At 41.9% G+C, this 259603-nt stretch overlaps 7 protein-coding genes, 1 long non-coding RNA gene, 1 other non-coding gene and 2 pseudogenes across 29 annotated transcripts; 3 read left to right on the top strand and 8 right to left on the bottom strand.

The window, feature by feature from the left end:
* Positions 1-26994: 26994 nt before the first annotated feature.
* On the bottom strand, positions 26995-112734 carry LOC110339213 (zinc finger protein 54). Of its 16 annotated transcripts, none has more exons than XM_040733888.1 (11): positions 112429-112635; positions 109974-110056; positions 105229-105305; positions 102526-102652; positions 101644-101736; positions 97183-98295; positions 42237-42354; positions 37298-37398; positions 33531-33700; positions 29689-29815; positions 26995-28689 (listed from the first exon to the last, which is right to left on the bottom strand). In XM_040733888.1, the coding sequence occupies exons 3-11, from the start codon at positions 105256-105258 to the stop codon at positions 27593-27595; spliced, it is 2976 nt and encodes a 991-aa protein (XP_040589822.1). In that variant the 5' UTR covers positions 105259-105305; positions 109974-110056; positions 112429-112635; the 3' UTR covers positions 26995-27592. The 16 variants fall into 16 exon arrangements, 11 of the variants coding, with proteins under 11 accessions (XP_040589822.1, XP_040589825.1, XP_040589823.1 ...); XM_040733891.1 differs by having other exon boundaries at positions 33546-33700; XM_040733889.1 differs by having other exon boundaries at positions 112536-112618.
* Positions 75139-77921, bottom strand: LOC110339387. The gene is made up of 3 exons (XR_002381522.2): positions 77622-77921; positions 76643-76897; positions 75139-75755 (listed from the first exon to the last, which is right to left on the bottom strand). It is a non-coding gene; the product is annotated as an uncharacterized LOC110339387 (long non-coding RNA).
* On the top strand, positions 77964-86728 carry LOC110339384 (zinc finger protein 420-like). The gene is given in 5 exon segments (XM_040733911.1): positions 77964-78058; positions 82854-82974; positions 83232-83358; positions 84566-86077; positions 86080-86728. Coding segments are annotated over 4 exon segments (1788 nt in total). The 5' UTR covers positions 77964-78058; positions 82854-82881; the 3' UTR covers positions 86136-86728.
* A 6611-nt stretch (positions 112735-119345) lies between the features above and the next one.
* On the bottom strand, positions 119346-139964 carry LOC101827380 (zinc finger protein 345). Of its 2 annotated transcripts, XM_040733903.1 has the most exons (5): positions 139706-139964; positions 138819-138945; positions 128212-128299; positions 124029-124155; positions 119346-123123 (listed from the first exon to the last, which is right to left on the bottom strand). In XM_040733903.1, the coding sequence occupies exons 3-5, from the start codon at positions 128248-128250 to the stop codon at positions 121256-121258; spliced, it is 2034 nt and encodes a 677-aa protein (XP_040589837.1). In that variant the 5' UTR covers positions 128251-128299; positions 138819-138945; positions 139706-139964; the 3' UTR covers positions 119346-121255. The 2 variants fall into 2 exon arrangements, with proteins under 2 accessions (XP_040589837.1, XP_012981103.1); XM_013125649.3 differs by lacking the exon at positions 138819-138945.
* Positions 139965-143657: 3693 nt separating this feature from the next.
* Positions 143658-147831, top strand: LOC110339389 (annotated as a pseudogene).
* Positions 147832-147870: 39 nt separating this feature from the next.
* On the bottom strand, positions 147871-148932 carry LOC121135348 (zinc finger protein 54-like). The gene is made up of 2 exons (XM_040733922.1): positions 148808-148932; positions 147871-148371 (listed from the first exon to the last, which is right to left on the bottom strand). The coding sequence occupies exons 1-2, from the start codon at positions 148911-148913 to the stop codon at positions 148058-148060; spliced, it is 420 nt and encodes a 139-aa protein (XP_040589856.1). The 5' UTR covers positions 148914-148932; the 3' UTR covers positions 147871-148057.
* A 12658-nt stretch (positions 148933-161590) lies between these two features.
* On the top strand, positions 161591-161696 carry LOC121135429. The gene has a single exon (XR_005872554.1). It is a non-coding gene; the product is annotated as a U6 spliceosomal RNA (small nuclear RNA).
* Positions 161697-187687: 25991 nt separating this feature from the next.
* LOC110339390 lies at positions 187688-189606 on the bottom strand (annotated as a pseudogene).
* Positions 189607-200082: 10476 nt separating this feature from the next.
* On the bottom strand, positions 200083-222369 carry LOC121135337 (zinc finger protein 54-like). Of its 3 annotated transcripts, none has more exons than XM_040733900.1 (6): positions 222244-222369; positions 217924-217970; positions 217238-217302; positions 206768-206860; positions 204389-204515; positions 200083-202739 (listed from the first exon to the last, which is right to left on the bottom strand). In XM_040733900.1, the coding sequence occupies exons 4-6, from the start codon at positions 206795-206797 to the stop codon at positions 200740-200742; spliced, it is 2157 nt and encodes a 718-aa protein (XP_040589834.1). In that variant the 5' UTR covers positions 206798-206860; positions 217238-217302; positions 217924-217970; positions 222244-222369; the 3' UTR covers positions 200083-200739. The 3 variants fall into 3 exon arrangements, with proteins under 3 accessions (XP_040589834.1, XP_040589835.1, XP_040589836.1); XM_040733901.1 differs by lacking the exon at positions 222244-222369 and adding an exon at positions 219006-219092; XM_040733902.1 differs by lacking the exons at positions 217238-217302; positions 217924-217970; positions 222244-222369 and adding an exon at positions 214347-214654.
* Positions 218894-234451, bottom strand: LOC101825800 (zinc finger protein 54-like). 2 transcript variants are annotated; one of them, XM_040733913.1, is made up of 4 exons: positions 234398-234445; positions 232492-232577; positions 222244-222370; positions 219125-220518 (listed from the first exon to the last, which is right to left on the bottom strand). In XM_040733913.1, the coding sequence occupies exons 2-4, from the start codon at positions 232495-232497 to the stop codon at positions 219266-219268; spliced, it is 1386 nt and encodes a 461-aa protein (XP_040589847.1). In that variant the 5' UTR covers positions 232498-232577; positions 234398-234445; the 3' UTR covers positions 219125-219265. The 2 variants fall into 2 exon arrangements, with proteins under 2 accessions (XP_021079034.2, XP_040589847.1); XM_021223375.2 differs by lacking the exon at positions 232492-232577 and having other exon boundaries at positions 218894-220518; positions 234398-234451.
* Positions 234452-242626: 8175 nt separating this feature from the next.
* LOC101827896 (zinc finger protein 54-like) lies at positions 242627-255691 on the bottom strand. 2 transcript variants are annotated; one of them, XM_013125646.2, is made up of 6 exons: positions 255433-255691; positions 253918-254020; positions 253443-253528; positions 251456-251547; positions 247101-247227; positions 242627-245394 (listed from the first exon to the last, which is right to left on the bottom strand). In XM_013125646.2, the coding sequence occupies exons 4-6, from the start codon at positions 251483-251485 to the stop codon at positions 243380-243382; spliced, it is 2172 nt and encodes a 723-aa protein (XP_012981100.2). In that variant the 5' UTR covers positions 251486-251547; positions 253443-253528; positions 253918-254020; positions 255433-255691; the 3' UTR covers positions 242627-243379. The 2 variants fall into 2 exon arrangements, with proteins under 2 accessions (XP_012981100.2, XP_012981099.2); XM_013125645.2 differs by lacking the exon at positions 253918-254020.
* Between the last annotated feature and the right edge of the window lie 3912 nt (positions 255692-259603).

Raw genomic sequence — 259603 nt, 5'->3', positions numbered from 1 at the left:
TTAGTTTCAATATTACATGCTATCCATTTCAGGGACAATAGATTGATCCTAGAGGATTGTCAAAATGCTCTTATATTCATCAAAGTTCACTGAGATGTATCCATTCTTACATCAGCACCAAATGCTTCTTCACCACAGATAGGATACACTGCTTCTTCTTGTAACTTAGTCTGTCCCTATTCCTTAAAATTGATTCTCAAAAGCTGCCAATCTTGTTACAGCCCACTTAAACTACAACATGTCTCACTAACATTATTAAAATTTTAACTTGCATAAGTGATGGGTGGTGTATCTTTGATTATTCTTATTTGTCAAATTTCATTTTCTCTTGGACTCATTGTAATGGAGTGTTTTTCCTATTTTCTTCCAATTACTTGCATGATATGGAAGCATAATATATTTGAATTCTTACCAATGTAAAAATGTCAATAAGATTATTGAACAGAAAGAAAATATATTTTGGTTCATTGTATTAGGAGGATTAACTACAGGTACTTGGCACAATGTACTTGGGCAGAACATCCTTCCAACAGATTACACGAGAAAAGCAATGCTGTTCCCTTTGTGGTGACCTGTAAGTCAGGGACAGTCGTTGTAAGACCAGGGACACCTAGGAGAAAATTGGTGATAAGGAGCACAAAGAAAGGATGGCAAGATAGTATTCTTATTGAGCCAACAACCTTTATTCATTCCAATGGAGTTTATATAGGGCCCTAGGTGGGAAGTGAGGAGGGGAGGGAGTGGGGTATTGACTGCAGCTGTGAGGAAGCTTGGAGGGCAAAAAGGACAGTGGGAGGGTAGACCATCCTGGTAACCTAACTGCAGGTACCAATTATATCTTTCACAATCTACCCTCTATTTCTCAAGCCAATCACCTGAGTGACTTGGTAATTTTCACTAGGCTTAAACTTTAACTGATAGATAAGCTGCGAACCTGTTTCTCAGAACTTGCTTCATATCTTAAGAGGTGATATTTATTCCATTACAGTCAACCATTCCCTAATAGCTCATAATTCCTACAGTCAAATATAAGCAACATTTACACAGTAACTTTTGTTAAAGAAAAAAAGGATATGAAATAGAACACAATAAAGTGTCTGTGGAAGGGCATAGATGAAGTCAAGAGATGACAGAAATGATATCATTATAATCCACCACAATTATTAGAAAAAGTTGAAACAGCCTTTATGGCCATAAGCTCAGAGTCTAGGGATTCATATTACAGCATAACAAGTACTAGACACAATTTTCTATTAGGTTGTACATTTTAAACATGTATCATTAAATGTTTTTTGTTGTTTTTTGTTGTTTTTAGGGAGATTCACACTGTGTTATCCAGGTTTACTTTTTCCAAAGTAGCGCAACTGCTGTTATATGGTCACATGATAAGTTCAGTTCTTTGTCCAGATTCCTCATTCCCTGATCTCTGGATACAAGAAATGACCATTCAGAACATTTCATAATAATCTAAATTGATGTCTTCACTGTTTGTTTCTAATGTGAGCTACAGTTTTCCTGCTTCTCCTTGCCCATTCCTTTCTATGTTGAGACTCCTCCTGCTTGAAATTTGGTAAGTGAACTTGATTCTTACACAGGTCTCCCTTCATTTGTAAGTTTGCAATAAAATCTAGAGAACTTGGATGACACTCATTTAATGGTCTATTTTTCCTTCTCAGTGACCTGCTAAGGCCTAGCCCTGAATCATTTGCAGGATATTACTTTCCAGCACTAGGCAGCAAAACCAGGCTTAGATGTTCAAGGCAGTTGTCAGCTTCATAGTTTGAGGCAAGCCTACACAACAGGAGAAAGTGCTCTAAGCAGAAATAATCAACAGCACTTGATGTAAATGACAATATATTCTCAATGATCTGGAAACAATAGGCAATAGAAACAATAAGAGATCAGAGCAGTGATGCATTTAAAGGAAGTCAACTTTTAAATGTGAAACAAATAATCATTTTTTAAAATATAATATAATTTAAAAAACACAGGTCTATACATTCTTTAAAAAGTAGAAAACTACTGCCCAGTAGAGGAAACGGCATGTATATTATTTTCCCATGCCACTTTGTGCAATGTTACCTGCTATGATAAGTGACATAACACACACAGCTACAGCTGATGGCTAAAACTATAACAAGCAGGATTGAATATATCTACAGAGGAGAGTTTCCTTGTTAGAAATTCTGTATTCATTGGCTCAAGCTAACCTTCCCAAATTGTACACCCAAATCTGGCCCTAATTCACTCATATGATATGGATAAATAAAATTTGGGAAATTACAAAATCAGTTTTCCTGTCACAATCAGTTTCAATTTTATAATGGTGACTTAAGCAGTTGTTTGCCTACAATGCATACAATAAAATATCCCTACTATTAGCTGGGCGGTGGTCACACATGCCTTTAATCTCAGCACTCAGGAGGCAGAGGCAGGCAGATCTCTGTGAGTTTGAGGCTGGGCTGGACCGACAGCCTCCAAAACAATACAGAGAATCCCTGTCTCATAAAAAAATATATATATATATATCCCTACTATTGTGGTCTGAATATAGAAGTCATGCTCCACACCCAAATCCAATGGATAGTTGACTACATGACTCAAATATGTAATTAGAATACTTACTGGTTGTTGAGTTTTTTTAAGGTAAGCTTATTTTTTTTGCTTAATCAGTAAAAAAAATGCCATTGTGTTGGGGGGGACAATGAAGTGGGATGTAGGCTACCTGATCCCATATAAGAGTTTGTCTTAGAAACATTCTCTACAAGGCTGGAGGTATTGCTCTTCTAGAATTTATGTGGCTTTTAAGGGAAAAATAATTCTAACCCCTTAAGTGTTTGATAAACACATATATTTTTATTTACATTTATTTAATGTATCCACTGGTGATTAACATGAAAAGAGGAGCCAGCCTGGCAAAGATTTTGAATTTGACATAAGCTGTTGTAATTTAAGAAAATCAGTACTTGGAAGAAAGATGCCATATGACAACCAGATGGGTTTTTTTATTAGAGAAAGGGATTATAAAAATGGGACAGGGAGGGGAGAAACCAAACTTCAGGAACAGGAGCTGAAGGAGAGAGGAAAGAGAGACAGAGACAGTCATACAGAGAGAGAGATAGATAGAGAGAGACAGAGAGAGAGAGAGAGAGAGAGAGAGAGAGAGAGAGAGAGAGAGAGAGAGAGAGAGAGAGAGAGAGGAACAGACAGACATAGTGAAAGAGAGTTAGAGGATAATGGGAGATGGTCAGGGCCCTTTTTTTGGTTTTTGGTTTTTTTTTTTAGTGTTTTGAGAATGGGTTGCTCAGTATTGTTTCAGATGCTGTCCTATATATCCTGTAACTCACTATGTAGACCAGTTTGACCTCAAACTCACAGAGATCCAACTGCCTCTGCCTCCAAAAAGCTGGGATTAAAGGCATGTGCTGCCAATGCCCCGCTAGGGCAGGGACCTTTTAAAGGAATGTAGTGAATACATAGATGTGGCCCTAATTGTGGCTGCAGCAGAGGACATATACTGTCCAAACCCCACGGACAGGCCAGTAGAGTCAGGTGAATACTAACAGCTGTTATCCTTAAGTCTCCTATAGCTCTGGCCTGAGGTTATACTTTGGAAAATTTAAATAGGTATAGGAAAATGCAAGTCTAACCCTTTAGGCTGATGAAGATTTATGGAGCAAAAATATCTTTTAGATTATGTATTACGACATAAATATAAATATAACATACTATATGAATTTAAAGATAAATTATTATGTATGCTGTAAAGGGTACATTTAAAAGATAAGTCAGTAGCACAATCCTCACACATGAAAACACATAGAACACAAATACAAAAAAATGGAAACACACCCATTCACACTGTGAAAGTTGTTCTTAAATGAATAGCAATTCTAAGCTATTCTTTCCTCAGAATCAGTCTTCTATTCCTCTGTGCAAGATGGTTCAGAGGATGGCCACAACTACTTGTATGAAGGACCAGAAATAATGTTTTAACTATTAATGACTGCTGTCTGTCTCAAGGTTATTAGATTACAGAATTTAACTTTTAAGCTTTATTTCAGGTATAAGTGTTTGTCCACATTTGGATGTGTACAATACCTGCATGAGACAGAAGAGGGAATTGGATCCAATAGAACTGAAGTTACAAGAGATGGTAAGCAACCAAGGTTTGTAGCAATATAACTTGTGTCCAATGAAACAATACCCAGTGCTCTTAATTGACAAGCTCACTCTCTGGCCACATTTTAACTTATTTTCATACATTTATTTGAAATATATTGCATCACTTTCCCTCTTCCTAATTTAGTGCCTTCTTATTTCTATAACTGGTGTGAATTAAGTAGGGCAAATATTTGAATAAAGTCTGCTGAGTCCATCTCTGTTGGTTGTATGTTTGTATTTCAGGATTGAACTTTCTGTTTTGGATAGAAACATAGGAAGAGAATTCCTGCCTGATACTCTTTGGAACAGTGATGAAGATATGAAGCAATTAATCCATCCTGGGGTCCTAACAGGTATAGAAAGAAGGCAAATGACATGCACACCTAAGAAATATAACTGAGTCATGGGATGTTTGCTCATGTCAAAAGCCTCCCCAAACCTCAGCTCCAGTCTCCCCTATAAGATGGTCATCGAAGGCATAAATGTTCCTTCAGTAGATGTTGGGGACTGCTAGAACCTTGAACAAAATGGAGTCTGTCAACCGTTTCTTGGCCTTCTGACTACGTGACTGCGAGCACACATGCCCTTGAGACAAAGGAAAAGGCTAACCATAAAAGTTAAATCTACACAGGGCAGCCCACCCACCTAGCCAGGGGGAAGTACCCTTACAGAGTAATTGTCTTTGTTAAACACTCCCTACCCCTCCCTAATTCCTGCACCTGACTTACGCTGACAAGCATTTGTGGAATGCACCTAATGACTGATGGAAAATTACAGCTTTGTCTTTACCGTATTTGGTGTATATTTGAATTGAGACTTGATTGACATGCTTGTACCATCCCCTGAGGTCCTTCCTCTATAAGTTCCAGTGCGCCCCAAAAATAAAGGCTCTTGATCAGCGAACGTTGTCTTGAGCCTGTTTCCATTAACCTCTTGAAGTTCAATTTCCAGATCGGATCTGCTCGTGAAGGCCCACTAAATTAGTGGTGACCCTCATCACCTCACCCCCGAGGGTCGGGGGTCCCTTCCCGGGGGTCGCAACTGGCGCCCACGTGGGACACGAGTTACAGACCACCGATCGGACGGCAGAGGCGCGACGAGTCCGGAGCCCACTCATAAGGCGTCAGGTAAGCCCCATCCGGGTGGCGCAGAGTAGGGTTAGTCTAATAACCTAGGTTAACACCGCCGTCCCATCCGTCCCACGAAAATGGGGACTAGTATCAGCACAGAAGCTAGATTTATTAAAGGAATTCAGAAAGAATTAAGAGATAGATACACTGAGGTTAAAAAAAAATAAGGAAGCCATATTTATTAAAGGAATTCAGGAAGAATTAAGAGATAGAAACATTGAGGTTAAGAAAAAAGATTTACTTAAGTTTTTGCTTTTTGTACATGAAGTCTGTCCCTGATTTGTCATTACCTGTCCAAAAATAGTTTGCAGTACTTGGGAACAAGTCGGGGCCGAATTAACTAATTATTTTGAAACCAAAGGCTCTGAAAGCGATAAAAAGATTATGCAGCAGTATTGGGATCTCTTAAAAGGTATCATTGTTAACGCGGAGGAAAGCCCCTGAAATGAACAAATTCTTAAAGATGCCCAACAACATCTAGAGGTCGCTTCCCGAGGGTGCTCTGGTGCCAGCTCCAGAGCAAGTTCTGTCGCTGATCTTTCTAAAGATTGTTCCTCTTCCTCTGCTAACTCTGGCTTTGATAAGCTTCCTCCTTCTCCTGATCAACCTACTTCATTTGCCCCTAAAGTTCGCTCTCTAGCCACCGGTATCTACCCCTCCCTACGGGCTGTCGCCTCTGCTCCTCCTGAGGAACCTCTCGATCCTGGGGACGCCCAGGAGCTAGAGGAAGAGGCTGCCGCATACCTTCGGGTTCGGGCGTGAGGTCTCTCTGGCCACGAGACCTCCTGCCTACGATCCTTCCTAGCTCCCTGATCTTCCTCCACCTTTTGCTCCCAAATACTCCTCCACTGTTGATTCTCTTGCTTCCTCTCTCTCGTTCAAGCGCTCAGCGACAAGTTTTCACAGCTCCTCTCCTTGCTATCACCTAAAACTCCAGTTCCCTCTTTTTGACCCTGAAGGGTAGGGAGCTGAACCGCCTCTCCCTGCTAGACCTCTTCCTGCGGCACAGGGGCAACCACGCACTAGACAGGAGGCTTGAGCCGAAGAAGCGGCTCGCCAAAATCCTGATGATAGAGCGGGCCTTGGCTATAGCCCACCTGCTCAAAATTTTCAGTAGTGGTTACTACCTCCCCTGTACACCCCCCCCCCGCCCCGGCAGATAAAATCGCCTGGATAAATGATGATCCTGTCTGGGTAGGGCAATAGCCTCTAGTCAAAGAAAAATTAGAAGCAGCCCAGCAGCTTGTGCAGGAGCAATTCAATGCTGGCCATATAGAACTCTCCACATCCCCTTGGAATACCCCTATTTTCATTATCAAAAAGAAATCAGGTTTGTGGATGCTTTATTTTTGGAAGCCACAGATGTAGTTTTTCTGGATGAATTGTTTTTCTTGTAGATGTATCGGTGTGGTATGCTTTTGCATTGATCTGCAGGGTGATTTAAATTTTATTTTTACAAACAGTTTTTCAATCAAATTCTATATTTGATACAATGTGTTAAAGGTAGATCAGCCTAGAGTCACACAGCTAACAGCTGGGACCCCTGAGTGTCTAGGAGTCCTTTGAGGCTAGGTGGCCTCTCTTGGTAGTCCCTGTGGTGGTAGCGCTGGCTGGTCACAGGAACGAACCTTCAGGGCCCTCAGCATGGCCCTGAACTCTTGGATTGTTACAAGTATTTTTCATGGGCATTTTGCTATACAGGCAGTGGACAATCCCAGTAGTCCCAGGCATGCCATAAGCAACCTTTCTGTGATCTCTCCCTAACTCATTTTTCACACCTATAAAAAAAGAAATGTGCCCTGAGTAGATGTTACACTCCCTTGGTGTTCATATGCCTCATTTGCAAATGCAAACATTTTGTTTATGTTTTAAACCCTTCCCCAAAGTAACCGTGCTGGCTGGCTCACCATAGACAGTACACGTGTAGCTCTGTCATGGGCATCCTGTGGCAGGCGTGTTGATCCTGTAAATTGCACTGATCTTGTGCTGGGACATTGCCTTGCTTTTACGATCCCAACACATTTCAGTATTATATGTTAGAGTGTGCGGACTAGACTCTGCTCTCTCGAGCACTGTGGACTGGCCTTGTCTGGCTTTCCAACAAAAAGTTTTCCACCTCTGAACAGCATGCTCTTTAAGACCTAAAGAGAAGGCTTGAATGTAAACGTATTAGTTAGGAGTCTTTGTGGCACTTTTGGTCTGTTTAGTTTTCTTGTGATCGGCCAGACCCCCAAAAGTATGTCATTCTAGTTCCATGTGGCCTTTGTCAGCTTGGACAGCATCTAAATGGCCCAGCTAGTGTTACCAGGCCATTGCTGCATTTCTTTAGCCAGTCCTAAACTTAAAGCTGTGAGGTCACTGCTGTGTCACACTGTCGTTTATGATACATCCATGGGTGGCAGGGGCACCTGAAGGCTTGTGACCCTGCTGGGTTCTAAATCCATGCTCTATTCAGCCCCACACAAACTGTCTGTGGTCAGGGTACCCAGTGTCTGAAACTAAAGGAGCTTTTACACTCAAACCGCTGTATGTGTGTATGTATGTGTGTGTGTGTGTGATCAGTGCCATTACAGAGCCTTCACTTTATGTCTTTGGATTTGTTCTGCCATTTTATTGTCTCTCAAGTTGAATGTATCAGCTTAGCCAAATCACTACAGAAGGTGGTTTCTAAAAACCTTTCAGACAGATGCATAAAAGCTACCTCTGACTTCTCTTTGGTTTGTGTTTGATCAGTCTAACTCTTTACAGTTAGCACAACAGGCTCATAGATTACATCACCTTAATACACAAACACTTAGGCTACAATATTCCATCACTCGAGAACAGGCTCGAGAGATAGTTAAATCATGCAAAGCTTGCCTTTCCCTTTTGCCTGAGCCTCATACAGGAGTCAACCCCCGTGGTCTTGTGCCTGGTGAGCTTTGGTAAATGGATGTTACTCATTATTCTGCCTTTGGTAATCTTAAATATATTCATGTTACGGTGGATACCTTTAGTGGCTTTGTTTGTGCCTCTCTCCAAACAGGAGAGGCCACCAAAGACGTTATTGCCCATATTTTACATTGTTTTACTATTATTCCTGTCCCTATCGCCATTAAAACTGACAATGGCCCAGGGTACATTAGTTCTAAATTTAAGGATTTTTGTAAAAAATTTGGCATTACCCACAAAACAGGAATTCCCCTTAACCCTCAAGGACAGGGAGTTGTAGAGCGAGCTAATCAGACCTTAAAAAATATGCTCTTTAAGCTTTCTTCCGAAAGCGAAACCCTGTACGCTCGCAAAGGCAAGCATCGCCTACTTTTAAATCATGCACTTTTTGTGCTCAACTTTCTCTCTCTGCATCAGCTGCTGATCAGCTCTGGCACCCTTCCACCCGTGAAAACTTTTGACAGGTTCTCTGGAAGGATGTGCACACGGGCCAATGGCTCGGTCCTCACCCAGTCCTTATCTGGGGAAAAGAACATGCTTGCGTTCATAACACCAGCAATGGAGAAACGCGCTGGCTTCCAGACAAACTGGTCAAGCTTTATAACCCTCCCAGGGAAAGAGCCCCTGAGGAATCTCTTGTTTTCTCTTTCAGATGCTGTTGATAACAAAACTCCCAGTGAAGATGACGCTGCATCGCCTGCTACTTCTTCCATTTCTCCTTTTGAATTTTAGTTTCCCTCCTTACATCCCCCGGCCAGACAGCTTAATTCTGGCCCACCACCACTTAATCCCCTTTGTTCACGCAGTTGGTACAACCTCTTCCATATCCAGTTTACAGCTGCAGGAAGAAGGTTCCTCTGGGAAGGTTCCCGAGGCGCTTACTGGGGTCTACGCCTATATGTTTCTGGCACGGACCCAGGCCTCACCTTTTCCATTAGACTTTTGAAAGAAATCCCTTCCTTTCGCCCTATTGCTGTTGGCCCCAATCCTTTTTTATACCCCTCTGGTGGTGGCTCATTCCTACCCAAGGCTGCCGCCCCTCGCCCTCTTCCTAATCTCCATTCTCCAGCTCCCGCTGCCGCCACCACTGTTTATCAACCCACCATGCCCGCCGGTCCAGTCTCCACCGCGGACCTCATCCTTCAGATGGTCAACGCCTCAGCCCAGGCACTCTCCAACACCACCTATGAGCGCTGCTGGATTTGCTATTCGCCCATCCCTCCATTCTACGAAGGAATTGCAGCCTTCGGCTCACCCATCTACACCAACGACACCAATCTGCTTTGCTGGGGCAAGCAGCCACAGCCACGTGGCATGACCTTAGGACAGGTCGTGGGATCTGGACTCTGCCTTTTGGGACCACGTATGCTTCCCCCCACCCCGCTGTTAGAAGCATGTACTCAAACCATGCAAGTTGCTGCTCATGCTTCCTTCCTTATTGCCCCCAACCTCACCTTTTTTGCTTGCTCCACAGGGTTATCCCCACATATTATTGTAGATGTTTTTCTTGCGCACAAGGACTACTGCGTCCTTGTTGTACTCGTGCCCAAATTGACTGTTCACCCTGAATCTGATTTATTGCCCCAAAGTGATCCAACTGTAACTCTCTCTCGCCAAAAAAGAGAGCCGGTCACCGCCCTCACATTAGCCATATTGGTTGGTCTGGGTGCAGCAGGTGCTGGCACAGGAATTTACTCCCTAATCCACACAAAGGACTCTGTTAATGCTCTAACCCGCACTGTTATTAGAGATGTAGATGAGCTAAAAAGAGGTTTAGATTACTTAGAACAAACTGTTGGTTCCTTAGCTGAAGTGGTACAACAAAACCGCCGTGGTCTCGACCTCGCCTTTTTGCGGGAGGGGGGAGTTTGTGCCGCCCTTAAAGAGGAATGTTGCTTTTTCAAAGACAAATCAGGATTAGTTAGAGATAGTATCAGAAGAGTTGAACAGAGTCTGGAAGAAAAAAAAGAAATTTGGATCAAAGTGAATCTTGGTACAAAAATTAGTTCTCTACCTCCCCCTGGCTATCGACTTTGCTGCCTAGTTTGATAGGACCTTTTATTGGTTTCATGTTACTTATTTCCTTTGGTCCTTGGGCATTTTGTCGCCTCACTGGTTTTGTTAAAAATCAGGTTGATGAGGCTACCAAAAATTCAGTTCAGGTTCACTATCAGCAGCTCTCTCAACAAGACCCCGAAGAACCTGAGGCTGTAGACAAACCTACACTCCAACCTTTGAGCTTTCAGGAGTTTGAGTACCTGACTAACTGCCCGCATTCACTCTGCTCCAGGCTGTGGAGATGCTTAAGACGGGGATAGCTTGGTGCCAGAATCTGGGAGCAAACATGGCTCTCTAAACATTGCCGGCAAAAACTTAATTCGTATCCTCTCTCGCCATGTCCAGAACTGGAAGCCCACCAGGTAACCTAAGCCAGGCACTTCACCCAACTGCTCTCTTCTTTTACTATATAGAAAAGGGGGAGATGTTGGGGACTGCTAGAACCTTGAACAAAATGGAGTCTGTCAACCGTTTCTTGGCCTTCTGACTACGTGACTGCGAGCACACATGCCCTTGAGACAAAGGAAAAGGCTAACCATAAAAGTTAAATTTACACAGGGCAGCCCACCCGCCTAGCCAGGGGGAAGTACCCTTACAGAGTAATTGTCTTTGTTAAACACTCCCTACCCCTCCCTAATTCCTGCACCTGACTTACGCTGACAAGCATTTGTGGAATGCGACTAATGACTGATGGAAAACTACAGCTTTGTCTTTACCGTATTTGGTGTATATTTGAATTGAGACTTGATTGACATGCTTGTACCACCCCCTGAGGTCCTTCCTCTATAAGTTCCAGCGCGCCCCAAAAATAAAGGCTCTTGATCAGCGAACGTTGTCTTGAGCCTGTTTCCATTAACCTCTTGAAGTTCAATTTCCAGATCGGATCTGCTCGTGAAGGCCCACTAAATTAGTAGCGACCCTCATCACCTCACCCCCGCGGGTCGGGGGTCCCTTCCCGGGGGTCGCAAGTAGACAATTCTCTTCTGGAGGAATCAGACTTTTGGAGCCAGATGGGGTTTTACCTATATCATTTCTGAATGCTCTGAATGGGATATTACTGGGCAAGAGCAATGCCTATTAACAGACATGGAGAGACATGCAAAGAGATAAACAGACTGAGTCTACATCAGAGAAATTGTGTGAATAATTACTTACTGTACAATGTGAGCAAGCTGGGTGTATTACTCATGCCTTCAGTCCCAACACTCACAAAGAAGAGGTAGGTATATCGGGGTTTCAGGTGAATGCTAGGCACTCTACTAAATCAGTTAAAGGACAGCAAGTGGTATATATTAAGAACCTGTCTTCCATGCAGAAATCAATGTAATAAATACAGCAAGAATTGAGAGGTCCTATAATAGGTTATTCATTCACTCCGGTTCTATATTTATCTTCAAGAAACCTGAAGTGATCAGGTTAAAATGTAATTTTCACAAATCTTACTAAAAGGAAATGTACATTTTAGCATTTCAACATAGACATTATTTTTGTTCCACCGTGTGTCACTGCTGCTGTGATTTAATTCTCTAACCAATTCTCTCAGGTAATATGTGGGTGTGTTTCACTGATTCTGTGATATCACAGTGTATCATTGTGTAAGCATATGATAGAAATTCAAGCTATCAATTAAAGGCAAAATCCATAAACAATCTATATATATACTGGCTTTGTTATTACTTAGTCATTTTGTCATTGCATCTAGCGGTCTAATCTACCACAGGCCAACATTCTTAGGGAAATTGCACCTTCAGTGGAAAGGCTTTCACACACCAATCATCATCAAAAAAATCTCTCAAGGCATTGCAACCAGTGATATGATGGGCACACATCGTTAACTGATGCTCTTACAGATGACTGTAGGCTCTGACATGTTGAACTAAAGCTAACTAGGACAGAAAGATAATGAATGAGAAGTTATTGAAAACCAAATACCAGTGTTTCAAACACTTAAATAACTTAAATAGTAAAAATACTACATTAATAACAGGAACTTCTGGAAAACACCAATAAGCCAAGAAATGAGAGAGACAAGACTCAAAGATCAAGAATAAGAGACTAAAGACTAAAATTGTTTCTCCACAGAAAGTCTCCAAACCAAGACACTCATGGGACTCAAAATATGGTAACATTTCAGAAAATCGGAGCAGGTGAAGTTTTATCATTGTCCAGAGAAACAATAATTTAATTATAACTAATAAAAAATCACACAACAGAATACCACTGTTTTCCTTAAATACAACCAATAAAAAGGCAAACAAACATTTGAAAGAAACTAATAAAATTTTATGACAGGTTAATAGAAATAGAAACAATAAAGAAAACATAAATGTTCCAGGTGGTGTTGGCACAAGCCCTTAATCCTAGCACTAGGGAGGCAAAGGCAGATGGATCTCTGTGAGTTCAAGACCAGTCTGGCAAACAAGAGCTAGTTCCAGAACAGCCTCCAAAGCCACAGAGAAGCCCTGTCTCAAGTTCTCCCCCGCCCCAAAAGAGCAGACAACACAAATGAGTGAATCCCAGAAATGAAATATTTAGGCAAGTTTCACAAATAGAATAGACAGTGGAGGAGAGAATCTTAGGAACTGAAGATATATTAGAAGTAATGAATATATCAGTCAAGTGACATGTTTAATCTAAATATTTCCTGGAAAAAATCCCAGAAATCTGGGACATTATGCAAAGACCAAACCTAGGAATGACAGTAATAGAGGAAAAAGAAGAAACTCAGCAAAAAGGTGTATATAATATTTTCTATAACAGAAGAAAAATACCCTAATTTAAAGATGTGCGTATGAAGGTACAAATAAGCATGCCAAACATCAAATAAATTTGGCCAGAAAAAAAACTCCCTTTGCCACATAATAATCAAAACTCTAAACAAAGAGAACCTAGTAAGAATATCAGACTCTAGAGGAGCCAGGGAGAACAGGGGAGCGGCTCTTCTGGTGGCAGGATCAGGTACAAAAGGCCCTGCTTTTGGGCCTGTGTTCCAGTGCCTGTGGATCACTTGGGAACTGCACAGATCTTCCAATCCCAGTGGGAGCCAAGCACTCCAGATTCCAGGTTTTCTCTCCCACCAATGAGACCAGGAAACTAGCTGGTCCAGTGAGACCAGGGGACTAGCTGTTCCAGCAGTGGGATCAGGTACAACAGGCCCTGCTGCTGGGCCTTTGTTCCAGTGCCTGGGGATCACCTGGGAACTGCACAAGGCTTCCAATCACAGTGAGAGCGAAACACCCCAGACTCCAAAACTTCTCTCCCACCAATGAGACTAGGAAACCAGAGGAGCCAGGGAGACCAAGGGAGCAGCTGATCTGGCGGGATCAGGTACAACAAGATCCAGCAAAGGGTCCAGGGGACCAGGTGGGAGCTAAGCACCCCAGATTGCTGTTGTTCTTCTCCACCCACAGGACCAGAACGAGGAAAAGGAGTAGAGGAACTACCAGATTATTGGGCTTGCTAGCACCCACCAAAGGGAACTCTGGTCCCCTAATCACTATACCAGTAAGGGGCTCTTTCTGCACCCACTAGAAGAAGAGATGGGAAAGAGACAATACAAAAACACACTCAGCAACAGAAAAACAAATATGACACCACCAGATTCTAGAGACTCCACACCAGCAAGACTCCAACATTCCAATGCAAACGAAGCAGAAGAGAATGACCTTAAAACCATTTTCATGAAAATGATAGAGGCCCTAAAAGAGGATATAGGAAAATCCGTCAAAAAAATGGAAGAAAAAACAGACCAAAAAATGCAATGGAAGAAAGTACAAACCAAAAAAGGCAGGAAATGGAAGAAGAAACATGCCAAAAGGGCAGGAAATGGAAGAAGAAACAAAGCAAAAAATACAAGAAATGGAAGAAAAAGCAAACCAAAAAATGCAAGAAATGGAAGAAAGAACAAACCAAAAAAATTCATAAAAGGGAACAAATGGACGAAAGGTTAACCGAAAATTGCAAGAAACAATGCAAGCACTGCAAGAGTTGAAAACTGAAATAGAGACAATAAAAAAAACCATACACAATTTGAAGAAAGGCAGGAAATAGAAAAGCTGGGCAAACAGCCAGGTACAACTGATACAAGCATTACCAACAGAACATAAGAGATGGAAGAGAGAATCTCGAGTGTTGAAGATACAATAGGAGAAATAGATTCATCAACCAAAGAAAACCTTAAGTCCAACAAATCTTTAACACAAAACATCCAGGAAATATGGGACACCATGAAAAGACCAGACCTAAGAATAATAGGTATAGAAGAAGGAGAAGAAAACCACCTCAAAGGGGCAGAAAACATATTCAACAAAATCATAGAAGAAAACTTTCCCAACCTTGAGAAAGACATGCCAATGAAGGTACAAGAAGCATACAGAACACCAAGTAGAGTGCACCAAAAAAAAGTGTCCTTGCCACATAATAATCAAGACCCCAAATATACAGAATAAAGAAAGAATATTAAGAGCAGCTAAGGAAAAAGGCCAAGTAACATATAAAGGCAGACCTATCAGAATTACACCAGACTTCTCCATGGAAACTCTGAAAGACAGAAGGTCCTGGATATATATTTTACCAACACTAAGAGACCATGGATACCAGCCCAGACTACTATACCTGGCAAAGCTCTCAATCACTATAGATGGAAAAAACAAGATATTCCATGACAAAACTACATTCAAGCAGTACGTATCCACTAACCCAGCCCTATAGAAAGTTTTGGAAGGAAAACTCCAACCCAAGGATATAACGATATTCAATACTATATAAGGAAAACAATATATTTATTTACCAGAGAGAGAGGGAAAGAGTCTCACAGACCAGGAGTTAGAAGCGTGGCTGGCTTCCAGGAGAAAAGAGGAAGGCCCTTTACCTTTCACTTCCTTTTATCTCTACCTTGACCATGCCCTGTTGGGCGGATAGATTTGTGGGGTTCACTCCTACAATTCCCCTTTTAGTCTAAATAGAAGATTCAAATTTGATGCAAACTCAAACATATACAACATATATACATAGAGGATGATAATTAAGTTATAATCTACTTATCCTAAACTAAACATATCCATTCCACCTAAATTCTAAACTTATCTGAAAGGGATGCCTAAGTCTGAACACCTCCTTCCAATCCCAACCCTAAAATAATTGCAAATTAACACTAACAGGTGTAAACTATCCTCTAATGTCACTAGTAGGGAGAGGGGACGTGGAATTCTCACATTTACTTCCTGCTGAAGTGGGACGATGACAAACATGGGAACCTGTGGGAAGAAATTGTTAGTGTAACAAGAGTCTTAAGTAGGTCAGTTAGTCTCGGTTTGGCAGGAGATGGTCGACTGAAGTTCTGGATTAGATTTCTGATTTTGATTAAAGCTCTTGTCTGAAGCTCTGATCAGATTGTAGAAGATGCACTGTATCAGTTCCTTGGCCAGACGATGTGTCGAGTGATGTAGTTCCAAGCTGGTTTCAGGATGGTGCCTGTCAGGTGGGGTCGATGGTGTGGGGCAGTTTAGATGTATCCAGTCAAATCAGGCAGAGTCGGGGAAGTGAATCCACATTCTCTTTCTGAAGCAGCTGAAGATCGCTGTCAAGAAATCCCTTTGTCTCTGGAAAACTGAAATATTAATGTTAGCACAGAAATTCTTAACTTTTATGTGTATGAATACTGGGAAAGGCGACCCTAAGGAAGATAATTCACATGAAGGAGATTAGAGTTTTAGAAAGAATCAAATATACACAGATGACAGTCCCCATATATATGTGTATATATCTTTTTTGTTGTTGTTGTTTCTGTCTTATATCAATGGCTCTTTGATATAGAACAGATAATGTGAATTGCATTTTAACAATATGCTTGGGTTAAAAGCAGGAGAGCCAATCCAACTCCAAAGCCAGTATTAATTAGATGAATTGGGACTCAGGCATATTAAGAAGTAGAAGAAATAGAAATTACAATAACAAAATAGGAAGATTTAGACATTGATAACACAGCATATTATTGCATGTTTGGTGGTCCTCTGAGTAGCTATCATTTCTTCTTTAGGTATCCATATACCTAGTATTTTTTCACTATTCAGAACTAATCGTCCTGTAAAGACACAAACAGAATACTTCTCTTTCTTTTAATGAGGTCTCCTTATACATAGCAGACCTTGTAGATGGGCCATCATCCTTCCTCCTCCTGAGACGTTTTCTGTTCTGATCGAATCTTAATTAATTTAGATGGGACCCAAAGCTTTTCTTCTCCTGTGGAAACAAAAGCATAACCCCAACGTAACACATATCCTGGTTTCCAGACTGAGGACATAACATCCTTAAAATACACTGGTTGGTTTAGTTCAGAAGTCTTCTTTGTAGTCCAGTGTCTTTCTGCTGCAGTTTGTCCTTGTGTTAGAAATTCCATGTTAGTAAAGCATTATGTAACCTGTGTTTAGGGGTCTTTGTTCTCCCTGGCTGTTTATGAAGCATCTCTTTTAAGGTTCGGTTAGATCTTTCAATCACTGCTTGTCCTGTGGGATTGTAAGGTATACCAGTTACATGTTTTATATTATGATATTTGAAAAATTGTTCCAATTTACTGGAGACATATGCTGGAGCATTGTCAGTTTTTATCGTTTTAGGTATACCCATAACAGCCATCACCTCTAAGAGGTGTGTAATAACAGAGTCAGCCTTCTCAGAGCTGAGGGCAGTAGCCTATTGGAATCCTGAGAACGTGTCTATGGTATGGTGTACATATTTTAAACTGCCAAATTCTGGGAAGTGGAATGCGTCCATTTGCAAAAGTTCATTTCTGTGAATACCTTTAGGATTACAACCTGCTGGCAATGGAGTTTGATTGTAGAATGAGCAACTGGGGCAATTTTTTAATATTTCTTTGGCTTGTTGCCAGGTGATAGAAAAATCGTTCTTTAAGCCTTTGTTGTTAACATGGTGTTTCTTATGGAATTCTGAAGCTTCCAACACATTACCTACTAACAAACGATCAATTTCATCATTGCCTTGTGCCAGAGGACCTGGCTGACCTGTATGGGATCTGATGTGTGTTATATATATAGGATGAGTCCTGTTTCTGATGGTTTCCTGTCATTGTAAAATTAATGAGGTTAATTCAGTACTATCAGGAACAAATTCTGCAGTCTCATTGTGCAAGACAACTCTTTCTGCATACTGAGAATCTGTGACTATATTGAGAGGCTCTGTAAAGTCTTTAAGTACCATGAGAATGGCATATAACTCTGCCTTTTGTACGGAGTTATAAGGGCTTTGAACTACTTTACTTATATTTCCTGATTTATACCATGCCTTACCTGATTTGTTTGCATCCATGTAGAAGGTAAGAACTCCAGAAATAGGTGTTTGCCCCAGGATACGTGGAAGAATCCAAATTGTTTTCTTTATGAATTTGATTCTCTCTGTTTTGGGATAGTTATTACTAATAGTTCCCAAAAAGTCACTGCAAGCTATTTGCCAATACTCATTATCCTTCCATAAGGAGGAAATTTCCTCATTCGTTAAAGGTACAATAATTTCAGCTGGGACTTTCCCAGTCAGTTGACGAAGCCTTAACTTACCTTTTAATATCAAATCAGAGATCTTTTCTATATATTTTTTCAATTTTTTATTCTGTTTATGTGGCAGAAATACCCATTCTAGTATGATGTCTTCCCTCTGCATTAATATTCCTGAGGGGTATTCTCTAGATGGCAAAATAACCAGAATACAGTCCAGTTTGGGATCCACACGGTCTACATGTGCTTCTAATATTCTCTTTTCTACCCATTCTAATTCTTTTTCAGCCTCAGCTGATAGTACTTGTGGGCTGTTTAGGTCTTTATCTCCTTTTAAAGCCATTTTAGGTGTTTTAAATCATGCCCTTCTATACCGATAATTGTCTGTAATTGAGAGGTTTCTCCTAATAGTTTTTGAAGATCATTAAGAGTCCGGTAACGATCTCTTCTGATCTATACTTTCTGCAGTCGAATCTTCTGAGCATCTATTTTATAACCTAAATAGTTAATAGAATCTCCTCTTTGTATTTTTTCTGGGGCAATTTGTAGTCCCCAGTAGGGCATAGTTTCCTTTACTGCTTCAAACATCTTTTCCAAAGTATCCTTATTTGAATCAGACAATAATATGTCATGCATATAATGATATATTAACTAATGTGGAAATTTTTTACAAATTATTTCTAGAGGTTTATTCACAAAATATTGACACAAAGTTGGGCTGTTTAACATACCTTGAGGTAGTACCTTCCACTGGAATCTCTGTACCAAACCGGAATTATTATAGGTAGGTACTGTGAAGGCAAACTTTTCTCTGTCGTTTTCTTGTAACGGTTGGTGAAAAAGCAATCTTTTAAGTCTATAACTATAATTGGCCAATCCTTAGGAATTAGAGAAGGTAATGGCATCCCAGCTTGTAAAGACCCCATAGGCTGTATTACCTTGTTGATGGCTCTAAGATCAGTAAACATTCTCCACTTACGAGACTTCTTCTTGACAACAAAAACAGGTGAATTCCATGCACTAGTTGATTCCTCAATATGTCCAGCATCTTACTGTTCCTGAACTAACTTCTCAAAAGCCTCTAACTTCTCAGATGTCATAGGCCATTGACCCACCCAGATGGGTTCATCTGTCAGCCATTTTAAGGGTAGAGCTTTTGGTTGCTTTGTTGGTTTGACACTAGCATCCTGCTTCTGTACAGCCTGTACATTCGGCATCTGTTTTCTGTACTGCCTTACTATATTCTTTCTACCACTAAGAGCTTGTCTATAATTCCTACCTGATACAGGAGGAATGTTAATCTGAGTATTCCATTGCTGGAGTAGATCACGACCCCAGAGGTTTATAGTAATATCTGCAACATATGGCTTTAACCTTCCTCTCTGTCCTTCTGGCCCAATAAAGTCAATCCATCTAACGCTCTGTTAGGGTTTCAATCCCTAAGAATTGAACGTTGACCTCTTTTAAAGCCCAATTGTGGGGCCAGGACTTCTGATTAATGATAGTGATGTCACTTCCTGTGTCTAAGATGCCATTAATCACCATATTATTTACCTTAACTGATAACTTGGGTCTATGATATTGTATAGAAGTTTGCCAAATTATATGTTTTGTATCTCCTCCTGATATAATTGATTCATCCTCTGGAGCTAATGTATTATCCAGTGCCGTATTATTTGCAATGGTCAGTGGATCTTCTAGTTGTCCTGAGAGAGGCTGTCCTCCACTGTCACTGGGAATGACCAGATAATCTTTCTGGGATTTGCTTGAGCCCCTGATCCCTGTTTCCTGGCTTTAAAGATTTACCTTGTCTATCTCTTGTGGACCAGCATTCATTAGTCCAATGTTTACCCTGTCCACACCTCCTGCAGAGACCTGGAGGCTGAGGCCTTCTGTTTGACACATTCCTGGTAGAAGCATTATTCCTAGGTATGCATTGTCTGCAGTTCCTACTCAGATGTCCCATTTTACCACAATTAAAACATCTAAAGTTTTGACGTCTTTTGAAACTTCTAAAGATTGCTTCCCCAACCCAATTTGGTATCTCCTCTTGGGTAGGCCATATTTCATCCTGATTCCTCCTAAATCCTTTAGAAATGGCTTCTCCTATCCAGGTTCCTGCCTCTGGATTGTCATACTCAACATTAGTTGTATATAAGACCCATTCCTCCAATGGTGCTGATCTTACCTTTAATGGCCACAGTATCTGTTTGTAATGTGGGTTTGCATTCTCATAAGCCAACGATTCTGTAAGAAGTCGCCTAATATTAGGATCAGTCATTTGTAAATCTACTGCTCTGGATAATCTTTGTAAGAATTCAGAGAATCTTTCTCTCGGACCCTGTATCACTTTTGAATATGATTCAACTCTTTCCCCTGGTTCACGAACCTTATCCAAAGGATTTAGTGCTGCTGTTTTGTATAAAACAAATGTATGCTCATCATAACCAGCTTGGACCTGCGGGTCAGAAAATTGCTTCTCCCCAATAATCTTACTTTCAGAAGCTTCAAAGCCATCCTTCAAACCTTGAAGTTCAAGTGCCTTGGCTTCCTGTCTCCACAAAGCTTTCCATTGTATTTGGGAAGACTGGTCCAACCCTGCAGATATTAAATCATTCCAATCTGAGGGAGTTATCTTATTGGTAGTAGCCCATGTATTTAGTAACTGTTTTACATGAGGGCTGTGGACCCCAAAAGTCATCATTGCTTCCTTAATATCTTTCATTTCTTTCATGGGAATAGGTTCCCATGTATGTGTAGTGGAACCAGATTGGTTCCTCCATGATGCTGGCCTTTCTAGAAATGACTTGCACCTGTAAGTTGCTGTGACACTGGAACCCAGCCCTCAGACAACAAGAAAACATGAATCATGTGGAGTAAAGAACTGAGCCCATCAACCTTCATTTATTTCAATTAAAAGGAAAGAGAAACTCCTGAACCTTGATGTGTTATAAGAGGATATACACTTACCTGGTGAGGATTATGTGTTTTTATATGGTTACATAACAAAGTATACAATAGCAGATGTCTTAATTACTTTTCTGTTAAATGACAAAACATTCATCAAAAACTAACTTGGATCCAGGCATAGTGGCAAACACCTTTAATCCCAATACTGGGGAGGCAAAGGCAGACGCAGAGGCAGGTGGATTTATGTGAGTTCAAGTTCAATCCAATCCACATATTGAATTGTGGAAAGGCAAGAATTAATACTGAAATCCTGTCTCAAAAGAAAGGAGAAAGAAAGAAAAGAAGAAAGAACCAACGAAAGAAGCCGGATAGTGGTGGCACATGCCTTTAATCCCAGCACTCGGGAGGCAGAGGCAGTCGGATCTCTGTGAGTTCGGGTCCAGCCTGGTCTACAGAGGGAGTTCCAGGACAGCCTCGAAAGCCACAGAGAAACCCTGTCTCAGAAAAAAAAGAAAGAAAGAAAAAAGAAAAGTAAGGCAGACAGAAAGGCAGGCAGGCAAAACAACAACAGAAAGTTGGGGAGGAAAGGGGTTGATGTCATCTCACACATTACAAATTTATCACTGAGGGAAACCACAGCAGGCATGTGGAAACAGGAGCTGCAGCAGAGATCACGGAGGATTTAGTTTACTGGGTTGCTTTCCAAGGGCAGCTTTCTTTCTTTTTTCTTTTTTGATTTTTTTTCCTTTTTAAAAAAAGTGATTTTTTAAAAGATTTATTATGTATACAATGTTCTGCCTACACACCAGAAGAGGGCACCAGATCACATTACAGATGGTTGTGTGCCACCATTTGGTTGCTGGGAATTGAATTCAGGACCTCTGAAAAAGCAGTAAGTGCTCTTGACCTCTGAGCCATCTCTCCAGCCCCCCAAAAAACCAAATTTTTATTTAAATTAAAAACAAACTTATTTTACATACCAATCCCAGTTCCCTCTTCCTCCCACCCACCCCCAGACCCCCACCAACGGCTCATCCGACCCCCATACACTCCCCAGGGAGGGTGAGGCCTTCCATGGGGAATCATCAAAGTCTGTCACATCATTTGGGGCAGGGCCCAGGCCCTCCCTCATGTATCTAGGCTGAGAGAGTATCCCTTCCATGGGGAATGGGCTCCAAAAGCCCATTTGTGCACTAGGGATAAAAACTGGTTCCACTGCCCAGGCCTCCCAACTGACACGCATGCTCAGGGGGCCTGTTTTGGTCCTTTGCTGGTTCCCCAGCTGTCAGACTGGGGTCTGTGACCTCCCACTTACTCAGGTCAGCTGTTTCTATGGGTTTCCCCAGTATAGTTATGACCCCTTTGCTCATCACTCCTCCCTCTCTACAACTGGACTCCGGGAGTTCAGCTCAGTGCTTAGCTGTGAATCTTTGCTTCTGCCTCCAAAAACTACTGGGTAAAGACTTTGGGATGGCATTTAAGGTAGCCTCTCCACTATTGCTTACTTAGTTGGGGTCGTCCTTGTGGGTCTCTGAACATTTCCCTGGTGCCAGATTTCCCTTTAAACCTATAATAACTCCCTCTATTAAGGTATCATTTTCCTTGCTCTCCCCAACTCGATATTCTTCCCCCAACTCGATCTTCCTGGTCCCTCATGTTCTGGGGGGGTGGGGAAGGCATGTATGTCTCTCTTAGGGTCCTCCTTATTTCTTAGGGCAGCTTCCTTCCTATACAGCCTTGAGCTACCTTCCCAAGGGTAGCAACATCCACAGTGAGCTGATTCCTCCATAAATAACCAATCATGAAAACAGCCTATAGGCATCCCTATAGGCCAACACAATGGAGGCAATTTTTTCTTGGAGTTTTCTTTCTTCCCCAACGCCGGTAGTTTCTGCCATGTTGACAAACATCAATCAGTGTTAGTGTCTAACAAAGAATAACCTTTCCTTTCTTGTTTGTCCCCAAGATATTATGTTAATGACTTAATATAAACTACAACTGTAAATGTCCCATACTCTTTAGAGAACTCACAACTAAAAAGTCAGGCGTCTCTTTAAAAATCAAGTCTCTCGGCTGTGAATGCCACTAAAATTAAACCAAACAAGCATGAAAAACGTGGTTCCTAGGGTTTCTACTGCTGTGAAGAGACATCATGACCGTCGCAACTTTTATGAAGGTAAAACCTTTCATTGGGGTGGCTTACATCTTCAGAAGTTTAGTCCATTACTACCATGGTGAGACATGGTGTACAGGCAGACACGGTGCTGGAGAAGTAGCCAAGTGTCCTGCATCTTGGTTTGCAGGCAACAAGAAGTGGTCTGTATCACTGGGTGACCTCAAAGCCCACCTCCACAGTGACATACTTCCTCCAACAAGGTCACTCCTACTAAACAAGGACATACCTCCTAATAGTGCTACTCCCTTTGAGGACCATTTTCTTTCCTTTTTTGGTTTCTCAAGACAGGGTTTTTCTGTAGCTTTGGAGCCTGTCCTGGAACTTGCTCTGTAGGCTAGGCTGGTCTCACATTCACAGAAATCCACCTGCCTCTGCCTCCCAAGTGCTGGGATTAAAAATTTGTCCCACCACTGGCCAGGCTTGGGGACCATTTTCTTTCAAACCACATTCTACTCCCTGAGCCCCAAAGGCTTGCAGCCATATCATAATGCAAAAATGCGTTCAGTCCAACTTCATAAGTCCCCATAGTCTATAACACTCTCAAATTTATTTAAAAATCTTGAGTTCAAAGTATTTTCTGAGATTCATGCAATCTTTTAACTGTAATCCACTGTAAAATTAAAATTAAAAAAATCACATACTTCCAACATAAAATAGCACAGGATATACATTACCATTCCAAAACTCAGGGAAGAAAGCATAGCAAGGAAATACTGAACCAAATCAAGACCAAAAATCAGCTGGGCAGACTCCAAACACTGCATCACCATGTCTGACATCAAAACTCTCTTCAGATCTCCAACTCCTTTCAGCCTTGTTGACTGCAACACACTTATTTCTCTTGGGCTGGCTCCACTCCCTGTTAGCAGCTCTCCTCAGCATCCCTCAGCTCAGGTATCTCTAACCTCTTGGGGTCCCTAAAGCAATATCCAGGCTTCTCCTTACCAGTTTCAACCAACAGCCTCTCTAGATCTCCATTCAGGGATATCCCTGACACAGGCCTGGCCTCAGCAGCCTTTCCTGAGTCTTGGAGGAAGGTTCCATAATGTCTTTCTTCTTTCCTTGAAGCAAGGGCCATGTAGCTAAAGCTGCCAAGTTCTGCTGCTTGCACGAGCAGGAACATGGCTCCCTTATTCAATTACATCTTCACCAGCTTTCTGGTTTTGATAGTTTCCTTCACTGCCTAAGCTTGGCTATTCTGGAACTTGCTCTGTAGACCAGGCTGACCTCAAACTTAGAGACCTGTCAGCCTCTGCCTCCCGAGTGCTGGGATTATGGGCATGAACCACAACTCCTGGCTATAAGCTTTTCTTTAAATTCCTTTTTACAAGTTGGAAACTTAGCTGGGTGGGATCTTGCCCTAGGACACTGCTACCTTTATTCCATTTCTTAATCTGTTTATCTCCTTAAATACAGGACTTAGCTCCATGCCTTTTCTCCTCAGATTTCATTTTCTTGCCCCTGTTCATTATATATCTTTGTTAGAGTTACCACTAATATCCACACAACAGAGTCTATACTAGGCTGTTTTGAGATTTTTTTTCTCTGCCAATGGAATTATTCCAAATCTCTTCACGTTAACCTCAGGTAGACTCTCTGGAGAAGGGCAAAAAGCAGCCACGGTCTTCACCAAAATAACACAAGAATGATCTCTAGGCAACATATTAAAATTCTGCTCTGAAACCTTTTGAGGCAGCCCTATACCCCAGTTTAAATCACTACTCGTGTCTTCCATGCTCTTACTAGGATGCCCTATTAAGCAGCACTTAAAGCTTTCAACTGCTTGTGTAATCCACAGTCCCAAGGTGCATATTCCTTCAAAGATATGGTCCAGTCTGTCACAGAAATATGTCAGTCTCTGGTGCCAACTTTTGTCATAGTTAGGGTTTCTATTGCTGTGAAGACAGCATGATCACAGAAACGCTTATAAAGGAGAAAAAAACTAATTGGGGTGGCTTATATTTTTCAGAGGTTTGGTCAATTATCATCATGGTGTTACATGGTGTCGTGCAGGCAGACACAGTGCTGGAGAGGTAGCTGAATGTCCTACATCTTGGCTTGCAGGCAACAGGAAGTGGTGTGTCTGACTTGGTGTGATTCAAGAATATATAAGCCCTCAAATCCTGCCTTCACAGGAAGTGACAAGTGTCCTCCAACAAGGCCACATCTGTTCTAACAAGGCCACAATTCCTAATAGTACCACTCCCTTTGGGGCCCACATAATTTCAAACCACTACAATGTATTTATGTATTTTTCTAAAATAGAGGAGCTGTGGCACAATTACCATAAAACCAAATTCAGACCAATATCCAATAGTACAAATATCTCTTTGTTTGAAGTGTGGAACTCATGATCTTCTAGGACCAAGACCTTTTCTAACTATGCCATGAACAGAATGCACTTGTTTCAGAGGCTCGATTGTCTCTGACAGTGATCCTGTGGTCCCGGCAATTCCAATATGCTGGAGTTTCCACTGCAACTGGGCTGCACATTCATCAATACTCTCTTGCCTCAGGGAACCTCTGACCCCGCCACACAATGCCAAGCCTCAGCTCCTCCCCATGAACCCTTCCAAACCAGTACCATCTGGGAGACTCATTATTTGACAAGTTCTGCTACAAGATAGAGGTAGAGTGGACCCATTGCTAGAACAGGACTTTAGAGAATGAATCGATCTCTCTCCCTCTCCCAACTGTGGTTCATCTACACCTACAATGGCTACCTGTGTACAAAAGAGCCAAGGATCCAGTAATTGTTTAGTCCCAAGGCTGGATGTCTCAGCTGGTCCTCAGTAAATGCCAGAACACTAAAGAAGACTCTCATGACAGTGAAGCAATGGACTTGGTACAAGGTGAAAGCAAACAGACAACAAGCAACATCTTCCTTTGTCCATGTCCTCATGAAGGCTTCCAGAAGAAGGCGTGAGCCAGATTAGAGGTGGCTCATCCCACCTCAAAGGTCTGGATTATAAGTGGATCTTAGCACTTCCAATTAAGCAAAAATCTCTCACAGGTGTGCCCCTCCATCTTTGTTTTAGTTAATTACAGATGTTGGCAAGTAGACAACCAAGAATAGCTATCACAAGTATCAATATTCTAATACAGGGTTTTGCTATTAGACTAAATACTTCCCCAACTTTTTTTAATACTGCAACATGATCTTCCAGCACACCCATCAGGAATTCTAAGCTGTACATGGGCATGTACATGTTGTCTTGTTCATAGGTTATGTCTTTAAAGCTTTGTAGTTCTCGATATTTGTGTGACTAGAGTCACACATGCAATTAAGCTGAATCTTAATAAATCTTTATTTGTACATTTGCTTGAGTTTTATTTCATAACTTTCCTGGTATATCTACAATATTAGCATTCTGTAAATAATTTAGCAAAAAAAAAATTTGAAATTCAGCCGGGCACTGGTGGCACATGCCTTTAATCCCAGCACTCAGGAGGCAGAGGCAGGTGGATCTCTGAGTTCGAGACCAGCCTGGTCTACACAGCGAGTTCCAGGACAGGCTCCAAAGCAATACAGAGAAACCCTTTCTCCAGAAAAAAAAAAGAAAGAAAGAAAGAAATTCACTTTTTGGGACTTAAAGAGTGGAATTTCTAAGGTACGGCAGGACATGAGAAAGGACGATGCCATTCAGTACTTGCCCACAGTGTACTGAGAGTCACTGGTCTTTGAATCATGGGTTCTAAGCATGATTCAGAGACATGCATGGACAGAGCCCAGTTTGGATGTCTGTCACTGACAGTTTTGCAACCGTATTTTCGTGTGTATTCCTGTAGACCTCTCACTCTCTTCTCCATGAATGCAAGAAAGAGAGCAGCCTCCTCTCTGAGGCTCCCTAAGTCTATTTTCTGTGTTAAGCCCTTTTAACAGGACCAGGTACTATGGCAGTAAGCTTGGAGCAGTGAACACAATCTTCCCTGGTTTAGATTGTCAAATGCCTTCTCTTTAATATTATTTTTATGGTGTACAAGACAGAAGGAAAAATTAAAAGGTTCAGCACATGTTGTATGAGAGACTTTTCCTGGGGAGACATAACTTACATATGCATCTACTCACCCAAAATAGGAACTCACAACAGAAACAATATGGATGCCACTGAAGTCTATCTTGTTGAACCACTGAGCTTTATTGGGAATACTCACAGAAATATTGGGAAAGAGATGCTTGCAGGAACAAAAGGGACTCAAAGCCAGATGCCATCAGGGAACGCAAACCCAGCACGGAATACAGTTTATGAACAATAGACACCTGGAGCACACTGTACACCTGCAGCATGTCTACAGGTTGAAAGGCATCCTATTTTGGTGGTTCAGTTTGTCAAAGCCTTTTCTAAATAGCACGCGTGGCCCGAGTTTCTTCATGGGAGTCAAGCAAAGTGCATCCTGTCAGTTTCAGGGACTTCCTGAGATATTTGGGAGTTTTTATTTCCTGCCTTAATCAGCTTTCCTTCAGGATGGAACATTTCAGTCTCCAGGAAATGGGTACACAACAGTATATTTTTCAGGTTTTTCCACTTTGACTCCATTATGAAGTATTTGAGGTCGAAAAGGTAGACCATCTTAATGAAAATTTTCCCACATCGTCACATTTGAATAATTTTCCCTCAATATAAACTCCTGATGTTTTCTACCATTTGAACATTACTTACAGGATTTCGGAAGTTTCTCATGTTTACGATTCTCTAGTGGGGAGCCTGCAACGGTCCCTAAGAACAGAACTTAGATAAAGCACGTGCCACATTATTTATCAATGGAAACCTTCCTTCCCTACTATGAACTCTCTGATGTTTTCTTAGACCTGACAGGTGGGTAAAGACTTTGACACACTCCCTGCATTTGTAAGGTTCCTCTCCCGAATGAATTCTCTGATGGATTCTAAGTTGGACTTTCTGAATGAAACATTTGTCACACTCGCTGCATTTGTAAGGTTTCTCCCCAGTGTGAATCTTCTGATGTCTTCTAAGATCTGAGCCACTGGCAAAGGATTTCTCACACTCACTGCATTTGTAAGGCTTCTCTCCTGTATGTATTCGCTGGTGTTTTCTAAGACCTGAGCAACACGTGAAGGATTTCTCACACTGACTGCATCTGTAAGGCTTTTCCCCCGTATGGATTCTCTGATGGATTGTAAGCTGGGCTTTCTGGATGAAGCACTTGTCACACTCGCTGCATCTGTAAGGTTTTTCTCCCGTATGGATTCTCTGATGGGTTCTTAGGTATGTCAGTCGGCTGAAGCATTTGCCACATCCGTCACATTTGTAATGTTTCTCCCCCGTATGGATTGTCTGGTGGCTTCTGAGGTGTGTCAGCTGACTAAAGCCTTTGTGGCATTCGCTGCATTTGTACGCTCTCTCTGCTGTGTGGGTCTTGTAATGGTACTTAACCTGATACAGGTGATAAAAGCACTTGCCACAGGCGTTGCATTTGTAGGGTTTCTCTCCAGAATGGTTTTTCTGGTGTATACGGAGGCTCGAGGGGATCCTTTGATTTTGACTGATAGGAAACAAATTTGAACCGTTCACACAGTCTTTACATGTGTGAGGTTCTTCTCCAGAGTCCCCACTTTTATGTCTTTCTATGACTGATGACTTGACAGAAGCATCCTCATGGCCACCACATCTGAAGGTACTGTAGTTTTCCGCAGTATCGCTCGTGTCATACGGTGTATATTGGGAGGACTCACGAATCATTTTGCCCATACATTTACAAGAAATCTCTTGGATATTCACATGACGGTGATGGACAATATGCTTTAAGCCTTGATCCTGGAATTTTTCATGATTCCCACATGGACGATGGTTCTCTGGAAAGTTAGCACGATCATGGATAACAGGAATTAATGCATAAATAACAGGTTCAATAGCTTTTCTGCACATTCTCTAAGACACGTAAGCTAGCAATTCTTAGGAAGAGCTCTCAGCAGAGGCCCTGTGCTTTACAGTCATTAAGTGTAAGCTCAGGAGAGCCCCCATTCTGATCTCTGTCAAAACGAAGGAGCAATAGTGACCTTCTCACTCTTTCCCATCTGTTTACCTTTCAGAAGGCTGGACAAACGCATGGCCGAGCAACAATTCATTGTGAGACGGGAGCTCTCTGAAGCATCATGGGAAAAACGTTTCTCTATTTTCTTGTTGCTTATGTTTTTGAAACAGAGTCCACTATGTAGCCTTCACTGGCTAGGAACTCCCTATATAAACCAGTCTCGCCTGGAACTCGCCAGGTCCTCTTGCTCCAGCAATTCCTAATGCTAGGATGAAAAATCATGCTGTACCAGGACTATAGAGATCACATGTCAAAAAATAAATAAATAAGAACAATAACATGCTTACCAGCAATGGCTCTTTAGTTTAAAAAATCTCCATTTTTTAAAAATCAGAAATAGGTCGTTTAAATTTAGTAGTAAAATCAAAATAGTTCAATTAATAAGTGTACCGCAATGTATTTTCTTGCTCTAAATATTCACTTTTTTTTTAACTTTAAAATTTTGCTTAAAACTACAAAAACCTGGGTGTTGTGGCACACACCTTTAATCTCAGAACTTGGGAGGCAGAGGCAGGTGGATCTCTATGAGTTCGAGGCCAGCCTGGCCTATAGAGTGCATGCCAGGACAGGCTCCAAAGCCACAGAGAAACCCTGTCTAAAAAACAAAACAAAAACAAACAAAAAGAAAAAGAAAGTTATGTTCACTATCAGAATTTCCCCTATTTCTGGATGTCCCTAAGCAATTCAGGGAGTCTGCATATACACAATGTGGGTAAATACAAAGAAAGGATGAGGATAACTACATGAAGAGCATTCTTACCTACAAAGACTAGATTGCTGTAATTCTCCAACATCACATCCATGTACAAAGTCCTCTGAGCAGCGTCCAGACATTCCCACTCCTCCTGGGACAGGACCACAGTCACATCCCTGAATGTCAATGGATCCTGTAAAAGAAAATTACCTATTTACCATGTGCTGCTGGAAAACAAAAAGTTTTCCTAGGCCAAAGGGACCCAAACAATTAGAGACACTTGTGATATAGATGGTGTATGACAAATATCTAAAAACAAAGGTTTTCTAGAGGCACTAGAGAGACGCTTCAGAAGTAAAGAGCACGGGCCGCTCTCCCAGAGGTCTCCATACTTGGTTCCCAGCACCCACATGGAGCTACACAACAGATTCCAACTGTGGTTCCATCAGATCCAACGCTCTCTTCTGAATCTCCAGGCCCAGCGTTCACACATACATTAGAGCAAGTACACTCAAACACATAAAATAAAAGTGGAAGTTAATATTAATAGAGGACACTTTCTAAAACAGTCATGCTCTCTGTTGTATTTTCTGTCTTGGTGAAAGCAGGATGCCACTATCCTGTCTCAATCAGCAAACTTGGGAATACAAGGTACACATGAGAGGTCTAGATGCAGGTGTGCAACTCTACAAAGGCTTTGAGGAAATCAAACAGGATCACAGTGTCTCCTCTCTGATGGCCAAAGTATGATGAGCAAAACTGTGCTTCCCTATCTACCCTGTTCAAATACAGACACTGGATCACTACTGTATATAACTGGGCCTCCCACGGCTCTAATCTAAACACTCAGGCCAGAGCTGAGGCTTAGGTATAACACTGGACCGTTTCTAGAACAAAAAAATCCATATAGATGCAGAATATATGTAGTTTTAAAAACAAAAAAAAAGTATAGCATCAGTGCATACATGTAACATTCCATACAACACATAGAATCAGATACATTGTGATGTTATGTCAAGAGAAAATTTTGACAACCAAGAAATAGAAAAACAGCATTAGACGATGTTAATATTATCTAAAATTTTCTAAAACGCCACACAACCAACACAGATGAATACCAATTTCAGAAATTCCATATGGCGGTCTCACTACATAAATATTAAATCATACTAAGCCTTCATTAATTCTGTATATACCATTGCTCATGAAATTGGCTCAACTGAAAATTTGAATCTTTATACCTTTAATCCCACACGAGGCAGAGGCAAGTAGATCTCTTTGAATTTGAGGCCAACCTCGAAAGTTCCAGGGTGGGCAAGGCTACACAGAGAAACCTTGTCTCCAAAAAAAAGCAAAGAAACAGAAAAGAAAATGTGTAAGTTCAGCTTTATTCCTTTCTTCAGTGTTTGAGCTCAATCATGTAACATTATTATTATTATTCCTTCATTTTTCAAAAAATGGAAAATGCCAGGTTATGGGTTGGAGTAATGGTCAGTGGTTAAGAGCACTGGGTGTCCTTCCAGATGACCCTGGTTCAATTCCTAGCACCTACCTGGCAGCTCACAATTGCCTGTAACTCCAGTTCCAGGGCATCTGGGACCCTCACAAACACGTACATGCAGACAAAACACCAATGCACATAATGAGAATAAATAAAACATTAAAAAAAAGAAAATGCATATATATATGCACATATATATACACACACACACACACACACACACACACACACACACACACACACACATACTGTCTCTGTTACAAAGCAGAAATGTAACCCACAAACCTGGGGACTGGAAAGATGGCTCAGACAAAAAGGTTACTTGCTGTCCCTGAGGAGAAACCCAGTTTAATTCTCTCTACATACATGGTCGCTCACTACAGTTACTGATTCTAGTGTCAAGAGTTTAATGCCTACCTCAGAGCTATGGCCATGGGGCATCACACAGGCATATAGTACATACAAAACGCATGATGAATACTGCTATACTTAAATTAAAAAAGAAATCGTTTTTAAAAAAATGAAACTCTGGCCAGGCGGTGGTGGCGCACGCCTTTAATCCCAGCACTCGGGAGGCAGAGGCAGGCGGATCTCTGTGAGTTCGAGGCCAGGCTGGACCGATAGCCTCCAAAACAATACAGAGAAACCCTGTCTCGTAAAAACCAAAAAACCAAAAAAAAAAAAAAAAAAAAAAAAAGAAATGAAAATCTGTCCATCACCACCTTTCTTCTGAATCTCTACCTACATAATACATATTTTCAGGGAATGGGGGGAAAAAAAGAGCCAAGCGTTGCTGGTGCCTGTCTTAGATCCCAGTACTCAGGAGGCAGAGGCAGGTGGATGTTCAAGACCAGCCTGGTCTACAAAAGCAAGTTCCAGGACAGCTTCCAAAGTCACAGAGAAACCCTGTCTCAAAAAAAAAAAAAAAGAAGAGAGAAAAGTCATTAAGAGCTTAAGAGTGACATTTGTTTATGCTTGAAAATCGATGGCTTATGCACAGCACAAAGTCAATACTCTCTAGAAAATTCTTACTAATATACTCCACATGGTGCAATATAGAGGCAGGGCTAGGACTGCTTATACAACAAAACACCAAGAGAAAATACTCCTCTGACTATTGAGAACTTACCACCGAACATTGGAATCAAGACCATGATATGAGCAGAATCTCTCCTGAGACAAAATGGATTTCGGGTGTGAACACACCCATGGGTACATCATCTCTGAGTGAAATCGAAGAGCAAAGAGAGAACCCACAGGTCTGCAATCTGCCAGTCTCACAGAAACATCAGTTTTACGGTAACAGCTACCCACATATCCCTTCCATCACCTGCACTCTGTAGGGTCCGTAAATGTTCAGTATTAGGATTCAAGACAGGAAGTCTCATCTCATTTTACTTTTCCCTAAGTTGCTTGGTGATGTCAGCCAAAAGCTGTGGGTATTCCCATAGCCACTTACCATCTCGTAAATGTAACCTACATGTGGCCTTCCTTCTTCACTAATATATAAGGCACAGGTCCATCTTCTGCAGGAACTGGGCATCTGTATATTTCTTTGGTCATCATTTGCAATGGAATCTTTCAGAATTGCATTTTTTTATTTCTTTTTTCTTTAATTATTTTTTTATTTAGGTTAGAAACAATCTTGTTTCATCTCAATCCCAGCTCCCTCTCCCTCCCCTCCTTCCCCGCCCTCCCCACCAGGTCCCCCAGTCCCCCACCCAATCTCCACTCTGATCACCAAGGAGGGTGAGGCACTCCATGGTGGATCTCCAGTGACTGTCATTTCATTCAGGGCAGGGCCTAGGCCCTCCCCCCAAGAGTCCCAGCTGAGAGAGCCTCCCATATTGTGGCATGGGCACCCAAAGTCTATTTGTACGCCAGGGATAAATGCTACCCAAGGCCCCATAGATTACCTAGGCCTCCTCACTGACACCCACATTCAGGGGGTCTGGGTCAGTCCCATGCTTTCCACACAGCCATCAATCTGGAGTCCAAGAGCTCCCCCCTTGTTCAGGTCAACTGTTTCTGTGGGTTAAACCAGCCCAGTCTTAACTCAATTGCTCATCATTTCTCCCTTTCTGTCACTGATTCCAGGAGTTCAGTTCAATGTTTGTCTGTGGGTATCTGCCTCTGCTTTCATCAGTCACTGGATGAACAGAATTGCAGTCTTAAGTCTATGAAAAACATGTTCCCACAGTAATAACTGAGGGAAGTTACAATGGGATAAGGCTTGCTATATAAACGGCAAAATTTAAAGACTTAATCTTGATCATCAGAGAAGAAAAAGAAAAAAAATACATAGAAACAAACAGGTTAGATGACACTAAAAGAATTAAAAGAATTAAAAGAATGAATGGTTTCACCAGAAAAATGATTTCCAAACAAATCTAGACACATCACCGACCTGGGGCACATTTACCGGATAATCATCCATTCTCTGTGTTGCTCTTCTCTGAGTTTCTGTCTCAGGAACAAAGACTGGAATGCTTCTTGACATTTCACATCGAGGAATCAAAAATATAAGTATAGAATCCAACTCTGTTACAGACAATGTCAAAGGTCTTGTCAACGTTCCTATAGAGAGGACAGTACAGGAGGATCTCTTTAGAGTGCTGAAAGAAAATGACCGAGAACCATATCACTGCACTCAGAAACACTGGCTCTTCAAATTCATAGAGAAGTGCCCTTGAAGAAAGTTGGGAGATAACACGTCATCCATTCAGGCAGCACTGCAGATCACAAATAGAGGCAAATTATACTTAGAAAAATCAGACAGAAATTATCCACGAGGACACAGGAAATAAAACAGTTTCACATAAAAAAGAAAAGAATAGAGGAGAGCTGAGGATAACAGACCACATTCAATACACAAAACCTGCAAGTCACTATTTCTTACTAGAAGGGAGAAAAATACTAGTAGTAACTTTACCAACCACAATATTTAAAAAAAAAAAGTGCTGTGATAAGAAAATCTCAGCAGAAATGGAGACATCAAAAGACACAATTCAACAAGATTTTGTGATCAACTCCTAAAGGTATTAGGTAAAAACATGCTGCCCGGCTCAACACGTAAAGAGCATGTATGTTATGCTTAGGTCAACAGTACACTGTAAAGAAAACTGTAAGGAGAGAAAGAATCATGTGCTCTCCAGCCGTACTCAATCCACGGCCAGAAGAGGGAACCAGAGAAATCTGAGTAACACAAGGAGAAAAGGAGAAACAAGTGGGAGATAAGGGCACCAGACTCCTTTTTTAATGAGTATGCGATCATACAAAAAAGTCTTTACGCCCTACTTCAGGGGGTATGCTGATAAGTGCTTTAACTATTACCTAAACCTACAAAACTAACACACAAAACGACTAGTTTTCCTATATGTCCGTAATGACACATTGAGAAGTAAACTAGAAATTTAACCCATTTAGGTTGCATCAAAAAGATCTATGAGTAATCCTAAGTAATGATGACTTTGCTTTTATGAAGAAATCCCTAAGACTCTCAGGAAAAAAAAAAGAAAAACAAGAATGCACAAAGAAAGATACCTACAGACACTCTGGCTAACAGAAGACACGCTGAAAATATTACTAACAGCAACCAGTGACATCCATGCAATGTCCATCAACCACATACTGATATTTTTCACAAGCACAGATATGAAAACAGTCAAATGGACACAGAAAAGTCACACGCATATCAAAATTAATCTTAAGAAAGTGTATCCCTGAGGGTATTACAGGATCTGGCCACATATCATAACTCAGAGGCACAAGGCAAAGACATGATCCTGCATGTGAAGAAACCTGTAGAAAACTGAATAGAACAGGGAACACAGAAATGAACATATACCAGAGAGGTAATGTAAGCTAAATATGTCAACAAACCTACGAAAAGAGAGAGCCCTCTGAACTCTCTGTGCTGGGAAAACGGTTGACTATCCATGTGCTGACGAATGACGTTAGATCCAAATCTCTCACCCTGCACACAAATCAATTCAAACTAGATCAAGGACCTTCTGGGAGAAACCGAAATGCTAACAGCACTACTGGAAAACCTGATTAAATGCTTAATAATTCAGAAATAAGCAAACACTGTCTGAAAGAGATTCCAGGAGCACAGTGGGGATAAAAAGGAAAATGACAAAGAGATTTTACGGAGTACAAGCTGTAAAGTTCACAAACACTCAATGAACGATTGCTAAGAGAGAACGGATGGTAGCTGAGAAAGTAAAATTCAAATAAATGCCTAGCACATTTAATTTTATACATATATGTGCATGTACCTACATATACATATAGGTAGATAGAGAGACATATTTACACACACACATATATGTCTATGTTCATCCATGTGTCATAAGGGTCGTTCTGAATGTCTGAACACTATTATTAAACAATGTTTTCACAGCTATGGCACACACATACACACATATACACATGTATCACATTGGTATTTATAAGCATCTCAAATAGTTTTTTATAGGCAATGGACATTTGGATGGTTTCTTACCCAGCAAATGCTCAAATATTATAGAGTGACAATGAGAGAGGAGATGAAACTTGGAAATAACTTCATTCCATCTGATCATACCCGGTCATGGTATGGTTCATCCCTCATGATTCGGAAACTGCTCTACTCTTTTCCATCATATTGACGTAACAGACAGCAGCCAAGTTTCTTCAATGATCAATTTTTAAAGATTTATTTGTTCACTATGTATACAGTGTTCTGCCTACATGCATGCCTGCACACCAGAAGAGGGCACCAGACCTCATTACAGATGGTTGTGAGCCACCATGTGGTTGCTGGGAATTGAACTCAGGACTTCTGGAAGCCCAACCAGTGCTCTTAACCTCTGAGCTATCTCTCTAGCCCCTAAATAACCCATTTTAAACAACAGTTGAGAAACTGTTCAAAGAATCTAGGTAAATAAAATACCAATTCTCTCAGAAACAACCATGGATATTTATCAAGTACACTAAGAATTCAAATGATACTCCCTGAGATAAGCAATCTGACAACTAAATCAGGGTATTAATACTATCATCAACAAAATTAAGACAATAAAAAGAAAGCCAGCTTTGTAGCTCTGCCAGCTACAATATGAAGCAATAGGTAAGAAATACTTTGATGAAGAAAACAGACATAATTCAACAGCTTCACTAATCCTCCCCAGCAGACACCAGAGGACACTGGAGAGGTGTATTCTATTCATCAGGGTTCTCTAGAGTAGCACAACTCATAGAATGAATCTCTCGACATACAGACATAGGATTTATTACAAGATTTATAGGCTGCAATCCAGCTAATCGAGCAATGGCCAACTGTGAGCAAGAAACTTAGAATCGATGAGGCTGGATGTCTCGACTGGTCTTCAGTATATGCTGGAATCCCAAGGGTGTAAGGCCCTCATGCCAGCGAAGGAATGGATGAGCTAGCAAGGCGAGGGCAAGCAGACCGGGAGCAAAAGCTTCTTTCTTCCATGTCTTTATACACCTTGTCCCCAGTGACATTTAAGGTAGAGCTTTAGACTAGCTAGAGGGGATGGAGTGAGGCTTGGTGGTTAGGAGCACTGGCTATTCCTCCAGAGGACTGGAGTTCTAGACCAGCAACCAAACTGCAGCTCATAAGATGGTAACTCTAGTTCTGGGGATCCCATGCTCTCTTCTGGCGTCTGTGGGCACACCGCACATGTGTGGTGCATAGACACACATGCAGAACAACCACCCATGGACGGTAGCAATAATAGTAATAACAGGACTAGCCACAGGCATTTGAAAGAGACAAAGAAACAAAGGAAAGGACAGCATTAACTTAACCTTGTCAACAACAGTGATTACATATATAACCTACCTGAAGACAGCACCAAAAACTTTTATACTTGGCAAATGCCTTTGTAATATTAAAATATATAGAATTACCATGCACAAATCACCAGTTTAGAATATGCCAATTATGAGCACGTTGAGAAATAAATTAGGATAGCATCCCACTCTCAGTAGCTTCAAAGATCTCCAGATCTCCCTAAAAATACCATTTAGTGTATTAATAATTCTCAGTCGTGACGGAATTAAAAAGAACAAAACTGTTATTCCATCTCACCCTAGCCAGAATGGCTAACATGAAGGAAACAAATTGGGGGCTGGAGAGCTGTGGAAGTAATTAAAAGCACTTACTGCTTTTCCAGACTACCGGGGTTAAAATCCTAGGATCAACATGCAGGGGACCCAATGTCCTCTTGTGACCTCCAGAGGCACCAGGCAGACAGACATGCATGCTGCAAAAACAAGTGTATGCATGAAATAAAATAAAAATATCAAAAACAATGGGGAAAAAAGGAGGTGTGTAGGGGGACCACGGAGGCAACTGTAACTCTGTGATTTGCTGTCAGCCTTGTATACATACCAGTTTTCACAACAATGACAGCTATATAGTGAGTTTCCCTCCCCTACCCCCCCAAAAAATATAAACCTCAAATATAACCAAATGCCCAGGAATGCATTTGAGGAAATGGCAAAGTTTATTCCAACTCCTGTTGGGAATGCACACCACTGCGAACAGTAGACATCCCTTTGAGGGTGGCAGAAACCACCAATATTGCCCTCCAATGCTGAGGCATACAAAACTATTTCAACATGTATAGATCATGTATAGATCTATCAATTTAAGACAGTAAATATCTAGACTGTAACAGAAGGAACATGACCATGTCAATATATCCATCAAACACCTGGGAGAAATTATCACATTTGCCATTATCAAAGGTTTGAAGAATTTAGGAATAGGAGAAACATGTCTCAGCACTACAAACACTAGAAGCCTCATGTAAACCCAATATTTTATTAAATAAGGAAAACTGGAAGGATTACAATTGCCTCAGGACAGGGACACAGGCGTCCACCTCTGTCCACACTAACTCAGCCCAGTGCATTAGTTGTTACCCAGAACAAGAAGGAAAGAGAAAATATTCCAAATTGTAAGAAATACAATTCTCAGCCGGGCGTTGGTGGGGCACGCCTTTAACCCCAGCACTCGGGAGGCAGAGGCAGGCGGATCTCTGTGAGTTCCGAGATCAGCGTGGTCTACAAGAGCTAGTTCCAGGACAGCTTCCAAAGCCACAAAGAAACCCTGTCTCAAAAAACAAAAACAAAACAAAATACCCAGTGAGAAAGCTCAATTCTGACAATCTTTGAAACAAGTCATAAAACCCATCCTGTGTATCAGTTGGTGTTCTACATATCAACAAGGTGAGAACGAGAAAATAGCAGACCACTAAGACCAGCATAGTGTATAAGACATCTCTTAGATGTTCTGATGGCAGCATTCAAAGTGCCAAATGTACTGTGTAAGCCAGTGGGCAAGGAAAGTCATCAATGACCTTCCCTATATATGGGTGACCTGTGCCACACCTGTGCCACACCCTGCTAGAGACTGTATGCTAATCCACTGATGTAGCACCCTGTGGTATCCCACTGTGTCTAGGCTGTAACCAATATTTCTCCTTGAACCTCAGAACTATAAATGACTTCTGGCATATTTTGCTCCTCAGGAAAAGTTTCCTCATATGAGATTATTCAGCAGACTATTAAAACTAACTTAAGACAGCCAGACTCTGGATTGGTGGGATGAGGGAAAGGTTTGGAGGCACTCTGGGTGACAGAAAGATATAAAACTCTATGTTTAACTGAACTTGGGATTCAATTTTTTAGACATACACCAGCTGATCCTGTGTGAGTCAGCACTGCACAGTAGAGCTGTCTCCTGTATCCCAGTTTGATGGCTTTTTCCCCCCTTTGGTTTCCTAAAGCAGTGTCATAACCTGAAGACAGTTTTCTGTATAACGAAATGCTTTCTGTTTAAATTGTGGGCCAGGTCCAGAGAAGGAAATTAATACAAGGCACTGGAAACGTGGCCAAGAGCCTATGACTGGCAAAGTGACAGGACATGGAAGACAATACATCCATGACATTTTGCTACATGTACAAATACTCAAACTGGTTCTGGTCACACCATAGCCTGCTGCAGCCAGCCTTCAGCCTGGGTCAGACAGCCTTTGTTTGCAATGGACAACAGTTATTTCAGGGACTCCAAACTGGTCACATGCAGAGAATGACAGCTGACTACACAGCCATGAAGACCTGGTAGGAATCCCAGGGAATACAACAGAAGATGGGACTAGGGTGATTAGCTATGATACACACAATACATGAAATAGTATCCACAGCAGAGAAGAAGACTAAATGTTCAGGGAAACACAAACAGCCTGAGAGTAGAGAACAAGACAGGTATGGAGAGCAGAGCTTGAGTCACACGAGTCACACACACACACACACACACACACACACACACACACACACACACACAACCTGTCATTACAGTTGACACTGCAGAGTCACATGACCATCAGAACATGGGTGTGTCTGGAGAGCAGACACACAGCCCCATGCAACAGAGCAAAAGATCCAGAAAGAGAGAAACAGCAATGGCCATGGGAATGTCACCAAAATAAGATTCAAGTTTCACAATAAGCAACTTCACCAACCAATGGTGGTGTGAAAGTATCTATTCAGACAGAAAAGATGAAGCTGGATCTGATTCTCTCTCACTATTCAATGAGTCACAGACCTTCATGTATGAGCTGGAACAGTGGAACTGAGAAAAAGGATGCATGCAATGAAAAACATGCATGGAAATCCTGAAAATTAATAGGAAACAGCCTATTGTGCAGTTAGATATAATAGCTATCTATTTGTAGTATGACAGGTTAATACCCCGAATATCTCATAAAATAAAGAAAAAAGACACAAGCAAATAAAAATCATTTCAATTAAGAAGCAAATAACTTTAAGAGATCATGCCAAAAGGCAATTACAATGGCCAATTAAAAATGCTTCACACTGACAGGTTAAGAGCACTGGCTGCTCTTCCAGAGGTCCTGAGGTCCCAGCAACCACATGGTGGCTCACAACCACCTATAATGAGATCTGGTGCCCTCTTCTGGAAAGCAGGCATACATACAGATAGAGCATTGTACACATAATTAATAAGTAAATCTTATAAAAGAAACTCTAAAAACAAAAAACAAAACAAAAATACACTGGTAGTCATGAAAGAAATGCTCACCTAATGTGTACCGAGATCCCCTGTCTGCCTAGTCCATGACCACATTCAATGGTAGCAATCCGACAGGAAACACAACAGAACGAACTCGGAGACACAGTGTCAGTGAGAATCCAAGTTACTGCAACTGCCATGCAGGTCAGTGAACAGAAGCAAACTACTCAAATGAGATTCAACTATATTACACGTGTGGTTTCCTATGAGATGATTAATCATAGTCCGTTCTCGCAAAAATGAATTACTCACTGGCCAACATGCATGTCAACAAAGACAGCATGGAAAACAGAAGGATACATATACATGATGCGTGAATACTAACACACGGCTTCCATGTTCTCATTCAACACGAGGACACAAATTAGCAAGGAGTTTTCTCTTATGCAAAGATTCTAATCAATTCATTTCAACAGGAATGGGATAGCTCTGCAAAATAAATAAAATACTGGGAACTGAATGTGAAATTTTGAGAAAGCACAGAGATCAAAAAGCTTCAGAAGATCAAACCGAGATTTCGAAATCTATTACAATTATAGCAATAAAAACAACATGAGTATTGGCGTGAAGAAAGACACAGACAATATCAATGGGAAGACAATTAAGACATGTTTAAAACCCTGCAGAGATACTAAGCAGTCCTTAACAGAATCCTGATGGCATCATTCTAGAAAATGGGAAATGTGACCATTAAAGAATAGAATCTAAAGAAACTACCAAAAATGTCAAAGGGGGAGGACCAGGAAACAAACAAAGGCACTATTTCCCTAGTTTTACAAGATGAGAACCTCTAGTAGGGAAAAATCATTTAATATTGAAACAAAGAGAGAAAAGAGAGATTAACTGAATGGCGACCTCATCCTTGACATGCAGTCATATAAATTATGTTTTCTCCTAGTGCTAATTCTTACATATAAAGCCAGTGACATGTAAAACAGGATAATCTTGAGATTATTTATAGTAGAATATTCCAAAGCAACATTTTTAGAGAAATAATGTGGCAAAACCAACCACACGTCTCATTCGTACTTTTTTTTTTTAATTTTTTCCTTTAAGATTTTTATTTAAGCTGACTGGGACCGATGTTCTGTGGCATGTATGCACGTGCTGTGTGTTTATAGCTGGTCCCCACTGACATCAGAAAGGGCATCAGACCTCTAGCACCGTAGTTACTGAAGGTAGTCAGCCACCATGAGGGTACTGAAAATGAACCCATGTCCTGTCAGAGCTGTCAGGGCTAGTAATGGCTGAGCCATCTAAACACCCTGCCCCATTCCGTTTTCAACATGGCTTGAACGGCTAACTCAGTCCCTCCAAAGAACCTATGATGGGGAAGTCCTGTGTATATGTCAATAAAGCACTATTGGCCAATAGGGAACCAAGATAGGTGGGACTAGGAGTTAAGGAGGATTCTGGAAAAGACAGGCAGAGGAGTATCATGCAGCCACCATAGAAGTAAGAGGTCCAGACCCTTTCTCCGGTAAGAGAAATACTTAGATTAACAATTATGAGGTAAATACATAAGTCAGAGCTAGCCAGTAAGAAACAAGCAAGGCCAACAGCTTCATAATTAATATGGCCTCCTGTGTGTTTATTTGGGACTGATGCGGCTCTCGAACCAGGCTGGCGGGAAGACGTTACCCAACATACCTAGTATATGTGTTACTGTCTCCTTTCTCTCCACTTCCTAGGTGTCTCTGTTCTGCTTCAAACGTGAACCTGTCTGGCTTCTGAGTGAGACCTTCAGGATAAAAGGATTCTTCAGAAAGCACCCTGATTTCTAACACAATACTATGTCCTGTGTTCAGTAGATAATGAGAAAATAAAAGAGAGGGTGATGGTATTATATATATACCACTGTGTTTCTGAACTTATCATGGAACAAAAAACCTTAAACCAGCCAAAAGGACACTCCCTCACAGAAAACGCACACACTTGCAGAGTAGTTTTCCCAGGAACCATGAGGAGGAGCAAGGGAGACTGCAAGCAAACTATTCTCACCCATAGGAAGCAGACTGCTGCAATTGGGCAGCATCCATTCTCAGTACCAGGCCCTGTGAGCAGGCTGCAGGCATTGCTTTTCCTCCTGGAAGAAGTCCACAGTCACTGTCAACAAATCCTGAAATTAAAAATAAAAGCAGTGAGTGTTTGAGCCATGTGTCTTTTACACTGCTTTAATCCCAGCATTCAGAAGGTAGAAGCAGGCAGATCCCATATGAGACCAGACTGGTGTACTTGGTGAGTCCTTAGCCAGACAGGGCAGGATTGAGATACTGATTCAACAAAACAAAGCCAAAGTCAACCAAGAACACCTTTGCCAACTGGACCTGGTGTCCATGGGAAGACTGCTTTTCTTGGAACAAAAAGAATTTTTTTTCTCATACAGTTGAGTGATCAAAATTATTCAAAAGATGCTTTCTTACTTTGTCCTAATCTATATAGCATTTTATAACTTTAAAAAACAGTGTTGCCATTGGGAAGGGCCTAGGTCCTGCCCTGGATGAAATGACAGACTTTGGAGATTCCCCCCAAGGAGGGCCTCACCCTCCCTGGGGAATGATGTGGGGATTGGGTGGGGGACTGGAGGGCTGGTGGAAGGACAAAGGAGGAGGGGTGGGAGAGGAAGCTGGGATTGACATATGAAGCATGCATGTTTCTAATTTAAATTAAAAAAAACTTAAAAAACAATGTTGCCTGATATCCTCTCAAAGAGTGCATACACACTGTGCGGTGCGTTATTGAGAATTAAACATAGAAACACATTTCCGAATGCTGTATTTACATCTTAGCCTGCATACATCTCAGGTGGAAAACAAATGGGGATTGAAAAGTTTGTTTAGTAAATGTTAACGTTTACAGTCATAACTCTGAAGCTTGCTAAAATGTACCTTCTGATTCCATAAAATCTGCAGTGGCTCCTAATGTGATTGATTAATGTATAAAAAAGCTCTCTAGCGATGCGTGGTCCCAAGGGGCAAAGGCCACTCTCTGTTGATTACAAAAGTAGTAAAACGGGGGAGTTTGAAAAGCAGGGTTGAATTTACATGCTAGGCGATTAGCAAGTGCCACAATGGCAAAAGAGAACCATGTTTGCAAACAAAAGATAAAGCAAGTCCTCTATCAGATTATTGTTCTGCGAATAGTCTGATAACCATGAGTGGGAGGGGGGATCAATATAAGGCCCAGTTCACTTAATGTGAAATTTACGACAAGGGAAGACACCCACATCAGAATTTGGGACCCGGCATCCAGATGAAGAGCAGAGAAACCGCTCGCACCCCGGTCCCCTCCCTCCCGGGTCCCAGCCCCGCGGCTCCTCTGACCTGGGAGGTTCCAGGGCCGCCGGGCTGCGGTTCCCGCCTCTGCGCTGCTGCTGACGCTGACTTTCCCAGGCCGCCCGCCCCGCCCCCGTGGCACCTGTGGCTATGTGGGGTGCCCACACCCCACTGGGACCCCCGCCTCGGTCCTCTGCACCCCCAGGTTTTTGGAACGCAGAGGGTCCCCGGGTCCCAGAGGGGATCGCGGGTGTGTGAGTCCCTACTTCCTTCCGTTCCTCGGGGCCTCCTCCCGCCCCGCCCATCACATACCTGTCCGGGTCACGTGCCCCCACTCCTCCCGCCCACCTCCCCTGCCCTGTCCCGATGATCCCCAGCCCCCTCGCCGTTTCGGCGTCTTAAAAACAACGGCAAACGTCCGCGGCCCACTCGCTAGGGACGCTGGAGCTGGCGACATTCCCGGTTCGGCCGTGCAACCCTGGGTTCCTCCCCGTCACTCTGCACTAGCAATGGCTTGTGGGAGATTCTGCAGCTTCGGGAGGATTGCTGCTCGGCGGACTGGTTAGCTGCCTCTGTTTGCAAGCTTAAGGAAGACCACTAGAATTAGATTTGTCACGGTATGCATTGGAAGCTGTGACTGAGCTCGGGCTCAGCTTTGGACTGAGGTCAACGGGGCAGCCTGCAGCCTGCAGCAAGCAAGGGTGGGACTCTTGAGCTGGGCTACCGAAGGCCAGGCAGAATGTGGTACTTTCTCTCTCTCTCCCTGTGGTGGGTTGTGGCTTAAATGAATTTACCATTTGCCAAGAGCCCCCCACCCCACCCATGTATCTCAGAGGAAGGGGCTGCAGCCTGAAAGACAGAGAGATAGAGACAGAAACAGAGAGAGAGGAAATGAAACCAATGTAATTCCCAACACTCCCCTCATGTGCAAGGATGACCCTTCCGTAAAACCTGTCGTGAAAAAACGTCAAGATAGGATATTCATGAGATTGTTCTAGGCCAAATGAGGACATTCTGTGAAACACAGCAACCTTCATTCGGTGTGGGCTGGCCCTCCAGGTGACATTAAAAGTCCTTGATATACAACAATAACGACAAAAAAAAGGACTTATCTGTTCCAACAACCAGAAATCGTAATGAGGGGATGCAACACAGTCAAACAGAAAAACCACAAAAAATAAACACATATTAAAGAAGAAAAATCTGAGTGTGTAAGAAGAGGGTGTTTATTTATGTATATCAGTGTTTCCCTTCATGTCATATGTGCATTACACTCATGCCTTGTGGCAGAGAAAGTAAGAAGGTATCAGGGCCCTTGGCCATTGGGACCATCTCTCCGGCCCTGGAAATCGCCTGCTCTTACTGGAGTTGCATTATCTCTGAATTATCCAGCACAGGTTCCCTGTTAACAGCCCTCTTTTTTCTCTTACTTGAGACCTGGGTTAATCCAGTGTTTTCTTTTAACATTCCCACGTGGTCAATGTTATTCCCTTACGTGATTGTAACAGGTGACTATTAGTACACTGTCACTGTGTGTTAATTACACCACATCTATTATGGTGACTGCCAGATTTAAGTTACTGGGCCTCTGCATTTGCTTAAGTGCCTCAAATACATGAGGATGTAAATTTATCAGCGTTCTTACAGACAAGAGAGCAGGGGGTGATATAGTTAAGCAGTGAAAGAAAGTGACCGTGATCCATACTGTACCCAGAAACACTGACTGTTAAAATTCATGGAGAAGGAAGTTTGTACGTATTCAGGCACTATACTGGCCTGCTCCTGTCACCTGGCAGAAGACACTCAGGTAGTCCTCTGGTCAGCCCAAGGTTCCATGAGCACTAGTCTGCATGCAGGTACAAAGGACCCCTTTAAAAGAAAGACCTCCGCCCACTTACACTCTCTTTCTGCTCTCTTCCCGGCCTGGCTCTCTCCTGGCTCTCTTTTCCTTCTGCTCTTTCCATTCTCTTTCCCGCTGTTCCCCTGGGGCAGACAAGACATTTCCTGTCCCCCTCTTCTCTTCTGTCCTCTCTCTGTCTCTCTGTCTCTTCACCTCTTTTCTCTCTCCTCCCCCTCCCTCCCCTTCCTAATGAAACGTCTCACTTAAGGTCTGTCGGAGAAACATACGAAGAATGAACAGCAGCTAAGAGTGAAATAAATACTTAGCAGATTTTTTTTCACACAAAGGTTAATATGTACACCACACAAGGAGCTGCTTAACGCAACCACATGCAGTCCAAACTATCTAATACAAAATTGCCATATCCAAAAATGAGACACAGCATTCACAAAACAAACACTCTCTCTCTTTCTCTCTCTCTGTCTCTCTGTCTCTGTCTCTGTCTCTGTCTCTCTCTCTTTCTCTCTCTGTGTGTGTTTCTCTGTCTCTCTCTCTCTCCAAGCGTGTTTTACATGTTTGACACCCTTAGTCATGAAATTATAAATTCAAAACCAACGTTTAGTGCTTCTCTCCCTGGTCAGAATGGCTAATATTAACAAAAGCAGTGGAGGAACCAGGCATCATGATGGGAATACTTTTAGTTCCTCCTCTCCAGATGCAGAGACAGAGCCAAGTGTATCTGTGACTCCATTCTGGCCCTGTGTACATAGTGAATTCCAGGCCAAGAAAAACTACACAGTGATTCCCTGGTTCAAAAAAACAAGAAAAAAAAAATGGTGGTGGTGGCACATGTCTTTAATCTTAGCATTTGAGAGGCAGAGATGGGAGGATCTCTGAGTTCAAGGCCACCCTGAGCTACAGAGCAAATTCTAAGACAGCCAGGGATACACAGAAAAACCCTGTCTCAAAAAAAGCTAAAAAGAGTGAAAAAGAAACAGAAACAGCTAATATGTCCATGAACATATTCAAGTATAGGAAATGGAGTGCATGACTGTGGAATTTTATTTGCCACAAAGAAATGACGATCATGAACATTACATTAAAATCAACAGCAGTGACAAATCATATTAAGGGAATGTCTAATCAGAAAGAAGTATCTTCAATGTTTTCATCTATGTACAAATCCCATGTTTCACTGTGTCAGCATGTTTGTATCTACAGTTTGTGACTCTACATGAAGAATCATGGGGTGGGAACAAGAGTTGTCAGTGGAGTTAGAAATAGAGAAAACCGTGGGTACTGGAGGCCTGGCAGTAGTTGCATCATGAAAGGCAGTGACAACAGTTGCCTCTAAGGAATGAAGTTAGTAGGAGGTGGTACTGGAATTCACAATGCAGCCTCCAGACAAGAAAGTGGCACTGTTGGGAGACGTCATTCTGTAAATATGTGTCTGATTGGTTTGAATAAAGCACTGTTGGCCAATAGCAAAGCAAGATATGTGGGACTAGGAGTCTAGGAGGATTCTGGGAAACGTAGTGAGGAGATTGGTCGCAATGTGATACCTGGAGGAGAGAACACAAGTCTGGCATTCTCAGAAAGATAAGTCCGTGTGTGTGTGTGTGTGTGTGTGTGTGTGTGTGTGTGTGTGTGTGTGTGTGTGTGTGTCATTATGGGTCAATGATTAAGTCAGAACTAGCCAATTAGAAACCAAGCAAACGGCCAACAGCTTAATAATTAATATACCGTCGTGTGTGTGTGTGTGTGTGTGTGTGTGTGTGTGCATGTGTGTGTGTTATTTGGGGGTTCAGACAGCTCGGCATGGCCTGGGTGGTGGGCAGGAAGACTACACGTTACACATCACGAATGAACAACTCAGCAATGCGTTCCTCATATGGCACCTGCAAGGTGAGAGTGCAGTTTCTGAAGACAGTCATCACAGGCTCACACCTCAGGGAAAGGACTGCCTTCATCATACTGAGACAAGGCAGGGGAAGATTGTGTGTTCTCAGGATAAACACAGAAAATCATCTCCAACATGAGCACTCAGTCATGATCTCAGATCAGCCATTTCCCTAGAAGGGGTTTGGAGGGCTTTAGTATCTCCCATCATTGCACATTGCTATCAGCATTGGTAGGTGGGAGGAGACACCTATAATAAACATCTAACTCTCTGATCACGTTCCATTTCATTCTTCCTGACAGACACAGTGCATGCATTCCCCATGTGTGTTGTGCTGGCTTGGAGAACAGACACATTGTGCAGTGGCTCAGTGCATCTGGTGAACATCATGTTTCTTCCCAATGTGGTAAACTTGTCGTCCAATCTAGTTACAGTCATTTTCATTGTTGTCTAAGAAGACTTTACGTTGTTTGCTGAGGGAACGTGTACCTTTCCAACTCACTCCTCTTCTCCAGATGGACTTGTGTTCTATCTAAGTGGCATGCACACCTTTGTGTGATATTACTGATCACCTGCAACCCACCTGGGGGCGTGTACAGGTGGAATATTACAATTCAGCACACACGTGCTTATACGGAACGTCTGTGTGCCAGATGTTCTAGGCAATGTCGAGGCAGAATCACCAAGGAAGAGGCATGGCAACAAACCACCTGAGGACTGCCAGGGAGACAAGAAAGTTTAGGGAGATATCAAGAAAGAAGCTGAATCTTAGTCAGGGTGTGCCCTTGGAATTCACCGCTAATTATGTCAGAAACTTCAAAATCTTACCAACCATGGAAACATCTTCCCAGACATGCATAGAGTTATGCTTTGGAATTCTTCCCTGAGCAGTTTTCAGGTTCACAATCAGTATTAAATATGACTATAGTGAGATTCCTCAGTTCCTGTCTGCTACCAATTTCCTCTCAGGTGACAAACTTTACAGTCACATGTGAAAATAAGATGTGTGACATGGGACACAAGTCAAGTCTCCTGGCGTGTGTGGTGTGTGTGTGTGTGTGTGTGTGTGTGTGTGTGTGTGTGTGTGCGTGTGTATAAGATATGGCTATATATGCTCATACATACATAATGTTTGTCCATATGTCATAAGATTGCAGTCATTCTGAATGTTTAGATACTATTACTAAACAATGTTTCTTTATAGAAGCATAATTATATATGTAGATGTCCATATTATCATACCGACTGTATTTATACCATCTCAAATAGTCCTTTTGATAGGTAATGGTTTGTTACCTAACAAAAGATCAAGTACTTGAGTGACAATGGGAGAGGAGATGACACTTAAAATTAACTTCATTCCATCTAATCATATCTAGTTATGGAATGTAATAATGCTACCGTCATCTCTCATGATTCGGGGGAACTGCTCTACTCTTTTTTCCATCATATTTAAATAACAGACAGCTTCAAATTTCTTAGATGACCACTTTCAAACAGTAGTTGGTAAAATGTTCAGAGAATGGAGGTAAATGAAATACCAAATTCTCTCAGAAACAACCATGCTTTTTATCGATTATACTAAGAATTCAAAAGATACTCAGTGAGTTAAACCAGAAGAATAGCAACTAAATGAACTAGGATATTAATATTGTCATCAACTAAATTAAGACTAGCATATGAAGGCATGGGTGACTAATTCCCAACTTTGGTAAAGGAAACAGACATAATTCAATATCTCCACCAATTCTACCTAGCAGAAACCAGAGGACACAGGAATGGAGAACTTACTGTTTTTTAACTAACAGATAAGGACCTGATGAGCATCAGTAGAATCAGGAGGTGTCCACTCTGAAGGTGGTTCCATGAGACAAACAGTAGAAATCACGGCAGTAGCATGGAATTCAAAGGGGGGACCTCCTCCATAACCCAGCTCCAGCAGCATTATGTCCTCATAGAGAAGACGTGACTCTAGACCACCCTGCCGCCTCTTCTGACATAAAGCAAATTCCAAGAAACAGGCCTGTGGTTTATCTGTCATTTAAAGATTAGCTTAATGGAGACTCCCTAGTCTGTTAAGAGATAGGCCTAAATAAAGACAATAAATTGTAAAAGACAGGATCAGACCCTGCTGTCAAGTTACCAGGCAACACAGGATGCTTTACTCCTCCCACTGACCTCTTGCCCGGCCAGCATCCTTGCAGCTGCAGAACACCCCCATTCCCTCCCCTCCTCACTTCCCCTATATAAATCCCTTTGGGATAAATAAAGTCTTGTCACCTTGATCAGAATCCTGTCTCGGTGTCCTTCCTTGTATCTCTTGTCCTTCATCTCTCTCCTAGGTGTCCCCCAGACCCCACATTGATTGTCCCGAGGGTCGGGACACTGATGTGATTGGTTTCCCAATGCACGTCACATATGAACCACATGTAACAGATTGTTGGGTGTGACTAAGGGAAAACTAACTCTTGCTCTTAATTCAGCTTATATCCTGATCAGACGCTGAGTCCTGCTGGGCCATCAGGACCCATTTAGAGAAGAAACTTGTCCTTCCTACAACACGTCTGAGTGACTAAAGTGGAGGCTTTGGAGACTTGGATTTTCACAGCGGAAATTGAGAAATTTGACGTAGAGACTCAAAAATGAATGCAAAGAATTAATGCAACAGACTTGCTGCAGTAAAGAACACAAATAATGACAAAACATTTTTCACCTAATCCGAATAAGAGAGTGGATCCCCAAAGTCATAGAATTAGACCTGAAAAGGGGACACTGCAATGTATGTCAATGGTAATTTTTTAAAACTTTTTTGAGACAGGGTTTCTGTCTGTAGCCCTGGCTGTTCTGGAACTCACTCTGTAGGCTAGGCTGACTATGAATTCACAGAGATCTACCTGCCTCCCTAGTGCAGGGGATTAAAGACATGCGCCACCACCGCCTGCATCCCAGTGTTTAAGACGTACGGTGGAAAGTTGTACCCAAATAAATTAGAATTGAACAATAAAAAGAGGAGTTCCTAGACACAGGTGAACAAATTAATCCTCTGTGTCATAAAACTAGAACAGTCATTAAGCAGTGCCAAGCCTGAAGGAGGAAGAGTTTCCTCTAACAGTGCATGAGGACCAGACAGATCCAGAACAGAACTCCCTAATTCCTTTAGAAAAGCCTACACTAACTCAGCACCGAGAAGACTGCTGGAAACAAAAAGGAAAGGAAATCTAGACAGGCATCACACATACCTGGCTTTACCTTCATACACAAAGCAGAAGACGACACACAAACATGCTCACATAAAATCACCTACCCGTTGCCAGGATGGAGACGGACGAAGAGATTCTCTCTAATGAATGTGGAGACGGAACTTAAAGTTGATTTTGTGCCAAGGATACAAAACTGTTTCGATACCCACAAAACAATCAATTCAAGGCACTAAATATGTAGACTCAGTGAAAGGAGATACATACATAATCATGCCAATAGATCCATGAAAGGTCTGTGGGAACATGTGACATTTGTTTAGTACAAAAAAAGTTCTAGGGCTGGAGTGATAGATGGCTCAGAGGTTAAGGGCGCTGGAGAGACGACTAAGAGGCTAAGGGCACTGGCTGCTCTTCCAGAGGTCCTGAGTTCAATTCCCAGCAACCACATGATGGCTCACAACCATCTATAATGAGATCTGGTGCCCTCTTCTGGCCTGCAGGGATACATGCAGACAGAACACTGCATACAAAATAAATAAATAAATAAATAAACAAACAAACAAAGTTCTAAAGCATATGAGGAGAGAAGTAACATACCTCAGCATAAGAAATACAAAAGAAACAACCTAAACCTGACAATACACAAAATTAAGGACAGATGTCATCATTCTGTTCTAATTGGAACAGGAACAAGGCTGTCCACTCTCTCCACACTAACTCAACACAGTGCAACAAGGCTCACCCAAGGCAAGGAAAGAGAAATTTTTCAAAGCTTCAAATAAAAAAAAAACTGAGAAAGGCAAGTTTTTCCAAGTTACAAGAAACATAATTCTACCATTCAAAACCTATAAATGTTCCAGGAGAAAGCACAGGTCTGATAACCTTCTTAATAGCTATGTAAAGCCCAAATGCAGAATCATGTGATTTTTCTATATTCTAACAAGAAGATGCTGAGAAGTCAGCAGACCACTCAGTCCTAAAAATGTTTTAGATTCCCTGGCACAGCATTCAAAAGGCCAAAAGTGCTCTGCAGTCTGCTGGCTAACACAAACCGTTAATGTCTATCCCGAGATGCCAACTCTTCACACTATGACACCAACCTGCCAGGCAAGTTATGCCCATCGGTGTAATACAGCCAAGACTATGTTGTGGGTAACAAAAAGGCTCTCTGGTGTGATCTGAGGCTGGTTCCATAAAGGAAATACACATGACTCTGAAATGTGGCCAAAAAGACTGGAAAGGTCACACACCCTAGGTGGGAATCTACTCCTGACAGACTGCAGAATGTGCAAATACTGGTCGTGCCTTTAAATTGTCCTGCTCACACCATAGCCCGGTGCTGCTTTCAGCCTGGGTCAGAGAAACTATGTTTGGAACAGAAAAGAGTTCAGAGACTGCCGAGTGCACAGCCTACGATGGAAAATTTATGTTGCCACATCCAAATCCCAGAGAACATTACAGAAGAGGGGGAAAAGACTATAAGAGCTAGAGAATGGGGAGTGACTTACAGAAAACCATACTGTCATATCTCATGCAAGTTGGAATTATTAACTATTGAAACAGTCTGGCTACCCGCCCAAAACCGGCCTCAAAACATACATATGAGGGGACTAATGGGAATAAAGTATGGATCACCAAAGATGGGACAGAGGATGCTGAGTGGGTAATTGTGAGGCTCTCTGGGGAGCACCAGGTGCAAAGGCCACCCTCTTGAAAATGCAATTGGTGGATCAGGGGAGTGAGAAAGCATGGATGAATTTAAATTCTAGGAGCTTTGTAATAGCAAAATTAGCAACGAGAACAGATAATACAAATCCTTTACCGGAATATTCTTCTATAACTATTCTAATATTCCAACAAGCATAATATGAATGAAAACAACCAGGGTAGGTCCCAGTTCATAGGGTGTAAAATTTACTGGTAACACTTAGACATGCACAACAGAATTTTGAGAGTTGGGATTAAATAGGATGCTGTTGTGAATGTGCAACATCTAAAACCCACACACAGAGATTCATGCTCAGCATCATTAAGGTAAGGGAAACTGGGCACAGCAATGCATACATTTTTAAGAGACATTTCAGGATGTTTTCACTTGACGCATAATTTCATGGCACTTGTCTGTAACATTCCGGCTGAGTAATGGTGTAACCTCCATCAGGAACAAATTTAAAAAGAAATCCCTGCTCCAGTAACAGATACTGTGTTTCAACTTCACCAATATTAAATGTGAAGAGAAAGTGTCTCATGACTCAATTCTCTCCTTGTTTTCAAACGGAAAGTACATTTTTCCAACAAGACTGGGAAAGAGGTCATACTGGGGTGGAATGAAGAGCCCACGGTTTTACATGCTTCTACCATGAAGTTCCCTATCCAGGCTTCTGGAAATGGTATGTCCTCAAACACACATGTGCTTCTTAACAGACGTATTTCTGTATCTCTGGGACTTCTGCTCAATGGACCTGAGCATGTGACCCAAGGAGTAAACAGGATGGGCAAGAATATCAGAGTTCCCAGACACACATAGGTCACTATCACTTGTTTGAACATACATTGTCGACAGTATATAAAACTCAAGCTACTTTGCCTGGTGTTCAGAATGTGGGACTGTGTATTTGTGGCAGACCATGGCGGTCTAGGCTGATCTTCCCTAGGACAGTCTCTCTAAGGCTGCCTCATCTCCCTTATCAAGCCTGATTTGGGGGGGGGGAATTTAAGTGCTGTGACAATTTGTACCCATCTTCCTATTATCTACTACCCTTTAACAACAACTCGGTCTTAGGAGATACATTCCTTACAAATATTTACCCACATTCTACAGTTGTAGAGAACATGGAATGGCACACGCAAAGCTGCAAAGGAAAACAGCTATTCCCTTCTCTTGTCCCTGTTTCTTCCTCTCTCCACCTCCCCTCTCTTTCTCTGTATTCTGATGGCCATGTTCAATCCACTACTTTCTGTTGCTGCTCTGAGCAAACTCTCCCTCAGAACTACAAAGAAAACCTTTACAACAAGAAAGAAAAAAGTAAAGAAAGAGAGAAAATAAAAGTCAACCACAGTGTTACATCCAGAAAAAATGAGTGCTAGAATTGACAGTGGTCACAAATTAACTTGGGTTTTTATTTTACTAAAGAACTATTTAGGCGAGGCAGTGGTGGTGCACACCTTTGATCTCAGAATTCAGAACAGAGGCAGGCAAATCTCTGAATTCAAGACCAGTCTGACATGTCTGACTTTCAGGAGAGTCAGGACTACTAGAGAAATCCTGTCTTGAAAAACCAAAAGAGATCCTATTTAAGTAATCATAAGATATATACATATGTGTGTGTATGTGTGCATGTATATATATACATATATATATATATGAATCATACATGAATTACCTATGCAGATATAGGAAAGAATACTTTCCTTATGTGGCATTAATAAGTACAAGATAGATGGGAAGAATTCCATCATACACAACACACAGAAGCACAAACTCTCCAAGGAATCAGAGAATAGTATGACCAGTAACTAAATCATCATACATGTCACCAGCAAAAGCTTTTGAAAAAAAACATTAAGATATTAAAACTCAATAGGACTATGTGAGTTCAAGGCCAGTCTGGTCTACAAAGAGAGTTCCAGTATAGCCAGGGTTGTTCCACAGAGAAACCCTATTTTGAAAAATCAAAAAGGAAAAGAAAAAAGAAACAAACCTCAGTAGGAACAGGATTTCATTATCCAAAGTTCTCTAAGACTTCACCACAAAGTCCCTAGCAGAAGTCAGAATAGATGAAACTCATCTCTGCACAATAAAGAGTATACGAGTCAATGGAAGTTTATAGTCCAGCATGAATAATAACAAAACTTAATGTACAGTACTGCCCCAACACTATAACAAGACAAAGGTTCACAGTCTCCCCAGTCTTATTTAACAGAGCCTTTTAACCTAGATAGAGAGGCTGAAGCAAGACTGAGTGGTTAAGAGCACTGGTTGCTCTCCTCATCGGACTGAGAATCTAACCCGATGCCCACATGGCAGCTCATAAAATTGTCTGTAACTCTAGTTCAGGGGAAACCTCTATCCTATTCTAGAATTTGTGTGCACAGCACATATGCAGTGCATAGACATAAGTGAGAATCAAACACCCATGAATGCCTAGCAATAATTATTATAAAAGACCAACCTAAAGAAATTTGAAAGAAACAAAGGTATTTTTATGTACCTTTGGCCTGCATGTATGGATGAGCACCGCGTGAGGACAGGAGAGAGAATATGACTCCCTGGACATAGACTTATAGACAATTGGAAACCATCAAGGTGGGAGTGGGAGACATTGTCATTTATAGGAGCAACGAGTGCTCCAAACAGCTGAGCCACCTCTACAAACACCCCATATATTCGTGTTAAAGTAAAATACATCCTTAGTTACGAAACTGCAAAATTCACCCTGTTCAGAATGGCCAATATTAAGAAAACCCGTGGAGGATCCAGGCATGGTGCGAATGCCTTTAATCCAACCTCTCCATAGACAGTGTCGTTGAGAGATGACTGTTTTCTGTCTAATGAAATGCTATCTGGTTGAATTATTGGTCAGTTTCAGGAAAGGAACTATGTGCAATGCACAGGAAACCTGGCCAAGAGCCAATAACTGGGATGATGACAGGCCAAAGGAGACAACACACTCATGACATTTTGCTACATGTAGAAATACTCAGATTGCTTTTACCTGGTTCTTGTCACACCATAGCCTGGTGCAGCTTTCAGCCTGGGTCAGACAGCCTTTGTTTGCAATGGGCAACAGTTATTTCAGGGACTCCAAACTTGTCACACTCAGAGAATGAGTGACAGCTGACTGCGCAGAGCCATGAAGAGGAAATCCATATGACCTGGTACGAATCCCAGGGAACACAACAGAAGACGGGACTAGGGTGATTAGCTACGATACACACAATACATGAAATAGTATCCACAGCAGAGAAGAAGACTAAATGTACAGAGAAGCACAAAGAACCCGAGTACAGAACAACCCGAGGGACACGGAACAGAGCTTCAGTTATCCCAACTATTGCCAGATCACAGTGCAGAGATTCATGACCAGTAGAACAAATGTCAGAAGAGTAGATATACAATCCTATGCAATAGCACAACAGATACAGAAACAAAACAGTGACGATGACCATGTGAATGTCACCAAGATGACATACGTGTGTTGTGTAATAAGCAGCTTTGTCCAACGACGCTTTTGGAACTATCCACCCCTATCTCAGTCCTACCAACATACTTAATACATTTGCTACTGTCTCCTCCCTCTCCATCTTCTTTGTTCTGCTCCACCACTGGTCACTCAGCCCTGCATGTGAGAAAGAGATTCTTCAGAAAGCACCTGGACTCCTAACACAGTACTGTGCTCAGTAGATAATGAGAAAATGATTCTATGCATGGATCCCCATGTGTCATGCAGGGTCAGAACAATGAAAACACTTAGGGATCATCTTCAGTTAGCATAACTTGAGTCCCACCACTTCTAATCACAGCTCAATCAAAACACAAGGGTGGAAATGACAGAATGATTCGATTAGCAGTATTATACACAACTAAGTTTCTGAATTTGCCATGAAACGAAATTGAAAGAAGTGTTAAACCAGCCAAGAGGACCCACATGAGCCGGGCGGTGGTAGGGCACGCCTTTAATCCCAGCACTCGGGAGGCAGGGGCAGGTGGATCTCTGTGAGTTCGAGGCCAGCCTGGTCTACAGAGCAAGCTCCAGGACAGCCTCCAAAACAACACAGAGGAAAAAAAAAAAAAAAGAGGACCCACATTGTAGGGAAAAGGGACCAGTCAAAGAAACACACCCTGAGCAGAGCCAAAGAAACACACTTTGGCCCTGCAACCACAACCAAAGAAATGTACCCTGATCCTAAAACCAGTGCCAAAGGAACACACTTTGTCCCTGGAATCAGAGTCAGTGAAAGAAATGTACCCTGGCCCTAAAATTGGAGCCAAAAGGCTAAAAAGGACCAGAGAAAGAAACACACTTTGGCCCTAAAACCAGAGCGAAATCTGACCCTAATCCTGTGTAAAAAAAGTAACCAATCCCGGAGCAGAGCTCTAGCCAATCTGAGCTCAGCACTGAAATCGGACCAATCCCTACTCTGGAAAAACTTCCCCAACCCCAGGAATCCCTATATAAACCCTGTGTATGTTCAGCTTGGCTGGCCCAGCTGCCTTCCAATAAACCCCTTTGGATGAGCTTTGGGTGAAGATCTTCTTTTGCGGCGGCGACAGAGCAGAGGCGACCCTGGGCAGAGCAGAGCAAGCAGAGGCCACCCTGGGCAGAGCAGAGGAGCAGCGCTGTAACACTTGCCCGGGAAACCTTCCTTGGTAGAGCGGAGTTGTTACACTCTGCTCACGGCTCCCCGCTCTCCAGGAGCAGAGCTGAACTATAACAACTTCGGCCTGAGAAACCTGCCTAGCAAAACTGCTACACTAGGCGAACATCCCCAGCTGGAAGACCCTGTCCTGCCAGAGCTGAGCTGATACCTGCCAGAGCGGAGCTGATACACCGAAGAAGCCTTTCTCTGAGGCAAGGCTGTAAGCTGCCAAGCTTACTGCAACCTGTGGTGCTCCTTGGCTCCCAAGCTCCAGGATACCTTTCCACCTGAGCTGTGTAACACTCAGTATTCTGTGACTCCCGAGTGCCAGAATACCTAACCCACTCCTGTTCCATCCTGTCCCGACCCATCCCGAAACGCTTACACACATGAAGAACAAAGTACCAATGCAATGCTGTTTTCTTCTCTGATGGTTTCACTTTGCTCCGTAAGACGTGAGACATGCACAACTCACTTTCTTGCGGAGTAGCTTTCCCGTGAACCCTAGCAAGGAACAAGGGAGACTTCAAGAAAGCTATTTTCACCCACAGAAACCATACTGCTGCAATAACGCAATACCCTATCTCTGTAAAGTCCACTGAGCGGGAGAAGTCTACAGTCTCACCGAGGGCTGTCAGCAAATCCTGAAATTAAAGGACAAAGGGTGTGAGTGTGGGGGCCCGTCTGTGGTCCTGCACTGCTTTAATCCGAGCACTCAGAAGGCAGAGGCAGGCATACTTGGTAAGCCAGACAGGAAAACATATCGAGATACCCAATTCAACAAAACAAAGCTAAATCTAAACACCGCCAAGCAAATTTGGCCAAAGGAAGGGTGCTTTTGTTGGACCAAAGAGGCAAAAGACACAGACAGCTTTTCTCATATGCTCGAGTGATCAGAGTTAAAGGATGCTTTCCAATTGTGTCCTATTGTGGCAACAAGAGACCTTGGCCGGAGGCCCACTTCCTCATCAGCCTGGGAGCAGGCAGCTGTACCTGACCACAGAGAAAACATGTTTACTAAAAATTATTCGGTGCCAGTAATCACAAAGAAAAACATGTTTACAGGAGCAATAAATTCCTGATAAGGGCTCACCCACAGGAACACCCTGACCTTGATCTTTCCAATGACTAACTGCCTCTTCCTGACCCCACCCCTACCCCCACCTCAGGTATCAGGGTATATAACCAGCCGGGGTAAGAATAAAGCGAGCCTTCTTTCACCACTGACTGGTCTCTGTGTCATCAATCCTGACACCCTCCACAGATTCTCCGTCCCAGGCTGCGCAGCGGGTGTTGCATCCTATAGTACAATTTTTGTAAACAAAAATTGTTTGACTTGATATTCTCCCGTAGCACGCTTTTCCGAACTCTGAGGTGTAACATCATGTATGGATTCGGCGGCATATGCAAGACACGTTTCTGAATGCTGTATTTACATCGAGTACTTATGCCTCAGATTAAAAAAAAAAATCAATGGAATTAAAAACTTTCCTTAGTAAATGTTAATGTTTCCAACCATAACTGTTAATGTTTCCAACCATAACTGTTAATGTTTCCAACCATAACTGTGGCGCATGACAAAGTATGTTTTCTGATTCAGTCCAATCATCCCTGGTCCCTTAAGTGGCTAACACCTAAAAAAAACTCTCTGGGGATGCCTAGTCCTCAGGCACCACGGCCACTCTCTTGAACAGGCAAGTAAGTTGCAGTTAGGAAGCATGAATGGATTTCCCGGAGCTTTGTAACTGCCATAATAGCAAAGAGAACCGTGTTTGCAAACAGGCAATTCAAGACCTCTACCAGATTATTCTGTGAATATCCAGGTAACCAGACAATAAATGTTAAAAAAAAAAAGAAAGAAAGAAAAGAAAAAAGAAAGGTTAAGTCGCAGTTCATAAAATCTAATATTTACGGACCCGGTTTAAGGTTCACAGTAAAAATTTAATATTCGGTGTCTTCATTAGCAGCTGCAGAGAGACTCTTTATACCATGCTCTGGTTCCCACCACTGGTGTCCCAGCCCCGTGGCTCCTCTGACCTGGGAGGTTCCAGGGCCACCTGGCTGCGGTTCCCGCCACTGCGCTGCCGCTGATGCTGACTTTCCCAGGCCGTCCCAAGCGGACACTGAGGCTCCGGAGTCTCCAGGTCCCCCAACACCCGCACCCTGCTTAGGGTCCCAGAGGTCGGTCTGGTATTGTGAGTTTTCCTTTCTCCATCCTTAGGGTCCTAAGCACGTCCTCTGGTCCCACCCCCTAAGCAAAGAGCTTGTTCCGGATACTCGTGGTCCCCTCCCCAGACGCTTAGAGTTTGCCTGGTCTCTGGACTGTGACTTGGCCACCCATTAGCAAGTGTCCACCGCCCACTTTGCCCGACTCCCCTGTAAAATCCTGTTCTTCCCACTCCCACCGCACTAGAAACGGCGTGTGAGAAATTCTCCCGCTTGAGGACAGATTTCTGTTCTGGGGCCTGTTTAGCTGACTGTTTAGCAAGCTTAACAGAGCCAGTCAAAATGTATCGCTCTGATTTGTTAGGCAAAGGAAGAGACAGCCGCAGAGGATACGAAAAGCTGTTTAACTGGATTCAGGCTGAGCTTTGGGACGGGGTCAACTGTTTGGCTTTCACCAAGTGAGTGTGGAGAACTTCAACTGGGTCGGTTAGTTCACTGGTTTCCTTACTGTGAGCAAGGACTGTCTGATTCCCTCTGCCCCTCTCTGCAAATTCAGATCAGGGTTTGCTGTTAAGAGATCCTGCCATATGCCCCACAAATCCAGTTTGGGAGGTGTCCTTGTGTAGAAGAACAGGGTAAAGATGTATAGTAAATCTTTTTTATATTGAAGCAGGAACTGCATAAAAATCCTATATCGTGGCCGGGCGGTGGTGGCGCACGCCTTTAATCCCAGCACTCGGGAGGCAGAGGCAGGCAGATCTCTGTGAGTTCGAGGCTGGGCTGGACCGATAGCCTCCAAAACAATATAGAGAAACCCTGTCTCGAAAAAACAAAAACAAAAAAAATCCTATATCGTTTCAGAAGGGTTCTTTGACTGTGCCCTGATTTTGCAATCATCCGTATTTATTGAAACTAATATTCTGAAATCAGGGTGCTGCTTGCTTGTACTAGATCCCTTCAACCTGTGCTAGCATTGTTCTTTTGACGAAGCATAGTCAGTCTGGAAGGGGAGTGAGTGTTCTACTTTTCCCAAACACACACAGAAGTGTCACTGTGAGTAACTGAAGATGATCAAATACTCGTTTTTGTTGTGTTTCACTGAAGGGAGAATCCTTCCACCGAAGTGCTATGATGTTCAAGCAGCAGTAAAGACGAAGGCAGGGGGTAGGAGAGGGTTTAAAACTTGCCTGCTTCAACCTAACCCTGAGGCAGAGGCAACAGGACATTTGTGAGTTCAGGGCCAGCTTGGTCTACATAGGAAGCTCCAGGACTGCTAGAGTTACACAATGAGACCCTGTCTCAAAAAAAAACCTAAAGACCCACTCCTTTAGTCCCAGCACTCGGTAGGCAGAGACAGGCAGATCTCTGTGAGTTCGAGACCAGCCTGGACTAAAAGAGCTAGTTCCAGGACAGCCTCCAAAAGCCACAGTGAAACACTGTCTTGAAAAACAAAACAAACAAACAAAAAGCTGTTTTTCAAAAAAATTTCCATAGAGTAATTTCCATATCAAATTTCAACGCTAAACACTGATGAATTGCATGAAATCATTGCTTAAAACCCTTGAAGTGGATTGCAGAGTTGCCTCAGTAGTTAATGTTCTTATGTATGATGGGAGTTTGATTCCTTCCATTGGAATTTGTATTGCAGCAGTATGTAATTCGTGTTTCAGGGGATCTGAAGCCCTCTTTTGACCTTTGCAGATACCAGGCAAAACACATGGTATTCATAACCAAATGCAGGCAAAATCACCTACACATAAAATAATAAAATTTATCAGTTTTAAAAAAGAACAAAGAAGGGCTGGAGAGATGGCTCAGAGGTTAAGAGCACTGACTGCTCTTCCAGAGGTCCTGAGTTCAATTCCCAGCAACCACATGGTGGTTCACAACCGTCCATAATGAGATCTGGTGCCCTCTCCTGTGTTGTAGTCATAAAAAAAAAGAACAAAGAAAACCCCTAAGCTGATTGTGGATATCTTATTAGCCTCTTGGATATGTATAGCATGCTCTGTTTCTCCTGTGTATAATATGCAGCCTTGGGGATCATCAAAGAATATCTGGTTGACAGACTGAGAGCCAGAAGCCAGAGAACAACTCAAAGGTCATGATCTGTGGCTTCTGTATATGACAGGACCATTGTACTAGTGACCTTACAGTTGTGTTTACTTGCACTAGCTTAATCCAGTCACGTTCTAGCATGAAGTGTAAAGATCTTTATGAATCCCCATCTCCCAGGACCTACGAGGACAGGATGGCTTCTGTCAATGGGAGAGTCAGTTTTCTTTAAGGGTGTGACTCCTGAGTGATAGAAGATGTCCCAGTGGATGGCCCCACACATAGAAGCATTCAGTTGAACAACCTGGGATGGATATGTCATATTTAAAATAAAGAAGACAGGAATTTTTGAGGGTGGTAACAAGATAGGGCTGCATCTAAATTGAGTTGAGGTTGAACATTTTCAGGATAGCTTGCCTGATATTGTAAAAGGATTGACACAATCTTTAAATGACATATAGCGTAAGGGCTATCATGATGCTTTAAAAATAGTATACAGCAGGGTGTAGTGCTCTAAGTCTTTAATCTTAGGACCCCAGAAGCAGAAGTGGATTTCTGTGAGTTCCAGGCCGTCTAGGTCTACACGGTGAGCAGACACAATGAGTGAGACCCTATTGGGGGGGGGATGGAAGCATGCAACATTACTGAGAAGATTTGAGTGATTAATATATGAAGAGTTTCAGAATTCTACTCATTGTAACCTACCCACATCAGTATCTTTACATTAACACTCTATTGCCAGCCGAGCATTGGTGGCGCACTCAGGAGGCAGAGGCAGGTGGATCTCTGCGAGTTCAAGGACAGCCTGGTCTACAGAGTGAGTACCAGGATAGGCTCCAAAACAATACAGAGAACCCCTGTCTCAAAAACCAAAAAAAAAAAACTCACAAAACAAAGTTCACACAGAGAGATCCATCAAGACGATCACCACCATGGCCCAGCCATTTCCCCCTTTTTAAATTTTGACTCAGTATGTAAAAAATTGTGTAGGAGTCTAGCAGAGCAACTGTATCTAGAGTAAACATTAGAGTGAATAATTGCTTTCTAGGAGTACTTTGACCTTGAAGAAATCATTTCTGTGATTTGTAGAATTGTTTTTCTGAGGGGGTGTTACAGTTTTTCCATGACTTGGGTCACAAGATGCCTGTGGCACACCTGAAGCTCTTGAATTACTGGGTACTGCATTGTGCAATAAGGACTAAAGTAGCAGGGGCATGACGCTTTCATTTAGAGAGACATATACACTAGATTACGGACCTTGGTGTGAGGAAATAGTTTACCCCAAAATAACTTTGTATAACAATCAATAAATATGCCTTTTTATGTCTGTTTGAGTTTCAGGCCATCAAAGAGAGGCTGGACCTTCCTGCTGCCACACAGGCCTAAAAAAAGTCATCTTGTGTGGAGTGGTGGTGGCTCACGTCCTTTAATCCCAGCCTTGGGAGGGAGAGGCAGGTGGATCTCTGTGAGTTCAAGACCAGCCTGGTCTATAAGAGCTAATTCCAGGACAGGCTTCAGTGCTACACAGGGAAACCCTGTCTCCAAAAACAACAGCAACAAAAATCATCTTGGAAAAACCTCTTTCTTCAACCTACTCATGGAACACAGACAAAAGGTGGTTTTGATTCAAGATGTTATAGATAAATCTAATTGTCATAAATAAATCTAATTTTTGATTGATGTATGTGTATCCTATAAATACGCAAATTGAAAACATAATGAATATGCCAGGCGTTGGTGGCGCACGCCTTTAATCCCAGCACTCGGGAGGCAGAGGCAGGCAGATCTCTGTGAGTTCAAGGCCATCCTGGTCTACAAAGTGAGTTCCAGGACAGCCTCCAAAACAATACAGAGGAACCCTGTCTCGAAAAACCAAAATAATAATAATAATAATAATGAATAATATTAGACAAGCACTGTGTATAGTGGGGAGCCATTCTTTGTTTTATTTTCCTTTTGAAATAATATTAATGCCAGTCTTTACACCAGAGAATGATTTTCTCTATTTCAAAGTTAGTGTAGCTATGTGATTTTTTCCAATTATGTTTATCATTTTTAAAACATTTTTCATTAATTTATATTTTACATTCCAATCAGGATCCCCTCCTTCTTCCTCCCTCTCCTCCCACTTTCCTTCCCCCACCTCCCATCTGCTGTTCTGAGAGGGGAAGTCCTCCCCTAGGAAGTCTACTAAGTCTGTTTCATCATCTCACTGAGGCAGGACCAAGGCACTGCTCCACCCCCAAACCCTGTGTCTAGGCTAGACAAGGTATGTCTCCATATAGAATGGGCTCCACTAAGTCAGTTTGTGCATTAGTGTTAGATCTTGGACCCACTGTCAGTGGCCTCATATATTGTTTTAGTTACGCCACTGTCACCTACATTAAGGGAGTCTAGTTCAGTCTTATGCAGGTTCCCCATTTGTCAGACCAGAGTCAGGGGATCCATTCTAATGATTTAGATAGTCCATCTTCCATACCCTCATAAGAAATACCTGGTAAGCAATGTGAAAAATCTATGAAAAGCTTCTTTTTGTAATGTTAAAGATCCAAACTTAAACTCCCTGACAAATCCTGTAAATGGTATTTAAACTGTTTCCCTGTGTAATTTTGTTGGTTTAATTTTGTGGATCTAATAAAAAAAGAAATGGAGTTCCAATCACATCTCAAAGGCATTTGTTTTTGCATATTTGTCATATGACTCTCCAAACATTAAACTATCTATCTGGTGTAACTCTCCTGCCTTACCCATAAATTATAGGAATCACATTGCCATCTTTGTACAAAGTGTTGCAATGGTAATTATTCCTATGATGACAACAATAATCCATTCAATAAAACATTTTGTCATATTTTAGTAATCTATCAAGACCTTGAACACCTGCAACAGGCCCTTCTTCCCATGGCTGGTCAGATTTACAGGTAATTATAATACCATAATTGACAATCAACACTCTTCTAGGTAAGGCCAATGCTATGGCTACATACAGTGGAAACATGGGACAACTTTACACAGGAAGTTACATGAAAGGGGTTACTAACGTAAAATAATGGGACAGGTGCATATAAAATTACCGGACCACGTCTGTATAGAATTTAATGCTACTGGAATTTTCAAAGTATACCATTGTTCAGATCCCAGTTTATTATTAAACCAAATCCTAGGCCTAGTGGGATCTCAGTCTCCATCAGGTTAAGCTATTAACCCTGTGGTTTGAGAGTAGAGCATAATGTAATTATGAACATGCCATAGAACCAATGGATTAAAATTACACTATTGGCTGTTATGAAGGAACAACAAGAAACAGACCTTCTGTGAGGACCCCAATCAATTAACATACAATCACCATGTTGAATGATTTTTCTTTTTTCACTTTGGTATCTGGACCAAAGAACAGGGACATATTTATAATTTTTATGAGAAAGTAATACAAACAGGATCTAAACTATGTCCAGTGCTATTGGTGACATTATTATACTAATCAGAAAAGTCTAGAGAATAGCTTGAAAAATAGATCCATATGACCAGGAGTCCTTTTTGTCTGGTAAAACGTAAGACCACACTTGCCTTCTTAGAAGAATAAAGGTGCTATTACCTCCTATGCAAATAGAAAGTGATTCAAACCCTAATGAAAGATTAAATACAGGGTTTCTACAGTTGTGAAGAGACACCATGACCACTGCGACTCTTGTGTTGGCTTCTAGTTTCAGAGGTTTAGTCCATTATCATCACGGCAGGAAGCAAGGAAGCCTGCAGGCAGAGATGGTGCTGGAAATGGAGCAACAGGATGTCGACTTTCACACTGAGTGAACCTTGAGCTAAGGAGACCCCAAAGTCCATCCCCACAGTGACACAGTTCCTCCAACAAGGCCACGCCTACTCCAAGGTCATAATGCCTAATAGGGCCACACCCTTTGGGGGGCACTTTCTTTCAAACCACCACAGTCCCTTTTTCAGATGAATGAATGAGTCTATTATGGTCTCAATATCCAGTCAGAAATACAATCATTCGTGAAAATAGCAGGAGCTGAATAGATGTGTTTAGAGGGACTCACGGCAGATATACAAGTCAAAGCAACCAGTATCATCTCAGGTGACATAGGGCTGTGTGTCCGTAGAATATTTTCAACCTTGGTGTGCAGGGCCTGAACTTGACCCAAGGAGGACAGACTTGACTTCTGATCATACGGTCATTTTCTTCTGCCTTTTTCATGACTTCCACGGTCTCCTCACCATCTGCTAGCCCTCTGCTACATCCAGAATGGCCTGAAGCCAGAGGAGCTTAAGAGGCATCCATAATGTTTCAGTGGCGCCATCTGCAATGACAGAACTTATCCTCTCCCAATTCCCCCTCAGCCAACTGGGCTTCCAAGTCTCACTGAGTTTAAACCATGGAGATCTGTGTAGGCTCTAGAGGCAGTTCACAACGTTCTGTAGAGAAATGCTTTTGAGTCAGGCGGTGGTGGCAAAAGTCTTTAGTCCCAGCACTCGGAGGCAGAGGCAGGCAGATCTCTGTGAGATCAAGACCAGCTTGGTCTACAAGAGCTAGTGCCAGGACAGCTTCCAAAGCCACCGGGAAACCCTGTCTCGAAACCCCCTCCCCCCCCAAAAAAAAGAGAAATGCTTTTGAGTCATATCACATCGAGGCAAATTTCAAAAATTAAGAGTAAATAAGGAAAGTACAAGAATATCCCTTGGATAGCTGGGCTGTGGTGGCACACACTTTCAATTCCATCACTCAAGAGGTAGAGACAGGTGGATCACTGAGTTCAAGGCCAATCAGGTCTACAGAGCAAGTTTCAGGATAGCCAAGGCTACCACAGAAACCCTGTACAAAAAAAAAAGAATATCCCTTAGTGCTCTCCTTCCCCCGCTCTTAATTTAACTTAATGTATTTATTCATTTATTTATTTATTATTTTTGCTCATCTTCGCCAGGAACATTCCTTCCTGTAACAACTCACGGAATATACATCATCTATTGTGTGTGAAGAATGAGAATAAATTTATGTTTTGTTTCCTCAGATAATTTTCTGCTGACTTGTAAGCTTTTCTTGATTTTGTGTATTTCAATGGATAATTCAGATGTGTATTTTTTCATTTTCATTAAAGATTAATTACTTATTTCATGTGTATGGGTGTTTTGTCTGTATGTACACTTGCATGCCAGAAGAAAGCATCACGTCCCATGAGGCTACGGTTTTAGATGGTTATGAGCCACCATGTGCGTGCTGGGAATTTAAACTCAGGAATCTGGAAGAGCAGCCAGTGCTCTTAACCACTGAGCCATCCCTTCAGCCCCAAAAGGTTTTTTTTTTCCTTTTTTTTTCTTTTTTTTTCTGTTTTTTTTTTCTTTTTATTTATTTTTGAGACAGGGTTTCTTTGCATAACCTTGGATGTTCTGGAACTAGCTTTATATAACAGGCTGGTCTCTGCCTCCCAAGTGCTGTTATTAAAGGTGTAAATTACCACTGCCCCCTTTTTATTTTGTAATAACTGTTGTTTTAATATTCTATGTGCTTAGCTGGGCGTTGGTGGCACACACCTTTAATCCCAGCACTCGGGAGGCAGAGGCAGGCGGATCTCTGTGAGTTCGAGACCAGCCTGGTCTACAGAGCGAGTTCCAGGACAGCCTCCAAAGCCACAGAGAAACCCTGTCTTGAAAAACCAAAAAAAAAAAATTCTATGTGCTTTTTCAATTATGTCCTGACCTTGAGAATGACAGGAATACCTGTAATATGATTAATATTCCATTTTAAAGGTTCTGCCTGCATGTATGCCTGCATGCCAAAAGAGGGAACCAGATCTCATTACAGATGGTTGTGAGCCACCTTGTGTTGCCTGGAATTGAACTCAGGTCCTCTGGAAGAGCCGCCAGTGTGCTATTAACCTCTGACCCATCTCTTCAGTCACCAATATTCTGTTCTTTACAAAAGTTTTTAAACATTTTACTACTGTAGGCTAGTCCGTTGTCAGTTTTTATAGAAGTAGGCAGTCCCACAACAGCAAGTTTCTGTAAGAGAAGAGCACATTGAGGAAGCATTCCCTGAAGATTGATGTACAGCCCAAAATAATTTAGAGTAAGCACGAACAGGACATTGTAGTAATGTGAACATAACAGGACGTGAAGATGAAATCAAAGCAGTTTCTGTTGCTGGAAAAAGTCCTACAACATATTCAGGATCTGAAACAATATTTAAGGGTTTATGAATTAACTGTAATATATGAATCAGAACACCCAGCTCTACTTGTTGAACTGAAGAAAAATAAGTATTAATAGATTGATGAAGATATGGACCATGAACTCACCTATCCATTAAATGAGCCATCAATAAAACAAGTTTCTGGCTGTGGAATTGGAGAAGTTTGGATAATCTTTATAATCATAATTCTAGTTCACACAATAAACACCCAGCAGGATAATGATTGTCTATCTTTCCACAGTAATCTGCAAATAAAAAATCATTAATGCTCTTTCAAAAAGACTGTTAGTTAAGAGTATTCTAATAATATAATTACATGGATCAAATCCATGTGATTGTTGACATCAGGTCCTTCCTGATTTACTAATTGTTCAAAAAGAGTAAAGCAATTAGTATTTTATGACCCTTATTGCATGAATAAATCCATCCCAAAGGTTTATCCTCTTGTGCTATAATACCCGAAAGGAACAATTTAGTGGGGAAAATAGTTTGAAGGTAATGAAGGAGCCACATGACACAAATGCTTCTTTAAGTTCAAATAGTTGTAGCTATTTCTTTGCCTCTTGAAATAATATGCAATGATTGTCCAGTGCTGCGCCTCCTTCTAGAACTTTTAATAGATTGTTTAGTGCATAATTAGGTATTCTCAGAATGAATATGTAGTTTAAAAGCAATCTTTTAAATTCAAAACTATTAACGGCAATCTTCAGGAATAGCTGTGGGTGGAGGTAAACCAGGCTGCAAATCTGCCATCAGCCACACGGTGGGACTAACATTCCATAAGTCAACCAACAATTTTCATTTCTTTTCAATTATGAAATTGGAGACCAAGTGGCTTTGGTGGAGCATGGCCTTTAATCCCAGCACTCGGGAGGCAGAGGCAGGCGGATCTCTCTGGGTTGGAGGCCAACCTGGTCTACAGAGCCAGTTCCTGGACAGGCTCCAAAACAATACAGAGAAACCCCGTCTTGAAAAACCAAAATAAGAAAGAAGTTGGAGACCAGTTTGGTGTAGAAAATCTGGTGTGAAAGTCTTTTCCCCCCAAAATTAATCTGAACATGAGTAACATGAAGCTCTCAGACTGCCTTTTTGCTATCTGGATAAATAAATTGCAATTTTGTAAGGCTTTATTTAATTTCATTAGAACTCATAGTTCCTAATTCAACCAGGATTGAATTTCCCTCACTAACAGCCCATTCAGTTGACCATCCTTTTATAGTTATAATAGAGACATCACCTCTAGAATCAACCAACCTGTGGAAGGTTTTCCTCTTCTTTCTAAATCCAACAGTTTATCGGGTTTTTTTTTTTTTGTTTGTTTGTTTGTTTGTTTGTTTTGGGTTTTTTTTTTTTTGGTTTTTCCAGACAGGATTTCTCTGTGTCTTTGGAAACTGTCCTGAAACTAGCTCTCATAGATCGGGCTGGTCTCAAACTCACAGAGATACACCTGTCTCTGCCTCCCGAGTACTGGGATTAAAGGTATGTACCACCACTGCCAGGCAAAGCAGTTACATTTTTATTTTTTGGTTTTTCAAGACAGGGTTTCTCTGTGTAGCTTTGGAGCCTATCCTGGCACTCCCTACATAGACGAGGCTGGCCTCAAATTCACAGATATTCGCCTGCCTCTGCCTCCCGAGTGCTTGGACTAAAGGCATCCTCCACCAATGCCCAGCCTCGTTTTCCTTTAATAAGGTGCTTGTCTGACTACCAAATCCTCCCTCATGAAGTGCATTTTTCCATGAAGGACTACATAAGACAATAATAATAACTGCAGCTTTGTCTCCTTTAAATTGCCAATCAGTAGACACTGTGATCATGACTGCAATTTCCCCCGTATAATCTTCATCAAGGACTCCTCTGTGAACGATGTTTCCTTTCCTGGATAACTACTGTGACCCAATAAAGGTCCAACTGTTCCAGTTAGTATAGGTTCCCAATATCCTGTGTGTAATTTAGAAGGACACTAAAGGGGGGAAAATAGTAATATCTTTTGGGCAAGGAATAGCTTGAGTAGCAGCATGTAATGAAAGAACAGATGAATTACCATCTGAAGCTGGCACAAATGTTGCTGTCTCTGGATATAAACTCTCTAATTTTTCTCATTACTTTGTTGTAAGGGCAAGTTAGGTTGTTTCTTCAGGTGTCCAGGTATGCTGGAATTGAACCACTTTGCTGAAATCTGTCATTAAACAGCACAGATTTCACTTTCCTCCTTCCTTTCTTTCTTTGTGTTTATCTGTGGTGTGTGTGTGTGTGTGTGTGTGTGTGTGTGTGTGTGTGTGTGTGTGTGTGTATGCTTTGCTTTAGAGACAGGGTTTCTCTGTGTAGGCTTGGGTGTCCTCAAACTAGCTCTGTACACTAGGCTCTACCTGCCTCTACCTCCCCATTAAAGTCATGTGCCACCACTGCCCCAAAGCATGGGTTTTTGAAGCAGCTAATTTTGCTTTGCCTGTAGGGTTTCACATTTCTACATAACATCAGAAAAACCACAACATTTCTGTCTCTCTCTGAGGGCTGATTAATCATTGGCCATCTTTGACATTACCAAAAGCTAACTGTCTAATAATAATTCTTGAATTTGTCCCTCTTTTACTTCGTTTTCAATAGAATTTTTTACTCTCTCTATGAAATCAGCATAAGACTCAGCATATAATATACCTTGTATAACATTTGAGGCAATTAGCCATATCTTCTACATGATTAATAGTCTATCTTCCTTAAGCTTTTCCAAGTCCCCAAAATTGAATAGGGATCTTCTCCCTTGTTTATATGCCTTTTCAATATTCTCTCAGACTCAGTCTCATGCTTTTTCATCTAGAGTTACTTTTGCCTTTTCATCTAGAGCTACTTTTTCTGGAGACCAGGGACTATAGTCATAAACATCCTGCAAGCTGTCTAGTAGTTGAGATTTTGATACTTGTGCTCTTCCTTTTAAAATGATGCACAAGTTGGGTGTGGTGGAGGATGTTTTTAATCCCAGCCCTCAGGAGGCTGAGGCAGAGGCAGGCAGATTTCTGAGATCAAAGCCAGCCTGATCTACATAGCAAGTTCTAGGATAGTCAAGTCTACACAGGGAAACCTTGTCTGGAAAAACAAAACAGAACAAAAAAGGTACACAAGCTATATGTGAGGCAAAGCCTCCATGATCAGGTTGTCACTTGCAAAGCAAAGCACTGAATTAATCTTTGTAAATACAGCCACAGTATCCACAAATTAGGATTCCAATTTGCCACACAATTTCTGCTATATTCATATGATCTGAAATGGCAATCAAGAAACAGAATTGTGACATCGTGTGAATAATTATGTTTTCTAGATGAGGTTGATATCAAATAAATGTTTTTGCCAAACTAAAAAGTCTCATTTTCTTATACTGGACTAGTTTAATCCAATGTAAAATCAAAATATTTTAATTACTAGGTGTTCTTCAATGAATTTCCTTGCTCTGAATATTCAATTGTGTTTGAAGATTTGAAAATTTCATGATCAATTAGATAATAGGGCTGGAGAGATCATGCAGAATATAATGTGGGTTACTCATAAAGAGAACACAGACTAATGTAAAGAAAATACCATGAAGTAGAAACCTGAGTTTACTTAATATAAATTAGGTAAACACAAAGGATGAGTCAGGAATTGCATAAGGAGAGCGTCTTACCTACAAAGACCAAATTACTGTAATTCTCCAATATCACATGCATGTACAAAGCCCTCTGAACAGAGTCCAGACATTCCCACTTGTCACAAGAGAAGTCCACAGCCACATCCTGGAATGTCAACAGACTCTGTAATGGAAAATTACAGTGACCATGTGCTGCTGACAGAATGCTTTCTTAGATAGAAATGAGACTTAAGGAATTACAGATGCTCTTCTGATGATGATGATGAAGCAAGATAATTATTGAAAGACAAAAGTTTTCTAGAAGTGCTGCAGACATGGTTCATCAGTTACGAACACTGGCTGTTCTTCCAGAGGACCCAAGTTTGGTTCCCAGCACCAACATGGTGCCACACATCAGAATTTAATTCAGTTTGCCTGAGATCCAATCTCTCTTCCGAACTCTACAGGCAAGAGGCAAAACATCACTCACGCAGACATTCAGGCAAATACTTGTGCGGTGGTTTGTACGAGAATGGCCCCTATAGGAGAATAGATTTGAGTACTTGATCACCAAGGAGTAGCACTATTTAAAAGAATTATGAGGTGTGGCCTTATTGAAGGAAGTGTATCACATGGGGTGGGGCAGGGGAACCACATGATGACTTTGATGTTTCAAAAAGCTCCTTCCAAGCCCAGAGTCTCTCACACTTCCTGCTGCCTACAGGTCTGAATGGAGAAGTCTCAGCTTCTTCTCCAGCACTATGTCTGCCTGTCTGCCACCATGGTTCCTGCCATGATGGTGAAGGAAATCTCTGAAGCTGTAAGTCAGCCCCCCAATTAAATGCTTTCTTTATAAGACTTGCTGTGATCAGGGTCTCTTCACAGCAATAGAACACTAAAAACACCCTGACAAGGAAAAGAAAAAGTTACTTTTAGTAGAAGATGCTTTCTAGAACAGTTATCCCTTATGTTGTATTTCCCATCTCTTTGAAGACAAGATAGACATAACGGTCTCATAATCAGGAAAGTTGGAGGGAATACGTCACACATTTGAGGACTAGATACAAGAATGTACCATTGCGAAGAGTATGCTGACATCAAGCAGGGCAGTGTCACATTTTAGATGGAAAAGTTATAATGAGCAAAACTGTGCTTCTAAATTCTACAAATGCCAGTGTAAGGATTCAAGCATTATGCTGACCCCGCCTCCTGACATTGGGCAGGATACACAGTACTTTCTGCTCTCCTGGGGGGGCATTGACCATTTTTGGGGAACCTAAGAAAGCTGGGGTGCTGTCACGTCCTGCGAGTAGCTGGTTGTTTCGTTGCAGTTCAGGCTGTATGGAACTCTCTGGCGCCTCTTAGACCTGGCAAGATGTTGGCAGAGCAGAGTACAGTTAAGTTTAGGAAAAAAATTTTTTTCTTAGGTCCTGGTACTTGAGGGGAGGAGGATTATAAAATGAGGGAGGGGCTTCCCTAGGGGGTCCCAAGATGAGGGAAGGGAGTCCCAGGACCAGGGAAAAGTTGATATTTATTTGGAGTGAGTTTGACCTGTTTGGGTGGGTCCAATTCGGCTCCCTGAAACTTAGAAGAGTCAGTCTTGCTCAAATATGGACTCTAACCCAATGATGCCCACAGCTGGTTCTCACCTGACTCTACCCTAAAATGCTCACTTTGGAGGTCAAGGCCCAGGCTATTGCTGCCTCCCTGACAGAACAAAGAGGTACATTGTAGAAGGCAGAATTGAAGGATGAATTAAATATTAGAGATTTGTTCTTTTAAAACCTTAAGGAGCTTAATTAACATCGGTGCTATGTACAGCGTTCCAAGCAGCATTGTGGGGCTGTTGTTAGGTCTCAAACCTGGGACAAAAGACTAACTGGGGTGTCTCATTAACATACCAAAGCCGACACTGACTGCCAGGATCTGCCAGCCTCCAGCAATCCCTACTGAAAAGTTTCTGCATCCCGATAAGCCTCTCCGCCAGTGCAGCAACCAAATCAGACCAAATCAAATCGAATTAAAAAAAAACACACACACGTTTAACGGATACAGTGTTCCCGGTTGCCTTCCAGCCCCTCAGAGACGAGACGGGAAAAGGAAGATCAGAAAAACCCTGATTTTGTTCTCTGTGGAACAGTTTTAGATACTCTGTGGAAGTGGTCTTCAGCGCCTCTGGGGTAGGGTAGGGGTCATCATTTGGCAGGCTTTCTGAGATGCAGCAGGGTTTAGAGGGAGATGGGGGAGGGGACTTGGGTGGAGCCTCCACCATAACACCCACCTGTTACAGGGTGTGGCTGGCATACCCTGTCCCCTACCATTAATGTCTCTGCGCCCTTTCCTATGTAACCCGGCCGTCTTGGTTACGCTGGTCCTTTTTTATCCTTCTTACCCCTTGCCTCCCTCCTGCCCCCCTTGCCTCTAGGTCACATGACTCGCCCTACCGCCACCCCTGCTCTCATCGCCTGACTCGGAGTAATGTCCACTCTGGACTCTCCCAGATTTCTCTGCCTCTGACTATGCTCTCCCTTTTATTCACAATGAACCTCCTCCACCTAGAAGCCGTTCATGCCCGCCTTTCTTATTTCTTTTTTAAAATCCACCTTCCTTTCTGTTTTCATTCAGTCATTTCATGAGAATGTTTCGACAACCGTGAAGAAGAAAAGTCAGCATCAGACAGCATTAACATGACATTATTTTTTCTAAAATTGATAGAGAACAATTTCGGAAATCCCATATGCTGGGTTTTACAGAATAGTTAGTAAGAAAAAAAAAATTTGTCCAAAAAAATGGCCTATATGGCAACGCAATCAGACGAAGCAGAAAGGTTTTCTGTGACTGAAGTGAATGTATTAAGTCAGATGAGAATTATACCAACTCGTCGTTAATTTGGAATATGCTATTTTATTGCTCATGAGGTTGGCTCATTTAAAAATTTGAAACTTGCCGGGCGTTGGTGGCTCACGCCTTTAATCCCAGCACTCGGGAGGCAGAGGCAGGCGGATCTCTGTGAGTTCGAGGCCAGGCTGGACCGACAGCCTCCAAAACAATACAGAGAAACCCTGTCTCGGAAAACCAAAAAATAAAAAATAAAAATTTGAAACTTGTAACTTCATTATTTGAGCTCAATAATCTAGCATGGCTTTCGGTTACACAGAATAGTATCCTTTATGGGTTCTTCCTTTATTCTTCACAAAACAGAACACGCCAGATCACACACTGGCTCCATCACGAAAGTGTCCCAGAAATGTAACCCTGGAGATTACCTCTCTTCAGAGTTTCTACGTGTGAAATACAGTATCACCAGGGAAAGGAAAACAATGAGGGAGCCATGCTTCTCCTAAAGAAGGGAAGAGAGAAAGGTCATCAAGAGGGACCTTGGTTTCTGCTTGTTTGCTTTTCGAGACAGGGTTTCTCTGTAGCTTTGGAGGCTGTCCTGGAACTAGCTCTTGTAGACCAGGCTGACCTCGAACTCACAGAGATCCTCCTGCCTCTGCCTCCCGAAAGCTGGGATAAAAGGCGTGCGCCACCACCACCCGCCTCTTCTTGTTGGTATTTCTATAATCAAAATTGAATAGCAAACAGTACAAAGCTGGATATGATGGTATATGCTTTTCATCTCTGAACCTGGATCCTTTGGAAATGCAATCAGTACTCTTAACTGCTGAGCCATCTCTCCAGCTCCAAGATGTCTTCTTGATTTCTGTTTATTCATTTTATTTTTGTTTACTTTTTATTTATTTATCTTATTTATTTGTTTATTTTTGGTTTTTCAAGACAGGGTTTCTCTGTATTGTTATGGAGCCTGTCCTGGAACTCCATTGGTAGACCAAGCTGGCCTTGAACTCACAGAGATTCACCTGCCTCTGCCTCCCCAGTGCTGGGACTAAAGGCATGTGCCACCAACGCTCAGCTTTGATTTACTTTTTAAAGATTGATTTATTTACTATGTATACAGTGTTCTTCCTCCATGCCAGAAAAGGGTACAGATCTCATCGTAAGATGGTTGTGAGCTACCATGTGGTTGCTGGGAATTGAACTCAGGTCCTCTGGAAGAGCCGCTAATGCTCTCAACCTCTGAGCCACCTCTCCAGCCCCAGAATTATTCATAAGATGATTTCTAATTTTATCCTAATGTATAGGGTGTTTTTAAACTGTAAAAACAGTGTGGTATGACAACTTCTCACAGCATGCATGCATACATACTGTGTTTTCCTGTTTCTAAGATGTAACATTAAGAAGTCATTGGTGGTGTTGTGCCCAAATCATAAGGATCCCCAAAGATCAGGGAGACAAACCACCGATGCGAATGCACAAGGTTTATTGATTATTCTATCCTTCCACTCGGAAGGGACCTGTCTAGCAGGTTGACACAGCAGCCTCCAGAGGGGGTAAAGTTCCCTGACTACTGCTAGGTTTTAAAGACAAAAGTTACAGGAATGCATCAGTAGGTATGGGTTGGTTTCTGATGGGCTGACATTTGGGGAACAATCAAGAGATTTTTCAAAGTCATGTTTTTGGCTTGTATACCTGTGTACCCATTTTTCTCATAGGTTGGCACTGGGAGGGAACATTCTGTGGTTTCTATGGCTTGCAAGTTGTCTATTGTACTAATATTTTTCAGAATTGAATCTCCTGGAGACTACAGGGGAGTTTCTTTTGTGGTCAAACAGTCCCCAGGATCCAAGTACCTAGAAGGCTAGGGGGGTTTGGAGTTCCTTTGTGTCTAGTTTTGACCTTAGGCCTGTTGCATACAAGGTAGCCTCTAGGAGCGAAGGCTGGGGGAAGGGTTGATCTGGAGTTTTGGCTCTTCAGGTGGCACAGGCCTTTTTAATTCCGGGTCTCAGGAGGCAGAAGCAGATGGATGTCTGTGAGTTCAAGGCTAGAATCTTCCTCAAAATGAGTTCCAAGACAGCTAGACCTGTAACACAGAGAAACCTTGTCTCAAAACAAAAAAACAAAACAAAACAAAACCCCCACCACCATCAATGAAAAAGAACACAGAATAAAAAGACACATTTCTGAGTGCTGAGTTTACTTCATACATTTGAGCTGGAAAATTAATGCAGAGTAAAATGTTTTTTTTAATTTTTTGGGGGGGGACAAGGTTTCTCTGTGTAGCTTTGGAGCCTGTCCTGGAACTCACTTTATAGACCAGGCTTGACCTTGAACTCACAGAGATCTGCCTGCCTCTGCCTCTTGAGTGATGGGGTTAAAGGCATGTGCCACCACCGCCCGGCTGCGAAGTAGAATGTTAACCTTACATAATAAACGTTGGTAAATACTTTGCTTAGTAAATGTTACTGTCTACAACATAATTTCAAAGATTGCTTACATATACTTTCTTTTTTTGTTTTTCGAGACAGGGTTTCTATGTATTGTTTTGGAGGCTGTCCTGGAACTCGCTCTGTTGACCAGGCTGGCCTCGAACTCACAGAGATCCGCCTGCCTCTGCCTCCCGAGTGCTGGGACTAAAGGTGTGGGCCACCAATGCCCGGCTTTACATATACTTTCTGAATCAGTCAAATCTGTAGGGGCTCCTTAAGTGACTAATATCTAAAAATCCCTCTGGGTATGCCTAGTCCCTAGGGCAAAGGCCACTTTCTTGAATATGAAGTGGTAAAATAGGGGACTTTAAAAAGCATGGAAGAATTTAAATTCCAGAAGCTTTGCAGTTGCCACAATGGCCAGGAGAACCCCATTTGCAGCTAGCAGATAATGCAAGTCCTCTGCCAGCTCATTCTTTTGCAATCCAGACGAGCACCAGTTCACAAAGCCTAAATTTAAGGACAGGGTCCGGACACTCACAGCAGAACTTCAGAGCCAGGGGCTGCTGTCCAGTTCTGAGATGTCATCTGACCCAGACCTGTGCCGACCTGTTAAGAGCTGCCACCGGCTCTGTGACTTCATGTGTCTCTGTAGGTCCCTCTGGCTCCTGCAATCTTTTTGCTTCCTCTGCTTCCTGCGCCTTGAGGAGTTGGTTTTGGTGGGGACATCTCATTTAGGGCTGAAGGTTCCAAGGTCTCTCACTCTCTCTGTACATTAGCTGTGATGCACATACAACTTGTAGGGAAAATACTGACAGGGTTAGATAAATAAACAATCACTTCTTACATACTTATATCATTTCTTTTCTTCTTTAATGTTTGACTGATTTCTTGAGGGTTTTTTTTTTTTTTTGACAGTTAGGACCTTGAGTTGAGCCCCATCATTATTATAATTTCTGATTGCTACGAATTTCTGTTGCTGTCCTGGAACTTGCTCTGTAGACCAGGCTGACCTCAACCTAATAGAAATCCGTCTGCCTGTCTGCCTCTGCCTTCCCAGTGCTATTGAGGGCCTTTAATGACAACTCTACGGCCACTGTGTGGTATAATCTTTTTTTTTTTTTTTTTCCGAGACAGGGTTTCTCTGTGGCTTAGGAGGCTGTCCTGGAAACTAGCCCTTGTAGACCAGGCTGGTCTCGAACTCACAGAGAGATCCGTCTGCCTCTGCCTCCCGAGTGCTGGGACTAAGGGCGAGCACCACCACCGCCCGACAGCATGGTATGATCTTATGAATACCCTATTTTAAAGTTTTTCATGACACATTTTCATGCAGGGGTCATTCATGACGAAGAGGTAAGGCTGTGGCCACCTTCCTCTGCAGCAGATCTCAGGAACCCCTTGACAAAGGGCAGTTCACATAAGCAGGAACCCGTCTCAGGGAGGGGCTCTACTACTGTCCTGGGGACCGAATATGCCTCCCGGACTCTACATATCTGAATGAACAGAGACAGCCAACCTACCTGCAGAGAAGATATTTTGCCCAGGCAGCAGATTTCCCAAAAGCCACTGAAGAGGGGAGGGACTTGTAGCATCAGAACCAGGAATGTCACTAACTTTCAGGGGCGTGGGAGCGTGGTCAACGGACATTGGCTGTTTTCAGGAGGACCGGAAACTGATTAGGGCAGAGGAAGTGGGTGCTGGTTGGGAGGTCAGACGGCATCATGGGTGGGGTCAGAGGTGACACTAATACCCAGAGGGCGGGACCGGAAATTCCGTCATTTCTTGCTTCATCTGAGAGAGCCACGTGCTTCTGGACCGTTGGCAGAGGACTGGGACTGGGGTCTCACGGTAAATTTACGTGGGTGCCCGGTGGGGCGGCCTGGGAGGCCTGGGAAAGTCAGCGTCAGCAGCAGCGCAGTGGCGGGAACCGCAGCCCGGCGGCCCTGGAACCTCCCAGGTCAGAGGAGCCGCGGGGCTGGGACCCGGGAGGGAGGGGACGGGGTGCGAGCGGTTTCTCTGCTCTTCAACCGAAAGCCAGCTCCCAAATTCTGATGTGGGTGTCTTCCCTTGTCGGTACATTTTAGACCATATGAACTGGACTAATAACGATTTTTTTTCATTCATCTTCTCTTTGTCAGGGTGTTTTTGTTTGTTTGTTTTGCCGAAGAATAATCTGATAGAGGACTTGGGTTATCTGTTGTTTGCAAGCAAGATTCCCTTGTCCATTGCTGCGCTTGCAAAGCTTCTGGACTTTAAATTCATTCATGTTTTCTAATTCCCCTGTTTTACCACTTCATAGTCAAGAAAATGACTTTTGCCCTAGGGACTAGGCATCCCCAGGGAGGTTTTTAGATATTAGTCACTTAAGTTACCACTGAATGAATCAGAAAGTATATGTTAGCAAGCTTTTCACTTAAGTTGTGAACATTAACACTTACTAACAAAAATATTTATCAACATGTACTAAGTAAGGTTAACATTTTACTGTGCACTAATTTTCCAGCTGAGAAGTATTCAATCTAGAATGTAAATTCCGCATTCTGAAATGTGTCTTCATATGCTTTGTTCAAAATGTTTTTGAGCAGGAAGAAACAGGAACTCGCCCTCTTGTCTGGTGAGAGCCTAAGAAGATGAGGTGTGGCTATGGCTTGCTCCATATCTCTCAGCATTTTCCTGTGTCTGACTCCACGTCTTTATCATTAAGATCAATTAAAAACTCCTGCTGAGCAGTGGTGGTACACGCCTTTAATCCCAGAACCTAGGAGGCAGAAGCTGGCAAATCTCTGTGTGTTTGAGGCCAGCCTGGTCTAAAAAGTGAATTCCAGTGTTGTACCCAAATTCTGAACCCCCAAATCACCAAGAGATCCATTTCGATGCAAAAGCAAAAAGTCTTTTATTGTAGCTTAACATGCTAATCCCATTAGCTTGGACCTTTCATCCATCCACCACATGGGACTGCTGGAGAAAAGACCCCGAGGAACCACGAGGCAGGGAATATATCCGACAGCATACGGGGAGTGTCTAGGGGTACGCAACAGTCTCGGGATTGGCACACTTCCAGGCTTGGATGACCTGCCCTGTGTTGATTGGTCAACTGGTTGTTATGGCCCATAGGCCCTCCCAGGGCAGTTGCGATGCTCTGCATGGCACTGTTGTCCACTTGTACATAAAGCACAGCCCTGCCAGCTAACTTGTGATTGGTATCTGACCTAGTGACCAGGGCAGGAGGGGGCGAGGTCAGGAGAGCACATGTTAGCATGTCATGGCTGCTGTAATGGGGTGAGGGGGTGGAGGGTAGCACAGGGGCCTGGTCCCTTCACCAGAATGGCCCCGGGCTGTTACACAGAAACCCTGTCTTGAATAAACAAAAAAACAAAAAAAAAAGACTCCATTTACAAATAGGAACTATTTTGCCATTTCCTCAGATTCGTTTGATACAGGGCCTCCTTATGTATTCTCTCGGGCCTGGCCTTGATCTCACTGTGTAGACCTGGCTGGCATGGAATCTAAGCAGTTCACTTGTCTCTGACTCTGGACGGGTTGCATTAAAGGCATTCTCACTATGCCTGGATCCTCTATGGAGGCTGTCCTGGAACTCGATCTGTAGACCAGGCTGGCCTCAAACTCACAAACATGCCTCTGCCTCCCAAGTGCTGGGACTAAGGGCGTGGGCCACCAACACCCGGCTTTCAATGGGTTTTCTTAAAATTATTCTAGCCAGGGTGAGAAGCACTAAGAGTTGGTTTTGAATTTGCAGTTTCATAACTAAGGATGATAAGAACATGTGTATTTTGGGGGTGCTTGTAAAGATGCCTCTGCTCTTTTTTAACTTCTACTTGTTTTCACTGAGGTATACATTTCCCCCACTCTCCTTCCCTCTTCTCTCCCCTTCCACCCTCCTCCCAGACCCCCACGTTCCCAATTCACTAGGGAGATCTTCTCTTTTTCCCTTCCTCGACATATCCATCTAGGGTTGTGGTCTGCAGGCTGGGATTTACTATGTTACTCCTACCTATACAAGAGCATGGGAGATCTTTACATTTTTTTCCCATGACAGGGTTTCTCTGTGGCTTTGGATGCTGTCCTGGAACTAGCTCTTGTAGACCAGGCTGGTCTCGAACTCACAGTGATCTGCCTGCCTCTGCCTCCTGACTGCTGGGACTAAAGGCGTGTGTCACCACCACCCAGCTGATCAGTTTTTGATCGCTTTTTGAAGTCATCTTCAAGTTCTTTCTTCAAAGACTAAAGTTCTTGTCATACAGGTCTTTCTCTTGTTTGGTTAGAGTTACCCCAAGATACATTATTTGTACCTATGGTAAAGGGTGATGTTTCTCGGATTTCTTTCTCAGCCCAGTTATCTGTATATAGGAGGGCTACTGATTTTTTTTTTTTGAGCTAATCTTGTATCCTGCCAAATTACTGAAGGTGTTAGTTGTAGGAGTTCCCTGATAGAATTTTTGCAGTCACTTATGTATACTATCATAAGTTTTACTTCTTTTCCAATTTGTATCGTCTTGATCTCCTTTTGTTGTCTTATTGCTCTATCTAGAACTTCAAGTACTATATTAAGTAGATAGATGGATAGTCTTGTCTTGTTCCTGATTTCAGCAACATCAATTTGAGTTTCTCTCCATTTAGTTTGATGTTGACTGCTGACATGCTGTATATTGCCTTTATTATGTTTAGGTATGTTCCTTGTATTCCTACTCTACGACCTTTATCATGAAAGGGTGTTTAATTCTGTTGAAGGCTTTTTCAGCATCTAAGGAGTAATCAAGTCATTCTTTTCTTTTAGTTTGTTCATATGGTGAATTATATTGATGGATTTTCATATGTTGAACCATCCCTGCATTTCTGGGATGAAGCCTACTTGATCATGGTGGATGATTTTTTTCTGATGTGTTCTTGGATCCAGGTTGCCAGTATTTCACTGAGTATTTTTGCATCAATGTTCTTGAGAGAGATTTGTCTATAATTCCCTTTTTTAGTTTTGTCTTTATTTGGTTTGAATGTCAAGGTAAATGTAGCCTCTTAAAAGAGTTTGGCAATGCCCCTTTTGTTTATGTTTTGTGGAACAATTTGAGAATTGGTATTAGTTTTTCTTTGAAATTCTGATAGAATTCTCTCCTTAAACCCTCTGGTTCTGTCTTTTTTTTATTGTTATTGTTTTTGGTAGACTTGATGACTGTTTCTATTTCCTTGGCAATTATAGGTCTATTTAATTTGCTTATTTGGTCTTGATTTAATTTTGGTATGTCATACTTATCCAGAAAAATTTCCATTTCCTTTTAGCTTTCCAATTTTGTGGAGTACAGGTTTTTGAAGTATGACCTGATGATTCTCTGGATTTCCTAAGTATCTGTTACTATATCCCCATTTTCATTTCTGATTTCTTTAATTTGGATAGTCTCTCTCTGCCTTTTGGTTAATTTGGATAAAGGTTTGTCTATTTTGTTGATTTTTTTTTTTTTGAAGAACCAACTCTTGGTCTCATTCATTCTTTGTATTGTTTTCCATTTTGTTGATTTCAGCTCACAACTACCTGTGACTCTAAGACCTGACACCCTCACACAGACATATATGCAGGCAAAACACTGATGGATATAAAATAAAAATAAAACAATAACATAGCCTTTAATAATGTCATTTTCTGTTAGAGAATGTGGAACTTTGATCCCAAGCACTTTCTTTTGTTTTTTCCTGATTGCCTTAGAATTTTCCTCATTGAAGTCATCTGCCTTAGTTTTTAGACTTATTCCTAGATCTTTATGAAGCAAACCTGTATGGTTGATTCTGTCATTTATTTCTCAAATTGTCATTATTGATAAGTAGGAAAAGCAGTGATTTGTGTGTATATGTTTTGTATGTTTCAGTTATACTTAAAGTATTTATCAAGTCTATGGCATTCCCATGGTATCTGTGTGGCCCTGCATGTGTGACTTCATGATCATTTAAATGGACTTTGAAATCTTCCTTTCCTACCTGATTAATCTTTTAACTGTTGTCTTATTCAGATTTCTCCAGTCCACTCTTGTGTCTCTTGATTCATTAAAACTGGAGAGCACAAGCATCTTCCCCTCCTCACAGCTTTCCTGCTAACGCTGCTCATTTTTCCTCTGCACTGAACTGTAGGTCAATGTGTGACACACATGATCTTTTCTCCCTAATATTCTTATAGGTTAAATTACTACTTCCTTCCCGCTAGAATTAGTGTTTGATCCAAAAAAAACTTGAGGAAAGAGATCTTTTGCTCATCTAGATCTAACACAGAAATGTCTTATTTCCTGTGTTCTCATGAATAATTTCTCTCCTCCCCCCACAAGATAATGTTTCTCTGTCGCTTTGGAGGCTGTCCTGGAACTAGCTCTTGTAGACCAGAGTAGCCTCAAACTCACAGAGATCCTCCTGCCTCTGCCTCCCGAGTGCTGGGATTAAAGGCATGCGCCACCACTGCCCGGCTCTATAATTTTTTTATGTATACTTTGCCCCTGGTTATAATCTGCACTACTGCATAAGTGTCATTACCTGTGTTGTTACCTAACTTTCTTCAGGTGAACTTCCTTGTCTGAGAAAACTTGAGAGCCAATATTTCTTCTGAGTGCAAAGCTATAGTCTGCAGTTATTTCCTTTTACCACTTTAAATATCCACCCCCCAGCTTGTAGGGATGGTGACAAAACTTCTGGCATCTTTCTGGTGTTTCAGTCTTTTTATGGGTTTGTGTCACTGTCCATAACAGTTGCATTAATTTTAGGTTCATGTTTTTTACACTTTGATGTGAAATGTCGAGCAGAGTTCACATGTTTGTTCCTGAGACAGAAACTCCGAGAAGAGCAACAGCAGAAATGGAGGATTCTTCTGTAAATGCACCCCAGGTCAGTGTCATGTCCACATTTGTTTTTATTATTCAATCATGTGAGCCTTTATTTCTCTGCCTCTGGTAATGCTATCTAACGTGTTTATTTCTTATGATACCTTTTTCTTCTCTGGTAATCAAAAACTTCTAGGAAACTTATCTTTTAATAAGTATCATAATTCATCTTCATCACAAGACTGTGTAATGCCTTAGGTCTCTTTTGTCTAAGAAAGCATTCTGTCAGCAGCACATGGTGACTGTAATTTTCCATTACAGGGTCTGCTGACATTCAGGGATGTGACTGTGGACTTCTCCCAGGAGGAATGGGAATGTCTAGACTTTGCTCAGAGGGCTTTGTACATAGATGTGATGTTGGAGAATTACAGCAACCTGGTCTTTGTGGGTGAGAATGCTCTCCTTATACAATTCCTGACTCATCCTTTATATTTACCTACTTTGTATATAGGCAGATTCAGATTTCTAAGTACTTCATGGGTATTTCCTTTGCATTGGTCTGTGTTCTCTTTAAAGATTAAACCAGGGCCATGCAGTGGTGGCGCACACCTTTAATCCCAGCACTCAGGAGGCAGAGGCAGGAGGATCTCTGTGAGTCTGAGACCAGCCTGGTCTACAAGAGCTAGTTCCAGGACAGCTTCCAAAGCCACAGAGAAACCCTATCTTGAAAAAAAAAAAAAGCAACAAGAAAAAGCAACTCGGGCTATATTCTGCATGACCTCTCCAGCCCTATTATCTACTTTATAATGGAAACATCAAAGTTCAAAAACAATTGGATATTCAGAACAAGAAAATGCATTGTATGACACTTAGTAATTAAAATATTTTGATTTTGCTGGGCAGTGGTAGCTCAAGCCTTTAATCCCAGTACTGTTTTACAACAGGCTTCAAAGCTACACAGAGAAACCCTGTCTCAAAAAAACAAAAGAAAAAAAAAAACAAAAAACAAAAGTTTTTGATTTCACATTGATTACACTAGTCAAGTATTTTGATAAGAAAAAGAGACTTTAAAACAGGGTATGGTTGATAATGAACAAGCTTTTGTCTTAAATGGAAATCTATATTTAGGCTTGGCAGTGCATGGCTTTAATTTCAGTACCAAGGAGGTTAAAGCGATATGAGGTGGTTCCTTCCAAGTTGCATAGTGACTTCGTAGTCAACCAAGTCTCCACAGTATGACTGTCACATTTGTTGTTTTATTTTTGAGACTGAGCTTCTCTGTGTAGCCCTGGCTGTCCTGGAACTTGCTCTGTAGACCAGGCTGGCCTCAAACTCCAAGAAATCTACCTGCCTGTAAAACATTATACATGTGATCTTTCAGGGAACTCCTTTCCAAAAGGGAATTGTTTTCTTCATCACTAAGTAGTCATGCCTACTGTAAAACATGCAGATTCTATAGAAGGGGTTGGCTGTTAGCAGTCCTCACTTATGATGGCTATCGGGTTGGAGGTTCTTCTGAGTATCCATACAAAGATAATGAACCCTCAAAGCCTCTGCAAGGATTCTTGTCTTAAAGAACTTATGATGATGACATGTTATTGAGTTTATTACTCATGAATCAATCCTTATTATGCCTAATTGTGCTAATTTTCCAGAGAACCATCGAGACTCAAAGCATATTGTCCATCATCATGTGACTACCCAAGAGAAGTCTTATAACTGTAATGAGCTCGGCAAAAGTCTTCATGATTCCTCCCAGTGTACACCTCATGACACAAGTGATTCTGCAGAAAACTACAAAAACTGCTCATGTGGTAGCCACATGGATGCCTCTACTGAATCATCACACTCAGATAGTCATAAGAGCATGCCCACTAGACAAAATCCTTGCGAACATAAAGACCATGGCGATTCTTTACATTTGTATCCCACCATTAGTCAACCTGAAATAATCCATACTGGAAAGAATGAGCACAAAAACTCAGAGGGTGATACATCTCTTGATTCTAAACTTAAACCTGTGCTACATCAGATCTGTAGTGAAGGGAAGCCATACCAATGCGGGAAGTGTAGGAAATGCTTCTGGACCCATGCAGGCCTCAGTAGACATGAGACAAGTCACACTGGAGAGAGATCCTACAAGTGTAGCGAATGTGGTTTGTGCTTTTCTAATTCAAGTGCTTTCAAAAGGCATCATTACAGAAGCCACTCTGCAGAGAAACCTTACCAATGTAACAAGTGTGGGAAAACCTTCTTTTGCTATTCATACCTTAGAAAGCATCAGAAAATTCTTGGGATGAGGCCTTACGAATGTAAGCAATGTTGTAGTTCCTTCTGTACTTTGTCACGCCTTGAAAACCATTACAGAACCCATAGAGGAGAGAAAACTTACAAATGTAGTGAATGTGGCAAATCCCTTTGCAACTCCAAAAGCCTGAAAAGACATCAGAGTGTTCATACTGAAGAGAAAGCTTATGAGGATAAAGAATGTGGAAAGGGCTTTTATGGGTTGTGTCAGGTTAAAAACCATTACAGAACCCCTCACACATGTGATGACCGTGGCAAATGCTGTAGCCTACTGAAACGTCTAAGAACCCACCAGAAAGTTCATGAAGCCGGGGGACCTTACAAATGTAGCGAGTGTGACAAATCCTTTGTCAAGAAATGTAATCTTAGAATCCATCAGAGAATTCACATGGGAGAGGAATCTTACAAATGTGGTGAATGTGAAAAAACTTTTGTCTATAAAAGCAACCTTGCAAAACATCAGAACATTCATATGGGAGAGAGACCTCACAAATGTGGTGAATTTGACAAATCCTTCACCCAAAAAGTCCATTTTAGAACTCATCAGAGAATACATACAGGAGACAAACTTTACAAATGTAGTCAATGTGAGAAATCGTTTAGCAAGAAAGTTCATCTTAGAACTCATGAGAAAGTTCACACAGACGAGAAGCCTTACAAATGTAGTGACTGTGAAAAAGTCTTTAAATATGTCTCTTGTCTTAGAAGACATCAAAGAATACATACGGGAGAGAGGCCTTTCAAGTGTAATGATTGTGGGAAATGCTTTAGTCAAAAGATATACCTAAGCACCCATCAGAGAATTCACACAGGAGAGAAACCTTACAAATGTAATGAGTGTGGCAAATCCTTTGTTCAGAAAGGCAACTTTATAAGACACCTGAAAATCCATACAAGAGAGAAGTCTTACAACTGTAGTGAATGTGGCAAAGTCTTTACCCATATCTCTCGTCTCACAAAACACAGTAGAATCCATTTTAGGGTAACAGATTTCCAGAGTAAATGATGTCACACATGCTTTATGCAGAGTTTTCTAATGAAAAACCCAGCAGCTTTCTCCGAAGAGTATTACGAGCATGAGATACCTGTGATAGCCTTTGTGGAATGTCTGAATCCTAGAAAACATCAGGAGATTATTCTGAGGAAAACTCTGAATATTTGAAACTGGAGGAAAACTTGTCATGAAGTTATCAACTTCAAAAACTTCCGTGATGAAGACAAAATTGAGAAGCCTGAGGATATTCCGTCCTGAAGGGAGCCAATTCAGAGAGGAAATAAGTACCTCTAAATTTCTTCAGGAAATCCCTGAATTTGAACAGATTCAGTAGGTGTAACTCCTTTGAAGAAACTCGATCACTCATGGTGCCTCGAAGTGACTAACCAACTGAGCCACAAAAAAAAAAAAAAAAAAAAAAAAAAAATTCACTGCGACTGTCCCCATCTGACCTGCAGGGATGCAAGCAGGCAAAACACTATACATAAGAAATAAATAAATAAATCTTTAAAAAAAATGCAGTCTAACTTGTGACATGCCTGCAGGCTTGCAGTATGCTTCAACTTTCTAACTAGATGAGATGGATTCCATTAAAGGCAAATTGTTGTGATGTCAGCTTTTTGAGTAGCAGCCCCCTCCCCAAATTCCTGTATGTGACCCCAGTATTGCTCATTGGTCACCAAGTTGGACCTCGGTGCTATCCATACTCTCTCTGTTTTTCAAGACAGGGTTTCTTTGTGTAGCCTGTCCTGGAACTGTCCTGCTGTTAGCTTTCCAAAATTAGGCTCATGAAAGTGTACATGTAAACACCTGGTACTCCATGCTAGAATCTGAGAAATATATTTGAGCCAACTAGTAAAGATTTAACTCTGGTGAGCAGTGAAGATGGCAGACATATGGGACTTGGCTTGCCTTAAAATTGGTGCTCTTGTCACAGCAATTGACAACTGTTACCTGTTTTGTCTTCGGAAAATTGCTGCTCATATCACTCTTGGTTAGGAGAGGCAGTGTGGACTTTCCAAACTTCAAAGATCATCATTTTTGCATTATCTTTAAAATTGTTTGGTCAGGGTTCCACTGTGTAACCTGGTTCTCTGCCCCTTATGTAGCAGTGTATCTAATAGATCACAAGAATTTTCTTGATCATGTTGACTCTCCATCACATTTTATCCAGAATTCCTTTGGTTGTCTTTTCATAACAATACTCTGCGGTTTGCATTGGAATAATGCAATTTTGTTTGTTTGTTCCCAGTGCACCTCTGGCCATCCTGGAACTCACTCTGTAGACCAGTCTGGTCTAGGCCTCACAGAGGTCTGCCTGCCTCTGCCTCCTAAGCTGGGCTTGGTAGGACACACCAGTAATCACAGTATATGGGTGGCATAGTAAGGCAGATCTCTATAAGTTCAAGGCCAACGTTTGAAGTGTTAATCTAATTAATCTTAGCAATAAAAAAATCAGGAATCAAATCTTGGGGTAAAAACCTGGAAGGTCAGAGGACAAGGAGCAGCCACCATTGGCTTCCTACCTCTCATTCCTCCATCAAAGAAAAAAAGAAAAAAGGGCCAACATCATCTCTCCACCAAAACATCATTTCCTATCTGTCTGTACAGTCCTTCAGACCTCTATGGTTAACCCCCTGACTGACTCCAAGCAAGCTTTATTTGTAAGAACACATACAAAATATCACACAACAAGCTGGTCTACAAATCAAGTTCCATGGCAGGCAGATCAATTATATGATCCTGCCAATAAATAAAAAAGCAAATAAATAAATGAATAATAAAAAATTTAAGCAATGTAAAGCATTGATTATTGTCATGAAGGAGACAGACAGCAAAAGGTAAGTAGAAAAAACCCTGCATTTTTGCATGAAATGTGATGAACTATATACTTTCACCAGTCAACATGCTCAAGACAATCCTTAGTGATCTGCCAGACATGAGACAATAAAATATGAGAGCTGGGCTACAGAGTGCAATCCTGACTCAAAATTAAAAAAGACAAGGCAAGAACTGGTTGCCACTGAGTATCCTAGCCTAGTGTGATATGAACACTAATTCTGAGAAGTAGACAAATGCCATGAGAGCAACGGTTTTAGGGCAAGATCAAGCCACACATGCTTGTCATCTGCATGCTAGGGAGCTTTGCTATTCTAAGTCTATTCTAATTCTACTGTTCCATACATTTCCCAGGGATTGGAGCAAGGAGCTTTAGGTATTTAAATATCCACTTTGCTGAGACTACCTTTGGAAACCAAATAGGCTATTCTAATGTAGCCCACAGAGCACATGAGACCCCAGTCACTAATATACAAGGACATGTTCTATCCTCTGCAGGTACTAGACATCAGTATATTTCTGCGAGCACCAATCACATTTCAAAGTTTAAGAATTTGAGAATGGAGAGGATTTTGAGCTCCGTTGGAGATGTGAGTTAAGACAGTTACATTCAATCATCAAAAGAAAAAGAAGATACTGAAATCAAACAGTTTAGAAAACAGTACAATTCTGAGTGGTAGCGGTGCATGCCTTTAATCCCAGCACTGGAGAGGCAGAGGCGGGTCGATCTCTTGAGTTTGAGCCCAGCCTGCTCTGTTGTAGAATATCATCTTAAGGGGTGTTACATTTGTTTATGCTCTGGAACATTTGTTTAACCACATAAAGGTGTGTTGCTTTTGTTTATGCTGTATTCAACTCTGTGAAGCTGTGATTATTTGCCTCTCTAAAACACCTGATGGTCTAAGAAAACGATAAATGGCCAATAGAGAGGCAGGAGAAAGTAGAGACTGGGCTGGCAGGCAGAGAGAATAAACAGGAGGAGAAATCTGGGAGGAGAGAAGAGAAAGGAGCAAGATAGAACAATGAGGGGCCAGGCATCCGACTACACAGGAAAGCATGGAGTAAGAGTGAAAGATATACAGAAGTAAGAAAAGAAAAAAAGGCCAGAGGCAAAAAAGGCAGTTGGGATAATAAAAGCTGGCTAGAAAATAAGTCAAGCTAAGGTTAGTCATTTATAAGTAATAATAAGCCTCCGTGTGTGATTTATTTGGGATCTGGGTGGCAAAACCACCCTCCCCTCCCCCACCACCAGAGAGCCAAAAGAGTAAAGAGCAAAGAATAAGAAACAAATAAATACATGCCAGGTGTTGGTGGTGTACGCCTTTAGTCCCAGCATTCAGGAGGCAGAGGCAGGCCGATCTCTGTGAGTTCTAGGCCAGCCTGGTCGACAGAGTGAGTTCCAGGACAGCCTCCAAAACAATACAGAGAAACCCTGTCTCGAAAAACCAAAACCAAACAAAAACCAAATACACTGGTTTACAGGAAAAAAACAAACACATCAAGAGCAGGGTGGTGGTATCGCACGCCTTTAATGCTTTTAATCCCAGTGCTCAGGAAGCAGAGTCAGATGGATCTCTGTGAGTTCGAGGTCAGCCTGGTCTACAGAGTGAGTTCCAGGACAGCCTCCAAAGCTACAGAGAAATGAATAAATAAATAAAAAACCACATCAGGAGAAGCAGAGAATTAAAAGGCTTATAGGGTTTCAATATGTAGCATTTCCAGAAGAAATGTAAATGAGACTGACCTGACTTGGGTGTCATTATCTCAACAAGCAGTCCCTTCTATTGTTAGATCCTAGATAACAGCAGAAACTCCATTTTGTCCCAGTCTGTCATTCTGCCCTGAGCTGCTACCTGGTGCTAGGATTTCAATGCAATGGTAATACTAATATATCTAGTATTTATCTTTGGTAAATCATAATTCATGTAATCTTCAAGGAATAAGACTTGGATCATCTGTCCCAGGTCAAACATAAAAACTTGCAAATTAGCCAGGTGGTGGTGCTGCCCAGCACTCTTGAGGCAGAGGCAGGTGGATTTCTGTGAGTTCAAGGCCAGCCTGTTCTACAAAGCAAATGCCACGATACACAGAGAAACCCTGTCTCGAAAAAACCAAACAAACAAGAAAAAACTTTCAGATTTAATAGTTTTCTTTAAGTTCCTGAATTGTAACCTCTGTCTCTAGTCTACATCTCAGCAAGTTTTTCAGTTGGCTGATGAATACACTATCCAGGGAGCACCTGCCAACCATAAGTTGCTGAGCTTTGGATTTGCTGTAAACAGATGTGAACCAGTCCACCTGATAGAATTGCTCCCAATTGCTTCACCTGGATCAGTCAATCTGATGCTTTAGATAAATGTCCATTGTTCAGCCTTTGTTAAGGAGAACATCAAACCATACCAAACAACAACAACAACAAAAAACACCAAAAAAAAAAGAAAACACAAACACTAGGGTCAACCCAGGAGAAAGAACATGGAGACATAGTTTTAGTGGGAATCCAACTTACTGCAGCCACAAGGCAATTTAGCACACAGCTTCTAGAAAAACCAGAGGGGGGGAAACATGGGGTGCATGATTTTTTTTTTTTTGAGACAGAGTTTCTCTGTATTGTTTTCGAGACTGTCCTGGAACTAGCTCTTGTAGATCAGGCTAGTCTGGAATTCACAGAGATCCACCTGCCTCTGCCTCCTGAGTGCTGGGACTAAAGGCATGTGCCACCAATGCCCGGCTTAGGGGTGCATGATTTTTATAGGGCACTCAGGAAGCAGAGGCAGGCATGTGAGTGTGTGTGTGTGTGTGTGTGTGTGTGTGTGTGTGTGTGTGTGTGTGTGTAAATTTGTTTCTATTGGAGTTTAGGATATGGGATGGATCAGGCATAATGATAGTGGCAATCACCTTTAATCCCAGCACTCAGGAGGCAGAGGATGGGTGAGTTCCAGAATAGCCAGAGCTACAGTAAGGCCCTGTCTCAAGAAACTAAAATCAAAAAAAAAAAAAAAAAAAAAACCTGAAATGATAAATGTCATCTTGGTATATGCCCCTCCCTGGCTATGTTTAAAAGTTCTAAGTTTGATGCATGATAGTAAACAATAGTGACAATCCCCTTAAGCAATAATTCTCAACTTCAGTTGGGTGCTGGTGACACACGCCTTTAATTTCAGCACTTGGGAGGCAGATGCAGGTGGATCTCTGTGAGTTCAAGTGAGGCCAGCCAGATCTACAGAGCGAGGTCCAGGACAACCTCCAAAGCAATACACAGAAACCCTGCCTCGAAACAACCCCCCACAATAAAATGTATAAATGCAAGTAAACCCACAGGACTTGGATAATGAGGTTCTGAAAATTGAGAAATGGTCTTTTTTTTTTTTTTTTTTTTTTTTTTTTGCTCAACTTGGAGCAAAAATAAGGGTGATCTTATTATGTGTCAGGTGTTCAGCACTGAACTAAAGCCACACAATTTTGGTGTATGGGATTGACGTTTCAATTATGAGTTGAGAGGTCTGAAAAATCCCAGTGCTCGGGCTGTTCCCCATAGTAATTCAAATGGACTCCCAGGTGCTGAGATCCAGACATTAGGAGATTTAAAAGTCTCTAGGTGACTTCGTTGTTTTGTTTTGAGATAGGGTTTCTCTGTGTAGGCCTTGCTATCCTAGAACTAGCAGAGGTCCACCTGCTTCTGCCTCCTGAGCACTGAGATTAAAGGTAGGTGCCACCATATCTGGCTAAATATTTTTTACGTGGTGTGGTACTGGGGGTTGAACCTAGACCCTCACACATGCTAGGCAAGCAGCTTACCACTGAGCTATATGCCCAGCAAGCCTTAAGTGACTCTTACAAGAAGCTAGACAGACACTCTTCTCTGGAGTGATATTAAACTTTGTCAAATCAAATATATAATAGATCAAAAGCTGACAGCCTGGGGTGTTGCCACATGGCCTTTATCCAAGCAGTTGGTAGGCCAGAAACAGGCAGATATGTGGAATCCAAGGTGCATAGACTACATGGAGTCTCAAGACAGCCAGAGCAACATAGCAAAGAGACCCATCTCAAAAGCAAACAAAACCCCAAAATTGACTGAAGATCTTTTACTGTGCACTGCTGTGGAATAATCTTTCTGTACATTATAAATAAGATGGCTGGCCAATAGCTGGACAGGTAGAGGTATAAGTGGGACATCCAAATACAGAGGATGATGGGCAAAGAAGGGTAGAGTCAGAAGAGACACCAGTAGATTGAGAGGGAGCAAGAGATGTTGGAGGACAGTAAAGCCATGAGCCACATGGCAATAAATAAATAGAAATGGGTTAATTTAGGTTGTAAGAGCTAGTTAGTAATAAGCCTGAGCTATTGGCTGAACATTTATAATGGTAAATGTCTGTGTTGGTTATTTGATAACTGGTGGGCTTGCTTATATTTCCAGAGGGTTAGAGTTCATGATCATGGTGGGGAGCATTACAGCAGGCAGTTGTTTTTGATCACATTTAGGCAGGAGATTCACAGACTGGAGGTATGTCAGGATATATGCTTGCCCGATTGGACCTCATGAGGAATGCAATGAATTTAGGGTTTTCCTTCTTAAGCTGATACAAACTAAGATTCTGGGTCATTTTCCCAGGAACCTGGCTATGGACTCGATCAGAGCCTATCTACCTGGCCAATATTTATTAAAGCTTGCTTTAAATTTGGCTTTAAACTGCAGTAGTGGTCTTATTCTCGATTGGTGGGATTAACACAGGCACAGCTCTGGAACAGCAGCTGAGATTGACCTCCTGATCCACAGGTACAGGTAGAGTGAGAAAAAGCCAATTAGCAGGAGCTTTTGAAACGGCAAAGCCTGTCCCCCCAAGTGTCACACCTCATCGAACAAGTTCATATCCCCTAATCTTCCCAAAACTGCTCATCAAACTGGGCACCAAACATTCAAATACATGAGCCCATGGGGCCATTCTCATTCAAGGTACCACTGTCCATGAGTCCTATCAATGGGACCAAGGAGTATGGCAGTAAGCCTGGACCAGTGAGCACCGCCTCTTTTTTTTTTTTTTTTTTTTTTTAGCTGTCTCAACAGTTTCTCTTGCACAGAAAGGGGAGCTCAGCCGCACAGCACCCACTGGGAGCAGTCGCTTGTTTTCCTTAGGTCAGAAGAGATTCACACACGCACAATTTCCACCAATGCTACCTCACACCTAAAACCCAGAGTGCAATGTCTTTACAAAACACTTCCTTAAATCCACAAGAAAAGACAAATTTCTATGATCAGGTGACCGTCACAATGGTTATGTGAAAAGGAAAGTGTTGCCTTGAGGACTGTAATTGCAACCTGAATCTGACTAATAATGTATTCATCATTGTGTCTGAAACAGGAAATATGAACTTTGATAATATTATGAAAATTTTGAGGTTTGCATAGTATGCAAAAACTTGCAGGACAGGCGTTGTGGTGCGCTTTTAATCTCAGGGAGTTCGAGGCCAGCCTGGCCTACATAGTGAGTTCAAGGACAGTCAGAGCTGTATGGTGAGACCCTGCCTCAAGAAATGCAGTTACCTTTTCTTTCCCAAGCTTAAATAACATGTGAGAGGTTCAGACCCAAGGTTATATCACACGTAAATCACTGAAGTTCACCCAAAATCATTAAAAATAAATGTCTTCTTTATTAAGAAGCCCAATTACAGAGTTTGAAAAACACACCTGATGTGATTTTATAACAAAATGCAGCTTACAGGAATTGGAGAAATGGTACTAAGAAACGGAAAACAGAGGAACTATTCAGCATTTACGAAGAAAAGACAAAAATGTAAGTTTTGTTGGTGCACGCAGTACAACACAGGTTTTCGAAGAACAATTTTAACTTTCCTCTGATACCTGCATTTATTTTCTCCAAATAGTTCTTATGGAAGGCATCCAGGAATTGTTACTATATAAAGCTGGTATTCACCAATTAAATGGCTTTGCCAAGGTTTTTCAACAAGTAGTTATGCTTTTTTGTTTGTTTTTATCTTGAACAAGTCTCACTAGGTAGCCCTGGCTGGCCTCAAACCTAAGAGCTCTGCCTTCTTCCACCTAGAGTTGGAATTAAATATGGGCTAAAATCCACACCTAGATCCTAAACTGTTCTCTCGTAAATATTCAAGAAAGCAGTGGGGGCGCACACCTTTAATCCCAGTACTTGGGAGGCAGAGGCAGGCAGATCTCTGAGTCTGAGGCTACCTTAGCCTACACAGAGAGTTCCAGGGCAGCCAGGGCTACACAGAGAAACTCTGTCTAAAAAAATAAATAAAGCTAATATTGAGGAAAGTAGCTTTCTTTGGGGAATGGAAGCATGCCCAACCTCACGCATAAGTGCATTCTTACCACTACTCAAGAAAGCTCAAATCTGCATATGTGGTACAGTAGTAATACATTCTTCTTGGGGCATTAATCATTCCTGGCAGAAAGGATGCTGTTGAATCTCTCTCACATGAGTACTCCAACACCACTGAGTGGAAAAAGAAACTGAAGCCGGGACAGTTCCTACATTTGTATTCTTATTTTACACTCTACATTAGGTAGGGCTAGCAAGCAAACAAGTGGGATTTTAACGGCAGATAGCTGGGGGCTTTTGCTTTTCAAATGCATGTGTTCCATGCCTTTGTGGTGTGGTTACTAAAGGCAAAAACGTAGTGTTTCAGGCATTTCCCCTTTCTCGGTTGCCTTCTGATCCAGGTAGGAAGGCAAAACTGTTTGGCAATAAGCAGGACACAAAATGTTTTAAAGCAAACCACTAGATCAATCAACAAATTAGTATCTAATGATAGGTCTGTTCTACCTTACTCGACTTCAATTTGTTTTTCTAGACAGGGTTTCTCTGTGTAGCCTTGGCTGTCCTGGAACTAACTCACAGAGATCTTCCTTGCCTCAGCCTCCTGAGTGCTGGGATAACAGGCCTGTGCCACTACTCGGCAGAATTATCTTTAAATGATCTGGAACGAACAAGAGGTTAAAAAGTTGTCTTCACATGCACAAAATGTACACATTCTTGGCACTGGAACTGTCATGAACTGTCATGAAAAGTCATCAAACAAAGGGGCTTTGGTCTGCACAGTATCTCTGTGCACTAGAGTTCTGAGTTACAGTGCATCTAGAATTGGCATAAGAAGTCTGTCCAGATCTTTGGTGTCCACTGATGATTAGTAACCAGTTCCTACCTAACTTTCCTGACTCTTGTCTTGGGTTAATCAGCTCTGATGCAACAACAATTACCACAAATTATCATATAATCATTTTCTAATGTGAATGATGCTTTTCAGTGTAATCTAACCGACTGAACTTATGTCATGTCAATGCTTAAAATACAAAAATGTCTCCAAAGAACATTTTCCTATTTACTCAATTTGAAAAATCATATTCCACTGAAAAACACGACAACTTTGTGTTTGGTTAGCTTTCTTCTTTGTAATACACTGGTTTGTGTTTAGTATTTGTATATGAATCTTCTATTATCACTATACTCTGCATTTTCACTAAGTACTTTCCCAACTTTCTAGAGTACTGAAAAATAATTATCCTGCACACCTTAGGTATTTTCTAGCTGTGCATGAGCATACATGTTGTCACAGTTGCAAGATCACCTCTAGAAAGTTCCCACCATATTGCTATTGATAGGTTTTCATTCCACAATGAATATTTTGAAGGTGAAAAAAAAGTCTTTTGTAAAGCATTTTCTTAGGTTTTCCTTCAGGAAGAATTTTCAGATGTCTACTGTTTTAGCACTAGGTAAAGACTTTAACAAATTAAGTTCATTTCTTTGGGTTCCCTAGAGCGGCATTTCTAAATGTGCAATGTGGCGTGAATACAGAACAGTAGTAAATGTATGATTTCTCTCTGACAAGAATTTTCTGCTGCATGACATTTCAGCGAATTATTAAAGGCTTGGTGACATTCTTTAGATCAACACATATTGTCTTCAGTATGAATTTTTTGAGGTAGAAAAGGTAAAAATGGGTCGGGTGCTGGTGGCTCACACCTTTAATCCCAGCACTCAGGAGGCAGAGGCAGGCGGATCTCTGTGAGTTCGAGGCCAGCCTGGTCTACAGAGCTTGTTCCAGGACAGCCTCCAAAAACAATACAGAGAAACCCTGTCTCGAAAAACCAACAACAACAACAAAATGTACTTTGTGCATATTCAGAATTTTCCCTCACTATGAACTCTTGATGTTTCTTAAGATTTCACAAGTTTCTCAAGTTCAAAATGATTTCCCTGGTGTGGAGACTACAGTAGTCCCTACAGACTGAGCTCTGGGAAAAGCACTCGGCACCTTATTTACTGGGGGAAGTTTTCTTTCCACTATGAATTTTCTGATGTCGTCTAAGGTTTGCCAATGTGGTGAAGGACTTGTCACACTCGCTGCATTTGTATGGTTTCTCTCCTGTATGGATTCTATAATGGATGATAAGGTGTGATAAGTGATAGAAAGCCTTACCACATTCTTTACAACCATGAGGCTTCTCTCCTGCATGGATTTTCTCATGTGTTCTGAGAGACGAACATTTGGTAAAAGATTTCTCACATTCATAACATTTGTAAGGTTTCTCCCCAGTGTGGATTCTGTAATGGACTTTAAGGTGGGAGAGTTGATAGAAGGCCTTACCACATTCTTTACAACCATGAGGTTTCTCTCCTGCGTGGGTTTTCTGATGTGTTCTGAGAGACGAATGTTTGGCAAAGGACTTGTCACACTCCTCACATTTATAAAGTTTTGCAGCATGAGTGCTCTGATGTCTCCTACAAGTTGAGCAGTGTGTAAAGGATCTGTCACACTGACTACATTTGTAAGGTTTCTCTCCTGTGTGGATTCTGTCATGGCTTTTAAGACAGGACAACTGAGAAAAGCCCTTACCACACACTTTACATTGGTACGGCTTCTCTCCAGTATGGGTTCTGTAATGGACTTTAAGGTAAGACAACTTATAAAAGGACTTGCCACACTCTTGACATTTGTAGGGTTTCTCTCCAGCATGAATTTTCTGATGTATCCTAAGAGTTGAACACTGGGTAAAAGATTTGTCACATTCCTTACATTTGTAAGGTTTCTCTCCAGTGTGGACTCTGTTGTGTTTTCTAAGTTGGGACAATGTATAAAAGGACTTACCACATTCCTTACAGTTGAAAGGTTTTTCTCCAGTATGAATTTTCTCATGTGTTCTAAGAGTTGAGCACCGCGTAAAGGATTTGTTACATATCTGACATTTATAAAGTTTTCCAGCATGCATGTTCTGATGTTCTCTAAGAGATGAGCAGTAGGAAAAAGACTTGTCACATTCCCTACATTTGAAAGGCTTCTCTCCAGTGTGGATTCTGTCATGTTTTCTAAGTTGAGACAGCATATAAAAAGACTTACTGCATTCCTTACATTTGAAAGGTTTTACTCCAGTGTGAATTTTCTCATGTGCTCTAAGAGATGAGCATCGGGTAAAGGATTTGTCACATTTCCAACATCTGTAAACTTTTCCGTCATGGATGTTCTGATGTTCTCTAAGAGATGAGAAGTAGGTAAAGGATTTGTCACATGCCTGACATTTGTGAAGTTTTCCCTCATGGATGTTTTGATGTTCTTTAAGAGATGAGTAGCAGGTAAAAGATTTGTCACATTTCTTACATTTGAATGGTTTCTCTCCAGGATGGATTCTGTAATGGGTTTTAAGGTCAGACAAGCAATTAAATGACTTGTCACATTCTGTGCATTTCCATAGTTTCTCTCCAGTATGAGCTCTCTGATGTATACTGAGGCTTGAGCAGGTCCTGAGGGATTTCCCACATTTCCCAAATTGGTGTGGTTTTTCTTCATTAGGGATGTTTAGCTGTACAAGTTTTGGGGGAAAGCCAAAAGATTTATGACATTCGCTGTTTTTATACTCTTTATTTCCTGGGTAGATTCCATGACTCTGACTTATGTTTGAAAACAAACTTAAAGATTTGCCAAGATCTTTACATTTGCAAGGTTCTTCTCCAGTGTGCGCATTCTCTTGTCTACTGAAGATGACTGACTCAGTACACTCATCCCCGTGGTATTGTATGCATCTGTATTTGTAGCAGTTTTCTGTAGTATTATTTGTTTTGCACAGTGTCCATGTGGACGATCCAATCATTTTGTCAAGTTCATTACATTTACACGACTTTGGTTGAATAGCCACATGCTCATAGACAATACGCTTTGAGTCTTGATCCAAGACCTCCTCTGAGTTACTGCACATCTGATGGTTCTCTGGAAAATGAGCACAATTAGGGCTAATAGGGTTTGATGCATGCTAAAACAGAGTCAGTATCTGAGTTCTCTGAGGTAAGTAAATGTAATTCTTAGAACAGAGCTCTCAGGAAGCCACTGAATGGATGCTCAGAGAACCTCCACTCTGATCTCCATCACACATAACAGCCTTTTTATCCTCATCTAAACTGCATTTGCGAAAAAAGTTGGACACATAGTGGAAGAAACAAGAGTAAACTTTGGGATTCCATTTGAATATGTTACTTTGCCTAATTTCCCCTCCCAAAATATTGTAGAACTATTTAACATTAAATTCAAAATATCTCCACTTAGTAAGTATACTGCTATGCACATCCTTCCTTGCTCAGAATATTTAAATTTCTTTTAAGTTTAAAAATTTTCTTGATACATAGAGCTAGGTGTGGTGAAGTATGACTCTAATCCCAGAATTTATCAGACAGATATGTCAGCATGATCTACATAGCGAGTCCTAGAACAGCCAGAACTATGTAGAGACATCCCATCTCAAAACATCTCCATAGACATTTTTTTTTCTTAAAGACACATTAAAATCACTGAAAGTAATGAACATAAAGAAAATATTTTTTGCTAAATATCCAAGGCTGTAGATCAAATGGGGCAGGGATGTTATGCACTTTTTATTTCAAACCCTATACTGTTTGATATCTACAGACTCGGCCCTGTGTTCCCTGTCTTTACTTAAATAGAAATTCTCAAGGTCATTACTTTCACTGATATAGGATTATTTTCTGGAAGGATCTTTGTGTGTTTTCACATGGAGAAAGCCACTACATGTAATATCAAGGCACAGCTACAAGAAAGGAAATTACAGAGCTATCTTACTTCATGGACTCATGTTAGACTTACAATCTACAACATCACTCCAACCTGAGGACATTAGCAAGGTGGCAATATAGAAAATTTCTTATCTCATGCTAGCATATGGTACATAACAAAACCAACATTTACCGACAACATTATTCAGCAAGATCTCTAAAATAGTTAGGAGCTTGCCACAACGTTAGAATAAGACATTAAGTTTAGGTAAGTAAGAAACAAGGATGATCATTTCTTGGATATTATTTTCAGACAATTTTTCCTTCCCTAATTAGACTAATAAAATGAGAGGAAATCCAAGAAAAGCAACCAATTCTGTGTGAGATGGAGGAGGAGAGACAACTGGAACATGGCAGGTTTCAAGTCAACAGCAGAAACAGGGCTCAGAAAACTGAATACGGAACTATGAGAGTCACCAGAAAAAACAACCATTTTGTCACTGTCTCAAGGATGAACACAGGACTAATTCCCACAGTATAAAATAGGAACAGTGAGACAGTAGTGCATCTTGGTCAGAATATCAGTGCCACAGACACTGGAGACCAGGAAGTGTGTAGATTGTAGATGGATGTGCTTTTATCTATCTACAGATTCCCTGGAACAGGAGTTACAGACAGTTGTGAGCTACCATGTGGGCGCTGGAAATGGAACCCTGGTCCTCTAGAAGAGCAGCAAGTGCTCTTACCACTAAACCATCTCTCCAGACCCTGGATATGTTTCTATATGAAATCACTTTACACCAGTTGAAATACTTTCAGGTCTGGCTTCGGCAAGTCCTGTAGTATGTAAACATAATTATAAAAGATCATGCCTGAAATTTATAATGAAATGAAAACAGTAAGAATTCATATGAAAAGTATAGACGTTACTAAGAGTTATGAGACATACAGAAAGCTCTGCAAAAAGTGCTAGTAGGTGCTTTACTTTCAAAGTAAAGTATCTTTGATGCAAAATGCTTCAAAACCTGAGAGAGTGGCTGGAGAGATGATGGCTCAGTGGGTAAGGATATAGGGTGCTGTTCGAGAGAACCCAGGCTGAATGTGCAGCACAAACGTGGCAGCTGCACCCTTCTCCAGCTCCAGCTCCAGGGCATGCAGGGGCATCAAATACACAAGTAGTGTACAGATACACACGCAGACAAGGCCCCCAGACATAGAAATTATACACATTTGGGGCTGGAAAGATGGCTAAGCGGTTACATGCATTGACTGCTCTTTCGGAGGCCCTGGGTTCAATTCCAAGCACCCATTTGGTAGCTCACGACTGTCTGAAACTCCAAGATCTGACACCCTCGCATAGACTACATGCAGGCAAAACACCAATGTACCGAAAACAGGAGTAAATAAATTACATACATAGGTACATAAAAATGAAAATAAATTGAAAAAGAATAGAAACAAAACAAAAACAGCAACAACAAAAGAAGATTAAAATACACATTTCCTTCCATAAATCCACTTCCAATCTGAGGATACGAAATACTGAAGACATTTTAAACCGATCTCTGTGGTGGTTTGAAGGAGAATGCCCTGCACAGGCTCATCTATTTGCATGCCTAGCCCTCAGTGGATGGACTGAGGAAGGATAGGAGGTGTGTCCTTGTTGCAAAAGTATCACTGGGAGTATACTTTAAGGTTTCAAAAGCCAACACCAGGCCAGATGTCACTCTGCTTGCTGACTTTGGAGAACAATGTAAAGTGTTTAGCTTCTCTCCCAGCACCAAGCCATCCACAGCCTGCCACTCTGTTCCCCACCATGATAACAGACTAACGCTTTGACACTATACACAAACCACCAATTACACGCTTTCTTTTACACTGAGTTCCCTTGGCTATGGTGTTGCTTCATAGCAATAGTGACCAAGACAATATCCCATCGTGCTCAGAGAGCACTTATACTAAAACTGGAATGAGATCCAGATTAGAAGTCCAAGGCCAGCTTATTCAAGGAATGGAGCTCCAGGACAGCTAGGGCTACTTGGAGAAACCCTGTCTCAAAAAACAAACAAACAATAGCAATGAAAACCATGTATTATTGGCCTGAAGACAGATAATTGAAAACAAGGATGGTTACTGAGACGGAATCCCTCTCCCTCATAGTCAAATAAGAATGCATTTGCATTCTACAGTACTTTGAAGATAGTACCTGCGGGATAAGAACAATGTCTTCTGACACTGACAGTAAGGCGCATTTTTTTTTTTTTTTTTTTTTAGGTTTTCCGAGACAGGGTTTCTCTGTGGCTTTGGAGTCTGTCCTGGAACTCGCTCTGTAGACCAGGCTGGCAGAGATCCGCCTGCCTCTGCCTCCCGAGTGCTGGAATTAAAGGCGTGTGCCACCAACGCCCCGCCAGTAAGGCACATCTTAAGAACACCCTGCTAAGTAATCTAGAATTGCCTCTAGTGGGACAGAACATGGCAAAACCATTTTCTGATTTTTCTCCCTCTTTCACTTAAGTCCGTCACTTCCGTCTTTTCATTCACTCATCCCTACCTGGTCTGGCCACCATCTCCTCTTTCTTCACATTGCAGGCCATTTGGATTTGCTCTAGACAGGGGACCAGGTCTGCCTTGCACGAAATAATACCTGTGTATTAGAAAGAGGTACATGATTTTGCTGGATTCTATCGAACATAATATCTTAAAGAGATAACGCAGTAGAAGACGCTAGAAATGATTCACCAGCCATTATTTCATATAAGAATCTTAAAAATATATTTATGAAGTCCTAACCAGATGGCTCAATGGTCAGAAGGACCCAGTTTTGATTCCCAGCACCTGTGGAAAGTTCACACCCCTCTGTAACTTCAGATTCAGGGGGCCTTTGCTTCCTTCTGATGGCTTAGTTGGGCAGCCTGAGCACTCGTGTACACGCAGGCTAGCACCCATGCATAAAATAAAATAAAGACAGCATAAGAAAGACCTAGGGAGCATTTTCAGTTTTGCAGACTGAGTTCTGCTTCCCATTCAGACTAAGTCAAACGCAATGATGGAAACGGAACTTGAGGATTTGGTAGGAATATTATCTGCTTCGGTGAGTATCAAATGCCACAATGGAAACGTAAGGATGGGGCTGGGAACATAATCAGTTTCTGAATGAATCCACAACCCTGATGGAAATGACACTTCCGGATGTGCATGGAAACGCCTGCTACTGGGTCTCTCTGAATGTTTTGTAGACCTACCTAAAAGGAAGGCTTCATAATGCCCCCAAAAGGGAAAACAGGAAGAAGACATCAAACACCAGGGAGAAGCATTAATTAGTATTACCTCATTTCCTACAGTTTCTAAGACAGCTACCCAGTGAGTCTCCACCCCTACAAAGTAGGCATAAACCAAGGATAAGTTACAAATTCTGCGAGAAAAATATCCTCACCCAGAGAGACCAGGTTGCTGTAATTCTCCAACATCACATCAATGTACAAAGTCCTCTGAGCAGAGTCCAGGCATTCCCACTCCTCCTGTGTGAAGTCCACAGCCACATCCTGGAATGTCAACAGACCCTGAAATGACAATAGATTTACCATATGTAGAGTACTTTTCCTGGATACAAAGAATACAAGGGGAACTGCGCCATTTTTTTTCTGCTGTAAATGAGGGAGCACAGATATTCAGTAAGATGCTTTCTGGAGTGAGGATACCCAAAAAAAATGCACCACCTAACTGGGAAAACAGGATAGTACCATATTCCCAGAAACAATATACTTTTAGGGCACATAAGATGTAAATTCAAAGTCCGGACAGAGAAATATACCTTTTTTAGATCAAGGCTGCGGTTCATTTCACACAGAATCAATATATGCATCTCAGACAGAAAATTTGTGACAAGCAAAATTATGCTTCTAAATGCCAAAATGGTAGAATAGTGACACTGGATTCATCTTTTCTGTAGTTTGGTCTTATCAAACTGTATTCTTTTTTTATGTAATTTTATTTATTTATTGTGTGCATTGGTGTTTTTCCTACAAGTATGTCTGTGTAAGGGTGCCAGATGCTTTGGAACTGGAGTTACAGACAGATGTGAGCTGCCATGTGGGTGCTGGGAATTGAACCAGGGTTCTCTAAAAGAATAGTCAGTGCTCTTAACCACTGAGCCATCTCTCCAGCCCCTCAAATTGTATTCTAATAAGCTCTGTTGAGCTAAGGATCTAGGATCCATGATGCAGTCCCACAATTTTGTATAGCAAAGAAGCAGAACTTGGGAGGCAGAATCTATGGATGAACTTAATGTCAAAAGGTTTTAAATACTAGGTGTGGTGGAAGACAACTTAAATCCTATCGCTCGGAAGGCAGAAGTAGGCCAGTCTCTTTGCATTTCAGGTTTACTGCAAAGTGAGACACTGTCTTAAAATAATAAACAAACAAACAAATAGTAAGTAAGTCTGTCAGAGTTCTGGTTTTCTCATAGTAATAAGGGAGCAGCAACAATCCAAACCGCCAAGATCCAAACATTCACCATATAATGAGATTATTTTGGCAGCCATGAAGTACAGGTAAAAATGAGGGCCAGGCCGGGCAGTGGTGGTGCTCGTCTTTAATCCCAGAACTCGGGAGGCAGAGGCAGGTGGATCTCTGTGAATTCGAGACCAGCCTGGTCTGTAAGAGGTAGATCTAGGACACCCTCCAAAGCCAGAGAAACCCTGCCTCGAAAAACACACAAGAAAAACAAACAAACAAACACACAGGGCTGGCTGGTGGTGGCATGCATCTGTAATCTCACCACTTGGGAGGCAGAGGCAGGCAGATCTTTGATCTACAGAATGAGTTCTATGGCAGCCAGGAAAAATAGTGAAACCCTGTATCAGAAAGGAAGAAACAGAGAGAGAGAGAAAGAAGGAAAGAGAGAGAGAGAGAGGAAAGCAGGGAGGGAAGGAAGGAAGGAAGGAAGGAGAGAATCAATGAAATTACAAATCGTTTGTTTGTTTGTTTTTTGTTTTTATGAGACAGGGTTTCTCTGTATTGTTTTGGGGGCTGTCGGTCCAGCCTGGCCTGGAACTCACAGAGATCTGCCTGCCTCTGCCTCCCGAGTGCTGGAATTAAAGGCGTGAGCCACCACAGCCCGGCTGAAACTACACTCTGAATCTACTGACAAGAGCATTGCTTTAGGCCAGCAGTTCTCAATCTCCCTAACACTGTGACCCTTTAATACAGTTCCAGGTTTGCCAAGGGGGTCATGACCCACGGGTTGAGAACCGCTGCTTTAGGCTAAGATGATGCACAGAACTACAGTGTTCTGCACTCTAGACAACTTGAATATATTCTGCAGGAGGGTCAGAGGGAGTGGGGTCTCTTCTAAGACTACCCTTTCGTGAACAGTTCACTGATGCCAGTGAGGTGCTCCAGGTGTCTGAATGTGCACTTTCAAAAAACTGGTTTAAGGAAATCTGATAGATCCCTCAAACAGGGCCTCTGTGGAACATGGTTTTCCTCACTAATATATAAGATATGCATCCATCCTCTGTAGCTGTCGGGTAGCCACACATTTCTCTGATCATCAATCACAGTGAAAAACAGTTTTAGAATTGCAGGTCTTAGATTCTTTTTCTCTTACAAATATAAGCAGGGAAAAATGGATGGTGGGAAGGCTGTGTTTTTTTTAAAGGTTTATTTATTTAGTATACGTACAGTGTTCTGTCTGCATGTATGCCTGCAGGCCAGAAGATATTACCGGATCTTTTTTTTTTTTTTTTGGTTTTTCAAGACAGATTTTCTCTGTATTGTTTTGGAGGCTGTCCTGGAACTCGCTCTGTAGACCAGGCTGTCCTCAAACTCACAGAGATCTGCCTGCCTCTGCCTCCCGAGTGCTGGGATTAAAGGTGTGTGCCACCAACCCTCGGCTGATACCAGAGCTTATTACAGATGATTGTGAGCTACCATGTGGATGCTGGGAATTGAACTCAGAACCTCTGGAAGAGCAGCCAGTGCTCTTAACTTCTGGCTATCTCCTCTCCAGCCCGTTAATCTTATCTATCAGAAGAAAAGGAAAAACAAACATTTTAGATAGCATAACACAGATTAAGGGCCTGCAGTGTTTTCATAGATAACAATTCTATAGACCAGAAGCAGGCATGACACTGACCTGGGATGTATTTATTGGAGAACCCGCCATTTTTCCTCTTCTTGCAACTTTTGTACAATTGTGTCCAAAAGATAAACCTAAAATTTGTATTAAAAGCTGTTAGGAACAAAGCCATATACCACATCAAAAGATCCAAACACTAGAATAATACCAAATGTCTTGTCAATATTCCTATAGCCAGGACTCTGTTATTACACCCAGGCAACATGTCTATAACAGTTGGCAAAGAGACAAGTGCATTTGAAGACAATCATGAATTAACAGGCCATCTCACCCAAACACACTAAAGATAATAAGTAGAGCAGACTACGCATGCAAGAATGAGAGAAGAGAAAATGGGGGAATACCGATCAGTCTTCCAAAGGATCCAGGTTCAAATCACATGGCAGACAATAACCATCGGTAACTCCAGGAGACATGATGCCCTCGGATCTCTACAGGCACCGGGCTTACACATGGTGCAGTGATATACACATGAGCAAAATACCCTTACACATAAACTAAGATAAAACAAACAGAAACACAAGACACGGAGAGGACTTATCTGAGAGGACACAAGAAATGAGATACACACGAGCAATGGATGACTATAGGAGACTTGAGAATAAACCAGGCACTGAGTTTGAGGCCAGCCTGGTCTACAGAGTCAGTTCCAGAACAAGCTCCAAGCTACACAGAGAAACCCTGTCTTGAAAAAACAAATAAGGGGCTGGAGAGATGGCTCAGAGGTTAAGAGCTCTGGCTGCTCTTCCAGAGGTCCTGAGTTCAATTCCCAGCAACGACATGGTGGCTCACAACCATCTACAATTCAATCTGGTGCCCTCTTCTGGTATGTAGGCAGAACACTGTATATGTAATAAATAAATCTTAAACAAAACAAAAGAAAAACCAAATAAGTAAACAAGTAAATTAATTAAATAAAACACAAAAATAAACCAGGTACAACATAGCAAAGCACTGTAACAGAGAAGGAAAAAAAATAGTACCAATAATACAGCCACCTACAACACCAACAACATTATAGGGGAAAAATCCCAAGAACAAAGTAGAAAGAGAAATGTCACCCGACAAAGTCCTGTTCAACAAAAACTCATGATGTAATTCCTAGAGCTACGAAGAAATGGAACACGGTTCAATACCATAAAGGACATGTGTATCCCACCTAGGCCAACAGTACACAGAGAGGAAAGTGAACGTCGTTACCAGGAACACTGCAACAAAATGAAAACGCACACTTCTTCCGTTTCATTTAATGTGGAGCTATGGTGGCTAGCAAGAGAAATTTGAAAAAAAAAAAAAAACAACAACAACAAACAAAACAAAAAAGCAAAAAAGATAGAGATAGGAAATAAAGACTCCAAACTACTCTTTTCAACAATGGTGTGATCACCGAAATAAAACTCCCTACTGAGAGTTAGGTGTGGTAGCACCTGACACTAATCCCAGCAAGGCCAGCCTGGCCTACAAAATGAGTTCTGGGTCAGCCAGGGCTGTTACAGAGAGAAACCCTGTCTAGAAAACAACAAAAAAACAATACAAACAAAATACCCCTTAGAACACAAAAACTTCCCTACTGACAAACATAAAGAACCTTAGATTTGATAAATGCTTGAATAATGAGTAACACAAAATCACTACTTTTTAAAAAAATATATCAATAGCAAGGATGTTGAAAAACAAATTAAGAAACTAACCCATAAACATTAACTTAAAATACACCCAGGAGACAAGCATGGCGGCACAAGCCTCTGATCCCAGAGCTCAGGAAACAGAAGCAGGTAGATGATCTACAAAGTAAGTTCCAGAACATCCAGAACAGTCAGAACTACATAGTGAGACCCTCTCCTCTCTCTCTCTCTCTCTCTCTCTCTCTCTCTCTCTCTCTCTCTCTCTCTCTCTCTCTCTCTCCCTCCCTCCCTCCCTCCCTCCCTCCCTCCCTCCCTCCCTCCCTCCCTCCCTCCCTCCCTCCCTCCCTCCCTCCCTCCCTCTCTCTCTCTCTCTCTCCTTTCTATTTCAAGATAGGGTTTCTCTGTAGCTTTGGAGGTTGTCCTGGACTGGCTGGACTCGAACTCACAGAGATCTGACTCACTGTCACCCCAGTGCTGGGATTAAAGGTATGCACCGCCATCACTGGACTCTGACTTTGACTTCTATTATGAAAAATTTTAGACACTCAAAAAAGTGAAAAATATAACAAAGAAATTCATTTCCATGCACACTGACAGAGAAAAATGAACAGTATAAATTCCTATATTACCAACAACAGAGACTGATCTATTAAAACTGAGATCTCAGGTCATCCACAGAGCCACATGACCAACATGTACTACCAGAAGAGTAGACACAGCCCAGGGCAAGGTAGTAGCAGATTCAGAACCATCTGAAGAAGCTGAGACCATCTATAATTTTATCAAAATGACAACATCTTAAGCTGCAAGATAGGTAGTCTCTTCAACTAATGGTGTTGGTCAAAGTTATCTATCCACACACCATGTATGAACCTGGGTCTGATTCTCTCCCCCAAGCAATGAATCACAGACTTTGAGCTGGAAGAGTGAACCTGCAGAGTAACACAAAGGAGAAAAGTGGCCATAAGTGGACACAGGGAACTGAATGGAACTACAGATTACTCGGCCCGGACAGCGCCGCACTCAAGGTCTTAACAATAAACAAGGGGGTAGATGCAGGAGGAAGAACACACAGAGATACTGTCAGCAGGAAATTCCAGTAGCGTTGGTGGTGCACACCTTTAATCCCAGCACTCGGGAGGCAGAGGCAAGTAGATCTCTGTGAGTTCAAGGCCAGCCTGGTCTACAGAGTGAGTTCCAGGACAGGCTCCAAAGCTATGCAGGGAAACTGTTTCGAAAAACCAAAAGAAACAAAAAACAAGGAATTCCAGCTCACTGCAGCCACCATGCAAGTAAATGTGTACCTTTTTGAACAACCAAACAAGCAAGCAAAACATTAAAATAAAATTAAATTAAAAATTTACGTAAGATTCAACTATACCACACATAGGGTTCTGTGGATCACTACTAACTGAATCACATTCTTGTAATGAATGACTTAATGAAGTTTATAAAGTAATAAAAATACCAACAAGGGATAGAGTAATGGCTCAGAGGTTAAGAACACTAGCTGTTCTTCCAGAGGTGCTAAATTCAATTTCCAGCACCCACATGGAGGCTCACAACTATGAGATCTGGTGCCCTCTTCTGGCAAGCATGCATATATGCAGGCAGAACACTGTATACATAATAAATAAGTCTTATAAAAGACAAAAGATCTCAGAAAGAGGAAAAGATATAAGTTGAAACCAATGTGAATTTGCTTTTGCTTGTTTGGTTGTTTAATAAGAAATCACTGTGCTAGGGTGGTCATTGAGAAAATGTATAGATGATGCTGAAATGAAATTTATAAAGAAATAAACTATAAAAATGCCAATGAAAGACAAAAGAACTCACAAAGAGGAAAGGGCATATAAGAAATAGAGGAAACATTGTCAAAATGTTATGAGTTTGATCTTTCCTTTCAGTGATTTCTTCAAATACAAATGAATATTACCCAAAGAACAGATGCAAATACACAGAGAGAGAGAGAGAGAGAGAAACAGAAAGAAAAACTGAAAACACAGCAATTCATTTCAAACCTAAAAACACAAAATACTAAGATCAAAGGAATTTAACAAAACATTTCATGAGTCCACGAAGTAGCGTCACAACCCTTTAATCTTAGCACTGGGAGGCAGAGACAGTCTGGTCTACAGTTTCCACACAGCAGCAGAGGTCTAACAATCTTCTCAAGCATCAAGGAACATGCTCTACTATGCTCAAATCTTAGAAATAAAACAAGTCACCAGGCAGTGGTGGTGTATGCTTTTAATCCCAGCAATCAGGGAGTGGAGGCAATTATATCTCTTAGTTGAAGGCCAGCCTGGTCTACAGAGTGAGCAGAGAAATCCCGTCAAAAGAAGGAAAGGGAGGGAGGGAATATGTGATGTGAAAACCGGCAGCTGGCATGTTCTTATTCAAACTTGAAAAGACAGTGTAGAAGGAGGTTTGCCTTCTGTAATGCTGCTAAGAAATTCCTAACAAAATCTTCCCGGCATTGTGTACAAATTGAGAAAGTAATCCTAAAGTGATATTAAATTGTAGGAAACCACAAACATTTCTAAAAAAAATCTTCAAAAGAAGATCAAACCCAAAGGCGATTTGAAAAACCCGTTGAAATGGTAACAATAAGAGCATTGAGTGTTGACCTGAAGACAGACAGGAGGTGTCAATGGGAGGACAATGCACATGGAGCTTAATACTGTGGAGAGATAGTAAGCAAATTCTTAGCATGGCTTTAGGAAGTGGAGAAGTTAACCCTAACAAGAAACAGAATTTGAAGGAACAAGAAGCTACAAACTTTTGAGAGCAGAGGAAAATGAAAGGCATCAATTTTCCTAATTTTATAAAACATTAAAATTATAGTAACGAAAACTGATATTGATGAGGATGTGATCAGTGATATGCATTCAAGAGGGCCAGGAGTCAATCGAATGCGCAGTCAAATATTATTTCTTACTATTATTTCTTACATAGAAAGCCACCTAACACCTACAACAGGATGATCCCGAGGAGATTATTCTCAGTGGAACTCTCCAGAATCATTTCTAATGAAACAGAATGTGGCAAAAACAATTTCATGTCTGGTTTCCTCTGTCGCTTGAGCCCCTCACCAACCTCAATCAACCAACATACCTAGATCCTCAGCTGCTGTCTCCCTTCTCTTCACCAGACAGGGCTGGTTCTGCTGCACAGGGGGTCAAGTTGATCAGGGAGACCTGCACATGGGAAAGGGATTGTTCAGGAAGCTCTTGGATTTCCGGCAGAGTACTGTGTTCAGCAGATACAGAGAAAACAAAATAGAGGATTCTAGAAATGATTCCCCAGCTGTCGTGTAGTGTCAGAACACTGAAAAATATTCTGGGAGCATTTTCAGTCAGAGTAACTTGAGCTCCACTTCCAGCCACAGTCAAGGCTGGCTGGTAGGATGGCTCAGTGGGTAAGAGTTCTGGCTGCTCTTCTAGAGAACCGGTTGAGCAACAGTACCCACATGGTGGCTCACAACCATCCACAATTCCAACTCCAGGGGATCTGTCCCCTTCTTCTGGACTCTGTAGGCACCAGGCATAAATGTGGTACAGACATACAGGCAAACATGAACCAGCAAATTAAAAAAACCCTCACGAGTGGAAATGAAACTTCATGATTGAGGTGACAGTATTATACACTCGTGGAACAAAACCGAAAGAAACTGAACACTTCCCCAAACGAAAAGCATGAAGAGTAACGAGAAAGTTTTCTCTTTTCCTGCGCTGAGAATTTCTCACTGTCATGAGACGTGAGGTTCATCCCCACGAAGCTCACACACATGCAGCACAGTTTGAGAAGGAGCCCGAGAAAGAATAGTACAGGAAAACGGTACCCAAACTGCTGTAAATTCTGCTGCGGAAATCTCTCTGGAATGGCCACTCTTTAACGGTTGGGAGTGGGTGGACTGAAGTTGGGGTAGCTCTGAACGGTTTCCATTCTCCAGTTCAGTTAGCATCTGCATTTTATAATCTGCAGCCACAAGGTGAGGCCAGGAAAAAAAAGCAAGCAGGACTTCCCAGAATCACAAAGGCTTGGGCACTTTTCAAACGTACAACATTCAGTCACGCATGGTAAAACGCCTGTGGTAAGGTTGCTAGGGGCAATGACGTAGTTTCAGCAACTTCTCCAGGTCATTCTGTTCCAAGTAGCAAGATGAAGTCATGCTTGCCAATTAGCTCTAAAAGCACTGCTTTAGGCAGGGTGTTGGTGGCACACGCCTTTAATCCCAGCAGTTGGGTGGTAGAGGCAGGTGGATCTCTGGGAGTTTGAGGCCAGCCTGGTCTACAGATGGAGTTCCAGGACAGCCTCTAAACCAATACAGAGAAACCCTGTCTCAAGAAAAAAAAGCCAAAAAACAAAAAACCAGATCCTGAAATAAAAAGCAACACTTTGTGTGTGTGTGTGGGGGGGGGGTCCAGCCTTTAATCCTAGCACTCTAGAGGCAGAGGCAGTTTGAGGCCAGCCTGGTTTAGAGTTTCAGGACACCCAGAACTGTTAACACAAGAAAACCCCCTACTTCAAACCCACCCCCCCAAAAAGCCAGAGTTTGGCCGTGTGTCCACGTGCTATATTCTTGAACCAAGGAGACAAAAGAAAATAAGAGACCTTGAACTTACAGAGACCCATCTGCCTCTGTCTCCTGAGTCCTGGGATTAAAGGTGTGTGCCACCACTGCCCAGCTACCGCTGTGGTTAGCTTTTGCATTCTGATCTCCAGGCAACCTTTATTAGATCATAAGTACAAATATTGCCACGTAGGTGAGCTGTCACAATTACTCAAAAATCCCTACTGAGATGCTTGCTGTCCTATACAGTGCTGAATAAGGATGGCCTGATAGCCTCACTCTCAGCGTTCATAAGTCACATGAGAATACAAATAAAGCCTGGCGTTGGTGGCGTATGCCTTTAATTCCAGCACTGGGGAGGCAGAGGCAGGTGGATCTCTGAGAGTTCCAGACCAGCCTGGTCTACAGAGCGAGTTCCAGGACAGCCTCCAAAACAATACAGAGAAACCCTGTCTCGAACCCCACCCCTCAAAACAACAACAAAATATAATGTATACATTTCAGATGCAAAATCAACGGTAAAATTCTGCATGGTAAATGCTTACAACCATGACTGTGGAGTTTGCTAAGACATATTTGTGATCCAAACAAACCTACAGTCGACCCTTAAGCGGTTAATATCTAACACGCGTTTTAGGTTGACAATCAAGTTCTGATTACCACTCTCTTGAACAGGGGAAATGGCAGAACACGAGAGATGAAAAGCATGGATAATTTAAAATTTTTAAGAGTTTGTTGTTTCGGAAGTAGCAAACAGAACACTGTTAGAAACAGCAACACATAGATTCGGTTCTGCCAGATTTATTTTGAAGAGACTATTTTAAAAATCATACAATAAAAAAATCAGGATCAGTCCAGTTCATACAATCTAAAATGCACCGACAAGGGAAAGACACCCACATCAGAATTTGGGAGCCGGCTTCCCGATGAGCAGCAGAGAAACCGCTCGCACCCCGTCCCCGCCCTCCCGGGTCCCAGCCCCGCGGCTCCTCTGACCTGGGAGGTTCCAGGGCCGCCGGGCTGCGGTTCCCGCCACTGAGCTGCTGCTGACGCTGACTTTCCCAGGCGGCCCCAAGCGGACACTGCGGCTCCGCGGCACTCACATCTGCATAACGCGTCTCCAGAGATTGCACAAGGAATGGCGAATTTGCTGTGCCTGCCGCCTTTTTGGGGAGCCGAACCTACCCTGGTCCCGCCCACTTACTTCCTTTTTCCGCCCAGTTTCCCTAGCCCGCCCATCTGTGCAGGTGACCAAGGTCCAATGGGCGGCGCCCTTGACATAGGTGACATTCTGGCTCGGGTTGTGACACCCGGTTCCTCCCCTCTGCACTAGCAATGGCTTGTGGGAAGTTCCGCCGTTTAGGGGAAAATCGCTTCTCCGCAGCAGGTTAGCTGGCTCTGTTCAGCAGGCAATCGAAGTAGATATGTCACTCTTTGCCAGGAGTGGTGGCACCTTGCTAGGGAGGCAGACGCAGGTGGATACCTAAGATCCATGCTAGCCTGGTGTACAGAGGGAGTTCCAGGACAGTCAGGGCTACACAGAGAAACCCTGTGGGGGGGGGGGGGGAAGAAGGGCGGACAGCGGGGGAGAAAACCAAACCAACAGCTACCTACCTACCTACCTACCTACCTATCTACCTACCTACATACCTACCTACCTAGCTGTCTATCATCTACCTATCTACCTACCTACCTACCTACCTGTCTATCTACCTACCTACCTAGCTGTCTGTCTTTCTACCTATCAACTATCGAGGACAAGGAAATGGGTGCAAAAAGCTGTCTAACTACTCTTGGGCTCATCTTTGAACTAAGGTCAAATGAGTGAGCTGTAGCATTTTATTGTTTTGTCCTCATACCTGGCTGTGGCCTTCAAAGGACTATGAAGTTTCTTGTAACTCTGGGGTACTCAGCCCCTTCCTGCTAATACAGGATGTGTCCCGGCTTATGTGAATGAGCCCACCATATGCCAAGCAGCACCTGAGAACTCTCTGGGAGGGATGTGGCCAAGCTTCGTAATAAAAGAATAAAACCAACTTTCTGAAACCTTCCTTCCTGCATGTCAGAGGAAATGGATGGTTAACAGGGTCAATTTACCACCTAAAAATAGAAGATGAAAAGCTGTAGAGAAGGATATTCATGATAGGGTAACCCCGCAGACATTTCTGATATTCTGTGGAACAGTGGCCTTCATTCAGGGTGGGCTGAGGCTTTACCATACAACAACATAAAAGGACACTAGAAATCACACTAGTGATGTGGACATGGTTCCAGGAACACAAAGTCCAAACCATGAGAGAAAAATCAGAAGAAATAAAACCCTCCTCCCCACAAAAGAGATTTTAGGAAGAAACAAACAAACAAACAAAAAAACCCGATAAACTGGCCTGGTGGTATGCCTTTAATCCCAGCACTCTGATGGAAGGGGAAGGTGGATATCTGTAAGTTCCAGTCCCCTTGTCTAGATAGAGTTACAGGCCAGTCAAGGCTTCATAGTAAGGCTCTGTCTCAACAACAAAATTAAAGGGATGTTTCAAAAGAAAATGCCCCACCTTAAAACAAAACAAAAAAAAACCCTCATGATTGGTGATGAGGATTAAAAAGCACGTGTCTTCTTTCATATAAAACAGAAAATACAGGGTTTTTGCAAATTGCCTAGAAAGCATTTAATTGGTTTTTAATTGGGTCATTTAAGATGTATTATCATGTTTTTAGCTGTATACATGTATACTTGCCTAGATACAATCATGTCTTTGTATATGGATGATAGCAAGATTATGGATTTTTTCCCCTCTGGGAATAGTACTGAAATATTGTATATAACAAATAGGATGTAAGAGGATTGGAAGATCCCCCAGGTCAAACTTAAACGAATCTTAGTAAGTCACCAACAGTGTCATGGTGCATTGTTATGCCTCATTGTTGACATTGGTGGGGGAAACACTGAAAATTGTTATACATAAATAGTGCGATTTTAGAAGTACTGATCTGCCACAGAGGCTGGGAAAACACATGGGTCTTAAAATATATTCTTTATTGATAAACAGACTGTCATCACCCCTAAGAAGCACTACTCTACTATGCAGGGATCCATGTTACATCTGCAGGAAGGAGAGATAAGCATTTTCCTTTGCATCTACACTTCACTTAGGAATCTGCCCTATGAATGTCAATGTTTCATCCTTCTGAGTGTCTTCAAGGATTGAACTAGATGACGTCTTCCTTCTCATCCATTTATTCAGGGATGAATTGCACAAGTCCCCTGCTACTATCCAAGCATATTCCTGTACATCCCCATGCAGAGAGGAATAGCATTCACAAAGACAGTCTCGGTGGAGAGTCTAACTGTAAGAGGTTTTTGGTGATAACAAGGAACATGTTTCTCATGGTTTTCTGGGGTGAGCAGCTCTGAGAGATGGTGACATATAGGTGCCCTGAGCTCACTGCCTATAGTAGGAAAGTCAAGTGAGCATTTATCTAGGTAGCTAGACTCTCTAAGAGGGTTGCAAACTCTCTGGGGAAATGATCTGGAACCTAGTCCTGGATGATGCCAGGATTAGGAAAGAGGAGTGATTCTTGCAGTATAAGTTGAGACATCAAAGAGCGTCACAGTCACTTCTGCGATAGCCTATGTCCATGTAGAGTTCTGCCTGATGCCACACTTGTAATAAACACCAGGACACATCAACAGGGAGTACATAAAAATGTGCAGAGTGTATCTAAATTGCAAAGAGAACAGAAACATCTTTGACCCTACTATATGAAGTAGCAAACTGTGAGAATAAGGGGACGGAGAGATGGCTCAGCGGTTAATAGCACTGGCTGCTCTTCCAGAGGACCTGAATTCAATTCCTAGCAACCACATCGTGGCTCACAACCATCTGTAATGAGATCTGGTGCCCGCTTCTGGACTGCAGGGATATATGGAGGCAGAACACTGTATACATAATAATAAATACATATGAAAAAAATGTCCCCTCTGATGATTTGAGCTGCTTTTGGGTGAGACATTCATTCCTGAAATTCCACAGGCAGCATTTAAGCAAGAATCACAACTTCCCACCCCCACAGGATTTGTGTAGATTAGGCTGACCTTGAACTCAGAGGCTCACCAGCTTTTCCCTCCTGAATGCTGGTATTAAAGGCATGTGCCACCACTGCCCAGCTCGGTATTTTTCAGTCTACAAAGAATCTCATATTTGCTCTGGTTTCTCTGAGGTGCCTGTTATGCTAATTGAATTAATGAGAGAGGGGGGGGTTGGGGCGTACCAGAGAGCCTGAGGCGATACCTCAGTAGTTCAGAGCATTTGTTGCTGTTCCAGAGGATTGAGCTCTGATTCCCAGCACTCACAACCATCTGCAACCCCAGTTCAGAAAGTGATGTTCTCTTCTGAATCCCACGAACAGCAGGCACATACGAGCTGCCCATACTACATGGAGTCTATTAGTCACCATTCTGCTTCTGTGAAGAGACACCACAACCATGACAGGTTTTCTCAGTGTAACAGCCCTAGCTGATCTGGAACTCTCTCTGTAGACTACCAGGCTGGCCTTGAACTCACAGAGGATCCGCGTACCTCTGCCTCCCAAGTGCTGGGACTACAGGTGTGCACCGCCTCTGCTTGGCCCCAAGGCAACTCTTAGAGAGGAATGTATTTAATTGGAGGCTTGCTTACAGTTTCAGAGGTTTAGTCCATTATCATAGCAGCCCACGAGTGGCTGGAGCCTAGTTGTATCCTAAGCCACAGGCCTAGAGGGGGAGAAAGAGGGAGAGGGACAGACAGAGACAGACAAGACACTGGGCCTGGTGTGGGCTTTTGAAACCTCAAAGCACACCCCCAGTGACACACCTCCTCCAACAAGGCCACACCTCCTAATGCTTTTCCAGGAGTGCAACTCCTTGATGACTAAGCATTCAAATACTATGGGAGCCATTCCTATTCAAGCCATCACCTCCAGGCAAGACATTCATACTCATAAAATGTATTTTTAAACGTGTAGATATAGGTCAAAATATCACAGCGCTTTATAAATACATATTTCTTATTCATCGAAAATTAGGCACACCTTTAATCCCAGCACTTAGCAGGCACATCTCTGAGTTCGAAGCCAGCCTGGTCTACAGAGGGAGTGCCAGGATAGCCTCCAAAGCTACACAGAGAAGCCCTGTCTCGAAATCCTCCCCCCAAAAAAATTAATATAACCAGGCATGGTGGCGCACACCTTTAATCCCAACACTTGGGAGGCAGAGGCAGGCAGATCGCTGTGAGTTTGAGGCTGGGCTGGACAGAAAGCCTCCAAAACAATAGAGAAACCCTGTCTCGTAAAACCAAAAAAAAAAAAAAAAAAAAGCAGAGGCCAACCTGGTCTACATAGTTAAGTTCTAGGGTACTATACTTCGAGATCCTGGCTAAAAAAAAAAAAAAAAGTAATAATTTAGTCATTGGTACCACTCCTGGAATATATATTTTTAATTTATACTTACTGCATGTCTCCTGAATGTAAATTCCAATAATTGATGATGCTAACTCCATTTCTCCATTAATAGGATGTGTAGGGGTGTGTTCATCTGTACCTGCTTCTTGGAAATCGTTAAGACTCTGGGGTAAGTATAATGGCCACCAAATAAATATACCAGCTAGCACCTTTGACTTCCATGTGCTTAATGGTCTGATAAATGTTACCATCCCAGGGCATGAAACAAGTAAAGGCAGTAACAATAATATAATAAAGTCAATGGATTTGGGAAACTGTTCTGTGGAGCAGCAAAGTGCCACACCATATAGTAATGCCATCAGTCTCTGATGTCTTGATTGGGAATCAGGCTCTGGGCCATGGTTTCCCTGTCTGTCCTGGTATCAGCGGCATGTTCCACTCATGTGTGAGGATAATGATTCCCCTATTCCTCCAGAATCTAAGCTACAGAAACTATCCTGCTTCTCGGTGACACCGTTGAGACTGGTAATGCTTTTCTCCCATCATTCCTGAGGGTTTTGCCAGCGTGATTGTATGTGCACAGTGTTCTTGCCTGTGGCCTAGGAGTCAGGCGTCAGATCCCTGGGAAGTTCAAATGTGGAGTTATAGGTTGTAAGCTACAATTGAGTGCTGGAACCCAAACTCCCATCCTCTGGAAGAACAGGAGTGCTTTTAATCAGTGAACCCTCTCTCCACACTCAGAGGACTGGGCTCTGATTCCCAGCACCCACGACCATCCGCAACTCCAGTTCAGAAAGCCTTACTCTCATGATGGAGGGAATCTGCGTTATCCCACACAGGTGACCCAGCTGCCAGCTGAGACAGACTTCTTTAGCACCTGCTTCGACTGCAGATGGGACAAACACTCCACATTCCTTCCGCTTAGCTACACCGACTTTCATAAAAAACATGGGACTACTGGCTCATCTCAGAACCTGTAAATAATCATGATACTAAAAGTATCAACAAACAGCCACATGGCTCTTGTAAAGGGCTAAGAATAGTCTTAATTATGGCAAACCCATTAATAATATCACAAATTTGACATCACCAATGTTAATAGGTCAGGCTAGGGTGTGATTATATGATCCATGTTTTCATATGTTTCCCTGACGAAGTCTCAACACAATGACTTCCACCTAAAAATTATGTGACGGATATTGACTCAGAAACACGTCTGTCTGGCCTGTTCTACACCTCTGCCATTTCCGCTCACAGGGCTAGGATCGCAGATCCAAGCAGTTAATGGGATGGGCAGAAGAGAGAGGACCCGTCATCCGTGGATCACTCTTGCCTCCTATACCATGACCCAGCCACACTACACAAAACGTAAGTCAGAAGTGTTCAGCCCATGGGTCTCTGTTTCTAAGAAAATAAAGCACAGGCATGGCTGGTCTGTTTTCCTCATCTCCCACGTGGTACTGTTAGTGCACCCCTGAATCAAAAGCACCCGTGACGGCATGAAGCAGCCCAAATCCCAGCATGGCTAGGGAGAGGGGCTCCTCACACCACTAGCTGGAGTCAAACCCTAGAAGTAGCCAGAGTGTGAAAAACATTAAAGACATAACCGGTGGATGTGACACATGTATATGCTCGTGTACTGCTGGAAAGGTCCAGAGAGTGCAGGAAAATCGTTTCATTCAACTGGAAAACACAGTGATTCACACAGAAACAATAAGACACAATAGACATTAGACAAACAAGTGTATTGCAAAGAGGAAAACCAAATGAGCAAGTGAATTTGAGTGGAGGAGGAATTAGTTTTCTTCAGAAATATGGCCCCTGAAAGGCTGTTCATTGTCTAGCAGATTGGTTTTACAACCATGTACATGCAGTTGGCACTAGCTGGATTCAGGCACTTAAAAAAGAAAGAAAAAGAAAGAAGGAAGGAAGGAAGGAAGGAAAGAAGGAAGGAAGGAGGGAGGGAGGGAGGGAGGGAGGGAAGGAGGGAGGGAAAGAAAGAGGACACATGAAGAAAGCTGGGGAGAAACTGGAGGGAAGGCTTGCAGGGGTGAGTATATCAAAATGCATGATACACATATATGAAAGTCTAAACAATAAGCTCACCTCTCAAATATGTAGGCATCTATTTATATATAAAGGAAAAGCCTACTCTCGGTGTTCAGGTGGGGTTGGCCAGGGTTAGGTACAAAGAGAAGTATTGCCTGAAGGTTTGTAAGGAAAAACTTCTGTGATTAGAATTCCAGCTTCACTGCCAAGTAATTTCTGTTAAATTCATCATACGCCTGAAACCAGAAATATAAACTTTGACAAGATTATACAAAATCATATCAGGCTTACATGCTATGGGAAGATTTGGAATGGGACCTCCCCAGTCTTGCAAAAAACTCTGGATTCCTCATTCGTTAAATTAAGGTGTGAGAGACTCAGGCTGGAGGCTGAATCACATTTACTCATTGAATTTCAATGTAAAGCCATTAAACACACACGTTTTATTTATTTAAAAATATCACCTTACACAGAGCTGTAGAACATTCCAAAAATACACGTGGTTTTACAAAAAATGCAGGTTACATTAGGAGGGATGTTACTTTACTAAGGTAACTTATAGTTATTATTCACTATTTTCAAAGTAGGCAAACGTGTGACACTGTTCCACACAACTATATATTCTCTATGATTAAAATTTATTTTCCTCTGATCTCTATTTTTCCACATACATTTCATTGAGGACATCCAGCTAGAAATCACTAATTCCATAGGTTTGCCAATTTTTTTCAGGGATCTGTAAGATATTTTTGAGATGTCTCTCCCTCTGCCTGCTGAAGGCTAGGCTAGCCCTTTTCTCTTCCTATTACCCACTGCCTGCTGAAGGCTAGGCTAGCCCTTTTCTCTTCCTATTGTCCACTGCCTGCTGAAGGCTAGGCTAGCCCCTTTCTCTTCCTATTGCCCAAAATACTTACCTCATATGAAAGTGTATTCCTCTTTTTCCTGCAAAATACAGCTCATCTTCATTTGTGTTATAGTAATGAAGTTTGCTTAGGCTACTAGCTCTTCATGGAACAGAAACACACAGTAGATTTCTAGGAACAGCAGACAGCAAGCGCCAATGGCTGCCATCTGTAGCCTGCTCTAACCTCTGAATCCTGCCCACACATAAAGAAAACTGAACTCCGCAAAAGTGGAGCACTTCAACCATGTGTTACAAATAAAGGGGAAGATTAACTCCGGGAACCAAAGGGATCCCAAGACAGGATTCTGCTCAGGTGGCGAAGGCTGTTTTAAATAGTGAGTAACAAACAATCAGGGGCTTAAAAAAAAAAAAAAAAAGGAGTAGTCTTCATAGGCACACGACGATAGAATTCTCCCTGGCACTGGAAACACTGTCACGAACAAGTGTAGTTGCCAAAAGGTCTTCACGCATAGGCGCCTTGGTCTGTGCAGCATCTGCACGAAGAGCTTTGACCTAGGGACTCTCTGAACTTGCCCTCAGGAGTCTGTCCAGGTGATGTGGGTTCACAGATCGTTAGTGGCCAGTCCCTAACCATCTAACTTCCCTGACACCTGTCTCAGGCTCATCAGTCCTGATGCAGCAACCATTGATAGACATTATCATAAACTCATCTGTAAAAAAGACAGCATGGATGTATCTGAGTTTTCAAAAAAACAAAACACTCTGTTTACATTTCAGCAAATACTAGCATTAGCAAAATGTCAGTAAGAATAATACTACATCTGTTCATATAGAAATATCCTTCTCCACTTAAATATAGGACACATTCACTCATTTGGTTTTCTTCTTTGTAACACACTTGTCTAATGTCTATTGTGTCTTAGTGTTTCTTTATGAATCACTGTGCTTTTCAGTTGGAACACAGTTCTTGAGTACTGAAAACTGATTTTCCTGCACACTCTTTGGGATTTCCTCGCTGTGCATGTAGTACGTGAGTCACATCCACAGGTTATGTCTTTAATGTTTCTCATGCTCTTGCTACTTGTAGGGCTTGACTCCAGAATGACTATTTCGAAGATGAATAAAAGATGAGTCTTTATTCAAGATTTTTTGGGTTTTTCCTTCAGGATGAATTTTCAGATGTATCTATAATTTTAACACTAGGTAAAAACATTGACAAATTCAATGCAGTTCTTGGGCTCTCTAGCATGGAATTACAAGACATATAATTCCTAATGTACAAGACATGAGAATTTCATAACTGATCATTCAAGTAGTTTCCTCCTGGTCTGAATTTTCTCATTACAATTTGTCCTCATGATTTTTTTTTTTTTGAGGTTGAACAAGTAAGATGTTTTTATGAATGGTTTTTCTACATTGTTACATCTGAAGAATTTTTCTTCAGTATAAATTCTTGGTATTTCTACGATTTAATCATTCTTTAAGAGCTTTCGAAAGTTTCTTATGTTCATGTTTTTCTGCAGTATGGATCCTGGTGTGCTTTGTAAGAAGAGAGCGCTGGGTAAAGGATTTGTCACATTCGCCACATTTGTAAGGTTTCTCTCCAGTGTGGATTCTTGAATGGGTTTTAAGGTTTGACAACCAATAAAAGGATTTGCCACACTTTTCACATTGGTAGGGCTTTACCCCAGCATGAATTTTCTGATGAGCTTTAAGACTTGAGCAGTGGGTAAAGGATTTATCACATTCTTCACACTTGTAAGGTTTCTCTCCAGTGTGGATTCTCGAATGTCTTTTAAGGTTTGACAACCAATGAAAGAACTTACCACATTCGTTACACTTGTACGGTTTCTCTCCAGTGTGGACTCTGTGGTGTTCTTTAAGTCTTGACAACAGATAAAAGCACTTACCACAGTCTTTGCATGAGTAGGGTTTCTCCCCAGTGTGAATTTTCTGATGTGTACTAAGAGCTGTGCAGTGGGTAAAAGATTTGTCGCATATCTGACATCTGTAAGGTTTCTCTCCAGTGTGGATTCGGGAATGGTTTTTAAGTTTGGCCAGCTGAGAAAAGCACTTACCACATTCCTCACATTTGTGAGGTCTCTCTCCAGTATGGGTTTTACGATGGCTTTTAAGGTGTGACAACACATAAAAACTTTTGCCGCACTCTTCACATTTGTAGGGTTTTTCACCAGCATGAATTTTAAGATGCCTTTTAAGAGCTGTGCAGCGGGAAAAGCATTTGTTGCATTTTACACATTTGCAAGGTTTCTCTCCAGTGTGGATTCTATAATGCATTTTAAGTCTTGACATCTGAGAAAAGGATTTGCCACAATCCCCACACTTGTAAGGTGTCTCTCCAGTATGGACTCTGTAGTGGTTTTTAAGGCCCGACATCCAATGAAAGAACTTACCACATTCTTTGCACTTGTAAGGCTTCTCTCTAGTGTGGACTCTGTGATGGTCCTTAAGTGTTGACAAGAGATAAAAGGCTTTACCACAGTCTTTGCATTTGTAGGGTTTATCCCCAGTATGAATTTTCTGATGTGTACTAAGACCTGTGCAGTGGGAAAAGGTTTTGCCACAGTCCTTACATTTGTAAGGTCTCTCTCCAGTATGGATTCTGCAATGGTTTTTAAGTCTAGAGCCTCGAGAAAAGCACTTATCACAATCGTCACATTTGTAAGGTTTATCTCCAGTATGGATTCTGTAATGGTGTTTAAGTCTAGATAACCGAGTAAAGCCCTTATCACATTCGTCACATTTGTAAGGTTTCTCTCCAGTATGGATCCTGTAATGGGTTTTAAGGAGAGATAACCACTTAAAGGACTTCCCACATTCTTTACATTTCCATGGTTTCTCTCCAGTATGAGGTCTCTCCTGTGTACCTAGGCTTGAGCAGCTCCCGAAGCCCTTCCCACTATTCTGGGCTTTATCTCCACTATCAACTCCTTGCTGCTCAAGTCCGTGTGCAGAATCCAAGAGTTGATCACTTTCCGCATACCCGTGCTCTATGTTTATGGTGTGGATACTCTGATTTAGACTCACACTGGAACATAAATAGTTGTCACAGTCTTTCTGTTTAGCAAGGTCTTCTCCAGTGCGCACACTTAGGTTTGACGATTCAGTAGAGGCATCCCCGTGGTTACCACGTGTACAGTTGATGTCACTTTTTGCAGTACCACTTGTATCACAAGGCGTACTCTGGGAGGGTTCAGGAATTGTTTTGTCAAGCTGATTAGATTTGTAAGAATTCTCTTGGGTATTCCCATGTTGATGGACATTATGGCTTGAGTCTTGATTCAAGACCTTCTTGGGTTTACCACGCATGCCATGGTTCTCTAGGGAATAAGCACAATTAGGGATAATGGGGATTGACTCATGAGTAATAGATTTAATAGCTGATGTTGCTTTAAGTTCCCTAAGACAAGTAAAATTATTTAGAGTGGGACCTTAGTGGAGGGTTCTATACTTTCACTATCACTGTATGAATGTTCAAAACCTCCATTCCGACCTCCATCCCACTGTCAGGACTGACAACAGAATTCTCATTCTTATCTAAACTGCATTACTAGCAGAAGGCGGGATGAATAGATGATGTAAAAATAAATGACTTTGGGAAAAGAGCTCTCTGAAGGATTATACTTAAAATACTGTTCTCTTTTTAAACTGTCCTTTCACCCTAGAAATAGTGGAAGAATAGATTTTGTTGTTGTCATCACTTTGTTTTGTTTTGAGACAGGGTTTCTCTGTGAAACAGTCATGGCTATCCTGGAACTCACTCTGTAGACTAGGCTGGCCTCAAACTAACAGAGATCCACCTGCTTCCGCTTTCAGAGTGCTGGGATTACAGGCATGTGCCACTACCTCCTGGCAAAAGCATAGATTAATGTAACACTAAAATGAAACAATTCAGCTCACTAAGTGTATTGCATTGCATATCTCTGCTCCACACATTCAACTTCATTTTAACTTTAAATATTTCATTAAAAACTTGGTGAGAGAGCAGGACAGACGGTCAGCAGTTAAGAGCGTTTGTTATTTCACTTAGGGAAATGAAAAGGAAATTCCATGAAAAAGTTTTGGGTTTTTTGTTTGCTTGGGTTTTTTTGTTTTTTGTTTTTGTTTTTTTGTTTTGCCAGAATTTCTCTAATTTCCTGTAATTTCTAGACAGCCTCAGGGAATGTATACACCTATAAACTAGGGAAACACAAAAGATGGAATTCTGCAAGCAAAATGTTCTCACCCACAGAGACCAGGTTGCTGTAATTCTCCAACATGACATCAATGTACAAAGCTCTCTGAGAAGAGTCCAGGCATTCCCACTCCTCCTGGGAGAAGTCCAAAGCCACATCCCCAAATGTTAGCAGACCCTGTAAGGGATATTTAAGAGTTTATTTACCACATGTTCCTGGGCAGAATGCTTTCCTAGAAAAAAGAGGTATATGGACCTAGGAACATTTTGGTGATGTAGATAAGGCAGGAAAATAATTTTTATAAGATTTATTTATTATATATACAGTGTTCTGCCTCCATGCCAGAAGAGGACACTAGATCTCATTACAGATGGTTGTGAACCACAATGTGGTTATGGGAAATTGAACTCAGGACCTCTGGAAGAGCACTGAAACACCCATACATATAAAATAAAAATAAAATTTAATGGTTTCCCGAGAGTTTCACACATTCTGTCCTGCAGAAAATCTCATTAGAACAGAAAGTAAGCAACTCACAACTATCACTGAAACTGACCAAATTCCTTAGATCCCTCCTTCCCTCCCAGAGAGTATATGAACAGCAAAGACCAATGAAAGTCATTCTCTGACTTTGTAAGCCAAGCTGCAAAGAAGACTCTCAGATAGCACAGGCACAGCACCCCCCCCCACACACACACACACACAAACGCGCACATAAAAAGCAGAGACCAGCCTGGCAGCCCTAGTTGATCTGCCTAGAAGAGGCTCTGACCAAATGAGTCACCAGGAAAGGACACCCGACAGCCTGCTGCACTGCTGGCAAGCAATGCAGTGTGCTCCGGGTCTCCAGGATTTGTGAGACGTCACCCACGGTGGGGGACGGGCTTTGATGATGCAGCTGTCTGAGTTATGTCTGCTCCTGCAAACTGCAAACAACTCCGATAAAATTCACTGGCTCACCACGTTGGTGAATAGCCACGTGCACGTACGTGTGTGTGTGTGTGTGTGTGTGTGTGTGTGTGTGTGTGTGTGTGTGTGTGTATCTCCCCAGTCTGTCACACAACACTGAAAGAGGATGACATAATAGTCTCATAAATGATACACTTTTAGGGAATATAAGATAAAAATTTAGCCAGGCTGTGGTTGATTCACAACATTAATCCCAGCACTCGGGAGGCAGAGGCAGGTAGATCTCTTCAAGTTGGAGTCTACAGAGCTAGTTCCAGGACAGCTAGGGTTGTTTCACAAAGAAACCCTGTAACAATAATAATAAAAATAATAAAATATATAAATAAAATTTAAGGTTTAGAATTAGAAATCTACTGTTTATGAAGTAGTTGTTTAAGTCACATGGGATCACAGTGTCACATCTCAGACAGAAAGGTTGTGATGAGCAAAACTGTGTCTCTGAATGCTACAACTCTTGGCCTTGCTACAATATGGACACTAAGTCTTGCCTGCAGCTGGACCTCACCTGACTGGATTCTAACACCCTCAGTTGAGACGCTATGGCTCAGGTTCAGTGCTGCCTGCTTCCTTTGTGTAATAAAGAGGAAGAACAGGGAAGGCAGAAATCATCGGTGAGTTTGAACTTTGAGTTTTAAATTTCTTTTTGTTTATGAGACAGGGTTTCTCAATGTAGCTTTGGAGTATCTCCTGGAACTGGCTCTATAGACCAGGTTCGTCCTGGAACTCACAGAGATCCACATGCCTCTGCCTCCTGAGTCCTGGGATTAAAGGCTTGCGCCAGCCATCACTGCCCGGCTGAGTTTTGATTTTTTACACAGTAAAGAGTAACAGCAGTCAATACTGCCAGTATTCTAAACGTTAACACATGAAATCATATAGTCTATGAGGATATATATTCTGCTGAATACATTGGTAATCATGAAGCAAATAGAAAAATCAGCATTCGTTACAGTTGATATCATTTAATTTTTTTCTAAATGTACAACCCAACACAGACAAGTAATAATTCTAGAAGTTTAAAGATTTTCTGTGAGTGGAAGGAATGAATTATATCAAGTGAAAACATACCTAATTCTTCACTGCTTTTCAATTATGTTATTGCCCACAAAAGGGACTCAAAAGAAAACTTGCACCTGATACCTTCAAAGTTTTGATTTATGTTATGTATTGGAGCTGCATTGTATGTGTTATACAGCCAAGCACCACTTATGTTCTTCCTTCATCTTTCAGAAAATACAAGATGCAATGTTATATATTGGCTCTGCAATGAATGTACAAGAGAAATTGAAACCTGGGCGCTAGAGAGATGGCTTATTGCTTCAGAACACTTGCTAGTCTTGCAGAGGAAGCTGGTTCAGTTCCCAGCACACACATGGCTGCCCACTGCAACCTGACTCTTGTTTCAAGCCATCTGGAGCCCCCTTCTGGGCACCAAACACACACACATGCAGGCAAACACTCATGTGCACAAAATAAAATAAGTAAATGAAAACATTAAAACTTAGATATTTAGCCAGGTGGGGGTGGCACAAGTCTTTAATCTAGCACTTGGGATGCAGAGGCAGGAGGATCTCTATGAGTTCGAGGCCAGCCTGGTCTACAAAGTGAATTCCAGGTCAGCCAGGGCTACACAGTGAAAACCTGTCCCGAAGCCCCACTCCCCTCAAAAAGGAAGTAAATGTGTCTATTACAGCCTTTTCTCATAATCTCCAACTATTAAAAACAGTAGCTTCAGCAAAAGAGAAAAAGGAAGTGGTGGGGGAGTCTTTCTCCTCCAAAGGAAAAGACCAGAGCAGAGTAATTAAGAGGAACCTTCATTTCTGCACGAAATGTGATGGCTTATGGACATCACTCAGTACTCTCAAGAAAACTCTTACTGGCATGGTCGACATGATGTCACATAAAGACTCACAATCAGGAGGAGCTACATCATGGTTCAGCAAACAAAGGACAAACAGAAACTACTCATTTTTCTGGTTTGGGAAGTTCCCCTGAGCACTGGAATTGAGAGAATGGTGTGAGCTGGAACGAGCTCGCTCCCCCGAGACAAACAGATGTCAGCTGTGAACACAGGCACACCATCACTGTGATATCAAGTGCCAAGAGGGAAACGACAGCCAGCAATGTGCATCTCCCGACAGAAATACCAATTGCACGACATGATCAAGGCCTGCCATCTTCAGCACTCTCCCGAGTGTTTAAATATTTAGCATCAGGATCCAATATGATCAGGATCCTAATAGCACGTCTTCAAACTCTTTTTCCAAAAAAAGTATCAGAGATTTTAGCAAGGAACTCAAGGTGTTTGAATGTGTACTTTCATAAGCCTAGTTCAAGAAACCTGATCCATCACTCAAATGGAACCTGTATGGCCTTACTAACTAACATGTAAGTACACAAACCCATCCTTTACAGCAACTGAACAACACCACATTTGTTTGAACATCTGTCACAATGGAAATGGAGGTCTTATTTTCATTGTGAATATTTGCCCTCACACAAAGAGTCTGGAGATGACTGAATGGAGAAAAGGCTGTGGTACACAGTAGACATGTATTTATTTATTTTTGTTGTTTTTCCAGACAGGGTTTCTCTGTGGCTTTGGGGGCTGTCCTGGAACTAGCTCTTGTAGACCAGGCTGGTCTTGAACTCCCAGAGGTCCACCTGCCTCTGCCTCCCAAGTGCTGGGATTAAAGGCGTGTGCCACCACCACCCGGCTGCAGACGTGTATTTAAAGAGTAAATCTTGAATGCTGGAAGAAAAATGAACTCATGGGAAACAAACACTTCAGATGACACTATCAGAAGCAGAGAATGCACAAGGCTTGCAAAGTGTCTTAGCTGGGGTTTCTACGGCTGTCAAGAGACACGATGAGCAAGGCAATTCTTATAAAAGAAAACGTTTCACTGGGGCTGGCGCACAGTGTTAGAGGTCTAGGCCATTGTTGCAGTGGCAGGAAACACGGCAGCAGGCAGGCAGACACGGCGCTGGAGAAGGAGCTGAGCGGTCTGAAAAGTCTACACCTTGATCCACAGGCAGCGGAAGGGCCATGACACTAGGGCTTAGCCTGAGCATCTGAGAACTCAACAACTATAGCCATAGTGGCAAGTTCCTCCAACAAGGTCACACCTACTCCAACAATGCCACACCCACCTCCTAACAGCGACACTGCCTATGGGTCAAGCACCCACTCCTAGTCAAAACACCACACAAGATTTTAATATATAACAATTCTCAAAAAAAAAAAGTGACCATGACACTGACCTGCGATGTACTTGATGTATTTGCTGGAGGAGTGGTCATTCTTCTTGTTGTCCTGCTCTGACTTTCTGCTTCAGAACCCCTTCTTGCTCTTTAGTATCAGGTGTCAGAAATGCAAGACAAAAATGAATATTAAACTCTGTTAAGAAACAACATCAAACCACATAAAAGACCCAAAACCAGGATAATACCAGATGTCTCGTCAACGGTTCTAAATCAAGGCGAGAATGGAAAAATGCATTTAAATACCTGAAAGAAAATAATTGTCAGTCATGTTATTGCAGCCAGAAAAATTATCGCTTAAAATTGACAGAGAAATGCATTTGAAGATAGTCATGAGTTAATGTATGCCATTCCACTCAAGCAGGACTGCAGATAATTAGAGGCGAAATATACACAGATCTGTCAAAAAAATTATGCATGAGAACACCAGAAATAAGACATTTTATGTCAGGAATAGATGACTACCAATTCTAACAAGAAAGGAACAAAAATACTACCTACAATCCAACTAGCCACATCAAAAATATTACAGGAATAAAAACCACATGGTAAAATTCTCAGTAGAACATGGAAATGTCATCGGACAACGTTCAATAAAACCTCATGGTAAAACTTCTAGAAGAACTAGGGCTGGGCACTAAAGGCACACGCCTTTAATTCCAACACTCAGGAGGTAGAGGCAGGCAGATCTCTACGAGACTGAGGCCACCCTGCTCTACCGAGTGAGTTCCAGGACAACAATGGCTACACAGAGAAGCTCTGATTTGGAAAACAAAACAAACAAACGAAAACTAGGAATAAATGGAACCCAGCTCAACACAATGAGAGGTGCACATTGTCAATCCTAGGCCACCATTACAGAGGAAAAAAAAAGCAAACAAACAAAACTGAACAGCATTACTTCAAAAACGGTAACAAGATGTATGTGCTCTGCACTCTTACATAATAAAGAATTGCAAGAGCAACCTGAGAAATTTGAAAAAACAATAAAGAATGAAGAAACAGAAGATGGTACAGCTAGAAAAGGATGATCTGGTCATACACACAAAACCTCCTACCGACACCACAGGAAACTCTTAGACATGATAAACGTTTCACGAAATATTGACAAATACATAATTAAAATAGAAACATCGCTCCTTTATCTATGTGTCGATAATGGGATGTTGAGAAACAAAGTAGGAAAGTAATGCATTCATGTAGCTTTAAGAAGACTTAGGAATAGCTAGTCGGTGCTGGCACACGTCTTTAATCTCAGCACTCGGGAGGCACAGGCAGGTGAATCTCTTGTGAGTTCCAGGACAGCCAGGGCTACAGGGTGAGGTCCAGGACAGCCAGGGCTACATAAAGAAACCCTGTCTCAAAAAAACCCAAACCAAACCAATTAACCAACCAAACAAGACCTAGGAGTAAACCCAAATAAAAACATAATTAACATATATGAAGAAAATTTAGGGCAGTGAAGAAGAAAATGAACTTTTATGAACATTCATTGTGAAAAATGACACAGGGTAAATGGCTATATTACTAACAACTGTAGTCTGCAGAGTCTATGCAATCCCCATGTGCAGCATACTGACATTTTGCACAAAAGTAGAAAACACTTTTTAAGTTATATGGAAACAAGAAAGTAAAAAATATCAAAATCCAGATTAATCCTTGGAATAATCCTGGGGGTATCACAGGACCTGACTTCAAATTATAAAACCAATCCAAGTGATACAGACAGAAAGGTTGTGCACATAAACAAACATGTAAAAAATTGAACAGGCTGGGCAGTTCTGCCTCCCGAGGGCTGAGATTAATAGTGTGTGCCACAATTTGTCCATCTTATTGAGTAATCTAAAAAATAAACAAACAAACAAACAAATAAATAAATAAATAAAGTGGATACATATACACATTTGCTTTTTGTGCTTTTTCTTTTAATGACTGTTACTTTATTTGTTTATTTTTGGTTTTTCAAGACAGGGTTTTTCTGTGTAGCTTTGCAGCCTGTCTTGGAACTGCTCTGTAGACCATGCTGGCCTTGAACTCACGGAGATTTGCCTGCCGCTGCCTCCCAAAGTGCTGGGATTAAAGACAGGTGCCACGCTGCCCAGCTATCAGAGTGCATTTGATGTGCTGGAACTGGAAACAGTTATGAGCTACCTTGTAGGTTTGGGGAAACAAATCCAGGTCCTCTGTAAGAGCAACAAGCGGGCTTTTTGTTTTTTTCCTTTTATTGAATTTAGAGTTTTTAGACATACGGTGGTGGCTCACACCTTTAGTCCCAGCACTCAGGAGGCAGAGGCAGGAGGGTCTCTGTGAGTTCCAGACCAGCCTGGTCTACAGATTGAGTTCCAGGACAGGCTCCAAAGCTACAGAGAAACCCTGTCTCGAAAACAAAAGTAAAAAAACAAACCAAAAGAAAACAGATTTTTTTTCTCCCATAATGTATCCTGATTTCAGTTTGCCCTCCGTCTACTCCTCCCAGTTTCTCCCCCCACTGAATCTATCCCCTTTCTGTCTCTCATTAGAAAACAGGCTTCTAAGGAATAACTGTAAAGAGAAACTTTTTCCTTGAGAGAAGCCTTCCTGCCGTCCTGGTTCTAGAGCTGCATCAGTCCCAAATAAACACACAGGAGGCTATATTAATTATGAAGCTGTTGGCCTTTGCTTGTTTCTTACTGGCTAGCTCTGACTTAAGTAATTACCCCATAATTGTTAATCTAAATATTTCTCTTACCAGAGAATAGTTCCGGGCTTCCTACCCCATGGCGTTACATGTTGACTCTCTGTGTTTCTCCTTCCCCGAGTCCTCCTGGACTCCTAGTCCTACCTATCTAGATTCCTATTGGCTCAACAGTACTTTATTGACAAATGTACAGGACTTCCCCCATCAAATAACAATAAAATTCAGAGACCCACTAGTTCCCACACTCGGCCATCTCATAAAACCTCTAAACTGGAAGCCATGATACATACACAAAAGACCTGTAGGGTAAAAAGAGAGAAATAAAATAAAAAATAATACAACAATCCTGACACAACCTTGTGAGAAAGAGGATCCTCCAAAGAAGCCAATGAGTTCATTTTCTGTTGGCCATCTACCACTTGGCATGCAGAAAACTCCATGATGTGATTACAAACTCACAACCAGCTGATACTCCTTCGCCCCCTAATTCGGAATGGCTAAGGTGGAGGAGAAGGAGCAGTGGGGATGCCTTGGCTCCTTTTATTCCAGATCAAAAGGCAGGTGGATTTCCGTGACTCAGTGCCAGCCTGGTCTACACAATGAGTTCCAGGCCCACTAGAAAGAACTACACAGTGAGACTGTCTCAAAAAAACACCAAAGGAAAAGAAAAACAATGGCAAAAAAAGCAGTCAAGGAAACGGAAAAGTGGAATCCTTATTCACTCCTCAAGAGCCTATGAACCAGTACAAACAGTTGAACTCACTTTGGAGTTTTCAAAACCCCAAATCGGAACCACCACACCAAGAGTGAGCAGTAGACACAGCTCTCAATTCCTACCAAGGAGAGACGTACAGGTTTATTGCTACACTATTCAAAGGGGATAAGAAATGAACCCAGCCTAGATGCCCGGCATCAGAAAAGAAAATGGAATAAAGTTACATGGTGGAATTTTATTTTGCTGAAAAACAATTACAAGATCTTTGTAATTAAAACCAAAAGGGTAAATTATATGAATTGAAGTAGGTCCCTAGAAGGAAAGAAAAAGCCTGCAGGTTTTCACCCATGTGAAACTCTAGACCAGCCGCCATTCTCAACCTGTGGGTTGCAAGCCCGTTGGGAGGTGGTCACATATCGGATATTTACATTTCGATTCTTACAGTAGCAAACATTACTCTTATGAAGCAGCAATAAAATAATGTTGCGGCTGTGGGGTCCCTGCAACATGAGAAACTGTATTAAAGAGTTGCAGCACTGGGGAGGCTGGGAACCACTGCTCTAGACAGAGCATCATGAGGGTGGAGTAAGAGCTCTCAGTGGATATGGGGAACAAAGACAAAATTGCTAATGGAGTGTCAGTAGTTAGGTTAAGAAAGGAAGCCAAAATAGCTACCTTTCAGAAGTGAGGTTTATAGGAGGATGGGCCTAGAAAGCATGATGTGGCCCTGAGGCAGGAGAGTATCACCAAAGAACTCAGCACTGTGTTCTTCATACGGCCTGTCTAAGGCAAAGGAGCAGTTGGTAGTGACAGCATCGAGATTACAACTCAGAAGGAAGACTGCTTTCATTATTGACAGAGGGCAGCAGAACACTGTGTGTTCTCAGGCTAAATACAGAAATCCCCTCCAGCGTGAACAGTCACAATTCCAGATCAGTCACTTCCTGAGAAAAGGCTTAGGGGGCTCTACAGTTTTCCATCATGCACACTGCTGTCAGCTCTCCTAGACGGTAGAAAACGACCTAGGACACAATATCTGATTTTTGGATCACATCATCCGCTGTGTGTGCCGAGCTATCTTGGAGAACAGACACATCATGCAATCACTCAGTCCATCTGGAAAACAGCATTTTCTCCTGTGCCGAGCTATCCTGGAGAACAGACACATCATGCCATCACTCAGTCCATCTGGAAAACAGCATGTTTCTTCTCGACATGGCATACCTGTCATCGGAACTTCTTACAGCCAACCCCGCCACCATCCAAGCACACTGTACACTGTTTACAGAGGCGAAGTGTACCTCTCTAACTTACTCTTCCTCTAGAGATGGACTCGTTTTCTGCATTACTTGTATTTACACCTTGTGTGTGAGACTATCTGTCACCTGCAAACCTTCTGAAACTATGTAAAAGGGCAATATGTGGCTTAAGTGAAACGTCTCTGTGCTAAATTGCTTTTGGTAACGTCAAGGCAGACTCACTGAAGTAGGGGACAGGCAGAACCCACCTGAGGGCTGTCAGGGAAATGAGAATGAAGATGCGAGGATAAGATGTCTCCTTCTAAGGAATGGCCCTGGAATGACAGCCTCTCTGAGGCAATAAGGAACAAAGGTATTCTATATTTATTCCCTGTGATTTGGAGGAATATGTTCGCCTATGGTCCTTAATCTTGAAATAACAGACACGCACAAAGTTCTTAATAAGAGTATAGAAATTGGGGGCTGGAGAGATGGCTCAGTGGGCAACAGCATTAGCTGCACTCGCAGAGGACCTGGGTTCAATTCCCTGCAGCCACACGGCAGCTCATAACTGTCTGTGACTCCAGTACCAGGGAAATCTGACATCCTCACACCAATGCATGTAAAATAAAAGTTAAATACATTGTATAAAAAAAGAGTCTAGAAAGTGTTCAAAGTAAAATAGGGCTCTGGGAATCAACCATGGATATGCACGAGTTACTTGAAGAACTCAAAGGATATTCAATGAGCTTAGTCAGAAGGATGAGAACTCTATACAGTTAGGAAATTAATACTGTCAACAACAAAGTCAGATTGTAGCTCTTACAGCTACAATACAGGGTAATAGGACAGAAATTCTCAAATCCGGAAAAGAAAACAGACATAATTCAAGACCTCCATTGATCCTATCCTTCCTAGCAATAACTGGAGGAGACACAACTGAGGAATTCGTTGGTTTTAAACTGACAAGAGGGGAAGAATCTGATGCGCAGGAATAGAATTTGGATCTGATGGCTACTCTTGGTTGCCAACCAAACTACATCAGGCATTAACTAAAACCCAAGTGGCTAGGCACATTTGGGAGGGACTTTTTTTTCCTCGCTTAAATCATTTGAAGTGGCAGTCTCCTTTCAATGCGAGTTTTTTGGGGGTGGGAAAACTGTCTTTTACACTGGCAGCCTGTGTAAGGACATGGAAAGAGAAGCTTTATCTCTTTGCTTTCTTGTCCTCGTTCTCACTGGCAAGTCCATTCCTTCCCTGGCTTAGAGCCTACTCAAGGATTCCGGTGTATACTGAAGACCGGCTGATACACCCAGCCTTATGAACTGAGCAGCTGCTGGGTTCTTAGACTTTCCATTGGTTGGGTAAGATGGACAGCAGCCTGTAATAAAATCCCTTCCTATCTCTCTCTCTCTCTTCTATATATATAGAGAGAGAGTTATGGCAGCTCATAACTGTCTATGGCTCCGGTTCCAGGGAATCTGACACCCTCACACAGACATACATGCAGGCAATGATTAAAGATCAAAATTAACCATCACAAAACTCTGTAAAAATGTAAATAGGAAATACAGTCCAATAAGAGAAGCTTGTGCGGATCACAGAGACTGAAGCACCAACCAAAGAGTCGCATGAGCTGACTTATGTCCTCTGTGCACACGTTACGGCTGTGTAGCTTTGTCTTCTTGTAGGACTGGTAACAGTGAGTGCAGATGCTATCTTTGACTCCGTTAACTGCTTTGGGGACCCATTCCTCCTATCAGGTTGCCTCATCCAGCCTTAACAGAAGAGAAGTGCCTAGTCTCACTGCAACTTGATATGCAAGGCTGGTTGATATATATAGGAGGCCTGCCCTGTTTTGAAGAGGAAGGAAGAGGAGTGGGAAAGTTGGGGGAAAGGGGGAAAAGGGAGAGTTGGGGGGAAGGACTGGGAGGAAAGGATATAAAGAGGGGAAACGGTGACTGGAATGGGAAAGAAATTAATTAATAAAAAAAGAAAAGCTTTGTACTATTATTACCGCTATTTACAGAACCAAAACTGGAAATTTTTAAAAACTAACATTTTTTTCTTTTGAGACATGATTTCTCTGTTTACACAATCCTGGCTATCCTAGAACCCTCTTTGTAGACCATGCTGGCCTCAAGCTCACAGAAATCCACCTGCTTCTGCTTCTTGAGTGCTGGGATCAAGGACGTGTGCCACCACACTTGGCTCAAAAAATTTTTTTTGGTTTTTTTTTTTTCCGAGACAGGGTTTCTCTGTATTGTTTTGGAGGCTGTCCTGGAACTCACTCTGTAGACCAGGCTGGCCTCGAACTCACAGAGATCCGCCTGCCTCTGCCTCCCCAGTGCTGGGACTAAAGGCGTGCGCCACCATCGCCCGGCTTCAAAAAAAATTTTTAATGGGGGTGGGAGAAACAAAAAACCTAAAAAAGGAAAAGGAAGACCTCTAAAGTGAACTCTTTAATCTGTAGAAGGAGCCGAATGAAACGCTGGAAGACAGAAAGGATTCCCATGCACACAGAATGGGACACGGCACTGCGATGATTAAAGAGACTGGTAAGATTAACTCAAGCCCACGACAATGGGACTCCCCATGACATACCTCACAGGTACAGCACAGAGAATCCTACAAATGTCCATGGAAGAACTGAGACCTTGGCAGTACAGAGCAGCCCACGGGGCTGAGCTTTTGTTGTCCCGGCTTTGATTCTAGATGACACGGCAGCCATGCGACCAACAGCACCGTGGGAGTTGACAGAACAACAGACACACAGAACTCAAAGCAATACAGCAGCAGTCGGGAGAACTAGACCAACAGCAATGAGACCACGCCAATGCCACCAAGATACCACACACTTGTTGCACAACGGGCAACCTCGCCCACCAATGGTGTTGGGAAAAGTATCTATCCACACAGGAAAATAAGTAGAAACACGTCCGTATGTGGATGCAGGGGACTTGTCCCTGAACTGAATAGCACATCACTGAGACACGAAAAGCACAAACTGACAAACAGGACTGTATGCAATATGGACACATTTCAGTTTCCAAATACAGGAAGCAACCAATGCGAACTGTAGGGAGGCAACAGGCAGCCATGCAGGGAGGCTTGACATCCACTATCCAGTGATGCCTAAGGAAATCAGAGAGTAAACCACTAATGCCAAGCGCGTTTCCAGAGAATAATCCACACAACACTAGGAGATTTTCAGGCTGAGTTCTCTAACCGCAGGAAACACCCTCCAAAGCCAGGCAATGGTGGCGCACATCTTTAATGCCAGCATTTGGGAGGGAGAGGCAGATGGATCTCTGTGAGTTGGAGCCTTGCCTGGTCGACAGAACGAGTTCCAGGACAGGCTCTAAAGCTACAGGGAAACCCCATCTCAAAAGACAAAACAAAACAAACCAAAAAAACAGAAGAAAATCTGTCCAGTGTCCTAAAAATACCAAAATTTAAAAATTAGTAAATATCAATGTTTTTTAAAAAACATCTCTAAGAATCTGGGGCACAAACACCAACTGCAGGTAGAAAACAAAATACATTAAAAGACAATGAGTCACTACTCATTGCTAGCATGCCCTCATTCACACATGGGAAGACAATGCAGAGGAGGTCTGTGTACTATAAAGATTCTAAGCAATTAGTACCCAAATCTTACAGTTTTTTTTAATAGAAACAGAGAAAATGATCCCAAAATGCACAAACTTGTAAGAAATCACATACTTCAAAAAATATGAGAGAAGGATCAAGCCTAGAGGTGACTTTAAAATGCATTTAAAAAATGATATCGCGGGGGCTGGAGAGATGGCTCAGCAGTTAAGAGCACTGACTGTTCTTCCAGAGGTCCTGAGTTCAATTCCCAGCAACCACATGGTGGCTCACAACCACCTTGAATGAGATCTGGTGCCCTCTGCTGGCATGCAGGCAGAAGGCTGTATACACAATAAATAAATAAAATATTTAAAAAAATGATATTGCTGCAAACTGTAGCGTGCCGTCATGAAGACGGACAGCAGGGAGTAAGTAGCAATGGGAAAGCAATAGATGGGAGTTTAATACTCTGGAGAGATAATAAGCAATTTGTTGTCAAATTCCTGCTGGCATTATATTAGAAAGGGAATAATTAACTCTAAAAGATACAGAACTGAAAGACAAGGCAAAAAAAAAGCTCCAAAACTTTGGAGGAAAAACCTAGAGGCATCGAGTGTCCTGATTAAGCAGCATATCAAAATCATAGAAATAAAAACCATTTAATATTCACATGAGGACACAATCAGCCATGTGAACGAAAGAGGGACAGCATCGCTCACATGCAAAGTCAAATAAAATTATTATAATTATTACTAGTACTAATTCTTACATGGAGAATCTTCCAGAACCCCTGATAGGAATATTCCAAGATCTTTCTCAGTGGAAGCATACAGAATCATTTCTAGTGAAACAGAATGTGGCAAAATTGATCATGTGTTACTCGAACCCCTGGCCAATCCCTCCACCATACCTGGATCCTTTGCTATTGTTCTGTTTCCCTCTCTCTCTCTCTCTCTCTCTCTCTCTCTCTCTCTCTCTCTCTCTCTCTCTCTCTCTCTCTCCCTCCCTCTCTCCCTCCCTCCCCCTTCCTCCCTCCCTCCCTCTCTCTCTCTTCCCTCCCTCCCCCTCTGTCTCTCCCTTCCTCCCTCCCTCCCTCTCTCTCTTCCCTCCCTCCCCCTCTCTCTCTCCCTTCCTCCCTCCCTCCCTCTCTCTCTCTCTCTCTCTTCCCTCCCTCTCTCCCCTCCCTCCCCCTTCCTCCCTCCCTCCCTCTCTCTCTCTTCCCTCCCTCCCCCTCTGTCTCTCCCTTCCTCCCTCCCTCCCTCTCTCTCTCTCTCTCTCTTCCCTCCCTCTCTCCCCTCCCTCCCCCTTCCTCCCTCCCTCCCTCTCTCTCTCTTCCCTCCCTCCCCCTCTGTCTCTCCCTTCCTCCCTCCCTCCCTCTCTCTCTCTCTCTCCCTCCCTCCCTCTCTCTTCCCTCCCTCCCCCTCTCTCTCCCTTCCTCCCTCCCCCTCTCTCTCTCTCCCTCCCTCCCTCCCTCTCTCTCTTCCCTCCTTCTCTCCCTTCCCTCCCTCCCATCTCCCCCCCCCCAGGGCTCTTTCTTTGTTCTCCCCCACAGGTGAGCAGGTCTGGCTGAGCAGTATGAGCCCTGCACATGAGAATGAGATTCTTCAGTAAGTACCAGGATTTCTTACACAGTCCTGTGCTCAGTAGAAACAGAGAAAATGAAACACATGCTTCTACAAATGATTCCCCCAGCTGTCATACATCGTCAACACACTTAAAATATTTAGGGAACATTTTGAGTTTCCATAACTTGAATCCTGCTTCTGATCCTAGCTCAATCAGGACTCAAAGTCGAAAATGCAGCTGTATCACTGGTCTGATTTTAATCACGGAACAAGCATGGAAGAAACCTTACACCCCTCAAAGGGACAACCATGAAGAACAGATGAAATTTCATGAAACTCTTGTCTCTTCCTCGGAGGATTTCACTTCACTCTGTGTGGTTCAAGCCCAAACATACACAGCACACACACACACACACACACACACACACACACACACACACACACACACACACACGTAGAGCGACACAGCACACACACACACACACACACACACACACACACACACACACACACACACACGTAGAGCGATTTTCCTAGGAACCAAGCCCAAACATACACAGCACACACACACACACACACACACACACACACACACACACACACACACACACACGTAGAGCGACACAGCACACACACACACACACACACACACACACGTAGAGCGATTTTCCTAGGAACCAAGCCCAAACATACACAGCACACACACACACACACACACACACACACACACACACACACACACACACACACACACGTAGAGCGATTTTCCTAGGAACCCGGAGGAGGATCAAGGGAGAGTGCAAGCAAGATAATCTCACCCACAGACAGCAGACTGCTGCAATTCTGTAATAATCAGTATCAGCACAAAACCCTATGTGCAGGGTCCAGACAGTTTCCTTTCTTCCTGAGAGAAGTCCACAGTCTCTCCACTGAGCGTAAACAACCCTGAAATAAAAGGCAACAGTTTGGCCATTTGTCCATGCTCGGGGCGCTTTTCTTACACCAGAAAAGACGCTTTCTAAATTTGGCCTGATATACATTCTGTTTTCTAACTGTGAAAACAGCGTGACCTGATATCCTCACACTCAGCATGCATACCGTACATTTCTGGGCTCTGAGGTGTGCCTTAAAAACCTCAGCATAGGAACACGCACTTGGTCTACAGAGCGCGTTCCAGGCCAGGCTCCAAAGCAATACAGAGAAACCCTGTCTCAAAAAAAAAAAAAAAAAAAAAAAAAGAAAGAAAGAAAAAGAAAAAACAACATGCACTTGTTATATTTACATCAGCGCGTATGCATTTCAAACAGAACATTAATGGTAAGCAAAATGTTTAGTTAGTAAATGCGAAGGTTTGCAATCATAACTGTGTAGCTTGAGATATATATAATCTGGAACTAAATAAAAAATCTGCGGTTATTCCTTATGGGGCTGATATTTATTTAACAAGCTCTCTGGGACCATCAGGTCTCCAAGTCATTAAAAAAAAAAAAAAGGAAGAGGTAGGTCAGGGGAGTTAGTAAGTGAATTCAAAAGTGAACAGTTTTGGTGTGTTTGCACAACAGCAAAAAAAAAAAAACGTTTGCAAACATTAACGCACAAATTCAATTATTCTATGCGACAGGCTCTTTTTGAGAGTATCCTGGAAACCGCAGATCAACGATTAAAAATCAGCACCTGCCCGGTTTCTATACGATCTCGAACTCACCGTCAAGGGTGCTAGCCCTGCATCAGAAGTGAGAGCGCGAGCGGTACCGTTATGAGCAGCAGAAAGGCTGATCGCCACCCCACAGGTCCAGTTCTTCCCCGCGGCTCCTCTGACCTGGGAGGTTCCAGGGCCGCCGGGCTGTGGTTCCCGCCACTGCGCTGCTGCTGACGCTGACTTTCCCAGGCCGCCCCGCGCGGACACTGCGGCTCCGGAGTCTCCAGGTCCCCGCGAGACTCCGGCCGCTGTCCGTCACCACTGGCTGCACACAACGCTTTTCCCGAAACCTCTCCGAGAGCATGGAGGGCTTTCCGGCCCCTCCCGCCTGTGGCTCATGGAGCCGCCTCCGCACCCGCCCATCATAGCCAGGTTCCGGTTACGTAAACCCTCCGGCCTGGTCCACCCGTTGAGTTTTCCAGGCTTTCGCAGCAGCCTGCATTCTTTTCTCTCCATCATCCATGGCTCCTGTGATCTAAGCCAGTGACCCTCCCCCACCGGACCGCCCCTCCCCCCTTCATTCTCTGGCTGCCATGCACACCGCAGCTGCAGCTGTCAGGCTGCCCTGGACCCGCTCTGCAAAGACTCCACGCACGCTTGCTGCAGCCTAGACCAGAGCTGCATCCGGGAGGACGCTGCACCCCGGGGTCTGACCCCACAGTGAGTTCTGAAACCTTCAGAGAAAAGACAGGCAGCCTAACCTCGACTTGACTGCGGGCCTCCTGGGCTGCACACACACCAAATATAAATAAATAATAATAATAATAATAATAATAACACAAACATCACAAGCCAAAACCAAATACTGCATCTGTGACTTGGAGAGGAGAGACATTTCAGGAACTTGGATTTTGAAAAGAAATAGGTGTCTCCAGAAGTCAGTGGTCAGCCCGTTGCAGTAGTAGCAAGCACACCTTCGTGGTAACAAACAGCTCTCTAATTGGAATTAAGGGTCCTCTTAACAAAAGGGAAACCATGTCTGGGGCTGAAAGTCTAGCTACCTACTTACTGGTGCTGATAAAGGCATGAATCTTAGGAGAACATACAATCACCACTTCACTAAAGCCAGCATAATCCCTAACAAGAATCTAAACATTTTCCCTTGTACCCAGAAATAAGCATAGTCTTCACCCTTCATCAAAAAACTTCTTTGCAATAGAAACCACTACAAAAAAATACAAAAAAAAAAAACAAAACAAAACAAAAAAAAACCCACAACTAATAAAATGCAGAGTTGTGGAGGCCAGACTCAATGGATTACATCTCCAAAACACATCTGCACCTAAGGCTAAAGGAATAATTTTGAAGAGAATGTAGAAAGATTGTAAGAGTCAGAGGATCAGGGAGTTTGCTGTGAAGTTGTTTTTCCTGGTAATGCCAGGAGTCATACCCTAGAAATCTCACCAACATGACCACCCAAATGGGAGCTGAACACCGATAATGTCAATGGACATGTCAAAGTGAATGGAGAAAAGTCCCCTAACCCTAACCCAACCCTACACAGAGAACTGCATACAGCTGAGGGTGCTGGGAGCAGGAGAAATAGTCTCTCCCCAGAGAAGAGTATGCCAGCTGGTTATCAAATACCAAATGGTCAGCCAAGAAAACATACATACAAGTAACATGATATGGTCAGAGTAGGTTATATTGAGAATATGTATGTGCATACATGGATATATCAGTATGCAATAACAATTAATGAAAAAGTAGACCATGAATTTGAAAGAGATCAGGGAGATGTGTATGGGAGGGAGGATTTGTTGGAGGAAAAGGAAAGGTGAAATAATATAATTATATAGTAACCTCAAAATTGAAACAGTAAAAACAAAAGACAAAGCAAGCAAACAGCAAGCCCAAACTAAAACCTAACCAAAGATAAAAGGTTATATTCCTACCCAGAAAACTAGGACTCCTATAGGCTTCCCTCTCACCCTAGACACAATGTCAATCATCAATAGAAATGATAACAGTGGCATAAATGTATGTGAAGGAGGCCATACACCTTGGGAATGAGAACTAGAAAGTGAACTTTTGAAATCAGTCTAGATACTCTCAAAAAAAAGAGAAAGAATGAAAGAAAGAAAACTACTCTGTGACTCCCAATTACAGAACAAATGTGTGACACTATTCCTGTGGAAACAATGACAAACATCTACTTATCACAGGTAAGGAATCAAGGGCAAACCAAAATTGGGAAACCAACAAAGTCTAACATGGTAAACCAATGAAGTTTCTTTTTCTTTGTAGAAGTTTTTGTCTGCACGTACGCCTCTGCACCAAAGGTACCTGAAGAGACTAGAAGAAGACATTGGATGCCCGGCAGCTAACAATACCGATTGAGTGGCCATGTGAGGGTGCTGGGAATTTAAAGTGAGTCTTCTGAAAAAGCAGACAGTGCTCTCAACCACTGAGTCATCGATAAAGCTAAGTGAATCAGTGAGTTTTATTGGGGAGACTGACAAGAGCGTGGGTGAGGGTTACTCGTAGGAGCACATGGTACTCAATGACAGCTGCATCACCCTGTGAGGGTAACTAATGAAACTGGAAACCTGGAGATCAATGCACAGGTTGACTGCGGCTCAAGGGAGATTGAAGTGTCTTTCAAGCCACTCACTACCTCCTCCAGGCAGCTTCTCGTCTTGCCTGGTCCAGGCGGCTCGACTGGTGTCTGCTTCATGGCTGGTGTGAGCATCTTCTGCGCAGCTCAGCCTGTCTGACTGTGTCAGCAGCTCTTACTGATTATATATGCAGAAGGGCACCAGTGGGTCTTGCCAATTTCTGCAACTTCCTGAAGCTCTTAAGGTGTCTATTTCTGAGCTTCGAGACTTTCTCTGCATGATGAAATATTTCACCTTTGGTTAGAGCATCCCATTTCCCTTTTTACTATGTAGATGGGTGTTTTGTCTGCATGTGCATGTTACCTTTCTTTTGGATAGCCTGTGTTTTAAGGAGTTTCCTTCAAGAAGGAAGGGTTTAATCACAGAGGAAGCTGATACAAATGACCAGTCATTTTTGTTTTGTGTTCCAGTAAGACTACATGTAGAAGGCAGGGAGTGGGAAGAGAGGGTGGATAGTAGAATATAGGTGATATGAAATTACAGAGTGGGGATCCTGTGGGAAGACTCATTCAAATAAATAGTGGCGAGCAGGCTGCTGAAAGACCAACTCGAATGAGATGTCCATGAAGACGCTCCCTGGGAACCTACCATTTTGCAACCCCAGTAAAAAATACAGTAAGAAATGTTAGAACATATGTTCTATAATCTTTTACACTGGGTGCTGTGTGCTAAATGTTTAACTGGGAAGTGGGGCAGAAAGAAAGGAGGAAGAAAGTAAGGATGTATGAAGAAACCTCATGAAATTCATTCTTTTACAAGTTAATAGTAAACACGATTTAAAAATCTTGGGAGGTGTCCCAGGTACCAGGACTATTAAATGGAACTCTGTGTACCAGGTACTGGTCATCTGCATAAGACTTATTTGTCAGGGCGGCCCCATAGTTGCTTCAAACAAAACAGGTCATAACCCGTACTCTTGCTTGGCCCCCATAGGTTCATGGTGTTACTGAAGACACCAAACACTTTAGGGGAGAGAGAGGGAGAGAGAGAGAGAGAGAGAGAGAGAGAGAGAGAGAGAGAGAGAGAGAGAGAGAGAGAGAGAGAGAGAGAGAGAGAGCAATCTTGCTGCTGGCTAGGTTTCACAGGACTGCAAAGAAAAGATGTCAATGGTCTTGTCCACCCCTGTACCCTACAACCTGCAACACAAACCTACCAGCCAAGATGTATGCACAGTTGTGATGCTGGTATGACTGCTATTGAGCATAAGCAACCTCTTTCCTGATTGGATTTGAGGTCTGCTCTGTAGAGGGCAGTTCATGCCTAGTACTGTAAACATTGTCAAAAACTATGGCTTGGGAATTATTGTAGGAAGAAAGACCCATTGATGTTTGCTAATGATCATGTTGTTAATCTGTCATCTAAATGTTCATGTTTATAATTATCAATTTGTACTACTCTCAACCTTGGTGAAGAAGTCTCCTCTTGCAGTTGGTAGTGGGCAAGGTAATACTGACATTAAGCAATAGCTGGAGATTGGGTAGTTGCCGTTTCATCATGGCTGATGGAGGGTTCTAAGAGTCTCCTTTCCCTCTTAAGAGTCTACTGGCAGTTAATGGAAGTTGCATCATTTTAGAGTTTGGAGTAAATACTTGCATATTTTTTTCAGTACTTCAAGATGAATTCACAATACTCTCAGGGATTTCTTTCCTTTTTTTTCTCTAGGGTTTTGGGTTTAGAAGATTTTTGGGAATTCTTTGTATAGCCCTGGCTGTCTTGCAATTTTCTCTGTAGACCAGACTGTCCTTGAATTCACAAAGACCCACCTGCCTCTACCGCCAGAGTTCAGCGATTGAAGGCATGTACCACCATTCCTGGCATTATTATGAATTTTTGGCTAATGAATGAGATGTTTTTATATCTTTTTCCAGGGGCTAAAGAGATGGGTTGGTTAGTGGCCCTGGCATCTCTTCTAGAGGACCGGAGTTCAATTGCCAACACACATATAGTAGCACATGATTGTCTGTAACCACGGCATCAGGGGATTTGATGCCCTCTTCTGACCTCTACAAGTACTGGTGTATATGTATTGCACAGTATTACAAGCAGGCAAAGCAACCATACGCATAAAAAAAGGGGGGGGGGAGTCTTTTTTTTTTTTGGTTTTTCTAGACAGGGTTTCTCTGTATTGCTTTGGAGCCTGTACTGGAACTCCCTTTGTAGACCAGGCTGGTCTCGAACTCACAGAGATCCACTTGCTCCTGCCTCCCGAGTGCTGGGATTAAAGGAGTGCGCCACCAACGCCCAGCTAAAAAAGCTTTTTTAAACAATTACATTTGCAGAATTTTATTTTAACATAAACTTTGTAATATTTTCTAATATTTAATCTCCCTTAAAAAAATTCCACAAGTGGGCTGGCGAGATGGCTCAGAGGTTAAGAGCACTGACTGCTCTTCCAGAGGTCCTGAGTTCAATTCCCAGCAACCACATGGTGGCTCACAACCATCCATAATGAGATCTGGTGCCCTCTGCTGGCTTGCAGACATACATGGAGGCAGGATGTTGTATTCATAATAAATAAATCTTAAAAAAAATTCCACAAGTTTATGTTTCTCTTCTTGTTACTTTTTCAAGACAGGTTTTACGGTGTAGCCCCCTGGCTGTCCCGAAACTCACTTGCTTTGTAAACTAGGCTGACTTCAAACTCCGAACTCAGAGATCCTCTTGCTTCTGCTTCCTGTGCGCTGGGATTTAAGGTGTGGGCTATTCATGTTTTTATTATGTATACTATTGTGATTTGTAAGCATAGAATACTGGGTAAATGCTATGTCACATTATTTAAAACTACTTTGTCTCTCCAGTATGAATTTTCTGATGTGGTCTAAGAGTTGAGCACTTAGTAAAAGAGTTGTCACATTCCTTATTTCTGTAAGATTTCTCTCCAGTATGAACCGTGTTTTTAGACTTGAACATTGATTAAAGGGTTTGTCACATACCTCACATTTGTGTGGCTTCTCACCAGTATGGATTCTGTAATGCCTTTTAAGATGTAATAATTCAGTATAGAACTTACCACATTCTTTACATTTGTATAACTTTTATAATTTTCTATTTTTTGTTTTTCAAGACAGGGTTTCTTTGTCCTGGAACTCTCTCTGTAGACCAGGCTGGCCTCGAACTCAGAGAGGCCTCCGGAGTGCTGGGATTAAAGGCGTGGGCCACCAACGCCCGATTTTCTGATGCCTTCTAAATGAGGAATAGCGGGGAAAGGCTCTTGTCACACTTACTGCACTTGTAAGCCGTCTCTCCAGTATGGATTCTCTGCTGTACACTGAGGCTTGAGGCAGTACTGAAGCTTTCTCCACATTTCCCTATACTAGTGTTATCTTGTTGCGGGTGATCCTGTTTGGACACCCCTTGGGGGAGGGGGTGAGAAGATCCAGCATCAATCACACAGGCAGGCACACGGGGCGTTGAGTGAGTAGCAGAGCATGCTGCAAACTCATTTACTAAGTTAGGCTGCTTTATACCCCCTTCCCTCCCAAGGTCCCATTGGCTCAGGTGACTGACTTTGCTGCATTGTCCTATCCTCATCGCCATCCCTGTAAGCTGTTTCTTCCATCAGCAAGTCTCTGGGTGCATACAGAGACAAGCTTGGCTCAGGGAGGAAGTGCCTGCGATTGCAGCCTGGTTAGGCAGGCCGGCAGTTTCTCCTACGGTGTCTCTCCAGTGTAGATCGGTTATTGCAAAAGACTGTATATGGAACCCCAAAATACCAGGAAAATGTACATCTATCTGGTCATTAAGCAAGTATGAAATTTGAAATCAGAATGTGTGGTCCTGCAAAACCAAATTACAAGAAGGGATCCCGGTGATGATCAGAGTAATATACAAGAGAATATTCAAAAGGTTCAGTCTTTGTGGACTTCAGTGAATGAGATACTCATGTTTCTGGAAAAGGAGAGAGAAGGTGTTAGTTCAGTCTTCAGTCTTGTTAACTGGTGTGCTTTGGATGGAACTAATGTTGCTGTTAATATTCCAAGGCTCTTACTTGACAGAATCAAGGAGCAGACATGTCAGTTGCAGATGGGAAATGTTTGCGAGGCTGGAAAATTGAACCCCTTGACAATTATTCAATTGTTAAATGAAGTCTTAAAAGTAAACAAAATAATAACATTGTAAGGCTGACCAAGCAAGTTTGACAGTAGACCTTCATTCCCTTGAAAAAGAAACCAAATTTCAGAGGGAAACATATGAGGCATAAAATAAAAAGAATGTCTCTGCAATAAGACATTCTGTCCTTGAAAGAAAATGGCATAAGAAGTGGACAGGAAAGAAGAAAAAAGAAAAAAGATTGAAAAAAGCCAGGGAGTAAAAGGCAGGTGGATCTCTGTGAGTTCGAGAGCAGCCTGGTCTACAGTGTGAGTTCCAGGACAGCCTCCAAAGCCACAGAGAAACCCTGTCTCGAATCCCTGCCCCCCCAAAAAAGGAGTGGAAAGAATTTCTTGGTCTGTGTCCTTTACGTCTAACTAGAGGCGGGGCTTCAGCTGTAGATCTTTTGTCCCCCATGTCCCCTCTTTCGTTTTATCCTGTGTCAGAGGAAACACATGGAAAGAGTAAAGTATCCTGCTTCACTTCCAGACACACATAAAGAACATAACCAAGACAGTGGTAGCAAAGAGAAGACCACACCCTAGAAGGTGTGTGTGATTTAGCCAGCTGCCCGGTACCTTTCTCCTTACAATGTGCTTCCTCAGCAGATACAAACAGTTCGACACTACCGGAAAAGGATCCAACTATAGGAACTCCCAAAGAGAAAAACATAATGACGTTTAAGAACATGCCAGATTCTCTGACGTGGAACTCTCCTTTATCAGATTGCAAAGGATATACTGACCTAGTGTGTTCAGAGGACTTCTGTCAGAGAAAAAGAGACCCATCCCAGAAAGAGCAAGATCGCCCAGTAGAAGCATTTGCCAGAGTAGTTCTGTCTGACCCACCACAGTTCTCTGAAAGAAACAAGTCAAATTAGAGGAGCTAATTGACACTCTAATTTCTAATCCTTTCTTAACCAGGAGACAAATTCCCCGAACTCCAGAAAACTTGATAACTGAGATTAGGAGCTCATGGAGAAAAGCTGCTGAAACTGAAGATAACAGAATCTCAGATTGGATCCTAGTAGATGTCAAAGCTAGAGAAGTGTTGCCAGAGCCTTCTCCTGTACTGGATAATCAGAGGGAACTAAGCATGACTATTCCCCCCCCCCCAGTTTTGATCAGTTTTAGTTGCCCGAAGAAAAGGCTGTCCCAGATCAGCTGAAAAGTGACCCCCCCCCAGCAGAAGACAAATCAGACTTGATAAATTAAAAAAAAAACTTTTTGTGAACAAGATTTAGTGTGCAACCACCAGGCTTTCAGAAACTGGACAGATGAAGGCATTCTACCTTGCAGTGGCAGTGGAATAGATGTGGTGGGCAGATGTGAGGAGGGTTCTGTTCGAATATTGGACCACTCACGAGCTTCTTGCAGTGAAAATTCCACACATACAAGTCTGTTATAGGACTCTTTCAGAGGTTGAGTGGTATACCATGTTAAATAAGTTACAAATGCACTTTGGCCTCTTGTAATGTCTCTGTATGTTTAGGTCCTTTTTGACAAATATCTGAGATTGAAATGTGAAGTATTTAGAAATAGCAAAGGTCAATCAAGAATTTATCCCTTGTTTATAATTAACAAAAATATAAATGAAAATTCACACAAAAAAACTTTATATGGAGACAAACGAATCATTCTCCCTGCCTGTGCTATTTCTTTGCAGCGTAGAATCTCTGATCTTGAGCAATGCTAGAACACAAACTTAAAGATTTCTCACAGTCTTTAGATTGACAAGGTTCTTCTCCAGTGTATATGCTTTCACGTCTGTCTGGGTTTGATGAGTCAACAGAGGCATCCCTGTGACTACTGCATGTGTAGTTATTAGAGTTTTCTGTAGTTTCACTTGTTCTATGAAGTGCACATGAGGAGGAGTCATGAAACACTTTGTCAAGCTCATCACACTGACAAGACTCCTTTTCAATCTTCACATGGTGATGGACAGGATCATATATGCAATAGTTTTCTGAAAATGAGTACAGTTCAGATTAACATGGCTTGTTCCAAGATTAAACATGTGATAAATGACTAAGTTCTGACGAAGTCTACAAGCAACTATTTAGCACTCAGTAGTTCACAACTTTTCACTAATAATTGTATGGATTCTCACAAAAACAGAATGAAATCCTTCAAGATGAAACCATTAACTGAGGAATTAGTAATTCTCTTTGATTCAGAAAGGAAGAGTACAGTTCAGAAGACCTAGTTCCTTTTAAGATTAAAGGATTGCTTAAAAGAATCAAAGGGTTTTTTTTTCAGGTACCATAAAAAAGTTCTTTCCTACTACCAAATGTTCCCTAGTCTCCTGTTATTTCCAAGACAGCTTAACATAGCTTTTACAACCTATGAAGTCAGTACATATAAAGGATGAGTTAGGAATTCTACAAGCAAAATGTTCTCACCCACAGAGACCAGGTTGCTGTAATTCTCCAACATGACATCAATGCACAAAGTTCTCTGAGCAGAGTCCAGGCATTCCCACTCCTCCCGGGAGAAGTCCAATAACATCCTTGAATGTCACCAGTTCCTGTAATGGAAAATGACAGTTTATCTGGGTGTGGTGGCACACACTTTTAATACCAGCATTCAAGAAGAAGAGGCAGGCAGATCTCTGTGAAGTTCCAGGACAGCCTGATCTACAATGTGAACTCCGGGACAGCTAGGGCTGTTACACAGATAAGTCCTGTCCCAGAAAACAAACATACAAACAAAAGTACATTTGACCACATGGTACAAGATAGAATGCTTTTCTAGATATAAGAGCACTTAAGGAAATTAGGGATGTAGATGAGCAAAAACAATTATTCAAAAAGATGCTCTTTTACACAGTATAATGGATTGTCTAACTCTGTGAAAACAGGATGAAATAATACTGTCACAAGCATATCCATGAAAAAAACACACATTTATGGTCTGGTTATCTGTTATGGATGTGGTGTTTATGTCCCATAGAATCACAGTATACAAGTCTCAGAAGGAAAATTCAGGATGAGGAAATGTGCTTTAAATGCTGTACCTGTAGATTAAGCTAAAACACTGACAAAATCCATTCTGTCTGTACTTGGACCTTACATGACTATTCTAACGGGCTCACGTAGGATGTTTAAGCTCTAGGCCTGATGCCAGATCATTAAATAGCAATGGGGAAGGTATGGAAGGCATATATCATGACAGATATTATAGGCAATGAGTTTTATATTTTTTCCCTCAGTAACAAGTAGTGTAACAACACTGCATACTGCTAATTTTAACATTAATATATTAGATAGCTCATGAAATAAATTTTATAAGAATATTTGGGCAACTAACAAGTAGAAAAATCCACATCAGCCAAATCTAACATAGTCTAAAATTTTCTTTATTTTTTTAATAACAGGATTTTTAAAACTTTATTTAGTATAGTGTTCTGCTGTGAGCCATCATGTGGTTACTGGGAATTGAACTCAGGACCTCTGGAAGAACAGACTGTGCTCTTAATCTCTGAGCTCTGAGCCATCTCTCCAGCCCCTAAAATTTTCTTATAATACACAAGCCAACTTTGACAAAAAGAGTATTTTTGAAGGTTTTGAAGACTATTTCACTCCTCAAGAGTAGTTAAAATTGATCAAAGTCGAAAAACACATCAAATAATATTTAAGTTGCAGCTCAGCATGTACATATAAGTGTGGTAACTGTGGATGCATTCAGAAGGAACTGTGAGTAAATGAATATATTAAATTATGTGAGAATTATACTTCCTTTCAGAGCTTTACAAATAGGATAGAGCACAGAATAGACCAAGAGAAAACCTGAGCTATTATGTCTGAAATTTGTAGTTATCAATGTTTTCTTTTTAGTACTTATGTGTATTGTCTAAAAGATTTTAGGTTAGTAGTGTTTATGATTCTTCCTTTACTTCTCTGAAAATGGAAAGTGGTGACATTCTGTCTGAGCCATGAATCACTGATAGAAATACAAACCTATGGGTCAGAGACCATTCCCCAAATCTCTACTTTAAAATACTTCAGCTTCAGAGTAGGGGAGTAGAGCCATCATGATGTGGGATATCCTTCTATATGCTGCGAATATGTATTGCTTTTATTGGTTGATAAATAAAGCTGACTTGGTCAATGGCTAGGCAGAATAGAGCTAGGCAAGAAATCCAAACCAAGATTTGGAAAGAAACAAGGGAGACACCATGTAGCCACTGGGAAGCAATATGTAAGGTATGAAGCCATGGACCTTGTGGTAAAATATAGAATAATATAAATGGGTTAATTTAATTGTGAGAGCTAGTTAGTAATGTCTGAGCTATGGCCAAACAATTATAATTGTTATTAAGCCTCAGAATGATTACTTAATAAGTGCTGTGGGGACCAGTGGGCGGGAGAGAAACCACTTAAGTAAGACCTGGAGAGACAGAGAAAAACTTCCAACTACACCACTGCTGTCACAGGAGCTGAGTAGAGCAAAGCAATCATGAGGAATTTCTGCATCAAATGTGATGGCTTCTGCACATCAATCAGTCAATGCCCCAAGACATGATTGCTGATGCATTCCACATAGGGCCACATAATGAGTCCCAGCCAGAAAGGGCTGCAGAGTGGGATCCTGTTTGAGAGGGAAAAAGAGAAATAACAAAATACTGATCTCTTTAGTTTGGGAAGTTACCACTGAGCATCCTAACCGAGTGAGTTGAGTGATGTGAGCAGCGATTCCACTGAGAGAAACAGATATCAGGTATCAACAAACACATGGACACATCATCACTGTCATGGTATTAAACACCAAAGAGAAAAACATGTGAACTACAATCTGAATATACACTCAAGAGCATCAGTTTCATGGCAAGATCAAGCAACGTGTACCAGCCATGTCTACATTCTGTAGTGTTCATAACAAAGAATTATTTAGTATCAAGAACCAATATTCATTCTCTCTCTCTCTCTCTCTCTCTCTCTCTCTCTCTCTCTCTCTCTCTCTCTCTGTCTGTCTCTGTCTCTCTCCCCCTCCTTCCCTCCCTCCCTCTCTCTCTCTCTGTCTCTCTTTCTCGGTTTTTTGACCCAGGGTTTCTCTGTAGCTTTGGAGGCTGTCCTGGAAGTCACTCAGTAGTTCAGACTGGCCTTGAACTCACAGAGAACCTCATGTCTCTCCCTCCCAAGTGCTGGGATTAAAGGCTGCCTGGCAAGTTTCTCTTAATTCTACATGTTTCTAAGACGCTGTTACAACCAGCCCATATGCTTCAATATGCATTTTTATAACCATGATTCAAGGAACTGGCACAGATCCCACAAATGCAGCCTGTATAGTCCATGAGGCCTCACTCAACAGTTTGTAAGAATACAGTCCATCCTCCATATCAGTTGGGCTTCAATTTTATTTTCCCCCAAAACACAATTTCTCTGTGTATGTCCTGGAACACACTCTGTAGAAGAGGCTAGTCTTTTTTTTTTCTTTTTTTCTTTTTTTTTGGTTTTTACGAGACAAGGTTTCTCTGTGTTGTTTTGGAGGCTGTCAGTCCAGCCCAGCCTCGAACTCACTGAGATCCGCCTGCCTCTGCCTCCCCAGTGCTGGGATTAAAGGTGTGCGCCACCACTGCCTGGCAAGAGGCTAGTCTTGAATTCAGAGAACCACCTGCCTACAGAGTGCTGGCATTAAAGGCATACGGTGTGACCACCAAGTCCCAACAAAAAATTGTTTTGGCTGCTGTTCATACATCACAGAGGAAATAGTTTCCATATTACAGGTCATAAGTGGATATGGGATGTGCACCCTCAAAACAAAACAACACAACAAAGTGGGGGCAAAATTGAGAAAAGTGCCACAGGAGATGTGGAATTATAGGACTGCAGTGTAAAGCTGTAGTCATAAAGGCAGTCTTGGTATGGGCATGAAAATAGACAGGAGGATAACAGAATATGATAGAGAATGCAGAAAGAAAACCAGAAAGCTATGCTTACTTAATATTTAATAAGGGAGGTTAAAAAGATAGATTACAAAAGTATTTCCTCTTCTACAAATGGTGCCTGCCAAGTTGGATCCTGTAGGATAATGAAATTAGATTCCTATCTATCACCTTGTACAGGAATCAATTAAAAATAGATCAAAGACCCTATTTAAAACCAGAAACCTAGACAACATAGGGAATACCCATGAGGTATTGAGATTGGCAAGGACTTCCGTGTTAGAAAGAACACCATCAACGCACAAACTGACCCAGATACCAACAGATGGGACCCACATGAAAACAAAGAGTTTCTGTTTACCAACGGAAACAGCCAGCAGGGCACACAGACACCCACAGACTGGGAGAGAATCTGTACCAGTGATGCTTTGAAGAGGGACTCATATATAGGACTTACTGAGAATTACAGAATTGTTTCTAGTGAAACAGAATCTGGCAAAACTGATTTCCTGTTCCACTTCCACATCACCTGACCCCTTCCTCTCCTTCACCAACTCCTCTCCCACACCTGCATCCTTAGCTTCCATCTCCTCTCTCCTTCCAAGGCCCTTTGTTCTGCTGCACAGGTGAGCAGGTCAGGGTGATCAGTGAGCCCTGCACATGAGAAAGAGATTGTTCAGGAAGCCCCTGGATTTCTCACACAGTACTGTGCTCTGTATATGAAGAGGAAACTAAATACAGGATTACACAAATGATTCTGCAGCTGTCATATAGAGTCCCAATACTGAAAATATCTAGGAAGCATTTGCAGTGAGTGTAACTTGAATGCCACTTCCAGTCACAGCTCAGTCAAATCCTGGGGGCAGAAATGGAACTGAATGATTGGGATGAGAATATCATATACTACTGAGGTTCTGAATTTATCATAGACCCAAGATGATGGAAACCTTGCACCTCTCAAAGGGACACACGTTTGCTGAGTAATTTGCTAAGAAACCCTGAGGAGGAGCAAGGGAGACTGCAAGCAAACTTTCTCAACCACAGAAACCATTCTGCTGAAATTCTGCAACATCCAGTCTTTGTACGAAGCCCCCAGGACAGGGTCCAGGCATTGTCACCTCCTGGGAAAAGTTCACAGTCACCTCTGGCTGTCAACAAACAACAAAGTTAAACACAACAGTTAGAAAGTTCTGTTGGTGCACACCTTTAATCTTAGCACTTGGGAGAAACAGGTGTGTGGAATTCTGTGCATTCCAGTCCAGCCTGGTCTACAAGGTGAGGTCTGAGCCAGACACTAACATTGTAAGTTCAGATCTCAAACACAGGAAACACAAGAACCAAAAATAACAGTTAGGCCATGTGTCCATGAACAGGAGTGCTTTTCTTGAACCGAGGAGACCAAAGACTATTGTAGACATTTTTCTGATGTCTACAATATTTACTGGAATTATTCAAAAGATGCTTTCTAATATCCTATACTATAATACTTTTTTCCTCTGGTCTTTCATTTTTTTTTTTTGAGACAGGGTTTTTTTTTTTTTCAGTATAGCCCTTGCTGTCCTGAAACTCGAGTTTAGATTCAACTGGCGTCAAATTCAAAGATTCACATGCCTTTGCCTCCCTAATCCTGGGATTAAAGATGTGTCCACCACCACCTGGCATATATTGTGATTTAAAAAATCAGCTCAAGGGTTTTTAATTAAGGAAAAATGATCCTAAAAGGGGGGAAGGGGAGGGGGGAGACTGACCTCTGGGGACAGGATCAGCAAGAAAGAGGAAAGAGGGAAAGAGAGGCAGAGAGTTGGAGAAATGTAGAGAGAGAGAGAGACAGAGACAGAGACAGAGACAGAGAGAGACAGAGAGAGACAGAGAGAGACAGAGAGAAACAGACAGGCAGGGAGAGAAAGAGATTGAATAGGCACAGGTGGTGTTCTTAGTGGCAGCAGCTGGGAGCATATGCTGTTAGAACTCCAAAGGCAGGCCAGTACAAATGCCTAAATACTAACAAGTATGCCTTTTATAACTGTGAAAATACTGTGCTTTTCCAGACTCCAACATACAAAATTAAAAACTCAGTACAGGAAAACACATTTTGTTTTTGTTTTTTTACTTTTTTTTTTTTTGGTCTGTGTTATTTTGTTTGGTTTTTTGAGACAGGGTCTTATGTAGCTATGGGTGCCCTGGAACTCACTATGTAGACTAGGCTGGCCTTGAACTCACTAAGATGAACTGGTCTCTGTCTCCTAAGTGCAGGGATTCAAGGCCTGTGCCACCAGGCCTGGCAGAGACACTTTTCAGAATGCTTTCTTTATATTACAGAGTGCATACATCTCAGACATAAAATGAATGGTGGGTTAAAAAGTTTACTTTTAAATGTTAATGTTTACAACCATATAAGTGGAACTGGCATATATATATATATATATATATATATATATATGTATGTATGTATGTATATATACAGATTGCAGTTTCAATTCAATCTGCAGGCATTCCTTTCTACAGGGTAACAGGCCAGTAGAAAAATCACTATGTCTGACTCTGGCCTGCCCAGAAACTCAAGGGTCTTGGAAATCCCCACCCTGAGTCTCTGTTGATGGCCTATGCTTCAGCCTTCATCCACAAGCTATGTTTCTGATCCCACTGTACTTTTCCGCTAGATCTCTGCACATGCTACAAAGACGCTAGTAAAGCCCGACCCTCCACTCAGCTCTCTGATGTCTCCTGTCTTCCCTTACAATGGTAATGGCTGTTCTGTGTCTTCAAAAATCTGTGTGAGCTTTGTTGCCTGGTGTGACTTTGTGTTATTCCTTGCCTCCCGACTACAAAGATGCTCTTGCTCTGGAAAAACAAACAAAAACAAAAAACAAAACCCCGTCTTTCCAGGACTAATATCTAAAAGTTCTTCAGGGATGCCAAGTCATCAGGTACCCACCTATAATACGGAAGTTAGCATGGATAAATGTAAATTTCAAGAGTTTTGTCCTTTCCACCACACCAAAGAGAACCATGTTTGCAAATATCAACAGATAAATTGGAGTATTCTATCAAGTTATTTTTTTAATTATGATATTATTGTAGCCGGGCGGTGGCGGGACGGCACAGCCAGATGAATCTCTGAGTTCGAGGCCAGCCTGCACTACAGAGTGAGTTCCAGGACAGCCAGGACACGGAGAAACCCTGTCTGGAACCCACCCACCTCTGAAAAAAAATTATTATAACCAGAAGGTCAATGAAGAAAAAATAATAATAAATCAGGATTAGTCCAGTTCACATTATCTTAAATTAACCGACAAGGGAAGACATCCACAGCAAAATTTGGGAGCTGGCTTCCGGATGAAGAGCAGAAAACAGCTCGCACCCGGTCCCCTCCCTCCCGGATCCCAGCACCGCGGCTCCTCTGACCTGGGAGGTTCCAGGGCCGCCGGGCTGCCGTTCCCGCCACTGCGCTGCTGCTGACACTGACTTTCCCAGGCCGCCCCAAGCGGACACTGAGGCTCCGGAGTCCCTGTGGCACCCAGCAGGCTCTTCCTCACCTGGTTCCTTCTCACAGTCCTACAGGGAATGGATCAACTTCCCCTGAAGGCGAAGCGGTTCCTAGAAGAGGCTCCTCGTGGCCCTGCCCACTACAACTGGATTCTGGTTACCTGTCCTGTAAACCCGCCCACCGCTGGCTCATTTACATAATGACTTTCATCAGGCACACTTGCTGCAAAGGCATACAAGCTGCCCAAGCAACGAACACATCAAGTCAAATCAAAACAAATGAAACCGAACCAAACTCCAGAACCTAATGCAGCATGGACTGCTGCACGGTGCCACTTTAATCTCAACACTCAACATGCAGAGAAATGTTTACCTTTTTTACTTCTAACTATGTCGGCCTAGCAAGTTTCTGATGAGCAAACAGCTTTATAATGAGCCCTTCACTTTAAAAAATGAGAAACAAACGGAAAAAAACAAAAGAAATGGTTACAAATGCCTTTAAGAAAACGGCATGGCCTAAGGACTGCAAGCAGGTCTACGTGCCCCCCCCCCATTCACCAAGCAACTGAGAGTCAGCTGATGGCACTCTCCTAATCAGAACTTCCTGCACCCACAGTGGGACCAATCAGAGTAGTGGATATGCTTGCATCCACCAGAAAAGAACCTTGGACCACTACCCACCAGGAGAGGAAGACACCCCACCTGATCCCACAGGAAAAAGGGATGGGAAGACAATATATGAATGCATTCAACAACAGGGAAACCAGTATGATACCACCAGAATCCAGGGACTCTACACCATCAAGACCTCAACATCACAACACAGATGAAACGTAAGAGAATGAGCTTACAAACAACTTCTTGAAGATTATGATAGCGACCCTAAAGAAGAAGTGAGAATATCCTTTAAAGAAATGCCTGAAGAAAAGACAAACCAAAAATTTCAAGAAGTAATTCAATCAGTGCCAGGTTTGAAAGCTGAAATAGAAACAATTTAAAAAAAAAGTCTGAAGGAATGCTGGAATTGGAAAAGATGGATAAACAACAGGAACTACAAACACAAGCATAACCACAGAATACAAGAGATGGAAGAGGGAATCTCAGGTGTTGAAGATACACTAGGGTGATGCTGCAACGATAAATGGCACACTTATTGAAAGTATGAGTAAATATTTATTGTAGAAATTACTCACAAGAGACAAACAAGCAACCCAGATGAGCCGGGTATTTTTCCAAAGCCAAACTGGAAGCCAAAAGAGGGCGAGAGGTTCTGCTGATCAGTCTTTTATTCCTTCCTCCATACATGCCCCTAGCCATGCCCAAAAGTGGGCTTGGCTAGTGATGTAGTTCATCGCCTATGTCCGTATAAGTCTTTAGTCACGCCTAAAGTGGGTGTGGTTAGCGGTGCGGTAAACTACCCTTTTATTACCTCATCTGTATGAGCCTCTAATATGCCACATGGCTAATGGCAGAGTACCAAATTTCCCCCTACACTAGGGGAAACAGATTTATCGACCAAAGAAAATCTTAAATACAACAAATCCCTAAGACAAAATATCCAGGAAATATGGGACACAGTGAAAAGGCCAAACCTAAGAATAATAGGGATAGAAGAAGGTGAAGAACCAGAGCTCAGGTGCAGAAAACATATTCAACAAAATCATAGAAGAAAACTTTCCCAACCTAAAGAAAGACATGCCAATGAAGGTACAAGAAGCTTACAGGCCAGGCGTTGGTGGCACACGCTATTAATCCCAGCACTCGAGAGGCAGAGGCAGGCGGATCTCTGTGAGTTCGAGGCCATCCTGGCCTACAGAGCGAGTTCCAGGGCAGCTTCCAAAACAATACAGAGAAACCCTGTCTCAAAAAAAAAAAAGCCTACAGATAACCAAAAAGAGTTGACCACAAAAAGTCCCCTCAGTACACAATAATCAAAACACCAAACTTACAGAATAAAGAAAGAATATTAATATCAGGAAGGGAAAAAGGCCAAGTAATATATAAACACAAACCTATGAGAATCACACCTGACTTCTCCATGGAAACTCTGAAATCCAGAAGGTCCTGGATAGATATTCTACCAACACTAAGAGACCACGGATACCAGACCAGACTACTATACCCAGCAAAGCTTTCAATCACTATAGATGGAGAAAACAAGATATTCCACGACAAAACCAGATTTAAACAATACATACTCACTAATACAGAACTACAGAAAGTACTGGAAGGAAAACTACAACATAATGAAGTTAACCACACTCATAAAAACATAGGCAATAGATAATTCGACTTTACAACACTTCTCAGGCATTTGGAGAGGGGTCTGAGAATTGAAATAAAGAACGTAGCAGGACATTCATGCAAGGAGAATGCCATTTATTAAAAAGGAGGGAAGACTTATGTACCAGTGATTCCCAAGTCCCTCTGGTAATAAGGATGAGCAGATAACAGGAACTTGCTTCAGGTCTTTTCCGAAGTAGGGAAACAAGAATTATTTGCTAGACAAGCTCCAAGTCACAGCAGATCCCTATAGGGGAAGGGCCCAACAAGGTAAGATTGTGAACTCAAACCCAGTCTATTGGGGGAGCTGGGAAGCAACTACCTCTTGTCTCCATGTGTGTCTGATTTTCCAGCCCACCTGATTTATCCAAGAGTATAAGAACCAGATCTGGGAATGGAGCCTTGTGAGAATTCTGACCTAAGAAGTTGTTCTTGAAATGTGTTTTTGAGCTTCTCCCAGGTGTAGTGGTTTAGAGTGAGTTTACCAAAAACACTTCAAATTGAATTCATTCAGAGCAGAAATAAGAAAAATTTTGCAGAAGATCAATATAAAAACACAGCAAGATTGACTAGGAGGTAGTGGTCCACACCTTTAATACCAGCAGTTGGGAGACAGAGGCAAGTGGACCTCTGAGTTCAAAGCCAGCTTGTTGTTATACAGAGAAATCCTGTCTTGAAAAAACAAAATAAAATAAAAACAAACAAAAAAGTGTTAAACTGTCCTTAAATAAAAATGCATATAACTTTCTGTTTTTAATTATTATTGCTTTGGGTTTTGTTTTTCCTTAGATTTTTTTTAAACAGGATCTAACTCTGTAGCCCAGGTTGTTCTGGAATTTACTATGAAGCCTGGGTCTTGTCATGTACCCTTGGATAACCTGCCTCAGTCTCCTGAAGACTGGGATTGAAGGCACACCCCACTAAACTTGGTGGCTCCTTTCTCATTATGTAGCCCCCAAATGGCCTAGAATTCATAGGCTCACCTGCCTCTGCTTCCTGAGTGCTGGCATCAAAGGCATGTGTGGTAGTGCCCACAGGTGTCAGTTGCAAATGGAGTTAGGGATGACTGTTGGGTCACCATGTGGATGTTGGGAACCAGACCCAAGTACTCTGCAAATGCTTCAGGTGCTTTTAACACAGCTATTTCAACTACAGGGCTATGTAGACAGACCTTGTTTCAGAAAAGAGAGAGCGCGCGAGAGAACAAGAAGAAAAGATTAGAACTACACAGTCACACTTGACAGAGCTATTATCCTTCGCTTTATTTGGCTTGGAAAATAACTCCTTATTCTTTATTGAAGCTGGGAGGTGGTTGCCTACACCTTTAATCCAAGTGCTCTGGAGGGAGAAACTGTGGATCTCTGTGAATTTTAGCCTACTTGTGGATAAATTGATGCTCCAGGACATCCAGGGATACTCAGAGAAACCCTGTAAAAGTACAAGAAACTTAACAAACGCTGAATAGATTGGGCCAAAAAAGTTCCCTTGCCACATAATAACCAAACACCAAACATACAGAATAAAGAAAGAATATTAATAGCATCAAAGGAAAAAGACCAAGTAACAAATAAAGGCAGACCTATCAAAATTATACCTGACTTCTCTATGGAAACTCTGAAAGTCAGAAGGTCCTGGATAGATGTTCTACAAATGCTAAGGGAACATGGATGCAAGCCCAGACTGTTATACTCAGCAAAGCTTTTAATCACTATAGATGAAAAAACAAGACATTGTATAACCAAACCTGATTTAAACAATACATATCCACAAATCCATCCCTACAGAAAGTACTGAAAGGAAAACTCCAACCCAAGGGAGCTAAGGACACTCACAAAAACATAGACAATAGATAATTCCACCTTACCAAACACCAAAAGAAAAAGAGGTGGGGAAACCCACACACAATACCACCACCAAAACCAAATCAAAACAAACAAGAATTAGCAACCAATGGTCATTAGTCTCCCTCAAGGTCAATGGACTTAACCTGCCTATAAAAAGACACAGGCTAACAGAATGGACATGAAAAGAGAATCCATCCTTCTGCTGCATACAAGAAACACATCTCAACATTAAAGACAGATGTTACCTCAGAGTAAAGGGTTGGGAAAAGAATTTCCAATCAAATGGACCCAAGAAACAAGCTGGTGTAGCTATCCTAATATATAACAAATTAGACTTCAAACTAAACTCAATTAAAAGAGATGAAGAAGGGCATTTCATATTCATCACAGGAAAAATACATCAAGAGGAAGTCTCAATTCTGAATGTCAAAGTACCATAGGAAAGAACTCACATTTGTAAAAGAAACATTACTAAATTTCAAATCACACATAAAACCTCACACATTTACAGCACTAGACAGGACCACCAGACAGAAACTTAACAAAGAAACAAAGGAACTGACAGAAGTAATGACCCAACTGGGTTTAACAGATATCTATAGAACATTCCATCCAAACACAAAAGAATAAACCTTCTTCTCAGTGCTACACAGAACTTTCTCTAAAATAGACCACATGTTTGGCAATAAAACAAACCTTAACAGACACAAAAAATTGGAATAAGCCCCATATCTTATCTGTCCACCATGGCTTAAAATTAAATTTCACTAGCAACACAAATTACAGAAACCCCACAAATTCATTTAAATTGAACAGTGCTCAATTGCATCACTCCTGGGTAAAGGAAGAAATAAAGACTTCCTAGAATTCAATGAAAATGAAGGCACTACATACCCAAACCTATGGGACACTCTGAAGGCAGTTCTAAGAGGAAAGTTCATAGCACTAAGTGGCCACATGAAGGAACTGGAGAATAGTCACACTAGAGAATTAACAGAACACCTGAAAGCTCTAGAACAAAAAGAAGCAAGCTCACCCAAGAGGAGTAGATGCCAGGAAATAATAAAATTGAGAGCTGAAATCAGTAAAGTAGAAACAAAGAAAACAATACAAAGAATCAATGAAACAAAGAGTTGGTTCCTTGAGAAAATCAACATGACAGACAAACCTTTATCCAACCTAAACAAAAGACAGAGAGAGAACATGCTAATTAACAAAATCAGAAATGAAAAGCGGGATATAACAACAGACACTGGGGAAATCCAGAGAATCATCAGGTCATACTTTGAAAACCTATACTCCACAAAATTGGAAAACTTAAAAGAAATGAAGAGTTTTCTGGATAGATATCACTTACCAAAATTAAATCAAGATCAGATACATAATTTAAATAGATCTATAACCCCTAAAGAAATAGAAGCAGCCATGAACGTCTTCCAAGCAAAAAAAGTGCAGGCCCAGATGGTTTCAGTACAGAATTCTACTAGAAATTCAAAGAAGAATAATACCAATACTCTTCAAATTGGTCCACAAAATAGAAGCAGAAGGATCACTGCCAAACTCTTTTTAGGAGGCTACAATTACCTTAATATCCAAACCACACAAAGACACAACTAAGATAGAGAACTACAGACCAATCTCCCTCATGAACATTGATGTAAAAATACTTAGTAAAATGCTGGCAAATGGTGCTGACTTTGGCAGCACATACACTAAAATTGGAACGATACAGAGAAGATTGTCATGGCCTCTGTGCCAGTATGACACGCAAATCGCGAAACGTTCCATATTTAAAAAAATATACTGGCAAATCGAATCCAAGAACACATCGCAAATTTCATACACCATGATCATGTAGGCTTCATTCCAGGGATGCTGAAATGTTTCAACACACAAGAATCCATCAATGTAATCCACCATTAAACAAACTGAAAAAGAAAAACCACATGATGATCTCACTAGATGCTGAAAAAGCCTTTGACAAAATTCAACACCCCTTCATGGAAAAGGTTTTGGAGAGATCAGGGATAACAGGAACATACCTAAACATAATAAAGGCAATATACAGCCAACCGACAGCCAACATCAAACTGAATGGAGAGAAACTAAAGGGGATTCCTCTAAAATCGGGAACAAGACAAGATTGTCCACTCTCTCCATACCTCTTCAATATTGTACTTGAAGTTCTAACTAGAGCAATAAGACAATAAAATGAGATCCAGGGGATACAAATTGGAAAGGAAGAAGTAAATTTTTCACTATTTGCAGATAATATGATAGTCTATTTAAGTGACCAGAAGAATTCTATCAGGGAACTCTTATAGCTGATAAACACCTTGAAAAAAGTGGCAGGATACAAGATTAACTAAAAAAAATCAATAGTCCTAATATATATAGACAATAAATGTGCTGAGAAAGAAATCAGAGAAACATCACCCTTTACAATAGCCACAAACAACATAAAATATCTTGGGGTAACCCTAACCAAACAGGTGAAAGACGTGTATAACAAGAACTTTGAGTCTTTAAAGAAAAAAAAAAGAAGATACCAGAAAATGGAAAGATCTCCCATGCTCTTGGATAGGTAGGATCAACAAGTAAAAATAGCAATCTCACCAAAAGCAATCTACAGATTCAATGCAATCCCTATCAAAATTCCAGCACAATTCTTCACAGAGCTTGAAAGGACAGTTTTCAACTTTATATGTAAAAACCAAAGACCAAGGATAGCCCAGCGTTGGTGGTGCACGCCTTTAATCCCAGCACTCAGGAGGCAAAGGCAGGCAGTTCTCTGTAAGTTCGAGGCCAGCATGGTCTACAGAGCAAGTTCCAGGACAGCCTCCAAAACAATACAGAGAAACCCTGTCTGGAACAATAAAAAAAAAACTTCATGAGGCATCACCATCCCTGACTTCAAGCTCTATTACAGAGATATGGTAATGAAAACAGCTTGGTACTGTTACAGGTAGACCAATGGAATCAAATTGAAGATCCTGATATTAACCCACACACCTATGAACACCTGATCTTTGACAAAGAAGCTAAAACTATCCAATGGAAAAAAGAAAGCATCTTCAACAAATGGTGCTGGAGTAACTGGATGCTGGCATGTGGAAGACTGCAGATAGATCTATATCTATCATCATGCAGAAAACTTAAGTCCAAATGGATCAAAGACCTCAACATCAATCCAGTCACACTGAACCTCTTAGAAGAGAAAGTTCAAAGAACCCTTGAATGAATTGGTACAGGAGACCACTTCCTGAACATAACACCAGTAGCACAGAAACTGAGACCTGCAATTAATAAATGGGACCTCCTGAAACTGAGAAGCTTCAGAAAGGCAAAGGACACAGTCAACAAGACAAAATAGCAGCCCACAGAATGGGAAAAGATATTCACCAACCCCACATTTGACAGAGGGCCGATCTCCAAAATTTACAAAGAACTCAAGAAGCTAGTCACTATAACACGAAATAATCCAATTTGAAAGTGGGATACAGAACTAAATAGAGAATTCTCAATAGAGGAGTTCTTAAATGGCTGATAGACACTTAAGAAAGAGCTCAACACACTTATCCCTCACGGAAATGCTAATGAAAACAACTCTGAGATACCATCTCACTCCTGTCAGAATTGCTAAAATCAAAACCACCAATGACAGTTTATGCTGGAGAGGATGTGGAGAAAGGGGAACACTCCTTCACTGCTAGTGGGAGTGCCAACTTGTACAGCCACTTTGGAAATCAGTATGGAGATTCCTCAGGAACATGGGAATCAGTCTACCACAAGATGCAGCAATTTCACTCTGCCAGCCTACAATCCCACTGCCAGAGAGTCTGGGAAACTGGCAGGACCCTAAGAGAGATATGCATGGTACCCCGGAGAAGGAGAAAGGGATGGGATCTCCTGAGGGGACTGGGAGCATGGTGGGAGGGGAGGAAAGAGGGAGCTGTGGAAAAAGAGGGGGCAAAGAGGAGGGGAGAGGAGGAAATGGGGGAGCAGGGAGGTTGCGTGGGGGAAGAATAGAGGAGAGCAGGAAGAGAGGGAGTCATCATAGGTTTGAGGAGAGATCGGGTACTCATGACATTTTCAGAGATCTACAAGGATGACTCCAACTGGCAATCTAAGCAATAGTGGAGATGCTACCTTGAAAGCCCTTCCCCAATAAAGAGATTGATGACTACTTATATGCCATCTTAGAGCCTTCATGCAGTAGCTGATGGAAGCAGAGGCAGACACCCACACCTAAACTCTGAATGAACTTCTGGAACCCAGCTGCAGAGAGGGAGGACTGATGTGCAAAGGAGTCAAGACCTGGCTGATGAAACCCACAGAAACAGCTGACCTGAACAAGGGGGAGCTCATGGACCCCAGACTGGTGACTGAGAGGCCAGCATGGGACTGAACCAGACCCACTGAAAGTGGGTGTGAGTAGGCCTTGGCAGTCTAAGGAGCCTTGGCTCGTAGATCAGTATCTATCCCTGGTGTACAAATGTACTTTGGGATTCTCTCTTAGCCTGGACACATGGCTTAGAATCTGCCCGGGATGACATGACAGACTTTGAAGATCCTCCACGGAAGATCCCACCCTCCCTGTCGAGCGGAGAGGGGATGGGGTGAGGGTTTGGGGGGGTCTGCTGGAGTGCAGGGGAGGAGGGGAGGGAGAGGGAGCTGGGATTGGCATGTGAAGCAATCTTGTTTCTAATTTAAATTAAAAAAAGGAAAAATAATTTTAGATTTTAATCTAATAGAAAAGTTACAATCAAAATTTAAGTAATTAAAGCTCCACAGGGTCTTCTCATTTCATTGATTTATTTCTGCCTCTTCATGAGAAGGTTAAAATCACTGATTAGAAATAAGAGACAGTTGAATTCTAGTCAAGCCATTCATGCCAGTCCTTAGTTAAGGAACAAGTGATTATGCTATGCTCTCATGGTTGGATACTATAGCTGTTTTAAGTCAGTCACTGGGCACGCAATGCCTCTGATACTTGTGATGCTAAAGATGAGTTTTTGGTAAACAGGTGGGGTTCGGGTTTGCTGAGTTCCTTTTATTTCTTTTGATCTTTCCTTGAAGCACTTCTGTGATGGGTTAACATGTAATGGGTAGGTAGGTTTATGGGGAGGGAAAATACTTCTAAGACTGCTAACAAGCAATGGGTATTTGACTTGTTATAAGATTGTGCAGAGAGAATACAGTATTTCATCTCTATTTAGATTAACTAATTTTAATTATAGCAATCATGTTGGTTATTAAAATTAGAATATTTGAAGTGTTGAGCTTGAACTCTTTGATTGGTGGCATGCTCGCACCCCAAGAGAGAGCCCCTCCTTTCCCCAAGCTCTTATCTCCAGTCCCTACTACATACCTGTGACCACATCTGAGTGGGCGTGGCCAGTGGTGCAGGTCTGTCTCTACACTTGAGCCCACATCACTAGGTGGTCATGGGCACATACACCTGTGACCGATGCTCTGCGGAGCAGACAAAGGTGCATTCCAGAGATCACTAACCAACCAACATAGCCAAATGGTAAGTATAAGGTTCAGTTTCACCCCAGAAGATGACTCAGAAATTGGTTTAAGCCAATAGAAAGTACTTATTAGACTACCGGAGACTGCAATGGGTGTCTAGAATCCCACTGTAGCCCAAGTCTTCCTCTAAATAAGTCTGCAAGATAGGAACCATGTGCTGGGTTCCCGTATTCCAGTTAAAAAGAAGCAGAACTGCAAGTCAAAAAAAAGCAGGCTTAGTGCATTTGGAGACTTCCCCTAAGTGTGGGCACAGACGGGTTAGTGCAGAGAGCAGAAAACCCCGTGCACACAGACAAGCAGAGAATCACTACCAGAGATTTGCCTGTACTCTCTAAGTTTCATTCTAAAGCTCTCAGTTAAACATTACAATGCTGCAATGTTTGAATGAGCAGGCTTTTAGTTTATTACATATGTGGTTGCTAAAGTATGAACTAAAAAATAAACCCTTACTGATGGAGACTATAGAAGTTATTGTGCTGCCGGGCGTTGGTGGCGCACGCCTTTAATCCCAGCACTCGGGAAGCAGAGGCAGGCGGATCACTGTGAGTTCGAGACCAGCCTGGTCTACCGAGCGAGTTCCAGGACAGGCTCCAAAGCCACAGGGAAACCCTGTCTCCAAAAACCAAAAAAAAAAAAAAAAAAAAAAAAAAGAAGTTATTGTGCTGCTCGATAAAATACAAGGGAATTATTTGTTTCACAATAATTGACAGGTCCATGTTACTTGGATTCTATGCTTAATTATACACAGTTTTTCCTCTTAAGATTTTAAAAGATACACCATGGTTATTACCTAAAATCATGTCTAAAAAACCTACAGATTTAGAAAATCAAAATCTAATAAGAGACTGTATTTAATGCTCTTAAGACATCTCTCTAAAAGGACAAGGAACGTGTATTCTACATACAAATTCCACATATTCCTCAAAGATTATAGCAATCCCAGTTGATACAGATAAAATGTCCAAGCTTGCTATCACTAACGAGCTTTATTAGATGTTTCTCATCTATTAAATATTTTAGCTGGCCTGGCTATTTATTTATTTATTTATTTATTTATTTATTTATTTATGGTTTTTTGAGACAGGGTTTCTCTGTAGCTTTGGAGGCTGTCCTGGAACTCGCTTTGTAGACCAGGATGGCCTCGAACTCACAGAGATCCGCCTGCCTCTGCCTCCCGAGTGCTGGGATTAAAGGCGTGCGCCACCAACACCTGACTATTTATTTAAATTTGGATGACAGTTTAGTTGATGGACTAAGATGCATCAGTCTTCTGGTCATAATGGATTGCTCTGGATCCCGTTTGCACACCCACACCTAAAATGGGTAACCTGAGAAAAATTAAGACTCAATATTAGCTCATGTGTAAATTAACCCACAGAGGACAAAGATTATATATTCTATCTCAAGATTTACAAGCTCATTGGATAAGGTTTAAAAAATTCTGTAAAAACTGAGGTTGGATTACATTGATGAATTTTAGTATGTTGAATTCCCATCCCTGCATCCCTGGGATGCAGCCTACTTGATCATGGTGGATGATTGTTCTTGGATTCTATTTGCCAATATTTAATTGAGTATTTTTGCATCAATGCTCATGAGGGAGATTGGTCTGTAGTTCTCTTTCTTAGTTGTGTATTTGTGTGGCTTGGGTAACAAGATAATTGAAGCCTTGTAAAAAGAGTTTGGCAATGTCCCTTCTCCTTCTATTGTGTGGAATACTTTGAGGAGAATTGATATTAGCCAGTCTTTGAATTTCTGGTAGAATTCTGCACTAAAGCCATCTGGCCCTGAGTTTTTTTGGTTGGGAGACTTTAGATGACTGCTTCTATTTCATTATGGGTTATAGGGATTATATTTATATATATAGGGGTTATAATTTTGGTGATATCTATTCAGGAAATGGTCCATTTCCTTTAAATTTTCCAATTTTTTTGGAGTACAGGTTTTCAAAGTATGACCTGATGATTTTCTGAATTTCCCCAGTGTCTGTTGTTATGTTCCCCTTGTCATCTCTGATTTTATTAATTTACATGTTCTTTCTCTGCCTTTTGGTTAGGTTGGGTAAAGGTCTGTCTATCTTGTTGATTTTCTCAAAAAAAACTTTTTCATTGACTCTTTGTATTGTTTTCTTTGTTTCTACTTTATTAATTTCAGCTCTCAATTTTATTATTTCCTGGTGTCTACCTCTCCTGGGTGAGCTTGTTTTTTGGGGGGGTTGTTTTGTTTTGTTTTTTGTTCTTGAGCTTTCAGGTGTTCTGTTAAGTGTGGCTATTCTCCAATTTCTTCATGTGGGCACTTAGTGCTATGAAATTTCTTCTTAGAACTGCTTTCAGAGTGTCTAATAGGTTTGGGTAAGTTGTGTCTTCGTTTTCATTGAATTCTAGGAAGTCTTTTATTTTTTACTTCTTCCTTTACACTGGAGTAATGCAATTAAGCATTGTTCAATTCCCATGAGTTTGTGGGGTTTCTGCTGTTCTAACTTTAAGTCATTGTGGTCCGATAAGATACAGGGGGTTATTCCAATTTTTTGTATCTGTTGAGGTTTGTTTTATTGCCAAGCATGTGGTTGATTTTAGAGAAGGTTCCATGTGGAGCTGAGAAGAAGGTATATTCTTTGTGTTTGGATGGAACGTTCTATAGATGTCTGCTAAACCCAATTGTGTCATTAATTCTGTTAGTTCTTTTGTTTCTTTGTTAAGTTTCTATCTGATGGTCCTGTCCAGTGGTGAGAGTGGGGTGTTGAAGTCTCCCACTACAAGTGTGTGGGGTTTAATGTGTGATTTGAGTTTTAGTAATGTTTCTTTTACGAATATGGGTGCCTTTGTATTTGGGGCATAGATGTTCAGAATTGAGACTTCATCCTGATGAATTTTTCTTGATGAATATGGAATAACCTTCTTTATCTCTTTTAATTAATTTTAGTTTGAAGTTTAATTTATTAGGTATTAGGATTGCTATGCCTGCTTGCTTCTTAGGTCCATTTGACTGGAAAATCTTTTCCAAGCCCTTAGCTCTGAGGTAATGTCTGTCTTTGAAGGTGAAATGTGTTTCTTATATGTAGCAGAAGGATGGATTTTTTCTTCTTGTCCATCCTGTTAGCCTGTGTCTTTTTATAGGTGAGTTAAGACCATTAATATTGAGGGATATAAATGACCATTGACTGTTGATTCTTGTTTGTTTTGGATTACTTATTGGTGGTGGTATTGTGTGTGAGTTTTTCCCCTTTTTTGATTTTTGATAACATGAGATCATCTATTGTCTATGTTTCTGTGAGTGTAGTTAATTTCCTTGGGTTGGAGTTTTCCTTCCAGTACTTTCTGTAAGGCTGCATTTGTGGATATGTATTGTGTAGACCTGGTTTTGTTATGGAATGTCTTATTTTCTCTATCTATAATTATTTCCAGTATTGCTGGGTATAGTAATCCGGGCTGGAGTTTGTGGTCTCATAGTGTTTGTATAACATCTATCCACAACCTTCTGGCTTCCAGAGTTTCCATGGAGAAGTCAGGTGTAATTCTGATAGGTTTGCCTTTATATGTTACTTGGCCATTTTTCTTCACTGCTCGTAATATTCTTTCATTATTCTGTATGTTTGGTGTTTTGATTATTATATGGCGAGGGAACTTTTTTCTTTGGTCCAGTGTATTTGGTGTTCAGTAAGCTTCTTGACTTTCATAGGCATGTCCTTCTTCAGGTTGGGAAAGTTTTCTTCTATGATTTTGTTGAATATGTTTTCTGCACCTTTGAGCTGGGCTTCCTCACCTTCTTCTATACCTATTGTTCTTAGGTTTGGTCTTTTCACAATGTCCCATATTTCCTGGATATTTTGTGTTAAGGATTTGTTGGATTTAAGCTTTTCTTTGGTTGATGACTCTATTTCCTCTAGTTAGTCTTCAGTGCCTGAGATTCTGTCTTCTATCTCTTGTATTCTGTTGGTTATGTTTGTATCTGTAGTTCCTGATCATTTATCCAGCTTCTCTATTTCCAGCACTCCCTCAGTTTGTGTTTTCTTTATTGTCTCTATTTCAGTTTTCAGGTCGTGAACTGTTTGAATTGTTTCCTTCATCTGTTTGATTGTTTTTTCTTGGCTTTCCATAAGTGATTTTTGGATTTCTTGCATTTTTTGGTTTGTTTTTTCCTTCTATTTCTTTAAGGGACTTTCTCATATCTTCTTTGAAGACCTTTATCATTTTCATGAGGTTGTTTTGAAGATCATTCTTTTCTGTTTTATCTGTGCTGGGATGTCAGGTCTTGCTGGTGTAGAGTCCCTAGACTCTAGTAGGGTCATATTGATTTTTCTGCTGTTGACTGTGTTTTCATATTGCTGTCTTCCCATCCCTTCTTTCAGTGGGAGCTCGTGGGGTCTCTTCCTCTCCTGGTGAGTATGGGTATACTGTTCTCTTTTAGTGTGTTCAAGCAGGTCCAGTACTCCGATGGGTCTGAGACATGCTAGGCGAGAGGCAGGCCCAGAAATATCCAAGCAGGAAGATTTGGGAGTTGGGGCCCCGAGAAGAGCCCACACTCACCTCAAGCTCAGGGTGTGGGGCAGAGGGGACCCAAGAGTGAGGTGCATCCACAAACTCTTAATAATTTATTTAACAGCCAATCACCTGTCAGACCAATGATGTCAACAATCAAGTTCAAATTGAGATTCTTATTTTCAGCGTGGTAGTCAGGGGCTGCAGCTCAGGGCAGCATGGAGGTAACAGGATGGAGATGGCCCCTCCTGTCTGCTGGAACAGAAGGGTTGACTATGGAAGGGAACACGGGCAGCGCAGGGACAGGGTCCTGGTGTACAGGGCTGGGCTGGGCCCCCAGTTCTTCACACTGAGCCCAAAAGGGTCACAGAGAACATCAGACACTGTTGCTGGGAGTCACAGGACAGCTCTGAACACAATGCTACCCTGTCCATGCCAGGCAGCTGTCTTCAAGCTACAGAAAGAGAGTCATGAACAATTACTGTGAAGACAACATCCCAACAACCCACCAGTCACTCACAGGTGATTTGTGGAATCCCTGAAACCCAATCATGTCCATTTTGTCCCCCCAGGTCCCCATATCAGGTCCAGAGTGTCACCTTCACAGTCTGGGAGAGACATATCCAAACTCTGGGAACTGTCCCTGCCTAGTGAAATATATATATATATATATATATATATATATATATATATATATATACTTCCCTCTTTTCCACCTGTGAGAAGAAAAGCTGTGAGAGACCAGGGATGAGCCCATCCCTAGGAATTTTCCTCAACCTACAGAAGACCCAGGATAGAGACAGGAGCAATGGGGGAGGGTGTGTGTGTGTGGGTGTTTTTCCATGAGGCAGAGCACACTTCTGAAAGGGGGTGAGAGAGAGCTCAGACCTTGCCCTTTCCTACCTGTGTTTCTCCTCATCTTCCTCACAACAATCACCAAGGCTCCAATGATGGTCACAACTCCAAGGAGGACCAGAACAGCAATGACTACCATGATGGGGACAGTGGACTGAGGAGGCTCTGGGAATGGGAGGACAGGGTGGGAAGGTGAGGGTCACAACCCCTGCTCTCAGTGTCACCCTTCTCAGACTCTGCAGAAGGCTCCAAATTTCCCTGACCACAGCTCTGCACCCACTCCCTCCTTGCCCCATCTCAGGGTGAGGGGCTCAGGCAGTCCCTCATGCTGCACATACATGTGTATTTCTGTTCCTCCCCAGAAGGCACTACCAGAGATGCCCACTTCTGGAAGGTTCCATCCCCAGAAGGTCTGGTCTCCACCAGCTCCATGTCCTGAGTCTGTTCCTCCTCCTCCCTCTGCCAGGTCAGGGTGATGACAGCAGGGTAGAAACCCAGGGCCCAGCACCTCAGGGTGACATCACCTTTAGATCCAGGATGATGGGTCACATGTGCCTTTGAGGGATCTGAGTGGAAGATTTATGAAATCCCACAACAACAAGATAAACCGAAATCTGCAAATACATGCTAAATCAATGATGACACCCTACTATGTGTCTGAACACTTCTGATTGCCATTACACTAGTGACCTGCAGGTAGAGCTGGTCCCCATAATCACAGATCTGCACATTTTCCTGTGGGGGGGCAGAAGCTAAGAGAATCAAATGACCCCGCAGGTCCATGTGGTCTTCCTTATGTGATGTTCTACAGCATAAGTTAGGAGCTAAAAGATTGGAAGGAGGAATGGAAAGTTCATATCAAAATAAGAAATTAGAGGCACAGGATACATAAAGGGTACCCCCAACTACTGCTGTCACCATTGAGGCACAACCACTGTGGCCATTTTGCTGACCAGTATTAACTGTCCAAGTGACCAGCCATCGCCAAAGTGTGCAGCAGAATTTGGGTGAACCTCTGTCTCTGCTAGAGAAAATGACTCCCCAAGCTCTGGGTCTGGGGGATAAGATACAAGGTGTTGTCACCCAGGATCCCTGGAAGCTGCTGTAGCGGCCCATGCAGCATTTACTGGGACACAGCTGTGCTCCCAGGGGTGTGTGGATTTTCCATGTCATTCCAGTCCTTGAGTTTCGGAAGACCCCGTCTCTGAGGAAGTTCAACCCCTAATTCACTGGGGGCAACTCTGTAACTTGTTGGGGCTGAGATAGAGCAAGGGGCTCTGGCTGGTTAATTCTGGCACAAAATAGTAAAATAGTTTAAATCGCTGGAGTTTTTTCTCGTTTAAAGAGAACACTGACTTAATTTGTCTAATTATCCAGAGCATCAGCATTATCCGAGCATTGGCCCCTGGAGAGACTGATACCCATGATAGTACAAGAGGAGGGAGAGAGGCAGCAGCATCTCAGTGAGGGAAAAAAACTGAATAAAAGCAAGTGGAGAGAGAGAGAGAGAGAGAGAGAGAGAGAGAGAGAGAGAGAGAGAGAGAGAGAGGGAGGGAGGGAGGGAGGGAGGGAGGGAGGGAGGGAGGGAGGGAGGGAGGGAGGGAGGAGGAGAAGAAGAAAGGAAGGAAGGAAGAACGAAAAACCCACAATTTAGGATTCTCCCAGGGTGCCCCATAAGTGCTCATTCTCGGAATAGACAGAATTGGGGTGAGGGAGGGATGCAAACCTCACTCCCTGGAATCTGTGCAAAGAAGACAGAGACAGGTACGTGACCCCAGCTGAGGGGGTCTCTGCTTCCTCTGGACTGAGCCCAGCCCGAGGGCAGAGGGGGGAGTTGGCCGTGGCCCCTGCATCTGTGCGCAGCAGGTGGTCCTTCCTGGTCTCCAGGTGTCTGTGGAGCCACTCCATGCACTCGCCTTCCAGTAGGCCCTGTATCTCTCTATGGCACCAGCCTGCTGCAAATTGTGCCTGGAGATCTGGGCTGCTGTGTCCATCCAGCCATCCAGGTCTTCAGGTCGTTGTTCAGGGCTATGTAACCCTGGTCCTGGTAGGCATATTGATGGTACCCACGGAGGAGGTGCCCATCCGACCCCACGTGACAGCCGTATATGAGCTGGATGGTGTGAGAGCCTGGGGGCGCCGGCGGGGATGGGGGAGGACCCAGAGAGCAGCTTGGCCCACCCGTCTCACCCCGAGGTAACCTGCATCCCATGTCCCGCCCATCCCCACTTTTCCTGGCCCTCGGCCCCGCCCAACGGTGGATCCTCTAAACAGAAAGGGAAACCGGATCCCTGTCCCTGCTCTCCTCCTCCTGGACCTTGGGTTTGGAACCTGGGGCGACTCTGGCCTGTACATAGGGACTTAGAGGGGTGTTATCCTCTGACCCGGGTTCACTCACCGCCCTCGGTCTGGTTGCAGTAGCTGAGCAGGGTCCTCAGGCTCACTAGGAAAATCTACTCGCTGTCCTCGGCTTTTCGTGTGTTCCTCTCCCAATACTCCGGTCACTGCTTCTCCTGCCACCGCACCCGGGGATCATATCTGGGAGCCTCCGCATAGCTGTCGAAGCGCACGAACTGGGTGTCGTCCACGTAGCCTACAACAATGAACCGGGGCTCCCCGACCCCAGGCCGGACACGATGGTGTAGAAATTCCTCAGCTAGTGCGAGCCTGGGGGCGGAGCCTGGTGAGACCCTCACCCTCTTCCCGGGACCCGGGCAGGTGCGCGGGCCGGGAGGGGAGCGGGGTGCGGGCCTCAGGACGATGGTGGAGAAGGGACAGGAGGGTCTGGCTGGGTAGTGCGGGAACGCGGCTTCCCTGGTGCCACCCCGCTCTCCCCGCAGAGTTTGTTTTCCTCCCGACCCCCGCACTCACTCACCCAGGTCTGGGTCCGGGCCAGGGCGGCCGACAGCAGGAGAAGCAGTGTACATGGAGCCATCACCCCCTTCACAGACCTGGGCGCCTCCGAGTTTCGACGTCAGCTTGGACTTAATAACCGGAGCTTGCGGCGATGCTGGTTCAATCTCCGGGATCTCCATACCCAATGTGGGTGAGAACTGCAGAGTTATAATCACTATTGTAGCAGAAAGACCTGACACAGGTAGGAGCTGGAGAACTAAACTGGGGGACATTGGCGATGCTGGAGCCCTGGGCTTCTGCACTGCAAACCTTACCTGGGGACGAACGCTTTGCCTCACCCTGCTCTGCTGGACTGAGCACTGTTTGTCATGGTGTCTCTGAGCTGCCTAGAGCCAACTGCTAGTCAGGTTAGTCAGGATGTGGGCAGAGATCAGGGCCACTCGGGAGTGTGCAGAGGAGATCAGGGCCACTTGGGAGTGTGCAGAGAAGATCAGGGCCTCTCAGCTGTGGCTCTAACCCACTCAGTGGCCTGAGATATGGGAGCTGATATTCTAATTATCAATCTTCATCCGGGCCTTGGGAAACAAGGAGGACCCCAAGAGAAAAGCTCATGGTTCCCCGAAGAAGGGAAGGGGGAAAAGTACCCCTGAGCAAATTACTAGCACAGGCAGAGAGAGGAGGGTGAGGGAAAGGGGAGGAGGGGGGGGTAGGAGAACTGAGACAAGGGGGGGAATAGAAGAGGTCAAGAAAGGCCATGCCTAGATAAAGGGAGCCAGAACAGGTTTGGAGAGAGGTCTGGCACAGAGGAAATGGTAGGGGATCCTTAGGGATGACCCCAACTAAGAATCTAGGCAGTGGTGGAGAGGCTGCCTTTGATGCCCTTCCCCTAGAATGAGACTGAGGACTATCTTGGTTACCATTCCTAGAACCTTGACCAAGTGGCTGACAGAAGCAGAAACAGGCACTCACAGCTGAGCACTGAGTCACACTCCCAGAATCCAGTTGCAGAGAGGGAAGAGAGATGACCAAATGAACCAAGTGGGAACTGGAGATACCCACAGAAACCTGACCTAATGGGAGCAAGCAGACCCTAGTCATAAAGCAGGGGAACCAGCAATGGACCAAAGCAAGACCTCTGAATATGGGTACCAGCTAGGAGGCCAAGGCAGTCTATGGAACCTCTAACAGTGGACCCATGGTTTATTCCTAGGTCACAAATGGACTTTGGGAGCCCTTTCCCTGTGGAGGGATACTATTGCAGCCTAGATACAGAAAAGAGGGTCTGGGCTCTCCCCCAAATGATGTTATGGACTTTGATGATCCCATGTGGAGGATCTCACCATCCCTGGGGAGTGGGTGGTTGGTGGGTTGGGGGTTCAGTGGGAATCATGGGAGGATGGGAGGGCGAAGGAATAGGGGGATGGATATGTAAGCAATAGTGTTTCTAAAAATAAAAAAGAGGGAAAAAAGAAAAGGTGGAAACACTCTAAAATCAAAATATATACTTCCTATAAAAGTATTTACTTCAAATATAAGGAAGCAAAGTGCTAAAGGTGAAGGAATTTTTCAAAAAGATTCCCTGTGAAGAGAGTTGAACATGATGACGGCAGCTAATAGAAAAGTTAATTCTGTAAACATGCAAAACAAAGAGTATTAACAGATGACCAAATGGTACATTTCCAGAAAGCTATATGATCAAGATGAATGCATTTCCTGAAAATAGTTTCCAAATCTATGAAACATTCCATGACAGAATTGTTGGAAGCAAACAGACAATGATGCAGAGAAGATTCAACGTCCCCCTTAAGAACGAAGACTAGCACAGAAAACCAGTAATGACTAGCAGGCTTGCAGAGAATCATTCATATAACAGAAGACGCCCAGTGTTCTCAAACTTCAATCAGCATGCTATACTGTGGCACTTTCTTAGGAGTACAACAGGTCTTCAAACCTACTAAAGATCAACGTTTAAAAGTATCTTCTCCTAGAATCTTGGATGCTAACAGCATCAGTAGATAGAAAAGAGAAAACAAAACAAAGACATGTGAATACTGCCTCACTCAAATCATTATAGCATGTTTTCATTCAAACATGTGAGAATACACGAAATGATGCTTATGTTCTGTGAAGATTCTAAGTAGTTTGTACCAAGATCTTTTTTGTTTGTTTGTTTTTGCACAAGAGAAAGACATTCTTCGAAAATCACCAGAACTTCACATGGAGCATAAATGAAAGGTACTTAATTCTTGCCAATGGGATAAACATGGAGAGAAAGTATCAAGAGAAATGTCTCTTTGCCCGAGGATTTCACTTTAACCGTGAGATGTGAGACCATTTCACATACAGCTCAAACACATGAATAGTAGTTTTCCTAGGAGCCCTGAGGAGGAGCGAGGGAGACTGCAAGAAACCATTTGCACCACCAGAACCCTCACTGCTGCAGTTCTCCAGCAGGAGATCTCTGTGAAATTCACTGTGAGCATGGCTGAGACATTCCCACTCCTCCTACAACAGACCAACAGTCACAGCATTGATACACACACAACAAACCCTGACATAAAATGAGTCTGGCCATGTGTAAGTAGACAGGGAACTTTTCTTCAACAAAAAGGAACATTTTCTGATACAGGTGACTATATACATACATACATATATATACATATATATATATGCCTTATACTTTTCTTTTCATCTAAACTGAGTTTGGTAACTTTAAAATTGTGTGGCATGATATATTCTAACAGCATGCATGTTGGCATTGTCTGGATCTAACAACACAGCACGTGAAGACTTGTTTCTGAATGCTGTATTTATGTCTTAGACTGAGTATGGTTATGATGGAAAATTATTGTGATGTAAAATGTTTAATGTTTGTAACCATGTGTGCAACTGTATGAAATATATTTAGTTTAATCATATCTGCATTGGTTCCTCGTGTTATTATTATCTACAAAGCTCTCTCAGGATGCCCAGTCTCAGGGACAAAGGACACTGTCTGGAAGAGGCAAGTGGTAAAACAGGGGTTTCAGAAAGCATGGATGAATTTAAATTACAGGAGCCCTGGAATTGCCACCATAACAAACATATCCTGTTTACAAACAACAGCCAATGCAAATGCTCTACTACATCATTTTAAGAATTATTTTATGACAGAATTGTCTGGGAGCCATAAGTGAGAAAAAAAAAAGTAACATACAGTAATGTCCACGTCATGGTATCTCAAACCTACCATCCATGGTAAGATATCAACGACAGAATATCGAAAGATGTGTCTGTAATGGTAAGCAAGACAGTGGCCAGCCCCTGGCCGCTAAGAGCTCACTCCATGAGCAATAGGTCTAGGTGAGCACGTCCCTGGGGAGGAGGATGAACAGAAGAGATGGCCATCTGGGAGCGAGGACAGGAGAGAGGAGACCCCCAGACAGAGAACCAGTCAGAGAGCAAACCGGGACGGAGAGAGAACCAGGATAGACGACATTTTTAAGAGGCGAGCCTGGCTCATGGGGATGGAAACCACCGCGCCTGGCCTCAGGCGACGACCTGAGCAGCCGCCTCCACAGCCACAGGCGCCAGCGGAGCTGATGGCGTCCTTGTGAGCATCCTCAGCGGGCACAGCCCCGCCCCTCCCTCCTGGGTCCCAGCCCCGCGGCTCCTCTGACCTGGGAGGTTCCAGGGCCGCCGGGCTGCGGTTCCCGCCACTGCGCTGCTGCTGACGCTGACTTTCCCAGGCCGCCCGCCCCGCGCGGACACTGCGGCTCCAGTCTCCAGGTCCCCGCGAGTCTGCAGCGCGCGGTTCCCCACCGCGCAGGTCCCCGAATAACAACGGGGAACGGTCACTCAGCACTTGTGACTATCTCTTCATCTCACTCTTGAGGTTTACCAGCTTCAATTTAAGTCACTTATTTAACCCTGCATACTCTACACCCTTCATCTACACTCCCCACCTCCAAGCTCCGTTTCCCGGTGTCACTCGGTCGCTCCCACTGGGTCTCCCGCCGCCTTCTGCCGCCTTCTCCAAGGCTGCAGCTGTCAGGCTGCACTGGGCCCGCTCTGCACAGACTCCACATACGCTTGCTGCAGTCTAGACCAGAGCTGCATCCGGGAGGACGCTGCACCCCGGGGTCTGACCCCACAGTGAGTTCTGAAACCTTCAGAGAAAAGACAGGCAGCCTAACCTCGACTTGTCTTCCAGACTCCCGGGCTACATGCTTAGAACAAATGATCACAGGCTAAATTTAGATGCCTGCGTCCCATCACCAATATAAACATGACAAGACAAAACCAAATACTGCAGTTGTGCTTGGGAAGGGACATTTCAGGAAATTGGATTCTGAAAAGAAATCGGTGTCTCCAGAAGTCAGTGGTCAGCCCATGGCTAACAGCGCAGGGATGAGTTCATCCCACGCTGTACGACACTCGCCACTAGATGTGGTCACAGTCCTAAATATGTCCATTACATCATCCTGTCTTTGGCTCTGGGAACACTGAGGAAGAGGAGGAAAGGGAGTAAGAAGGGAAAGGGGAGGACGGGCTCAGACATGTCATTCTCTGGACTCCACACAGCTGTTGTGATCAGTAACCAACAGCAACGGTACTAACCTGCACTGACCTCACACTAGACCACAGTCAGTCTAGGAAAGGGAAAGGCTCACAGGGCCCCACCCTTAATCTCTCAAATGCTGTCTATGGATGGATTGTAGGAGGAGAATCACTGCCTTTAGCTGCAGTCCTCTGCTGAGCCCAGCAGGCTCCAACACATAGCTCCACAGATGGCTCTGGTCAATCTCAGTAGGTCCCAAAGGGAAACACATAGATATGAAATAGGAAGATGTGTTGGAGTTTTACAACATCATAGTAGAGAGGTAGGAGGTTAGAGTGGGCACCATATGAGATACACACACACACACACACACACACACACACACACAACACACACAGAGCGCTAATACTTCTGTTTACATTATTTCAGGTTGCTGAAATTTAGTATGTTGTGTGCACCTGGAAACTCATCTGTTTCCATTAGTTTGCAATTTGGTGGAATAGAAGTCTTAATATTAGTAGACATAAAGTCCACTTTTTTATCTTATTTCCATCAAGTGGGTGGTGCAGTTAACTTGGTAACTGTTATCACGTGGTAACAAAAAGTTATGATGCTCATAATGAAGTTATGAAATTGATAACAAAAAGTTATGTACAATTGGTCAAGGTCACGCAAGCCTTTAACCTTAGCACTCAGGAGGTAGGGACAAGGGAACTCTAACTTGAAAGCTAGCCTGGTCTACATAGTGAGTTGAGTACATTTGGCAATACACAGAGAGACCCTGTCTAAAGATAAAACAAGCTCCTCCTGAGGAATACCTCTCATGGCACTAGAAGCACCACACAAACTTCCAGAGGAGTGAATCAAACAACAGTCCTAGCCAGGTATGATGCCTATGAATCACACCAATGATTATCCTGGCACAAGTGCCCTAAAGATGTACTAGGGGCAAGCATATCTTTGTGGTAACAAAGAGCTCTCTAATTGGACTGACTGCCCTTTTAACAAAAGGGAAACCATGACTAGTGCTGAAAATCTAGCTACCTCCTGGTGCTGGCGAGGACATGAATCTTGGAGGAGAACCAACAATCACCACTTTACCAAATCACCATAATCCCTTACAAATAACTAAAAATTTTCCTGGTACCTACAAATAATTATAGTCTTCATCTCTCTCTCTCTCTCTCTCTCTCTCTCTCTCTCTCTCTCTCTCTCTCTCTCTCTGTTTGTTTTTGAGACAGGGTTTCTCTGTATTGTTTTGGAGGTTGTCCTGGAACTCACTCTGTAGACCAGGCTGTCCTTGAACTCACAGAGATCTGCCTGCCTTTGCCTCCCGAGTGCTGGGATTAAAGGCGTGCGCCACCAATGCTCGGCAGTCTTCATCTCTTATCAAGAAAATTTCTCTTTTCAACAGACAGAGACCACTACAAATAAATAAACAAACAAACAAACAAACAACCCCCACAATTACTCAAATGCAGAGTTGTGGAGTCCAGACTCATTGAATACATATACAAAACTCACCTGGGCCTAAGACTCAGAGAACATGATTGACAATGAGGTAGACTGATTGCAAGACCAGAGGATCAGGGAGTTTGTTGTGAGGTTGTGTTTCCTAGTAAGGCCAGAATCTATTCCCACAAAGTCTCACCAACATGGCCTCCCAAACTGAATCTGAGTAAGGACACAAACAGTGCACATACCAACAAGATTTCAATCTCACACAGAGAACTAAAGACAACTGGGGATTCTGGGTGCAGGAGAAATTGTCTCCCCCAAGGAAGGGTACACCAATTGGTTACTTGATGCCAAGTAGTCAACATTGAAAACATACATACAAGTCACATGGTATGGACAGAGTATGTTACATTTAGGAGTATATATCTATATACATGAATATATCAGTATGCAGTAACAATTAATGAAATAAAAAGAGGCCAGAGACTTGAAAGATAGCAGGGACGGGTATATGGAAGGATTTGATGGGAAGAAAGTGAAAGGAGACATGCAGTGATTATAATTTCAAAAGGAAAAAGAAAAAAACAAATTAACCAACAGTATGAACAACAAAATCATACCAAATGCAAAACAAACAGATTATATACGTATCTGGCATCCTTTAAGCTTCCATGTCACCCTAGGTAAAACGGCCACCATCAGGACTAGAAATGATAACTAACATTGGCATAAATGTGGGGGGCAGGAAGCCATACACTGCTGTGGAGTGAGAACTAGATAATCAACTTTTGAACAGTCTAGATGTTCTTGAAAAGAAAAGAAAGTGAAAGAAACTACCCTTACCCAATTACAGAGAAGATGTGAGACACTACTTCTCTGAAAACAATTATGAACACCAACTTATTGCAAACAAGGAACCAATGGCAAATTGATGGAATCCGAAAGATTATTCAGTAGAATACAGCTGATATTTAGAAGGCTAACCCACCAGAGATATACATACCTGATGGCGGAGAAATTCATGAGGCATAGTCTGTGAGAAATACTGCCTTTTGAATAGCTGGCTGCTTCTATATGTAATTGTGTGATACCCTGGTCCCCCCACTAAAACAGTTTTGGGATTTCCCCCACAACCTTAGCAGTGTATTCGACATTTATTGGGCACAATTATTTCTGTGTACTGATAGAAGGATGATTTCTCCCTACACTGTGTAGGGCTGGTGAATAAAGTAAGTCTCATAGTCAAGTCTTTGTTCCACATTCCGATTTAAAAAACAAGCAAACAAAAGCTTAGAAGCCTGCTCTCTATAATTAACTTACTGACAGGACCATTTGGCCAGACCAGGTGTCTCTGTAGATAGATCACAAGCGGGTCTTTCACAGATAATACTCAAGGACGGAATGACAGTATGTCTGGGTTTGCTAAATCAAAGCCCCACGGAGATGAAATAGAACAAAATAGTGGAGCTCACTCTGCCAGCAGATGACAGGAAGTGCTGCGCTTCCCCGCTTTGACCTCAAAAGGCTATTAACACTTTGTTTATACTTTCACATTAGTTTATTGATACAAGACTTTAGGCTCAGTATACTCACTGTTTATGTCTTGGTCCTGAGAGTTATGTCATTCATGGGAAGAGGCTATTAACCAACCTAACTAAAGGTGTCCAGAGTGTTATGGTGGAGGTTCCACCCAAGCCCCTATCCCCTACCTCCCTCCAAACCTTGCTGCATCTCAGAAAGCCCGCCGAATAGTTACCCCCCTCCCCCAGAGATGCTCAAGACCCCCCACAGGGTATTTAAACTGCTTCCCCCCAATCTCTTTCCCATCTTCTCTCCATTGAACGGTGGACTTTTTCTAATTTGGTTTGATTTGGGTTGCTGCTTCGGTGGAGAGGCTTATGCGGGTGCAGAAACTTTTTCACAGAGAGAGAGAGAGAGAGAGAGAGAGAGAGAGAGAGAGAGAGAGAGAGGGAGGGAGGGAGGGAGGGGGAGAGAGAGAGAGAGAGAGACAGAGAGAGAGAGAGAGAGAGAGAGAGAGAGAGAGAGAGAGAGAGAGAGAGAGAGAGAGAGAGAGAGAGAGAGAGAGAGAGAGAGAGAGAGAGAGAGAGAGAGAGAGAGAGAGAGAGCGCTTTCTCACTCATCTACCGTGGGAAGTGGACCCTGCGGATGATCAGAACAGCAGGGAGACGCCCCAGCTTTGAACAAACCAGTTACTAGGTTCGGTCTTTGTTCTGAAACCACACATAGGGCAGAAGAGGTATTTTTAGATCTGAAATGCCCTTCTTTGCCAGCTAGCATTTGGCGAATATGCCGATGCGAATCAGCGCTGCTATACGCTTCCCCTAAGCCTTGTGTGGGTTGCCATGGTTACTCACCGACCTCCCGGCAGGCTGTACCGCTTGGCGGCGTGGCCGCTCTCTCCAGCCGGGAGAAAAGGGCTCTTTTTTTTTTTTTTTTTTTTTTTTAACGTTTTGCCGTTCTTTTTTTTTTTTTTTTTTTTGCGTACTATTGATCACAAATTACTAGCTTATACACTTGGTTACACTTGAGAAATTTAGAAGAAGTGCACCGACTCTGTGCGTCTTCCTTAGACATAGTCTCTCCCCGTTGTGACCCCTTTTCCTTTAAGAGACAAACCGAAAACTTGACAGCCCCGGCTGCAGCCAGCCATCAAAAGACAAAACAAAAACAAAAAAGCTGGCAAATTATTACTATGCGTGTCTCTTATCTACCTACAAAGAACAATTTGTGACCCCGAGAGACAGCCTTGTAACCTTTCTGTTGCCAAAGGATTGCTATTTTTTTAATGTGGATATAACCTGTAGAGATTCGAATAAAGAACATGATCCGCACAGCACGTGTGTGAATTTATTCCGTACTCCTCAGATAGAAAAAAACAACTTTTAAGTCCGGTTTCTGTATGCTGTGGAGATTCCCCTGGGTGTGGCCTTGAGAGCCGGTCTCAAATAACACTGTGGAATGGACAACGTGAGAATTTGTGATCCAACGACGTTTATTGTTTAGCGGTGTTTTGTCTGCACGGATGTCTGTGCGCCATGTGTTCCTAGTGCTAGCAGACAAAGAAGAGGGCACTGGATGCCCTGTAGTTGAGGTTACAGATTGAGTGCCTCCTTGTGAGGGTAATGGGGATTCAAAGTGAGTCTTCTGAAAGAGCAGGCAGTGAACCAGTGAGGTTTTTTTTTTTTTGGGGGGGGGGCTGACTGACAAGAGCGTGTGTGAGGGGTTACTTACAGAAGCACAAAGGACTCACTGGCAGCTGCATCACCCTGAGACGGTGATGACTAACGAAACTGGAAACCTGGGGATCACTGCACAGCTTGCAGGCAGCTCAAGGGAGGTTCAAGTGTCTTTCAAGCCACTCACTACCTCCCAGGCAGCTTGACTGGTGTCTGTCCAATGGCTGGTTCAAGCACCTTCTGTGCAGTTCAGCTTGTCTGACAGTGTAGCAGCTCTTACTGATTATATATATGTTTGAGGAAGGAGGGCACTAGCTAATCTTGCCAGTTTCTTTGACTTCCCGAAGCTCTTAAGCTGTCTGTTTCTGAGTTTCAGGATGTTCTCTGTAGGACTGAATGTATCACCTCTCATAAACCACCCATTCCTTTACCTCTCTTCTAACACCCCGTCTTTTAAGGAGTTTTCTTCAAGTGGGAGGGGTTTTTTTCACGGAGGAAACAGATACACAGTAACCACCCCACAGAATACCCACTCCTGGGTATGAACTCTAAGGACTTGCCATCTTACCAGTGAGTACTTGCCCATCATGTTCATTGCTGTTTTAATGGCAGTAGGAAATAGAATCACCCTAGATGTGCACCAACTGATCATGGGTATATGAAAACATGATAGACATCTACAAAGGTATATTAGCTACAGATAAAAATGAGTGTGAAATCTGGATGTAAATGCAGGCAATGAGAGAATATGGTGAGTACTGTCACCTAGTCCCCAAAGGTCAAACCTGACAGTTCTCTCTCATGTGTGGATCTTAGCTTTAAACTTTGTGTGTGTGCTTTAGAAATTCTACATGTAGAAGCCAGGAGGCTAGAAATGGACCTTTAGTGTGGGGATGCAAGACGAGAGAGGATAATAGAATATAGGTGATATGAAATTAGAGGGTAGAGGGGCGGAGAGATGGCTCAGAGGTTAAGAGCACTGGCTGTTCTTCCAGAGGTCCCGAGTTCAATTTCCAGCAACCACATGGTAGTTTACAACCATCTGTAACAAGATGTGGTGCCCTCTTCTGGTCTGCGGGCAGAACACCATATACTTAATAATAAATAAAATCTTAAAAGAAAAAAGAGCTGTTAAAAAAAGAAATTAGAGTGTGGATATTAACATTGCAGAATGGTTCAAGTATGTAGTGGAGTGGCGGGAAGAATGGAGGCCAGCTGGGTGGTGGCGCACGCCTTTAATCCCAGCGCTACGGAGGCAGAGGCAGGTGGATCTCAGTGAGTTCAAGGCCAGACTGGTCTACAGAGTTAGTCCTAAAAAGCCAGGACTGGCATAGTGAAACCCTGTCTCAAAAAACAAAAACAAAAACCAGAACCCAAACTAAACAACAACTAAAAGTAGCAGCAGCTGAAAAGTGAACACGACTGAGATGTCCATGAAGAAACCGCATGGGAACATATCATTTTGCAACCCAAGTCAATACCATGATAGAAGACAGTAGAACACATGTGCTATAAAGGATGGGGCGTTAGATAACGCGTGCTAGGTGTTCAAGTGGGGATGGTGCAGGAAGAAAAGAGGGAGGGTGGATACATTAAAAGGGAGGATGTATGAGGAAGCCTCATGAAATCTGTCTTACAAGTTAATAGTAAACGTGATTTTAAAACTTTGAGCAGAGGTGTCCCACATGGGTGACTAATGCTGCTCCCAGACACCTGGGCTAGTAAATGGAACTCCATGTCCAGGTACTGGTCATCTGCCTCGGACTTACTGGCATGGAGGCCCCAGATGCACCCCAAAGATGCCCCCCATTGCCAGTGCTCTTGGTTAGACACCCTAAGTATATGGTGTTGGTTGCAAGGTAGAGAGAAAACAGTCTGGAACTTACCAGGAAATTCTCCTTCCTGGCTATCATTCATAAGCTACTGGCAGAGAAATGATGTCAGTGGTCTTCCTTAACCCTGGATCCTGCATCTTACAATACCACACTAGTAGGCAAGATTTGTACACTTGTGCAATACCGGCAGGACTGCTTATGGGCGTAACCAACTTCTCTCTTGATTGGTTTGGGGTCCTGCTCCCTAGAAAGGCATATATGCCATGGTCACAACCTATGGCTTGGGAAGTATAGATTCAAGGGCAGAAGCTATTGATGTTTTATTAATGATGATGCTGTTAATCTGCCATCTAAGTATGCATGTTTATAAATGGCACTTTGTACTACTCTCAGCCTCGGTGAAAGAGGTCTCCTCTTGCAGTAGGTAGGGGATAATGCAAAGACTCACAGTTGTTCACAAGGTACTAAGAACAAGAAACTGTGTACGACTGAGGCCATTGCCATTTCATTCAGGCTGAGGGAAGGTCCCATGAGTCTCTTACCTCCATTAGGATCTATTAGCAGTTAATGGAATCCACACCAATGTATTTTAGAGTGTGGAATAACTTTCCCATTTTTCTTCAGTAGTTCAAAATGAATTTGTGCATGCCCTCAGGGATTGTTTCCTCCTCCTCCTCCTCCTCTTCCTCCTCCTCCTCCTCCTCCTCCTCCTCCTGCTGCTGCTGCTGCTGCTGCTGGGGTTTCTCTGTATTGATCTGGCTGTCTTGGCTAACCTGGAATTCGCACTGTTGACCAGGCTCGATTCATTTGAGATCCACCTGCCTCTGCCTCCTGAGTGCTGGAATTAAAGGTGTGCACCACCAAGCCCAGAGCCCTTGCAGATCTGTTTGTGATATGCCTTTGTTGTGATATGTACAGCTCATCCCCTTAGTTTCTTGCCTTCTTGATACTTTAAGCTTTGACTCTAATAGATTTTGAAAGTAAACAAAAGATGAGACTCATGCTGATACACACACACATATATAAATTTGACAATTTCATCACTAAGGAGTTGTCAAATTCAGTGCATTTAGTGGGTGTGATTTCCAATGAACAGCAAGATATGGAGATTATTTCTATGAGTCACAGGATTATTCAGTAATTAAAGTAGTCTCATTTCATAAGGCCAACCCATCAGAATGAAAGATTCTGGGGGGGGGCCAAGATGTAAGATGTGTTGGGGTTATTGCCTTGTGAATGAATTGGCTTTTTTCTGGCTTTTGTTTCCTGCTGTAGTGTATTCCCATCTGTTACAAACTTGGGTTTTATTTCCCATAGTTCAGCACCATTTGATCATTTATTGGGCACAATTTCCCCTATGTATTTGGAGTATATTCATAACATTCCCTAGCTATGTGTGAAAACAGTCACACAGTAAAAAATTAACAAAATATAAAAAAAACCTGTTTCTCAAAACCAGGTGACTTGCTGATTGGATTTTAAGATAAACTATTACCAAAAGAATACAATTCTATTTACTGGAGCATGTAGCCAGCTGTATGATTTGTTCAGCCAAGGCAAATAGTGTAAAGTAACCTAATTGCAGTACCAGGGACAATAATTAACTCTCTGCATAGATTCCTAACCTCACTTTTATGGCCTTGTTCAGACACCATGGGATTAAGACTCCCTGACTGGCTACGAAATATAAACTAACTTTATAGCCACTCACCCCACCCCCTAAAAAAGTTATAAGCTTCTCTTTCTATGGCAGGGCTATGGAAAGAAAGTGTATCCTTTTTTGTGTGTGTGTTCTTGTTTTTTCAAGACAGGGTTTCTCTGTGAAGCCTTGGAGGCTATCCTGGCACTTGCTCTGTAGACCTGCCCAGTCTACAAGAGCTGGTTGCAGGACAGTCTCCAAAACTACAGTGAAACCCTGTCTGGAAAAACCAAAAAAAAAATAAGTTGTAAAATGCTTTTAATGTCACTGTGCTTTGTCAAGTGCTGTATGGGCTCCTCTGCTCCTTGCCCCTGCAGCTCACGGTGCTGCACTCTGAGTTCACATTTGTAAACAAACAAGTCTCCAGTCTGAGAAAGCCTGGTCTTTATGACCACTAGTCACAGAACGTTTAAGATGTTTTATACTCAAAGGTGTAGGCTATAGCACACAATTTCCTTATTTCTCTGATTAGTTTAGTTCTATAAGGATACCGCTACAGATAACACCAGAAAGAGGTCTCCTTTCACAGCTGCACTTTGCAGTCCACTAGTCGGGAATTAACTGAAAAGTGCCCTTTTCTTACTCTCTGGATTGACTGCACTGAGCTGTTGGAATGACTCTGTCTCTTATCATTCACTTAAGCAATGGTATGTGACCTTCAGATGAGTGCCTGCAAGACTTTGTGGGTCTTTATGAGCTGGGGAGAACAAAGAGACAGGAGCAGCTGAGGCAAAAGCTACAGGAGACGCTGATAGAAATTAGCAGAAATGTAAAAGGATGCAGGGGGTAGGAAATTTGGAGCAGAACAGAGCAGAGAATTGAAATTAAAATTAGAATCGAGCCAGAGAATTAAAGCTAAGAAATTATAGGCAATTAGGACAGAAGAATTAGAATAGAGGGAGAAGAAAAGAGTAGATCAATAAAGAGACATGCTGAGAAGTTGTGTGTGAGCTGATTAATGTCTTTTAACTTAGATTTGGACTTGTACACCGAAATTCCCCGATGACATATACCTTTGTGCTTTCTCAGAATTATGAATTTTGTGATGGACAGTACAATTAGAGGTCTTTTGTCACATATTTTATCCTTATTCATTTATTTGAGACAGGGTCTATTACTCCTGGTCTTAGACTAGAGATCTTCTTGCCTCTGCCTCTGAGGGCTGGGATTAAAGTCATGCACTACCTAACCTGGCATTATTTTGAATTATTGAATGCTGAAAAAGATAATCAGTTTTTAGGTTGTTTTGCCTTTTGTTTTTCAGGATGGGATGTAACATTCTTGGCTATCCTATGACTATGATAGCCTCAAGCTCACATGTATTCACCTGTATCTGCCTCCCCAGTGCTGGGATTAAGGCATGTGACACTATCACTGCTCAGCTAAGACAAACGATTTTATTACAGCTTTCCAGGTGCTAGAGACATGGCTTAGTGGGAAAGAGCACTGGTTGCTGTTCCAGGGGACCAGGGTTCGATTCCCAACATACACACAGGAGGTCACAACTGTCTAGAACTCCAGTTTCAAGAATCTTATGTCCTCTTCTGGCATTCACAGGCACCAGATACAGTGCACAGAAAAAGTTGCAGACAAATCACCCATACACAGTTTGGTTTTCAAAAAATTCACACAGCTACTACTGCAGAATTCTGCTTTAGTATAAACAGTGGTACTTCATAAGATTTAAAATTTCATTAAAGGCTTTTACAAGTTTCTTATCTTTATGCTTCAATTATGTATATTGTTGGAATTTATAAGCAGAGAATATCAAACAAATCCTATGTCAGGTTAAAATGGTAAGTTTCTCACCAGTGTGAACTCTCTGATGCCTTCTAAGATTTGAAATGTGGATATAGGACATGTCACAGTCTTCACATTTGTGAAGTGTCTCTCCAGTGTGAATTTTCTGATGCGCTCTGAGGTAGGAGCTCCTAGTAAACGATTTGTCACATTCCTTACAACTGTAAGGTCTCTCTCCAGTGTGGATCCTCTGATGTATTCTAAGGTTCAAGTTACGGGTAAAGGATTTGTCAGGTTGCTTACAACTGTAAGGTTTCACTCTGGTGTGAACACTCTGATGTCTTCTAAGCTGTGAATGGTCCATGAAGGATTTCTCACATTTGTAAGGTTTCAGTCCAGTATGAATTTTGCGATGTACTCTGAGGTAGGAGCACCTAGTAAATGATTTGGCGCATTTTTTACACCTGTAAGGTCTTTTTCCAGTATGAACTCTCTGATGTGCTCTAAGAAGTGAATGCTGGATGGAGGATTTATCACATTCTAGACATTTGTAAGGTTTCTCCCCAGTATGAATTTTTTGATGTCTTTTAAGAGCTGAGTTCATATTAAAGGATTTGTCACATACCTCACATTTGTAAGGCCTATCACCAGTCAAGAAAGGATGTACCACATTCTTCGCACTTGTAATATATCTTTAAAGAATGAGTTTTCTGATGGCACCTAAGTGATGTATAGTGAGCAAAGGCTCTGTCACAGTCGTTACATTTGTAAGGCTTCTCTCCAGTATGGATTTTCTCATGTCTCCTGAAACTGGAATGGTGGGCAAAGGATTTGTTGCATTCCTTATATTTATAAAGCTTCTCTCCAGTATGTATTTTCAGATGGCTTTTAAGAACTGAGGACTGTCGAAATGACTTTCCACATTCTCTGCATTTGTAAGGGTTCTCCCCAGTATGAAGTCTTTGATGTATTCTAAGATTTGCACATTGGTTATAGGATTTGCCACAAATGTTGCACTTGTAGGGTTTCTTTCCACTGTGAATTCTCCAATGTACAGAGAGGCTTGAGGCAGTACTGAAACATTTCCTGCATTTCACACACTGGTATGGTTTCTCTCCAATGTAGATTGGTTGTTGCAAAAGCCTGTATGCAGAGCTCAAAGAGTCATCATGCTCTCCCTGCAGGTGCTCTTTCTTTGCAGTGTAGACTCTCTGATCTTGAGTAATGTTGGAACACAGATTTAAAGATTTCTCACAGTCTTTAGACTGACAAGGATCTTCTCCAGTGTGCATGCTTTCATGTCTGTCTGGGTTTGATGAGTCAACAGAGGCATCCCTGTGACTACTGCATGTGTAGTTATTAGAATTTTCTGTAGATTCACTTGTTTTATGAAGTGCACATGTGGAGGGGTCATGAAGCACTTTGTCAAGGTCATTACACTGACAAGACTCCTTTTCAGTCTTCACGTGGTGATGGACAGGATCACATATGTAATAGTTCTCTGAAAATAAGTAAGGTCATATTAATATGGCTTGTTCCAAGATTAAATATTTGATAAACTACTATATCCCTAGGCTCTCTCTTAAGATAAACGAACCAGCAACAACTTAGATATTTTTTTCTTTCACTGCAATTTTATGTGTTCTCACAAAAACAGCTGACAGCCTTGAAGGTGTCTGATAAAATAGATATCCTTACAAAAAATATCTAATGGTACAAGATGGACCAAATATTGAGGAATCAATAATTAGGTTTGGGATGGAGCTCACTGACTGATTATATTTAGAACACAGGTCTGTATGTTTAAATATTACTTCTCAGGATCAAGAGTTTCATTCAGTCCCAGGTTCACAGTGCTTTTACTTACAAAGTGATAGGCAATAAGGAAATAAGTTCAGAAGACCCAATTCCTGTAAAAATTAAAGTCTTTAAAAGCATCAAATGGTTTATTTTATTTATTTCTAAACAAGGCATTAGATTCTACAAGAGTAATTGTTGTAAAGACAGTTTTCCGGCAGACATCAGAGGCTCTAGATCATTTGAGGCAGGGCTGCGTAGCTATTGCTTATTTCTATCCTCCACTGTCTGACAGCTAGAACTACAACTCTCAGGGGCCTGGGTCCCCATCACATGCCACAAGGCACTCTCACTTTAACCTTTGCCTCCACCACCATATCTCCTACTATCCCCAGTCTTCAGGCAAAGCTAAACAAACTAATCATTCTCTCAAAAGTATTCTTATCAAACTTTCCCCAAAACTAAATACAGATTGGATAAAACTCCTGCTATTGGCTCTCCTGTGACTACGAGCCCTTCCAAAGAAGGCCCAACTCAACCCTTTTTGACAATACTGATCCTTGCCATACTATCTCTTGTCTCAAACCTTAATTTCTACATATCAGATATTAAATAATGCTAACTGCTTTAAAGAATGCTGGTTGTAGCCGGGCAGTGGTGGTGCACACCTTTAATCCCAGAACTCGGGAGGCAGATCTCTGTGAGTTCGAGGCCGGGCTGGTTTGACAGTCTCCAAAACAATACAGAGAAACCCTGTCTCATAAAAACCAAAAACAATAACAACAACAACAAAACAAAACAAAACAACAAAAAAGAATGCTGGTTGTGTGTCCCTCCTGGGTCAAACTCACAACTATTTGTGACCTTACCCATTGATTTATCAGACCTTCCTACCTTGCCACTTGTAAACTACTCTGAGCCAAACACTACTACCATCCTTTAGCTACCTCTCTCTCTCTACTTGTCTCTCTGTCTCTTTGTCTGTCTCTCTGTCTGAGTCTCTCTCTCTCTTCAGTATGGCAGACTGCTTTAATTTATCAGGAACATACCTTGTGGAATTCTAGATTCTACAGATTACAATAATACCACAATGCTTAGTACTACCACATAGCCCCTATGTCCAAACGTTCACAGTACTTTTTTAACTCTCTGTGGCACACAAGTATACCACTGCCCACCTACTAGGTGGTCAGGGATCTACGTCCTGGTGTTCCTTTTCCCTAAATTAGGGGTGGTACCTGTTAAAGAGTCCTTGCCAGTTCTCATCACTAAATTTATAGCAGCACAGCATGACATGAGCAATCCGGGTTATACCCTTCTGGAAGCCCTGGGCGTAACTATAGGTATAGCCACCGGAGCAGCAGGACTGACTACTTCCTTAAATATGTACCATAGGCTTTCCTCACCCTTCAGTCTATCTAGAATGTTGCTTCTATGTTAGTCAAGCAGGTATAGTAAAAGTCAAGATTTAACAACCTCAGACAGACCTTCAAAAACTTAAGAAACAGCTTGATGCTTCTGACCAGTGGATCACTAATAATCCAATAAAGAACTGGATACTACCTTTCTGAACCCCTCTTCTCTCTTTCTTAGTCCTACTAGCAGCACCCTACCTTACAAACTCATTGTCTAGATTCCAGCAACAGGTTCAAAGGGTTTCTAACCAGACTTTCAACCAGTTGCTGTTGCAGGATTACCAGTCCCTAGCTATGGAGCCAGATATCTGCAACATCTGCACACACCTGGACGAAGAAGATGAAGACTGTCCCATGAACCTCTATGCCCCAAATTCAACAGGAAGTAGTCTAATGATAACACTGCCCCTTTTCCAAACCCAGTTGTTTTATTAAACAAAAAAGAGGGGAATATAGGGAAAAGGGACCAGTCAAAGAAACACCCCCTGAGCAGAGCCAGTACTCTGGCGGCTTTCCTCTGGCATGGATGGAGGCAGTCCTAGTACCAGGTCCTCGGCAATATTTGGGTAGGGTGAACCCTGTCAGAATGGGATCTGCAGTGTGCAGTCCCCAGGTTTCAGGTGGTTTTGCTCAGGGCACCAGAAGTTAGGCCTGCCTTTCCTGTAGGTCGAGAATGGGACTCTGGGTGGGCTGGCTCCTTCCGGGATGGGAGCTTCAGTGCCCATTTATTTTTCTGTATGAAGATAAGTATTATTCTTTTGAGGTCTGTGAAGAATTGTTGTGGGATTTTGATGGGGATTGCATTGAATCTGTAGATTACTTTCGGTAATATTGACATTTTTACTCCCATCCAAGAGCATGGGAGATATTTCCATTTTCTGATATCTTCTTTAAAGACTTTAGGTTCTTGTCATACAGGCCTTTCACTTGTTTGGTTAGAGTTACCCCAAGAGATTTTATGTTGATTGTGGCTATTGTGAAGGGTGATGTTTCTCTGATTGCCTTCTCAGCCCGTTTGTTATCTGTATATAGTTAATCTTGTATCCTGCCACATTACTGAAGGTGTTTATTAAATGTAGGAGTTCTCTGGTAGAATTTCTGGGGTCTATTATGTATACTATCTATCAGGAAATAGTGAGAGTTTGACTTCTACTTTTCCAATTTGTATCCCTTTGATCTCCTTAGTAGTCTTATTGCTATAGCTAGAACTTAGAGTACTATCTTGAATAGATAGAGTGGACAGCCTGGTCTTGTTCCTGATTTCAGTGGGATTGTTTTGAGTTTCTTTCCATTTAGTTTGATGTTGGCTGTTGGGTTACTGTATATTGCCTTTATTATGTTTAGGTAAGTTCCTTGTATTCTTGCTTTCTCCTTTATCATGACGGGGTGTTGAATTTTGTTGAAGGTCTTTTCAGCATCTAGTGAGATGACCATGTGTTTTTTTCCCTTTCGGTTTGCTTATATAGCGAAATATATTGATGAATATTTGTATGGTGAACCATCCTTGCATCTCTGGGATGAATCCTACTTGGTCATGGTGGATGATTTTTTTAATGTGTTCTTGAATTCTGTTTGCCAGTATTTTATTGAGTATTTTTGTATTCATGTTCATGAGGGAAATTGGTCTGTAATTCTCTCTTTTTTTTTGGTTTTTTGAGACAGGGTTTCTCTGTGGCTTTGGAGGCTGTCCTGGAACTCGCTCTGTAGACCAGGCTTGGCCTCGAACTCACAGAGATCCGCCTGCCTCTGCCTCCTGAGTGCTGGGATTAAAGGCCTGCGCCACCAACGCCCGGCTCTGTAATTCTCTTTTTTAGTTGAGTCTTTGTGTGGTTTGTGTATCAGGGTAACTGTAGCCTCATAAAAAGTTTGACAATGTTCCTTCTGTTTCTGTTGTGTGAAATAATTTGAGGAGTATTAAGTATTAGATCATCTTTGAACATCTGGTAGAATTATGCATTGAATCTATCTGGGCCTGGCCTTTTTTTTTGGGAGACTATTGATAACTGTTTCTATTTCTTTTTGAGTTATAGGTGTATTTCAATTGTTTATCTGTTCTTGATGTAATTTTGGCATGTGGTACTCATGTAAACAATTGTCCATAATCCTTAAAGTTTTCCAATTTTGTGGAGTACCGGTTTTTGAGGTATGACCTGATGATTCTCTGGATGTCCATAGTGTCTTTGTTATGTCCCCCTTTTTGTCTCTGATTTTGTCAATTTGGATATTCTCTCCCTGTCTTTTGGTTACTTTGGATACAGCTTTGTCTATTTTGTTTAATTTCTCAAAGAACCAACTCTTTTTTTTTCTCATTGATTCTTTGCATTGTTTTTTGTGTTTCTATTTTATTGATTTCAGCCCTCAATTTGACCATTTCTTGCTATTCATCCCTTCTGGGTGAGTTTACTTCTTCTTGTTCTAGTGCTTTCAGTTGTTCTGTTTATTTATTAGTGTGGGATTTTTTCCAGTGTCTTTATGGCGTTTAGTGCTATGAACTTTCTTCTCAGCACTGCTTTCATTGTTTCCTATAAGTTTGAGAATGTTGTGCAGTCATTTTTATTAAATTTTAGCAAGTGTTTTATTTCTTTCTTTCTTGACGCAGTGGTGGTTCAGTTGACTCTTGTTCAATTTCCACGTGTTTGTGGGCTTTCTGAAATTAATGCTGCTGTTGAATTCTAATTTTAAATTGTGGTGATCTGATAAGGGTACAGGGGTTTGTTCCCATTTTTGTATCTGTTGAGGTTTGCTTTGTTACTTAGTATGTGGTCTATTTTTGAGAAGGTTCCATCAGGTGCTGAAAAGAAAGTATATTTTGTGTTTGGGTGGAATGCTCTATAGATGTCTGCTAAGTCCATTTGAGTCATAACCTCTGTTAGTTCCCACATTTCTCTGTTAAGCTTCTGTCTGGCAGATCTCTCCAGTGATGGCAGTGGGGGTGTTGAAGTCTCCCACCATTAGTGTGTGGGACTTGATTTGTGATTTAAGCTTGAGTAATGTTTCTTTTAGAAATGCAGGAGCCCTTGTGTTTGGGACATAAATGTTCAGAATTGAGATTTCCTCTTGATGCATTTCCCCTGTGAAGAATATGAAATGCCCTTGGTTATCTTTTTTGATTGATTTTAGTTTGGAATCTATTTTAGTAGATATCAGGATAGTTTTACCAGCTTGTTTCTTAGATCCATTTGATTGGAAAAAATTTCCCAACCCTTTACTTAGAAGTCATGGCTGTCTGTGAGTTTGAGGTATGTTTCTTGTATGCAGCAGAAGGATGAATTCTGTTTTTGTATCCAATCTGTTAGCCTGTGTCTTTTTATAGGCGAATTGAGGCCATTTATATTAATGGATATTAATGACCAGTGATTGCTAGTGCCTGTTATTTTTGTTTGTTGTTGATGATAATGACACTGTGCATTCAATTCCCTTCTTTTGGGTTTGCTGCTGTAAGCTCATCTGTTTCCTGGGTTCTTGTGGACATAGGTGATTTCCTTGGGTTAGCTTTTTTTTTTCTAGTACCTTCTGTAGGGCTGGGTTTGTGGATAGGTATTGTTTAAATTTGGTTTTATCACAGAATATCTTGTTTTCTCCATCTATGGTTATTGAAAGCTTAGCTGGGTATAGTAGTCGGAGTTGGCATCCATGGTTCCTTGGTGTCTGCATAACATCTGACCTGGACCTTCTGGCTTTCATTGTTAGCATGGAGAAGACAGGTGTAATTCTGATAGGTTTGCCTTTATATGTTACCTGGCCTTTCTCTGTGGCAGCTCTTAATATTCTTTCTTTATTCTGTGTGTTTATTTTTTGATTATTATGTATTGAGGGGACTTTTGTTTTCTTTGGTCATGTCTATTTGGTGTTCTGTAAGCCTCTTGTGTCTCCATAGGCATGTCCTTATTTAGTATGGGGAAGTTTTCTTCAATGATTTTATTGAATATATTTTCTGTGCCTTTGAGTTGGACTTCTTCTCCTTCTTCTATCCCTATTATTCTTACATTCAGTATTTTCATGGTGTCCCAGATTTCCTACATATTTTGTGTTAAGGATTTATTGGGTTTAAAATTTTCTTTGACTGCGATGAATCTATTTCCTCCAAATTACCTTCAATGCCTGAAATTCTCTCTTCCATCTCTTATATTCTGCATTTGTTTTCCTGACCTTTTACCCAAATTTCCCATTTCCAGAATTCCCTAGGCTTATGTTTTCTTTATTGTCTCTATTTCATACTTCATGTCTTGAATTGTTTCCTTCATTTGTTTGATTGCTTTTTATTGGTTTTCTTTAAGGGATTTGTTCGTATCTTTCAATTTTTTTGTGTCTTTTCCTCCATTTCTTTAGAGATTTTTTTCACTTCCCCTTTAAGGGCCTCAATCATCCTCATAAAGTTATGTTTGGGGTTGTTTTCTTCTGGTTCATCTGTGTTGGGATGTTTAGTTCTTGCTGTAGCACCACTCGTTTCTAGTGATGCCGTATTGCTCTTTATATTGTTGAGTGTGTTCTTAACTTGTCTATGCATCTCTTCATCTAATTGGTACGGGTGAAGCTTGTGCTTCAGGTGTTCTCTCTTTCTCCAATTGGTATAGTTGGGAGCTGTAGCTCCGTTGAAGACTCCTTCAGGCACAAATAGTGCAGAGCTTCTGGTTAAAGCTCCTCCTGGTGGAAGTGGTCATTCATTGAGGTGCAGGTGGGGCTATAGTTCAGGTGGATGCTCCTCTGGTTGGAGGTGTAGATGGGGCTGAGGGTTCAGTCGGCTATCTCCAACCAAGAAATGGAAGTGGATGCTGGCTGGGACACAGATGCTCTTTCCCACAGGAACTTTGATAGCTTCTGGAAGCTACTACTGGATACTGCTGCTGTCATTTCACCCAGTGATCAGTCCTTGCTCCTGGGCTTGAAGCTTGAACCTCCTTCTGACAATTCTGGGTCTGATACTCTGTGTCTGCCTTGAGGATGCTCTGGCCTGAAGCTCTAACCTCCCTCTGATGCTGCTTCTGGGCTGTGAAGCTGCTCCAAGGTCTGAGGCTTGTGGCTCCCTTCTCATGCAAGCCTTTTAACCCAGCACTCAAGAGGCATGGGCAAGGGGAACCCTGAGTTCCAGGTCAGCCAGCTCTACATAGTGAGTCTTGGACAGCTGTAGGTACACAGAGACATGACAAAGGGGTGTGGAAAAGCCCACTATGTCTCAATCCTACACAGAGAACTATAGTCAATTGGGGAATGCTGGGAGCAGGAGAAATAGTCTTCTCCAGGGAAGAGCATACTAACTGCTTATTCGGTACCAAATGATCAGCATTGAAAACATACATACAAGTAACTTTTGGGTTGAGTAGGTATTTACAAATATATATGTATACACAGACACATATGTATGCAATACACCTAATGAAAAAGATGCCATAAAGTTGAACATTAGCAGAGATGGTATATGGGAGGATTTGTTTCGAGGAAAGCAAGAGGAGAAATGTTCTAACATAAAATTTCAAAATTAAAAATGTAAAAAAAAAAGCAAAACTAAAAGAAAACAAACAAACAATTACAAACCCAGCCTAAAACCAAAACATAGAAACAAGTTATATACAAATCAGGAACATGCAGACTAGGACTCCTTTAAGCTTTCTTGATGCCCTAGATATAGTATCAATCATCAGGAATAGAAATGATAACTAATGTTGGCATGCCTTGGAGGAGAGAAGGTAAACACTGCTGTGGGAGTGAGAACTAGAGAATGAACTTTTAAAATTATTCTAGATAAGTACTCTAGATGTCCCGCCCCCAAATACAGTGTGGTGCAAGCACTGATGTGTGACTCTGCTCCTGTGGAAACAATGACATCTACGTGTCACAGGTAAGAAACCAATGACAAACCAAAGCTGGGAAACAACAAAGTCTAACTTGGTCAACCAATGAGGTTTATACTTTTTCTTTTAGGCATGTTTTTTCTGCATGTATGTCTATGTTCCATGTGTGTTCCTGGTGCTTTCTGAGGAAAGAGGGCATTGGATGCCCTGGAGTTGACAATACAGATTGAGTGTGTGTGTGAGGGTGCTGGTAATTCAAAGTGAGTCTTCTGAAAGAGCAGACAGTGCTCTCAACCACTGAGTCATCTCTACAGCTAACTGGATCAGTGAGTTTTATTGGGGTGATTTACAGGAGTGTGTGTGAGGGGTTACTTATAGAAGCACACAGGACTCAGTGACAGCTGCATCACCCTGTGAGGGTGATGTCTAATGAATCTGGAAACCTGGGGATCACTGCACAGCTTGCAGGCAGCTCAAGGGAGGATGGAAGTGTCTTTCAAGCCACTCACTACCTCCTCCAGGCAGCCTGTCTTGTCTGGTCCAGGCAGCATGAGTGCTGTCTGCTTCATGGCTGGTTTGAGCAACTTCTGTGCAGCTCAGCCTGTCTGACAGTGTCACTAGCCCTTACCAATTATATATGCTTGAGGCAGCAGGGCACTAATGAATCTTGCCAGTTTCTGTGACTTCCTAAAGTTTTTCACAGATTCTTGCTGGTCTTAATAATAAAAACCCAGAGACAGATATTGGGGTTAAGGGTGAAGATCAGAGAAGCAAAGCAGTCATCCACTAGAGAGTTCTCACTTCTACCAATGCTCAGTTCAAAATGTTGATCCTGTCCTCAGACTGCTTCTGACTGCACTGCTCCTCACATTGCACTGAGTCAGTCTCTCCCCCACTTTATATTACTCTCTCCACCGAGGCATATCTCTCCTGTCCCCACCTCCCTAGTGCTGGGATTAAAGGTGTGGGATCCCCTGCTGGGATCACCTTTGTGTGAGCTCTGTTTCTCTTTAAGACTGATTAATTTCCTGTAGCTCAGGGTGGACTTGACCTAAGAGATCTTTCTGCCTCTGTCTCCCAGAGTGCTAGGATTAAAGGTAACACCACTGCCTGGCCTCTATGGCTAACTAGTATGGCTAACATTGCACTCTGATCTCCAGGCAAGCTTTATTTGTTATATCATAAACAAAATATCACCACACTGAAGCTATTGTCTATTTCTGAGTTTCAGGACCTTCTCTGTAGGACTGAATGTATCACCTCGCATACAGCATTTCATTCCTTTATCTCTCATTTATTTATTTATTTATTTATTTATTTTATTTTATTTATTTATTTATTTAGTTTTTTTCGAGACAGGGTTTCTCTGTGGCTTTGGAGGCTGTCCTGGAACTCACTTGGTAGCCCAGGCTGGTCTCGAACTCACAGAGATCCGCCTGCCTCTGCCTCCCGAGTGCTGGGATTAAAGGCGTGCGCCACCAACGCCCGGCTTATCTCTCTTTTTAATATTCTGTGTCTTGAGCAGTTTTCTCCCAGATGGAGGGGTTTACACTCAGAGGAAACTGATACACAATACCCACTCCTGGGCATGAACTCTAAGGGCTTGCCACCTTGCCAATGAGTACTTGCCCAACATGTTCATTGCTGTTTTAATGGCAGAATTTAGGAAATGGAATCACCCCAGATATCCATCAACTTGACATATTGGTAAATGAAAAATACGACAGACATCTACAAAGACATATTACTTAGCTATAAATAAAAACACAAGTGTGAACTCTGGATGTAAGCATAGGCAACAAGAAAATATGGTGAGTGCTGCCACCTAGTACCCAAAGATCAAGCCTGACATGTTCTCTCTCATATTTGGGTCACAGCTTCAAACTTTTTGTTTTATGTGTTTTAGTAAGACTATATGTAGAAGACAGGAAGCCAGAAATGGGCCATTAGTCAGAAGATGGCAAGAGAGGATGCATAATAGAATGTAGTAGGTGTCAAGAAATTAGAGTATGGTGATTGAAGATTATGGTGTAGATGACCTAAAATAAACCCCAAACAATAAGAGAAAATGGTTATGTACATCTTAAATAATATTCAAAATAAATGAAAATATAGTGAGTTAGTGAAGTCCAAAATGTAAATTTGTTTTGGCTATCATTTATCAGGAGATGGAGATAATTTTTAAAACAATTTGATTTTTATGTATATGTATCTCTGTGTGTGTGCATGCACATGTGCTCATGGAGGTCAGACAAGAATGTCCGTATCCTGAAGTGGGAGCTGCAGATGGCTGAGTTACAGGATGCAGGTTTTGAAAACTGATATGTATCTTCTAGGTGCCTAATCTCTCCTGCCTGAAGATGATTTTCTAATAAAAAATTTAGGACTACAATCTGACATTTCTAACAACTAGTACCCTTGCATTTCAGTTTACAGGGTTTTATTAAAAGTTGCAGAGCATCTATAGAGGAAAAAAAAGAAATTAGAGAATGGTTCGAATATGTATTACACTGGTGGAAGAGGGGGTGACTGAAAGACCAACTCAAATGAGATGTCCATCAAGAAACTACATGAGAACCTCGCATTTTGCAACTCAAGTAAATAATACAATGAGAGGGTAGTAGAACAGATGTGCTATATATAAAAGAATGGGACATTGGATAATGTGTGCTAAATGTTTAACTGGGGATGGGGCAGTCCTGGAACTCACTACCAAGATGGTCTCAGACTAGAGATGTTCTTGCCTCTGCCTCCTGAGTGCTGGGATTAAAGTCATGCACTACCTAGCCTAGCATTATTATGAATTCTTGAATGTTGAACAAGATAAACAGTTTGTCTTGTTTTGCTTTTGTAGACAGGATTTCATTATGTAACATCCTTGGCTGTCCTGTATTTATCTGTGTAGACTATGATGGCCCCAAACTCACGTGTATTCACCTGTATCTGCCTCCCCAGTGCTGGGATTAAAGGCACGTGCCACAACCACTGCCAGGCCAAGACAAATGATTTTATTACACCTTCTCCAGGGGCTGAAGGCATGGTTTAGTGGAAAAGAGCATTGGTTGCTGTTCCAGGGGGCCAGGGTTTGGTTTCCAGCACACACATGGGAGGTTACAACTGTCTAGAACTCCAGTTCAGGAATCTTATGTCCTCTTCTGGCATTCACAGGCACCAGGCAAACATGTATTATATAGAAAGCATTGCAGGCAAAGCATCCATACACAGTTTTTTTTTTTTAATTCAGTTACTACTGCAGAATTTTATTTTGGTGTAAACTCTGTCATTTTATAAGTTTAAAAATTTCATTAAAGGCTTTTTACAAGTTTATCTTTTTTAATACACAATTTTGCACCATCAAAGTCCTGTTTTTTGTTCTTTAAAAATATTTTATTTTATATACATTGGTGTTTGCCTGCAAGTGTATCTGTATGAGGGAATCAGATCCTCTAGAAGAGGAGCTCCAGACAGGTGTGAGTTGCCATCAGGGTGCTGGGAATTGAATCCCAGTCCTCTGGGAGAGCAGCCCATACTCTTAACCACTGCCATCCCTCCAGCCCCCAAGTTTCTTATCTATATGCTTCTATTATGGATACTGTAGGGATTTATAAGCTGAGAATACAAAAATAATGCTATGTCACATTATTTACAAGTTATTTTTCTCTGTAGTGTGAACTCTCTGATGCCTTCTAAGATTGGAAAGGTGGATATAGGACATGTCACAATCTTCACATTTGTGAAGTGTCTCTCCAGTATGAATTTTCTGATGCGCTCTGAGGTAGGAGCACCTAGTAAAGGATTTGCTACATTCCTTACAACTGTAAGGTCTCTCTCCAGTATGAATTCTCTGATGTGTTCTGAGATTTGACATGTGGGCAAAGGATTTGTTACATTCCAGACATTTGTAAGGTTTCTCTCCAGTATGAAGTTTCTGATGTCTTCTAAGATTCGATATCTGATTAAAGGATAGGCCACAGTCTTGGCATTTGAAAGGTTTCTCTCCAGTATGAATTTTCTGATGTATTTGAAGACTAGAAATCCTGAGAAAGGACATGTCACAGTCTTTACATTTGTAGGGTTTCTCTCCACTATGAATTTTCTGATGTGCTCTAAGATACGAGCACGTAGTAAAAGACTTGTTACAGTCCTTACAACTATAAGGTCTCTCTCCAGTGTGAACTCTCTGATGCGTTCTAAGATGTGAGCTATGGGTAAAGGATTTGTCACATTCCATACATTTGTAAGGTTTTTCTGCAGTATGAATTTTCTGATGTGCTCTAAGGGTTGAGAGTGTAGTTAAAGATTTGCCACATTCCTTACAACTGTAAGGTTTCTCTCCAGTATGAACTCGCTGATGTGTTCTGAGATTTGATTGCTGGATGAAGGATTTGTCACATATACCACATTTGTAAGGTTTCTCTCCAGTATGAACTCTCTGATGTTCTCTAAGAGTGGAGCACTCAGGAAAAGATTTGCCACATTCCTTACATCTGTAAGGTTTCTCGGCAGCATGAACACTCTGATGTCTTCTAAGATGTGAGCACTTGGTAAAGGACTTGTCACATTCCTTACATTTGTATGGTTTCTCTCCAGTATGAATTTTTTGATGTGTTTTTAGAGTTGAGTTCACAGTAAAGGATTTGTCACATACTTCACATTTGTAAGGCCTTTCACCAGTATGGATTCTATAATGCCTTTTAAGATGTGACAATTCAAGGAAGGACTTACCACATTCTTCACATTTGTAAAATGTCTCTAAAGAATGAGTTTTCTGATGCCACTTAAGTGATGAATAGTGCGCAAAGGCTCTGTCACAGTCATTACATTTGTAAGGCTTCTCTCCACTATGGAGTCTATAATGTCGTCTGAAGTGTGAAAGCTGATGAAAGACCTTGCCACATTCTTGACAACTACAATGTTCCTCAGCAGTATGGATTTTCTGATGTGTTCTGAAACTGGAATGGTGGGCAAAGGATTTGTTGCATTCCTTACATTTATAAGGCTTCTCTCCAGTATGTATTTTCAGATGGCTTTTAAGAGCTGAGGACTGTCGAAATGACTTTCCACATTCTCTGCATTTGTAAGGGTTCTCCCCAGTATGAAGTCTTTGATGTATTCTAAGATTTGCACATTGGTTATAGGATTTGCCACAAATGTTGCACTTGTAGGGTTTCTTTCCACTGTGAATTCTCCAATGTACAGAGAGGCTTGAGGCAGTACTGAAACATTTCCTGCATTTCACACACTGGTATGGTTTCTCTCCAATGTAGATTGGTTGTTGCAAAAGCCTGTATGCAGAGCTCAAAGAGTCATCATGCTCTCCCTGCAGGTGTTCTTTCTTTGCAGTGTAGACTCTCTGATCTTGAGTAATGTTGGAACACAGATTTAAAGATTTCTCACAGTCTTTAGACTGACAAGGATCTTCTCCGGTGTGCATGCTTTCATGTCTGTCTGGGTTTGATGAGTCAACAGAGGCATCCCTGTGATTACTGCATGTGTAGTTATTAGAGTTTTCTGTAGTTTCACTTGTTCTATGAAGTGCACATGTGGAGGGGTCATGAAGCACTTTGTCAAGCTCATCACACTGACAAGACTCCTTTTCAGTCTTCACGTGGTGATGGACAGGATCACACTTGCAATAGTTCTCTGAAAATGAGTAAGGTCATATTAATATGACTTGTTCCAAGATTAAACATTTGATAAACGACTATATCCTTAGGCTCTCTCTTAAGATAAACGAACCAGCAACAACTTAGATATTTTTTCTTTCACTGAAATTTTATGTATTCTCATAAAAACAGCTGATAGCCTTGAAGGGTGTCTAATATAATAGATATCTCATCCTTATCAAAAATGTCTAATGGTACAAGATGGATCAAATAATTGAGGAATCAATAATTAGGTTTGGGATGGAACTCACTGACTGATTATATTTAGAAAACATGTCTCTATTTTTAAATATTTCTTCTAAAAATTGATGAAGAAAAGTTTAATCCAATCCCAGGTTCATAGTGCTTTTACTTACTAAGTGAGAGGCAATGAAGAACACTTTTCAGAAGATCCAATTCCTCTAAAGATTAAAGACTTACTTAAAAGCATCACAGGGTTTATTTTTCTATCTGGAGAAACACATTAGATTGTTCGAAAGTAATGGATACAAACACAGTATTCTGCCAGACATCAGAGGCTCTAAATCATTTGAGGCATGGTTGCAATGGGCAGTGATTGTATATTCCGATCCTCCACTGTCTGAGTTCCACACACTGCTGTGTTTCTTATTAACTCATAGGGTCATTCTCAAGTTTTCTCTGTACACTGACTCCTGAGACTATTTTCTAGAAGGGTGTCTGTGTATTCTTCACTGGGAAGAAAATGAAGGATGTAATATGAAGACACATAGAAAGGAAGGCAGTTAAAGAATTATCCTACTTCATGGACTCACGTTAGACTTTAAGTTTGTAAAATTATTCTGATCTGATGTTAGCATAGTCAAATAAAATTGCATTTTGCACTAGTATTAAGTCATCACAATTCAGGTGTAATAAGACACAACGTCTTCTAACAGCTATTACAACAGACAGGATGCACACTGGGACCAAGACACTACACTAAGTTAAATGATCAGGAATCCTTTCAAGTGGAATTGAACATCACAAAACCATCCTCTGCTCTTGTTTTCTCTTTCACTTGAAGCCATCAGTATTGTTCTGCTCATTCATCAGCCCACCCTGGTTGTGGCTACTCTGTCTTCTCCACATTCCAGGGCAATCTCATTCTCTACAGACAGGTGACCAGGCCTACCTTGCATACAATAATCCAAGTGTTCTGTGAGGTAACTCATGACCCGTGTTAGAATTTAGTACATAAGTCTAACACAATCCTGTGCTCAGTACATGAAGGAAACCACAGTAGAGTAATCTAGGAATGACTTCTAAATTGCTATTTTCTCTCAGAATCTTCAGCATATTTAGGGAGAATTTTAAGTTTTTATATCAAGTTTTTTCTCTGAAATAAAACCATGTTAGGTACAAAGATGGACATGGAGCTCTAAAGCATGGGTGTAACTACTATACAATACTAAGTATCTGAATGAGTTGTGGGACCAAAATGAGTAGTACATGATACCTCTAACATGGAAAGTGGAAAGAAAAAATTAAATTGTATGAAATCATTCTTTTCTACTCCCAACCTTCCCTAGTCTCCTGTTGCTTAACAGCTTAACAGAGACTTTACAACTTACAATGCTAGTACATACAAAGGATGAGTTAGGAATTCTAGAAGTAAAATGTTCTTACCCACAGAGACCAGGTTGCTGTAATTCTCCAACATCACATCGATGTACAAAGCCCTCTGAGCAGAGTCCAGACATTCCCACTCCTCCTGGGGGAAGTCCACAGTCACATCCCTGAATGTCAGCAGACCCTGAAACAAAAAAGTATAATTTGACAACATGATCCCAGGAAGAGTGCTTTAGTTGATACAAGGAGACTTGAGGAAATTAGGTTGTAGATTGTAGATGAATGAAGACAAATAGTCAAAAAAAAAAAAAAAAGAAAGAAAGAAAGAAAGAAAGAAAGAAAGAAAAAAAGATTTCTAATGTAGTCACATTGTAAAGTGGATTTTCTACCTCTGTGAAAACAGGATAACACAACATACACAAAACAACAGACATTTAAGGTCTAGACACAGTTATGTATCTGGTATGACTGCTGTGTTTATGTCCTACAGGATCACAGAATACATGTCACTTTAAGTGCTGTACCTGTAGATCACACAAAACATTGACACACTTAATCAATTCTGGGCATTCTTCGGCCTTAGATGATTGTATTCTAACATGCTCAGTTCGTATGTTTAAACTCTAGGTCCAGTGCCATTCCATTAAAAAGAAAGTTGTAGACAAGGAAGGTGGAATTCATGCCTCGATTTATAGGCAAAGAATTTTGGCCTTTTCTGTATACTGTCATTTTATTTATTTATTTTGGTTTTATGAGACAGAGTTTCTCTGTATTGTTTTGGAGGCTGTCGGTCCAGCCCGGCCTCGAACTCACAGAGATCTGCCTGCCTCCGCCTCCCGAGTGCTGGGATTAAAGACGTGCGCTTTTTTTTTTTTTTTGGAACTGTCATTTTAAACACTAACATATTAGATGAAGTAGTCTATAGGATTAATTTTATAAGGATATTTGAGTCCCAAGCAAGTAGATAGAAAAATCTGCACCAACCACATTTGATATAATCTAAAATTTTACTAAAAAATAGGCATAAGGCAACTTAGATAAATAACAATTTCAGAAGTTCTGAAGAAAATCTCACTCTATAAGAGTTATAAAAATTGAGGAAAATCTAAAAACCACATCAAATAGTGTTTTAACTTGCAGCTAGGCATGTACATGTAAGTGCAGTAACTGTAGATACATTCAGAAGTGACATAGATTTCCTGTGAGTAAATGAATATATTAAATTCTGTGAGAATTATACTCACTTTCAGTGCTTTGCAAATAAAATATAGCACAGAAGAATGGCTCAGAAGAAAATCTGAGCTACTATGTCTGAATTCTGTAGTCCCAATGTGTGTGTCCCTTTTAGTACTTATGTTGTGTTGAATGGTAGAGAATTTGTACCAGCAACATTTGGATAGGGGCTCATATCTAGAATTTACAGAGAATTACACCAATGAAATAAAATTGCCAATCAACAAGTGTGCTAATGACCTGAACAGACACTTTTTAAAGACAGAAACACAAATAACCAATAAATATTTCAAGTCTTCAGGATCCCTAAAACACCATCATGGAAACACAAACTAAAAATTCTTTGAAACACTGCCTCACCCCAGGAAGAATGGCTGTCATCAACTAACCTGACAACAAATGTTAGAGAGGATGTGGAGAGAAAAAGAACTGTCATTAACTGTTGGTACGTGAGGGGGAGTGTAAATAAATATAGTCATTGTGGAAATCAGATTGGAGATTATTGAAAAAAATTGGAGATAGAGCTAATATATGACCCAGAAATGTCACTCCTGAGATATAACCAAAGAACTGCATACCCCAATACAGGGATAGTTACACGTTGGGTTCATTGTTCCATTATTCATCGTAGCAAAGTTTTGTAAGTAAGCAAACTGTCTAGCAACAGTTGAAAAATGAAATGACTTGAAATATGTAATACTGAGTGAGATTATACAGTGTTAGAAAGAAGAAACCACATTTTCCCTCGTTTGTAGAATCCAGTCAACAATCGGTGTATATGGAAACAATGTACATGAGGTCACAGCAGAATATGGACAGAAAGAGAACAAGAAAGGTTAAATATCAGTTTTGAGGTAGGACTGCATGCAGGTAATGAACACAAGTTATGAGTAAGTATACAAGCTAAGTGCTTTTCTAGTTTTCTGTCACTTTTTCTTTTTTGTAGTAGACAAGTTCATAAAGATATTTGATAGTGAAAATATGAGATGCTATGTGATGCTCCAGAGCTTCTTTTCCCTATGACTACTCTAACTGCAGAGAAGTACATTGTATGGCATACTCTTTAGGGCTGGTTAATTGCAGGATGTGATGTTGTTTGAATGTTTTTGTAATGTTTAAAAAAATATCAGAAGCAGAAAATTAAAAGCTTGAAATGTCAGAATATATAACATTTCTAGAAAAAGAGTGGACATGACCACTGACCTGGGACATGTTTACTGGAGAATCAGCCATTTCTTTCTGCTTCTCTTCTTTTGAGTTTCTCTTTCAGGAACAATGAATAGATAGCTTGCTTCCCTATCAAATAAAGGAGTCAAAAGGAAAAAGCGAAAGTTACTGAAAGCTTAAAGAAAAATGTCAAACCACATGAAAAGATCCAAGCAACAGAATACACCAGGTGTATTGTCAGTGATGCCAAAGCCAGAAGACCATAGAATGACATTTGAAGCTTAGAGAAAAAAAATCACTATCAACCATATGGTTTCATCCAGAAAAATTCTATTATTAAAACCGATAGAGATGTAAATGCAATTCAAGATATTTATGAAGTAAAACAATTCATTTCAACAAAGCAGGACAGCAAACAATGTATCGAAGGCAAAATAGATACAAGAAAATTTGAGGAGTCATCCATGAGAACATGGGAAAAAATAAATTTCATGTGAAGGACTGATACAGTAGAAATGAGAAGTAATCATCCATGGGCAAGATAGCAAATCACTAAATCCACAGAGAAGGAAGAAAAATACAATAATCCAAACAACAATGACATCAAAAACAAAATCCTAGGGAATAAAAGCCCCATCAACAAATATCTAGCCACTCTAAGAGCCAATATAGATAATCCTCAATTAAATATATATAGCTTATGACCCAGCTGTTCCACTCTTGGCATATGCTCAAAGAATTCAATTCACAGATACTTGTTCGTTCATGTTCATTGATGCTCTACTCACAATAGCTACAAAAGGTAAACAATCTAATTGTCTGATGGAGGATGTACTTCCTTCTCATTGGTTGATGAATAAATACTGATTGGCCAGTAGCCAGGCAGGAAGTATAGGCAGGGCTACCAGACTAGGAGAATTATGGGAAGAGGAAAGACAGGGACGCTGTCACCAGAGCGGAAGGAGTAACATGCCGTACTATTACAGGTAAGCCACAGTCAAGTGGCAATATATAGTTTAGTAGAAATGGGTTAATAACTATGAGAGAACTAGCCAATAAGAAGCCTTAGCCATTGGCCAAACAGTTTATAATTAATATAAGCCTAAGTATGTTTATTTGGAACTAAAGGACTGCTGGACCTAGCTGGAAAGAAACTCTGTCTTCAACTGACAAATGGATAGTGAAAATGTGGCCTGTATATACTAAATATTATTTACCTGTAAAGAACATTGAAATCATGAGCTTTGCAGGTGGACTTAGAAAAGGTCATATTAAGTGAGGTAACCCAGATCCAGTACGGCAGACCATACATGTTCTCTCTCATTGGAAGTTCCTAGCTCCAAATCTTCAGATGTGAGTACACAACCTGTAGTGACTGCAGTAACCAGAAAAGTAACAAGACAGCACTGTGGGGTGTGGGGAATTAATACAGATGGGAGTAACAGGGTGCAAGTGATCTCAAGGGGAAATGGAAAAACACAGAGGGATTTAGTTATGGAGAAGGGACAGATATAAACACTTAAGAAGGAGGGTAAGGATGCTAAACAGTCATAAGGAATCCATCTATTCCTTCAATATTATCCATCTATGAAAAATGCTTATAGTACATACGCCTGAATATGCATTTATATGTAGAATATAAATGATAAAACTGATAATGCTCCCCCCAAGAACCAAAAATTTTCTTTCTTACAAAACCACCCACACAAGGCATGAGAAGGCTGCTTTGAATTTGTTGCTGTTGTTCAAGAGACTCCCAAAATATTATAGGCTATTTCTGTTGCCCATGGTGGACTCCCAGACATAAAAAGTGAGTTCCCTATTGTTGAAGAAACCACATACTTCGGTCACAAAAGCAGGAAGACTCTGATGGATCAGAACTTAAAATGTTCTTCCTGAAAATTAGCTTATGGTACAAGAAGGAAACATTCGAGCTTCCAGAGGGAGCCAGCCAACAGTCCTACCCCTTTATGACACCCATGAGCCACAAAAATGACAGCCCTAAGGGTGCAAGAGTGGCACACATATTGTGGCGGTGACCAACAGCTTCTAAGTGGATTAAGACCCTCTCAACAAGTGGCAGATCATGCCTGCTCCTGGAAAGCTAGCCAGTTTCCCTAGGGCTAGTGAAGTCAGGGATCTTGGAGAAGAACCTACAACCACTATTTTACTAAATCAGTATAATCCCTAACTGTATTCTAGATATTTTCCCTATTCCCACAGATAAATGTAGTCCTCACCCTTCATCTATGAAAGTTCTTTATGTAACACATGGAGATTATCACAGAAAAGTATAATCAGTCAAAATGTAGACTTGAGATGCTCAGTCCCACTGACACACAAACAACACAACTCCTTCACCTCAGCTCAGGGATCACTGAGAAAGGGGCAGGAATAGTGTAGGAGCCAGAGGAACAGGATGCTTGCTGTGAGATTGTGTCAGAGAAGCAGCATGCATGAAATCTTACAAACATGGTTGCCTAAACTTGAGATGAACAAAGACAACACCAAGAGTCACACTAACACAGAAACTCATTAGGCCTCAACCCTAGTCAAACACTAAGGAATCCTGAGAGCTAGAGAAATAGTCTTTACCAGAGAAGAGTGCATCTTATGGTTATCCAATGCCAAATGTTCATCCCTGAAAACATACAGACTGAGTAGGTTGTATTTTTATGTTTAGGAATACACACAAATATACAACAGCAATGAAAGAGCAAGTTATTAAGAAACAATAATGCCTATGTAAAGTCAAAAATTTTGGACCATGTAGATAAAAAATTTATAATATTTACTACTGTTACTTACATAATAAAACTTATCAGGGGGCTAGAGAGATGGCTCAATGTTTCAGAGCATCTGTTGTTCTTTTAGAGATACTTTAACAAAAATGTGAATAGTAAATAAAAATTAGGAGAATAAAATTTAAAATCCTTAAGCTAAATAGAACATGGGAAGACATTTCACACAGTTGGAATGGAACACAGTATTTTGAAATCTGTAGTATTTCTGAAAGTGGTTTATATCATCAGTTCAAATGACATTTAAGTGTCCCACAATAACCTTCAGAGAAATAGTAAAGAGAAATGTAGAATTTATGTTGACACAAATTCCCTGTGCCCAGAACAGCCCCAGGAAAACGTTGTAATGCTTGAGCTATCCCAGTGTGATTCCAGATCACAGCAATGCAATACAGCAGCAGAACCAGAACCTGCCCAATAGCAAATGAGCAGGTGAATACCATTGAAATAACACAAACGGGTGACCAGGTGAATACCACTGAAATAACACAAACATGTGACCAGGTGAATACCACTGAAATAACACAAACATGTGACCAGGTAAATACCACTGAAATAACACAAACATGTGACCAGGTGAATACCATTGAAATAACACAAACGTGTGACCAGGTGAATACCACTGAAATAACACAAACATGTGACCAGGTGAATACCACTGAAATAACACAAACATGTGACCAGGTAAATACCACTGAAATAACACAAACGTGTGACCAGGTGAATACCACTAAAATAACGCAAACGTGTTGTAGATGAGACAGCCTCTTCAAACAGTGGTATTGGGAAAAGTACCTATCCACATATAAAAACATGAACCTGGGTTCATCTCTCTCCTACCACACATTGAATCACAGACCTTCATGTATGATCTCAAACCGTGACTTCTTCAGAGCAACACAAAGGAGCAATACTTGATACAATGGCAGGAACTGACAAATAGTAATGTGGGAAAAAAAAGTCCAGGAAAATACAATTAAAACTATAAAGAGACAGCCTATGCAGCAGATACATTTATTGGTTATGTATTTATACTACAATGGATAAAAACTCACAGTTTATAAAAAAAACTTACAAAGGAAGGAAATAAGAATACAATTAATAAGCAAATGGATTGAACAGGCCATGCTCAATAGCAGTTTGTTTTAATTAAGCCTTTTAATTTTAAAATAAATCAAGGAGGAACACACACAAATCAAGTGTATATTATATACTCCATGAGTTATTATAAAGCAAGTATTACTACCCGGATCAAGAAAGAAAACTTGGCCAGTGACTTAATGGCCTCTCCAGTCTCCACTTCCACGCTTTTCAAAGGGATCATATCCTGCATTACATTATAATCCCTTTTTAAAATGTCTCAATAGTTCTGCCCTCCCAACTGTGTAATCCCTAAGCAGCATTCTCTAGCCTTGCCCATTATACTTACATGGTGCTGAAGACTGAACCCTGAGGTTTGCATATGTTAGGCAAGCTCTCATCAGTGAGTTACAGCCCTAGCTCCCTGCCCCATTTCCCTTTTTATTCCGGGACAAGGCTTTACTCAATTGCCCAGGGTGACCTTGAATCTGGTTACTCTTGACTCTGTTTCCCAGGTTGCTGAGATTACAGGCCTGGGTGAGTGTGTGAGTGTGTGAGTGTGTGTGTGTGTGTGTGTACACAGCAGTTTTAATAGCCAATATGTACATAATATAAAAAATCTACAGCATAGTTCATAAGATTATGCAAATAGAGATTCCAATTCCAATTCTCTCTAGTCAGTGTCTACACTCAAGTTCCTAAACAATAACTAGTGCATGGGCATGGTTCAGTAATCTCTTGAAATGTAAAAGGATAGCATTCCATTTATTTTTAATCTAACCCAAAGATATACAGAATTCAAGAAAAGAAAAACGACATCTGATATTCAAAATATATGTATTTTCTATGTAAAAGGCATTTCACATCTAAAGATACAAAATACTGTGAAAGAAGGAATATTAAAAATGCCATGACTATGGACAGCGGGAAACTAATGATCATAATTACACCAGTGACAGAAAAAACTATCAAAATACAGAATAAAGAGTAATAGCAAATGACAAAATGGTCCATTAGATAGAAAGTCCTTGATCTACATGAGTACATCTCACAAAACTGGAATTCCCAGCAGACAGAAAACAGGAGAATCCAGAAAACATGTGAAAATTGGCACATTGCTTCATGGTCTTTTCAAACACGAAAAGACAACCTAGAAGGAGGTCTGTCTTCTCTAAAACTTCAAGCAATTCTCATCACAATCCTATTTGTGTATCTTACAGAAAGCAATCCTGAAAGTACGAAGGAACAGCACAGAGCCAAAAAATACTAAGAGGATCAAACCTAGAGGTGATCTCACAGTATATTACAATTACAGCAGTGGAAACCATTTGGGATTGTCCTGACTACAGACAGTCAGAGGTATCCATGGGAAGACAGAACAGATGGATTTAATAGTCTGTAAATATACTTCCTTATTTCTTATAAGACTACCCTGGTATTATTTTCAGAAATGGTTAGCTATATTAACACTAAAACGTAGAGAATGTACTTGAATACCAAAAGGTCCAAGATTGCTAAAACAATAAATAAACATAGAGGTCTTAATTTTGGTCATTTATTAATATATTAAAGCCACAGAAATGAACAAGAATATGGTATGATGACATGACCATGATATGAATGAATAAAGACATAGCACCAGTTCTCACACCTACAATGGGATAATCTCAGTGGGAGTCTCCAGAATTATTTCTAGTGAAACAGAATGTGGCAAAATGATTTCATGTCACACTTCCATATCACTTTAACCCCTCGCCATTCCATTACCAATCCCTCCCCCACATCTCCATCTTTAGCTTCCATCTCCTCTCTCCTTCCAAGCCCCTTTGTTCTGCTGCACAGGTGAGCAGGTCAGGGTGATCAGTGAACCCTGCACATGAGAAAGAGATTGTTCAGGAAGCCCCTGGATTTCTCACACAGTGCTGTGCTCAGTAGATGAAGAGAGGAATCTACAGATAATTCCCCAAATGTCATGCAGGGTCAGAATACTGAAAATATTTAGCGAGCATTTTCAATTAGTGTAACTATAATCCCACTTCCAATCACAGTTCAGTCAAATCCTGGGGCAGAAATGGAACTGAATGATTGGGATGAGAATATTATACACTAGTGACGTTCTGAATTTCTCATGATGCAATTTGATAGAAGCCTCACACTTCCCAATGGACAAACAGGAAGAAGAGAGAACATTTCATGTAGATTTTCTTTGTTCTTCTTTCACTTTACTCTGTGAGATTCATTCACACAAAGCTCAAACACACTTGCAAAGTAATTTGTCAAGAAACCCTGGGAGGAGCAGCAAGGGAGACTGTAAGCAAACTATTGAAGCAAAGTATTCTCAACCACAGAACAGACTGATGGAAGTCTGCAACATCCAGTCTCTGTACAAAGCCCTCAGGGCAGAGTCCAGGTATTCTCCTGGGAGAAGTCCACAGTCAATCACTGGCTGTCAACAGACCACAAAAGAAAACTCTGCAGTTTGAAGAGTTGTGTCGATGCACACCTTTAATCTCAGTTCTTGGGAGACAGAGGTGGGTGTAAATCTGTAAATTTCAGTCCAGACAGAGTAATACAATGAATTCAGGACACAAACATAGCAAACACAAGAGCCAAAAAAATAATAATAACAACAGTTTGGTCATGTGTTCCTGGACAGAGTCCTTTTCTTTGACCAAGGAGAGAAAAGATTCCTCTAACCATTTTTCTGATGTAGATGAGTCATTATAATTATTCAAAACATGCTTTCTAATACTATCCTATAAAATAATATCCTTTCATTTCTTTTTTCTTCTCCCTTTCACTGTCTGTAAACTCCCTCTGTAGACCAGGCTGGCAAGGAACTCCCAAATCCACCTGCCTCTGCTTCTCAAATGCTGGGATTAAAATGGTGTGCCACCACCACTATGTGGTTTATAATGCCTTTTCTAACTGTGAAAATACTGTGACCTCATACTGTAAAAAAGCATATTGTGCTTCTGCAGGCTCTAAGCTGCACATTAAAAACACATATTTCTTTGTCCTTTTTTTCTTTTCTTGAGACAGTGTCTCACCGTGAAGCTGTGGCTGCCCTGGAACTCATTAGGTAGACCAGACTGGCATCAACTCACTGAGCTCCATCTGCCTCTACCTCCCCCAGTGGTATGACTCAAGGTGTGTGGCACCAAGCTTGCCAAAGACATTTTTCACAATGCTCTAAATACACCACAGAGTGTGTACATGTCAGACGAAAATTTTAATGTCGGATAAAAAGCTTACTTTTAAACGTTAATGTTTACATTCATACCGATGGGACTCCCCCCAAAAATATAATTTCGGATTTAATGATATTTGTAGGTTTTCATTTCATGTCTAATATATAAAAACTTTCTGGGAATACCAAATCCTTAGTCCTATGAGCCATTCTTTTGAATAACGAAGTGGTTTAACACGAATGTTAGCGTGATGTAAATTCGAAGGCTTTGTCCTTTCCACTTTAGCAAAGATAACCGTGTTTGCAAGCATCAACGCATAAATTCAAATATTCTATTAGATTATTTTTATGAGAATATTTGGCAATCAGAAGATCAATGGCAAAAAAAATCAGTATTAGTCCAGTTATTATGATCGAAAATTTATCAACAAGAGCAAGACACCCACATCAGAATTAGGGAGCCGGCTTCCGGATGAGCCACAGAGAAACCGCTCGCACCCCGGTCCCCTCCCCTCCCGGGTCCCAGCCCCGCCGCTCCTCTGACCTGGGAGGTTCCAGGGCCGCCGGGCTGCGGTTCCCGCCACTGCGCTGCTGCTGACGCTGACTTTCCCAGGCCGCCCGCCCCGCGCGGACACTGCGGCTCCGGAGTCTCCAGGTCCCCGCGGCGCCCGCCGCGTCCCCCGCACCCGGGTCTGCAGCGCGCGGTTCCCACGGTGCGGGACCCGGGGCAACGACAGGGAACGGGCACTTGTCACTGCCGGCTGAGGCTCCGCAGTTCACTTCCTGGTCCTCTCTCATTAGGTTTCCCCGCTTCCGTTACGTCACCAACTTAACACCTCCCACTTCACCTAAACTTCAACACCCCCCATCGCTGCTTCCGGTTTCGTGTCCCCGCCCCCACGGCCCTCCCTCTCGGTCTCCCCCGCCTTCCCCAGGGCTGCAGCTGTCAGGCTGCCCTGGACCCGCTCTGCACAGACTCCACACGCGCTTGCTGCAGCCTAGACCAGAGCTGCATCCGGGAGGACGCTGCACCCCGGGATCTGACCCCACAGTGAGTTCTGAAACCTTCAGAGAAGACAAGCAGCCTAAACTGCTTGACTACTAGACTCCCGGGCTACATGCTTAGAATAATCACAGGCTAGTTACATTTTTTTTTTTTGGTCTTTTTGTTATTTTTGTCTTTTTTTTCCAGAGCTGAGGACAGAACCCAGGGCCTTGCGCTTGCTAGGCAAGCGCTCTACCACTGAGCTAAATCCCTAACAGCATGATCACAGGCTAAATTGAGATGCCGGCGTCCCATCGCCAAAGAAGAAGAAAAGAAAAAAAGAAAAAAGAAAAAAAAGAAAAAGAAAACAACAAAACCAAACAAACCAAAGCCAAATACTGCAGTTGTACCTGGGGGGGGGGGAGGGGAGACATTTCAGGAGCCTGGATTCTGAAGAGAACTCGGTGTCTCCAGAAGTCAGTGGTCACCACCAGATGGGGGCCTTGTTATTTTACTAACTCAGAAACCTCTAAGTTAAGCTTCTGTAACTCATGCTAAAAGTGCTGTTTAGATAAAATGCAGGATTTTATAAAAATGAAATGGTGAGTGCAGAGAGTCTTGCTGTCCCAGATGCAGAAAATAAGGAAGGTATCTGGTATCGGCCCTACAAAAAGTCAGTGGTTCTGGGAACACTGAGGAAGAGGAGGAGGAAAGGAGTAAGAAGGGAGGAGGACCGGCTCAGACATGTCATTCTGTAGACTCCACACAGCTGTTGTGATCAGTAACCAACAGCAACGGTACTGACCTGCACTGACCTCACACTAGACACAGTCAGTCTAGGAAAGGGAAAGGCTCACAGGGCCCCACCCTTAACTCTCAAATGTTGTCTATGGATGGATTGTAGAAGAGTCACTGCCTTTAGCTGCAGTCCTCTGCTGAGCCCAGCAGGCTCCAACACACAGCTCCAAACCCACAGTCTCACAGATGGCCCTAGTTAACCTCTGGGGATTCCCAAAGGAATTTTGGAATTGTGGACCAGAACAGTAGAGGTAGGAGGTGAGAGTGGGCAGTATTTGAGGTCCTGGGCACAAATGCATAGACCGTGTGAATACATGTATGTGTGTATGAAATAGTTAGTAGCAGATTTTTTTCTTTTGTGATAGGGTTTCTCTGTGTAACCCTGGCAGTCCTAGAACTAGCTTTTTAAGAGTATAAAGATTACAAGAGGCAGTGGATCAGGGAATTTGTATCTCCTAGTATACTAGTCATGATTCTCTAGACTAATAGAATTGTTGCTGGAGTTTCTTGTGCTGCCAGGTCCCGTCTCTTCAGCCCCAAATGAACACATAGGGATGCTGTGTTAATTATTAAACTCTGGGCCCATGGCTAGGGCTTCTTATTGTCTATCTCTGTCTTAATTATTAACCCATTACTATAAATCTAAGTATTTCCACGTGGTCTTATCTTACTGGAGAAGAGTCCGAATCTGTTATGTCTTCCTCTGCTACATGGTGTCTCCTCGAGGTCTCTCTCTGCCTACCTTTTCCAGAATTCTTCTCGTCTCCTAGTCCCACTTATCTTCCTGCCTCTATTGGCCAAAAAGTGTTTTATTCATCAACCAATAAGAGAAACATATATACAGAAGGACATTCCCATCAACAGAACTGATAGACACACACACACACACACACACACACACACACACACACTTTACTGGAATGACTGACAGGCTGCTGTCCAGTTAATCCAACAATGGCTGGCTGTAATAGAAAGTCCAACAATCCAGTAGTTGCTTAGTCCACAAGGCTGGATGTCTCAGCTGGTTTTCAGTATATGCTGGAATCTCAAAGAAGCAGAATCCAATGTCAGTGAAGGAATGACTGTGCTACCAAGGAAATGAGCCAACAAGCAGGCAGTGAGCAAAATGATTCCTAGTTCCATTTTCTTATATAGGCTTCCAGCCTCTGGATCCTGATCAAAGGTGTGTGTCCTTTAGCCTCAAAATGTGGAATGGTATTTGTCTTCCTGCCTCACAGTGCTAGACTACAAGTGGATTTAGTCACTTCAAAACAAGCAAAACTAATCTCTCCGGTGTGTCCTCCACTTTTGAATCATAACTCATTCGAGATGCACTCAAGTTGATAACCAAGAATAACCATCACACCTAGCAATGCCAGAAGCTATGTCTATAATCTCACCAACATGACCTCCCAAACCTGAGCTGGACAAAGAACAATGGAGATGCCGAAAAGGATGAGGAGGGCCCACAATGCCTCAATCCTACACAGGCAACTAGAGGATGCTGGGAGGAGAAGAAACAGTCTGCCCCAGAGAAGATCGCACATGTGGTGATATTCTGTTTGATCTAACAAATAAAGCTTGCCTGAAGATCAGAGTGAGGAGCTGGCCACACTAGTTAGCCATAGATTCCGGGCAATGGTGGCACTCACCTTTAATCTCAGCACTCAGAAGGTAGAGTTCCGGGTCACCCTAGGCTACAGGAGATGGATCCAGTCTAAAAGAGAAAGAAAGCCAGGCAGTAGTGGCTCACACCTTTAATCCCAGCACTTGTGAGTCACAAGATTTTAATCCCCACACTAGGTAGGTGGAGACAGGAGTGATATGGCTGGATGGAGCGAGGAATTTAAGACAGGAGTTCATGGCATTCAGTCTGTGGATTCCTAGAGACGGGATTGCCTATTTGGTTTGAGGATTCAGTAGAAGTAAGAAGTCTCTCTAGTGGCTGGTGCCTTTACTTCTCTGATCTTTCAGCATTTACCTTGATATGGGACTCTGGGTTATTATTATTAATACCTATTAGAACCTGCTACACACACCAACTGGTTATTGAGTATCAAACAGTCAGCATTGAAAACATGCATATTAGTAACATATGTGTTGAGTAGGCTTACAAATATATATGTATACATATATACTTATGCAAAAACACTTAAGGAAAAGATGCCATGAATTTGAAAGTTAGCAAGGAGGGTATATGGAAGGATTTGTCAGGAGGAAAGCGAGAGGAGAAATGTTCTAATAAATACAAGATTAAAAACATAAAAAAGCAAAAGAAAACAATGAACACACAACAACAAACCCAAACTAAGACCAGAAGAAAGAAAAAGATATATACCTCTCCGGGGAATGCAGACTGGGACTCCTTTAAGCCTTCATCACACCCTAGATACAATGTCAATCATTAGGAATAATTAGAGGTCTTTATCACATTTTTAGTGTTACTACATTTTTTCCTTATTATGATTTATTTTATTTATTTCAAGACAGGGTCTATGTATTCCTGGTGGTTCCAGAACTCACTATGTAGACCAGAACAGCCTCAAACTCACAGAATTCTTCTTGTCTCTGCCTCCTGAATTAAAGGCATGCACCACATAGCCTGTCTTTATCATAAATTCTTGAATGTTGAACAATTTTTTTGCTGCTTTTTTGAGAAAAGATTCACTATGTAACAGCCTTGGCGGTCCTTGAACTAGCTGTGTACACTAGGCTGGCCTCAAACTCACAGGTATCCACCTGTCTCTGCCTCTTAAATGCCAGGATTAAAGGTGTAGCAGTTAAGAGTACTGGTTCTTCTTCCAGAGGACTGGAGTTTAATTTCTAACACACATAGGAGCTCACAACTGCAACTATAGCCTCAGAGAATCTAATGACCTCTGATGGCATTCACAGGCACCTAGAAAGCAAGCAGCATACAGAAAAGAGTTGCAACACAACTCTTTACACATTGGACAAAGCACCCATATATATTTTAAAAATTCAGTTACTTTTTTTTTTTTTTTGGTTTTTCTAGACAGGGTCTCTGTGTAGCTTTGGAGCCAATCCTGGCATTCGTTCCGTCTGTCCTCGAACTCACAAAGATCTACCTGCCTCTGCCTCCCGAGTGCTGGGATTAAAGGTGAGTGCCACCAATGCCCCGCCAATAGAATTTTTAAAAAATATAAACTCTGTGATAGTTTCTAAGATTTAAACCTTCATTACAGGCTTGGTCATGTTTCTTATCTTTACATTTCTATTATTTTAGCTTGTCTTTCTTGTTGGACTTTCTTTGGACCCCCAGCCCCCAAAGAATGACACAAAGACTTATCATGAAAACTTGGCCGGCCTCTATAGAGCTTAGGATTGTTCCCAACCTGCTCTTATATCTTAAAGTAACACATGTTCTATTAACCTTGGTTTTGCCAATTGGCTCTTTACCTCTCCTCCATTCTGTATGTTGAACTCCTCCCATGTCTTGCCAGCATCTCCTACCACACCAGATTCATTCCAAGTTCCTCTCTCTTCTGAGTTCTGTCTATTTTCTCCTGCCTAGCCACTGGCCATTCAGCTTTTTATTAAATCTATTAGATGGTACATTGGCAAAGACACATCTTCATAGTATACAAGAATGTATCCCGTAACACATGATGTAGACTGTTGGGATTTATAAGCAGAGAATACTGAAAAAAAATGCTATGTCACATTATGAGAATGGTATTTTTCTCTCCAGTGTGAACTCTCTGATGTCTTCTAAGACTGGAAAGGTGGATATAGGACATGTCACAGTCTTTGCATTTGTAGGGTTTCTCTCCAGTATGAATTTTCTCATGTGCTCTGAGGTTGGACCACCTAGTAAAGGATTTGTCACATTCCTTGCAACTGTAAGGTCTCTCTCCAGTGTGAACTCTCTTATGTGTTCTAAGATTTGACTTGTGGGTAAAGAACTTATCACATTCTGCACATTTGTAAGGTTTCTCTCCAGTATGAAGTTTGTGATGCCTTCTAAGATTTGAAAACCGATTAAAGGACATGTCACAGTCTTTGCATTTGTAAGGTTTCTCTCCAGTGTGAATTTTCTGATGTATTCTAAGAGTAGAAATCCAGAGAAAGGACATGTCACAGTCTTTGCATTTGTAGGGTTTCTCTCCAGTATGGATTATCTGATGTGCTGCAAGATATGAGTACATAGTAAAAGATTTGTCACATTCCTTACACATGTAAGGTCTCTCTCCAGTGTGGACTCTCTCATGTATTCTAAGTTTTGAACGCTGGATAAAGGATTTGTCACATTCTGCACATTTGTAGGGTTTCTCTCCAGTATGAGTTATCTGATGTGCTGCAAGATATGAGTATATAGTAAAAGACTTGTCACAGTCCTTACAACTGTAAGGTCTTTCTCCAGTGTGTACTCTCTGGTGTGTTCTAAGATTTGATCGATGGTTAAAGGATTTGCCACATTCTCCACATTTGTAAGGTTTCTCTCCAGTATGTATTCTCTTATGTACAGTGAGGCTTGAGGCAGCACTGAAGTATTTCCCACATTTCCCACATTGGTGTGGTTTCTCCCCAAAGGAAATTTTTTGTTGCAAATGATTGTATGTAGAGTCAAAGCAGTCACCATATTCTCCCTGCCTGTGTTCTTTCTCTGCAGTGTAGACTCTGTGATCTTGAGTAATGTTGGAACACAAATTTACAGATTTCTCACAGTCTTTAGATTGACAAGGTTCTTCTCCAGTGCGCATGCTTTCATGTCTGTCTGGGTTTGATGAGTCAACAGAGGCATCCCTGTGACTACTGCATGTGTAGTTATTAGAGTTTTCTGTAGATTCACTTGTTCTATGAAGTGCACATGTGGAGGGGTCATGAAGCACTTTGTCAAGCTCATCACACTGACAAGACTCCTTTTCAGTCTTCACATGGTGATGGACACGATCATGTATGTAATAGTTCTCTGAAAATTAGTAAGGGATTATTAATAAGGCTTGTTCCAAGACTAAACATTTGATGACTGTCTCCCTAAGCTCTCTCTTAATGTAAGTCAACCAGCAAGTACTTTGATATTTTTTCTTTTACTGTAATTTTATGTATTTTCATAAAAACAACCCGATAGCTGTCAAGGATCTATGATATAACAAATATCTCATCTTTGTCGAAATGTCTAATGGCACAGGGTGGATCATGAATTGAGGAATCAGTGATTAATTCTGGGAAGGAGTTCACTGACTTATTATATTTAGAACACATGTCTCCATTTAAAAATATTACTGCTCAGACATTGATGAAGAGGAGTTTAATCCAATCCCAGGTTCACAGTGTTTGTACTTAATAAGTGATAGGCAATGAGGAGTACTGTTCAGAAGACCCAATTCCTTTAAAGATTAAAGTTTTATTTAAAAGCATCACGGCGGGGGGGGGGGTGGCAGACAGAAGGAGGAGTGGGAGGGAGAACTGTGATTAGAATGTAAAATGAAATAAAAAATGAAAAAAAAAGCATTTATTTCTTTCTCTAGAAAAACACATTAGATTCTTCAAAAGTAATGGTGCAAAGAGAGTATTCTGCCAGACATCAGAAGTTCTACATCATGTGAGGCAGAGATGTCACGGGCAGCCCTTGCTCATTTCTATCCTCCACTGTCTCAGCTCCACACACTGCTGTGCTCTTAACTTTCCTCACAGGGTTGTTCTCAAGTCCACTCTGTACACTGACTCCTGAGATTATTTTCCAGAAGCAAGCCTATGTGTTCTCCACTGGGAACAAAATGAAGCAGGTAATATGAAGACACACAGCAAGGAAGGCAATTACAGAACAATCCTACTTCATGGGCTCATGTTAGACTTAAAGTTTGTAAAAGTATTCTAATCTGATGTAAGCTTAGTCAAATAAAATTGCATTTTGTGCCAGTATTAAGTCTCCATAATTCAGGTGTAATAAGACACAACATCTTATAAGAGTTACAACAGACAGGATGCATCCTGGGGTCAGGACACTACACTAAATTAAATGATCAGGAATCCTTCCAAGTGGAATTGAACCTAGCAAAAACATTCTCAGCTCTTGTTTTCTCTTTCACTTGAAGCCATCACTGTTGTTCCGCTAATTCGCTAGCCCACCCTGGTTGTGGCTACTCTCTCTTTTCCACATTCCAGGGCAATCCGCATTTGCTCTAGACAGCTGACTGTGTCTACCTTGCATATAATAATCCAAGTGTTCTGTGAAGTAGCCCATGACATATGCTAGAATTTTTAGAAAGAGTACAGACATGTAACAGTACTGGGCTTAGTACATGAAGGATCACAAAATAGAGGCATCTAGGAATGATTTTCCAATTGCCTTTCCTTCAGAATCTTCAGCATATTTAGGGAGAATTTTTAGTTCACATAGCTTGAGTTCTTTCTCACAAAATCAAGTCAAGTACAATTATGGACTTCGAGCTTTGAGATATGTATGGAAACTGTATATGCTACTGAGTTTCTGAATGCATTTTGGAACCAAAATGAGGGATATAGGATACCTCTAACATGGAAAATGGAAAGAAAAGTCAAATTCCACAAAAAAGTTCTTTTTTACTACCAAACTGTCCATAGTTGTTTCCAAGACAGCTTAACAGAGCTCACAACCTATAAAGTAGGTGCATACAGAGCCTGAGTTAGGGGTCTACGAGCAAAATGTTCTCACCCACAGAGAGGAGGTTGCTGTAATTCTCCATCATCACATCAATGTACAAAGCCCTCTGAGCAGAGTCCAGGCATTCCCACTCCTCCCGGGAGAAGTCCACAGACACATCCCTGAATGTCAGCAGATTCTGAAACAAAAAGTACAGTTTGATCACATGATACCAGAAAGAGTCTGTTCCTGGATGTAAGGAGACTTGAGGAAATTAGGAATGTAGATGAACGAAGAACATTAGTTAGAGTGATGATTTCTGACTTAGTCACATTCTATCATGAATGTTCAAAGTCTCTGAAATCAGCATGACACAATAGTCTTACAGGTAATAAACACAAAACAACACACACTTAAGGTCTGGACAGTCATCTATCTGGTATAGATGCTGTGTTTATATCCCACAGGATCACAGCATATATGTCTCAGAAGGGAAATGGTGATGAGGAACTGTGCTTCAAATGCTGTACCTGTAGATCACACTAAAATACGGACACTGAATCAACTCTGTGCACTTTTCAGACTTCTGTGATTGTCCTAAGATGTTGGGTGCATATGGTTACACTCTAGGTCTAATGCCATTCCCTTAAAGAGAAAAGCGGTACATATGGAAGACAGAATTCATGACTGGTATTACAGGCAAAGAATTTTGTTTTTTCCCCACAGTAACAAGGAGTATAACATTACTGTATACCATCAATTTTAACATTAAAATATAAGATCAAGTAGTCTATGGAATTACTTTTATAAAAATATTTGAGGCACAACCAATCAGATAGAAAAATCCACATCAGTCAATTTGACATAATCTAAAATTTTCTTAACAAATAGGAATAGTGCAACCTAGAGAAATACCAATTTCAGAAGAACATTTCATTCTCAAAGAGTTATAAAAATTGAGGGAAGCCCAAAGCCACATCAAATAGTGTTTAAGTCGCAGTTTAGCATAAGTGCAGTAACTGTGGATGCTTCTGGAAGTGACATAGATTTCCTGTGAGTAAATGAATATATTAAATTCTGTGAGAATTACTGTCATCTTTCAGTGCTTTGCAAATGTAATATAGCTCAGAAGAATGGTTCAGGAGAAAATTTGAGCTATTATCTCTGAATTTTTTAGTCCTCAATGTATCCCTTTTAGTACTTATGCTGTTCTGTGTAACAGAGTTTTCCTTAGTAGTGTTCATAAGTCTTCCTTTATTACTTTGGAAATGGAAAATGGTGACATATTCTGTCTGAGTCATAGGTCAGGGATAGAAAGACAAACCTGCGGTAAGAGTCCATTCCCCAAATCTCAACTTTAAAACACTGCAGCTTCAGGGTGAAGGAGTAGAGCCATGACTCTCACAGGAACTGATTAGAGCAAGGCAATCATGAAGAATGTTCTTTCTGTATCAAATGTGATGGCTTCTGCATATCAATCAATCAATCAACCAACCAACCAATGTCTTCAGACTTTTTTTTTTTTTTTTTTGGTTTTGGTTTTTTGAGACAGGGTTTCTCTGTATTGTTTTGGAGCCTGTCCTAGAACTCGCTCTGTAGACCAGACTGGCTTCGAACTCACAAAGATCCACCTGCCTGCCTCTGCCTCCTGAGTGCTGGGATTAAAGGCGTGCACCACCAACACACGTTGTCTTCAGACATTTTTACTGATACATTCCACATAATGCTACATAGTGAGTCCCAGTCAGAATGGGCTGCACAGTGGGATCCTCTTTGGGGCTAGAAGAAAAAGAGAAATAAAATGATCTCAGGTTAGCCCAGGCATGGTTGCATATGCCTTTAGTGCTAGAACTCAGGAGGCAGAGCCATGTGCATCTCTGTGAGTTCAAGGCCAGCCTCATCTACAGAGCAAGTTCAAGGAGAGTCAGGGCTACAAGAGAAACCTTGTCTTAAAAAATAAAACACAACAAAACAACAAAAAAGTGATCTCTCTAATTTGAGAAGTTATTACTGAGTATCCTAACCAAGTGAGTGATGTGAACAGCAATTCTCCTAAGAGAAACGGATGGCTGGTGTCAACAAATACATGGACACACTATCACTATTGTGATATTAAATACCAAAGAGAAATACAAGTAGACTGCAATCTGAATATACACTCAAGTACATCAGTTTCATGGTAAGATCAATCCATGTTCTGCACTGTCTAGTATGCTTCAATTTTTAGTAGTAGGAACCAAGTATTATATAACATTAAAAATCAAGATGTGTTGTAATGAGATTCTTCCCACCAGCATGGTCCCAGAGCCTCGTCAGTTCCAAATGAACACACAGGACACTATATCAATTATGAAGCTGTTGGTCGTTTGCTATGGTTTCTTGTTGGCTACCTCTGACTTACTTATTAATCTATAACTGCTAATCTGAGTATTTCTGTGTGTCTTCTCTTACCAGCAAAAGGGTCCAGACCTCTTACTCCTCTGGCGTCCTACATGGTGACTGACTGTGGCTCCGTTTCCCAGAATCCTCCACCTCTCCTAGTCCCACCTATCTTTCTTCGCTATTGGCCAACAGTGCTTTATTCATCAACCAATAAGACAAACATATATATATATATATATATAAGACAAACATATATATATATATAAGACAAACATATATATATATATATATGGACTTCCCTCATCAATATGTCTCTTTTAATTCTACACATTGCTAAGCTGTTTTGACAACTATTCCCTGTGTTTCAATATGCGCTTCTTATAACCATTAAGTTCTTTGAAATAGTGCCTTACCCTAGAGGAAGGAACCCTCATTAAGTGTTGGTGTGTGGTGTGTGTGGGGGGGGTACGTGTAAATCAACACACCCATTGTGGGAATCAGCTTGGAGATTATTGAAAAAAATTGAAGATAGAACTAATGTAAGACTCAGTTCTTTCACTCCTGTGCATATACCTACGGTACTCCACACACCAATACAGTGATATTTATACCCCATATTTATTGCTGGATCATTCACTATAGGAAAGAACTGTAACCAACCTGTCTATCAACAGATGAATGGATAGTGCAATGGTATATATAGGAATACTATTCAGCTGAAGAGAAAATGTAATAAAAATCTGAAGGAAAATGGAAGCACTTGAAATATGTAATATTGAGTGAGATTATTATACAGTGTCAGAAGGAAAAAACCACATTTTCCCTCATATGCTGAATCTGGCCAACAGTCAGTGTACATGGAAACAATGTACATGCGGGCACAGCAGAATATGGAGAAAAGAGAACAAGAAATGTTTAATATCAGGGTTGAGGTAGGACTGAATTTAGGTAATGAAAACCAGTTATGAAAAATGATATAAAGCTATTTTCTAATTCTAATTCTGTCACAGTTTTTTTCTTTTTGATGGTAGACAAATTCGCAAAAATATACTCGATAACAAAAATATAAAATTCCGTGAAAGGCTCTAGAGCTCCTGTTCCCAATGATGACTCTAATTGTATAAAGATACAAAGATGTATACTCTTTGGGTCTGGTGAATTTCAGTGTGCAACTGTTTTTGTCTGCTTGTTTGCAAGTTTTTTCATAATAAAGTTAAAAAAAACAACAAAAGACCCTAAAACAACCAGAAAATTAAAGGCCTCCAATGTCTCAATGTATAACATTTCTACAAAAAAAGGGGGGCACATGACCACTAACCTGGGACAGATTAACTGGAGAATCAACCATTTCTTACTGTTTCTCCTTTCTCAGATTAACTGGAGAATCAACCATTTCTTTCTGTTTCTCCTTTCTCAGATTAACTGGAGAATCAACCATTTCTTTCTGTTTCTCCTTTCTTAGATTAACTGGAGAATCAACTATTTCTTACTGTTTCTCCTTTTTTAGTTTCTCTTTCAGGAAGAATGATTTGATGGTTTTCTGTTCTTTCATATAAGGGGTCAAAAAGAAAAAGCAAAAACTAGTACCAAAAGGTGTTAAAGAAAAATGTCAAAATACTTGAAAAGACCCAAGAAACAGAACACGATCCAAGAAACAGAACAGGTGTCTAGCCAGTGATCCCAAAGACAGGAGAATATGGAATGACATTTGAAGCTTGGGAAGAAAATCACTGTCAACCGTATTGTTGCATCCAGAAAAATTCTATCTTAAAATAAATGGAGACGTAAGTGTAGTTAGACAGTTCCTTTCAACAAAGCAGGCCAGCAAAATACACACACACACACACACACACACACACACACACACACACCCCCATATATCTTCTGACTCTCCTTGGTTGCCAGTTTTCTCTTGTAAGTAACTTCTACAATAAATAGTTACCTATACCCTCATCAAGTGTGCTGTTTATTGTTATAGGAGAGTCAGAGGAATCATCCATGACAACATGGGAAATAACACATTTCATGTGAAGAATAGATAAGTGCAGGAGAAATGGGAAGTAATCATCCATGGACAAGACAGCAAATCACTAATTCTCACACAGAAGGAAGAAAAATACTGCCAACATTCCAACCAGCAACAACATAAAAAAGAAAAGCATAGTGAATGAAAACCCTAGCAACAAAACATCTAGCCACTCTGGAAATCAATATAGAAATTCCTCAAACAAACAAATAAATAATCAAGTAAATAAGTATAGCATATGACGCAGCTGTGCCTCTCCATGGTACAAGAGACAGCTTGAGTCCTCAGGTAGAGGATGTTGCTTGACAAAGTTCCTGCGAAACTTCACCAGGAGATTCGGTTACTGGAGTGCTGGTGTCTGCTTTCGCTTTTAAGAGCAGTTGTTTGCAAAATGAGTGTGTGTGTGTGTGTGTGTGTGTGTGTGTGTGTGTGTGTGTGTGTGGTGTTTCTGATTATGCAGCCCCCGGGGAAATATGTACGTATCTAACCAAGAGAAAACTTTGAAGACAGGGGGTCCTAGAACAGTAAGAAGAGTCTTCCTGTGCCTCAAGGATTGTGGTACCAACAGGGAAGATTCTGAGAAATTTCTCAACTCAGTTCTGGTACAAGATGTCACAAGTATATTTATTGCCCTACACTGGAGCCTATATTGAGGAAATAAGAATAGTGTGGGTTGATGAAAAAGGAATGAGATGCCAGCGTCTTCCTTTCTGGAAGCATATGAAAAGAACAGGTGTCTACTATAGACCTGAGGGAAAAAAATGTTATAACCAGCCAGTTCAATGCTTATTATGAGATAATTTATAAACCTTGCATTTTAGAAAATATGAAATGATTCCACATAGACTGTCTAACATAATATAACGGCTGTTAAAGTAGAAGGTCCACTCTTTGTAGATCCTGAGAAATTTGTAAGTTCCTGATTTTACAGATGCTGTCTGAAGACGTTGTTTTGAATAAGACTGTCTGTTTTGTACTTTGCCTTTTCTTTCTTTCTTTCTTTCTTTCTTTCTTTTTTTTTTTTTTGACTTTGGTTTTTCATTCTGAACATTTAATGAGGAAATGAAAAAGAGATCCAGGGCTCTGATGCTTGCCAAATGACTTGTGTAGGCAATGTGCTATATAAACGAAGAGTCTCTCTGATTAATAGAGTGAGCTTCTAAGTCCTCAGATGTGCATTCATCCTTTTCAACCCCCCTTGACTCCACAGTTCCTCTTTGGGAAATGAACCCCACTGAAGCTGGTCTTCAGCAATGCTCAAAGGAGTCAACATCCAACTCCTCAGATACTTCCTCAGCCATGTTTATTGCTGCTCTACAAACAATAGCTACAAAAAGGAAACAACCCAATGTCCTTCCACTGACAAATGGACAGTGAAAATGTGGTCCATATATACTATGGAATAGTACTTATCTGTAAAGAAAATTGACATCATGATCTAACTGGATGGACCTAGAAAAGGTCATATAGAGTGAGGTAACCCAGACCCAGAAGACAGACATTGCATGTTCTCTCCCACAGGAAGTTCTAGCTCTAAATCTTCAGAAGCGAGTACACAACCTGGAGTGACAGCAGTAACCAGAAAAGTAACGAGACAGCGCTGTGGAGTGCCGGTGAGTAATAGACAGGAGAATAACAGGGAAGGAGTGATCTAAAGTGAGGAATAGAAAAGCAGAGGGAGGATTTAATTATGGAGAAGGGATAGACATAAACATACAAGAAAGGTAAAATAACAGTAAGGATGTCTAAATAGTCATAAGAAATCATACTATCATTGATGTACCCCAAATTGCTCAGAATACATGTAAGTCTATGTTAGCATATACATTGACAATATAAAAGAAGAGTTCCCATCTGGGCTGATAATGTTCCTCAAAAGAGTGATAGATTTTCTAACAAAACCACTGAAACCAGTTATGAGAAGCCTGCTTTGAAGTTGTTTATCACAGCTGTCCAAGATACTCCCGAAACATTATAGGCTATTGCTGTTGCCCATGGCGGACTCCAAGAAGCAGAAGGCGAGCCACACACTTCAGACACAAATCCTAGAGGACTCCAGATGGAACTGACGTTAAAGCCTCTTCCCTGGAGACTAGCTTTCATGGACTAGAAGGCAACACACAACCTTACAATGGAGCGAGCCAGCCAACAGTCCTCCCTAGATATGATACCTATGAACCACAGCAATAATCTGTACTGCATGATAGCCCTAAGGGTGTCAGGGTGGCACACATAACTAGGTTGTAACCAACAGCTTGCAATTGGACTTAAAACCCTCCCAACAAGAGGGAATTCATGCCTGGTACTGGAAACCAAGTCAGTTTCCCCAGGGCTAGTGAAGGCATGGATCTTGGAGAAGAACCTACAACCACTACTTTGCTAGATCAGCATAAGTCCTTACTGCATTCTAAATATTTTCCTTATTCCCACAGATAAATGTCCTCACTGCTCATCATGGAAAGTTCTTTTTGGAACACATGGAAATTACTACAGAAAACCACATTCAGTCAAAATGCAGAGTTGTGATGCTCAGGTCCCAAAGACACATAAGCAACACAACTTCTTCAACTCAGGCTCAGGGATCGTTGAGAAAGGGGGGGGGCATTGTGAGAGCCAGAGGAACAGGATGTATGCTGTGAGAATATACGAGAAGCTACATGCATGAAATCATACAAACACGGCTGACTAAACATGAGCTTAATAAGGACAACACCAAGAGAAAGGCTAACATGGAAGGCATAAAGCTCACTAGGCCTCAACGAAAAACAGTCTTCCACAGAGAAGAGTGCACCGTATTGTTATCCAATACCAAATGTTCATCCCTGAAAATACACAGACCAAATGGGTTTTATTTGTGTGTTCAGGAATATACACAAATATACAATACCAATTAAAGTTATTAAGAAATAATAAATGCCTATGTAAAGTCAAGTTTTTGGATCATCTATTGATGAGGGATGTCCTTCTGTATGCTGTGAATATATATTCCTCTTATTGGTTGATGAATAAAGCTGTTTTGGTCAATAGACAAGCAGGACATACATATCCAGGCAGGAAGTATAGGCGTGGCTACCAGACTAGGAAAGTGCTGGGAAGAGGAACACAGAGAAGAGTCGCCAGAGAGAGATGTTCTGCAGCTATCGGGAAGTAAGACAAGACCACGTGGAGAGAGATGAATTGAAATGGGTTAATAATTAAGAGAGAGATAGTCAATAAGAAGCCTGAGCCGCCTACAATCCCATGGCCAGAGAGTCTGGGAAACAGAACCTTCATTCAGTGGTTGATGGAAGCAGAGGCAGACTCCCACGGCAAAGCACTGAGCTGAACTCAAGAAATCCAGTGACAGAGAGGGAGGACTGATGACCAAAGGGGTTAAGACTTGGCTGGTTTAACCCTAGAAACAGCTGACCTGACAAGGGTTAGCTCTTGAATCCCAGACCAATGCCTGCGAATCCAGCATGGGACTGATCAAGACCCCCTGAATGTGGGTGTCAGTGAGGAAGCCTAGGTAATCTATTGAGCCTTGGGTAGTGATCAGTATTTATCCCAGGTATATACACGGACTTAGGGCTCCCATCTAACAATGAGAGATGCACTCTCACCCTGGACTCTTGGGGGAGGGTCTAGGCCCTGCCCTGGATGAAATGACAGACTATGGACACCCCCATGGAGGGCCTCACCCTCCCTGGGGGAATAAGGGGATATTGGGGGATTTGGTGGGAGGGCGCGGGAGAAGGGGCAGGAAAGGGAGAGGGACCTGGAATTGACATGTGAAGCAACCTTGTTTAGAATTTAAATTTAAATTTAAAAATAAAAAAGTAAAAAAAAAGAAGCCTGAGCCATCGGCCAAACAGTTTATAATTAATATAAACCTCAGTGTATTTATTTGTAATTTTCTCATGAAGAAAAACAAAACAAACCAAAACCCACAAAAAGAATTCTTGAGATAACTAGAACATGGGAAGAAGTTTCACATAAATGGAATGGAACACAATATTTTGAAATCTGTAGTTTTTCTGAAAGTGGTTTATATCATCAATTCAAATTTCATGACATTTAAATGTTCCACAATGACCTTCAGAGAAATAGTAAAGAGGAACGTAGAATTTATGTTGACACAAATTCCCTGTGCCCAGAACAGCCCCAGGAAAATGAAATGCTTGAACTATCTCAATGTAATTCCAGATCACACCAATGCAATAGGGTAGCAGACCCAGAACATGCCCAATAGCCATGACCAGGTGAATATGACTGAAATAACACAAACGTGTTGTAGATGAGACAGCCTCTTCAAATGGTGGCATTGGGAAAAGTATGTAGACCACATATAAAAACATGAACCTGGATTCAAATCTCTCCTACCACATGGTGAATCACAGACCTTCACGTATGATCTGAATCCGTGAATCCTGCAGAACAACACAAAGGGGCAACACTAGACACAAGAGCAGAAACAGACAAATAGTACTGTGTGAAATTAAAAACATTCAGGGAAATGGTGATACTTAAAAGTGTGAAGAGACAGCATAAACAGCAGACACATTTATTAGCTATGTATTTTTGTAGAATGGATGAAAACCCAGAATCAATAACAAATGCAAAGGAAGCAAATGATAATATAATTAATAAATAAGTAAATGGATTGAGCAGACCATGCTCAACTGCAGTTTCTGGGCCAATATATACATATTTAAAAGCACCACAGTGCAGATCATAAGATAGTATAAATTTAATGTACAGAGATTCCAAGTGTGCCTTGTCAGTGGTCATATTCAAGTTGCTAAGCAACAAAAAAGCATTTTTTTCCCAGTAATGTCTTGAAACAGACAGTATTCCATAAGCAAAAGGTGTAAACAGACTACAGGATTCTAGAAAAGGAAACTGACAGCTGATATTAAAATATATATTGTCTATGAAAAATTGCATATATAAACATACAAAATACTGAGAAAGAATGAATTTTTTAAATGCTATGATTATGGAGTACAGTAGAGCGGACTGATGATCATAATTATAATAGTGACAGGAAAATAAAAACAAAAGTGTCAAAATACAAAATTAAGAGTAATATCAAAGAATAAAATGCCTACTCGTTAGACATGCCACAAAACCTGGAACTCAGACATCCACAGAAGACAGAAATCAGGAGAATGCATAAAACATGTGGAAACTGAAACGTTGCCTCATGGATCTTTTCAAACATGAGAAGACAAAAACTAGAAGGAGGTCTGCCTTCTCTAAGACTCCAAGCAATTCCTATCACAATCCTATTTGCATATGTTACAATAGAATCCTGAAAGTACCAAGGAAAGCAAAGAACCAGAAAATACTAAGAGGATCAAATGTAGAGATGATCTCACAGTATATTACAATTACAGTGATGGAAACCACTTGGGATTGTCCTGACCACAGACAATCGGAGATACGCATGGGAGGACAGTACAGATGGAGTTTAGCAGTCTACAAATATACTGGCATTATTTTCACAAATGGTTGGTCACATTAACACTAAAAGGTAGAGAACGTTCTAGAATACCAAAAGCTCCAAGATTCTGAAAGCAATAAGTAAACCCAGAGGACACAATTTTGATTATTTTATAATACATTATATTATAATACAAATCATAGAAATGAAGACCAATTAGTAGAGTTATGAATAAATAAGGACAGTATCTGTTATTCACGTGCATACTCAAATAAAATTTTATATATTTCCTAGTATCAATTCTTCTGTAGAACCTGTTCTCACACCTACAATAGGATAATCCTGAGATCTTTCTCAGTGGAAGTGTCCAGAGTTACTTCTAGTGAAACAGAATGTGTCAAAACTGAGTTCATGTCCCACTTACACATTGACTTGAACTCCTTTCCTCTCCTTCACCAACCCCTCCCCCACAACCCCTCCCCCACACCTGCATCCTTAGCGTCTGTCTCCTCTCTCCTTCCAGGCCCCTTTGTTCTGCTGCATAGGTGAGCAGGTCTGGGTGATCAGTGAGCCCTGCACATGAGAAAGAGATTGTTCAGGAAGCCCCTGTATTTCTTTCTTGGTTTTTTTTTTTTTTTTTTTTTTTTGGTGCCTGAAAGGAAATATTTGTAATTTTTTTAAAGATTTACTTATAATGTACAGTGTTGTGACTGTGTGACAGAAGAGGGTACCAGATCTCATTATAGATGGCTGGGAGCCATCATGTGCTTGCTGGGAATTGAACTCAAGACCTCTGGAAGAGCAGCCAGTGCTCTTAACCTCTGAGCCATCTCCAGCCCCCATGCACTTGGCACCTGGATTTCTTCCTTCCTTTTTTTCTTTTTGTTTTGTTTTTTTTTGAGACAGGGTTTCTCTGTGTAGCTTTGGAGGCTGTCCTGGAACTAGCTCTGTAAACCAGGCTGGCCTGGAACTCACCGAGATCCACCTACCCGTCTATGTCTCCTGCGTGCTGGGAATAAAAGTGTGTGCCATCACCGCCTGGTGCACCTGTATTTTTAAGACAGTACTGTGCTCAGTAGATGGAGAGGGATCTATAAATGATTCCTCAATTACCATGCAATGTCAGAGTACTGAAAATCAGTTAGTGTAACTTCAGTCAAATTTCAGGGCAGAAATGGAATTAAATGATTGGAATGAGAAAATCATACACTAGTGACGTCCTGAATTTATCATGGACCCAAGATGATGGAAGCCTCAGAACTCTCAAAGGGACACACGATTACAGAGTAATTTGCCAAGAAACCATGAGGTGAAGCAAGGGAGACTGAAAGCAAACTTTCTCACCAACTGAAACCAGACTGCTTCAACTCTGCAACATCCAGTCTCTGTAAAAACCCCAGGGCAGGCTCCAGGCACTGACGCTCCTGGGAGAAGTCCACAGTGGCACCACTGGCTGCCAACAGGCCACAAAAGAAAACAGAACATTTTGGGATGTGTCGGTGCACACCTTCAGTCTTAGCACTGGGGAGACAGAGGAGGGCAGAACTCTGTGTTTTTTAGTCCAGCCTGGTCTACACGGTGAGTTTGGGCCAGACACCGCAATATAAGGAATTCAGGACTCAAACACAGCAAACACAAGAGCCAACAAAAGAATTATATTTGGTCATGTGCCCATGACCAAGGAGAAAAAAGATTACTCCAACCATTTTTCTGATGTAGATGAGTTACTGTAATTATTCAAAAGATGCTTTCTAATATTATCCTATACTATAATACCTTTTCATTTCTTTTATTCTTTTGTGCCCCCTGAGACAGGGTTCTCTCTGTGTAGATCATCTGGCTGTCCTTAAACTCCATCCTAGACCACACTGGCAAGGAACTCCCAAATCCAATTTTCCTTTGATGCCCAAATGCTGGGATTAGAGGCATGTGTCAACACACTTTGGGAGCCCATTCCCTATGGAGGGATACTATTTCAGCCCAGATACATGGAGGAGGGCCTATGCCCTCCCTGAAATGATGTGACAGACACTGATGATCCCTCATGGAAGGCCTCACCATCCTTGGGGAGCGGGTAAGAGTTGGGTTGGGGGGGACTGGTAGGGGGCATAGGAGGATGGGAGGGAGAGGGAAGGGTGGAGATTGATATGTAAAATGATTTTTTCTGGAAAAAAAAGGAAAAAAACAAAGGCATGTGCCACCACCATCATGTGACTTATAACCCTTTTTCTAACTGAAAATACTGTGAACTCATATCATTAAAAAAGCATACTGTGCTTTTCCAGGCTCTAAATACACATTTTGTTTTATCTTTTCTTTTTCTTTCTTTCTAACTTTTTTTTTTTTTTTGAGACAGAGTCTCACCACGGAACTCTGGCTGTCCTGGAACTCACCGTGGAGACCATGCTGGCCTTCCGCTCACTGATATCGACCTTGCCTCTGCTTCCTCAGTAGTGAGATTAAAGGTGTGTGCCACCAAGCCTGTCAAAGATATTAAAAAAAAACTTTTTGCATGCAAGCTGTAAAATAAAAAGTAATTAAAGCCTGTTACTCCCAGCCTGTGGCCCATTCCATTCATTTTCCTCACTCATATGACTGTGTACATGACTCCATCTCCTACATGCTCTGTTTTGTAACATTCACTCTCTAGAAAGTTCATCAAAATACATTAATTATGTACAATTATATTTTTTTACATATACGCAAGAAAGTACACCTCTGGCCTTTTCCTGGCTCCTGAGGAGTTGCATAAGTAACATACTTTTTTTTTTTTGATAATTGGATTTTTAAAATTTAAATTAGGAACAAGCTTGTTTTACATGTCAATCCCAGTTCCATCTCCCTCCCCACTTTCCTATCCGTCCACTAACCCCTTATTCCATTGCCTTTCTGCTCCCCAGGGAGGGTGAGCCTTCAAAGTGTCACATCATTTGGAGCAGGGCCTAGACCCTCCCCCCTGTGTCAAGGCTGAGAGAGCATCCCTCTATGTGGAATGGGCTCCCAAAGTCCATTCTTTTGCTAGGGATAAATACTGATCTACCAGAGGCCTCCTCACTGACACCCACGTTCAGGGGGTCTGGATTGGTCCTATGCTGGTTTCCCAGCTGTCAGTCTGGGGTCCATGAGCTCCGCCTTGCTCAGGTCAGCTGTTTCTGTGGGTTTCACCAGCTTGGAAGGGCATTTTTAGGACTGCTCTATTTTCATCACCAAGTGTGTAAGTGTCAGATGAAAATTTAATGGCAGATAAAATTTACTTTTAAAAGTTAACGTTTCCAGCCTCCCGGGTCCCAGCCCCGCGGCTCCTCTGACCTGGGAGGTTCCAGGGCCGCCGGGCTGCGGTTCCCGCCACTGCGCTGCTGCTGACGCTGACTTTCCCAGGCCGCCCGCCCCGCGCGGACACTGCGGCTCCGGAGTCTCCAGGTCCCCGCAGCGCCCGCCGTGTCCCCCGCACCCGGGTCTGCAGCGCGGTTCCCACCGTGCGGGACCCGGTCAACGACAGGGAACCGGCAACGGGCACCGGAGGCAGCTGCTCCTCAGTTCTCTTCCAGGTCCTCTCGCAATAGGTTTCCCCGCTTCCGTTTACGTCACACCCTTAGCTCCTCCCACTTCATCCTTCCAGTGCATTCACCTAAAGTCCGATGCCCTCCCCACCGCTACTTCCGGTTTCGTGTCCCCGCCCCCACGGCCCCGCCCCTCCCACTCGGTCTCCCCATGGCTGCAGCTGTCAGGCTGCCCTGGACCCGCTCTGCACAGACTCCACACATGCTTGCTGCAGCCTAGACCAGAGGTGCATCCGGGAGGACGCTGCACCCCGGGATCTGACCCCACAGTGAGTTCTGAACCCTTCAGAGAAAAGACAGGCAGCCTAACCCCGACTTGACCACCAGACTCCAGGGCAGCAAAATCACACCAGACGATAACAGGCTAAATTCAGATGCCAGCGTCCCATCGCCAACACAAACATGACAAGACAAAACCAAATACCACAGTTGCGACTTGGGGGGAGACATTTCAGGAACTTGAATTCTGAAAAGAAATCGGTGTCTCCAGAAGTCAGTGGTCAGTCCATTGCTAACACCGCAGGGACGAGTTCACCCCGCGCTGTACGACTCTGGCCACTACATGGTGTTCTTGTCAATTTACTAACTCAGAATCAGGTTTGTCCTGTGTGAATCATGTTAAAGATGCTTTTAAGATAAAATATAAAAAAAATTTTTAATGCAACGGTGAATGCAGAGAATCTTGCTGTCCCAGATGCAGAAAATAAGACAGATATGTGGTCCCAGGTGTAAAAAGTCAGTTACACCATCCATCTTTGGCTCTGGGAACACTGAGGAGGACAAGGAACGGGAATAAGAAGGGAAAGAGGAGGACAGGCTCTAGACTCCACACAGCTGTTGTGATCAGTAACCAACAGCAACTGTACTGACCTGCACTGACCTCACAGTAGACCACAGTCAGTCTAGGAAAGGGAAAGGCTCACAGGGCCCCACCCTTAACCTCTCAAATGCTGTCTATGGATGGATTGTAGGAGGAGAATCACTGCCTTTAGCTGCAGTCCTCTGCTGAGCCCAGCAGGCTCCAACACATAGCTCCAAACCCACAGTCTCACAGATGACTCTGGTTAATCTCAGAGGATCCCACGCAAAATTAATAGAGAGGAACATAATTGACAAATTTGTTTGAAATGACGACCAGGATAGTAGAGACGTAGCAGTGAGAGGGGGCAGTATCTGAGGTGTGCATGCACAAACACACACTGACTGTGAATGTACACATACATTGTTGTGTGAGTGGGAATTATTTTTTTTCTTTTTGTGACAGAGTTTCTCTGTGTAACCCTGGCAGTCCTGGAACTAGCTTTTTATTAGCAAACCAGGATGGCCTTGAAGTCCCAGAGATCAGCCAGTCTGTTTCTCACAAATGCTTGGATCAAAGGCATTTGCCATCATCCTGAGCTCAGGATTTTTTTAAAGGAATGTGTCAATCTGTAATTTCTTTTTGATTGTGTCATTATCTGGTGGTTTTATTTACTTATCAATCTATTTATTTTTCAAAATTGGGTTTCTCTGTAAATCTCTTTGAAGACCAGGCTGGCCTGGAAATGACTGAGATCTACCCACCTCTGTGTGGTGATATCTTTCTTGTACAAATAAAGCCTGTCTGAGGGTCAGAGAATGGAGCTTGCCACTAGCTAACTATAGAGGTCTGTCTCTACAATGTGGAGTGTGCTACCATGCTCAGCTCATTATTTGGTATAATATCAGTTAGTATTAAGAGTCAAGAAGTCTTTTATGTGTCAAGAAGTATTTTTTAATTTAAATTTTTTTCTTTTCATTTGACACATTATCCCCAGTTCCCGTTCTCCTACCTCCACTACCTCCTCCTATCCTACCTTCCATCCACTCCTCAGAGGGGGTAAGACCTCCCTTGGGGAGTCAACAAAGTCTGGCATTCCAAATTGAGGCAAGACCAAGCCCCTGCCCCCCAGGCTTCAAGGCTGAGGAAGGTAACCCTCCAAAAGGAATGGACTCCAAAGAGTCAGTTAATGCACCCAGGATAAGTCCTGGTCCCACTGCTGGGGTGTGTGGGAAACAAATAGATCAAACCACACAACTGCCACCCGCATTCAGAGGACCTGGTTTGGTCCAATGCAGGCTACCCAGCTGTCATTCCAGAGTCTGTGAGCTCTGCTACTTTTTCAGCTGCGTCTGTGGTTTTCCCCTTTATGATCTTGACTCCCTTGCTCATATGATCCCACCTCCCTCCCTTCAACTGGACTCCAGTAGCTCAGCCCAGTGCTTGGCTGTGGATCACTGCATCTGCTTCCATCAGTTACTAAAAAGGCAATATGATGACAATTAGGGTAGTCACTAATCATACTCTAGGGAAAGGCCAGTTCAGGCACCCTCTCCACTATTGTTAGGAGTATTAGCTGGGGTCATCCTTGTGAATTCCTGGGAATTTCCCTTGGACCAGGTTTGTCCCTAACCCTATAATGGCTCCAGTTGTCAAGATATCTTTTTCATTGCTCTCCCTTTCCACCCTTCCGTCAACTTGGCCATCTTGATTCCCTCATGTTCCCATACCCCATCTTCTCTCTTCCACTCTTCTTCCAGTTTACCCAGGAGATCTTAGCTATTTCTCCTTCCAGGGCCCTCCATGTATGTCTCTCTTAGGGTCCTCCTTTTTTTACTTAGCTTCTCTGGTTAGCCTTTGCTTTATGTCTAATATCCACTTATGAGTGAATAAATACTATATTTGTATTTTTGAGGCTGGGTTACGTCTCAGGATATTTTTTTGTTGGGGGAAGTCCTTCTGTGTATATGTTTGTCTTATTGATTGATAAATAAACACTGTTGGCCAATAGGGAAGCAAGATAGGTGGGACTAGGAGTTGAGGAGGAGTCTGGGAAATGTAGTAAAGAGTGGAGAGTCACCATGTGATCCTGGGAAGAGAGGATGCATGAGGCTGGTGTTCTCAGAAAGATAAGCCCTTGTAAAAATGTACAGATTGGTAATTATGGGTTAAAAATTAAGTCCAAGCTAGCCAATAAAAACCATAGCAAATGGCCAATAGCTTCATAATTAATATAGCATCCTGCATGTTCATTTGGGACTGACGCAGCTCTGGGACCAGGCTGGTGGGAAGAATGCTCGTTATGTTTTTTCTAGTTCACATTATTTGCCTGCAAATTCAAGATGTCATTTTTTTTCTTCTGAGTAATATTCCATTGTGTAACTGTAACACATTTTCTTTATCCATTCTTTGGTTGAAGGGCATCTATGTTATTTCCAGGTTCTGGATACTATGAATAATGCTGCTATGGACATAGTTGAGCAAATGTGTTTGTGGTATGATTGTGCATCCTTTGGGTATATGCCAAGAGTGGCATTGCTGGGTCTTGAGTTAAATTGATTCCAAATTTTCTGAGAAACTGTCATTTTGATTTCCAAAATGGCTGTACAAGTTTTCACTCCCACCAGCAATGGAGGAGCGTTCCCCTTATTTTACATCCTGTCCAGCATAAGCTGTCATCAGTGTTTTTGATCTTAGCCATTCTGACAGGTGTAAGATGGCATCTCAGTGTCGTTTTGATTTGTGTTTCCCTGGTGAGTAAGGATGTTGAGTGGAGAGATCCAGGAAGATGGCATGGGTAATAGAATAAAGATGATATGAAATTAGAGAGTGGGAATTCTGGGGCTGAATGGTTCAAGTAAGTAGTGGAGTGATTGGGAGATTAGGGGGCTGCTGAAAGGTCAACTCAAATGAGGTGGTCATGAAGAAGCTACACGGGAACCTATCATTTTGCAACTCAAATAAAAAACCATGAGAAAGGATAGGTAGAAGAGAATATAATAGAACACATATCGTTGTTGTGTCTGAGAGTGTCAATCTATGTAAGCAGGTACAAGAGTCTATACAAAGCAAGATCTTGATTGAGTTGAGCACCAAAAACTGGCCAGACAGTGACAATAGTAGACTTTGGTGCTGACTGCATTCCCGGACGTTCATTCAGCAAGTATTTAATCCACAGCTGTGCCAAGTAACAGTTACAATTTACACCCATCAGGACTTAGAGATTAGTGGCTTTCCCTATGTGTTTCATCATGGCCAATAGACAAAGATGGTAGCTTTTGTGTCCGACCAATTGGATTTATTTGCTCTTTGTGTTGTTAGGAACCACCTTAATATCTTAGAGAACTAAAGATGTATAAAAATGATTTCTATGGTTTAAGCAGGAGGTTGGTCAGGTATGGGAAAGTCCCCACTTCTCTAGGGCTTGGGAAACTGAACTTTGTTTCACCCTACAGGTAAAATGGATCAAGTCAAAATGACAGTACTTAGGACAAAGTACTTTTTGCTTGTTCCCAACAATATAATATAAAATAATGGGGAAGTGGATAATGTATGCTAAATGTTTAATTTGGGATGGGGCTGGAAGAAAAGAGGAAGAGCAGGAGGGTATGGTTGCTTTTTTATTTTTTTAAGAGTTTCTCTGTAGCTTTGGAGCTTGTCCTGGAACAAGCTCTATAGACCAGGATGGCTTCAAACTTACAGGGATCTACCTGCTTCTGCTATGGAAGTGCTGGGATTAAAGGCATGCGCCACCACTGCCTGTCACGTTTGGTTGCTTTAATAGGAATGGTCCCCATAAACTTATGTGTTTGAATACTATAGGGAGTGGCACTATTAGGAGGTGTTTAAGTTACAGTTAAGCATGTACATATAAGTGTAGTAGTGCTGTGTTATAAATGAATGGGACATTTGATAATGTGTGCTAACTGTTTAACTGGGAATAGGGCAGCAAGAAAGGAGGTAGAGTAGGAGAGTTAACACAAAGAAAGGATGTATGAGGAAGCCTCATGAAACCCCACTGTCTTACAGGTTAATAGTAAATATGATTTTAAAACTTTGAACAATGGTTTCCCACATGGGTGACTAATGTTGCTCCCAGACACGGGAGCTAGTAAATGAAACTCTTTGTACCAGATACTGGTCATCTGCCTAGGACTTACTGGTTAGGGAGGCCCATGAGGCACCCCAAACAAAACAGGTCATTGCCAGTGCTTTTCTTGGATACCATAAGTATGTGGTATCGCTGAAGACACCAAACACGTTGACTGCAAGATACAGAGACAGCAGTCCTGAAGTAACCAGGAATTTCTCCCATCTGACTACTCTTCACACCACTGAAATGTCATGTGAGAGCTGGGGGCTCCTATTGTGTCCCAGCTTCTGTTTATGTCACTACTCCAACCCCTCCCACTCTCCTCTTTCCCCATGCCCACACAATGGGACATATCTACACAATGGCTGTTTCTGGGTGAGTGTCCCTCCCACTGTGTCTCTGGATGCTTTTCCCACAGCTGTCAGACTGCCCTGGACCCTCTCCACACATGCTTGCTGTAGCCTAGACCAGAGCTGCATCCGGGAGGACGCTGCACCCCGGGGTCTGACCCCACAGTGAGTTCTGAAACCTTCAGAGAAAAGACAGGCAGCCTAACCTCGACTTGATTACCAGTCTTCTGGGCTACATACCTGAAGTGGGACCCAAATTAGTTTTATCAATAAAAACCTGGAGGCAGATACCAAGCGTGAAAGCTGAAAGATCAGAGAAGCAGAGCAGCAGCCATCAGAAACTTCTTATCTCTAGGAATCCTCAGACTAAATGGAACTGAGATTCTGTCTCTACCTGTCTTATATTCCTGTCTCCACTTCCCAAGTGCTGGGATTAAAGGTGTGAGCCTCCCAAGTGCTGGTTTGTGCCAACAGTGTCTGACCTCTATGGTTACCTAGTGACTAGCTCCACCCTCTGATCTCAAGGCAAGCTTTATTTGTCAGAACACAAATAAAATATAACAAGTTGCGAAAAGGGAAAGACTCACAGGGCCAATCCTTTACTTCTCAAATGTCTTTGAATAGATTGTAGCAGAAGAATCATTGCCTTTAGCTGTAGTCCTCTGCTGAGTCCAGCAGGCTCCAACACATAGCTCCAAATCCACCATCTCACAGATGGCCCTAGTTAATCTCAGTGGGTCCCAAGAAAAATTAATGGAGAGGAACACAATAGATTGTTGGAACTGTAGACCAGGATAATAGAGAGGTAGGAGGTGAGGCAGGGCACTGTTTGAGGTGCGCACACACAAACATACAATGTGTATGTATATATTTATATGTATGTGTGAAATAGTTAATAGATTTTTTTTTGTTTTTCTCTGTAGCCCTGGAACTAGCTTTGTAGAGCAAACTATGCTTGAAAATTCAGAGATCTGCCTGCCTCAGGAGTGCTGGAAATAAAGGCATGCTCCACCTTGCCCTGCTCACAAAAAAATTTAAATTACCCTTATCAATCTGTAATTTCTTTCTGGTTGTAGCATTATCTGTGGTTCTTGTGTTTTGCTTTTTTGAAACAGGTTTTCTCTGTATAACCCTGGTTGTCCTGGAACTCCTTTAGCAGAACAGGCTGACATCAAATTCACCGAAATTCACCTATCTCTACCTCTAGAATGCAGTGTGTATCACCATGCCTGGCTCATTATCTGGTTTAATATCAGGTAATAGTAAGAGTCAGGAAATCTTGCTTTTTCATGTCAAGAAGTATTCTAAGTAGCTTTGCTGTTGCTTCTTTTTTGGAGGAATCCTGTCAATCTGGTCCTGATATTTTCCTTCCTTCTCCCTCTCTCTCTTTTTAAAGATTTTATTCATTATGTATACAGTTCTCTGCCTGCATGTATTCCTGCAGGCCAGAAAAGGGCACGGGATCTCATTATAGATTGTTGTGAGCCACCATGTGTTTGCTTGGAATTGAACTCAGGACCTAGGGAAAGACAGCCAGTGCTCTTAACCACTGAACCGTATCTCCAGTGACTGAAGTCATGCTGTGGCTGCAATTCTCCTTCAGCAAACAATCATTGTTTTTCACAAGGATTCTTCAAGGCAAGGTACATTCTACTATCTATCCCATACAGTGATTCTGCTAAATTCCTACAACAAAGGCAGGTACCACCATCCAGAGCTCTTGGGGATTTCTAAACCGTTTGTGTCATGCCTGTGATGTCACATGCACAGCTTCTCCCCTTCAGCTATTGGTTTGACACTGGGATGAAGATTTTCAAAAGTGAACAAAAAAATGGGACTTTATTAGAACATTTTCTTTCATGGGTAAAGGCTTTTACAAATTCAATGCATCTGGTGACTGTAATTTCCACTGAATAGGGATTATATATGGTATACTTTTCACGGTTTCTTAGAGCTATAAAGTTTGTGATGTACAGTACATTTAGAAGGAAAACTAAAGGCTTTGTCACATTTTTATGTTAGCAATTCTGTCATTATTATTATTATTATTGAGACAGGGTCTATGTAGTTCTGCAGTCTTGGAACTCACTATGTAGACCACGATGGCTTCAGACTCAGACATTTTTGTTCCTTTGCCTCTTGAGTGCTGGGATTGAAGACATGTACTACCATGCCTGATATTATTATCACTTATTGGATGTTGAGGAAGGTAATTTTTTTTTTATTACAGCTATTCCCACAGGCTGGAGAAATGGTTTGGAGCCCTGGTTCCTCTTCCAGAACAATGTGTTCAAGTTTCAACACACATACAATAGTTCACAATTGCTTTTAAGTAAAGTCAGGGAATCTGATGCCCTCTCTGGCCTTTACAGGCATCAGACAAACATATAGTGGACACAAAGTCTTGTAGACAAAGCACCCACACACGTTAAAAATAATTCAGTTACTATTGCATAATTTTATTTGAATACAAACTTTGATATTTATATAACTTCATTAAAGACTTTCACAAATTTCTTGTCTTTGTTTCTGTAATGTATAATCTTGGGATTGATAAGAATACCATATGAATGCTATGTTGTATGATTTACAACAGTATTTTCCTCTCCAGTATGAACTCTCTGATGTCTTCTAAGATTTGAAAGGTGGATATAAGATATGCCACAGTCTTTGCATTTGTGAAGTTTCTCTCCAGTATGACTTTTCTGATGTGCTCTAAGATACGAGCAGCTAGTAAAAGACTTGTCACATTCCTTACATCTGTAATGTCTCTCTCCAGTGTGAATACTCTGATGTGTTCTGAGATTTGACATGTAGTTAAAGGATTTGTCACATTCTAGACATTTGTAAGGTTTTTCTCCAGTATGAAGTTTCTGATGTCTTCTAAGATCTGAAATCTGATTAAAGGATAGGTGACAGTCTTTGCATTTGTAAGGTTTCTCTCCAGTATGAATTTTCTGATGTATTTTAAGACTAAAAATTCGTAGAAAGGACATGTCACAGTCTTTGCATTTGTAGAGTTTCTCTCCAGTATGAATTTTTTGATGTGCTCTAAGATATGAACATGAGGTAAAAGATTTGTCACATAGTTGACAACTGTAAGGTCTCTCTCCAGTATGAACTCTCTGATGTGTTCTAAGATGTGAGTTATGGGTAAAGAATTTGTCACATTCCATACATTTGTAAAGTTTCTCTCCAGTATGAATTTTCTGGTGTTCTCTAAGAGTTGAGCGCGTGGTTAAATATTTTCCACATTCCTTACATTGGTAAGGTTTCTCTCTAGTATGGACTCTCTGATGTGTTCTAAGATTTGAACGCTGGATAAAGGACATGTCACATTCTCCACATTTGTAAGGTTTTTCTCCAGTATGAATTTTCTGATGTTCTCTAAGATATGTACATGTAGTAAAAGATTTGCCGCATTCTTTACAACTGTAAGGTCTCTCTCCAGTGTGAACACTTTGATGCCTTCTAAGATGTGAGTCCCGGGTAAAGGACTTGTCACATTCCGTACATTTGTAAGATTTCTCTCCAGTATGAATTTTCTGATGTGTTCTAAGAGTTGAGTTCACAGTAAAGGATTTGTCACATATCTCACATCTATAAGGCTTTTCACCAGTATGGATTCTATAATGCCTGTTAAGATGTGATAATTCAAGAAAGGACTTACCACACTCTTTGCATTTGTAAAATGTCTCTAAAGAATGAGTTTTCTGATGCCACCTAAGTGATGAATAGTGGGGAAAGGCTCTGTCACACTCATTGCACTTGTAAGGCTTCTCTCCACTATGGAGTCTGTAATGGCTCTTAAGATGTGAAAGCTGATGGAAGACCTTGCCACATTCTTGACACCTGCAATGTTCCTCATCACTATGGATTTTCTGATGTCTCCTGAAACTGGAACAGTGGGCAAAGGACTTGTCACATTCCTTACATTTGTAAGGCTTCTCTCCTGTATGTGTTTTTTGATGGCTTTTAAGAGCTGAGGACTGAGTAAATGACTTTCCACATTCTTTGCATTTGTAAAGTTTCTCCCCAGTATGAAGCCTTTGATGTGTTTTAAGATTTGCCCACTGGTTATAGGATTTGTCACAATTGTTGCACTTGTAGGGTTTCTTTCCAATATGAATTCTCTGATGTACATTGAGGCTTGAGGCAGACCTGAAGCATTTCCCACATTTCCTACATTGGTGTGGTGGCTCCCCAATGTAGATTGGTTGTTGCAAAAGACTATATGCAGATCTGAAATAATCATCATATTCTTCCTGCCTGTGCTCTTTCTCTGCAGTGTAGACTCTCTGATCTTGAGTAATGCTGGAACACATATTTAAAGATTTCTCACAATCTTTAGATTGACAAGGTTCTACTCCAGTGTGCATGCTTTCATGTTTGTCTGGGTTTGATGAGTCAACAGAGGCATCCCTGTGATTACTGCATGTGTAGTTATTAGAGTTTTCTGTAGATTCACTTGTTCTATGAAGTGCATATGTGGAGGGGTCATGAAGCACTTTGTCAAGGTCATTACACTGACAAGACTCCTTTTCAGTCTTCACACGCTGATGGACAGGATCACATATGTAATAGTTCTCTGCAAATGAGTACAGTTCAGATTAATAGGGCTTGTTCCAACAATAACCATTTGACAAATGGCTGTCTCTTTAAGTTCTTTCTTAAGAGAAGTCAACCAGCAACTACTTAGATGCTTTTCTTTTGCTGTAGTTGAATATATTCTCACAAAAATAGCCTGATGTCTGCCATCAACAGTGTGAAAAAACAAACAAACAAAAATCCCCCACAAAAAAACAGCCTGAGATAATAATAGAGATTCTTATATAAAAATATCTAACGGCACGACGTGGATAACAAAAGTGAGGAATCAGTAATTAGTTTTGCGATGGAGACCATGAACTGATTGTATTTAGAGTAGATGTCTATACTTTCAAATATTTCTTCTCAGAAACTGATGAAGAAGAGTTTAATCCAATCTTAGGTTCACAGTGTTTGTACTTGCTAAAGTGAGGGCCAATGAGGAACACTGTTCACTGACCCAACTCGTTTAAAGATTAAAGACTTACTTAAAACCATCTCAGGGTTTATTTTAGTTTTTTTCTGAAACAGGGCATTAGATTCTCGAAAAGTAATGGATGATTCAAAGGTAGTATAATGCCAGACATCAGAGGCTCTAGATCATTTGAGGCAGGGTGTCATGGGCAGCGATTGCTTATTTCTCCACACACTGAGAGCTCCACACACTGCTATTCTCTTAACTTTCCTCATAGGGTTGTCCTCAGGTCCACTGTGTACACCGATTCCTGAGATTATTTCCCATAAGCATGCCTGTGTGCTCTCCAGGGAAGAAAATGAAGGATGTAATATGAAGACACACATGCAAGGATGGCAATTAAAGAATACTCCTACTTCATGGACTCATGTTAAATTTAAAATTGTGTAAAATTATTTCAATCTGGTGTCAGCATTGTCAAATAAAATTGCACTTTGTACTAGTATTGTCACCATAATTCAGGTGCAATAGACAATGCCTTATAAGAGTTACAGCAGACAGGATGCATCCTGGGATCAGGATACTATATTATAGTAAGTTAAATGATCAGGAATCCTTTCAAGTGGAATTGAACATCACAAAACCATTCTCAGCTCTTGCTTTCTCTTGCACTTGAAGCCATCGCCGTTCTGTTGCTCATTCACTAGTCCACCCTGGTTGTGGCCACTCTCTCCTCTCCACATATCAGGGCAATCTCATTCTTTCTAGATAGGTGACCAGGTCTATGTTGCATACAATAATCCACATGTTCTGTGATGTAGCCCATGATACATGCTAGTAATTGTTAGAAAGAAAATAGACTTCTAACATAGTACTGGACTCAGTACATGAAGAGAACACATAGGAGAGGGATCTACGAATAATTTCCAATTGCCATGTTGTTCAGAATCTTCAGCATATTTAGGAACAATGTTCAGTTTCCATATCTCGAGCTTTTCTCACAATTAAAACCATGTCCACTACAACTATGGACGCAGAGCTTTAAGATATGAGCATCAATGTTATACCATACTAAGTTTCTGAATGCATTGTGGAACCATAATGAGGAGTGCATGATACCTCTAACATGGAAAATGGAAGAAAAACTTAAATAGCACGAAAAGGTTCTTTCCTACTACCAAACATTCCCTAGTCTCCACTGTTTCCAAGACAGCTTAACAGAGAATTTGCAACTTGTAACTCCAGTACATATAAAGGATGAGTTACAAATTCTAGAAGCAAAATGTTCTCACCCACAGAGACCAGGTTGCTGTAATTCTCCAACATGACATCAATGTACAAAGCCCTCTGAGCAGAGTCCAGGCATTCCCACTCCTCCTGGGGGAACTCCACAGTCACATCCCTGAATGTCAATGGACCCTGAAATGGAAAAGACAGTTTGACCATGTGGTAACAGATAGCGCTTTCCTGGATATAAGGAAATTAGGGATATAGATGAGCAAAGACAATTCTCAAAAAGATGATTTCTAATACAGTCACACTCCATAATGACTGTTCCAATTCTGTGAAAACAGGATGACATAGTAGTCTCACAAGCAAATCCCTGCAACAAGACATACATTTAAGGTCTGGATGCAGTTAACTATCTGTTATGGATCCTGTGTTATGTTTCAGAGGATCATAATGTACAAGTCTCAGATGGGAAATTTGGGAGGAAGAATTATGTTTTAAATGCTGGACCTGTAGACTATGCTAAAATACTGACATGAATCAATTCTGGCTATACTTCGGCCTTATATGACGGTATTCTAACAGGCTTGGTTGGGATGTTTAAACTCTAGTACCAATTTCATTCTATTAAGGAGCCTTTAATGCCATCACCTGGGAGGCAGAGACAGGTGGTCCTCTGTGAGTTTGAGGCCAGCATGGCATATTTTCAGGAGCAGCCAGAGCTACACAAAGAAACCCTGTCTTGAAAAACAAAAAGAAAAAACAAAACAAAACAGATCTCTGTGGTTTGCGAAGTTACCACTGAGCATTGTAACCAAGTGAGTGATGTGAGCAGCGATTGCCCTGAGAGAAACAGATGGCCGGTGTCAACAAACACATGGCCACATCATCACTGTTGGGATATTAAACACCAAAAGAAATACAAGTAGACTACAATCTGAATCTACACTCAAGAACATCGGTTTCATGGCAAGATCAATGCATGTTCTGCACTGTCTAGTGTGCTTAAATTTTTAATAGTAGGAACCAAGTATTATTAAGCTCTAAAAACCTAGATATGTTTCTTTTAACTCGACATATTGCTAAGATGTTGTGACAACTATTCCATGTGTTTCAACATGCATTTTTTATAACCCCGATTAAGCAAAATATGACAGACACCACAAATGGAGCCTATATGACACATGAGCCCTCACTCACTAATGAATAAAGATACAGTCCATCCTCTACGGCATTTGTGCTTCAACACATTTTTTTGTTCATGTGTTAAAATTGGAGATATTTCAAAATTACAGGTCTTAAGTTCATGCGAGATATTTTGCCCTTGGGAAGAAGTAATTAATATGGGAAGGACAGAATGGAAAAGTACCACAAGTGTGGATTTATGGAATTATAGCCGTAGTCATAAGACAGCCTGGTGTGGTCATACAAACAGATTGCAGGGTAACAGAATATGGTAGAGGACCTAGTAAGAACACCATAAAGCGATGGAAAAAGCTTTGACAATGTAGGCAAAAAGATACATTACAAAAATATGGCCTCTTCCATGTCTAGGTCCATGCTCCTGCTGAGCTGAGATCTGTGTTTGTAACGTTTAATCTTCCCGCCAGCCTGTTCCCAGTGCCGAGTCAGTCCCAAATGAACACGCAGGACGCTATATTAATTATGAAGATGCTGGCTTCTTATTGGCTAGCTCTGACTTAATTATTAAACCATAACTGCCAACCTGAGTATTTCCACGTGGTCTTCTCGTACCAGAGAAAAGGGTCCAAACATCTTACTTCTCCCGTGTCCTACATCGTGACTTACTGTGCCTCTGTTTCCCAGAATCCCTCTCGACTCTTCATCCCACCTATCTTGCCTCCCCTATTGGCCAACAGTGCTTTATTCAACAACCAGTAGGATAAGCACATACACAGAACGCCTTCCCCCATCATGTGTTGATGTCCATGGCCTGTATTGCTACAGGGGTCCATCAAACTATGCCTGTGGAAGTCCGAGGGCTGTGCTGAGCCAGCAATGCCCCTCATTGGCCCTGTTCCTCACAGGGGGTGTGACTGGGACCAGAAGACCCCGGACCTGTCATTCATAGTAGAGCCCTAACCCCTACACATAATAGAGAAAGCTGACCCTACCCATTACCTGAGAGTGGTGGTCCCAGAAGCCTGGACTGAGAACTCGGCTACCTCCCAGGCACACATCTAGTACTTTGAGCTGACACACCCCAACATCTATCCTATCATTGACCTGCTGGAATGAGTGAAGGGACTGGTCCTGTGGAACCATAGCCTCAGGATCACCATGATGTGGGACAACGTTTCAGTGATGGTCTAGTACTGATGGTGTATCAGAATCCAGAGGCCTTGAATCTGACCAACAACCAGTGCAGAATGAGTATTTGCATGTAAAGCTGTTTGGACAAAGGGTCTACTGAGTGACACAGCACAGCTCCTAATGCCACAGGACAAATAAAGAGATGATGGAGAGGCAGGAAAGATGGAAGAGCTAAGTGTTCTTTCTTTTGTTTGCTTGTTTTTTTTCCTTTACTATTATTACTATTGCATTTTTCACTTTTTTACTTTTCTATTTTTATCTCTTTTAAAATTTTACAAGGGTGAAAGGCTGATACAGAGGGACTGGGGTACATGATGTGAAATTCACAATGAATCAGTAAAAACTTATTTTCAAACAAAAATATGACCTTTTCAACAAATAGTTCTGGCAAAACTGAATCAAGTAGTAGAATGAAATTAGATTGTTTTTCATTTACATAAAAACCCATTCAAAAATGTATCAAAAACCTTATTTAAAACCGAAACACACAGAAACCTAGAAAACACAGGGAATACCCATCAGAATGTTGGAATAGGCAAGGACTTATTGATTAGAAAGAATAGAAACAGCATAGCAACTTCCCTAAGTATCAACAGATGGGATGACATGAAAATAGAGTTTCTCTACATCAATGGAAACAGTCAGTAGACCATACGGACACCCCACAGAATGGGAGAGAATCTGTACCTGCGATAGGCACTCATATATAGAGTTTATAAACAGTTATAGCAATTACATAATAAGGAAATAAAAGTGCCAATCAAAAAATGGGCAAACGAACTCTGAAAGACAAATTTCAAAGACTTATAATCAAAGGACAATAATTATTGCAAAAAGTGTTCAGGATCCCTAAAATGCCTTCATGGAAACACAAACTAAAACTTCTTTGAAATACTGCCTCCTCCCAGGCTGAATGGCTGTCATCAATGTTAGAGAGGATCAGGAGAAACAGGAACCCTTATAAACTGTCAGTGTATGTGGGGGAGTGTAAATTAATGCAGTCATTGTGGGAATCAGTTTGGAGATAATTGAAAAAAATTGAAGAGAGAACTAACGTAAGACCCAGCAAAGCCACTCTTGGGAACAAACTGGAGAACTCCACATCCCAATATAGAAATATTTACATCCATGTTCACTGCTACTGTATTACCATAGCAAAATATTGGAATCAACCTAATTGTCTGTCAGCAGGTGGAATGGATGATGAAAATGTTATACATATAAAATGGAAAACTATTCAGCTGAAGAGAAGCATGTAATAAAAATCTTCAGGAAGTTGAATGGACTCAAAATATGTAATACTGAGTGAGGTCATACAGTGTCAGGAAGAAGAAACCACATTCTTCCTGATATGCAGAATCTAGCCTGTAGGAAGATCTAAGTACCTGTAGGAAGATCTAAGTACCTGTAGTGCTGACCATGCCTGTTTGGGTGTGGTCACAGGTATGTAGAATGTATGGGGTGGGGGCCGGGGGGACGAGAGGGCTAAGGGAAGGAGATGCTTGCTCTTTGGGTTCTGGTGCATCTGTGTGGACCTTTGGTTCTCGGCTTTCTTGGCATCTCACGTAAGTGATTTCTCCCTCAAAAAATATCATAAGATATCCCTATTTTGTGTAGCTTAATATTTCCTCATACTAGTCAACAATATGTTTTATGGAAACAAAGTACATTTGGGCACAGCAGAATACAGAGAGAAGAGAACAAGAAAGGTTAGACACCAGGATTTCAGACAGTATTGAATTCAGGTAATGAAAAACAGTTATATATAAAGCTAATTGCTTTTCTAGTTCTAATTCTGTCACAATTTTTTTGTGGTGGATAAGTTCATAAAAAATATATTTGACAGCAAAAATATAAAATCTCATGTGAGGCTGCAGAGTTTCTATTCCCAACGACAACTCTAACTGTACAGATGTACATTAAGTTGTAGTCTTTAGGTCTAGTTAGCTTCAGTGTGTGATTTTTATTGTTGTTTGAACATTTTTCATAATAAAATTTAAAAATCATCAGAAGCAGAAAACTAAAGGCTTGGAATGTCTGGATATATAGCATTTCTAGAAAAATAGTGGACATGACCACTGACCTGGGACATGTTTACTGGAGAATCAGCCATTTCTTTCTCTTTCTCTTCTTTGAGTTTCTCTCTCAGGAACAAGGAATAGATGGCTTGATGCCCTTTCACATAGAGTCAAAAATAAAGTGCAAAAATTAATACTGAAAGCTGTCAGATAACAATATTAAATCACATGAAAAGACTCAAAGAAAAGAATATGAACAGGTGTCCAGACAATGATCCCAAATCCATGGAAAGACATTTAAAGCTTAAAGAGAAAAATCACGATCCACAATTTTATTACATCCAGAAAAACACTTAAAATTGATGGAGACATAAGTGCATTTCAAGATAGCCTCGAGTTACCTTAATTGATTTCACTACAGCAGCTTTGCAGACAGTAATTAGAGGCAAAAGTTTTGCAGGAGAATCAAGGGATTTACCAATGAGAATATGGAAAATAATAAATTTTCTATGAATAATAGTAAATCCCAGACAACTGGGAAGTAATCATCCATGGACAAGACAGCAAATCACTAATTCCCACACAGAAGGAAGAAAAGTACAGCTAATAATCCAAGCAGCAACAGCATCAAGAAGAAGAGCATAGTGAATAAAAATGCCATAAGCAGAAATCTAGCCTGGAAATCAATATGGAGTATACTCAATTGAGCGAATAATTCCTCAAGTTAAATGAATCCAGGCCATGGCCCAGCTGTTCCACTCGTTGGCATACACTCAGAGGACTCCACATCCTACTCCACAGACACTCTCTCAGCTGTGTTCATGGCTGTTCTACACACAACAGCTGCAAAAGGGAAACGACCTAAATGTCCTTCAACTGACAAATGGGTAGGGAAAATGTGACACATATACAATATGGAATAGTATTTATTTGTCTGTAAAGAAAATCGACATCATGTGCTTTGCAGCTAAGTGGGCGAGTGAGGTAACCCAGACGCAGAAAGACAGACAATGCATGATCTCTCTCATAGGAAGACCCTACCTCCAAATCTTCAGATGTGAGTACACAACCTGGAGAGACTGCAGTAACCAGAAAAGTAACAAGACAGCGCTGTGGGGTGTGGGGGAGTAATGACAGGGGAATAATGGGGAACAAGTGATATAAAAAGAAACGGACAAACGGAGGGATTTAATGGTGAAGGGATAATATAGAAAAGGAGGGTAAAATAAGAGTAAGGATATCTACAAAGTCATAAGGAATCATACTATTTTTCATCCACTAAATATGCCAACAATACATATGTGTAAGCATATACATTTAGAATGTAGTATTCCCCATCTGAGCTGATAATGCTCCCTTCCACAAGAGCCATATTTTCTAACAAAACCACCAATACCAGGCATGAGAAGCCTATTTTGAAATTGCTGGTCACAGCTCTCTAAGAGACTTCGAAAACATTAGTGGCTACTGTGGTTGTCCATGTTTGCCTTCCAGAGATACAAGGTGAGTCCCTGTTGTTGAAGAAGCCATGTGCTTCAGTCACAGAAGCCAGAAGACTCGAGATGGGTTGGCATTTAAAGCTTCTCACCTGAGGACTATCTTTCATGGCACCAGAATGCAACGTGCAGACTTTCAAAGGAGGGAGCCAACTGAGAGTCCTACCCAGCTATGACACCTGTGAACTACAACAATTATCCACACAGCATGATATCCTTAAGGATGCAAGAGTGGCACACATAATTAGGTGGTGGCCAACAGCTTCTAGTTGGACTTAAGGCCCTCCTAAGAGGAGGGAAATCATGCCTGGTACTGGAAACCTATTCAGTTTCAGTAAAGTTAGTGAAGTCCTACAACTACTATCCATCACTCACAGACCTAGTCAATTCTTCTGTAGAAAGTCTTCTCATGTCTACAACAGGATAATCCTGAGATCTTTCTCACTGGAAGTCTCCCAAATTATTTCTAGTGAAACAGAATGTGGCTAAACTGATTTCCTGTCTAATTTCCACATCCCTGGATCCCCTTTCCTCTCCATCAATCTCTTCACTATACCTGGATTCTTAGCGTCTGTCTCCTCTCTCCTTCCAGGCCCCTTTGTTCAGCTGCACAGGTGAGCAGGTCTGGGTGATCAGTGAGCCCTGCACATGAGAAAGAGATTGTTCAGGAAGCTGGATTTTTCACACAGTGCTGTGCTTAGTAGATGAAGACAAAACTAAATACAGTATTGTTCAAATGATTTCCCAATTACCATGCAGTGTCAGAATACTGAAAATATCTAGAAGGCATTTTCAGTTAGTGTAACTTGAGTCTCACTTCCAATCACAGCTCAGTCAAATCCTGGGGCAGAAATGGAACTGAATGATTGGGATGACAATATCATAAACTAGTGACATTCTGAATTTATCATAGACCTAAGATGATGGAAGCCTCACACCTCTCAATGGGACACACACACACATGCAGCTTAGTTTGTCAAGAAACACTGAGCAGGAGCAAGGGAGATGACAGGAAAACTATTTTCACCCACAGAAACCATACTGCTGCAATTCTGCAACATTCAGACTAAGCCCTCTGAGCAGGCTCCAGGCATTGTCCCTCCTCCTGGGGGAAGTCCACAGTCATACCACTGGCTGTCAACAGAACACAAATGAAAACACAACAGTTACAAAGGTTGTGTTGGTGCACACCTTTAATGTCGGCCGGGGGGGGGGGTGGACAGAGGAGGAAGGAACTATGAGTTCCAGTCTAATCTGGTCAGTTTTGAGCCAGGCAATGAAATCAAATCTCAAACACAAGAACCATAAAAAGAAAGAAACTAAAAGAAAGTAAGAAAGAACAGTTTGGTCATGTATCTAGGAAAGAGTGCTTTTCTTTGATCAAGAAGAGAAAAGACTATTGTAGACATTTTTCTGAAGTAGATGAGTGATTATTATTATTTAATAGATGCTTTCTAATATTATGCTAAACAATAATACCTTTCCAAATCTCCCCCCCTCCAGCCCATCCAAGACACAGGGTTCCCCTGTGTGGCTCCAGCTATCCTTAACCTCACTCTGTAGACCAGGCTAGCAAGGAACTCCAAGATCCACCTGCTTCTGCCTCCCAAATGCTGGGATTAAAGGCATGGTCATTACCACCATGTGACTTTTTAGGGCTTTTCTAACTGTGAAAATATTTTGACTTAACACCATAAAAAAAGCACACTGTGCCTTTTCAGGCTCTAAGTTGCACATTAAGAACTCAGCACAAGAAGACACGTTTCTTTTTTTCCTTCCTTCCTTTCTTTTTATTTATTTATTTATCTATTTATCTATCTATCTATTTATTTATTTATTTTTTGAGGCAGGGTCTCACCACTAAGCTCTGGCTGTCCTGGAACTCACTATGGAGACCATGCTGGCTTCCCACTCACTGAGATCCACCAGCCTCTGCCTCCCCAGTGGTGGGATTAAAGGTGTGCACCACCAAGCTTGTCAAAGACATTTTTTTTTTCCTTCAGAATGCTGTACTTACATAACACAGTGAATACTTCTCAGATGAAAAAATAATGGTGCATAAAACGTTTACTTCTAAATTTTAGTGTTTACAACCACAACTATGGAACTTGCAAAAACTATACTTTCTGATTCAATTACATTTGCAGGCGTTCTTTTCCTGACTAACGCGTAAAAGCGCTCCAGGAGTCCAACTCTCTAATTGCAAGTGGCACTGCGTTGAATAGGGAAGTGGTTTAACAGGGAAGTTAGCCTCAACACGAATTTAAACAGCTTTGTCGTTTCCATCGTAGCAAAGAGAACCGTGTTTGCAAATATCAAGACATGAATTCAAATATTCGACTACATTGCTTTTATGATAGTATATTGGGAGTGAAGATCAATGAAAAAAAGAATCAGGATTAGTCCAGTTCACATGAGCTAAAAATTTACAGACAAGGGAAGACATCCACATCAGAATTTGGGAGCCGGCTTCCCGATGAAGAGCAGAGAAACCGCTCGCACCCCGTCCCCTCCCTCCCGGGTTCCAGCCCCGCGGCTCCTCTGACCTGGGAGGTTCCAGGGCCGCCGGGCTGCGGTTCCCGCCACTGCGCTGCTGCTGACGCTGACTTTCCCAGGCCGCCCGCCCCGCGCGGACACTGCGGCTCCGGAGTCTCCAGGTCCCCGCGGCGCCCGCCGCGTCCCCCGCACCCGGGTCTGCAGCGCGCGGCTCCCACCGTGCAGGTCCCCGAGCAAAGACCGGGATCGGGCAACGGGCACCGGAGGCTGCTGCTCCTCAGTTCTCTTCCTGGTCCTCTCGCATTAGGTTTCCCCGCTTCCGTTTACATCACACCCTTAACTCCTCCCACCTCATCCTTCCAGTGCATTCACCTAAAGTCCGATGCCCTCCCCACCGCTACTTCCGGTTTCGTGTCCCCGCCCCTCCCACTCGGTCTCCCCCGCCTTCCCCAGGGCTGCAGCTGTCAGGCTGCCCTGGACCCGCTCTGCACAGACTCCACACACGCTTGCTGCAGCCTAGACCAGAGCTGCATCCGGGAGGACGCTGCACCCCGGGGTCTGACCCCACAGTGAGTTCTGAAACCTTCAGAGAAAAGACAGGCAGCCTAACCTCGACTTGACTACCAGACTCCAGGGCTGCAAAATTACACCAGACGATAGCAGGCTAAATTCAGATGCCAGTGTCACATCACCAACACAAACATCACAAGCCAAAACCAAATACTGCAGCTGTATCTGGTGGAGAGACATTTCAGGAACTTGGATCTTGAAAATAAATCAGTGTCTCCAGAAGTCAGGGGTCAACCCATGGCTAACACCGCAGGGACGAGTTCATCCTGCGCTATATGTCGCTAGCCACTAGATGGCGATCTTGTCATTTTTTTACCATTCCAGAAACAAGTTCGTCTTCTGCGATTCATGCTAAACCTGTTTTGAGATAAAACATACAATTTATTATTTTTATTTTTAAGCCAGTGGTGAATGCAGAAACTCTTGCTGTGCCAGATATAGAAAACTGTTGTGCCCAAGTTCTGAACCCCAAAATCACCAAGAGGTCCATTTCAAAAGCAAAGAGTCTTGTATTGTAGATGTTTAACGAGCTAACTCCATTAGCTCGGGCCCTTCACCCTGCCACCATGGCGAATGGCTGGAGAAAGACCCCAAGCAACCTCGAGGCAGGGATCTTAAAGGGCAGCATAAGGGGAGTGTCTGGGGTATGAAACAGTCTCAGGATTGGTGCGCTTCCAGGTTTGGGTGACCCGCCCTGTGTTGATTGGTCAACTGGTTGTTATGGCCCATAGGACCTCCCAGGGCGGTTGCTATGTTCTGCACATCACTGTTGTGCACCATCTGTAAAGCACACCCAGAGACATAAAGCACAGCCCCGCCAGCTAACTTCTGATTGGTTCCTTGCCATGAGGAGGGCATCTGACCTTAGTGACCAGGACAGGAGCTGCAAGGTCATGCAAGCACATGTTAGCCTATAATGGCTGCTAAAATGGGAGACTGGTCACTACAAAACAAGTAAGGATGTGTTTCCTGGCCTAAAAACCTCAGTTACACCCTCTTGTCTGTGGCTCTGGGAACACTGAGGAAGAGGAGGAAGAAATAAAATAAGAAGGGAAAGAGCAGGATGGGTTCAGACATGCCAGTCTCTAGACTCCACACAGCTGTTGTGATCAGTAACCAACAGCAATGGTACTGACCTGCACTGACCTCACACTAGACCACAGTCAGTCTAGGAAAGGGAAAGGCTCATAGGGCCCCACCCTTAGCCTCTCAAATGTTGTCTATGGATGGATTGTATTTTATTGAGTATTTTTGCATCAATGTTCATGAGGGATATTGGTCTGAAGTTCTCTTTCTTAGTTGTGTCTTTGTGTGGCTTGGGGATCAAGGTTATTGAAGCCTCGTAGAAAGAGTTTGGCAAAGACCCTTCTGCTTCTATTGTGTGGAATACTTTGAGAAGAATCGGTATAAGCTGTTCTTTGAATTTCTGCTAGAATTCTGCACTGAGGCAATCTGGACCTGGGCTTTTTTTGGTTGGGAGACTTTTGATGACTTCTTGTATTTCCTTAGGGGTTATAGGTCTATTTAAATTGCTTATCTGTTCTTGATTTAATTTTGGCAAGTGATATCTATCCAGGAAATTGTCCATTTCCTTTAGATTATCAAATTGTGTGGAGTACAGGTTTTCAAAGTATGACCTGATGATTCTCTGGATTTCCTCAGTGTCTGTTGTTATTGAAAGACCTGAAGTTGTCAGGCTGAATGCCTCGTGACGTCCCGGGCTCAATAACCAGACCATTGGATGCAAACTGCAAGAGGTTTATTTTACACAGGCGCCTGCGGGCACTCCAGCTGCTTTTGCTAGCTGAGAGCCCCGGGCTTTCGGACAGTTTTCTTTTTATGTACATAATTTTGGCAAGCAAAGCAATGGGGGTATTGTAGAAAGCGGAGCCACTGCAGGTGCAGATCTGGGCAAGCAATACGGAATTGTCAGAAGCGCGGGCTTAACTCATCCTCCCTGGAGAAACCACAAGGTCACAATTACACTTATCTCTACAGCCTGCCGGTTTCCTTCGTTAGCACTCTGGACCAGATGTTCTTTCTTCTTCTTCTTTTTCTTTCTTTCTTTTTTTTTTTTTTTTGGTTTTTCGAGACAGGGTTTCTCTGTGGTTTTGGAGGCTATCCTGGAACTCACTCTGTAGACCAGGCTGGCCTCGAACTCACAGAGATCCACCTGCCTCTGCCTCCCGAGTGCTGGGATTAAAGGCGTGCGCCACCAACGCCCGGCCCAGGTGTTCTTTCTAATCAGACCTTGTTCCCTGTCTAGGGGAAGGGACTTTGGGGAATTTTCCACTGAGGCAACCTTTTGAGTCTCAAAAAAAGGGGGGTGTATTGAGGTTTTTCATTCCCCCATTTCTTTTTGTGAAGTTTTAATCTTAAAATTTATGGTCCTTCTTGTTGTTTAAGAGCTTGATACTGTTGGGTGAGAACCATGGCCTGGGTGATAGATAGGCATTCCTTAATGAACATCATAAGGCGATTTAGAATACAGGGACCAAAAGTAAGTATTAGTAACAAAATAACCAGAGGATCTAGTATGGTAGAAATCAGGGTGGTCAGCCAGGAGGACCCATCGAACCAGCTTTCAAACCATCCCTGTTGAGATTCCTGTTCTCTCCGACGTTGGTTGAGTCTTTCCCTAAATTTTGCCATGGAATCTCGTATGACCCCAGAATGATTAACATAGAAACAGCATTCTTCTTTTAGGGCAGCACAGAATCCACCTTCCTTAAGAAAAATGAGGTCGAGACCTTTTCGGTTTTGCAAGGCAACCTCAGCCAGAGAAGCAACAGACAATTCTTATTTAGTAATAGACCCCTCAACCGCTTTGATGTCTTCCTCAATGGCTAGTTTTAATTCTGAGTATCCTTGGGACCCTTGAACCAGTGCAGCCGCTCCTGTGCCTATCCCGGCCGCCATCCCTGCCCCCAATAGGAGGGCTAGGGTAAGTGATATAGGCTCCCTCTTGTACCTTGATGGGATCCCCTCATAAACTTGCTCCAGAACTTCAGGAGGGTGATAATATACACGGGAAGCAAGCAGACTAGGACACAAAAATCTTTGGAAGCACTTAGGACTTGGGTGTGCACATCCCAGTATTACATGCCCACCAGAGTCCCGATTCTGGGGCCAGGTAATTTTGACTTCCTGGCTGCTGGACAATTTGGTTTCAGAGGCCCGACTTGGAGGGTGGAGGTGTTCCTAGGCATAGACCCTGGCTGGAAACTTGAATGAGTGTTAGCCTATGGTCTGCCTCCCAGTCGCAGTCAGGGCTGGTGGTGATGTTAGTAAAGTTTCCCATCGTGGAAATCCCTTCATAAAAGGGGTATAGACGCTAGGCATAGCCAACAAGAGGTAGTAATGTTTGGCTGGGTGTTGTTGAGGGCCGAAAAAGCCCCTTGTACCAAGCTGAAGAGTCTCTGTCCCGTTGAGGAAGGCATGGGGGTAGAGACAGGTGAGACTGGGGGAAGTTGGGGTTTTGGAGCTTTAGGTGGCCATTGTTCTGGCAACACATCATTAGGTCCTACGGGAGCCTTTAGGGGACTGGCTATTTTAAGTCTAATTTGGAATGAAAGTCCCTTATCTCGCCCTGGCATATAGAATCTTAGTCCCCAGGTTTGTCCCCTGACCCATCCGTTGAACTGTTTTCCC

The sequence above is a fragment of the Mesocricetus auratus genome, unplaced genomic scaffold (genome assembly GCF_017639785.1).
Source record: "Mesocricetus auratus isolate SY011 unplaced genomic scaffold, BCM_Maur_2.0 Super-Scaffold_100037, whole genome shotgun sequence".
In the NCBI taxonomy this organism is placed as follows: domain Eukaryota; kingdom Metazoa; phylum Chordata; class Mammalia; order Rodentia; family Cricetidae; genus Mesocricetus; species Mesocricetus auratus.
This window is presented reverse-complemented; position numbering and strand designations above follow the sequence as displayed.

Bases quoted from the DNA above. Each gene is read 5' to 3' on its own strand.
- LOC101827896 (XM_013125646.2), bottom strand. From the start codon at position 251,485: ATGGCTGATTCTCCAGTAAACATGTCCCAG. The intron at 247,228-251,455 runs GTCAGTGGTCAT...TTTCCATTTCAG, and splicing joins CTCCAGTAAACATGTCCCAG to GGTCCATTGACATTCAGGGA. The intron at 245,395-247,100 runs GTGAGAACATTT...ACTCATTTGCAG, and splicing joins CAGCAACCTGGTCTCTGTGG to AGAACTATTACATATGTGAT.
- LOC101827380 (XM_040733903.1), bottom strand. From the start codon at position 128,250: ATGACCACTCCTCCAGCAAATACATCAAGTACATCGCAG. The intron at 124,156-128,211 runs GTCAGTGTCATG...TATCCCTTACAG, and splicing joins ATACATCAAGTACATCGCAG to GGTCTGCTAACATTTGGGGA. The intron at 123,124-124,028 runs GTGAGAACATTT...CTTATTCCCTAG, and splicing joins CAGCAACCTGGTCTCTGTGG to AGAACCATGGCATGCGTGGT.
- LOC121135348 (XM_040733922.1), bottom strand. From the start codon at position 148,913: ATGTTATTGGACTTCTCCCGGGAGGAGTGGGAATGCCTGGACTCTGCT. The intron at 148,372-148,807 runs GTGAGAACATTT...ACTCATTTTCAG, and splicing joins CAGCAACCTGGTCTCTGTGG to AAAACTATTGCATATATGAT.
- LOC110339213 (XM_040733888.1), bottom strand. From the start codon at position 105,258: ATGGCGGGTTCTCCAATAAATACATCCCAG. The intron at 98,296-101,643 runs GTAGGGATGAGT...CTCATTTTCCAG, and splicing joins GGAGATGGTGGCCAGACCAG to AGAACCATCAGATGTGCAGT. The intron at 37,399-42,236 runs GTGAGAATAGTT...TTGTTTTTGCAG, and splicing joins CAGCAGTCTGCTTCCTATGG to CATGCATGTCTGTCTGCCTG.
- LOC101825800 (XM_021223375.2), bottom strand. The intron at 220,519-222,243 runs GTGAGAACATTT...ACTAATTTTCAG, and splicing joins CAGCAACCTCCTCTCTGTGG to AGAACTATTACATACATGAT.
- LOC121135337 (XM_040733900.1), bottom strand. From the start codon at position 206,797: ATGGCTGATTCTCCAGTAAACATGTCCCAG. The intron at 204,516-206,767 runs GTCAGTGGTCAT...TTTTTGTTTCAG, and splicing joins CTCCAGTAAACATGTCCCAG to GGTCTGCTGACATTCAGGGA. The intron at 202,740-204,388 runs GTAAGAACATTT...ACTCATTTTCAG, and splicing joins CAGCAACCTGGTCTCTGTGG to AGAACTATTGCAAGTGTGAT.